At 36.4% G+C, this 222,688-nt stretch overlaps 10 protein-coding genes across 10 annotated transcripts; 5 read left to right on the top strand and 5 right to left on the bottom strand.

Annotated features, from left to right (window-relative positions):
* Positions 1–6,032: 6,032 nt before the first annotated feature.
* Positions 6,033–16,960, bottom strand: Iqca1 (IQ motif containing with AAA domain 1). The gene is made up of 15 exons (NM_001184827.1): positions 16,829–16,960; positions 15,075–15,402; positions 14,526–14,831; positions 13,844–13,915; positions 13,033–13,241; positions 10,753–10,837; positions 10,497–10,649; positions 10,296–10,371; positions 10,006–10,154; positions 8,614–8,765; positions 8,082–8,272; positions 7,585–7,868; positions 7,306–7,483; positions 6,833–7,071; positions 6,033–6,164 (listed from the first exon to the last, which is right to left on the bottom strand). Exons 1-15 carry the CDS (start codon positions 16,837–16,839, stop codon positions 6,033–6,035), a joined length of 2,565 nt encoding a protein of 854 aa, NP_001171756.1. The 5' UTR covers positions 16,840–16,960.
* Positions 16,961–17,202: 242 nt separating this feature from the next.
* On the top strand, positions 17,203–23,934 carry LOC100366828 (kelch-like protein 24). The gene is made up of 2 exons (XM_085497545.1): positions 17,203–17,257; positions 20,644–23,934. Exon 2 carries the CDS (start codon positions 20,697–20,699, stop codon positions 22,791–22,793), a length of 2,097 nt encoding a protein of 698 aa, XP_085353671.1. The 5' UTR covers positions 17,203–17,257; positions 20,644–20,696; the 3' UTR covers positions 22,794–23,934.
* Positions 23,935–25,713: 1,779 nt separating this feature from the next.
* On the bottom strand, positions 25,714–31,164 carry LOC100366676 (microsomal glutathione S-transferase 1-like). The gene is made up of 3 exons (XM_002738601.3): positions 30,985–31,164; positions 26,603–26,697; positions 25,714–26,202 (listed from the first exon to the last, which is right to left on the bottom strand). The coding sequence occupies exons 1-3, from the start codon at positions 31,108–31,110 to the stop codon at positions 25,962–25,964; spliced, it is 462 nt and encodes a 153-aa protein (XP_002738647.1). The 5' UTR covers positions 31,111–31,164; the 3' UTR covers positions 25,714–25,961.
* Positions 31,165–32,490: 1,326 nt separating this feature from the next.
* Positions 32,491–38,911, top strand: LOC144359400 (protein SSUH2 homolog). The gene is made up of 9 exons (XM_085496712.1): positions 32,491–32,719; positions 33,671–33,868; positions 34,251–34,320; positions 34,609–34,738; positions 35,111–35,299; positions 35,903–36,072; positions 36,594–36,686; positions 38,344–38,548; positions 38,672–38,911. Exons 1-9 carry the CDS (start codon positions 32,707–32,709, stop codon positions 38,816–38,818), a joined length of 1,215 nt encoding a protein of 404 aa, XP_085352838.1. The 5' UTR covers positions 32,491–32,706; the 3' UTR covers positions 38,819–38,911.
* Positions 38,912–46,820: 7,909 nt separating this feature from the next.
* Positions 46,821–78,706, top strand: LOC100366527 (protein SSUH2 homolog). Its single transcript, XM_085496717.1, has 10 exons — positions 46,821–46,888; positions 47,580–47,971; positions 53,554–53,727; positions 56,619–56,688; positions 61,946–62,075; positions 62,234–62,422; positions 62,858–63,027; positions 63,914–64,006; positions 70,666–70,873; positions 76,951–78,706. The coding sequence occupies exons 2-10, from the start codon at positions 47,788–47,790 to the stop codon at positions 77,095–77,097; spliced, it is 1,365 nt and encodes a 454-aa protein (XP_085352843.1). The 5' UTR covers positions 46,821–46,888; positions 47,580–47,787; the 3' UTR covers positions 77,098–78,706.
* A 21,370-nt stretch (positions 78,707–100,076) lies between these two features.
* LOC100379028 (aminomethyltransferase, mitochondrial-like) lies at positions 100,077–127,210 on the bottom strand. Its single transcript, XM_002738599.3, has 8 exons — positions 127,058–127,210; positions 123,751–123,976; positions 119,905–120,065; positions 102,894–102,975; positions 101,969–102,114; positions 101,277–101,463; positions 100,779–100,895; positions 100,077–100,537 (listed from the first exon to the last, which is right to left on the bottom strand). Exons 1-8 carry the CDS (start codon positions 127,196–127,198, stop codon positions 100,320–100,322), a joined length of 1,278 nt encoding a protein of 425 aa, XP_002738645.2. The 5' UTR covers positions 127,199–127,210; the 3' UTR covers positions 100,077–100,319.
* Positions 127,211–129,327: 2,117 nt separating this feature from the next.
* Positions 129,328–132,216, bottom strand: LOC102805356 (monocarboxylate transporter 13-like). Its single transcript, XM_006821244.2, has 4 exons — positions 131,988–132,216; positions 131,443–131,586; positions 129,835–130,962; positions 129,328–129,605 (listed from the first exon to the last, which is right to left on the bottom strand). Exons 1-4 carry the CDS (start codon positions 132,214–132,216, stop codon positions 129,328–129,330), a joined length of 1,779 nt encoding a protein of 592 aa, XP_006821307.2.
* Positions 132,217–156,853: 24,637 nt separating this feature from the next.
* On the top strand, positions 156,854–176,869 carry LOC146747456 (uncharacterized). The gene is made up of 3 exons (XM_085497544.1): positions 156,854–157,022; positions 167,115–167,225; positions 176,079–176,869. The coding sequence occupies exons 2-3, from the start codon at positions 167,128–167,130 to the stop codon at positions 176,782–176,784; spliced, it is 804 nt and encodes a 267-aa protein (XP_085353670.1). The 5' UTR covers positions 156,854–157,022; positions 167,115–167,127; the 3' UTR covers positions 176,785–176,869.
* A 5,973-nt stretch (positions 176,870–182,842) lies between these two features.
* On the top strand, positions 182,843–197,267 carry LOC102800910 (uncharacterized). The gene is made up of 12 exons (XM_085496650.1): positions 182,843–183,264; positions 184,134–184,374; positions 184,810–184,931; positions 185,488–185,738; positions 186,502–186,589; positions 190,075–190,140; positions 190,272–190,364; positions 192,324–192,428; positions 193,033–193,549; positions 194,075–194,315; positions 195,532–195,693; positions 196,987–197,267. Exons 1-12 carry the CDS (start codon positions 182,843–182,845, stop codon positions 197,265–197,267), a joined length of 2,589 nt encoding a protein of 862 aa, XP_085352776.1.
* A 3,323-nt stretch (positions 197,268–200,590) lies between these two features.
* Positions 200,591–202,182, bottom strand: LOC144346382 (uncharacterized). Its single transcript, XM_078007153.2, has 3 exons — positions 201,944–202,182; positions 201,096–201,651; positions 200,591–200,812 (listed from the first exon to the last, which is right to left on the bottom strand). The coding sequence occupies exons 1-3, from the start codon at positions 202,132–202,134 to the stop codon at positions 200,591–200,593; spliced, it is 969 nt and encodes a 322-aa protein (XP_077863279.2). The 5' UTR covers positions 202,135–202,182.
* Positions 202,183–222,688: the final 20,506 nt, after the last annotated feature.

Raw genomic sequence — 222,688 nt, 5'->3', positions numbered from 1 at the left:
GTTCACGCGTATACAGTAAGTATCTCTCTAGTACTTCTTGCGTATAGTTCCTTGTGTACGTGATCTGATTACAATTTTATAGAAGATGTAAAAGATAAGTTGTATATATCTGTCGCGTATATCTGTATATAGAAGTTAAGTTTTTCGAGTACTTTCTGCGTACAGTACACGGCTAGCAGCGTATAGATAATATTGTCTTTGGTTCTCGAGTACCTGTCGCGTATTGCACACTGCTAGCTGTGTCCAGACCTAATTTCGTGTGTATACTCTGCCTGTACGCAAAAGAACCACATTTAGCTTGGTTTTCCTGTGTACTGTTGCCGGGTACAAAATGTCTATCGAGTATTTATTGTGTACAGGGACCTTCCATAATTGATTGAGGCTTATATTTTGTCATGTAAACATTTACTGCAATAGTAGTAATTATCTATCAACATTTATTTTATTGACATTTTGGAAATATGATGTCACTATGACAATATTTTCAACCAATCTTGGCTTTTCCATTGCTACAAAAAAAATGGCAATTAATTCACCAATTCATTATTCAATTGTGCACAGAGCACAAACAGGGGGTAATGCTGTGCAAATATTTGTCTGTCTGTTCATGTCAAATCTTGTATCACCAAAAAAACCTGTACATTCACAGCAATTGTTTTGTGTATTGTGTAACACTTATTTGAATGTCTAACACTTATTGGAATGTCTAACACTTATTTGAATGTCAAACACTTATTGGAACGTCTGACACTTATTGGAATGTCTAACACTTATTGGAATGTCTAACACTTATTGAAATGTCTAGCACTCATTGGAATGTCTAACACTTATTGGAATGTCTAACACTTATTTGAATGTCAAACACTTATTGGAATGTCTAACACTTATTGAAATGTCTAGCACTCATTGGAATGTCTGACACTTATTGGAATGTCTAGCACTCATTGGAATGTCTAACACTTATTGGAATGTCTAACACTTATTGAAATGTCTAGCACTCATTGGAATGTCTAACACTTATTGGAATGTCTAACACTTATTTGAATGTCAAACACTTATTGGAACGTCTGACACTTATTGGAATGTCTAACACTTATTTGAATGTCAAACACTTATTGGAACGTCTGACACTTATTGGAATGTCTAACACTTATTGAAATGTCTAGCACTCATTGGAATGTCTAACACTTATTTGAATGTCAAACACTTATTGGAACGTCTGACGCTTATTGGAATGTCTAACACTTATTTGAATGTCAAACACTTATTGGAACGTCTGACACTTATTGGAATGTCTAACACTTATTGGAATGTCTAACACTTATTGAAATGTCTAGCACTCATTGGAATGTCTAACACTTATTGGAATGTCTAACACTTATTGAAATGTCTAACACTTATTGAAATGTCTAGCACTCATTGGAATGTCTAACACTTATTTGAATGTCAAACACTTATTGGAACGTCTGACACTTATTGGAATGTCTAACACTTATTTGAATGTCTAACACTTATTGGAATGTCTAACACTTATTGGAATGTCTAGCACTCATTGGAATGTCTAACACTTATTTGAATGTCAAACACTTATTGGAACGTCTGACACTTATTGGAATGTCTAACACTTATTGGAATGTCTAACACTTATTGGAATGTCTAACACTTATTGAAATGTCTAGCACTCATTGGAATGTCTAACACTTATTTGAATGTCAAACACTTATTGGAACGTCTGACACTTATTGGAATGTCTAACACTTATTGGAATGTCTAACACTTATTGAAATGTCTAGCACTCATTGGAATGTCTAACACTTATTGGAATGTCTAACACTTATTGAAATGTCTAGCACTCATTGGAATGTCTAACACTTATTTGAATGTCAAACACTTATTGGAACGTCTGACACTTATTGGAATGTCTAACACTTATTTGAATGTCAAACACTTATTGGAACGTCTGACACTTATTGGAATGTCTAACACTTATTGGAATGTCTAACACTTATTGAAATGTCTAGCACTCATTGGAATGTCTAACACTTATTGGAATGTCTAACACTTATTGAAATGTCTAGCACTCATTGGAATGTCTAACACTTATTTGAATGTCAAACACTTATTGGAACGTCTGACACTTATTGGAATGTCTAACACTTATTTGAATGTCAAACACTTATTGGAACGTCTGACACTTATTGGAATGTCTAACACTTATTGGAATGTCTAACACTTATTGAAATGTCTAGCACTCATTGGAATGTCTAACACTTATTTGAATGTCAAACACTTATTGGAACGTCTGACACTTATTGGAATGTCTAACACTTATTGGAATGTCTAACACTTATTGGAACGTCTGACACTTATTGGAACGTCTGACACTTATTGGAACGTCTAACACTTATTGGAATGTCTAACACTTATTGAAATGTCTAGCACTCATTGGAATGTCTAACACTTATTTGAATGTCAAACACTTATTGGAACGTCTGACACTTATTGGAATGTCTAACACTTATTGGAATGTCTAACACTTATTTGAATGTCAAACACTTATTGGAACGTCTGACACTTATTGGAATGTCTAACATTTATTGGAATGTCTAACACTTATTTGAATGTCAAACACTTATTGGAACGTCTGACACTTATTGGAATGTCTAACACTTATTGGAATGTCTAACACTTATTGAAATGTCTAGCACTCATTGGAATGTCTAACACTTATTTGAATGTCAAACACTTATTGGAACGTCTGACACTTATTGGAATGTCTAACACTTATTGGAATGTCTAACACTTATTGGAACGTCTGACACTTATTGGAACGTCTGACACTTATTGGAACGTCTAACACTTATTGGAACGTCTGACACTTATTGAAATGTCTAACACTTATTGGAATGTCTAACACTTATTGAAATGTCAAACACTTATTGGAACGTCTGACACTTATTGGAATGTCTAACACTTATTGGAATGTCTAACACTTATTGGAACGTCTGACACTTATTGGAACGTCTGACACTTATTGGAACGTCTAACACTTATTGGAACGTCTAACACTTATTGGAACGTCTAACACTTATTGGAATGTCTAACACTTATTGAAATGTCAAACACTTATTGGAACGTCTGACACTTATTGGAATGTCTAACACTTATTGGAATGTCAAACACTTATTGGAACGTCTGACACTTATTGGAATGTCAAACACTTATTGGAACGTCTGACACTTATTGGAATGTCTAACACTTATTGGAATGTCTAACACTTATTGGAATGTCTAACACTTATTGGAATGTCAAACACTTATTGAAATGTCTAACACTTATTGGAACGTCTGACACTTATTGGAACGTCTAACACTTATTGAAATGTCTAACACTTATTGGAATGTCTAAAACCTTTTTGAATGTTTAAAACTTATTTAAATGTCTAACACTTATTGGAATGTCAAACACTATTTGAATATCTAACATTTATTGGAATGTTAAATACTTATTGGAATGTCTAACACTTATTGGAATGTCTAGCACTTATTGGAATGTCAAACACTTATTGGAATGTCAAACACTTATTGGAACGTCTGACACTTATTGAAATGTCTAAAACCTTTTTGAATGTTTAAAACTTATTTAAATGTCTAACACTTATTGGAATGTCAAACACTATTTGAATATCTAACATTTATTGGAATGTTAAATACTTATTGGAATGTCTAACACTTATTGGAATGTCTAGCACTTATTGGAATGTCCAACACTTATTGGAATGTCTAACACTTATTGGAATGTCTAACACTTATTGGAATGTCTAACACTTATTGGAATGTCAAACACTTATTGGAATGTTAAATACTTATTGGAATGTCTAACACTTATTGGAACGTCTGACACTTATTGGAATGTCTAACACTTATTGGAATGTGTAACACTTATTGGAATGTCTAACACTATTGGAATGTCTAACACTTATTGGAACGTCTGACACTTATTGGAATGTCTAACACTTATTGGAACGTCTGACACTTATTGGAATGTCTAACACTTATTGGAACGTCTAACACTTATTTGAATGTCTAACACTTATTGAAATGTCTAACACTTATGTCTAAAACTTATTTGAATGTTTAAAACTTATTTGAATGTCTAACACTTATTGGAATGTCTAACACTTATTTGAATGTATGACACTTATTTGAATGTCTAATACATATTTGAATGTCTAACACTTATTGGAATGTCTGACACTCATTGGAATGTCTAACATTTATTTGAATGTCAAACACTTATTGGAACGTCTGACACTTATTGGAATGTCTAACACTTATTGGAACGTCTGACACTTATTGGAACGTCTAACACTTATTGGAATGTCTAACACTTATTGGAATGTCTAACACTTATTTGAATGTCTAACACTTATTGAAATGTCTAACACTTATTGTAATGTCTAACACTTATTTGAATGTCCAACACTTATTGAAATGTCTAACACTTATTTGAATGTCTAACACTTATTGGAATGTCAAACACTTATTGAAATGTCTAACACTTATTGAAATGTCTAACACTTATTGTAATGTCTAACACTTATTTGAATGTCTAACACTTATTGTAATGTCTAACACTTATTGAAATGTCTGACACTTATTGTAATGTCTAACACTTATTTGAATGTCCAACACTTATTTGAATGTATGACACTTATTTGAATGTCTAATACATATTTGAATTTCTAACACTTATTTGAATGTCTGACACTTATTGGAATGTCTGACACTCATTGAAATGTCTAACACTTATTTGAATGTCCAACACTTATTGAAATGTCTAACACTTATTTTGGACTCTAATAAAACAACATGCATATACTTCAACTCAAAACTAATCTATATAGTAGAGCCAGATCACCTAAAATGTTTTAAAAGTTTCATAGAAATATGTTGAGTGGTTTTCAAGTTACAAAGGAACGTCTGAATATTTGCTAATTTCCATAATCAGGTACCTAATATATTATAAGGTTATTACGAGAATGCACGAAGACAGTATAGCTGGAGTATTGACCGACGAGCAGCGGAGGTTGATGTGCGGTGTACTGTCTGAGTGCATACTTTGAGGTATACTCGTAATAACCTTATTATTATGATATATCTTTTCCTTTCAAGGATACACCATGGGAATGCTGAAATCCAAAATGTTTAGAACAGAATCAGCAACTTCTTTGTGTGGAGTCCAGTCAAACTCTGGTGGCAGCCATGTTTTGTTTTTTTTATTAGAGGACGCTTACGCCCGTAATCATTCCATATTTGGAATTCGCATTTCTTAATATGGTAGGATGAAAATACAACGTTAAATAACGCAAAATTACGGCACGCTGTAACTTATGGCATTACGTTGACAGATGTATAATAACCTCATATTATTTAATAATAATATACTAAATTTAATATTCAAATCTAATGATTGGTTTTCGAAATATCAATTGAACACACACATGGTCACAAGGACTCTCAAGGTGTGTTTTGCACACAAGAATCAAAAATGATTTAATTCAAAACAAAAACTGAGTATGCAGGCCACACATTCTCAATGCCTATTAGCATTTTAATTTTTTCATTTAAATAATATCAAACCCCAAAAAATACTGTTGTCAATATATTTAATTGTATATACATGAATACAAAACATGAAAAAATGCAAAGTTACAAACAACTTATTCTTGACATTGAACAATGAAGTCAGTGGTGCCAAAGGTTCAACAAATTCAATGTAAGGTGACACATACTATATATATTATTGAAAGAGAATGAAAGCTTTCCAATTATTTCATTCCTAATGACAAGGATCAACGAGAGAAAAACAATATTTTTTCTTTAAAATTAATAAATTCAGTTAATACATCAACATGATTTTTATTACATATTTACAATGTACAATCCAATGTTAATGTTTTCTATTATCATACAGTGTTTGAATCCATCAATATTTAGTTCTAACAAATTTTGTATAAGCGGCATCAGTGTTTACTTCTTCTTTTTCTTCTTTCCGCCTTTCTTCCCACCCTTCTTTCCTTTTTTTCCTTTGCCGTCATCTTCATCATCTGGCTGCGCTAACTTAGCTCGTTTCTTACCAAGTGGTGTCTTTCCATACCACGTCTAAAATGTTAAATTAAATTAGTTACAGTAACAGTCATATAAACATCCCAGAATAAAATGACCCAGATCTAGAAGGCATCGTTTTATTTTCTGATTCTCTTTTGACTGTTTATTGAAAGAACTGAAAAGGTTGTAAGTTAAAATACTGCATATGACGAAGGATTCAACTTGAGAATCTGAGTTACTTTTTGAGACTCAAGTTCAACTATCAGCTAAAATCAAATATACTCATCTGAGTGTCTAAATAACAAATGGCACACAAGTAAATAAATAATACAAGAAAGTAACAGTATCAATTTTCAGTTTTTTTCATCCATTTGACGAAATATTATTTTATTCAACAAACATTCACAGAATTTCAAATACTATATGGCTGTGAGAGGTCTTGTATTCTAAAGCTGCTTTTGCCTCATACATTTTGTGGTTAGTCGTAATTAACAAACTATTTATCAGGAGTGAACATTGAATCATAAAGATTACTGTACTGGTAAATTATAATACCACCTAATACTTGCTGTGAAAATGTTAACCACAAATATGATGACAACTTTAACCTTTTGATTTCCATCATTTTTCCTGCCCATATATATTGAATAATAAAATATTGAATGTACAAGGATATAATTTGTGAATGGTGGCATGTATGCATAAAGGAATGACCAACAAACCTTGAATGCTTCCTCTTCTTCCTTGTAAATAGGATCAATTCTAGCCAGGGGACCTACAAACTCTGTTGCCTGTAGTGCACGCCTTGAGAGTTGAGCTATACGCCGTTCAGATAATACTTGCTGAGATGCCGTCACCATATGACCCTGCGTGTAACCATCAGTGATCTTGGATAAAGAACTGACATCCAGTACACCTGTGATGATGCCATTGTATTTTACAATAATACTACGCCACAGCACTGTATGGTCAGGAAAAAGAAAATAATTTTTTAAATATACATACATTTTAGTAGTAGTGTTTTGGTATAAAGGCCAAAATGATGGAAGATGATTGCATGCTTAATCAAGACAAACATACTTTTATTGACCATCTTCAAATATTTGTTGACTAATTGCTGCCCCTTAAACTAAACAATTCCTGTCATATTATGATTGGTCGCTGCACACAGGTTTAACTGTATATAGAAACTTACAATATCTAGAGGCATAATCTGGTCTGGGGATTAAGATAATCTTCTGAAAGCTACCAGTGATGCCTTTGATTTCACATTCAAATGGGCACCTTGAGGTTCCTATGATGAGTACTCTGTCATCTGGTTTGATAGTCTTCAACACTTTGGGAAGATCTTTCTTCAACCTTTTTGGGTCAGTCTACACAAACAAACAACATTTATTTTCAGTAAAACAAAAAGGATATAGAAAATAATGGAAAATAATAATAATTATTTTAGTTGTGTATCATGCAGCCTTACCTTGTCTGTCTTAGGCACTTTTTTCATAAATGTTCTCTCAGCATCACCAATGAAGACCACGGAGGGTTGTAGTTGCCTAGCAACCTTGAACACCATATGCATCATCATTTGTAGCCCACTTTTGCCGGGATATTTGCCGGCAATGTTTGTGGCAGTCAAATCAAAAAGATTAGCTCCAGTCTCAGTACAAACTGCATGAACTAGCATCTTTTTTCCAGTTCCCCTAGGTCCAGCCAATAGCATGCTTTTTACCAGTGGTGATTTTTCATGGACGGCTTGGGAACCTTAATAAGATAATAGTTTTTCGAAATAGTTTTTGGTGCATTTCTTTTGTAACAAAATAAACTGAAATAAACATGTGTAAGGCATCTTCGATATCTTGTTAAATTTTATAAATGTATGTCTCAATGCATACCATCAGCAGAATAATGATTACCAGTATAAGGGTAATCTTAGCGGAGTGGATCACCAATAAACACAACAGATAGAGTGCTCACCTAGAGGAAGAATACCATAGAGTGACACTAGCTGTCTCACATCAGACAAAGAGGGCATAGGCTCAATATTGGCTTGTCTCAGAGTGGTACCTAAATAACTATATTCTCCTTCAAACTCCTTCAGCTGTACTTTAGGTGCTCTTACCAGGATACCTTCCATCACAAGTTCTTCATACAGTGATTCAATTGTCCTAATGGAGAAATGAAGACATAACACCATTGATTATATGACATTTTGACTGACGAAATTGTTTTTTTTTTGGACAAAATGTTGTTCTCAAAAATGGAGTTTCCTTACAGGGTAGTAGCTACAGCACTACAATATACAAGTGAAATAAACTTACTAAACTAAAATAACTAACTAAAATCTTACAAACTTAGAAACTTGCAAATGTTGTGAACCTTGACACTGCATTGCACAAAAATATTTGGTTCAACTGAAATGAGTAAAAGTGAATGTTATCTATGGAATATGGCAAAATGTAATACATATTTATCACAAAATATATAAGTTGACTGGATATTTTCTCACCTGTCTGCGGTAAGATCCTTCTCCTTCTTTTTCTTTTTACCCTTCCCACTTTTCTTACCACTTTTCTTCTTCTTCTTTTTACCACTCTTTTTGCCACTTTTCTTGCCTTTCTTGCCTTTTTTGCCCTTTTTGCCCTTATCGCGATCGACAGCCTGAAAACGACAACAAAAACATACAAATGCTGATGAATATCAGTTCACATTATGATACAGATGTGTGTAAACTGTGATATATTTTTATTTACCTATGTTCATTTTTACACATAACAAAAGGCACATTAAATCAATATTCTAAATGTCAATCTGCTTATTATGAATACAGAGGAATATAACTGAATACATTAATAGCAATGTATACTATTTCAAAAAGGATGGATAGGATAAAAACTGAAATATTACTGATAAATATGACCAATCAGAGGCTGGTACCAGAAAGAGACTGCAAATCAGTTTAAGTGCGTAACTTAAGGTAGAAGCCTACTAATAAAATTAAAAACCTAGAATCTATTCGTTTTGAATAAATTGTACTCCAAGGTAATTTAAGGATATTGACCTAAAAAAAGTTGGGGGTCACCAGCCTTTTTTTCGAGAAACTGTCACCATTTTGACACTATTTTAATGCTTTTACCATAGATTACTATGGCAGAGATATTATGCAATATCTCAAAATCTAGCCTGGTGACATAAGCTGAAAAAATCATATATTGTTAATGATGGAGTACTTTTTGTTGTTCTGAATTATTTTAAAAATCTGGGTTTTAAAAAGTGTCAAAAAATGCAATTTTTCTTTAACATTGTGTTCTATGGAATTGTTCTAAAAATAGCAATTTTTAAGAAATAGTAAGACACGTTTCTCAAAACACACAAAATAATGCTATTTCATTGTACCATGAGACATTAGCTCCATGATTGTACATAATAAACTAATGAACATTGTCATGCGATTTATGACAAATTTGGCAAAAATTATAACTCGGCTTCTACCTCAATTACTGTTCGATTACTTTTTTCTGTTGGAGTTTTTATGAGTTCACAAGCTCAAGAGTGTAGTTTTTTGTATTGTTCTAAACTTTAGTCAGTTGACAATAAACGGTGTTAGACGAGTTACATACTACAAGACGTTGCGTTATCCACAAGTCTACAAATTGAACCTGCTCGGCGACGCCTGATAAAATACAGCTCAGTCGTCAAGCCACAAAAACAGTGAGACATATAAAGTGTCTCATTTTGAATTAGGATTAATAATTGGCAGATCTATTGCAGTTTGGCATGGCTTTAAAAATGAAAGCTGCTGATATTGTACAAATTATTCTCAAAGGTACATTGTACATGCATCTATACATTGCAATGTGTGCATTATCTTTCCAAAGAACAAGTTAATGGATTTACATACCAGTTTAAGGTTCTTCAATTCTGTTCTCATTAGCTCATCTACTTGCAATCTCACTTCTTGTTCCACCTCTATACGCTTCTCTTCTTTGATCAGCTCTGAATCATGTTTCTGACTAAAATTAGTAGACTCATCACGTTCTTTCCACACATCTGAAAACAAAGATACACAAATAAAAAAATTAAAATACACAAACTTACAATACTTTGAAAAACTCAACATTCTTTGGTTCTGCCTGTTATTTAGTAATACATAGTGTAATACAAAATTCAAGTATTGAAATGACTACTTACTGGAATAAGTGTCAGAAGCCTCTTTAACTGTTGGAAGAAAGTTTGATGGCTGCATTTTGAAACCTTCTTCCTCTTCCTGCAATAAAAATCACTGAGTAAATGCAACTAACAATCATGTGTAGCGAAGACATCTGTGTCACAACTGTGATAATCAAGTTCAACTCGACAACATTATACTGTATGTCATAAAAGGATACTCACTTCATCATCTCCTCCTTTGCCTTTTTTACCCTTGCCCTTTTTGCCCTTTTTATCTTTCTTGTCTTTTTTCTTTTTATCCTTCTTATCCTTTCCCTTCTTTCCTTTCTTTTTACCGCCTTTATCATCGTCTTTCTCTGCAAGTTCTGCTTCAACCTGACAGGGGAAAAGAAAAAGTTATAAGTTATAGTAATTGTAACGTTGCAGAAATAAACTCACTCACACACTCAAGATTAGTCTTTTTTTTACATGTAATTACCTCAGCTGGATCTTTCTCTTTGAAGATTGCAGCTGAACCACCTTCCTCTTCCTTCGGAAACTCAGGAAATTTACCGGAGGCATCACTGTAAAGAAAAAACAGCAATGTGTATCAAGATGCATTCAGGTAGTGATGCAACTACAGGTGGGTGTTTGATTACTTAACATCCAGTAAAAATGGATACAATGCACAAAAAACAGAAACAAGAAAAACAAAGGAATGGCTAGGCTACAAAAAATAAAAACTGAAACAGAAATGAAAGACAGAAAGAAAATCATTGAAAGTTATCAATATCTAAGAGGTGATGTTGTCTAGATTTATAACAGATTTTCAAATATTTGCCTATAGGGATGCACATTGAGGTGATGTTGTCTAGATTTATAACAGATTTTCAAATATTTGCCTATAGGGATGCACATTGAGGTGATGTTGTCTAGATTTATAACAGATTTTCAAATATTTGCCTATAGGGATGCACATTGAGGTGATGTTGTCTAGATTTATAACAGATTTTCAAATATTTGCCTATAGGGATGCACATTGATTTATTGCGCAAGATAAATCTGAATCAATCATCAGAATTTATATGAATGAAATCTGTGGCTATTTTTTCTGTTTCCATAAAATCACAGTTACTAGAAGAACGGTTAGGAAACTCACTCGCTTCTTCTCATTAGTATGCGTGTCTCAGTAAACATTTAAAACAAAAGGAATTAGCATATAGCTGACATTGCGGCGATCGTCATTTGTAAATTACATATTCATTCGAAGACGATTCCATCAATTGGGGTTTTCTCTAATGTTTTTTTTTTCTAACAAATCTTCTTGATTTATACAGCATTGTTGGGATGAATATGAATATTGAAATAAAAAAAATATATTCAAATTAAAACTGAACTATGAAACCATACACCTTCATGTGTCATTTACAGCGGTCTGTCCATAAATCAAGAAAATGAAACTAACATTGTATAAACTATCATATTGTAGTTCTCTCATAAAAGACTCACAGATTTTAATGTACAAAATGAACTTGTGAAATGTTCTGACATGCATTTTGGGGTACAAAATGTTGTCGCCATGTTGGACATCAGCAGACACAAACTTACGATTGCCTTGCTGAAACGATGAAAATGTTCTACAACAACTTAGTACTGTGGAATACTTTATTTTCGCTGGAATTAATTTTCGCTGAAAAGGCTTTTTGGGCGTTTTGTGTGGAATTTATTTTCACTGATTTTTGATGAGTTTAATGTGAAATATAGGGAAAAAAAGTATATTCGCTGGATTTTATTTTCACGGAATCATCCCTTCAGTGAAAATAGCGAAAATAATTCCAAGCGAAAATAAAGTATTCTACAGTATTTAACTTTCAGAAATTATAACAATGCAAACTATAAATACTAATTTAAAAATGTACTAAAATATAACTCCATCTGATTTTTCAGCAATTTTCTCGTACAATCATGATAACTGCAGACAAAATGACTGATGTCGCTAACCTCAACAAAAAAACCACGTTATTTACTAAAGTTACAATTGAAATTAGTTATAATAATCGCAGTTCCACATTAAAATACCCTCAACAAAAATTATCGGTATTTCCATTTTTTCAAGAACAATGAAACCTTGAATATTACACAACATTTGCACAGAAGTCGGTATGTTTCTAAGTGGATTTTTTGGCTTAATGAGCTCTATTTCTTCAATTTAGTGGAAACACATGAAAGCGAACGGCGATAGCAATATAAGCGATGACGTCATAGTGGTTGGACATGTGTTGAAGTGAAGTCAATGTGTAATTAGCATATTTAACAATAAAGTTTTCTAACAGTTCTTCTAGTAACCGTGCATAAATATAATGTTTCTGTGTTGGGCATAAACAAAGCAAGACATCTATCTGATTTGTGTTATAAAGAAGACACACCCTTTGAATTTAGCCAAAACTTAGTTACTAAGTAATTTTTGAAGCTCAATATTCTCAATGTTTGTCAAGTAATCTACTAAACACGTTTTATAAAAAGCCAATAAGTTCTTAGTTTATAAATTTCAATCATTTAAGCTATATGCTTGGGTCCTGGTAACAAAAGAAAATAGAATCATTTTAGTTGTTTCAGATAGGATTCTTAGCTTGACTCAAAATGAAGGTCATTGATTAATCCAATGTCTTTAGAGTCTTTAGAAATAACTTGCTTAGTGGTCTAACAGACTTTGGTTGTGAACCAAGTTAAATTTTACCACTATTGAGATGACTGGCAGGAAATTAAAGTTTGTACTTACCGACATTCAATGAACCACTGTCGGATTTGGTCCTGCATTGTTTCTTTCATGTCAGGACCTTCCACTTCTCGGATTTTATTCTTAATTGTATCAAGTGCTTGTTGGTACTCTCTCTCATGCTCTTCCTGTGTCACTCTCCTATTTGCTTCTGTCTTCTCAGCATGGGTTTGGGGAAGGTTTTTAGTGCTGGAAGGAAGGGGAACTGGTACCTGTAAGAGAAACAAGTATGAAAAAAAGATTTAGTAAACTCTCATCATCTGTCACCCCCTTGAGTGTTTGTTTGTAAATAAATGTATAAATTTTCTAAATTAAAAATAGTCACATGTAGTTGAAGCATGCAGTTAATAGCTGTGAAAATAAATAACAGTCTATTCTGTAATCAAAACACAGCAATTTCATATTTAGAAGGTCAGTTGCCCTGATTGAATAACACAGCAAAAAATGCTGTATCAATTTGTTTGCTTGTTTTTGGTCCTATCCCTGCTACATATGGAGCAGTTCCTACCGATGCATCCAGTGTACCAATGACATCCACTGGCGCATTTGATGCAATGGTACATTATGTAATATAGAAAGTGCAATATGTAATATGGAAAAATAAAAAGCAGGTGCAATTTTGCACCAGTTAACTGATATTAATGAGAGCAATGTGTTATGTGAATGATGTACAGTAGACACTATTTGGTAATCGTTGTTCAAAGTAACTAATTAAAATACCTAGGCAATTTGAGCCATGGGACATTATTCAGTAGCATCATTATTAAAATATGCCATGTAGTACTATGAGCAAATTAAAAATGCTGACACTTACCATTCCAATGAACATCATCTCCTCTTCCCTCTCTCTTCTGGTCTTTTTACGAATAGCAAACCCTTTCCAAACCTGCAATGTCATATACAGTTAAATATATGTATATGTAGCACTACCACTATGTACAACATTGCTCTATATATTAGTCCATAATTAGTTACACATTGAATTGAGAATTTAGTGGTTACTATACAGCCATATATGACCCTGTTTACTTGAATAATGGAATTTTCCAATGTAGAACACAATAAGACTATTCCATGTCACAGAGGATATCAGGGTGAGAAGGGGCAGTATACAGTACAGAGTGCAAGTTGAAAACAGTTCTCATGAATTCAAATAATACATATTGTTAACATGCTAGCAACCAAGTGCAGACCTCAAAATAATTTCAAAAAGTTATTTTTTTAATATCTGAAAGTTTTCGAAGATGACCATTGTTTACTTTAGGACACCAAAGAAAGCTATACATGTGAAGTTTGAATAGTAGTAATTTAATGAGAACATAAACACATTGTGCAGATATAAGGTGACAAATAAATAGCATCCTGCTACCAGGTGTTACCTCTGATGGCTCCACTCCAGAATTCAGAATGTGCATACACACAGGCTATTGTTTTCTGTAAAAACAATGAAAATGAGCATGCACTTGTAGATCCTAGGTCAGGACTACCGCTATTACCTTCTGAATTCTGACAGCAGCTACATCAGGATCAAGTGTTGGCGCTCCTCTATTAGCAGCCATTCTTTCACGCTCTTCTTGGATACGGATCTCTCGCATGAACTTTGCCCTCAGTCGTCCTTGCCTTGCTCTCTCATGAACTTGGATCATCCTGATGGCTTCCTCTAACGACATTGTAATTTCTTCCTTCTTCTCTTCTTGTGGTCCCATCTTGGCCAAGATCTGACCCAACAGTTTTTCTCGATCCTGGAGTGTTTTGAGCCTCTCATGAAGGAAGTACTTTGGGATGGGAATTTCAATATCATTCTGTCAATAAAAATAGAAGAAATAAGTGACTCAATCCTATTTAATACAAAACATTTAGAGTTAATCATTATAAACTATGCATTACTTTTAATACCTTAAAATTCTAAAAATGCTTCAAACAAATGCTATATTGTCACTTTAGAGCATAAATAATTTTTGATGAAAATGCGTTTAGCTCATAAAATTTCAATGGTTTACAGTCATTATATACTACATGTACATGTAAGGTGTATAACTACTCACCGGTGCTAGTTTCAAATCCGACAAAATGTCATCAAAGAATTGGAACTCAGAACATTCAAGCAAAACCATTTCATTTTTCAGCTCGAGTACTCTACCCATACATCCATCCAAGACATGTCGGAGTACACGCCTCTTCTGTGGATGGACTATCTGATCATACGATTGTTCTAATTTGTGGAATATTTGTAGGTATTTGATGTAAAATGTTGCATAGTTTTGGAATGCAGTGAGGCGGTCTTTCTCTGGTTTTGGTGGTTCTACTGGGATTTCTAGCTGCAACAGGTCTGATAAGCCAGTCTGGGCTTCATTCCACTGTTTGTTGTAAGTACTAGAAAGTAAAAAAAAATACATTATTTTGCATGCAATGTACACACTGATGGGTGCCAAGCTCATTTGGTTGAATCGACGAGCTGGGTAGCAATGCACTAAAGAATGTCAACTACTGAGTTCATTTACATGATATAACATAACCATGTTAACACAAGCTCACCAGATCGAATATTTTTGTGGCTGAGTGACAAATTCAAACTGTAACATCCTTTCATTAAATGTTGTTGTTGTTGTTGTTGTTGTTTTTAAAGGCCTACATTGTAGCTGGAGATTCATCATCGACATTATGTGTGTAACATTTTGTACTAGAGGCAGAGGCTCTGTGATTTATTCTGATCAGTAATCTTGCCATGACAGAGATGACATTCACATATATATTTGTGTCATTACAGTGCTTTTAGAAAAGTTCTTACAGTTTATAATAGGCATAAATTATTGACCAATCAGAATGATCACTGTGACTTCACCATGAAAGAAGAATACATGCCTCTGAGGGAGAACGGGACAACCCAGTCTGCATGTATACAGTGGGAAGTTTAAAAAATAGACAGTGTACAATCAGGGTTAGAATTGCGAGACTGCACATTAAATACTGTTACATAAAATACTCTATGGGAAACACAAAATCAAGACAATCAACTGTCAAGCTGCATTGGAAGTGAAGTAGGGTATTTTGCTTGGTTGTCTAATGTATAAAAATATGTTAATTTTGGATGAAAAAAAAAGTTTGCTGGTCAACATGGACAACTGACAATTAGATTTGTTGGTGATCATTTCACGCATGACCACGCATATATATTCCGAATGCTGACAGTATAGAGTCTGTTTCACTTTGCCATACATTGTGAAACATCACACGAATTATTATAGTCAATTCAATTGTCTTATTTGGATTTGAATGGGATGTTTAATAATAAATAATACAGACCTTTTTTGAAAGCACTGTATAATGCCACAAGACCAAACACAAAACAACATGAGTTTATTCTATCACTGAGTTAATATTTTTAGCTCACAGTTTAATATTTTGTTGACAGAATAATTAATCTAAAATACCGATCGTTCATTTTGCTTCCACTGAGCATGGATGTACTAACTGTTAGTACGTCCATGCATTGAGGTACGTGCCTGAATCATCAACTCCAGTGAGAACTACACAGCAGCTGAGGCACTTTGCCGCGAAATGGACGCTACCTCCAAACAAGAAGATATTCTCTTGATTAGTATCTCCACATCGAGTGATTGTCTCGATTGCCTGACCGAGACCTGCATTTGCCACCTAATTTGGTGAGTTCTATAGATCTGGAGATAGTCTCCGTTTTGTAAGTCTTGCTGCTACAGCAACAAGTTACAAATCCCCGAGCAATAGCTATAGTACAAGTGAATGGTGTTGATATAAGCCAACATAGCTGGAAATTACTTACTCGTGTGACATGGTGAACGGCTGAAAGTTATCATATAAGTAGTACGGGGTTACACGCCTTTAAATTTAACAAAATATCAGGAACACATGATAAGCCACCGAGAAATAACCAAAACACCAAACATTCAATATGGCGACTATGTAAGAGCCTGTTGCCATGGAAGCAATGTTTATCTAATTAAATGAGGTCAAAGGTGCTTGATTTGCGGTTATAATTTGCACCAAACTAAACCAAAAAAATCAGAATGCAAGGTGGCATAAGAATCCAGGATTTCCGTTACAAAAAAAAACAGATAATTAATACACTTGGTTCAGATTAATAAGCCAACATGTTTTGACGTTAGCGGGCGCACTTTCAGGAAACTAAATAAAGCTGAAACCGAGGCAGAGAAGTTCCTGAAATGGAAATTCACGTGAGAGAATGGCCCAGGTTCGTTTTTTGTGTTTATTTATGAACTCGTCATATATGGTTTCACATGAGTTGTACGCCATGTCCAACAACAGTTCGATCTTTAACTGTTGTTTCAGCTTTAAACTACATTTGTGTCGTTTTGGAATCAAAGGCTACACTGTTACTGTTCAGTGCAGTTACGTAGCGAGGTACTACTACAGCTCCATGTTCCAAGCCGGTTCCATGTTTAATCTTCGGTAGGGTTGTTTTGTCCGTCCCGGAGTGATAACGAAACCAGAGAGCTATCGTAAAAGGATATGCGAGTTACCCTATCTTCAGTTCTGTAGGGAAATCAAGAAAGCTGGTACATGTAGACATGTAGTCACACTGAGTGACTGCGATAATGCCCTTATGGCCTCGTCCTGGTGTTTGTGGGTATGGAGAATCCTGTGGCCGTATTTTTACGATCAAAGCTCTTGAAAATACAGCATGGATACATCATGAGTATTTGTAATTCTGCTCTGGTTTATATGATGAAATTATTTCTACATATTTCATAATTTTACCTGCATGGTGATATAATAAGTCATATTCTAATATTGTTAAAATAACATTTAATTAAAAAGTGAGTTCCCAGTGTGATACTAGTTTTTCATTAAATACGACAGGAAGTTTTCACCTACATGGCGCTACTTTTTTGTGTTTTTTTACTTACTAATAAACATACTGATTTAAATCATGAGTGTTGAAATTTGTCATCTTCATATATGCGGCTATGGCAGAGGTATTATCAATAGGCATGGAAGAAGTTACCTATTTGAGTTAATAAACAACGAACACATATACACAACATCCAGGTACTTTTACATTCTCCAGGGAAACATGGATTTCTAGAATTTGGGTTAGGACCCTACGCATGCGAGCCTGAATACCGTAAAATCTCTTGTTATGGCTCACTCTAATTGAGGCATCAAAGAACAGTGAAAAGCCTTAATTTACAATTGCATGACCTCACCGAGTCTAGACATCCTGACTGCCCTCTAAAATGTGCCATCACTAAATAAAGCATTGAGTAATGCATATTAAATATTCAGTTATAATCTTTTTTATCAGTAAGTAAAATTTTACTGCGTTGTGTTTTAGATTGATCCAATATGATGCATACTCTGTTTATAAAAAACATAAAATCTATTCAGTGATTCACCAATGTGTGTTGGATGCTTTGGTGAAATGTTCATGCATTCCTGCTATATTATACTGCTTATATTTACAACAACACATTTGATAGTGTAATTTATTAGCAATTTAGCTAGAATACATCTATGCAGGTGGTTTCTATAGATTTACTGTGTTTGGTTCTCATATTTTTATGTGTATTCTAATGCTAACATTTTCTGAAACTATCCCAGTGTTTTCTGGTAAGATATTAGATGTCATGTTTATAAACAACCTGTTGCTTTGCTTCTTTCACATATACTTTGAAATAATATATTAGAATATACAACACTGATTATGTAGTGTGTGTCCAAAATAATAGTAATAGTATATAAATAATAGTAATCCATGGTATATAATGTGTTCTTTTGTGTTATTCAGTTTCTGAATTTTATATCCAACATATCTGTTAATTTCAATAAATGATATTGAAATGAATCATTGCATGAATTACAATCATCTGACTGAGATGGATACTATATCAACTCATTTTTTGTGACCTTATTATAAAACACCTAGGCTGCTACATTTGTACCTTTAAATATAATATCATTCATTTGAATATAATGGTATTCATAATTGGTTCAGGATGTGACCTTAATTTAGGTAATAAACCACTTCATCTGCGATAAAACACTTCACTTGAATTTTTAGCTATTAAAAATAAAATCTGTTGTTACAATTGAGTATTTTTTTTTTGCATCATTTGAAGCAGTGTGTAATAGAACAGTGTACAGTGATTGACCTTGAATCTATTTATGTAGCAATGTTAACAGCACATGATATTCTGCAGATTGCCTTGTCACCTTACATGTCTGTATCATCAACCAATTAGTATACTTCATTTGTCATGAGATCATGTGTGGTAGGTCAAAGGTCATTTGCGTATTGAAGTGAGAGGATCTATATCTATTCTTTGTAAATTATTGGAATGCAAGGTGTACGTTAATAATTCAGTCTAGCCAGTCTGCCAGCAACTTGTAGTGCTCTGGCTCAGTTTGACACAGTCCAAGGGCTTGCAGGAACATGTATCGATTGTGTTATGTCCTTTCATCCGCCGCTGTATCTCAGAAGTTCATGGACTGATTTTCTCTGAATTTGGTACATGGTTGATACATTATGGTATACAAATGCCTAGATTTGATTTTTCTCTGTTCATTTTATATGTGTAGCACATTATCTAAGTTGTGCTGATTGATTCTGTTCAGACTTAGAATATTGTTTAACACCTGTTGGCATACTGAGGCACATATTTAGTTCAGTGTAGAACTGGTACATGTACTAATAACCCTAAAGATTCACGTAAATGCTCACATTCCACTGTCATATATTAATATACAAGGACAGAGGGAGCTGTGACATTCTCAATAATAAAAATTGCTTTCAAATACACAATTTTTTTGTGGTAATAATAGTACATATTTATATATTGAACTGTGTTTATATAAATGCACATCAAATATCATTTGAAAGAGTAAAAACAATAATAGCACTATAGATTTGGCACTTTTTGTTTAACCCATTAAACCCAAACTAGTATTACCGGTATGTAAGGTTTTCAATTCAAACTTTTATACATTGTATAATTTATTGGTTTTATGACAGCATGTTTTTGTCACTTTAAAGCCATACCATGTGTGTACTGATTATTATTATTATGAATTTATGTGAGTGACATAGTTTAGTTTTTGTCACCTCACATGCTGTGGTGTGTAAGCTCTGATCATTTTTGTGTATTCTACCTGTGTCAGCTGTTTATGCTGTGCGAATGTGTGTTCAGATTGTTGTGTTACCACACTAGTTTTTACCAAACAGAAGGTATTCTGTATATTAGTGTTGTCTTTATCCTTCTGAATGAAGAGGTTTATGAATGGTAGATGTTAAATTCATATTCAATAGTTTTTTAGGTTTGTTTTGTTTTGTTTTTCATTCTGATTAGGTTGAAATGAAATTTTGTATGATAAGAATGAGAGGTAGTGTTGATTTAATTAGCATAATAATATCGTTACTTGTATCTCAATGCACAGTGACTGAGTACAGACAATATGTGTCAAATTAAAACATACATGACTGATTTTGCTCAAACTTAGTACATTGATTTGTGGTTGAATTCATTTTATTACAGCTGAATGTCAGCTGATCTTTTGCCTAACAGTCTTTACTTCATGGAAAGGAAATAAAATATTGTTTCTTTTTATTTTTTTGTGCAGTTGAAAGAAGTTTGTCTTCTTAAATGCTACATCGTCTCTAAAAGAGTGTGACCATGCAGAAGAAGGAGATGGCTGCTTCCCGTAAGAGAGCGGAACACTTGGCTCGTACCCAGGGTGCATTGCAAGAATTCAACAAACTCAGGTTAGAACAGTCACTAACTGACATAGTAGTATGCAGTAATGATGTTCAATTTCATTGCCATCAGGCCATCTTAGCAGCATGCAGCCCAGTGTTTGCCACTAGACTGTGCAATGTTCCAGAAAACTCTGATAGGCTAACACTGAATGAAATTGATTCCTCAGTGCTTGGCCAAATAATTGACTTTATCTATAATGGTAAGGTAACTGTTGAAGATGGAGATGTGAACAAGTTACTGGAAGCTGCCAAACAGATGAGCATTTCCCAACTTGAATTAGCATGCTTGTCTGGATTGAATTTACCAGCTCATGATGTACAGGACGAGTTAGAAAATGAAATCACACAACTTGAGAACATTATGGACAACACAACTAGTGGACATTTCTGTGTCTATCAGCCAACATATGCTACAGTGATGATGTCAAATTTGAACAAAATGAGGAGACAAAAAGAGTTCACTGATGTCACGTTCTTGGTGCATGATAAGAAAATAAAGTGCCACCGAATTGTACTGGTTGCTCTTGGCAACTACTTCAGAGCTATGCTGATAGGTAATATGAAAGAAAGTAGACTGAAGCAAATCACAATGAAAGATGTATCAGCTGACACTCTGACATCACTGGTTAAATATGCATATACTGGACAGATCACTATCTCGGATGACAATGTTGAAGATCTCTTTGCAGCCACCAGTTTGTTTCAAATCTTAGCAATTCAGAATACCTGCATTTCTTACATGGACAGCCAGTTAGATGCTTCCAACTGCTTGGGAATACAAGCAATTAGTGATGCTTTCTCCTGTCAGTCTCTCAGTATCAAAGCAGGTACATACTCACTGGAGAACTATAATGAGGTCTGCCAACAGGAAGAGTTCCTGACACTGACAAAAGACCGAGTAGTTGAACTGATAGAAAAAGATCTCTGCGTGCAGCGAGAAGAACAAGTTTATGAGAGCATTATTCGTTGGGTGAACTATGACCTCAACTCCAGAAAAGAAGATTTCCAAGAATTGTTTAAGCATATCAGATTAGAGTATGTATCAAGCTCATACCTGCAAAAGAAGATCATGGCAAGTACACTGGTCTTGGAATCACTTGAATGCTCAAATAGGATTACACAGTTTTTAGAAGGAGCACTGTCATCTATGCCAGAAAGGCAATACAGTGAAATTCTGGTTAATGTTCATGGATACAATTACAAAGGTTGTCAAGGTGTGGAATTAGTGCCTAAAATACAGTGTTATGATCCTCGTATGGATGAATGGTTTGAGTTACCGTCTTTTGTTATGGAGAAAGGAGACAAGGTTGCATCCGCATGTAATCTTAAAGATGATATCTTCATACTTACAAAGCATGGCAAGACTTGGTTGTTCAAATCAAGCAAACAGGAGTGGGTGCTATGTAGTTGTCTGTTCACAACACGACGCAACCACCAGACAGTGGGGCTAGACGGTAAAGTCTATGTTCTAGGCGGTCAAGATGGTGCCAATTGGTGTACTAATGTGAATTTCTATGATCCTGTCACAGATACTTGGACAAATAAGTCTGATATGCTTGGAACAAGATGCATTGCTGCCACCACCTATGAGGGTAAAATCTATGCTGTGACAGGTCGCTACAACAGTCTGGAATGTTATAACCCCATTACAGATAGCTGGAGTGTTATTGCTACCATGCCTGAACCTGAAAGTGCTCAAGCAGTTGCATTAAATGGACAGATATACATTCTAATGCATGGAAGTAATTTTATTTGCTATAGTCTAAAGGAGAATGCCTCAAAGTACGTGGGGAGGATCGTTCCAATACAGAAGTCGCGTCGTTATGCATGCCGTCTGGCGGTGTGCAATGGTAAAATCTACGTAACTGGTGGTTGTGATAAAAAATATCAGAATGTTGGTACAGTAGATATGTACAACTTTAACTCAACTAAATGGGACATGGTTGGCACAATGCCTTATGCAACTTGGGGGCACTGCTGTCTTTCAATTCATAGGTATCCATTAAGAAGTTAGTGCCAATGCTCTGTATTATATTTCTATATTCAAAACATTAGGGCCTCACATATTTAGTGATATTTCTTAATCCCTGTTTGAAAATAGAGGCTTATAATTTTATCTCTGTGTGTCTCTGTACATGTATGTATAAGACCATCTACATATACATTACACATCATGAGATGTATATGCACATATATTCGTTGCATAAACAAACCTAAGATGACTGAATGGTAAGTTTTTGTCTAAAAAATCTCACATTGCATTAAAAAACTCCCAAAATACACAAAATATGCAAATATACATTATTAATATTGTTGGAATCTGCCAATACATACCAGTAAAATACATAAACTTTCTGCTCTTTTTACATCAGTGTTTAATTTATTCAAATCAATAGTACTTCCATGTATGAGTTTTTGTAGATATTTAAGTGTGATTTGTATATCAGTAAATTTGGACTATCTACCAGTAGTAATTTTTTATGCCAGTAACTAAGAAATTGTGCAATATTCTTTTGAATACAATATTAGTACATGTACATACATGTAGCAAATTTTCATTTTTCTAGTTGCCTGTCAGAGAAGTCATATTTGTGTTTTGGGTTTCATTCATTCTTTATTTCTTGGACAGATTTTGTTCAGTCAGTACTAAGACATGATGTCATAATGGAATACCGGTATGTTTTTTTTTTTTTTTTTGTTGACCATTGACCGGCTAACAGCAATTTTTTAACAAAAAAAAATCATCATTTTTAATATGTCATGAAGTGTTTCCCAGGAATACCTGGTTTATTCAAACTTGGCATTGACATCACTCATGGTTGGTTACTGATGTATTCTTTGGTTTTGTGTCTTGATTCAGTAAGACTGCCAGGACATAACCAGGGCATTGTAGACTACTCTGTAATTTGGGATAAACAATAGGGTTCACCTTAGTCGATTTCAAACTATGATCAGACACTGAACATAATAATGAAAATGGCCGACTGGCAACTATCTAAGTTTTATATTCATGTGTTCTTAAACTGCAGCTTTGGGTGTATCAGGGAAAGATGGCGACCAGATTTAAACATGCATTTTGTACTTTTAAATTTATAATATTTATGTTAACATGTTTGATTGAAAATGTGAAATAAAATTTATGGGTAAATACAAAATATTGTCTGAATTGTTAATCAAAATTGAGGGTACGCTAATTGAAAGTTTGGTTGACCAGGAATAAAATAATTAAAATAATTAGCCCTTTGAAAACTACAATTCTTATTGCTTTGATACTTGGTGTATATGTACCCTGGGCAGACTTCTCTTAGATTTGTTCATTTCATGATGATACCTTCAATTCTCTAATTTTGAGTAATTTTGTCCTTTTTGGTGAAAAGTGATATTTTTGACTTGTTGAGCAGTCGGATTGCTTTGATACTATACATATATCTCAGATTTGTTAATTTTCTAATGATATCTTCAGTTCTTTAATTGAAACAACGGAGCTATCTCAGCCGAGAAGCTGCTTGTTGACTCCCATGTGCGAAGCACAAAAGGGAGTATTTGCAGCTACCCTGTCTGTATGTATGTATGTATGTATGTATGTATGTATGTATGTATGCATGTCACTTTTTTTGTTCCACCGTTCTCTCAAGAACCACTAATCAAATCTCGATGAAACTTAGTACATAGATGCTCTGGGCCAATGCGCAGATTTGATTAGTTTTTGGTAAAATCTATATGCATATTAATTACATAATTTGAATGATAATTAGCTTATTTTTAGCTTATCCATGCCTGTTCCATTGATATCTAAAGAACCAGTCATTGGATTTTAATGAAACTTGGTACATAGATGCTCTGAACTAATGCGGAGATTGGATTAGTTTTAGGTAAAAATCCGTGCATATTAATTAGCTAATTTGCATAATGATTAGTAAATTTTTGACTTTTCCACTGATATCTCAAGTACTCATCATATTTCAATGAACCTTGGTACATAGATGTCATAGAACACTGCGCAGACCTGATTAGTTTTTGGGGTAATATCAGTAAATATTAATTACATAATTAATTAATTTTCAGCTTTTGATATTAAACTTTGTACATAGACACTCTTGGACTATGCAGAGATTGATTGTTTTGGAGTAAATATTTGTGCATATTAATCACCTAATTTGCATAATTAGTTAATTTTCAGCATTTCCACTGATATCTCTACTAATAATCATTTCAGCTTTTGCACAATAACTAACCAATTTTCAACTTTCACACTAATATCTACAGTACTATTAAATTATTCCATTTCAATGAAACTTGGTACGTAGATGCTCTAGGACAATGTGCAAACCTGATTAGTTTTGGGTTAAAATCTGTTCATATTATTTCCATAATTAGCATAATAATTTATAATTTTATTAATTTCAATGGTATATAGATAGTATGGTTATTCTGTTTCCAATATAAATTACATACATTGTAACCACACTGTTTTTATAGGCTGAGAACTTTTGATTGGTCTTAAAAGGAAAATCAATGAGAAGCTGAAGAAGCATGATTCATCTGAAAAATGCCGAATGAGATGCTGGGTACCGGAACATGTCAGGGACTTAATAATATATGTCGTCAGCAATTCTTGTTTATAGAGTCCAGTAAACCCTAAATAAATATAACAATCTTCTCTAGGATCATTGTTGATTTACATGAATATAAAGTAGGTCTTCACAGAAGCATCATAGACGGATACCTTGGTATTCTCTGGTATTACCTATGTTGCCATGGCAATTTTATAAATTTTATCTCTAGTAATTTTTTAGGGAACTGTCACTTCATCTTATCTCCAGATAACCAATTTCCAAAATATCATGAAATCACCACTCTTTTGTATACTCAGTATGTATTCACAATTACAGCTAGATTTTGTTCACGCAATAATAACATGAAAAAAAACAAACTTGTTTTGATTTTAACATTTTATTAACTCTTTTTCATCCTGAGATGCACCTTCAAGTGTCAATGAAATTAAAACTAAAACAAAGTACCTTGCAGTTGACACAGCTCAGTGAACCAAGGAAACATTACTCTGTGCTGGCAATTGTGTATTGTTAATTATTGCTACATTGCTATTACCTAATTATTAATTCAAGAGTTAATTGCTATGAAAAAGTTAATACTGGATACATCTGCTTGCTCCTGGTGAGTATTAAAACACTCCTTGTTGAAGAATTTTGACTGATAGATAGAGATTGATTGAGAGATTGACACCCCAGCAGAGGGCACGATATGGCTGCAATGAGAGAAGGTACGTAATAGTATGAAGCACACGTGCTGCGGTGAACACACGGAATAACATCAGTGCAGTGGCATGTGATGGCTGCAACAAGATATAGAAACAGGACAGTATCAGGAATGGGATGATGTTCTCCAAATCATTCTGATAGCACCTGAAATGGAATAAAATTGTATTGGTGTGTGATGTAAAACAAGGTGTGTCAATAACACATCAATAGGTACTGCATCTGAACATACATTTGACTACTTTACCCAGGGTCATATCACTGACAATATAATAATACAATAATGGCAATGAGAACTAATGAAAACATACTATTGACTTTCCTCTCATTGCAGATGAGGGAAAACACTATTAATCACCTCATTTTTTTATAAGGTAAAAAAATATTGAGAGAACTTGTCTTATCCACTTACAATTGATTCCTATTGTTCTTTGGCTTGTGAAGTATCACATTCATGGCAAATGTTGGATTTCCTGATTATTCAACTTATTGTAAGATATAATACTGATTCTGGTTTATTTCCCTACATACATATATAACTTTATACCTTTTAATTCGTTCAATTGAATTATTCTTTGCAAGTGCTTTCTTTATGTCAATTTTGCCAGCAAAAGTCAAAACATCCTCCTCGTTGGAGTAAACCTAGAATTAACAAAAAATAAATATAAATTGGCAACAGACATATATAATGTCATATATGTGGTTTACAGTGCACATGCAACTAGACAGTGATGCCAACTTGCACTAAATTGCCTGTTACCTTGACCTTTGACTTCACAATGTAGGTTTATTTAAACACTTAAAATTCCTCAGAAGGAATTAAAATGGTTACACTAACTGCTAAAACACGTATATAAAACATACAAATTACTGTCTAAAGCACAATGGTTTTTAAAAAAAAAAAAAAATCAACAAATTATTGGATATATGTTGGTAATAATATTGAAAAAAAAAAATAGATGAAATAATGATAAAAAAAAAGAAGCAATAAACATTAAATCAATGGAAATGGGGGAAAAAAGTATGTTAATTTGCCAGAAGATGTTGCTGTCTAAGGTTCGTGTTATTTTTGATAAATTGGGCAACTGGTATTTGTACATTCAGGTTTGTATCACCCATTAATTTTAAAAATTTGTTGTAGTCACTCATATTCGTAAAGTTTATAATGTGCTTAGTAGTCTCTTCAAGTAGTGCTTTCCTTGATTTTTCGTAAAAGGGGCATTCAATCATGAAATGGTACTCATCTTCTACTTTGTTATTTGAACACAGTTCGCAGATTCTTTTTCCTATTTTGGTTTGGTGTACCTCCCTGTTTCAATTTTTAATGTAAGTAATGGGATCACAAAAGGAACATATGTGCAAAGTTTGAAAGACAATGGTGATCTTTTCCTGGTAGTTATATTGTGAACATACATACTATGCTGTGACCTTTGCTCAGTATAGCTTGACTACAAGGGTTGATGTGTGGTGTACTATCTGAGTGCACACTTTGATGTATCCTCGTAATAACCTTATTATTATACATCTTTTCCTTTTTAAGGATACACCATGGGAATGCTGAAATCCTAAATGTTTAGAACAGAATCAGCGAACTTCCTTGTGTGGAGTCCGGTCAGATGTAAAATAATAATAATAATAATTATTTATTTTAATTATTTTTTGACGTTACAATTATTTTGCCGCAAAAATTGTTTTGTTTGTGAAAGCCTCAAGGTGCAGCAAATTAATTGTAAAAACAAATATTAAAATTAATTACTACCTTATACTGAAAAATATGTTTGGATATTTAGAGTACTAACAAATTCCCACTTCTGGTTCGGTTAGACTTAAAATACACCATTACTACCCCAGTATTCACTTTTGAGATACAAGTTTTGGTATGTGTTGGTTCTTGGATATTTCATCTTCGTCATCTTGTACTTCGCTTGGTAATTCGAACTTCCCAGTTTGCGTAAAAGGGGAGAGTTTCGCGATTTTGACATCGAAATTGCCTTGGCTTAATTATTTTCTGGGGGACGGCTGCTTAGGTATGTGCTCTGTAACTTGCAGCACATGAACCTAAAAACGTTAGGTAATCAAATTCACAGGAAGTTGACAATCCCTAATATTGCTAAAACGCCAGTTGTGAACTTTATCAGGATTTCCGTATAAAGTTACACATCATTGTAGCAAAGAAAAATATTGATTACTGTTGTGCAGGTTATATAATAAAATATGAAATAATTAATATTTCATTTTTGTTAGTATATCTTTATTTATTAAAATATGTACACATTATATCTAATTGGGGGGGGGGGTATTGCCAAGCAAGTTTATAAAATTATAAACAAATATTTTCATAAATAACACTGACTACGAATACGCCTTTAAGAAGTATTACTGATAGAATATGTTATATTGTAATTTCTTTCAATTTGAATTAGTTGTATTGCAATGCATTAGTAATGTAAATATATAAATTCCTTTATCTCATTGTTGAGACTGAGTTATACAGTTTGTTACATACTACAATTTATCTATATTGGAAAATGGTTATGGGAATTATTAATTTCAATAAACAATATTCAACTATCCTTTGCAACACCAATAAGATCATAATGGTAATGTTTATTGGTCTTTGAAACTAGAGGCATTATCAGAGCATGGGTCTTATTTTGGAACTCCTGCTAGGATGGTATTCCCAGAATAGTGCCAGTTGTTAAAGAAACATAAAACTTTAATTCTCAATAAGGATGAAAGTACCAGTTACTGGGACGAAACCCACTTACCGTGAAAGCCACTAACCACAAAGCTACTAGTAATAGAAATAAAATATATTAAAATTAAATTAAAAAAAATAAGCCAACCAGAATCTTATTTTAATCAGATATTCCCTACTGTATTTATATAAGAAACACACATTGTACATAATCTCATATTGTGACCTTCATCTCAAAATGTCCAATAATAATAACTTTATTGCATCCTTAGCAATACAGTGAAACAAAGATGAAATACACTTAACAAATAATGATACAAAAATTTTTTTTTAAAAAAAGTCAAAAGAGCTGTTTTCATTCCTTGAAGGAAGGAGAAATGTGTGAATTGACCAACACTCGTGATTATAATTTTTTTAGTACCAGTATGTAATTTCCATTAAGTATATACGGTATTACATATTTGTTGGTCATTTGTGATTTAAGTTTTTGTATTTAGGGCATATAAGAAAGTGTATTTTGTCTTCTATATACTGAAGAGAGCAGTGACTGCATATCCTGTATTGGTTGTTTTAGGCTAATCCGGGAGCAACTCGGCACGTGTCAAAACTTGTATGTGAGCGGTCGGGACTGAGTCGGCACGTGGCGAAAAGAAAAAACTTGATCTATGTCCTGAGCACATGTTGAGATTTGTTGCCTGAACGCTCGGCATGAACTGGAAACATGCTATTGGTGATGATTCATATACTGATTCATACTGGTAATGACATGAAGAGGGATGGTTGGATGCTGTAGTAGAATAGGATAGGATAGAATAGAATAGAATAGAATAGAATAGAATAGAATAGAATAGAATCAATATGTAAGCGATGGGCACTTAGAGCGATATAGCAGTTTTTTTTTTATTATTTGCAAGTATTTTTCTAGTGAAAAATCTGTTTTTAATTTTCTGTACATTTTCAGTTTATTGTTATGGTTTGTGCCTTTGTCGTTGTTGTGCATGATAAATTCCTTACATCTTTTTCGACACTGTATTTCAAGTTTTTCACAAACGTCTTTTATTAAGGCTTCACTGTGTTTTAGCTTTTTGTTTTTCCAGATAATAAGTTTTAATTCATCTAATATTTGAACCACACTAGACTTTCATGTCTGGTTGTGCTCTATCTAATCTACCTATTATATTTAAGTTTATCCCAAGATAAGTGTAAAAAGTTACTTTTTCTAACTCTTCATTCTTGATATAAAATTTAAAGTTCGTTTAATAGACGTTTACCCGCTTTATTGAATATTATGACATTTGATTTAGTAATGTTAATTTCTAATTTCCATGAATGAAATGAATGCAAACCGTCGTCGGCGACACATATTTTTATGCTGCTGCAAGCTTTTTTCCTCCTGCAATGCTAAAAAATAATTGTTTTTCGAATCTCAGAGCCGTTCATGTCCACATTGACTCATAAATAATACCATAACAGCAAATGGTTATAATTATTATTATCATCATATGCGTATTGTTTTCCATGTTTGGGTCAAATATTAATATGACAAATGGGGGCGTGAGTTCGGCATAAGCCGAGTGGGTCCCGATGTGGGTACCGACTGACGTGAACGCAACTGCAGCTGTAATCTCTCTCCAAACATGAAAAGTTTCAGCATGCGCCGTAACGTGAACATAGCATTTATTTCCACCTTTTGTATGTAAGTAGTTAAGATTGAGCAAATTTGATAGCTTTAACCGCAGTTGTGGGACTGTGCTTTAACGTCCACAGGTACATTTCGATTCAGTGGTAACTGATATGGTCACCTGATAGGGTCCTATTGTTTAAAAGGTGTGGAAAGCTGAACAGCCTATTTTAACCTCAGAATATAAATACCAGTAATAATAATGTATTACTAGTCTGAGTTTTAAAAAACTGCCAGAACCAAAAATTACGCAAGGTACTTATCCAGCGGCGCCCCTCTTACAGGGATAGCTTGCTTCTAACATTGGGTGAAATTTCACATTGGGTGAAATTTCACATTACAGTTATGTACTTGCATACTTAGTATGCTACATATCTCGATACAGTGCCAATAAACGCTGTCAATTAACATGGAATGTGTCGATTCTGAGTAGATGTATACCACTTATTTGGTCTAGTGTGGCTTTAATCGCATGCCATTCAGTCCACGATCTAGGGTTCGCTTGTAAACATGGGTCAACTGGCAGTAACATGTGCTATATTAGACTTACCTTGCGAGTTATGCGAGTATACGACGTCATTATCAGTAACAATATCATTTTAACCAACAAGATGGTTCCATAGGTAGCGTAGGCCGCAAACGTTGGGTTACTGAAAGAAAGTAGTATCTCTGTCATGATGTTATTAGTTTCTTGAAATGTTTTTACACACTGGTGGAGACCTTGTGGGAGTGAGTATTGTGTAAGGTTATAAGGTCATCTGTAATCTACATGACATCCTTGGATCGTGATTGGACGCGATAAGAATCTGCCAGAGGGTATCCTTACAGAAGGTGAAGTCAGCTACTATTTTCGTAACATTTAAGTATGCGTGCCTCCTTGAAAACTATCCATATCCACGTATCATGAGAGTAGTGGGTCCTCTAGTCAATGAAATATACACGTACAGATTGCCGCACCATAGCCACCAGTCACATTCACATCAACCATGTTTGTAGTAGTAATATACTTTATATAGTATTGTATAATGTAATATCACAGAATACAATGGAATAGTGTATTTGATACGCATACTATTATCATTAATAATAAATTACATTCAAGACAAAATAAAACAACAGTTAATCATTTGTGCGTTACAGATATTCACCGTAATATGAAACACAAGGTTATATTAATCAGAGAATGGACGTAGCCACAATCAGCAAAGTACTGGAACACATATGTGCATTATATTCGTGATACAAATTATCGGTAGATGGTTCTACGATTTTAGAATAATATCTCTGAAAGAATCCACTTCAGTGACTGCATTCTGAGTACGTACGTCTGGTATTTTTTCCAGAAAACAAGACTGCGTTGTAAATGAACCAAGTTGGTCTATGAACATTTACGACATTTACTAGTATATAATAGTACACTAAATTACAATTACAGTTACAGTGAAGTCTCGTATTCTTGTGTTTGCCTCAGTGTTACATGTTTGTGCAGTGCCGTGTCCGGTAAGACTCGACTAATTTAGTAACCCGGCTTAATAATATTTAATCAAAATACAGCACAGAAACGTAACTATGTGTGTCACACGAACATTGTCATTACACCAAGCTTGAGTGGAATCAGTACGATCTGTGAAACACTTTCATTAGAAGAATCACATGTTCTGCAAACAATTATATTAGAATCCTAGTTTTGGTATAATTCTCTGAAAAAAGTAGTATTCACGTTGACTCGTAAATGTTCTGGGGTAAATTTATTTTATAATGAAGCATATATTTTTAATCGTTTTTTTTAATTTGTATGAGGTAGATATTGAAACGATCGCCACCAATTCACCCTGGTATGAAACCGTTCCACGAAGGGCGCCACGAAACTGGCAATAATTGATTAACCGTATTAACCTAGTATTTTTAATACCCGCTGTACTATATATACAGGTGCCCTTTCTTGTGTGTTGCAGTGTATGCATTACGCTGTGTATACTGTTTATGAGTCGTTACCTGGATACCTCATTGTATTAACCTGTGTCAGTACTCGACTGCTCTGTGAGAAAGTGGAACGGTACGATCGGGAGAACATGGTCTGAAGGTTCGACCGCGCTTAACAGTTGTGGATTGACATTGTACTTAGTATTCAGGTTGTTGTTTCTGTTGCTATAGTAACGTACGGTTTTAGGTCACTTACAATTGTGAGTCTTACGGCTGAGCTGGACGAATCGCATCGTTGCTACGGAAACATCGGGACATCAGCCAGGTCCACCGCGCTCTTCTTATAACGATGGCATATCCAGGTAATTTCTTTCTTTATTTATTCATTTAATTTCCAGAGGGATATAACACAAATAGTGACAATGAACAAAAATTACAGCGTATGTATGTGAAGATTAACCTGATTGAGGTGCATCCTAGAAATCGTCTCACGGTTGTCAAGGTAAAGCGTGGAGGCTGTCATTCTAAAAACAAGTGTTACTAGTACCATGATCCGTTGTTAACTGCAAACCAATACACGATTCATTTTTTGTAAGCAATTTGGCAGAATAGAAACATTATGCTGCCCTGACATGTATACGTCACTGTATGCGTCATGTGTTGAGATATAACCTCCAGGCTGTTCGTTGTGTCTTATAATTAACAAGCACATTGAGATGACGTCATGAGACCCATTCATAGCATCTTTACGTTTATGAATGAAATGTCAATAGGCGTTCCCTTCGCGAAAAGTACAACAGTACTTAAGTAAGTAAGTACAAGTACACGCTCACTTTGTCGGCTTTTGGGTCGGTCGCAGTTTTCGGAGTCCTGACCTAAACGTTGCCACTAAAATTCCTCAACACGTCAATAATCAATTCAGAGAACTAGAATTGTGACCCAATTGATCAGCTGATTATCAGCCACTTCTTAAATACCTTTTCATGACTTTTGCCGATGACGGCGCTGCTACACCGGAGAAACACTTATTTGTGCCTGCGTTCTTATTTTAAGGAAATACATACAGTCTTTGATAGAATGGAAACTAGACAGTCTGTCCGAACACTGCGCCAATTGTTAAATTATTCTTCTTGCAAATATAATGCAAATATAATAGTTGACTACCCTTCACCAAAAACAACTATAGAGATATATTATTGTGGGAATAAAATGTATGATTTAGGACGTGGAAAGAAAACGCAACAAAGCTCGTTATTGTGGAACAAACTATTATAACGTATTCTAAAATTCTTTTTTTTTTTTGCGGCAAACAGGTCAGCCGACAGGACAGCCTGCTGACCAGTGGCAGCCTGGACAGGATGGTCAACCTTATCAATGGGATGACGCTCCAGACTCAGATCCAGAGGACGATCCCAACAGTGTAGCCCCTCAAGCTGCTATACCAACTAGCGTAGAAAACACACCAGGGTATCAACCTGTGCAGGGATATGAAAACGTCGGTTTTGGTGAAGGTAAGCATCGAGAGGTTGATATTTCTGTGAACAAAGAAAAAAACAGCATTGCAATAAAACAAAATAGCAATGTCGGTAGTTCATATCAAATCTCATGAAAATCTAGTTTGTAATGGTGAGCTGATATCCTAATTGCGACATTGTCTGGTTAGATTGTGTATCCACATGTGACTTGTCACATACATACCTAAATAGGCGAAACAGTCTGTAATCATAGACCTTGGAGAACATTGTTTTCTAAGGTCTATGCTGTAAGGTCTATGTTGTAATTATCATTCGATAATTACATCTATAGTTCAGTTTATTGGGACCAGAATGACAAATAAACAATTGCCAATTCAAATTTTAATAATGTTTGAAAATCACTCATTTCTCAATACAGGTTCGGCAGTTCCTCCACCACCTTTGGCAGTTCCAGCAGAAACAGAGAAACCAAAAGAGGAATATTCATCGTAAGTATATTAATAGTCTTAGTAAGGTAATATCTTCAATTCTGAAACAAAGATTAATAAACATGTTAAAGACAATAATATAACAATGAAAGAACAAATTGGGGATGTGCTGAAACAATTGTTGATAAAACACCTCTAAAACCGTACACATATTTTTTCCTGCTTTATTGATCTGTGTTGTTACAATCATATTTTTGATGGGGCTATAGTAGTGTTCACTTTATTTTATTTTTACAAGCAGTGTTAACAAAATACCTTACTATTTATCTAATTTACAATTTATTTCAGTGCTTCCAATATTAGTGAAGACGATGCACGTGCAGCCATGATACAGTTTGTCAGTGAGCACTGTTGCTATGGATCAAAACCTGCTAAAGAAATGAACATTGGTTCGATAATACCGTCTAGTGCCTTACATGTAAGCTTTTCCCGTCTACCCTTGAATCGTTGCACAGCCCACATACTGGTGTAATATGTGGAATTGAGGAGAAAGGTACTTCCATTAAAAAGCCCCAGATAGGATTCCCTTTTTGAGCAAAAGTATATGTGCAGAAATCTACAATTTAGCATTTAATTATTGCTAAAAAAAACCCAGCTTCGTTCAGGTCAGAAAAGAATCATTGTCAGAGAAATGGTATACTTTTTCGTATTTTGGCTGTCTGGAGAGGGGTAGGGATGTCGAAATACTTGTGGCACTCGGTGACACCCCTACCATATTTAGGTACCCCGAAGGGATTTACTACCACACTACTGTACGTGTGTAAAACAAAATTGTTATAATTATTTTCAGTATCAACTTGAAACATTCTCGGAAAGCCGTGCAACCAGTCGCGATTTCTTACCTTACATGGGATACGAACTTATAGATGGACCAATGAATGGAATGGCGCCACCTGTATGGAACATCATGTGTACACCGACGAATCTGTTCCAAGATGAAATCAAAGAGTTGGAAGTTCCCCACACAGCCTTTGTCGCAGTAAGATATTTTGTATTAACACACCTCATATGCCAGACAATAAGGCTTTGGATTGATAATTATAGAATATTCGATTTTGTTTACAAAGTATGGATTATTGATTATATCGATTTTAGAATCAATGAATCAAATACTGATACCAAAATTACGTGACATGTATTAGAACAATGATTAAAGGGAAACCGCTCAATCCCATGGATTGCACCAAAGAATCATGGGACACTATTGTTTATGTTGTTTACAATGTTAATCTATCTTTTGTTATCCATTGTTATTTTAACCCAGAAAGTAAATTTGTTATGAGATTAGGCTTAACTGGAAGGTACCTCTTTAACTATTAAGATTTTTAAGATAATTTTATAGTCCGATATGAGTTGCTATATAGATGCATTGTTATAAGTGGTCCATTATACCTTGTATTGACATACATGTATAAAACAAATGGCCTTTGTCTGCAGTATCATCAATAATCTGGTGACAGTTTTAGTTTAAATATTGACGTTTCAGTGTAAATGTCTAAATATTGATCAATCAATTGATTGATAGACATTAATTCGTAAAACTCAAAACTGATTTAACTTTAACATTGTTGTTATTTATCAGAGTTGTCATAACTGTGGTGGGCGAGGCTTTAACCGTTGCTATCGATGCCATGGGCGTGGTCGTGTACGATGCGGGTCATGTCATGCCAGAGGTCACACATGGAGTACCGATGCAAATGGCCATAGACACAGACATACGTGTCATACATGCCATGGGTCTGGACGACGAAGGTAATTACCAATCATGAAATATTAAATATTCAAAGCTTGTGTTCAATTAACGTCTACCACAGTTTCAAGTCTAGTGAATTTGCGAAAAGGTTCATGGTTAATGATAAGAAAAGCTGGTATCAATAATAAATGGTTTACTACATCCATGCACGAAAGCACGCAATGTGTGTTCAATTTCATTCCCAATCAGATAAATCATGTGATTAGAAAATACTATGACGCCCCCTTCAAAATATCGTTACTGTACATATTGTGATCTTCGTAACAGCCACGAGATGATGTTCACATTCAGATTGGTTTGGATTCAGCAGGAGATGATAGTTAACACAGACAATTTAAAAAACACACACAGTTCAGCTCTGAATTCCATATTTTTGTTGTTGTTGTTTATTTATTTATTGCAAAGCAAAGAGCCATTGGCCCAAAGAGCAAATACAGTTTTACTTAACAATGGTAACAATAACAATCATTCAAGAATTCTATATATTATCTTCGATAACAGTACAAAAATATATTTGCAGATGTTACACATGTGGAGGTGATGGTCGGATCACGTGTGCTTCCTGCAAAGGATACCGTATGCTGAAACATTACGTCAAGTTGACTGTCAGATTGTAAGTACTTGTATTGTACATACTGTTATGTCAAGTTGTGTCAGATTTAAGTACTTGTATTGTACATATTGTTATGTCAAGTTCACTATTAGATTTAAGTACTTGTATTGTGCATACTGTTATGTCAAGTTGAGTGTCAGATTGTAAGTACTTGTATTGTACATACTGTTATGTCAAATTGACTGTCAGATTGTAAGTACTTGTATTGGACATACTGTTATGTAAAGTTGACTGTCAGATTGTAAGTACTTGTATTGTACATACTGTTATGTCAAGTTGACTGTCAGATTGTAAGTACTTGTATTGGACATACTGTTGTGTAAAGTTGACTGTCAGATTGTAAGTACTTGGATTGGACATACTGTTATGTAAAGTTGACTATTAGATTGTAAGTACTTGGATTGGACATACTGTTATGTAAAGTTGACTATTAGATTGTAAGTACTTGTATTGGACATAATGTTATGTAAAGTTGACTATTAGATTTAAGTACTTGTATTGGACATACTGTTATGTAAAGTTGACTGTCAGATTGTAAGTACTTGTATTGGACATACTGTTATGTAAAGTTGACTATTAGATTTAAGTACTTGTATTGGACATACTGTTATGTAAAGTTGACTGTCAGATTGTAAGTACTTGTATTGGACATACTGTTATGTAAAGTTGACTGTCAGATTGTAAGTACTTGTATTGGACATACTGTTATGTAAAGTTGACTATTAGATTGTAAGTACTTGTATTGGACATACTGTTATGTAAAGTTGACTATTAGATTGTAAGTACTTGTATTGGACATACTGTTATGTAAAGTTGACTATTAGATTGTAAGTACTTGTATTGGACATACTGTTATGTAAAGTTGACTATTAGATTGTAAGTACTTGTATTAGACATACTGTTATGTAAAGTTGACTGTCAGATTGTAAGTACTTGTATTGAACATACTGTTATGTCAAGTTGACTGTCAGAGGTAAGTACTTGTATTGGACATACTGTTATGTCAAGTTGACTATTAGATTGTAAGTACTTGTATTGGACATACTGTTATGTAAAGTTGACTATTAGATTGTAAAAACTTGTATTGGACATACTGTTATGTAAAGTTGGCTGTCAGATTGTAAGTACTTGTATTGAACATACTGTTATGTCAAGTTGACTATTAGATTGTAAGTACTTGTATTAGACATACTGTTATGTAAAGTTGACTGTCAGATTGTAAGTACTTGTATTGAACATACTGTTATGTCAAGTTGACTGTCAGAGGTAAGTACTTGTATTGGACATACTGTTATGTCAAGTTGACTATTAGATTGTAAGTACTTGTATTGGACATACTGTTATGTAAAGTTGACTATTAGATTGTAAAAACTTGTATTGGACATACTGTTATGTCAAGTTGACTGTCAGATTGTAAGTACTTGTATTGGACATACTGTTATGTCAAGTTGACTATCCTGTTTTAGTGTATTGGGGTTTAAATTTTGAAAGAATGGAAACCCAGGATTTTATTTTTAGTATAGAGTTAACACGTTGACCCAAAGTTATTGTACCAGTATAGGTATACCAGACTCTCAATGCATATGAACACGATGTATAATGTTCCAAGTAACAGTACAATATATGGTTTAAAATATATTTTCTCATTTTCCCCCAGTGTAAACCACCTGAGTGATTATATATTGGAGAAGTCAGACATGCCCGATGAACTAATTAGAGGTGTCAGTGGCACCACCATCTTTGAACAGACATTACCATTTGTATGGCCAATATCAGCATATCCAGTGCCGGAAATCAGTGCTAATTCTCAGAGATTAGTTGCAGAACATCAAACATTTAATATGGAGAGACAGTTACAGCAGGTGAGACAGAGTCCATTTCACAATAAGATCATGAAATATCAACCTTTATGTTTCGTCTCGTGTTTATAGTTACATTGACTCAATTGTAGTGGGTCCTAATTTCTGGGTTTTTTTTCTTGACAGCGACAACGTTTGCGTGCCGTTCCTGTATCTGAGGTCGCATACACATGGAAAGATACCAATACTAGATTCTGGGTTTATGGAAATGAACATAAAGTTCACGCTCCTGACTATCCCCAGCAATGTTGCTGTGGGTGTTCTATATTATAAATATGTTTATCGTAGTGTAGCAGTTGGGTGTTAAATCATCGCTGTATAACCAGTTTAGCTCAATTTCATTAAAAACTGTTGTTGAGATTGCCATTGTGATGTTTTGGAAATATCAATCCAAAGTTGGGAATCGTCTTGATAGGATTCGATATACAGTGGGTCGTTCAGCTGTACATATATTAACACGATGGTCGGTTAGTTTGTTTGTGATTTAACATCTATAAACATTTTCAATTATGAGTTTAGGCAATGAGGTCTAACTATCGAATAGAATGGGATATACGGGTATCAATAGTGTTTTGTATCCCGATCGGAACATTTTGCCTTAAATCGCGTTGGCATGTTTTATTACAACGCGGCACATATAATATTAATAATAATAATAACTTTATTGCATCCTTAGAAATACAATGTTTCTATCAGGTAATAGCAATAAAGATTAGTTGTGATAACTACTACTACAAAAAGAAAGAAGGTTGTTATAAAGGATAAAGCAAGTGTTACATATCAAATGGCATTTTCATTTCTTGATTGAAATGAGTTATGAATATAGTTGCCAATCTTATTTATTATTACATCATCTTTTGAAGTCATCAAGAAATTCAAGTTCTGGAGATCATTCTGTGTTTCTTGTGAAAATGTAATGTCTTGTATGATTTGTTGTCTTATTCATTTATATTGTGGACATTTCATAACAAAGTGCAGTTCATCTTCTATTTCATTCTGTGAACATTGTTTGCAAATTTTATTTTCAGTAGGTATTTTGGGTTGCATATTTTGTCTTTGTCTTTGTTTCAAATTCAAAACATCTAAGTATTTTTCAAAATTATAAGAGTCTTTGAATTTTTCATAAGTTCTCAGTTTTGTTTTTTCAGTTATATTTTTCCTTATGTATTTTTGTTTGACAACTTTGTCAATTTGCTGTATATGTTTTGTTAACAAATCATTCTGTTGTTCTCGTGAAAAGTTCATGTTGTTCATCATTTTTTGTATTGAAGAGTACCATTGTTTCTTGTGCAAGGTATGCTTGTTTTGTGATATTATTGTCTGGTAATTTACTGATACGAGTCCAGTATTTTATTTAATTGATCTGAATATCTACTAAGAGTGGGAATTCTCCTACTTCGGCTCTGCATGCAATTTGTGCCACAAATTTGTTCAGTCCTAGTAGTTGTTTATAAAAATTCAATTGTGTTTTTTCTGTTATTGTTTTGTCCCATTTGTTGTAATCTTGAATTTCATGGCCCCAGATTTCAGATCCATACAAGAATATTGGTTGAATACACCTTTTAAAAAAATGGATGAAAGTTGTACAATTTGTTTCTGGTGGTAGGAACTGTTTCAATGCATACATTGCTCGGGCTGCTTTATCTGCTAAATTTTGTTTGGCTTCAGTGTAGCAGCCATTTGACTTTATATTTATACTCGGGTAGTTGTACATATCTATACACGTAATATTTTGTTCATTATAATGAAATGTTTCTGTCTTTTCAAGTGTTCCTCGTCTGAAAATAACAACTTTTGTTTTTTTCAGATTTACCTGGAGTTTCCATTTATGACAATAAACTTCTAAACTATTTAGTGCATTTTGTAGACCATTTTTTGTTTCAGATATTAACACTAGATCATCTGCATGCATAGAGTAGGGAACTTATTTTACAGTTATTCAATGTAACCGGATCTAATGATTAATCTTCTAGTGAATTATTTAAGTCATTAACAAACAAATTAAAAAGCATTGGGCTAATGACACAAGCCTGCCTGACACCATTGGTCGTTTCAAATATGGGTGTTATTTTATTTTTGAAACGAATACTTGATTTTGTATTTAAATACATATTTTTATGATGTTATAAATTTTACCATTATTAAGTAATTTATAGAAAAGCCCCCGTCTCCAGATTTTATCGAATGCTTTTCGAAAGTCTATGAAACACGAGTACAATTTTCCCGTTGATTTCAAATATTTGTTGACAATAGTTTTCAATACAAATATCTGATTTGTAGTACGATATCTCTTACGGAATCCTGCCTGGTTATTGTTTATAATGTTATTATCTTCAGTATATTGACTAATTCTAGTGTTAATTATACTACAAAAAGTTTTACCTACACAACTAGAAACAGTTATTCCTCTATAATTTTCTGGGTCAGTTTTATCTCCTTTTTTGAAGATATGAGACATAATACTAATGTTCCAATCTGGATAAATACCCGAGTCTAGGATTATATTAAATAATGTATGTAGTGGCTGAATTAGGAAGTCTGAGCTGTATTTACTTATATTGAAACAAGTTCGTCCCTCTCCTGGAGACAAGCAAAAACATAGGTGGTCCTGGGAATTATTTTTCTACCTCACGATGTATTTTCTATCCAGGTTGAGATATTCCTTCCCATCGGCCAAAATTTGCGGATACAGATATATTTATCCCGATCGAGATATACATATATCTATTGAATAAGGTGTCGTTCAACACTTAGTCCCGAGTGGTAGGCGAGAGCATGACAATATATGAACATGAAATCATTTTTTACAACCAGTTTACATTACTGACGTTTTTAATTACCAAAGCTTATATTTACAAGAACGAATAAAATCACAGCATTGGGTTCTAGTCATTGTCTCGGGGTATGACGGTCATGTCCGATACTACTGGTGTTATATTCTGTTCTCTAATAAAACAAAATTTATCAATGACATGAGTTGTCACTTGTAACAGTTACTTCATTAATATTGAAGTTGAGTCGAACCGTATATACGAGGCAGAATTAGACACGTCGAAAAATACTGTCAAAAAAGAAGCTACTTTCTGATTGGTCTGACTGATAGATGATCGGGCAGCCAATCAGGCGCACTCTTGTAAGTAGCTTCGCATTGAATCTAAATTTGTTGACTGTGGCGCTTTTGTGAACACTAAAACAACGATTGGGTGAGACAAGAGGAACAGGATCATGTCAACATTTTTGCTATATGCTGAATTATTTAATAAAATAATGGCTGGTTTGCAACTTAAGGGCGGTGAATTTCATGTAAACAACAAATATATTTTACACGAGTTGTATACGTCGAGCAGGACGCGAAGCGACGACCACCGCCCTTTAATGTAAATACTTTATACGAGATGATATCACTGTACTCTGATGAAAATAAAATCATATATTACAGTTTCTTTGTTATACTGTTTGGTGTTCTGTTTCAGAAGAACATCCACTAAAAGCGCCGTTACTAATCCAAACATATCCCACAAAACACTGCAGTAATGGCGTCCATATAGAGGTGCGCCTCCGACAGAGCACCCACCTGCGCCTCTGACGCATGTTTACTAATGGATCTCATAGTTACTTGTATGGTCCTGTAGAAAAGATCAATTTGCTTCTGTGAACAAAAGTAGAATATATATTGTACCATGGGCGCTTGACACGAGAACAAAATATTTTTAAAATATCAATAAAATGCCAGTATAATATGCATTTAACGTTATATATGTTATATATTTGCCTCTGCAGCCGATAATAAATCATGACAAAGATATTGCCTTTAATATATTTAAAAGAAAATCCTGTGTCAAGTACCAATTGTACTCATAAATTATAATAACTTGTATGAAGATATTCAAATGGGTTATCGCGACGATAATACAAGATTGTAAAAGAAATGTTCATACAATCATGCAAATTATGGATATCTATGTGTCTAGTTCACAATTGTTCAATTCTTACAAAGTTCCAAAATTTCATTATTATGTATATGTTCAATTACCTAGTAATGTGTGTCATTGTCTTAATTTAAAACTGAACACAATCACAGTTACTGGTATATACACTGGTATGACCAGTCAACAAACTTTGTGATTTATAGAAAACAATCGATTACATTACAGTCGAAGTATAACATATTCAATGAAGTGTACAGAAACCTGTAGATATAACTGACAAAACTGCCATTTATAACATATAGTGATACCCACATAAACCTATTTGTATCAATGGAATCTTACTGATTACTTTGACAATATATACTTCAATCTGTAGGTTAGCATACATGAAGACACATAGAAACTAAATATATAGAATTTGAAAACCTACCTACAAGTTTACAAACACATAGACATGTTTGTCTATAGAAACCTATATGTTACTATAGAAATGTAATCTATAGACACAAATCCGTATTTATAACTTGTATATTCTCAGTACCTCGAATACTGCACGTCTGTTCTGTTCTGCACGTCTGTCTGGCTGCAACCACTTTCAAACTTCCGGGTCGACATGTTTTGTGTTCTGCAGTACAAACCACGCACAGTCAACGATGTTTTGTGTTCTGCAGTACAAACCACGCACAGTCAACGATGTTTTGTGTTCTGCAGTACAAACCACGCACAGTCAACGATGTTTTGTGTTCTGCAGTACAAACCACGCACAGTCAACGATTGTTTTGTGTTCTGCAGTACAAACCACGCACAGTGAACGATGTTTTGTGTTCTGCAGTACAAACCACGCACAGTCAACGATGTTTTGTGTTCTGCAGTACAAACCACGCACAGTCAACGATGTTTTGTGTTCTGCAGTACAAACCACGCACAGTCAACGATGTTTTGTGTTCTGCAGTACAAACCACGCACAGTCAACCATGTTTTGTGTTCTGCAGTACAAACCACGCACAGTCAACCATGTTTTGTGTTCTGCAGTACAAACCACGCACAGTCAACCATGTTTTGTGTTCTGCAGTACAAACCACGCACAGTCAACGATGTTTTGTGTTCTGCAGTACAAACCACGCACAGTCAACGATGTTTTGTGTTCTGCAGTACAAACCACGCACAGTCAACGATGTTTTGTGTTCTGCAGTACAAACCACGCACAGTCAACGATGTTTTGTGTTCTGCAGTACAAACCACGCACAGTCAACGATGTTTTGTGTTCTGCAGTACAAACCACGCACAGTGAACGATGTTTTGTGTTCTGCAGTACAAACCACGCACAGTGAACGATGTTTTGTGTTCTGCAGTACAAACCACGCACAGTGAACGATGTTTTGTGTTCTGCAGTACAAACCACGCACAGTGAACGATGTTTTGTGTTCTGCAGTACAAACCACGCACAGTGAACGATGTTTTGTGTTCTGCAGTACAAACCACGCACAGTGAACGATGTTTTGTGTTCTGCAGTACAAACCACGCACAGTGAACGATGTTTTGTGTTCTGCAGTACAAACCACGCACAGTGAACGATGTTTTGTGTTCTGCAGTACAAACCACGCACAGTGAACGATGTTTTGTGTTCTGCAGTACAAACCACGCACAGTGAACGATGTTTTGTGTTCTGCAGTACAAACCACGCACAGTCAACGATGTTTTGTGTTCTGCAGTACAAACCACGCACAGTGAACGATGTTTTGTGTTCTGCAGTACAAACCACGCACAGTGAACGATGTTTTGTGTTCTGCAGTACAAACCACGCACAGTCAACGATGTTTTGTGTTCTGCAGTACAAACCACGCACAGTGAACGATGTTTTGTGTTCTGCAGTACAAACCACGCACAGTGAACGATGTTTTGTGTTCTGCAGTACAAACCACGCACAGTCAACGATGTTTTGTGTTCTGCAGTACAAACCACGCACAGTCAACGATGTTTTGTGTTCTGCAGTACAAACCACGCACAGTCAACGATGTTTTGTGTTCTGCAGTACAAACCACGCACAGTCAACGATGTTTTGTGTTCTGCAGTACAAACCACGCACAGTCAACGATGTTTTGCGACGAATGACAATATAACATGCAATGAAGCGTCATGTCTGTCATTCTGTATTTTCACCTAATAAAATTATAGAAATGCAGTATTCAACGTCTTTTTGGCGTTAAATTTGTAGTCTCTATTCAAACTTATGTTGCACATTTTTACACGTCACTGGAACACATCAAAATGTATGGAATACTGGTTGGCCATTATATTAAACCTCAAAACATACCAGTAATGTTGGAAATACAACTCTACTACCCTCGCTCGGCCGAGAATCTGAAATAGGAACTATTTGCTCATATAAACTGCTATTTTTCCGGGAAAATATTTTTTTTTAATTCAGCATTCTGTTTTTCCTGTGTTGGTTCAGTTATGGGACCAAGTTAAGATAATTTCCATTTATTTTTCTGTCCACTAAAAATGGTGAGATTATTTTTATTTCACGTTTTTCAGCGACTAGAGCGAGTGGAACTCTATTTTAGTTATAATAAGATTGACATTTGCACTCTCAAATATTTCAACATATTTTGAACAACTTCTTACAAATTGATACCTGATGAAACACACTCAGAAAACGTCGATCAGTTCTTCGCTTGTGAAAATGCCGACTATATCGACCTTTTCCCCGTGATGCAATGCGCGACCACAGAGAAAACGTCCCAAAGATGCGTGCGTTTTGTATTCGAGGTACTCAGAATTGGTTGTCATGTCCACTGAGAGGCTGCTCACTTTGTCGAGTCTGGCCTTGCAAAATTGCAATAACCTGTTCTTTTTCATAAAAAAAGAATACTAACACTATATCCATAATTATATCCATGCGGCTATGGTTTGTATTGCCGCTCTCTGTCCATATATATCATATAACGTGTAGCTATGAAGTGTTCTAAGAACTTCTGAACGATATGGAAGATTTGTGGTTGGAAGAGATGTCTTTTGAATGACGTCATTGCCGATTTGCAAAAGTCGATGACCGGCATCGTGTTCTAGATATAGTTCAACGTGTCCATTCTATCACCCGTAGCACGTAACTATCAAAGTCCGAGGACAATTTCTGAGAACAGAGCATTTAGTGTAAACAAAGTCCTGCAATGGAGCATTTTCTCATTGGTCAAGAAACACTGGGTGGGTATAACTGCAGTGTAAAATATACAAGTTGTTATTGGTTTGTGATACACTAATTTATCGCTCATAATTTAGACACAAGTTATTTTAATGGGTAATGGGTTTTGTAGAGAAACAATCTTTGAAACTTTGCAAATAATCTATATTATAACTATACGTACTGTTCACTGCGCAAAATATTGAGACATAAATTGCAAATTTCGTTTTTTTGAAAAACAATTGTATATTTTATTTCACCATAAAGTAAACACAAAAGGGTACTTGCTTAATACATAGTGCTTTGTCATTATGGTGTGGAACATGATAAATAGCTCAAAAAGAGCTTGTCACAGTGTAAGGCCTGCTTATCGCAATTGAGAGGGCCACCCACAGAACTCACACCGCACAGGGGGTTCTTTCACTACTAGATTGGGGTAGACAAGACAATAGTACTGGAAATGAAATACATATATACGTAAATATAGAGTTAAAGCTCCTGGCTTTAATACCTCTGAAAATAATTACAAGAAATAAAGCACAGAAAATACACTGAATACAGTCACTAAAATAGGGAATTGCTTAGGGAAGTGTGCATTGGTGATAACTCACAGTTCCAGGATGTATTATTGAACGACAGTCAATAGCTTCTTCAACACAACAATGGAGAAAAACAGAAGTCTTGCTTGCAGAGGAACGCTGGTATTCTGGAGGGCACCGCTGAAAGCAGGAGATCGCAGAGCAGTTCATACAAGTCTCACAGAATGATGGTTGTAGCCTGTAATATCGTATCGTAGCAGAACACACAGGAAAGCAAGTTGAAGTGACGGACACCAAGTTGAAATGATCGACCCAAACTGTCTTTAGTCTGTCCACGGTTTTTTAGTAACCGTGGTCTGTCCAATTTATAGGCATGATTCAGTGTCACCACCTTGGTTTCCACATGAGCCAATCAGAATGTAATCTTGCTAGCAGCTGTGTCACGTAGGCAACTCAGTAGATCATAAACACCCGTTGTTATTCAAATAACAACACACCTGGTAGATTCCAATTCTCCTTCCAAAGTTGTAAACACCCTTTGTTATGTAAATTACAAGCACACCTGGTAGAACCCACTGTCCTCCCAGAGTTGAAAACAAGTATGACCTGTCAATCACCTTTATGACAGTTATCACAATGCGCACAGTTTCTTCCTATGATTTCATGCACACTTCCATTTGCAGGGTTTGAGGTAATATGACAAAAACCTGAAATAAATGATGCTGACAGAGCTAGTAAAACATCATGTCTCTACCCTAATTATAAACTAGTCAAATTATCAGAAATATTCTTACAAATATTCAAATGTAATGTATATAAGAATACTTAAAACTGATCATAAATATGTCATAAAAGTCAAGAGAGTGACAATTGTTACATAAGTCAATACTAGGTTATTTATTACAGAGATACTTTTTAAGACCTTGTTAAAATGTGTATCGAGAGGTAATATTTTTAATGACACTGGCAATGAGTTCCAGAATAAGGTACTACTATAAATTACACTGTGTTGACTTTGAGTTAAACGTTTCCATTCTACAAAAAAGTTTGCGTTTTCTACAGATCTTGTACTGTGCGAGTGCTGAATTGGGTCAAAATAATCTAGCACACATCTCGCATGATTATTATTTTTAAGATCAAAAATTAACATTCCTGTTTGTAATATACAAAGATCATATATATTTAATATACCTATGTTTTTAAAGAGTGGTTTGGAATGATCATAAAAGTTTGACCAATTAATTTGCATCATTTGCGAAAAGGTACCATGCAGCGTAGCCAAGGAAGTCTGATAATTCATTACTCTGACGCACAAATCGCCCCTTGTGACATCGCCATTTGTGTGTGTCTCCTTTCTGACTGTAAGAACAATTATTTTCCAGTTTCAACATCGTCTGCTTCTCAACTTTCACCTTCGTCTGCTGGTTCTGGGTTCTGCGCATGTTTTGTACGCATTCACACCCATATCGGAACTTGTCGACTCGTTAGTCAAAACTTGGCATTCTACGTGTCTGTTGTCGCATATACGTCGATTTAGCAGCGGGAATCCAATAGAAGCACATATAGTGCTGGTTTGTAGCCCAGCTAGTGATGTCGGACGAAGAGCAACAAAACATCGAAATTGTGTTGGAGGACGTTCTGGACGATATAGCGTTACATGTATCTTCTAGTAAGTCCAGTTCGTCATCTTCGTCATCGTCTTCCAGCAGTTCAGATTCCGACTCAAGCTCGAAAGGTGGTGAGAAAAAGTCGAAAAAGAAAAAACACAAGATAGGTAAGTGAATTAATTATAAATAGTCCAGAAAGGAAAAAGAAATCAGAATGAGCGCTGTGCTTGGAGTACAGATGTTTGTTTGAATTGCTCAGTTATAATGAATAACAATTCCTTGGGTTTCCCTGACCTAACACTCCGCCCCCCCCCCCCCGATGTAATTGTATATGCTCCCGCAGATAACTATACGTGTCCGTAAGGTCGCGCGTTTAGTGCGAGGCTGGTAAGCAGATCTCGCCCTTCCATGTACAATTTCGTGCCGTGCCTCAGACTTCATATTAAGTTTGGCCTGTAACACGGAACAAATTGAATACAAGCTAAATGATTGATTACATGATTGTTTTTACAGCGGCCACTTATGAATTGTGCAGCCACAAACGTACATATCAACGGCGAACTGTTGTCTCTTTGCATATGAGGCCAGTTTGACCTCCAACCATATGAGGCCAGTTTGACCTCCAACCATATGAGGCCAGTTTGACCTCCAACCATATGAGGCCAGTTTGACCTCCAACCATATGACGCCAGTTTGACCTCCAACCATATGAGGCCAGTTTGACCTCCAACCATATATATTATGCCTTCAGACAGGCAAGCCTGATGATTGATTACGTGATAGTTTTACAGTCATAGGATGTTCATGATTATGTGATAGTTTTACAGTCATAGGATGTTCATGATTATGTACATAAACATATGGGCTGTAGTCACTGGGTAATATTGTACATTATTCTTGTTTAAAATTCCAGCCGACACGGATCTAGAAGCCGTACCTACACACGAATTAGTGACGTCACAAAATACATGACCTTCAATCAGCGGCGTTTCCTCGGTATATACGAATTGGTATATACAAATTACAATAAAGATACTTAAGACATTACACATAAGGTAAAACAAATCACGTGACAATATAATGATAATAACGGTAATAAATCCTAGCTTAACAGTTGAACAGAACGCTCATATAGTCAGTCGAGTGACTCATAGGGTCACGCACTGTGTTGCAAAATGGCCGTGTGGTTGAAATTGGGTCATGGCGTGACGGGTGAGGAAGACGTCATCATTCAACACTCAAAATCACAATAAAATGGGAAGTGGTTGCATATTACGACGTAGCCAACATGGGAAATAAAAAAACGCCCAATACAAACGACACAGGTTCAAATCACACTAGATACACACTCACCAGAACCGAAGCAATCAGAAACCAGCAATCGTTTTGGCTTTTCCGTTCAAATGAACACCACTTAATGACCAACGTCGTGGCGTGGTACACAAGCGTGCCATCAAAATAAAACAAAATTAGCTTGAAAAGACAGTGGGTTCGAGTCCCGCTCAGAGCTACCGTAAAAACGTAAATCAAATAAACTGAAATCTCTCAAACCATAAACAAGTAAACAAAGAACGTCGCGAAAAAATAATAAACCTCACAAAACTCCACCATACAAAACTGAATGAATAAATAATAAAATAACTTGCGTCTTAAACTAGACGACGTGCAATTTGTTCAACAGTTTCAAGATTGTGACAAGAGATAAACAAGACCCAAGTCAAGGTAAGTTTTGTTAAAGTGTCGATGGCGTTCCCTATATTACGAAAACAATTCAGGCTACAGACGAATATCTTCTGTGGTGTTGTGGAATTTATACTGTGTCTGCGGAATTGTTGATTGAGGGTTCGAAGCCAGCAGTTAACATTTTGTTAGAAAGTTTCACAATTAAATCAAATATCCAATGATACAAGTATATTTATTTCATTATTTTAACAACTTGCAATGGTGGAAGTTGGTCAAACACGAGTTCTTACACCTAAATAAGTATCAAATATTTATCCACACATTTATTCTCTCAATTTAACAACTTTGTAGAGGTGGAAATTAATTAAACAACAGGTATTTACTCACAAATATAATGGTCAATATTTGTCCATACATTCATTCTGTCAATTTAAGAACTTGTAATTGTTGGAATTAATCAAGTGAGAGTTGTCTACACCAAAATAAGTTTCAAATATTTGTCCACACATTTAGTCTCTCAATTTAACAACTTGTAATGGTGTAAAATAATTAAACAAGAGCTGTCTACACCAAAATAAGTCTAAAATATTTGTCCATACATTTATTCTCTCAATTTAACAACTTGTAATTGTGAGAATTAATCAAACGAGAGCTGTCTACATCAAACTAAGTATTAAATATTTGTTGAGACATTTATTCTCTCAATTTAACAACTTGTAATGGTGTAAAATAATTAAACGAGAGTTGTCTACTCAGTCTGTCTACACACAAAATTAATCTCAAATATTTGTCCACACATTTATTGTCACAATTTAACCACTTGTTAATAGTGGAAATTACTTAAACGAGACTTGTTTAATCAGTTGACATCAATGCAACTTACCCGCAGACTGTGCACAACAGAGTATCATTATTGAGCAATTATAAACAGGAACATGTCTTGGCATTAGGGTTAGGGTCGGGTCAGGTATGGGCAACGGAATTATTAACAGGAACGTGTCTTGGCATTAGGGTTAGGGTCGGGTCATGTATGGGCAATGCAAATGGCAAACACCCAATTGGCAAGATGTACACTAACGGGTTATGGCATGCATATAGTTTACACGAGTAAAAACACAACATTGGCAATTTTTTGGACAATTGTAACTCAATAATAGAAATATGTTGTATTTCTATATATATACACACTATATAGTCTTATCAAATGCAAACACATCCAGTCAATCAATTGTGGTCTTGTGGTTCAGTTGTCTACACAGTGATCAGGAGGACCTGGGTTCAATTCCCATGCCTGCCTTTTATTTTTCGCAAACACTAATTAGCAATAAAGCTTAATATGAAAACAGATCATTCATTTGCATGTCTACCCGTATGGTTCAGTGGATATGAACAATGTAGGCAATGTGAGAAATTGCTGGTTTGAATCCAGTACGGTTAGTACGATTTTTGAATGCTAGTGAAAACATTGACACTCCTACAAGACAAGATATGAAAGAAAAAAAACATAAACAGCAACTTCTGTATATCAAGAACTCAAATCAGAAAAACAGAACACAAGAAACTACCTCACATGGAAGCCAGTCGAAGTATGAACACAGTTGACAGCTGCAGGTCATGTGCAACAACAGACGCGAGGATCAATGCTGCTCTCCAAATGGGTCCCTTCTTTTGTATTGACCCCCTAGGGATTGCTAATCCCCCTTTCTAACTCTTCCCCCAAAAATAATATATCGCCCCTTTTAGAATGTATTGACCCACAAATTAATGAATATTCATGAGCACAGAAACTGCTACGTCATGAATAAATTAGCATAATTAAAAAACAATTGCATTAAGTGTAGGTACTCCTTCTGGAGTCCTGCCGTCATTTCAGTTGAACAAAATATTGTATTTACAATCCAGAATATTCTAAACCAGAAGTTATGACCATGATCTTTTGGAAACAAACATGCCATAATTTAGCAATGCAACCGTTTGGTACCAAAGACAGTCTGGTAAAACAAAAACACAAACCTGGTACATAGATACAGACCTGATTAGTTTTTGGTTGAAATTTGTGCTTGTCACAGTGTAAGGCCTGCTTATCGCAATTGAGAGGGCCACCCACATAACTCACACTAGACAGGTTTTTTTTTTCACTGCTAGAATGGGGTAGACAAAACATTAGTACTGGAAATGAAATACACATACACCAAAATATCGAGTTAAAGCTCCTGGCTTTAATATCTCTCAAAATAATTACAAGAAATAAAGCACAGCAAAATACAATGAATAAATTCACTAAAATAGGGAATTGCTTAGGGAAGTGTGCATTGGTGATAACTCAGTTCCAGGATGTATTATTGAACGACAGTCAATGGCTTCTTCAACACAACAATGGAGAAAAACAGAAGTCTTGCTTGCAGAGGAACGCTGGTATTCTGGAGGGCACCGCTGAAAGCAGGAGATCGCAGAGCAGTTCATACAAGTCTCACAGAATGATGGTTGTAGCCTGTAATATCGTATCGTAGCAGAACACACAGGAAAGCAAGTTGAAGTGACGGACACCAAGTTGAAATGATCGACCCAAACTGTCTTTAGTCTGTCCACGGTTTTTTAGTAACCGTGGTCTGTCCAATTTATAGGCATGATTCAGTGTCACCACCTTGGTTTCCACATGAGCCAATCAGAATGTAATCTTGCTAGCAGCTGTGTCACGTAGGCAACTCAGTAGATCATAAACACCCGTTGTTATTCAAATAACAACACACCTGGTAGATTCCAATTCTCCTTTCAAAGTTGTAAACACCCTTTGTTATGTAAATTACAAGCACACCTGGTAGAACACACTGACCTTCCAGAGTTGAAACAAGTATGACCTGTCAATCACCTTTATGACAGTTATCACAATGCGCACAGTTTCTTCCCATGATTCCATGCACACTTCCATTTGAAGGGTTTGTGGTAATATAACAAAACATAAAATAAAGGATGCTGACAGTGCATATTGACGATCTGCATTTTAATCACCCAATTTTAAGCATTTTCACTTGTTTCTCAATTACCATTCAACAGATTTTAATGAAACTTAGTACATAGATGCTCTGGGATAAAGTGCAGACCTGCTTAGTTTTTGATTGCAATCTGTGCATATTGATTACCTAATTTGCCAATTCTTAGCTTTTTGACCAATATCTTAAACACTCTTCAGAATTCAATGAAACTTGGCACATATTTGCTCTGGGATAAACCATATACATGTTTAGTTTAGGGTTAAATTTTGTGCTTACTAACTAACTTGCATAAATTACTTATAAGATACAATGTATCTTGACAACCACCATTTCAATGAAACTTGATCCATAGTTGCTTTTGGATAATACACAGATCTGATTATACTTCAGGTTTGAAATGTTTATTTCATATTTATTACCTACTTTTTAAAAATGGGATCATGTGATTTAATTAATATGCATAACTGTAAATACTGTAAGCACTGCTGCAGATAGTGACTCGCAACAAGTGCTATCATGAAGGCATCAGACAAGAGATATAATTAACATATCAGATGACCATTTAAGGTCATATGACCTCATTAATATGTATAACCATAATATCTCGGGCACTGTTGCAGTCAGGGATATACATTCAGTGCTATATTGAAGGCATCAAACAAGAGTTATGACTAATTATCAGATGACTATTTGTCAGTTTTTCTGGGCATTGCTTACGTTGCTCTAGTAGCTTTGTCTGCTAAACATTGTCTTGTTTCATGGAACTTTTCATTTGATTGTGAAGTTATATATGTCTTTACACAACTTATGTTCTGTTTTGTTCTTGGAATTGATTCAACTCTCCTTCTCGTTGTTCCTTTTTTGAAAATCATGTCTTTATCATGGAGTTTCCATTTGTTGTAGTACTCAAGATAATTTATTTTGTGCTTTTTTGCAAAACCAATTAAAATCAATCTTCATTCATTCAACATAACTACTTTAACCTAGTATGATTTTCTACATGTAGTATTAATTACAGATTAAGTTACTGAATTACACATCATATATGTAATACCTCCTTTCATACAAAACAGGTCGCTGGAAACCTGGAAAAGGAGATCAGCCATATCATTGGGATGATGGTCTAGACTCAGACCCTGAAGACGATCCCAACAGAGCTCCCCCTCAAGTAGCAATTCCTCCTAATGTTGACAGCATGGTAGGGTATCAACCAGTGCAGGGATATGATAACATTGGATTTGGTGGAGGTGAGTTTGAAATATGTGTGAAGGTAGACTTTTTAAATCCATTCAAACCTACAATGCAGATTTCCACGAATGAGGTTATATACATTTGATAGGTTTTCATTATAGTTTTTTTTACTAATTTTGTTTTGCCAAGTGACAGTTTTGACACTGAATGTTAATGTTTCTCTTTTTTTTTTATTCAAATTGAGAGTGCAAGTACTCACAGTAAGTATACAGTACAGTTCTCGCAAAAGCTTTGGCTTTTATGGCTTCATTGTCGCCTAAGCATCGCATCATTGTGGCATCAGCTTCGCGTCATTGAAAATTGAAGCTGTGTTCGCCTTGCTTATTTTGTGGCCTCAGCTTCGCTGTCTCATGACATCAGCTTCAAAGTATTGTGACATGAATATGACCTTATTATTTTCACACAGAAAGCCAGTAGCGAAAAACACATGTACAGAAGTTCGATATGTAATCGATTTGAAATAATATGATCAAGAGTAAAATGACATTTTAAAAAGTTATCTTGTTTAATTATTTTAGTTTTGAGAGTATCGGCAAGGTGACGAGTGTCATATTGACTGCAAGGAAAATCTTGATAAATTTTAATCACTCGATGCAATCGTCGTTCGGGTGCAACACAATTTGCTTTATACGAAATGAAACTGTTCTTGTTATGAAATTACCTTATTTTAAAAGAACAGATTCAGATTTCTCATTTTGGTGGTATTTTTCTGTGTTTCGCTTAGTTTTAGCCGAGTCCGATCCCATGCCCGGACCACTGATACATTCAAAACACACGTACGCCACCTGGTGCGTCGGCTTGTCGCCAGTCATCTTGATGCAAAGTTCCAAAACAAGTGCGTACATTTCCAATTATAATTGGATGCTTGTGGTGGCATTGTCTGGTAAAATTTGACATTCAATTTTCAACATTAAGCTACGATCAGTGTCCTGAGCTCAATCTATACGTACTTTAAAAGTATTCTCACGAAAAATATTTTCGAACAAAAATCTCACGAAAAATATTTTCGAACAAAAACGAGCCACATGCACTGTAAAAATCGAATAGTGCTTGACATGTAGAAATAATTTAACGTGTCCATTTAGTTGTAGCCGTAAATATTTGGTCAATGAACAATTTGAAAATCATTATACACACGGAAGTCCTTCGATACTGAAAATCATCGACTCCAGTCTGGTTTACCTTATTTCCCAACTTGCAAAACTGATTTGTATCTTAGTCCAGTTTTTTTTTTTTTTTCTTCTTGAACTGAGGTCAAATCCCAGTCGTTTGTCAAAATATACCGATGTTTTTCAGTGAATAATTGTGAAGCCTGTCACAGCACAAAAAACTATGTGAATCAGTGCCGGAGATTGGATAGTACGACGACCCTTCAATTTGCATCAAATATGCTTTGTTACAACATCATTGATTGGCTGAGATTCACCTGATCAGAGCACGGCCTGGGTCACAGAACCGTATTTGTCTGTATTATCAACAGGACTTTACGAGAGAACCACACCCACATTTTCAACCATGTTTAGCGCGGAAGTTGCCAACAAATGTCGAAAAACTTGTGAATTTTATGGATTCAAATAAAATAAAGCTAGCGATTGGTAAGACTGGTTAATAGTATATCCCCCAATGCTCTTCGAATTTTTTTTTATTTCAAGGTGAGAAATGGATAGTTGAAGTTCCATCGATTTCAAGGCGACTATTTCACCACGACAACACTACGCTCTGTTGTAGTTTCGCGAGGTATAAAAAATATATAATAAATAGTACTTGTTTAATTATTTGGTTTTACAGCCCACAAATTACGGGACGTGATCCCTATGAATTAAGATAAATAAATGCTGATTGTGTTGAATAATGGACGTCGGGACCGTTTGGAGAAACCAACAAGGATCGATATTCCATGGATATTTCAAACAAATTATTGGGACATGGCCGGTAGACATTTCAAACAAATGAAATTATTAACGAAAGACCAGATTTTTCTGTCATACCAAATATATGTGAAATTGACAAATATACAAAGAGTTTAGGTTTATTTTAGCCTTGGACTTCTATTTAGCTTCATGGTCCTTCGGCTTGTTTTCTCTTTGGGGGGGAAAACAACAATATTATACAAATCGTAAACTCAACACAATCAGGAAAAAAAACCCAGACAACCATGTCATACTTCTGTTGAAATACATTTTGTAGCAGTGCATCACGTCAGAATATTGTCTAAAAAAAAATATTCGATCACAGCCAAATCTAGGTCAAAGGGTCAGATTGCGTGCATATAATTATAGATAGTTAAAACAAAAAGTATTTGAACTTTTGATGGTTGTTCAACATCTATGCACAGTTACTAAACTACTAAACTAGTAACCGTGATCTATGAAAACCAGAACATTTTTAGTAGTCCGAATTTTTGCACGGTCGAAAATAAAGGGGAAATTGTCCGGTCAAATTCAACAAGCGGTCGCAAAAATGAGCGATTGAAAAGTGGAAGCGGGCAAGAGGTTGGGCAAAATGAGTACTGTACTTCTTTGTTTGATGAAGTGATGCTGATGCCACATTGTCGCCATAATGAGGCCACAATGAAGCGAAGCGATAACTGACTAACTTTTCAATGTCGCGACATTGATACGACGATGAGACCATAACAATGCCATAATGATGTGACGCTGAAGCAAAGCTGACGCTGAAGTGAAGCCAAAGCTTTCGTGAGAACTGTACTGTAGTTTATTTGCCCCAGAGAGCTTATTCCAATTTCTAATTAAATGTTTTCCTTGCATAATAATACACTGTGCTTCCATCTATAAAGTGTTATACTATTGTAAATGAAAGTTTATATTGTTTTGAATAATGCTCAACAGTTATATACAACATATACTTCTGTTTGAACACATTGCAGGTTTTGTAGTCCCTCCACCACCTCTTACACTGCCAGCAGAAACTGAACGACCTACAGAGGAATACTCATCGTAAGTACATGCTTGGAAACTGTAAACCATTAAATTTTTTGCTTACATAAAGACAAAATATTGCAAAAATTGCTGAAACCCAATAAAATTTTAACTGCTTGCTAAATTTAATTCTCATGAAATGAAAGTAGATTATAGTAATTAACTGAGCATGCTCAGAATCTGACTGTCTTCCTTCAAACAATCCTAAATAAAAAGTCACACTCTGAGATTATTAGGACTATTACATGAAATATTTGTGGGAAATGTAACATTCAAACTAAGACAAAAATAATTAAATCTGTGGGAAATGTAAAATTCAAACTAAGACAAAAATAATTAAATCTGTGGAAAATGTAACATTCAAACTGAGACAAAAATAATTAAATCTGTGGAAAATGTAACATTCAAACTAAGACAAAAATAATTAAATCTGTGGAAAATGTAACATTCAAACTGAGACAAAAATAATTAAATCTGTGGAAAATGTAACATTCAAACTAAGACAAAAATAATTAAATCTGTGGAAAATGTAACATTCAAACTAAGACAAAAATAATTAAATCTGTGGAAAATGTAACATTCAAACTAAGACAAAAATAATTAAATCTGTGGAAAATGTAACATTCAAACTAAGACAAAAATAATTAAATCTGTGGGAAATGTAACATTCAAACTAAGACAAAAATAATTAGATCTGTTTAGATGCGCACATTTCTAAAAGTTTTTAATTTTATTTGAAACAAAGAAAAGAAAGAAAGCGTGTGCCTGCCTTTAGTAATGCAATATTTTTTTCATGCATGTGCAGATGGATTTCCTTGATGTTTCTTATAAAAAAAAGTAGAAAAAAATTGCATGGCAGTCATTTCAGTTTGTTTGAATTTGTTAACGCTATTATGTCCCCAAAATGTGTTTCATAGTAGACCCAAGTCCCCAATATTTGTCCCATAGTAGACCCAAGTCCCCAATATATGTCCCATAGTAGACCCAAGTCCCCAATATATGTCCCATAGTAGACCCAAGTCCCCAATATATGTATCATAGTAGACCCAAGTCCCCAATATATGTCCCATAGTAGACCCAAGTCTCAATATATGTCCCACATTAGACCCAAGTTCCCAATATTTGTCTCCTAGTAGACCCAAGTCCCCAATATATGTCCCATAGTAGACCCAAGTTCCCAATATATGCCACATAGTCCCACATCCTCAATATATGTCCCATAGTAGACCCAAGTCCCCAATATATGTCACATAGTCTCACATCCTCAATATATGTCCCATAGTAGACCCAAGTCCCCAATATATGCCACATAGTCCCACATCCTCAATATATTTCCCATAGTAGACCCAAGTCCCCAATATATGTCACATAGTAGACCCAAGTCCCCAATATATGTCACATAGTAGACCCAAGTCCACAATATATGTCCCATAGTAGACCCAAGTCCCCAATATATGTCCCATAGTAGACCCAAGTCCCCAATATATGTCCCATAGTAGACCCAAGTCCCCAATATATGTCCCATAGTAGACCCAAGTCCACAATATTTGTCACATAGTAGACCCAAGTCCCCAATATATGTCACATAGTAGACCCAAGTCCCCAATATATGTCACATAGTAGACCCAAGTCCCCAATATATGTCACATAGTAGACCCAAGTCCCCAATATATGTCACATAGTAGACCCAAGTCCCCAATATATGTCACATAGTCCCACATCCTCATTATATGTCCCATAGTAGACCCAAGTCCCCAATATATGTCCCATAGTAGACCCAAGTCCCCAGTATATGTCACATAATCCCACATCCTCATTATATGTCCCACAGTAGACCCAAGTCCCAAATATATGTCATAGTCCCACATCCTCAATATATGTCCCATAGTGGACCCAAGTCCCCAATATATGTCCCATAGTAGACCCAAGTCCCCAATATATGCCACATAGTCCCACATCCTCAATATATTTCCCATAGTAGACCCAAGTCCCCAATATATGTCACATAGTCCCACATCCTCATTATATGTCCCATAGTAGACCCAAGTCCCCAATATATGTCCCATAGTAGACCCAAGTCCCCAATATATGTCCCATAGTAGACCCAAGTCCCCAATATATGTCCCATAGTAGACCCAAGTCCCCAATATATGTCACATAGTCCCACATCCTCATTATATGTCCCATAGTAGACCCAAGTCCCCAATATATGTCCCATAATAGACCCAAGTCCCCAATATATGTCCTATAGTAGACCCAAGTCCCCAATATATGTCCCATAATAGACCCAAGTCCCCAATATATGTCCCATAGTAGACCCAAGTCCCCAATATATGTCCCATAGTAGACCCAAGTCCCCAATATATGTCCCATAGTAGACCCAAGTCCCCAATATATGTCACATAGTAGACCCAAGTCCCCAATATATGTCACATAGTAGACCCAAGTCCCCAATATATGTCACATAGTAGACCCAAGTCCCCAATATATGTCACATAGTAGACCCAAGTCCCCAATATATGTCACATAGTAGACCCAAGTCCACAATATATGTCCTATAGTAGACCCAAGTCCCCAATATGTCACATAGTAGACCCAAGTCCACAATATTTGTCACATAGTAGACCCAAGTCCCCAATATATGTCACATAGTAGACCCAAGTCTCAATATATGTCCCACATTAGACCCAAGTTCCCAATATTTGTCTCCTAGTAGACCCAAGTCCCCAATATATGTCCCATAGTAGACCCAAGTTCCCAATATATGCCACATAGTCCCACATCCTCAATATATGTCCCATAGTAGACCCAAGTCCCCAATATATGTCACATAGTCTCACATCCTCAATATATGTCCCATAGTAGACCCAAGTCCCCAATATATGCCACATAATCCCACATCCTCAATATATTTCCCATAGTAGACCCAAGTCCCCAATATATGTCACATAGTAGACCCAAGTCCCCAATATATGTCACATAGTAGACCCAAGTCCACAATATATGTCCCATAGTAAACCCAAGTCCCCAATATATGTCCCATAGTAGACCCAAGTCCCCAATATATGTCCCATAGTAGACCCAAGTCCCCAATATATGTCCCATAGTAGACCCAAGTCCCCAATATATGTCCCATAGTAGACCCAAGTCCCCAATATATGTCCCATAGTAGACCCAAGTCCCCAATATATGTCACATAGTAGACCCAAGTCCACAATATATGTCACATAGTAGACCCAAGTCCCCAATATATGTCCTATAGTAGACCCAAGTCCCCAATATATGTCCTATAGTAGACCCAAGTCCCCAATATATGTCACATAGTAGACCCAAGTCCACAATATATGTCCCATAGTAAACCCAAGTCCCCAATATATGTCCCATAGTAGACCCAAGTCCCCAATATATGTCCCATAGTAGACCCAAGTCCCCAATATATGTCCCATAGTAGACCCAAGTCCACAATATTTGTCACATAGTAGACCCAAGTCCACAATATATGTCACATAGTAGACCCAAGTCCCCAATATATGCCACATAGTCCCACATCCTCATTATATGTCCCATAGTAGACCCAAGTCCCCAATATATGTCCCATAGTAGACCCAAGTTCCCAATATATGCCACATAGTCCCACATCCTCAATATATGTCCCATAGTAGACCCAAGTCCCCAATATATGTCACATAGTCTCACATCCTCAATATATGTCCCATAGTCGACCCAAGTCCCCAATATATGCCACATAATTCCACATCCTCAATATATTTCCCATAGTAGACCCAAGTCCCCAATATATGCCACATAGTAGACCCAAGTCCCCAATATATGTCACATAGTAGACCCAAGTCCCCAATATATGTCACATAGTAGACCCAAGTCCACAATATATGTCCCATAGTAGACCCAAGTCCCCAATATATGTCCCATAGTAGACCCAAGTCCCCAATATATGTCCCATAGTAGACCCAAGTCCCCAATATATGTCCCATAGTAGACCCAAGTCCACAATATTTGTCACATAGTAGACCCAAGTCCCCAATATATGTCACATAGTAGACCCAAGTCCCCAATATATGTCACATAGTCCCACATCCTCATTATATGACCCATAGTAGACCCAAGTCCCCAATATATGTCCCATAGTAGACCCAAGTCCCCAGTATATGTCACATAATCCCACATCCTCATTATATGTCCCACAGTAGACCCAAGTCCCAAATATATGTCATAGCCCCACATCCTCAATATATGTCCCATAGTGGACCCAAGTCCCCAATATATGTCACATAGTCCCACATCCTCATTATATGTCCCATAGTAGACCCAAGTCCCCAATATATGTCCCATAGTAGACCCAAGTCCCCAATATATGCCACATAGTCCCACATCCTCAATATATTTCCCATAGTAGACCCAAGTCCCCAATATATGTCACATAGTCCCACATCCTCATTATATGTCCCATAGTAGACCCAAGTCCCCAATATATGTCCCATAGTAGACCCAAGTCCCCAATATATGTCCCATAGTAGACCCAAGTCCCCAATATATGTCACATAGTCCCACATCCTCATTATATGTCCCATAGTAGACCCAAGTCCCCAATATATGTCCCATAATAGACCCAAGTCCCCAATATATGTCCTATAGTAGACCCAAGTCCCCAATATATGTCCCATAATAGACCCAAGTCCCCAATATATGTCCCATAGTAGACCCAAGTCCCCAATATATGTCCCATAGTAGACCCAAGTCCCCAATATATGTCCCATAGTAGACCCAAGTCCCCAATATATGTCCCATAGTAGACCCAAGTCCCCAATATATGTCACATAGTAGACCCAAGTCCACAATATATGTCACATAGTAGACCCAAGTCCCCAATATATGTCCTATAGTAGACCCAAGTCCCCAATATATGTCACATAGTAGACCCAAGTCCACAATATTTGTCACATAGTAGACCCAAGTCCCCAATATATGTCACATAGTAGACCCAAGTCCCCAATATATGTCACATAGTAGACCCAAGTCCACAATATTTGTCACATAGTAGACCCAAGTCCCCAATATATGTCACATAGTAGACCCAAGTCCACAATATATGTCACATAGTCCCACATCCTCAATATATGTCACATAATAGTCACAAGTTCCTTAATATGTTATGTCACATTAGTTCAGGACATTTGTAAATTATTTCTTAGAATTATTGCATATTCATATCATATACATGTCACATAATAGTCCCAAATTCCAAATGTTATTTCAGTGCTTCCAATATTAGTGAAGACGATGCACGTGCAGCCATGATACAGTTTGTCAGTGAGCACTGTTGCTATGGATCAAAACCTGCTAAAGAAATGGAGATTAGTTCGATTTTACCATCTAGTGCCTTACATGTAAGTATTTCTTCTGGGTGTGTGTGTGTTGCCTTTCTCCTTTTTGCATAGTGGTTGTCACAGGCCATGGGTTTCACCACATTCATGTGTGGAACATGATATTGTGTATAATAAATTACATTTAATTAGTCTCATGAAATGACATGTTTTGTTTTCAGTATCAACTTGAGACATTTTCAGAAAGTCGTGAAACCAGTCGTGATTTTGTACATTACAAGGGACGCAAACCTTTAATGGGGCCAATGCATGGAATGGCACCCCCACCATGGAACATCATGTGTTCACCGACAAATCTATTTCAGGATGAAGTCAAAGAGTTGGAAGTTCCCTACACAGCCTTTGCTGCAGTAAGATATAAGATACACTTGTTATTTATGTTTGTATCAGTGAATATTCATGAGAGAAAACTCCCCAAAACTAAAGAAATATATTGTACTTTATGAAACGCTGGATTCAACTCAGTCATGGAAAATGTGAATATATAGATATTGTCTACAATTATTTTGCTTATTTGTCCATGACTTGTTTAGTAAACAGTCTTGTGTTTGAACAAGGTAAAAACCATTATTGTGAATGCCTTTGTTATGTTAAAATCAGAAAAAAAATTCACAAACAGCATGACATTGAGTCAAAATTGAATCAAGCAGTAACTGACAATTGAATAGTGTTGGTGCTACTATTGTTGTATCTTACCATTGAACAACTTTATGTAATTTTTATTAATTTGATTTTCGCCATGAGTGATGTAGAGTGTGCACATTTTACATCAAAATATATTCCAGAGATGTCACAATTGTGATGGTCGTGGCTTTAACCGTTGCTATCGATGTCATGGGCGTGGTCGTGTACGATGCGGGTCATGTCATGCCAGTGGTCACACATGGCGTACAGATGCTGAAGGTCAGAGGCACCAAGAAACATGTCATTCATGCCATGGATCAGGAAGAAAATGGTAAATCTAAATTATGATTTCTTTTCAATAGGTAAATTTTACTTCATATTCACTGGGTCTTCATTTACATTTGTAGGTGTGCTAATAATACAATATTGTATGCGGCGTTGGGGTTAATTAAACTTTGTTGCTTCTTTTACACAAGGTATCTTTTATATAACTACTGGTAAAAAGGTTTGACATGCAATAATGTCAGTTCTCAGTATAATATTGGTTGTGATGGCAAATCCCACCTTAGTCATTATCAGGTCAAGCTAGCAAAGACATCCACGACTATGCCATCTATAATTGTCTGCATCAGAATCAGGCAGGTTTATGGGAGGTGTCAGGTGTCAGAATGTATAATATACTTGGTCAATATGTTTTTGCGATCATGGCTGACATCCAGAGTAAAAGTTCACTAACAAGCTTTCACTTCAAAAATATGGCAAATAATTAGAAATGTTCCATGACACTAGTTGCCATTTTATAAAAAAATGTTCCATGTTCTAGATAATTGTAAGACAACTGACTCTTTGGTGGTCTACCATATGACCATACCACTCATAACATCTATTAACTCAGGATATATGGTCAAAACATTGCTATTTTCATGAGGATATCTGTATTTTATCAGTTACGTGTGCAATTCAATAGACTTGTTGATACTCTAAGCTGCTGAAAATTCAATCACAGCCAAATCAACATTAGATGTTTGGCTGTTTAATACATTAAACAATTTATGACCCAGATATACCGTAATTGTTGCATTTGGTAAACGGTACATACTAATTTATACGTCTAATGCTACAAAGAACATAGTCAACTATGTCCTCAAAACACAAGACAATTCTTTATAAAGTATCCTGAAACAAGCAGTTGCCAACTATGTTTAATATATTTGCAGGTGTTACACATGTGGAGGTGATGGTCGAATCACATGTGCTTCCTGCAAAGGATACCGTATGCTGAAACATTACGTCAAGTTGACTGTCAGATTGTAAGTACTTGTATTGTACATACTGTTATGTAAAGTTGACTGTCAGATTGTAAGTACTTGTATTGTACATATTATGTCAAGTTGACTGTCAGATTGTAAGTACTTGTATTGGACATACTGTTATGTCAAGTTGACTGTCAGATTGTAAGTACTTGTATTGGACATATTGTTATGTCAAGTTGACTGTCAGATTGTAAGTACTTGTATTGTACATACTGTTATGTCAAGTTGACTGTCAGATTGTAAGTACTTGTATTGGACATACTGTTATGTCAAGATGACTGTCAGATTGTAAGTACTTGTATTGGACATATTGTTATGTCAAGTTGACTGTCAGACTGTAAGTACTTGTATTGGACATACTGTTATGTCAAGTTGACTGTCAGATTGTAAGTACTTGTATTGGACATATTGTTATGTCAAGTTGACTGTCAGATTGTAAGTACTTGTATTGGACATACTGTTATGTCAAGATGACTGTCAGACTGTAAGTACTTGTATTGGACATACTGTTATGTCAAAATGACTGTCAGATTGTAAGTACTTGTATTGGACATATTATGTCAAGTTGACTGTCAGATTGTAAGTACTTGTATTGTACAAACTGTTATGTCAAATTGACTGTCAGATTGTAAGTACTTGTATTGGACATATTGTTATGTCAAGTTGACTATTAGATTGTAAGTACTTGTATTGTACATACTGTTATGTCAAGTTGACTGTCAGATTGTAAGTACTTGTATTGGACATATTGTTATGTCAAGTTGACTATTAGATTGTAAGTACTTGTATTGTACATACTGTTATGTCAAGTTGACTGTCAGATTGTAAGTACTTGTATTGGACATACTGTTATGTCAAGATGACTGTCAGATTGTAAGTACTTGTATTGGACATATTATGTCAAGTTGACTGTCAGATTGTAAGTACTTGTATTGTACAAACTGTTATGTCAAATTGACTGTCAGATTGTGAGTACTTGTATTGGACATATTGTTATGTCAAGTTGACTGTCAGATTGTAAGTACTTGTATTGGACATATTGTTATGTCAAGTTGACTATTAGATTGTAAGTACTTGTATTGGACATATTGTTATGTCAAATTGACTGTCAGATTGTAAGTACTTGTATTGTACAAACTGTTATGTCAAATTGACTGTCAGATTGTGAGTACTTGTATTGGACATACTGTTATGTCAAATTGACTGTCAGATTGTAAGTACTTGTATTGTACAAACTGTTATGTCAAATTGACTGTCAGATTGTGAGTACTTGTATTGGACATATTGTTATGTCAAATTGACTGTCAGATTGTAAGTACTTGTATTGTACAAACTGTTATGTCAAATTGACTGTCAGATTGTGAGTACTTGTATTGGACATATTGTTATGTCAAGTTGACTATTAGATTGTGAGTACTTGTATTGTACATACTGTTATGTCAAATTGACTGTCAGATTGTGAGTACTTGTATTGGACATATTGTTATGTCAAGTTGACTATTAGATTGTAAGTACTTGTATTGGACATACTGTTATGTCAAGTTGACTGTCAGATTGTAAGTACTTGTATTGTACATACTGTTATGTCTAGTTGACTGTCAGATTGTAAGTACTTGTATTGGACATATTGTTATGTCAAGTTGACTGTCAGATTGTAAGTACTTGTATTGTACATACTGTTATGTCAAATTGACTGTCAGATTGTAAGTACTTGTATTGGACATATTGTTATGTCAAGTTGACTGTCAGATTGTAAGTACTTGTATTGTACATACTGTTATGTCAAGTTGACTGTCAGATTGTAAGTACTTGTATTGGACATAATGTTATGTCAAGTTGACTGTCAGATTGTAAGTACTTGTATTGTACATACTGTTATGTCAAATTGACTGTCAGATTGTAAGTACTTGTATTGGACATAATGTTATGTCAAGTTGACTATTAGATTGTAAGTACTTGTATTGTACATACTGTTATGTCAAGTTGACTATTAGATTGTAAGTACTTGTATTGTACATACTGTTATGTCAAGTTGACTGTCAGATTGTAAGTACTTGTATTGGACATATTGTTATGTCAAGTTGACTATTAGATTGTAAGTACTTGTATTGGACATACTGTTATGTCAAGTTGACTATTAGATTGTAAGTACTTGTATTGTACATACTGTTATGTCAAGTTGACTGTCAGATTTTAAGTACTTGTATTGGACATATTGTTATGTCAAGTTGACTATTAGATTGTAAGTACTTGTATTGGACATACTGTTATGTCAAGTTGACTATTAGATTGTAAGTACTTGTATTGGACATACTGTTATGTAAAGTTGACTATTAGATTGTAAGTACTTGTATTGTACATACTGTTATGTCAAGTTGACTGTCAGATTGTAAGTACTTGTATTGGACATACTGTTATGTCAAATTGACTGTCAGATTGTAAGTACTTGTATTGGACATAATGTTATGTCAAGTTGACTATTAGATTGTAAGTACTTGTATTGTACATACTGTTATGTCAAGTTGACTATTAGATTGTAAGTACTTGTATTGGACATAATGTTATGTCAAGTTGACTGTCAGATTGTAAGTACTTGTATTGGACATATTGTTATGTCAAGTTGACTGTCAGATTGTAAGTACTTGTATTGGACATACTGTTATGTCAAGTTGACTGTCAGATTGTAAGTACTTGTATTGGACATACTGTTATGTAAAGTTGGCTGTCAGATTGTAAGTACTTGTATTGAACATACTGTTATGTCAAGTTGACTGTCAGATTGTAAGTACTTGTATTGGACATACTGTTATGTAAAGTTGACTATTAGATTGTAAGTACTTGTATTGGACATACTGTTATGTAAAGTTGGCTGTCAGATTGTAAGTACTTGTATTGAACAAACTGTTATGTCAAATTGACTGTCAGATTGTAAGTACTTGTATTGGACATATTGTTATGTCAAGTTGACTGTCAGATTGTAAGTACTTGTATTGTACATACTGTTATGTAAAGTTGACTATTAGATTGTAAGTACTTGTATTGGACATACTGTTATGTAAAGTTGACTATTAGATTGTAAGTACTTGTATTGTACATACTGTTATGTCAAGTTGACTGTCAGATTGTAAGTACTTGTATTGGACATATTGTTATGTCAAGTTGACTGTCAGATTGTAAGTACTTGTATTGGACATACTGTTATGTAAAGTTGACTATTAGATTGTAAGTACTTGTATTGGACATACTGTTATGTCAAATTGACTGTCAGATTGTAAGTACTTGTATTGGACATATTGTTATGTCAAGTTGACTGTCAGATTGTAAGTACTTGTATTGTACATACTGTTATGTAAAGTTGACTATTAGATTGTAAGTACTTGTATTGGACATACTGTTATGTAAAGTTGACTATTAGATTGTAAGTACTTGTATTGTACATACTGTTATGTCAAGTTGACTGTCAGATTGTAAGTACTTGTATTGGACATATTGTTATGTCAAGTTGACTGTCAGATTGTAAGTACTTGTATTGGACATACTGTTATGTCAAGTTGACTATTAGATTGTAAGTACTTGTATTGGACATACTGTTATGTAAAGTTGACTATTAGATTTAAGTACTTGTATTGGACATACTGTTATGTCAAGTTGACTGTCAGATTGTAAGTACTTGTATTGGACATACTGTTATGTCAAGTTGACTGTCAGATTGTAAGTACTTGTATTGTACATACTGTTATGTCAAATTGACTGTCAGATTGTAAGTACTTGTATTGGACATAATGTTATGTCAAGTTGAGTGTCAGATTGTAAGTACTTGTATTGGACATACTGTTATGTCAAATTGACTGTCAGATTGTATAAAGTACTTGTATTGGACATACTGTTATGTCAAGTTGACTATTAGATTGTAAGTACTTGTATTGGACATACTGTTATGTCAAATTGACTGTCAGATTGTATAAAGTACTTGTATTGGACATACTGTTATGTCAAGTTGACTATTAGATTGTAAGTACTTGTATTGGACATACTGTTATGTCAAGTTGAGTGTCAGATTGTAAGTACTTGTATTGAACATACTGTTATGTCAAGTTGACTATTAGATTGTAAGTACTTGTATTGAACATACTGTTATGTAAAGTTGACTATTGGATTTAAAGTGAACCTAAATGCAGCCTTAATTTATAGTTGTGTATATTCTAAACTGTATTTGAAATAATATTGCAGTGGTTTAATTTTGTTTTATTTATAACTGTACTAGCTTGGATAGGCATTTGAAGTGCTTGCAATGAAACACCATGGAGGCCATTCATGGAGGGGAATAAATAACGAACGAACATATTTAACATCCGGGTACTTTTCAAAGCTCTGATGTTTTAGTATCTGATCGCATTCGTTAAAGTACCGTATTTCCTCGATCGTAAGCCCCTCCCGAGTATGAAGCCCAACCCTCTATTTTTACTTGGTATTTATCGAGTTGAGAGCATTCACGATTATAAGCCCAGAGTGTTTTTACTGGGCGTCAATGATATTCTTTAAAATATGCGTGTAAAAGGTGTGTTTCATTTCATAATAATCGTGATTGGCATGGTAGTTTGGTTCATACTTTCAGTTTTATGAGAAAACTCGCATTAAATTCAGAGTGCATGGCGAACGTACACAACGTGGTTCGCATCCTTTCTATTCTGTCATTTACTCAGGATGATCCCCGATGTTGCAATTCTGGAGTAATCCATATTTCTTTGAGTAGTAGCTTTCGAAAAGCCAAAAATGTGATCGTTAAGTAGTGTACCTGGTTATTGGACATGGTATACTTTGAGACTACCATGAAAGGCCTAGGGTTTGAACGATGAGACATGTTAGCGACCGAGAAAGGTGTTTAAATTCTTCCTCCACACTCAGTTTACCCACGGTTACTATTAACCGTCGTTTATATCTCGGAAATTGCGAATCGCCAGTTTTTAGGGAAAAAAATCATCATTTTTTCGATGCAATCAGTGCTACAGATCGCATTTTAACATTGCGGTAATTCACTTCCGCATTGCGTTAAAAAATCATCGTCAATAATCGGAAAATTTCATCATTACGACACATCATTTTGATTGGTTAATGAAAGACATGACCTGTTATGTCAAAGAAAGTTGTTCCAAGTCAAATCATGCTGAAAAACCTCATGGTGGAAAATTGCTTTGCTTTGTGAGTTTGCGTACGATCGAAAAACATACCAAAACGAAGATAATGATAAATGCCTTTGTCCACTGTTTCCTCACAGACCCTACCCATTGTTTCACCGTGAATTCAGACGGTATGTACATAAATTGTATTGTAATAAAATGTGTGTGTTTTTTATGAAGATGTTTGTTTCTTCATTGTAAGTGTCATTCAAATCAATTTTTTTTTCAAAAATAAGTATTATTTCACCGAGCCTGCGTGGTGAACGAATAGCTTTTTTGGATAATATTTCGTTGTTTGCAAGATGGTTACAGTGTTTAACCCCAAAACAAAATAATTTTTTCTGAGTTGATCCTTGAGTACAAGCTCATCCTTTACTTTTCCCTTACATGTTCATGCCTCCGGGCTTATGATCAGGGAAGTACGGTATACTGTGAAGATTCAGATCAGTCCAGTGTGAGTGATGAGAGTATATCGTCGACAATGCCCCTTGTTCGGATGATAGTTTTATTTCAAATTACACGGAAATCTGTGAACAATCTGCTTGGTGTTCCTGTGACACTTGTCCCATGATTTGCCAGTGCAGCCCCGTGAATACATGGACGAAAATGTTTCCACAACCACCCTACGAACTCAAGATGCATACTCCAGCATCCATACTTGCATGCCGCACAGTGCAGTACTGGAAACAGCATTTATTAGACAGTTAGACAAAAAACAAAACAAAATGCCTGTCTCGATCAATCGCACATCCATAATGTTCGTATGTTGATACGCTTGTAAATAACATTAACGTAAAAGTTGAAACAACCTAGACTAGAAGTCAATTCACCTGTCCAGCCAACTATGGCTCCCTAAGTTGCTTATATTTAATCAGATACTATTTCATCATCATGCTTTGTTACCTTACCTGTTTATACCTCATGAGGGCATTTTTTTATGGCAAGATGGCGCAAACGGAAGTTCTTCGCAGGTTTATGGTTTCTCATATTTAAATCATCATAACTCTGAAGATAATCATTTTTTTTACAAATTTATAATCAATATACATAACTTGATAAATGCAAACACCAAAATAGGCTCAATTTAGTTCCCCTTTAAGTACTTGTGTTGGACATACTGTTATGTAAAGTTGACTATTGGATTTAAGTACTTGTATTGGACATTGTGGAGGTTTCCATAATATAACTGTAGTGTGTATACATAAAACAATCCTGAATAGAAGTAAATAGTAACAGTAGAGCCTTGTAATGTTACACATTGGTGTTCAATATTTTCATGATTTATGTGTAAAGCTATACATCATATCAAATACTGTGTTACAAACATTGATTATGAGAATTGATACTTTGTATGAATAATTAAGCCAGCTGATATTTAAGTTATATAACTAAAACTGTCCAGTTTTCAAATATACATAAATATGAACTACTCTTGGCAGGTTATAAATTAACATCAATTGTAAATATATTTTTCCCCAGTGTAAACCACCTGAGTGATTATATATTGGAGAAGTCAGACATGCCCGATGAACTTATTAGAGGTGTCAGTGGTACCACCATCTTTGAACAGACATTACCATTTGTATGGCCCATATCAGCATATCCAGTGCCGGAAATCAGTGCTAATTCTCAGAGATTAGTTGCAGAACATCGTCAAACATTTAATATGGAGAGACAGTTACAGCAGGTGAGACAGACAACATTATTATGATTGATTATCAATTTTATAGAACCTAAGATCTGTGTTTCCATGATATGTGTAATGACATACTGAAGGTTCAACGTCAAGCTTATAATATTTAATTATTACAATAAATTTGTGAACCTATTATTTATATTTGCATGTTAAAACATGTGATATCTACCCCATGTGACTTAAGTGGCTTTAAGTTGTGACCACTTGTTGAAATCAACCAGGGATTTCTGAATTTTCAAGAGCATGCCCATCTGTCTTTATTGACATTGTCTTTTTGCAAACTACTGTAAAACCATTTATTTTCACCGACATTTCATTATTTTGATGCATATTCACTGAGCTTTTTATTTTCACGAAATTGTTGAGGAAACAATGAGCTTCATTGTTATTTTACATGTTCACATAGATGTAATTTAGTGGATTTTACTTATCAATAGCGAAATTAAAACCCAGTGAGTTATTAATACATTTACAGTACATTATGAAATTTTGTTTTCTGTCCAAATAGTCTGTATTGATAACTATTATTTTAACGTGCAGTGTGGGAGTCGATAGAAAGCATGTTGTCAACAATGCTCAATATATACACTATTTCTGTCACACTTCTACTTTATTGAATAAAATAGTACAAATAATAACCATTAATATGTTCCAAGTCAGTGTAGAACGCGTGTCACTGTCAGTGAGAAAATAAAATAATCGGACCTCTAATCTGAATCACTGTCCGAATAAATAACTCATGGACGTTTAGTCGGGACCACGACAGAACTTGAACTGGACGACTATGATACACAGTTGTGTATGTTGTAGTTAAAAGTTCCTCTACAGAATTGTGCATTGGCAAACATGCCGTGCAGCTGAGGTACTCCATTGATGGGATGGCTTTCGTTGACAGCGGTCGTAGCTGAGCTGCACGCTACAACTTCGTTTGAACTGGATAAAAATGGCAGACAAAAATGTGTTTACAAAATAAAAATTGTTTGGTAGCAAATGGAAATACCATGTTCATTTGCATATCAATCGTGAAAATACCGAAAACATTATTGCATGGGTGATATGCAAATTTGTTTTAGTCAAAATAAGTGACTGCCTAAAAGTACCATTACTGTTGTTCAAATTTCATGTCACTCGGCAAGTATATTTATATACCCCAAGGGAAAAATATCGTACTTCTAAATATGGTTTATTTCTGCTATGTTTCGAAAAACAGTACTCCTGAAGGGACTACTTTGTTTGCTCCCAGACCTCATTTGCATATGGGGTGTTGAAATACTGATTTTGATTTCAGAGACGAATCAAAATAAACTGCAGTACATATGTAATAATTCAAAGTATGCATTCAGACAGTATACAGTTGCATCAATCTCTGCTATGCATCAGTTGATACTTCAGCTATATTATCTTCATGCAGCATCTTCACAATAACCTCATATTAATTTATGTTGTATACATGACATGTTTACTACATCGCCTACCAGAAAGTCCGTGGAAATAATAAATTTCATTTATTACTCGTTAGGCTTAATTACAGATTACAACCCCAAACAGAAACAATTAGGGAATATATCCGGGTCCACAACAAACACCCAAGGGTAGCAATCACTATAGAAAAAAAGGCCTTTCCTGAAGGGTCACTCTCAAGGTACTCGCGCAAGAGAGGCTCAGTCGGTTCATTCTCTTTTGTTTCTGCGACCAATGGGTGCAGATATTTTTCAGCTCCACTGCTACACACGACAGGAGAACAGATTACAGTTTTATGACTGAGTATCTAGGAGTATAGTGTTGGCGATCGACTCCATTATGGTAAAGGCTTTCTATTATTCGGGGCCCCATTTTTTACCCGGATTCCGAATTCTGGCGCGGTGAATTTTCTCGTATTTTTCACGATCTTATTTCGTAATTTTTTCCTGACTGCATATTGCCTAAGTCGTGAAAAAAGACGAAGAATGTCCCGACGCAACAGTCGGGACGTGAGACATGCTCATTCTTCCTTAAACAAATGCCTGCTTGGGACCTACAGTCTCCGTTGTGTAGGGACTCGGGGTATTGCCTAGAGGGTCTCTGCGATCAATGGGACCCCAAAAACATGGTTGCATTACGAGGTGAAAAGCGGAAGGCAAGCGATAAAAAGGGGAAATCTCAAATCGCTGACATTGACACTGTGTACCGAGGTAGAATCGGTACGGCCTTTAGAGACTGAACCGGTTCAATCCACAGAGACTTCATCGTTACTGGCGCAGCCTGAGTTGCTTGCGCAATCACAGGGACCGGCCCTGTTGTCTTGTCTTTTCTTACCGGTACAAGTCAAGGTGACCAGCTTTCCCATGGTGAAGAGATGGCTTGGAAGGCCTGGATGCGTAATCTGGCTTCAAGTCAACTCCCTTCTGCAGTTTCAGGGTACAACGCAGAAGGACCTGGGGGGGGGGGTCGTGGGGCATTGGTTGATATACTGCTGTCCCTCCACCGCTAGGGCTAGGGTCAGGTGTGTCTCACCCCCCCAATGACCTCTCCTTTGGAGAATCAGTGGGGGGGGGGGGCAACTCACATCAGTGGGAAAGGGACCGTCCACTTTTTTCATAGAAGGGGGCCCTCTTGGCAGGAGCGGTTTTGGTTGAGCGTGAGACAGTTATGGGTCTGTACGCCTACCCTAATCCAGCGGGAGACTACTCTCATCGCCTGTGGTGAAGGTCTTGGGGGCATGACCGGCTATTTTTGGACCAGTTAGCGGAAGTGGTGAACGGTTTGGCGGTTGCCGAGGATCAGTGTATCCAATTGAAGCAATCGTTCCTTTTCGCCAAGGTAGCGAGTCCTTCTGGTCAACAGTTCAAATCAAAACCACAAGGTGGCTCAGGCATTAAGTCCTCCGCTCGCATGACAACTAGCAAGGATCAAAGCGCACAAGCGCTATTTCATCTTCACGCGTGGAAGCTGTCAATAAACTCACGCAAGCGCAAGGCTTTTCTGCACAGTTGTCCAAGTTCCTCGCTTCGCACAGTCGGACGATACCAGGCGTTTGTACAAATCCAGATGGAGACTGTACATTAATTGGTGTGACTGAAGGGAGATTGATCATCTCAGTCCCTCTATTAGTGAGGTAGCCGATTTTTTCCTATATTTATTTGATCAAGGAAAATCTATATCAACAATTTTTGAATATCGGTCAGTTTTATTCCCAGTTTTATCAGAATCTGCTGGACTGAAACTGGCTTCGAGTTCTATTATGATGCAATCTGATTAAAATCTGATGTAGTGTACAGGCTTTAATTATTTTGGCTATAAACTTATTTTAATTTTATTTTTTATTACTTTTGTTATTAATGCCTTTTTATTTTATAATTTTACTTTGATTTTGATTTTTTTTAAATTCCGCCCTACATACATCTGATCCGACGCCTACGTAAGTCCCATTCAAATCTCGCGTAAGTAACAGCCAATCACAGGCCCCCTTTTATACAGGCTGTCGGTTGCTTACTTTTCAGTGTAGTGTACATTATATTTTGCCTACTTGAATAAACCATTAATAGAAAATTGCTAGTATATTTTTATTTACAAAAGAAATTCCACAGCATTTTACAATTTTTGTCATTACATTGAATATTTTGTTCACTTCCAACAAATGTTTACACTTCCTGATACATCTTCGCCAGCCAAGGTTCGTTTATTCAGTCATCGCTTCAATTTTACATCAAACACTGAGCATAATTATCTAGAATGGAAGCAAAAAAATAAGTAAATCGTAATGATTAGAACACTGTAAACAGCTATAGTAAACAATGCAAATTTTAAATTGTATAACGGTCACCGGCCCACGGCATCGACGCAGAAAATTGGAGCAAACAAATATTTCCTGATCAATTGCGATGTGTTCCAAATAAAAAATATTTTATTCCAGTCCAAATCAGCTCAATTACTTTAATAAAGAGTTATTGTATAATGTACAAAATGTTGATACATTTTGATGATTATTTACAGCTACGGCTTCAATACCGTAGACTGTTTTGACCCGATCGTCAACAAAACATCACCCGTCTCCAGGGCAAGCGACTGGAAAAAGACACCGGTGTTCGGTCAAACCGGTGGAAACAAAATCGTCACTTCCAGAATAACTACGCAAAATAACGATCTAAACTTGAACCATTCGAGCCACAATATAAACTTAAAAAAATGACTTTCGTTGCATTTGACAATGATAGACTTACCAAAAGGCCGTGTTCTTCTCGGTCGCTAACGTTGGTATAATCCGCCATTTTATTTGAGTGTGTTTGCCACCTGACTCTGCCCAGTGACGTCATCATGTGCGCTATAGAAGAAGGTCTGTGATTCGTTGACTAAAATCGTCGACAGTGGGTCTCGTTGAAATCTCGTTACATAGGCATCGGCTCAGATGTATGTAGGGCGGAATTTAAAAAAAATCACAAAATCAAAGTAAAATAGTAAAATAAAAAGGCATTAATAACAAAAGCAATAAAACATAAAATTAAAACAAGTTTATAGCCAAAATAATTAAAGCCCGTACACTACATCAGATTTTAATCAGATTGTATTATGATACAACTGTTTAAGTCTTTCCGCTCAAAGAGACCAAGGGGCTAGCGAATTCTCCTGACTGGGACTTGTCGTTGGTTCTAACAGTGTTACGACACCCCTCCTTCGAACCTATGGATAAGGCGGACATGAGGTATGTTACTATGAAAACAGTTTTTCTTTTGGTGTCAGGGAGGCGGCGCTCAGAGATAGGAGCACTGTCCTTTAGTGACGGATGTGCCTCCTTTATGAACTTACAAGTTATTTTGAAGACTCGGTTGGGCTTTCTTGCCAAGAATCAAATCCCTGGGCGTGACCCTGAGCCGATCGTCATCCCACGCCTCACTAACTTAGTCGGCAAGGAGGACCGCCAGAAACGGATTCAATGTCGCGTCCAAACTCTGAGCTGGTACTGCGACCGCACCAAGGTGTCTAGGGGCAGTGAGAAGCGTATGTTTGTCTGTTATGGGCGGGGCAAATAGAGGCACCCTGATTCAAATATCACCATTTCACGGTGGATTGTTGATACGGTAGTGGACGCGTATAACTTAACTGCTCGTTTGGTGCGTCACCAGGCACACAAAGTGCGCAGGATGGCCAACTCATTGGCTTTGATGTCTGGGGCCTCGCTCGAGCAGGTGCTCTGAGCAGAGTTCTGGATATCTTAGAATGTCTTCATTAACTATTACCTGAGGAACCTCCAAACGCTGGAGGAGGGTCTCTACAGGTTGGGTCCAATGGTGACGGGTCAGACAGTGTTCGTTGACCCAGCCCGCACCACCAAAGTGCCCTATGCGCCAAAGTGTCTAGCGATAGTGTTTTCAGCCGAACCAGCCTTCTTTGCTTGATGCTGCTGGTTTTGATCAACGCTATCGAACCCCAGCAATACACTGTTTTTGATGCATTAGAATTGTTGGGGCCCTATTTTATTGTTCAGTCGGCTGGCTTTAGTAGCCTCCCTAAATTAGAGGGTCTACTCTTGAGGCACCTGGTTTCTGAAGAGTCGCCCGAGTGGTTGTATCCTGGGACAAGACTACTTGTTAGTGAGTAGTTTTAGATTTCTCTCATTTTTTTTACCTTTCTTCTTTGTGTCGAAAAATGTACATTTCATTCGTTGGAGCTTTCCCACCTTCGGTGAGCGCGCTACTCTGCCTAAAGAGTAATAAATGAAATTTATTATTTCCACTGACTTTTCCGGCTCTCCACAAGCTTCCGGCGGCCCGTTAGTGCAGCGGAAACGTTTGTGAGAATAAACTGACTGAGGCCTCACTCGCGTGAGTGCCTTGAGGGTGACCCCTCAGAAGAGGTCTCTTTTTCTATAGCGAATGCTACCCTAGGGTATATTCCCTAATTGTTTCCGTTCGGGGCTGTAATCTGTAATTAAGCCTAACGAGTAATAAATGAAAATTTCCACAGACTTTCTGGTAGGTATGATTAGGTAAACAAACGGGTTTGTACAACCCTAATAATTTATGAACTGCTAATATGGCTTAATAGAATTCTCAGTTACCATTTTTATTCCCTCATGGTGTTTTTCTTGACAGAGACAACGTTTACGTGCTGTTCCTGTATCTGAGGTCGCATACAAATGGGAGGATACCAATACTAGATTCTGGATTTATGGAAATGAACATAAAGTTCACGCTCCTGACTATCCCCAACAGTGTTGCTGGGGCTGTTCTATATTGTAAATATGAATACGTTTGAGTAAAATGTTTGTCACCACTGGTAGATAACAAAGTTATACTGGGAATCTGGCGAGTCGGTGGTTTTTCAGTTGAGCCATTGATGGTTGCTTGTTGTCGCAGCATATGTGTCTAACATAAGCCATTTTTGTATAGAAGGGCAGTCAGCCAATGAAGTGTAGATATTGCACCTGATTCATGTATGTATCAAAGTGAACTACATGTACATGTTGCATTTAATCACAAATCTTAGGTCAGTAATTCAGTAAAGTGACCATGATTCCTGTAGCCTGCCAATCTAGGAATTGTCAAATCCAGGGAGTACTTAAAAAATATCCCTTTTTAGCTTCGCTGTCTACTTTGTCGAGCGGAGCTTATCATATGAGTGATTGTCCGTCGTCGTCCGTGTCAATGTTTTACTTTTTCGCCTTCTTCTTGAAAACTACAAGCCTGAATGCTTTGTATATGTACCTTGGGTAGACCTCTCTTAGGTTTGTTCATTTCATGTTGATATCTTCAATTCTCTAATTTTGGTTAATATTTTTGTCATTTTTGGTAAAAAGTGATATTTTCGACTTCTTGTTAAAAACCGCAAGTGCAATTGCTTTGAAATTACATATATAGGTACTACATGTGGACCTCTTTCAGATTTGTTCATTTTGTGATGATATCTTCAATTCTCTAATTTTGGTGAATATTTTTGTCATTTTTGGTAAAAAGTGATATTTTCGACTTCTTGTTAAAAACCGCAAATGCAATTGCTTTGAAATTAGATATATAGGTACTACATGTGGACCTCTCTCAGATTTGTTCATTTTGTGATGATATCTTCAATTCTCTAATTTTGGTGAATATTTTTGTAATTTTATTTAAAAAGTGATATTTTCAACTTCTTGTTAAAAACTGTAAGTCCGATTGCTTTGATACTATACATATTGTTCATTTTCTAATGATGTCTTCAGTTCTTTAATTGAAATGTGCATTGCTATCAGCGGAACTATCTCAGCCGATAGGCTGCTTGTTAAGGAATTGTCTTGCTGGCTTTTTACCACATTTACTATCTTCACACTTACACTCCTACTCATACTACTTTTTATTTATATTTTACAAATAACCTGTACTGAAATTTTAATTACTTTTTTATATAAATTTGTGCATAGTTAATAGGAAATTTGCATAATAGTTAACCATATTTCTGCATATTCTTTGTGTGTATCTTTGCATCCGTTTGCGATCAAATGCATTGAATATGCATTTGTGTAGAAGTATATCTGATATTTCTTTCAAATTAATCAATACATATTAATTAGCTGTTTTGCATACTACTTTTACCTTGTTTATTCTGTAACCTCAAAACAATTTGCTGAAATGGTACATGTTGAATCTCATTTCATAGTTATAAATCAATAATGTATTACACTAGGATACATCAAGCTTAAATGTTTGTTGAGTATCCTAAATGCTTGAAATGTAATTTACAATCCAGTTACTCTATTCCTAGTAAAACTGTCAAAAGGAGAGCTAATTGTAACACACTTGATTACAGACCAGATTATAGTAATTATTTTTATTTGTTTTATATAGAATAAAGTGTGTCTGGGACATTTATTACCAACGTAAGTTTTTTTTCTGATAACTATAGTACATGACATAACAAATATTATTTATTAGTCCTTGATTGGACAAAGTTTGTAACTGCAACTTATTATTTATTAGTCCTTGATTGGACAAAGTTTGTAACTGCAACTTATTATTTAGTCTCAGTTTGTCCAGGGCATGACATGCATGTCCACATACAATAATTTTATTTGACCATTTTAGTTTTACAATCACTACTGGTAAATTCAGTACTTTTGACATTTTCTGAACCAGATCAAAGGCAAGGTTTATGTCATTTACTACATGTACAATGTATGTTTTAAATGAGGTGTTCTTTTTTATATATATATACAATGGGAATTTGACTACTGTAACATTAAATCATCATTGTGAAACTGAAAGTTTGGATTTGATGAACATGGCACCATTTTGTAGCAGGCAGCCATTTTTACACTAAATAACAGCAAATTTGCCTGACTGGCTTGTCAGAAATGTTACAGGTGACCATCATCTGAAGCGTTCAGAACATTGGCAGTAGGCCACATGAATATTGTCAAGTCTGGAAAGCTTCTCAGAGACACTTTTGTTTCATCCTACTGTTGAATAACTTTAAAAATGGCCAACACTAATGCAAATTAAGTTTCTGGTACCTGTTTGAGAAGTTCAGAGTTATTGATTGTCTGGTCTATAAATAGTGAAGTTGGTCAACCTAGCAAGAGATTGGTTAATCTCACTCCCAGTGTATAACCAAGTGCTCAAAAAGATATTACTAATCAGAATGTCAAGGGATGCTTCATGCCAACAAATGAGACCAAAAATAGAATAATGATTAAAGGGGGCTGACTAGTAATCTGTTATCCTGATATAACATAATGAATATCAACTGTCTAACATCAATACAAGATTCAAAGAGACAACAAAGTTTTGATATTGGGCTTCATGATCAAATGCGATTGAGGATCAGCCTGGGGGGGGGGGGGGGGTGAAAAACTGAATTGGTCAGAATATTACACTGGCAACCATACATATCCCGCCACTGATCCACTCATATGGACAGCATTGACCAAGTCTTTAGAAGCACCAGTAGAGTGTTTAAAGGTAGTAAATTGATCTTTAAGCATGAAATCTCCCTTCAGCTCAGCTCGTGCAAATTAGAATTGACATATAGATGGGATGCAGGCCATTCTATTATCGACAATGACATCTGTAGTGAGGGTGGAGACTTGTATAAAAAACAAGACTGTATTCTGTTGATGGAACTGTATTTAAAATTGTTTTCTCGGTGTTACTGCAGGGTTTAAAGATTACACAAGTTGCAATTAAATTTGCTTATCAGGAAATAACAAACTAAAGAATTAGTACAGTGGTGGCAGTTAACTCTGGTAATGGCACCCATGAAAGTAGGATGGGGAGCCAACCTCAAGGACTTGAAAGAGACTCCACATTAACATCATGACATCATGTTAGCCCTCAAGAGGGTGCTAGTCAACATCCTGAGTGATGCTCAGAACTAGCAAGTTCTAGTCCGCTGTGATAAAATAATGGTTGTGGCCTATATCACAAACCAGGGAGAATGAAGTCCCCAGTGCTAAGCCAATTGGTTGAGAAGATGTTGCTCTGGTGCAGCAAGAACGGAAGCTTGTCACCTGCTTCTTTCGTCTGGTAGAAAAGTTCAATACAGACACAAAACTGCAGGGTACTCTCCATGACTACTGCACTGTTCCACAATTGGAGGCTCTCCAGCAATCTGCAGCAAGCAAAGATTTTTTTTAGCTGAGTATCCAACAAAAATGACAACCACTATTTGTTATAACCCTGTGCTTCTACAAGTATGCCTGGGGTGGTTTCATGATTGGTGCAGTGGGAGACAGATCCATTTGAGCCAACTGCTCCAGTGGTAGTGCTCATGGTGGTTTACTGATGCACAATATATTGCTTTGTTATTTGGCCATTTATACCTCAGATACACTGCAACAGATTTTGTTTAAATTTAGTACAGCCCTACATATCATATGAGCAAATTCCAAATAAATCTTATTTTCCAGTTGCCAAGTATCGTTACTTACATATATATATTGTATGACATGGCTGAGGAATCCTGTAGTAACATGTCTGGTAGTCATTGGCTTATGACGACAAAAACTTGGAAAACTGCTTTGCCTATTATTTATAGCAGATTACTTTCTCTAAACCCCCATCTCACTACCCCTGAGATTTTTTTTGGCCTGGCCGATTTTGATCAAACTTGGCAGGTAGGTCACACCTTCACCATAGTTATAAGGACAAATCTTTAAAAGAATTGGCCCATCATTGCCATAGCAGCAGCCAAAAACCTGATTTAGGATAAAACACCTCAGACATAGCTCATTCTACTCAGCTTGATTGTGGGCACAAAGTTACTATTTGAATTTTTGATATCTTTTTTCATTACAGAGAAATTTGACCCCAAAGTTGGGGTAACTGTTTACCAGGAATGGCATTTTAACTCTCCTGTGATTTTTTTGGCTGGACCAATTTGGTTCAAACTTGGCAGAAAAGTCATACCTTTACTCTATTTAGGTTGAAAAATCTGAAAACAAATTTTGGCCCATCGTTTTCATGGCAACAGCTGAAACAATATTTGTTTAAATACCTTTGCGCCATATGTATCTCGCCCTACAATTCTAGGATTATCATACATGTATCTCATTCTACTCAGCTTGAGTGGGGGCAAAGATTTACTGTTTTATTTTTAGCTCCGCTGTCGACTTTGTCGAGCGGATCTTATCATATGAGTGATTGTCCGGTGTCTCCGTCGTCCATGTCAATGTTTTACTTTTTCGACTTCTTCTTGAAAACTACAAGCCTGAATGCTTTGATACTTGGTGAATATGTACCTTGGGTAGACCTCTCTCAGATTTGTTCATTTCATGATCATATCTTCAATTCTCTAATTTTAGTGAATATTTTTGTCATTTTTGGTAAAAAGTAATATTTTTGACTTCTTGTTAAAAACCGCAAGTCCAATTGCTTTGATATTACATATATAGGTACTACATGTGTATCTCTCTCAGATTTGTTCATTTTGTAATGATATCTTCAATTCTCTTACTTTGGTGAATATTTTTGTCATTTTTGATAAAAAGTGATATTTTCGACTTCTTGTTAAAAAGTACATGACATAACAAATATTATTTATTAGTCCTTGATTGGACAAAGTTTGTAACTGCAACTTATTATTTATTAGTCCTTGATTGGACAAAGTTTGTAACTGCAACTTATTATTTAGTCTCAGTTTGTCCAGGGCATGACATGCATGTCCACATACAATAATTTTATTTGACCATTTTAGTTTTACAATCACTACTGGTAAATTCAGTACTTTTGACATTTTCTGAACCAGATCAAAGGCAAGGTTTATGTCATTTACTACATGTACAATGTATGTTTTAAATGAGGTGTTCTTTTTTATATATATATACAATGGGAATTTGACTACTGTAACATTAAATCATCATTGTGAAACTGAAAGTTTGGATTTGATGAACATGGCACCATTTTGTAGCAGGCAGCCATTTTTACACTAAATAACAGCAAATTTGCCTGACTGGCTTGTCAGAAATGTTACAGGTGACCATCATCTGAAGCGTTCAGAACATTGGCAGTAGGCCACATGAATATTGTCAAGTCTGGAAAGCTTCTCAGAGACACTTTTGTTTCATCCTACTGTTGAATAACTTTAAAAATGGCCAACACTAATGCAAATTAAGTTTCTGGTACCTGTTTGAGAAGTTCAGAGTTATTGATTGTCTGGTCTATAAATAGTGAAGTTGGTCAACCTAGCAAGAGATTGGTTAATCTCACTCCCAGTGTATAACCAAGTGCTCAAAAAGATATTACTAATCAGAATGTCAAGGGATGCTTCATGCCAACAAATGAGACCAAAAATAGAATAATGATTAAAGGGGGCTGACTAGTAATCTGTTATCCTGATATAACATAATGAATATCAACTGTCTAACATCAATACAAGATTCAAAGAGACAACAAAGTTTTGATATTGGGCTTCATGATCAAATGCGATTGAGGATCAGCCTGGGGGGGGGGGGGTGAAAAACTGAATTGGTCAGAATATTACACTGGCAACCATACATATCCCGCCACTGATCCACTCATATGGACAGCATTGACCAAGTCTTTAGAAGCACCAGTAGAGTGTTTAAAGGTAGTAAATTGATCTTTAAGCATGAAATCTCCCTTCAGCTCAGCTCGTGCAAATTAGAATTGACATATAGATGGGATGCAGGCCATTCTATTATCGACAATGACATCTGTAGTGAGGGTGGAGACTTGTATAAAAAACAAGACTGTATTCTGTTGATGGAACTGTATTTAAAATTGTTTTCTCGGTGTTACTGCAGGGTTTAAAGATTACACAAGTTGCAATTAAATTTGCTTATCAGGAAATAACAAACTAAAGAATTAGTACAGTGGTGGCAGTTAACTCTGGTAATGGCACCCATGAAAGTAGGATGGGGAGCCAACCTCAAGGACTTGAAAGAGACTCCACATTAACATCATGACATCATGTTAGCCCTCAAGAGGGTGCTAGTCAACATCCTGAGTGATGCTCAGAACTAGCAAGTTCTAGTCCGCTGTGATAAAATAATGGTTGTGGCCTATATCACAAACCAGGGAGAATGAAGTCCCCAGTGCTAAGCCAATTGGTTGAGAAGATGTTGCTCTGGTGCAGCAAGAACGGAAGCTTGTCACCTGCTTCTTTCGTCTGGTAGAAAAGTTCAATACAGACACAAAACTGCAGGGTACTCTCCATGACTACTGCACTGTTCCACAATTGGAGGCTCTCCAGCAATCTGCAGCAAGCAAAGATTTTTTTTAGCTGAGTATCCAACAAAAATGACAACCACTATTTGTTATAACCCTGTGCTTCTACAAGTATGCCTGGGGTGGTTTCATGATTGGTGCAGTGGGAGACAGATCCATTTGAGCCAACTGCTCCAGTGGTAGTGCTCATGGTGGTTTACTGATGCACAATATATTGCTTTGTTATTTGGCCATTTATACCTCAGATACACTGCAACAGATTTTGTTTAAATTTAGTACAGCCCTACATATCATATGAGCAAATTCCAAATAAATCTTATTTTCCAGTTGCCAAGTATCGTTACTTACATATATATATTGTATGACATGGCTGAGGAATCCTGTAGTAACATGTCTGGTAGTCATTGGCTTATGACGACAAAAACTTGGAAAACTGCTTTGCCTATTATTTATAGCAGATTACTTTCTCTAAACCCCCATCTCACTACCCCTGAGATTTTTTTTGGCCTGGCCGATTTTGATCAAACTTGGCAGGTAGGTCACACCTTCACCATAGTTATAAGGACAAATCTTTAAAAGAATTGGCCCATCATTGCCATAGCAGCAGCCAAAAACCTGATTTAGGATAAAACACCTCAGACATAGCTCATTCTACTCAGCTTGATTGTGGGCACAAAGTTACTATTTGAATTTTTGATATCTTTTTTCATTACAGAGAAATTTGACCCCAAAGTTGGGGTAACTGTTTACCAGGAATGGCATTTTAACTCTCCTGTGATTTTTTTGGCTGGACCAATTTGGTTCAAACTTGGCAGAAAAGTCATACCTTTACTCTATTTAGGTTGAAAAATCTGAAAACAAATTTTGGCCCATCGTTTTCATGGCAACAGCTGAAACAATATTTGTTTAAATACCTTTGCGCCATATGTATCTCGCCCTACAATTCTAGGATTATCATACATGTATCTCATTCTACTCAGCTTGAGTGGGGGCAAAGATTTACTGTTTTATTTTTAGCTCCGCTGTCGACTTTGTCGAGCGGATCTTATCATATGAGTGATTGTCCGGTGTCTCCGTCGTCCATGTCAATGTTTTACTTTTTCGACTTCTTCTTGAAAACTACAAGCCTGAATGCTTTGATACTTGGTGAATATGTACCTTGGGTAGACCTCTCTCAGATTTGTTCATTTCATGATCATATCTTCAATTCTCTAATTTTAGTGAATATTTTTGTCATTTTTGGTAAAAAGTAATATTTTTGACTTCTTGTTAAAAACCGCAAGTCCAATTGCTTTGATATTACATATATAGGTACTACATGTGTATCTCTCTCAGATTTGTTCATTTTGTAATGATATCTTCAATTCTCTTACTTTGGTGAATATTTTTGTCATTTTTGATAAAAAGTGATATTTTCGACTTCTTGTTAAAAACCGCAAGTCCAATTGCTTTGATATTACATATATAGGTACTACATATGGACCACTCTCAAATTTGTTCATTTCATGATGATATCTTCAATTCTCTAATTTTGATGAATATTTTTGTCATTTTTGGTAAAAAGTGATATTTTCTTCTTGTTAAAAACCACAATCATTTATGGTTAAAAATTATATTTTTGAATTCTTGTTGAAAACAGCAAGTCCCATTGCATTGATATTATGCATATTGTTCATTGTCTAATGATATCTTCTGTTCTTTAATTGAAATGTGCATTGCTAACAGCGGAGCTACATTTTGTATCTCAGCCGAGAGGCTGCTTGTTTTATGTATATTTTCATTAACGAGAAAATTGACCTCAAAGTTGGGGTAACTTTTCACCAGCAACGGCTTTTAACTCCTATGTGATTTTTTAGGCTCGTTTAATTTTGTTCATACTTGACAGGTAGGTCATGCCGTCACTAATAGGAACAAAAATCCTGGCCCACCACTGCCATTGCAACATCCAAAAACTGATTTTTGAGTACTTTCGCCCCAAATATATTACCTCCTACCAGTTTTGTAATAGCAGTGTTCAAATGACCATGCTTTTTTTATTTTGGCTACGTTGCGCACTGGTAGGAGATAACCGGCGCCGACATTGTTACACTGTATCAACGTAATCTCAACGCAACTTTGAATGAACTGTGAATGCTGCCTTCATTCTAGAAAATACTATCGCAAAACGGATGGAAATAATAAATGTAACAGCAGAATACGTCCTAGTAATAAACTAAGTGTCTTCTAAAGACTGAATGTTTTTTTGCGAACGAGCTCATTTAGTTATAAACAGACGTTAGCTTCACGTTTAGGGATTGGTCAGTTACTTCGGCCTGGGGGGGGGGGGGGTGGTGGATCAGTGTGTGTGTGTGTGTGGGGGGGGTTACCCTGTTTTTGATTTTTCGAATAGGGGGGTCACCCTGTTTTTGATATGTTTTCCAGAATTCACACACGCGCTCATGCATATATTTTAAAAAAATGTATTTCAGAACAAACGATAAAGAAATTAATCGTACAAATGTGTTCTTAATAATAACTATTACCTATATTGCCTATAAATTTGTTGATGCAAAAAGTGTTATAGGCTAAATATTTTGAGGTTAAAGTTGCCAAATAACTAACAGATTATGCAATGCGGCTAGAACCCCAATTATACAGTTAAGTTTTAAACACATCCCAAGTCCATGTGCTGCTGATATCAGATTATTTTATTTAAAGTCTGAAGTCACTATTGTAATAGATATTTACTGGATTTATCTAATTATAACAGGAGACGGAAAGACAACACAGCAATTAGTACAAAGAGAAGTGACAGTTTTTGTTCAGCAAATCAAAAAAGTTAAATTTGTGAAAATGCTGATATATAAATTAAAATACATGATGAAAAAATAAATAAATAGTTTTTTTGTTTTTTAACTTTTAAATATGCATATTTTGCTCTGTAAAATACCAAAATCCAACAAAAATTTAAGCAAAAATCAAAGTTTCCTTTGTTTTCATAAGCACAGACTGTGCTTTGTGTGTAAAGCTTTCCTGGTCTATAAGATATGAAAGATATTTTAAATTCAACTTAGTTTTCAAAGTGTTCAAACCACCTAGATTCAAATCCTCTTTTCCTATCTTATAAGGGCGTTTATCGAGTAAGTACTCCACAGCTTTGCTTTTATTTACTATCTTTAGCAGAATAGATTTCCCTCCTTCCTGCAGCCTTTTCTGTAGTCATTTTTTGGTATTATGCTTCCCCTTCCCCTCCTCAGGTCTATTAAATGCAAACACTAAAGATTATGTAAAAATTATGGCAAACCATGATATTTTCAATGCACATATAATACATTTTGTAATCATGTCAGAGCCAAAACTGTTAATGTTTCTTTGTTTGTTTGTTGTTTGTTTTTTTTTTTTTTGGGGGGGGGGTCAACATGTTTTAAGTTTTAAAATATAATGTGTGGGGGGGGGGTCACCCACTTTTTAGCTCCGCTGTCGACTTTGTCGAGCGGAGCTTATCATATAAGTGATTGTTCGTCGTCGTCGTCGTCCGTCGTCTGTCGTCCGTGTCAATGTTTTACTTTTTTGACTTCTTCTTGAAAACTACAAGCCTGAATGCTTCGATACTTGGTGTATATGTACCTTGGGTAGACCTCTCTTAGGTTTGTTCATTTCATGTTGATATCTTCAATTCTCTAATTTTGGTGAATATTTTTGTCATTTTTGGTTAAAAGTGATATTTTCGACTTCTTGTTAAAAACCGCAAGTGCAATTGCTTTGATATTACATATATAGGTACTACATGTGGACCTCTCTCAGATTTGTTCATTTTGTAATAATATCTTTAATTCTCTAATTTTGGTGAATATTTTTATCATTTTTGGTAAAAAGTGATATTTTCAACTTCTTGTTAAAAACCGCAAGTCCAATTGCTTTGATACTACATATATAGGTACTACATGTGAACCTCTCTCAGATTTGTTCATTTCGTGATGATATCTTCAATTCTCTAATTTTGGTGAATATTTTTGTAATTTTTGGTAATAAGTGATATTTTCGACTTCTTGTTAAAAACCACAAGTCTGATTGCTTTGATATTACATATATAGGTACTACATGTGGACCTCTCTCAGATTTGTTCATTTTGTGATGATGCCTTCAATTCTCTAATTTTGGTGAATATTTTTGTAATTTTTGGTAAAAAGTGATATTTTCCACTTCTTGTTAAAAACCAATAGTTCAATTGCTTTGATATTACATATTTAGATACTACATGTAGACCTTTCTCAGATTTGTTCGTTTCGTGATGATATCTTCGATTCTATAATTTTGGTGAATATTTTTGTCATTTTTGGTAAAAAGTGATATTTTCGACTTCTTGTAAAAAAACAATAGTCTGATTGCTTTGATATTACATATATAGGTACTACATGTGGACCTCTCTCAGATTTGTTCATTTTGTGATGATATCTTCGATTCTATAATTTTGGTGAGTATTTTTGTCATTTTTGGTAAAAAGTGATATTTTCGACTTCTTGTAAAAAACCAATAGTCTGATTGCTTTGATATTACATAATTAGATACTACATGTAGACCTCAGATTTGTTCATTTCGTGATGATATCTTCGATTCTATAATTTTGGTGAATATTTTTGTCATTTTTGGTAAAAAGTGATATTTTCGACTTCTTGTAAAAAACCAATAGTCTGATTGCTTTGATATTACATATATAGGTACTACATGTGGACTTCTCTCAGATTTGTTCATTTTGTGATGATATCTTCAATTCTCTAATTTTGGTGAATATTTTTGTCATTTTTGGTAAAAAGTGATATTTTCGAAAAACTGCAAGTCCGATTGCTTTGATACTATACATATTGTTCATTTTCTAATGATGTCTTCAGTTCTTTAATTGAAATGTGCATTGCTAACAGCGGAGCTATCTCAGCCGATAGGCTGCTTGTTTTAATTTGATAGGGGGTGGGTCAACTGAGATTTACAGCTGGCAAAATGGAATCTGCCGACCCCCCCCCAGGCCGAAGTAACTGACCAATCCCTTATGTCCTACCATGGAAACAGCCAAAAACATGTTGCTGTTTTTTGTTCGTCCACACCAGATATTCCTAAGCTTCCTTTCCTTGCAAAACCACACTTTTACTATCAAGTACCAGATTGCTATATGCACTAAAACATGTCTTTATTACCGCTGAGTTAGGAGAAATCAGACTATATTTTGCACAAATATATATACTACTCATACAACTTTCTTGTTTTCGAAATTTTTCAATCTCCGGATTTTCAACCAACTTTCCAGCAAACGTTTTTTGACTTCCCACCAAACGTTTTTGACTTCCCACCAAACGTTTTTGACTTCCCACCAAACGTTTTTGACTTCCCACCAAACGTTTTTGACTTCCCAACAAACGTTTTTGACTTCCCACCAAACGTTTTTGACTTCCCACCAAACTTTTTGACTTCCCACCAAACGTTTTTGACCTCCCATCAAACGTTTTTGACTTCCCACCAAACGCTTTTGACTTCCCACCAAACGTTTTTGACTTCCCAACAAACGTTTTTGACTTCCCAACAAACGTTTTTTACTTCTCACCAAACGTTTTTGACTTCCCACCAAACGTTTTTGACTTCCCAACAAACGTTTTTGACTTCCCACCAAACGTTTTTGACTTCCCATCAAACGTTTTTGACTTCCCACCAAACGTTTTTGACTTCCCACCAACGTTTTTTACTTCCCAACAAACGTTTTTGACTTTCCATCAAACGTTTTTGACTTCCCACCAAACGTTTTTGACTTCCCACCAAACGTTTTTGACTTCCCACCAAACGTTTTTGACTTCTCACCAAACGTTTTTGACTTCCCACCAAACGTTTTTGACTTCCCACCAATGTTTTTTTTGACTACCCACCAAACGTTTTTGACTTCCCACCAAACGTTTTTGACTTCCCGCCAAACGTTTCTGACTTCCCACCAAACTTTTTGACTTCCCACCAAACGTTTTTGACTTCCCATCAAACGTTTTTGACTTCGCACCAAACGTTTCTGACTTCCCACCAATGTTTTTTTTGACTACCCACCAAACGTTTTTGACTTCCCACCAAACGTTTTTGACTTCCCGCCAAACGTTTTTGACTTCTCACCAAACGTTTCTGACTTCCCACCAAACTTTTTGACTTCCCACCAAACGTTTTTGACTTCCCACCAAACGTTTTTGACTTCCCATCAAACGTTTTTGACTTCCCACCAACGTTTTTTACTTCCCAACAAACGTTTTTGACTTTCCATCAAACGTTTTTGACTTCCCACCAAACGTTTTTGACTTCCCACCAAACGTTTTTGACTTCCCACCAAACGTTTTTGACTTCTCACCAAACGTTTTTGACTTCCCACCAAACGTTTTTGACTTCCCACCAATGTTTTTTTTGACTACCCACCAAACGTTTTTGACTTCCCACCAAACGTTTTTGACTTCCCGCCAAACGTTTCTGACTTCCCACCAAACTTTTTGACTTCCCACCAAACGTTTTTGACTTCCCATCAAACGTTTTTGACTTCGCACCAAACGTTTCTGACTTCCCGCCAAACGTTTCTGACTTCCCACCAAACGCTCCTTTCTGACTTCCCACCAATGTTTTTTTTGACTACCCACCAAACGTTTTTGACTTCCCACCAAACGTTTTTGACTTCCCGCCAAACGTTTTTGACTTCTCACCAAACGTTTCTGACTTCCCACCAAACTTTTTGACTTCCCACCAAACGTTTTTGACTTCCCACCAAACGTTTTTGACTTCCCATCAAACGTTTTTGACTTCCCACCAATGTTTCTTTTGACTACCCACCAAACGTTTTTGACTTCTCACCAAACGTTTTTGACTTCCCACCAAACGTTTTTGACTTCTCACCAAACGTTTCTGACTTCCCACCAAACGTTTTTGACTTCCCACCAAACGTTTTTGACTTCCCACCAAACGTTTTTGACTTCCCATCAAACGTTTTTGACTTCCCACCAAACGTTTTTGACTTCCCACCAACGTTTTTGACTTCCCACCAACGTTTTTGACTTCCCAACAAACGTTTTTGACTTCCCAACAAACGTTTTTGACTTCCCACCAAACGTTTTTGACTTCAAACCAAACGTGTTTGACTTCAAACCAAACGTGTTTGACTTCAAACCAAACGTGTTTGACTTTCCACCAAACGCTTCTGACTTCCCATCAAACTTTTTGACTTCCCATCAAACGTTTTGACTTCCCACCAAACGTTTTTGACTTCCCAACAAACGTTTTTGACTTCAAACCAAACGTGTTTGACTTCAAACCAAACGTGTTTGACTTTCCACCAAACGCTTCTGACTTCCCATCAAACTTTTTGACTTCCCATCAAACGTTTTGACTTCCCACCAAACGTTTTTGACTTCCCAACAAACGTTTTTGACTTCCTACCAAACGTTTCTGACTCCTCAACAAACGTTTTTGACTTCCCAATACACGTTTTTGACTTCCCACCAAACGTTCTTGACTTCAAACCAAACGTGTTTGACTTCAAACCAAACGTGTTTGACTTCAAACCAAACGTGTTTGACTTCAAACCAAACGTGTTTGACTTTCCACCAAACGCTTCTGACTTCCCATCAAACTTTTTGACTTCCCACCAAACGTTTTGACTTCCCACCAAACGTTTTTGACTTCCTACCAAACGTTTTTGACTTCCCAACAAACGTTTTTGACTTCCTACCAAACGTTTTTGACTCCTCGACAAACGTTTTTGACTTTCCACCGTTTTTGACTTCCCAACAATCGTTTTTGACTTCCCAACAAACGTTTTTTACTTCTCACCAAACGTTTTTGACTTCCCAACAAACGTTTTTGACTTCCCACCAAACGCTTCTGACTTCCCATCAAACATTTTTGACTTCCCACCAAACGTTTTTGACTTCCCACCAACGTTTTTGACTTCCCAACAAACGTTTTTGACTTCCCAACAAACGTTTTTTACTTCCCAACAAACGTTTTTGACTTTCCATCAAACGTTTTTGACTTCCCACCAAACGTTTTTGACTTCCCACCAAACGTTTTTGACTACCCACCAAACGTTTTTGACTTCCCACCAAACGTTTTTGACTACTCACCAAACGTTTCTGACTTTCCACCAAACGCTCCTTTCTGACTTCCCACCAAACGTTTTTGACTTCCCATCAAACGTTTTTGACTTCCCACCAAACGTTTTTGACTTCAAACCAAACGTGTTTGACTTTCCACCAAACGCTTCTGACTTCCCATCAAACTTTTTGACTTCCCACCAAACGTTTTTGACTTCCTACCAAACGTTTTTGACTTCCCAACAAACGTTTTTGACTTCCTACCAAACGTTTTTGACTTCCCAACAAACGTTTTTGACTTTCCACCAAACGTTTTTGACTTCCTACCAAACGTTTTTGACTTCCCACCAAACGTTTTTGACTTCCCACCAAACGCTTCTGACTTCCCACCAAATCTTTTGACTTCCCACCAAACGTATTTGACTTCCCACCAAACGTTTTTGACTTCCCACCAAACGTTTTTGACTTCCCACCAAACGTTTTTGACTTCCCACCAACGTTTTTGACTTCCCAACAAACGTTTTTTACTTCCCAACAAACGTTTTTGACTTTCCATCAAACGTTTTTGACTTCCCACCAAACGTTTTTGACTTCCCACCAAACGTTTTTGACTACCCACCAAACGTTTTTGACTTCCCACCAAACGTTTTTGACTACTCACCAAACGTTTCTGACTTTCCACCAAACGCTCCTTTCTGACTTCCCACCAAACGTTTTTGACTTCCCATCAAACGTTTTTGACTTCCCACCAAACGTTTTTGACTTCAAACCAAACGTGTTTGACTTTCCACCAAACGCTTCTGACTTCCCATCAAACTTTTTGACTTCCCACCAAACGTTTTTGACTTCCTACCAAACGTTTTTGACTTCCTACCAAACGTTTTTGACTTCCTACCAAACGCTTCTGACTTCCCAACAAACGTTTTTGACTTCCTACCAAACGTTTTTGACTTCCCACCAAACGTTTTTGACTTCCCACCAAACGCTTCTGACTTCCCATCAAATCTTTTGACTTCCCACCAAACGTATTTGACTTCCCACCAAACGTTTTTGACTTCCCACCAAACGTTTTTGATTTCCCACCAACGTTTTTGACTTCCCAACAAACGTTTTTTACTTCCCAACAAACGTTTTTGACTTTCCATCAAACGTTTTTGACTTCCCACCAAACGTTTTTGACTTCCCACCAAACGTTTTTGACTACCCACCAAACGTTTTTGACTTCCCACCAAACGTTTTTGACTACTCACCAAACGTTTCTGACTTTCCACCAAACGCTCCTTTCTGACTTCCCACCAAACGTTTTTGACTTCCCATCAAACGTTTTTGACTTCCCACCAAACGTTTTTGACTTCAAACCAAACGTGTTTGACTTTCCACCAAACGCTTCTGACTTTCCATCAAACTTTTTGACTTCCCACCAAACGTTTTTGACTTCCTACCAAACGTTTTTGACTTCCTACCAAACGTTTTTGACTTCCCACCAAACGTTTTTGACTTCCCAACAAACGTTTTTGACTTCCCAACAAACGTTTTTGACTTTCCACCAAACGTTTTTGACTTCCTACCAAACGTTTTTGACTTCCCACCAAACGTTTTTGACTTCCCACCAAACGCTTCTGACTTCCCATCAAATCTTTTGACTTCCCACCAAACGTATTTGACTTCCCACCAAACGTTTTTGACTTCCCACCAAACGTTTTTGACTTCCCATCAAACGTTTTTGACTTCCCAATACACGTTTTTGACTTCCCAACAAACGTTTTTGATTTCCCACCAAACGTTTTTGACTTCCCACTGACAAACGTTTTTGACTTCAAACCAAACGTGTTTGACTTCAAACCAAACGTGTTTGACTTTCCACCAAACGCTTCTGACTTCCCATCAAACTTTTTGACTTCCCATCAAACGTTTTGACTTCCCACCAAACGTTTTTGACTTCCCAACAAACGTTTTTGACTTCCTACCAAACGTTTCTGACTCCTCAACAAACGTTTTTGACTTCCCAATACACGTTTTTGACTTCCCACCAAACGTTCTTGACTTCAAACCAAACGTGTTTGACTTCAAACCAAACGTGTTTGACTTCAAACCAAACGTGTTTGACTTCAAACCAAACGTGTTTGACTTTCCACCAAACGCTTCTGACTTCCCATCAAACTTTTTGACTTCCCACCAAACGTTTTGACTTCCCACCAAACGTTTTTGACTTCCTACCAAACGTTTTTGACTTCCCAACAAACGTTTTTGACTTCCTACCAAACGTTTTTGACTCCTCGACAAACGTTTTTGACTTTCCACCGTTTTTGACTTCCCAACAATCGTTTTTGACTTCCCAACAAACGTTTTTTACTTCTCACCAAACGTTTTTGACTTCCCAACAAACGTTTTTGACTTCCCACCAAACGCTTCTGACTTCCCATCAAACATTTTTGACTTCCCACCAAACGTTTTTGACTTCCCACCAACGTTTTTGACTTCCCAACAAACGTTTTTGACTTCCCAACAAACGTTTTTTACTTCCCAACAAACGTTTTTGACTTTCCATCAAACGTTTTTGACTTCCCACCAAACGTTTTTGACTTCCCACCAAACGTTTTTGACTACCCACCAAACGTTTTTGACTTCCCACCAAACGTTTTTGACTACTCACCAAACGTTTCTGACTTTCCACCAAACGCTCCTTTCTGACTTCCCACCAAACGTTTTTGACTTCCCATCAAACGTTTTTGACTTCCCACCAAACGTGTTTGACTTTCCACCAAACGCTTCTGACTTCCCATCAAACTTTTTGACTTCCCACCAAACGTTTTTGACTTCCTACCAAACGTTTTTGACTTCCTACCAAACGTTTTTGACTTCCCAACAAACGTTTTTGACTTCCTACCAAACGTTTTTGACTTCCCAACAAACGTTTTTGACTTTCCACCAAACGTTTTTGACTTCCTACCAAACGTTTTTGACTTCCCACCAAACGTTTTTGACTTCCCACCAAACGCTTCTGACTTCCCACCAAATCTTTTGACTTCCCACCAAACGTATTTGACTTCCCACCAAACGTTTTTGACTTCCCACCAAACGTATTTGACTTCCCACCAACGTTTTTGACTTCCCAACAAACGTTTTTTACTTCCCAACAAACGTTTTTGACTTTCCATCAAACGTTTTTGACTTCCCACCAAACGTTTTTGACTTCCCACCAAACGTTTTTGACTACCCACCAAACGTTTTTGACTTCCCACCAAACGTTTTTGACTACTCACCAAACGTTTCTGACTTTCCACCAAACGCTCCTTTCTGACTTCCCACCAAACGTTTTTGACTTCCCATCAAACGTTTTTGACTTCCCACCAAACGTTTTTGACTTCAAACCAAACGTGTTTGACTTTCCACCAAACGCTTCTGACTTCCCATCAAACTTTTTGACTTCCCACCAAACGTTTTTGACTTCCTACCAAACGTTTTTGACTTCCTACCAAACGTTTTTGACTTCCTACCAAACGCTTCTGACTTCCCAACAAACGTTTTTGACTTCCTACCAAACGTTTTTGACTTCCCACCAAACGTTTTTGACTTCCCACCAAACGCTTCTGACTTCCCATCAAATCTTTTGACTTCCCACCAAACGTATTTGACTTCCCACCAAACGTTTTTGACTTCCCACCAAACGTTTTTGATTTCCCACCAACGTTTTTGACTTCCCAACAAACGTTTTTTACTTCCCAACAAACGTTTTTGACTTTCCATCAAACGTTTTTGACTTCCCACCAAACGTTTTTGACTTCCCACCAAACGTTTTTGACTACCCACCAAACGTTTTTGACTTCCCACCAAACGTTTTTGACTACTCACCAAACGTTTCTGACTTTCCACCAAACGCTCCTTTCTGACTTCCCACCAAACGTTTTTGACTTCCCATCAAACGTTTTTGACTTCCCACCAAACGTTTTTGACTTCAAACCAAACGTGTTTGACTTTCCACCAAACGCTTCTGACTTTCCATCAAACTTTTTGACTTCCCACCAAACGTTTTTGACTTCCTACCAAACGTTTTTGACTTCCTACCAAACGTTTTTGACTTCCCACCAAACGTTTTTGACTTCCCAACAAACGTTTTTGACTTTCCACCAAACGTTTTTGACTTCCTACCAAACGTTTTTGACTTCCCACCAAACGTTTTTGACTTCCCACCAAACGCTTCTGACTTCCCATCAAATCTTTTGACTTCCCACCAAACGTATTTGACTTCCCACCAAACGTTTTTGACTTCCCACCAAACGTTTTTGACTTCCCATCAAACGTTTTTGACTTCCCAATACACGTTTTTGACTTCCCAACAAACGTTTTTGATTTCCCACCAAACGTTTTTGACTTCCCACTAAACGTTTTTGACTTCCCAACAAATGCACGAACGAAACCCAAAACATAAGCCCTTGCTTTGGACTAGATCTACTGGGGACTAAAAAGCTTCCAAGAAAACAATGCTATTGAGAGACAACAAACAATGGCGACTGGGCGAAAAATGGTGTAGGTGTGCAAAACATAAGTAACATTTCATTCACAACCATGTCAAATTTAATTTAAACAAAAACATTTACACTTTAAATTTACAATATTCTTTAATAACTTGTATTAAGTTACAAACTCAAAACTGAAGCCAGACACTGATGTACTCTTACAGCAGCAGGGGAACTTTGAACAGTCACAGATGATCAATAACAGTATTACCAGTACATTTATGTTGATATTGACTACAATAGTATAGAAAATGAAACATGACTGTGTTTCAATTCGTATCATGAGATTTTCAAAGCTAGCATAACTTTGATGAAGTTTTGTTAATGATAGTGGACATTTACAGATGTAAAACAATGAAAAACAAAAAACAAACGCCTTTTTTCATCAAGAGCTACCATTGGACTATCCAACCATACAACTAATAATGATTGCGAGTTCACAAATTGATTGATTGATTCATCCAACAACCTTATTACTAGGCAATAACTGGTCTTGAGGTCAAACAAACATACACACAAGATTATGTGTGACTTTGCAATATCCAAAGTAGTATGCAAAAATTTAGTATGCAATTCAGGCTAATTATTATTCTCCAATGTACCCCTACCTGTACACACCATCTAATCTTGGGTGTACATTTAAAAGTCTTTCTGGCACTTTATAGCAATAAGATCATTCTAGTTTCATACTAATAAAATTACATAATCTACATAAAACAGTTTAATGATTGATCATGTATCAATAATACCAAGTTTGAAAATTTGGTGCAGACATAATGCCTGAGATATGTCATGTTTAAAGTTTATGATAAAACATTCTTGGTAGTTAGAGGGTATAAACAGGAATAACAAATCAAGGTGTATATGTAAACCATTATGTCTTGTCTTTGAACAAAATTAGCTTGACAAGGATGTCCGAGAAATTGTTAAGGAAACAAAGTTGGCCATTTTGAATCAATAACAAAACTAGCAGCCTCTCGGCTGATATAGCTCCGCTATTTGTGATGCATGCTCTGAAAGCAATGACTAAGAAGCAATTTAAACTTAATGCTAGCTGCTTTAATATCGCAATACACCAACTTTCTTGATTTTGTTGCAGAGAATATTTCACTAAAAGTAGAGAATTGAAGATATTTTTATGAAATGGACAAATCTAATAGAGGGTTACCCAAGCTGCATGTGTACAAATATCAAAGAATTTGGACTACTGGTTTTGAAGGACAAGTCAAAAATATGGTTTTTGATGAAAAATGACGAGGATATTTGCTAAAAATAGAGAATTGAAGATGTTGACAGGAAATGAACAAATCTGATATAGGTCCACCCAGGGTACTTATAGACCAAGAATCATGGCATTCAGATTAAACAATTTTGAAGTCGTCGAAAATGTCATTTTTGAGCCAAAAATGACAAACCTATTCGCTGAGAAAGGAGAATTCAAGATATGGTTACGAAATGAACAAATCAGACTGAGATCCACCCAAGGTACCTACAAATAAATTTACAAAGCAATCAGGTTAGAGGTTTTCAAGAAGAAGTTGAAAATAATATTTTTACGAAAAATGACACAAATATTTACTAAAATTAAAGATTTGAAGATATCGTCATGAAATTACCAATCTGACAGAGATTCACCCAAGGTACCTACAAATAAAGTTACAAAGCAATTGGATTAGCAGTTTTCAAGAAGAAGTTGAAAACAATGTTTTTGAACAAAAGTTACAAAAATATTCATCAAAATTAGAGAACTGAAGATATTGTCACAAAATCAACAAATCGAACAGAGGTCCACCTTATATACCTACATATACAAAATCAAAGAAATTGGACAAGCAGTTTTCAAGGAGAAGTCAAAAATATAATTTTTTTACCAAAAATGATAAAAATATTCATCAAAATTAGAGAATTGAAGATATTGTAACAAAATCAACAAATCTGACAGAGGTCCACCTGATACACCTACATATACAATATCAAAGAAATTGGACAAGCAGTTTTCAAGGAGAAGTCGAAAATATAATATTTTACCAAAAATATTCATCAAAATTAGAGAAATGAAGATATCATCACAAAATAACAAATCTGAGAGAGGTCCGCCCAAGGTACCTACATAAGTATCAAACCATTTGGGCTAGCAGTTTTCAAGAAGAAGAAGAAGAAGTCGAAAATAGCATTTTTGACCAAAAATCACAAAAATATTCGCTATAAATAAGCCAATTGAACATATCCACATGAAATGAACAAATCTGAGAGAGACCACTCAAGGTACCTTCCTAGTAAGTTTCACAGCTATACAGTTTGTGGTTTTTAAGAAAAAGTCGAAAATGTAAAGTTGACGATGGTGACGGCGGACGCCGACAGACAATCAGTAATACTACAAGCTAACAAACTGAAATGCATCAGTATACCACCACCATGGTTCATATCAAGTTTAATAAAATCTTGTTGGTCGTGCCTCAAAAATGGTTAAAGATAAGTTGATTTTTTATAAGAATGATGATTTGTCGGTCAAAAGTTAAATGAAAATATCAACATGCACATCTAATTACGGCCAGTCAACTTAGAACAAAATCGGTTCAGGAATGTCCTTGAAATTACGTTGGACACACAGACACTACTATAAACATGAGTCCCCTGTATGAAGCAGACTATAAAAAACATTTCAAATAAAAATATAGCTGCATAGCAGCGATGATGGGTTTCGAGCCTGCGTGGCTCATGGCAAATTGCACTTGCTTGATGTGATTATTTGACGAATGTTTCATGTCTAGAATGCAATGTTCTTAACAAGTCCTCTTTGTAGAGCTATCAACATAGGTGCCATATTCTAAACTGCTTGTCAAACAAGCAAGCAATTTTTAAGAAGACAATTTTTTGAGGTTTTTTGCATTTTTTTGATAAATTCAAGATGGCTGCCAAAACCACTTGAATCAGTAGAAATATTTTCATGAACACATAATCATCTCATAGAGCGGATGTTGTATGCCAAGTTTTGTTTAAATCTGGCAAATTGTTCATGAGTTATAGCGTAATTTCACTTTTTCCTAAATCCAAGATGGCTGCCAAAGGAAGCAATTTTTCAAAAATCTGCTTTAGTAACTTTGTAGAGCTATGGCCATAGGTGCTGCAAAGCAAATTTCTAATCACATGAATGAGCCATTTTTAAGAAGGAGATTTTTAAAGTTTTTTGTCAATTTTCAGAAAATCCAATATGGCGGCCAAGGTCACATGACCGCTAAAGATTTTATTGCTGATATTTGCTAGACATGAGCCAATGATGCCACACACAAAAAACGGAAGTTCCTAGACCCTCTGAAAGTGGTGCAATTGAGCACTTCCGGTTTGTGTTCTACCTAAAATAGCGGCTAGGTCATGTGACCTACATAGCTGGTTTTTGGGTATGCACCACAACTCATGACCCTTTATCAGCATGCAAAATAGCAAATCAATCGCAGCATTATTTTTCAAGTTACAGTGGTTACAAAAAACGGTGGAAAAATAATAATAAACAAAGCAATTACAATAGGGTTTCGCCCCATAGGGCTCGAAACCCTAATTATATGTAATTGTGAACATTTCATAAGAAGTAACGTAATACTGTAACCTGAGCTTATCATTGAAAATACATGGCCAGGCTAATTATATTATGTGTTTGTCTTAACAAAACTGATAAATTTTTGTTTCAAAATACTTTTTTATTGCGTTATACATTTTTTAAGATCACCAACTTGCATTGGGGGATGTAGTAACAGTGACTATTATATACAGGCTGCCACATGACCTTGTTTTTGAAAGATATCTTCAAATTAAATCCCTTTAATTGCCTTAATCAGTACTATTTTTTAACGAGCTTTCTTGTGTTTTGCACAACAAAAGTCTACTATACGCTTAATAAATGTTGGTATATATTCACAATTGTTTAGTTGGATGACTCATTTTTTTTTAAATGCTTAGAATCATTTAGTCATGCAGTTAATATTAATGTTGTATTCCATCACATTTTATGTCTAAATCACCACAACTCTGTAAATTCCTAGAAATCCTGTCCTTCAAAGAATTAAAACAAACAATTTTTCAGAATTTCGGAAATCAATGTTATTGGAATAACCCACCAATGAGACAGTAAAAACTGTTACAAAACAGTCCAAAATGAATTACAATTGTACTTTGAAAACATAAAAGTAGCTCTGATTGTCCCAAAAAAGAAAGTTTATTTTCCTGTGTAGTACTTAGTTGGTACAAATGGCATTTTACAGACTTGAGCATCAATTTGCTTCTTGCGAACTTGTAGTTTGAGCTTTGTTCCATTCTTGGCATGCTTTGTAGTGACATATCCCATAGCAACATTCTTTTTCAGTGTGGGGGATGGGCATCCACTTGTTAAATGACCAATAGGTTCGCCTGATTCATCGAGTATTTGAGTACCAGCTGTGAAAAACAATAACACTACTGATAAGAAAGATGAGACAACATTTTCAAACAAGACTGAGAACATCTTCACACACTGCAAACAAATGACATTTTATTCACATTACACATACTATATGTATACTGTTTGGTGGGCAGAGTGTCATGATAAAGCAATCCATGTATTGTATGTATGTATGTATTGCATATCAATGTTTGACAATGATGCCATTGTATAGTGCTCTCATTACACCTCCCCTACCTCTAGCAGGAGGACCACTTGACACAATACCAACTCTCTTTCTCTTAGGTTTTTCTTTTAACTGTTTGAGAATAATTTCAGCACCTGGAAAGTTAGATTCCTGGCGTCTTCTTTTTGCTGCAAAGAAACAGATGAGTAGTTATAACTTTAGAATACTGAAAACTGAACTTATGTTAAAATGATTACTGCGGCTAATTCTTTCCTATTTGCAAATTTGTTTAGCTTTTCCTGCATCTTATGACATGATGAAAGGTTTCCTGCAGGAAACTCTGTTTGAGGAAGTTTTATATAACCAAATTGAAAATTGTATGTCATGTTCATCATATTTTCATTATTATCAGTTCATGCAATCTGATACTGAAAATGTGAAAAAACAATTTCGGCCACCAAAAAGTTTTTCAAGATCCAAAAGTATGTAGAAATATAAATGTTCCAAACTGTTCCCATGCACACAGGCAAATGTTTGCTGCAAACAACATACATATACACTGTATTTACCAATTGTCCATGCTAATGTAGCCTCTATAGGTGTTGTATCTTCATCAATATCATTACCATAGAGACAAAGACCAGCTTCCAATCGTAGACTATCCCTGGCACCAAGACCAGCTAACTTCACTTCAGCTAACTGACAACTCATTAGAGAATCAACCACTTCTAACACATGCTTAATTGGTATAGAAATCTGAAGCAAATGCATATAAATTGCCATCAGAAATATCTACTGGTATACCTTCTTAAAAATGTATGCAAAGAAAATACTGCAATAATATCAAGAGACATTGAATCCTGACAATCACCTGAATTGACATATAGCAATGATTGTAAAACATTTTAATTTCGCAAGTCAGTGAAAATCCTAAAATTTTATTTCATAGCAGTGAAAATATTTCTGGGGTCTTAAGACACAGAGTGTGATTGAATTTCACAAAATTCAATCCAGCAATTCTTGACAAAATTCTAGCAGTGAACATTAAACAGTTTACAGTAAACATAACATTAATAATACATGTTCCTAATTTTGGTTTCAGAAATTAAGATTAGGACTGACTTGTGCCAATCAATCATTTTAGAAAGAAAACGTCTCAAAAACACTGCTACATTACAATTAACTCTTGTTGCAATGGGAAAATATTTTTCGAAGAAACAAATAAATGCATTGAGAAGTATTCAATGAGTGTACTCCTCACCTCAACTCCATCTTCTCCAGTGTAACCACATCTAGTAACTCTACAGTTAGGTACACCGTAAACTGACATCTCAGCTGTTTTCATAAAGGTAAAGTCTTTGAGGTCACTTCTAATTCCATTTTGCAGCACCTTTGTCATTAATGGCCCTGAAGATATTTAGTAAATTTTAACAAAATCGAATTGACATATTATTCTCAAAGTCAGTCAAAGAGTGTTAAAGAAATTCATGTTTTTCAAAGTTGCCACTAGTCGGTCTAATTTCATTGAGAACAAAATCAGGTGGATATGCATATCAGTCAAAAAAGAAATTGATGATGGCCATTTATGTTGTTTTATTTTGAATCAAATCATGAAACAAAATAAATATATCCCAAGTTTAAATACAACTGAGAAACGGTTGATGACTCGCTAAAATATTATATTTGTTTTTACATATTTATTATCTAATTAGCATAATAATTAGTTTTTCATGAATCAATCATAGCATTTCACCAAAATTGTGTGCATGGTAAAAATGCACAGACCTTATTAGTGTGAGGTTGGAATCCATGTACCAGGTATACTAATATACAAAACTATGCACTGAAACATCAGTCACAAAATAAAAAAAAAACTTTGTCCAAACCAAGACTAGTTAATCTAAATATTGATTATTGGTTACCTATTTTGAATAATATCAATCAAAGCATATGTCCTAAAATTGAGGCTGGCACATACATACATCCATCCATACACAGACATGGTTTCAGATCAGTATGAATCACAGTACAAATATTTCTGCTGCCCATTTACCTGAAACTGTCAGGGGCTAAACAAAAAAAATATATGAAGGCCTAAAATTTCATAATAGAACTTACATAATGACCAGTTTAGTTCAAAGTTTTTAAACCAGGGTGGGGGTGGGGGTAGGGCAGTGAACACTTACCTTGAAGAGCTAATAGAGCCCTATCTGTGATTGGTTCAAAGGTCACATCAAAGCCCTGTGATTTCATTGCAACTTCCTGAGCCTATAAGATAACAACAAAAATTAAACCTGAGTGCTCTTGTAAAAATAAACCCTCCTGGAGACTGTTTAAGTAAAAAGACATCAGGGGGAAAAGAAGACTCATCACCTAAACATCATTTTATAGTCACCTACAATATATGTATCACTGCAAATATCAAGTCAAGATTTCAGACACACCCAATCACCAGAAAAATCTCATACCCTAGGTAAGTGTGCTACAGATACAATAGAAAGTTAATGCTAATGGCAAAGATTCAGAAACAGGGAAACCTTTGTTAAACTACACAGGTAATTATGTTAAATCAGACTTGGTTGACACTGGGAAAATAATGGTATTATGGTAGAAAGACCGTCACATATTCCCAAACATGAAATACAATTTCTGTGACAAAAATGCACTATATATTTACTAGTCACATACATGCATTTGCAATTTACAACAAGCGACCTAAGCTTGTGGTTGGTGCAAAGGACAGTGGTAGTTATTAGGTGGTGATCATCCATGTAGAATATTCCCTTGGAGACATTGTGGTCATGAGTGCAGATAGGCTGTGGTAGTTGTGTTACCTTGACCTTTCCTTGAAAGATCTTGAGCAAGGGGTGATATGAGCCTGCCCTGGAGCCTTGAGATGACCCTGACCCGGCCTTGAAAATTTGGGGGTGGTGTTTAGATAAATGGATATGCATGTCTTCCAAGATGTGTCATGTATATGTGATGTTTGACGAGTTGGCTATTATTATTATTATTACATCAGTATTCATTCATTCATGAGTAATGTAAAACCAAAATTTGAATGAAATTGGCCCAGACATGCCTGAGAAATGGTTGATAACATATTTAAATGATTTTAAGCACTAAAATACGAGGGGTGATCAATAAGTTCTCGGCCTCACCATGAAACAAGTGGCGGAACTCCTATTATGGGGTATAACTTTATACTATAATGTCTTAAGTCACTATTGTCCATAAGGGTGGCACACTCCTCAGAGTAGGACAATGCTCCCAGTTCTGACCGACGTCTACCTGAGGTGAGGGCCAGTAGGAAGACTGTTTTGCACGTCAAAAATTTGAGTGGTGCTGATCGGAGAGGCTCAAAGGGCGGTCTGCTTAGAGCGGACAACACAACCGACAAATCCCAGTTGGACGGTTCCCTTGTTTGGGGTCTATGCCTCTGATTATGGAAAGCAGTAAATAGTTTCCTAATAATAGGACAATCGGCTAGTCTTGTTCCCAAAGCGCTCTCAATGGTTGGGGACAAGGTCGACCTGTAGCCAACGATCACTGCGTTAGACAAACCTACTTCGTCAAACAGGTGGACGAAGGAGTCTGCTACCTGGCCAATAGAGGGATGGCATTGATCAATCTCCCTTCCGCTACACCAATCAGTATATGCTCTCCAAATTGAATTGTAGGCAGCGTTGGTGGAATCCCTGTTTGCCATGGCCAGGACGTTGCCAGCCTGCTCAGACAAGACTGGAGGCTACCCAGTGCCGTATCTGCCACTCCGTGTTCTGGAGACAGAGCCGCCTCGAAAGTCTGCCAGACTGATTCTCACCTCTGGAAGGTGGTGAGCAGTTACATGTAGCTCCACATTGTATTCCAGGCACCAAAAAAGAATTTGCTCTGCTAGGACTGACAACGATGGGGAACACGTTCCCCTCTCCTTGTTGAAGGAGACCACTGCTGTGTTGTCTGTGCAGAGCAGGACTCTGTGGTCTCGAACTACGGGTAGAAAGTGTGGTAATGCTAAGTGCACTGCTTTCAGTTCGAGCCGGTTGATATGGCGGTCCCAAAACTAATGCAGGGGCATATACCTTGGGGTTGTTCGTCCAATAGATGCACTCCCCAACCTTGGAGGGAGGCATGTGCGCAATGCAGCCTGGGAAACTACCCTTCGAACCAAGGTCATCATTCTGATGATCCGCATTAATTCTCGGAGGGACACTGAGGAAACGGCTAGGCTGCTTAGCGCCAAGCAACGAGCTTGAAATAGATACATGTATACCAAGCCTACCTCTGTGTCAAACTGGTGAAGTAAGTCCTGTGTAAGCCTTACTTGCTCGGCTAATAACCCTTTATTTGGGTTATGGTTAGGATTGCTGTGTACTGACGTTTGGTGAAGCAGCAGCACCACCTGTTCCATCCATTCTGGTGAAACGTAGGGGGCTGTGCATAACCCGAAAAGGGGCACCCGAGATTTGAATACTTGGCCCAGCTGGGCAACTTGAATGAGATGGCAACTCGCTAGGTGCATTGGTATGTGCAGGTAGGCCCCGCTTAAGTCTAGTGAAGCTAGCCAGTCTAAACGGTGGATGGAGAGCAGAACGCTGCATGGCGTCTCCATGCGGAACCTGATTCAGTCCAGAAATGGACACCCGCCACCTGTAGATTTGGTACTACGAACACATTTGAGTAGAAACCTGGACTTAATGCAGGCTGATCTACCTTGTGTATGGCGCAGCAAACTGTCAGCAAACTGTCTGATTGCTTCCGCCTTGCAGGAGTCCCCTGGCAGTGCCCAAAATGGGGGATACACTGACGGGGGAGATAGAGATTTCAGCAGTATCCTGTAACCGTGTGTCACCACCTGGAAAGTCCGGTGTTATCTTTGCGACAGGGATATTTGGCCATGGGTTCGACAGTTGCGAGGTGTGGGTGCTCTCTTCTCCCAAGGCCTGAAGTAGTCATTAAGTTGTGACCTGGCCAATCGCCGAACACATGCATATCCCCCCGGTTGCAGAGGTAAGCGTCAAACATGCTTCCCCAGCTGCCGGAGTGGACGACCGCCCGAGAAGGATAAGGAGCCACCACCTGGTCGCTTCTTCCCTGGGGGCACGCCGCTACTCTTCCCTCCCGCGGAAAGTTTGCCTCCTGGCTGACTCTGGCTAGCGTACGTTGCCTTAGGGTGTTGTGTTTTCTGTGCTCGGGGTGCCCTCCGTTTACCCTTGGAAGTGGCCAACTGGCTAGCAGATTTGACCTGAACCATCTGGCTCGTGGCACTCCAAAGCTCTGAGACTGCACCCACCATCTCCCCATCAAAGAGGGTGAAAGATGTCCAGTCTGCGTAACTAAGGCAGCGACGTACTCCCTGACTCAGTTCGCCGGGAAAATACACGCATCTAAGACCGGGTCTCGTTGCACAGTAGTAGTCCTGGCCAAGAGAGCCAGGTGACACTGGAGGATGTCGCACGTAGCTGTGTGGTGGCTCACCAGTAAATGTGTTGCCTGGTCTAGGAGGCTGGTCCGAGGTCTCAGAGTCCTGGGCACGCACAATAATGCGCTCCAGCAACTCTCCCCTCAGGGCGTGATGGATTGTCTCAGACTGAGCTGGCGAGAACGCCCATGGAATGTGGCAGTCCCCCTTTGTGGTACCGGGGTCTGAGGAAAGAGCCTTGGGATCCGGTTGGTCTCAACCCACACTTTGGGGTCTGATCCTGAAACCACACCAACCGGGTAGTGTTTGGTCCAGCAGAAAGCGTTTGCATAAGATTTACCCCACCCGGGGCCTTGGGTGTTATCTCCTCCACGACTGACCAACGTCCACCCATCAACATCATCTGCGCATCCTGTGCCCCACTCAGCACTCGGTCAGGCCAAGGGAGACGTGCCGATGGGGTTGCTTTGAATCCTGGCGCCTATGATCCCATAAGCGCTGAAACAACAGTAAGTGGTTGTCGTGTCACTAGAATCAATGATACTCTGCATCACCCAAACGGTGTGGCTGACTGAGTCTTTGCTGATGGAAGACTCTGAGGGACGCCCAAGGTACCAGCTGTATCTGACGCGGGCAAACTGCCTCCTTTCAACTTAAATATGTGAGCAAGAGCGTATTTGACTGTGCGTCTCATGACAGGGATGGTTCCCTCTGGGGACGCCCATGGGTCGGCAAGAAGAGAGTCAAAACCCACAGTGGAGCTCGGACTCAGGAGAAAATTCCTGAGTCCGGTACCGCCCGACGAACCTTGGCTGGCTGAAAGTAGGGGGAGGAGCAACGTGTGCCCTGACCCGAAAGCTCCACCCCGAAGTTGGAGGCTTGGCTGCCAGCATCCATGTTAGCGTTCAGTGCCCGAGGTCCCAGAGGAGACCCGGTGCAACTAGCCTGAGCCTCAACCTCACCCAAATCAGCGGGAGAGTCTGGGCTGGGAACAGGGAATTCCCAGAAAAAGACATGTTTTGAATGCATGTTTTTGTGTTTCTTCCTGCTTGCCGACCGAGGGGCCGCAGTGAGGACAGCTGGCTCCGACTGCATCTGATCTACCCGGCCTACCTGGGACAGTCCTTCGACCAAAGCCCTCACAGCCCTCCAGATTGCGACCATTTTGGTCACCATAGCGGTTAAATTAAATGAATGACGATTCAAAAAAATATGTAGGTCGCCAATTGCCGAACTAAGAATAATATGTCTGGCGACTAAACTTTCCGTAATATAAAACTAACTGGACAGCTTGTCAGCTCTTGGTGGCGCAGTTTTTCCCACAACTCAACAATGTGCACATGCGTATTACGTTATCCGCCATATTTGTTATGAGCGAAACTAGTCGATAATCATGAAACAACGTATGATCGCAGCATATTTTGCAAGTCCGAGCTATGTACCAAATAGTGAATCAGTGTCGGATGATAGTGTTCGTAGAAACCCTAAAATTTCGATCGGTTTTAAATAATTTGTGTTGCAAACCTTATAAAATTAAGGTGCATTTTCGAACGATTGAATTTTTCAGAATAGAAATCAGCAAATGGGGATGATAGACAGTGTGCTTCGTTAGTTTTTGAAAAAAATGTAATGTTCGTCAAATTGACGTAAACTTCCCCATGTTTCACGGTAATAGCAAAGGTCATGGCCAAGTTGTCGGCTAAACAACTCAAAATCAAAACAAACTCATCAATCAGTATGTATTATGACAAGGAAAACAAAACATCAAGACGCGGAGAAAAGGTCAGCACAAAACTAATAGGTCAATAGAGTTGGTAATGTATCAAGTTACATTGTACCTCTCTCTGTGGTTTATCTTTCATGGAAATTATTTGCTTGTTTTTAATTAATTTTAGCATTGACAGTTGTTTGCTACTTTGAATTAAACTGAGTTTGTCCGGTTAAAAGCAAAGCTGTCTCGCACCACCTAGGAAAACTTGCGAATGTTCGAAGTACAGGTACAAAAGATACCTGGAAGTTTAGCAACTGGAACAGTTTTTATCTCCCGAACCAGTATATATATATCAGGTTATAATCAAAGCTCACGTGTCCTTATTTGAGGGACCAGATTCTGCTGTAAATTTGTTTGGATTAAAAAAATAAAATGAAATTTAAAAAATAAATAAAATGGGACTTTCAAGGTGTATTTGGCATCATTTTTTGAACATTTCAATCATTCCTGACGCCAAAAATGTCGTAAGTTTTACTATAGTTTTTGACGCCTATGCAAGAGTATGATGTTTATTGTGTCTGCTTGACTAGTGTAAATAACGGCGCGAATGGATAAGCTTAGTTTCGACAATGAGCAGTTATCACTGTAATCAATGTTAAATTATTTTTCAAATGCACAGTTTATTTTTTTAAAACAACTAATTTTTTGATTTAAAAAAAAATTATGCCATTTTCCCATCAAAATCCAAGCCAAAAGATCGGACTACAACATCAGCAAGTCTGACCTAAGAGAAAGAACATGGCGGATACCCGACAGCATCGAGCGTTTATATGTGACCGGAATCGTTCGCTTAGATGAAACTAAGCTAAATTTTATTTACATTTCATAACAATTCAATGAATTTATTTTTTGTACGTAATAATCAACAATTGTGAAACGCAGCATGACCAAATTTTGAACCATGATCATTTACGCCTTTGGGGAAAGTCCACGCTCACATCATTTTTTTGAGGGGGGACCAAAACTGGTGGCAATTTTCGAATAAGAATAAGTCGGCAATTTTTAGTGAAGTAGGAAATTTGGAGGCCAATAAAATACGGGAACCCGGCAAATAATTAGGTGGCCGGATTTTTAGAGGGGTCGAATTTCAGAATTTTTACGGTATAATACAGCCTGCCGGTGCGTCTGCTGCCGAGTCGCGACGTCCAGATCAAGATAGCGATAATAGAAAATTCAAAGTTCATTGGGCCAAGACATTTTCGTGGTTAAAATACTACAAGGGGGAAAATAGAATGTAGAAATGCAGAATTTCTGGAACATCAAGTTAGAATATCATTCATTGCGGATTTTGACCCAGCAGAGGTGGCCAGAAAATGGATGGCAACAGGTCCGAGACCCAGAATACTATATGATTTAGTATTATATGCTTGAATAAATACCTAAATTTAAACATAATTGTTGTTTCTGTGCAGTTTGTAAAACAAAATAAATTCTGGCGACCTACAATTTTGTACTTGGCTACTAAATTTTCTAGCTGGCTACCAAAAATTTGAGCTTGGTGGGGGGGGGGGGGATGATGGGGGGGGGGGGTGACCAAAAAATATCGGTACCTCCACCGTCGAGCCTCTTACTTGACGTCATTATACACGAAGTACCGGTAGCCGAGCGTGAAGACTTCCTACTCAAGCCAACACGCAACTCACTATAACCAATTTTTACTGGACGCACAACCTTGCTGTGAAATACAAGCGCCGCGATCATCAGTCTCAGCGATTTTGCATGGCTCTGGAAAACATCTCAGGCCTCAGAACTCAAGGCAAAAACCCCGAACCCTACACGTAGTCACAGCAAAAAATAGCATTTCGGATGCAGGTTTGGTGCTGGTAAATTCTGGTTATAACCACTGCAAAGTCGCCACGAAAAATGAGGAGATAAAACCAGTGGCGAGCCTCCGGTGCTGTCATTACATCTATCCATTTCTAAATACATTGGTAAAACATAAAAATGAACAGGACATGCATGAGAGAAGCAAAATACAGTTGGAAAGGGTAACACAATGAAACAAACGACATGGTTAAATTGTGTCGCCGGGTTTTATTTTCTTTGTTGTAAAAAATTATACACACAAAGGGGAAGAAAAGAAAAGAGTGAATATCAGGGTAAGATGGCATCGCCACACTATCTCGGTCACATGGTTCGTGGCGTAAGGGAAAAAAATCTTGGGGTCATGGGGCTTCCCCTGACCTGGATTCTATCTCTCCGTCATTGGCAGAATCGCTGATTAATGCCTACAGTTTAAAATAGTCATTTTGACTGACCTGAGTCTATGGTGGGTAATTGAAAGTAGTGAATTGATGCATTTCATAAGATATCTGTAAAAAATGGCATTCCAATCCAGCAAAGGGTTCTAGGGTTATTACTGGATTTGACAGACACAGTGTACACACACATCCAGACAAACAAACATACATTACTGCTATGGTATTATATTAATTTCACTATTTTGATATTTTGAGCGTATTTACTGGGTGAAACAATAAGTTATATTGTTATTTTACCTACTCACATGTATTTTATTCCACAGTAGTTACTATCAGTGAAAGATAAATTAAAATCTATTAAATAAATAAATTAAATATATGGATACTTTACTAGACCAATGAATATACATAGAATAGTTACACAATATAGAGTTAGAAAATGAACATTGATGGCTAATAGGAATACAGTCATTGGTAGGTCATAAAATAAAATCTCTTTTGATACAGGAAGCTTTTTCTGTCAGTTATAATTTCACGTTTTCATTGTGAATCAATCAACTGTCACATACAGAAGCATTTTAATAAATTTCTTAATGTACTACTGCAATTATTCTAGCAGTTCAACCACTTTCTAATAATTACAATTTCAGAACAGTCAAATTAAAAATTAGGTGGTCGGAAACAATGTTATTGATAGAATAAAATGTACATTTTCATAACATTGATAAATTCATGAGCCACTTATGGTAAATAATATAGTAATTTAGAAGAACGCTTCGGATGAAATCCTTTCCCAAACACACACACAAAAAGGTTTTAAAGAGACAGATTATTCATTTCTAATAATAGGAATTCAGATAGATGGGTTATATCTTAGGTATATGGTTATAAAATAGGAATTCAGATAGATGGGTTATATCATAGGTATATGGTTATAAAATAGGAATTCAGATAGATAGATTATATCATAGGTACAGTATATGGTTATAAAATAGGAATTCAGATAGATGGGTTATATCATAGGTATATGGTTATGTAATAGGAATTCAGATAGATGGGTTATATCATAGGTATATGGTTATATAATAGGAATTCAGATAGATGGGTTATATCATAGGTATATGGTTATATAATAGGAATTCAGATAGATGGGTTATATCATAGGTATATGTTTATATAATAGGAATTCAGATAGATGGGTTATATCATAGGTATATGGTTATGTAATAGGAATTCAGATAGATGGGTTATATCATAGGTACCGGTATATGGTTATAAAATAGGAATTCAGATAGATGGATTATATCATAGGTATATGGTTATATAATAGGAATTCAGATAGATGGGTTATATCATAGGTATATGGTTATATAATAGGAATTCAGATAGATGGGTTATATCATAGGTATATGGTTATAAAATAGGAATTCAGATAGATGGGTTATATCATAGGTATATGGTTATAAAATAGGAATTCAGATAGATGGGTTATATCATAGGTATATGGTTATATAATAGGAATTCAGATAGATGGGTTATATCATAGGTATATGGTTATATAATAGGAATTCAGATAGATGGGTTATATCATAGGTATATAGTTATATAATAGGAATTCAGATAGATGGGTTATATCATAGGTATATAGTTATATAATAGGAATTCAGATAGATAGGTTATATCTGAGGTATATGGTTATGTAATAGGAATTCAGATAGATGGGTTATATCATAGGTATATGGTTATATAACAGGAATTCAGATAGATGGGTTATATCATAGGTATATGGTTATGTAATAGGAATTCAGATAGATGGGTTATATCATAGGTATATGGTTATGTAATAGGAATTCAGATAGATGGGTGATATCATAGGTATATGGTTATGTAATAGGAATTCAGATAGATGGGTGATATCATAGGTATATGGTTATATAATAGGAATTCAGATAGATGGGTTATATCATAGGTAAATGGTTCTATAATAGGAATTCAGATAGATGGGTTATATCATAGGTATATGGTTATAAAATAGGAATTCAGGTAGATGGGTTATATCATAGGTACATGTATATGGTTATATAATAGGAATGTAGACTTTAAGCTTACCCTGGTACATTATCAAAGTGTAAAATAAAGATTAAGAACTTTGATATCAATGTATAGTAATACTTTAAATTTGAAAACTACTATAATATACTATACTATATGAGAGCGCATCCAACTCCAAAATCAACTTTCAAAAGTCTGAGGGGTTGTGGGTTGGCAGTTGGCGAAATACTAGCAGCTCGCCCTTGGGTATTAAGTGGACTAGCACGGGCTTAAAACTGTTGGGTGTATATTTAGGGAACACCAAGACATTGATTGACAAAAACTGGACTGAAATAAAGCAAAAAGTTGAAAACAAAATGGAGTTTTGGGCGCATTTTGCTCCTGCTATGTCGTACAGAGGGCGCGCACTTGTTATCAACAATTTGCTTTCGTCACAATTATTCTATCGCTTGTATAGTTTGTCCCCTCCCCATGACATTATCTCATCACTCCAAAGATCGTTTGTAAACTTTTTATGGCAAGGCCGCCATTGGGTGCAGGCGGAAACTGTGTATTTGCCTACAGAAAACGGTGGGCAAAATCTCACACACTTGCCATCTCGCATTGACAGTATGCGCCTTGAATACGTGCAGCGGTATTTATATTCCGATTATAATCATCCGTGTATTAGATTTACTGATTATTTTTTCAATCAAGCCGGTAATCTGTCGTATGGCAAACATTTATTATGCACTACACTCAATACTGAATTCCATCAACTTTCTGCATTTTACTCTGACTTGCTGCGCAGCGCTGTTGGAAGTCACTTGACAAGAAGCGTATTTTTAATGATTCAAACATTACCGACATTCTTGCTGAACCATTGTTTAACAACCAGCATATTTGTCATCCACTGCGGAATGAACCGTTTCTTTCAAAACATTTTGCCGCTTTGTAAATAACACCTGGCTTCCTAACGCTTTTTTTGTTAATAAAGTCAATATACACTCCAGACATATACTTGAGCTAAGTTTAAATGTTGTACATGATGCTATTCCTGGTAAATGGAAAGCAACCATATACACACAAATTGAAAGACAACTTAATACTTGATCAACCTGTATCTAGCCACCTCAGTTTCCAGCTACATTTCTCAGACGAACTGAATGTTCCACTATACAAACTTGAAAAAGGCGTTACATACAAATACCTCATAGCGGTTATGAACAAAATTCGTCACCCGGACAAACTTGACACTGTATGGCGTGACCTTCTGGCCTTGCCTTCAGATATCAAACCCAATTTTAAAGGGTGTTATACTGCCCCCATCACAAAACGTGAAGGAGATTTGCAATGGCGTGTAATGCATGGTGCATATACTACTGCTGGTTTTCTTGCTGGGGCAAATTTTGCCGATTCTGAAAACTGTCCACTTTGTGGTGATCTGGATTCGCTCATTCACATTTTCATTGAATGTCCGGCGATTGGCGCCCTCTGTCGCTTCATTTCGCACATTTCTACTGATTTTTACAACCTGGTTTGACGGTTCCTCTTTGGTGGTTTGTCATTTTACCACCTCACCACTCACGTTGTTTTCTCTCTCGTCAGTGTGAGAGTATTTTTCTTTTCATCCTTATCACTGCAAAAGTAGCTATCCATATCTCCCCGCGGAATAAACGGGAGGGAAGTGCTTTTGTGGATCCGTTGGAAATTTTAAAAACTCGCATCACCAGCAGAATTAAATCTGAGTACCAGTACTTCAAACTTGTGAAACAGGAGGACAGGTTCGAATACATTTGGACTACAAATGACGCTCTTTGTTCCTTAGAAAATGAAAAATTACAAATCCAATTGTGAAAACTGTTATGGTTCTGTTAGTCAACTTGTCAAAGTCCTGGGCATGACGTTAAAACTGCATCCGGTTGTGGAGTTTTTGTACTTGGGAGAATGAAGTTACCCTTTGCCACAACTACCTCCAGGTCACCCTTGGGCAAGGTGTAGTACCTGTCAGCCTAGGGTGCCAACTTCCCACATAATAAGTTTGGTTGACGTCAGTAAGGGCATACGGTCGTAAAAGCCTGGCACCAACTCAGCCTCACGTCTGAGGTATTACCTAATAAAGGCAACGTGTATGGTCATTTAATTATGTATATATTTATCCTGGGCAAGAGTTTAAACTACATCCGGTTGTGGAGTCTATGGACTTGGGAGAATGAGGTTATCCTTTGCCACAACTACCTCCAGGTCACCCTTGGGCAAGGTGTAGCACCTGTCAGCCTTGGGTGCCAACTTCCCACATAAAAAGTTTGGTTGACGTCAGTAAGGGCATACGATCATGAAAACCTAGCACCTACAGATCCACATAGGTGGACAATATTTCATGTAAATATATGTTTCAGTTTTTTCCTTAGCATTTGGCAGAGGGGATCGTAAACTCTTGTAGTGAGAACCAGTGTGACTGGCCTGCCTACGGGGTGCTAAGGTTTTCATAGTAAAAGTTATCAGTCACATTCGTTAATGTAATTTCGTTTTATTTATCCAAAAATCACTTCACTTCACTTTACTTCACTTCACTTCACTACACTACACTACACTACACTACACTACACTACACTACACTACACTACACTACACTATAGAACTCCTCACAAAGATTAATTTTATACAAAAATTATGCAGAATAATTTGTTTTCAAAACATTCAGTAATCAAAATGCTGTGCCCTTGAAAATTTACTACCTAGATAAAAGTAATACCCTAAATTAATTAACAAACATAATTACTTTTTACTGAGACCAGTGAATGTTAGAACCACAATCACAAATCAATTAGACCATATTTTGAAAAGTTTTATAATTAAAAAACCCATAATCTATTCCCAAATACACAGATAGAGATCACTGGTACATTTCTTGCATAGTGTGAAATTGAAGTGAAATTAACTTATTTATTATTATTATGACAAAGCTAATCACTTACTTCACACAAGATTTCAGTTCAATGCAAGACATCGTTCATTATGGTTCTTGGATTAACATTCATATAACTATAGTATTTTCATTTTGTCAAAATGAGTTTATTATTTGTGAATTTCATTGATTATAATCAAAACACTGAAAGACTGGAGATGTTCTAAATAAACTATTTTCTGTTATATGAATTTAAAATCATATAAACTAAAATGACACTATTTTAACATTACATCTCAGGTTAAAACAACACATGACAATATTTTTAAATAACAAGAAAATTATTTCAAACAAGTCATTGTCAATGACACGTCCCCGTTCCGTTCATATTTGAGTGACATATACATTCAAAGCAGATCATGACCGAAATGCACCTGCATATGTACAACACATTGTACTAAATCTGAACAAAATCGATCCATGCATGACTGAGATCCGGTTCCGGAATTGTGAAAATGCGTGATTTTGATGCATTTTCGGCCTCAAAATGGCCATCATTCAGCTATTGTTAAGTGGATCATGAAACAATTGCACATATCTATTTGTGACATGATGTACCATGTGTGTGTGAAGTTTGAACTTGATCAATCCTGACATGTCTTGGATACGGATCCAGAACTGAATTCTTTAACAAAATGACCGCCAGTCGGCCATTTCGAATTTAATCCTAAAAAAAAAATGACGTGCATCAAGGTCCTATTATGTACCAAATTTGAACGAAATCCGTCCATGCATAACTGAGATCCGGGTCCGGAATGGTGAAAATGTGCGATTTCAATGCATTTTCGGCCTTAAAGCGGCCCCCATTTGGCTATCGTTAATGAGATCATGAAACAAATGCACATACATATTTGTGACATGATGTACCTTGTGGGTGTGAAGTTTTAACTCGATCAATCCAAGCATGTCTCAGATACGGATCCAGAACTTAATTCTTTAAAACAAAATGGCCGCCAGTCGGCCATTTCAAACCCGATCCAAAAAAAAAATGACGTGCATCAAGGTCCTATTATGTTTAATGTATGTACCAAAATCCGTCCATGCATAACTGAGATCCGGGTCCAGAATCGTGAAAATGTGCGATTTTGATGCATTTTCGGCCTTAAAATGGCCGCTATTCGGCTATCGTTAATCGGATCATGAAAAAAATGCATGTGCATATGTCCCATATAATGTGTGATGTATGAGTGAAGATTGAACTTAATCGGTCCATGCATGTTCGAGATACAGATGATCACGGACGCACGCACGCACGCACGCACGCACGCAGACGCACACAGGGCAAAACATAAGTCCCCGTTTTCGGCCTACGTCCGAACGGGGACTAACAAAGTGGTAAAAAACGTTATGTCAGGTTTACAATGAAATAAGTCTAGGTTGAAGAAATTTAAACACCAATGCAAACACAGTACACAACATTTTGTTTATGACCTGTTCACAGTGGAGAAGCAATCATTTGTTCAGGTTTTATATACAGTCAGTCAGGCATAAGTAGAAGTTATTGAGTCACACTTTGTATAGATACACAAAAAATAAGGTCCTCATTTATTTAGCATTTGTGACCAAACTATGTATTCTTATGTTGACAGCTACCAATTTTCTCATAGATACAGAGAGGTGATTCTACAAGTCACTATTTTCAGATTTCATCAAAATGATGAACAGTATATACTTATTCATGAAATAACATGTATTTAATTTCTCAGTTAATATTAAAAATACTCTTAGACTATTAATCGCATGATCCTTAACTGAATTTGATATGAATTTTATGAAAGTTCCACGGCCGCGGCGAAGGTCACCGGTTGCAGGATGAACGCATTTTATGCAAATGTATGCATACATTCCATGATGCCGGCTGACCAGTACGTCAACTAGAAAACCAGCTGATCCTGCATTTGGTGAATACACCACATCTTCCGCCCATAGGGGGCGCAACAGAGGTCAACGGTCAAGTAAACAACAGTTCAACTTCCAACATGGCGTCAACACAACAGCAAAACTCCAGCATTACAGTAACTCCGAAGCCGATCCCTGCTACAATTCCTCCAGCGAACCTGCATCTGCCATTTGTCGATCAACAGTTGTTAAACTCACTCTCAAACAGGGGTAAGTTCACCGATTTTTCAGATCTACACCCAGATGTTTTGAAGCCTAATGTTACGCGAACGTCTAATACACACATTTCATTTGACCCAGACAATCCGTCAGTAGCAGTATTCTCCACTCAGGCGAAACGTAACGAAATAACTGGCTAGACTGTTGGTCAACATTTGCGGCCTACAGGACTTATTACCATCCAGAAGAAGCAGTCTATTTGTTTAATTACCAGCGTCACATAGCAAGTAGAGCTAAGACTTTCAAACCAGAGGCATGGCTGGCTTATGGCAAAGAATTTCGCCTTGATCATGCCGCTATCCCGATTTGCGGAACTGGAGTATCCCAAATGCACAGCTAGATTACCGGTATGCACATTTCCAGCAGAATCTTCATTTACTAATTCCAGTTTGTTCCAACTGCCACAAAAAGGGACATATGCGCCAAGACTGTACTCGATGGCAAGACCCCTACCGCTGGGTCAACAACAATATAACAAATCAACAATAACAACGTCTGCAGAGATTTCAACCGTGGTCGTTGCAACACTCCATGTCGCCACAACCGCATTCACATATGTAACATTTGCCACTCTACAAGCCATTCAGCAACATTTCATCGCACACCAGAAGAAGGAAATCAGCTTTTTCTTGGCCAATCCCAGTCTAACCAACAACCACCACAATTCCAGCCCGTTCGTCGACAGAATTCTGCAAATGGACATACTTTGAACAATTCATCCAGAAACACCACTCAAGCCTGAGGCTTTTGCACAAGTCTTACATAGTCATCCAAACAAATCATTTGTTGCCTCAACATGCCTTTCGTCTATGTCCAGTGAGGAAACAAGACTGGCACCTTCTGGGCTACTACTGGGAAGGTCACTATTTCTTTGATCGTGTGTTACCATTTGGATTACGCTCTGCACCATACCTATTCAACCAACTAGCAGACGCCATTAACTGGGTTGTTGCACATTGCATTGGATCTACAGACATCCTGCACTACCTTGATGACTACCTCACTGTTGGGCCTCCGAAAGTCAAGAAAATATTTTAAATAATTGTGATTCATCGATGTTCCCAACGTGAATTATTTCATTTGAAATAGAGTGAATATGTAATATAAACCAGACAATAACATACCATATGCATAATGGTTTTAAAATTTTACTCAGTGCAGCACACTTTGATTGCATTGTTCATTATTTAGTAAAATACATGGGGCCGATGATATTACCATATATTCCCATGCCAGCAATGCAACGATGATGATAACAACAGATATAGTAACCCTTCTACCTCACCATTGTTCATTATTTTAATAAAATACATGGGGCCGATGATATTACCATATATTTCCATGCCAGCAATGCAACGAAGATGATGATAACAACTGATATGGTAACCCTTCTACCTCACCATTGTTCATTATTTTAATAAAATACATGGGGCCGATGATATTACCATATATTCCCATGCCAGCGATGCAACGATGATGATAACAACAGATATGGTAACCCTTCTACCTCACCATTGTTCATTATTTTAATAAAATACATGGGGCTGATGATATTACCATATATTTCCATGCCAGCAATGCAACGATGATGATAACAACAGATATGGTAACCCTTTTACCTCGCCATTGTTCATTATTTTAATAATATAATATAATATAATTATAACTTTATACTGATGAATAAGGTGACCAAGTTTGATGAAGTTTGGAATAGAATTAGTAAAGTTATTATGCACACAATAACAATTATTAACGACGACAACAACGACAACAACGTTAACGCCGGACAAAATTTTTCCCTTAATATACCTTTCCCTTCCATCTTTGATGGTACGGGCAAGGTAAAAATACATGGGGCCGATGATATTACCATATATTTCCATGCCAGCAATGCAACGATGATGATAACAACAGATATGGTAACTCTTTTACCTCACCATTGTTCATTATTTTAATAAAATACATGGGGCCGATGATATTACCATATATTCCCATGCCAGCGATGCAACAATGATGATAACAACAGATATGGTAACCCTTCTACCTCACCATTGTTCATTATTTTAATAAAATACATGGGGTTGATGATATTACCATATATTTCCATGCCAGCAATGCAACGATGATGATAACAACAGATATGGTAACCCTTCTACCTCACCATTGTTCATTATTTTAATAAAATACATGGGGCTGATGATATTACCATATATTTCCATGCCAGCAATGCAACGATGATGATAACAACAGATATGGTAACCCTTTTACCTCACCATTGTTCATTATTTTAATAATATAATATAATTATAACTTTATACTGATGAATAAGGTGACCAAGTTTGATGAAGTTTGGAATAGAATTAGTAAAGTTATTATGCACACAATAATAATTATTAACGACGACGACGACGACAACAACAACAACGTTAACGCCGGACAAAATGTTTCCCTTAATATACCTTTCCCTTCCATCTTTGATGGTACGAGCAAGGTAAAAATACATGGGGCCGATGATATTACCATATATTTCCATGCCAGCGATGCAACGATGATGATAACAACAGATATGGTAACCCTTTTACCTCACCATTGACATTTCATTATGAAAGAAAAACAAAATCTCGTTGTAAGCAACCACAGTGACAGTGTAATCAGAATCACAATGGATTATTCAATTCCTAATTACCTTCATATTTGCAATGTCTTTGTCTATACAGCCAGCATTAGATACAATATAAAGATAATCTTCTGTTGTTTTACTAACTATTAAATCATCTTGTATTCCACCTTTGTGATTTGTAAACAGTGATAATGTACCAGTGTTATCAGGGAGCCCTGCTACATCACCTGTAAGTATAAATGACTCAATTGAAAACAGTGATAATGTACCAGTGTTATCAGGGAGCCCTGCTACATCACCTGTAAGTATAAATGACTCAATTGAAAACAGTGATAATGTACCAGTGTTATCAGGTAGCCCTGCTACATCACCTGTAAGTATAAATGACTAAATTGAAAACAGTGATAATGTACCAGTGTTATCAGGTAGCCCTGCTACATCACCTGTAAGTATAAATGACTAAATTGAAAACAGTGATAAATTTAATGTTCCAGAGTTAGCAGGAAGTCGTACTTGCAACCACAATCCCTCTATCCCCAGTCTGGAAACGGTCATTGTATTAGGTGTGAATTTGTCTCCTTCCCTGGCAAAGGCATGTTGCGGGTATGGGCAAAGCATTGTCACGTGATCAGTACGCAGCCGGCCACTATTTTTGACATTGTCATTGCTATGTGTTTTTTACAACTTAGTTGTTTATTCCAGAATTCGTGCTTTTTCACATAATTTTTTAATCAAGATATCTGTATAAGGTCATATTTTAGCCGGCAAGTCGTTCTTTAATTCATCTATTTTACCAGCAGCGACACATTTTCGCAACAAATTTTCATACCTTTACCCAGAAATGTTTCTTGTTTGATTTAGGGGTGATTGAAATGAACTTGAAACAAATATTTGTCTTCGATTTTGACATTTTATGATCGAAACATATCATTAAAAATTGGTGGGCTGATTTGTTATTTGTCACACCGCATTTTATTAATGTTAAATTGGACGATTTTTATGGATGCTTTTTCGATCGTAAATGCATGACAATGTACGCTATTCAGTGCAAAAAACAATCCTTTATATACAAAAATTGAAGCATTGTTTTATACTTTTCATTAAGTAAAGTCATTAGTTGTTACATATTTGACTTGAATTGTTATGAACCCCCAAGAATCAGAAATATCACAGGTTTTTCGTTCGACCACGTTAACATGAACAGCACTATTTTGACAAGATTTGTTTAGCAATGTCAGCATGTTGGTACGCAAAGTTTTTTCCCTATTCAAACTAGAAGATGAACATAATTCCCAATATTAATTCTTACATGGAAGGAACTAGATGTTTATGAGTTGGTATAGGCTGGTTTTGATGTGTCTCAGTGTTCAAAAACACCAAAAAAAAACTCAATAAAACGTTTCTTCGAATTTGGCCACTTATAAACAGGTAATTAATGACCAAATGTCTGCCATTTCGATCATACTTTGTAAATATACAAGTATCTAATCTGCGTGGACTGTTACCGGTATATCGTGAACAAATGGTTGTTTGTTTCTTAAAAAGTGACAAAGTGGGTGCTGAACAAGATGACATACCGTGCAATTAATTTATTCATGTCCCTTTGTTATGTTGAACAGCATCAACAGTACAATCGGTTCTCTAAACATAGGGCGGGCCTTCATGACAGCATATATTTACTTACGAGATATACATGCCTTAAAGTACAGATATGTTTGCATTTCTTTCTGCCTTTGTTATAATCAATTAGCTCCAAGTCAGCACTGTTTTTTTCCTCCCCATGAAAAACGGAATGTAGCGTTGACCATGACCTTTTGCAATGCCACAAGCTGCGATCACCAACTTACGGTTTACATCGTCCACATGTCCACTTTTTTTCGACATCGGGAAAAATGTCAGTCACGGACTTGCATTTTGAATTTGTATACTTATAGTACAGATGACTTCCCCAGCCATGACGGGTGTTTGTGTTTTCTGCCAAAATGACTTTCTTCTTTTTACAATAACGACACATCAATATATCACTGCCAATTTTATTTACAGACTGTAATTCTACTATGAACCAGCGTCTGTATCCAAGATTTCCATCTCGTCGTCGTTGTCTGAACTGTCGGTGTCACCTCATAATCACTCAGGACAATTTTTTTTGCGCCGCAAAACTTTAGTTGTAACTGTTAATAGGCTTGTCTTCAAACCACTCAGGTCACTGCCAATTAGATGTCTTTTAACAGTGTCAGTGTTTTTGGCGACTAGGTTTTTTCATTTTTAGAACTCCTTCCCATGATTATATTATGTTATTAAAACACAGAGACATGCTTAAAATTCCATAGCGTAATGTTTGTTTGTGCTTCGATCGCGTTCGCGTAACGAACACTATTTATAGATTACACAGGATATAATAAAGCTGGATGGTCAACAAATCAGTATGCAAATTAAATCCTTCGTCTTCAGTCTCGCCACTCAACATGATGTGTAAATACATGACATTTGGATGTAATAATGAAAGGAAATTGAACTGGTATGAAAGGGCAGTACATGTAGCCAGAACGCAAGGTCAGAATCCGGGGTCAAAATACGTCACAATACATCCATCAAGGTGGTTGCAAAGTGTCAACCACTAGGGATGAGGTAAAAGACTACGTTTGCAGTTTGCGTGAATGGCCGGGGAGAAAAATTTATGCAAATTCTGTGCTTCAGTAACAATATTTGCTTCTTTTTTTGTGCAATGGAAATTAATACAAGAAATGTTGCCAATAAACATGTCCTTCTAGTAGACAAAACAACCCTGGGACGTTTATCTTGGGAAATTTAGAAGACGAAAATCCCTTGGGACAGTCGTTGTGAAACAATAGACGTGCTTCGCCAGGGTATCAAGTTTATTTTGATTATTTGAAGATGGAAACTGCTACTTTATGGAAGAGCAAAGTTCAATGTCATTGGCACAGTAATGACGTTTTTAGAGGGGTGGACTCACTAGAAGTATTCGCCGTGACTCCAGACTTCTCATTTGGGTTTATTCAACACTTATCATATTACTATCAAGAAGGTTTAATGTCTTGTTTGTATTTGCACAATGTGAATGAGGGGTTTATTGTCAAAATATATACAGGTGCTTGTATGCCTATTGAAACTATACAAAATTTAACCAATGCACATCTGTTTTATGTGTTAACAGAACATTGCGATGTTCTCATGGAATTGTTAAATCTTGGTATCATTCCCAACTGTCACCAAACTGTACGTTTTGACGACTCATATGCACTTCTGGGACTTGTAATAATTTTCTGGAAACTGCATAGCAAATCACATATTTTCCTTATTAATTGTTCATAGTTTTTATTCTCAGTTTTTATTGTTCATAATTATTTTCTAGTAATAACATATTTTTTCGATTGTGTGCATGACAGCTTTGTCCACACACAATAAGACAGGATGATATGTACGGATATGTGTGAGTATGTTTCATGGATTAATAGGTCACTCCTTTGCTTCAATTCCAACTACATCTCTGGAAATATCACTTGCTGTTTATCATCCATATTTTGATATCTCACAATGTGTTGATTGCGTATCTGGAAATTCTAACTACTATTTTGCAGAATTTGACCAGCATTGCTTTTACCAGTCATTTAAGTCAATTCCCATATTGTCCTTCACAGTAAAGGTTAATGCAGATATATTGTAAATTACACAGAGGTAACATTACAATACATTTCCCTTCACATTCCCCTGTATTACATAAAATCTTTGAGCTGAGGCAGTTATGGTTCTACAACCATCACCAGTTTTCTTGTCTTATTTGGATTTAGTACAGAGTATTTTTGTTGTTACAAAATGAGCCAAATAAATACTAGTAAATAATTAATACATTCACAGTAATTCATTTATATTAAATGTTATTTCTACACTCACCCACAATCAGACTTTCTATGAATTGGATTCTGTCTTTACCATAAACCTTACTTTGCTGCATATGTGAGACATCAAATAATGATACGGTGTTCCTAGTATGTAGATGTTCTGCTAAGAGTCCCTCTTTGTATTGTACTGGCATACTAAAACCAGCAAATGGCACCATTTTACCACCATGTTCAAGATGAAAGTCATAAAGACAGGTTTTTGTTAAGTCTACATCTGCCTATGGAGGAATTAAGGAAAGACACAGAAAACTATAAAACATGTGGATAGTTGAAAAAACAGATTACTGATACTTTGCTAAGGAGAAGAATGATTTTGTGATTTCCCTTTGGCAAAAAAAACCCCTATGCTGGGGGCCATTTTGGATTAAACAATCCATGATTATCTACTAGTAGGTCCCATAATATCCAATGTATGTACCAAGTTTGAAAAAAAAATCCATCTATAAATGCGAAGATCCAGTTCTGGAATGCTAGAAGTGCTTGATTTTTTAGCACAAAAATGGCTGCCATTTGGCCATTTTGAATCAGATAGTCAAACCAATATATCTATGTCATGATGTATAATGAATATATAAAATTTGACAATCAGTCAAAGCATTGACACTAAATATGACACTAGAACTGCAACCATTAAAACAAAATGGTCGCCAGTCGAATCTGAAAAATAATATGACGTGCATCAAGGTCCAACGTATGTACCAAGTTTGAACAAAATCCATCCATAAATGCTTGATTTTGATGATTTTTTAGTACAAAAATGGCCACCATTCAGCCATCTTGAATCAGATCGTGAAACAAATTGATGTGCATATGTATAATATTATATATGATGTATGTGTTAAGTTTGATTGTGATTGGTCCGGGCATGTCTAAGATACAGGTCCGGACGCACGCACACACGCACGGACCCTCAAGGGTGTTCGAACGAGTCTAAAAATGATCACAATACTGTGAGACCAGTAAATATTTTAGTGTTACAGTAAATTTCATAAAAATATGAATGTTTATATACCCCATTATATTAAATATGTTTTTCCAATGTAGTTCCTCATTACCTTTCCTCAATACCCTTGGCTATAGTATTACCACTGATTTCTCATCATGGAAAAAAATTCCATTTCTCAAACCTCTCTAATGAATATTCTTTCTAGCCACTGGACAGAATTCATGCTCATATCAAAATTTCATTGAAGTTTAGACAGAGATTTCTCATTTTTAGTCTCAACATTTTTTCTCTCATAAACACAAGAAAATACCCACTAAAATATCGCAAAATTACGACACGCTGTAACTTATGGCATTACGGTGACAGATGTATATTAATAATATTTAATGTAAGAACTAAAATTATAATATACCCATTAAAATTATCAAAACTCTGAATGCATACATACAAGCCATGCATGGTACAGTCCCCGTTAGTTATCAAATTTAAGATATATAGTTTTGTTTATAGTAATATGATTATGATTTTTTTAACATTAATTGATTGACATCTTGTATGTGATCATCAAACGAGTACTTGTCCACATTGAGAGATATTGCTCTGAAACAGCATTAATTAAAACATTTATATATGTGTAACATAATGTATAATAAATATATAAAATTTGAACAATCAGTCAAAGCATGTCAGAGATATGGCTCTAGAAGCGCATGCATTAAAACAAAATGGCCGCCAGTCAGCCATTTTGTAAAATAAAATGACATGCAGCAGGAACCCATATAATGTCTAATGTATGTACAAGTTTGAACAATATTAATCAATAAATGCCACAAATCCTTAATTTTTGATGATTTTTTAGCACAAAAATGGCCGCCATTTGGCCATTTTGAATCAGATAGTCAAACCAATATACATGTACCTGTATATCTATATCATGACGTATAATGAATATATAAAATTTTAACATAATCAGTCAAAGCATGGCAGAGATGTGGCACTAGAACTGCATTCATTAAAATAAAATGGCTACCAGTCGGCCATTTCAAATCCAATCTGAAAAATAAAATGATGTGCATCAGAAACCCATAATATCTAATATATGTACCAAGTCTGAACAAAATCCCCTCAGAAATGGCATGAATGCTTGGTATTTGATGATTTGTTAGCACAAACTGGACACCATTTGGCCATTTTGAATCAGAAAGTGAAACAAATTGATGTGCATATGTATAATATTATGTATGATGCATGCGTGAAGTTTAAATGTAATTGGTCCATGAATATTTAAGATATAGATCTGGATCATGCATTCACGGACAAACAGAGGTCAGTCCAAAATTCCCCCATTTTGGACTGTGTCCAAATGGGGACTAATTATCCCCTGTAATATGAGATTTGGTAAAAATAAGCCTGAATTTTGAAATGCTGTAACATCAACAAAAGTATATCTAATTGGTGGTGGGGAACTGCAAAGCCAGTTATAAAATGTCTAGACAATTGTAAACAAATATTTTCACAAATGTCACTGATCGCAAAAGACATAACAAAATTATAAATATTTTTTGAATTTCAAATTTTAGTGTTAAGTACAAACTCTGCAAAAATCTCTGTAACTCAAAAAGCAAATAAATCAATGAAACATACATAATTGATTGATTCTATCTGCTATTGTTCCATTACATTTTAATCTTATATTTTGAAAAATATAGGTAATCCACCTGGAACTGACTCGTTGCTTTTGTTTTTATAAATGACAAATTTTCTTTTATTTATATTTACTATATGCCTGACACTAATTTTTGTATTCATATTTTCCCAAATTCTTTTATATAATTTGTCATGGAAATTTTACTTTTATACCACTGGCAATTCTGTGGACCCATCCTCAAGCATGAACACTCCACCCCATCCCACCCCCATCAAGCATATCCTATCCCAGTATTCAAATGCGGGAGACGCTTATACAAGATAGTGACATTGATATTTAATAAATGGGTCACAGATGCTACTAATGTAGCGATCACTATATGGTGGTAACAGGGCGTATCATCAAAACAAAGCACGAACCTAGTACAGAGAGAGATACGAATCACATCTACTTCAAAAAATATATCACTGGGCTGACGTTAACATGTGTTAACCAACTGGTGCCGGACTACTTGCTCGCAGATACGATGGTGGGAATAACATGCATTTGTTTAAATGCTACGTAAATAGTTGGTGATGGTCTGGGCTACAGGTAGTCTGTGAGTAAAACCGCAGCAGACAGCATATTCACTCGCTTCATATCCGGGCCTCGACCTGACGATGGGAGGTTTAGACAACTTATTTAAACGTGAACGAAACGACTTACCTCTGATGCAAATAGTCTTTGTGTAACCCACATGGGGTGCTGACTATTCCATTTAGTCCCACGGCTAATCAATCTTGGCAACAAACTAGAAAAACGAACTCCAGACATTTTTTTATTTCTCCAGCAAAAAACATCAGTCATAAACCAGCTTCCAAATTGTACTTCCGGTTGACACCAGAGGGCGGATTCGCCATATCAGCGAATGTTAAAGTTCGCTGAACTGCGCGTCAGATCACGTGACCCGGCTGGGCGTGATCTTTGAGCTTGTGTGCAGAAGCGGGGACCAGCCAAATGTTAAAGTTGACATGGATGGATATTTTTTCAATGAGTTATATTTATATTTTTAGAAAGTGGTTGCTAAGTCTACATGTCATAAAGACTTCATGCAGTGTTAATATTTATCAGGTAGTTTTCTAATTTGTTCAGCGGTCGCTGCTTTGCTTTGAATTCTTTGTTTATTTTTAGCATTATTCGGCCAGCTGTAGTCATTAATTCCATTTGCCATTGTATGATAAATAATTGTTTCAATTTATTATTAATTTGTTTTTTTACAAGTTATAAGGTAAACATATTTCAAAATTTGTGATGTCTTAAGAACAGTTTTATTTATTTGAAATTTAAAAACTTGAAGAAGTGTTTTGAATTTCGACAAGTCGGTTCAATTCTTTATTTATTCACTTAATACTAGTTTTATATGGACTTTCAAAAGCTTGACAGTCTGAAATAAAGATAAATAATAATATTTTTTTTTAATTTAGAGTGATAACTAGGCCGAAGTAGTTAAATTGCTTGACTGTACTCATCCCTTCAAAAAAAAAGTTTTGTTTAGTAGCATTTGAAAACAAGTAAGTGTAAGACCTCATCTTATTGGTCTGTGAGTTTATGTAGGTTTACTTGTTGCACTTGCGCATGCGTGCATAATAAAATATGGAAGAACTTGGCTGTTTTTTGTTGTTGTTTTTTTGTACTATTATATCCTCTTTTTATTTCCTCCACTGACACGAGTATCTTCTCGAAGTAACTAAAAATGAGTAGCTCAACATCATTATTCATAAGTCTGTTTGATTTGTTAAATATAATTTTTCAAGTTTTTTTTAGTATTTATTGACAGTTTCCATTTTGCTGAATAGTCTGCAAAGCGGGGAATTTCATAGATATGGATCATATTTTTATAAATAAAAAACTAAATTTGTTGGCTGCAATTGAGGTATAGAAATATAAACTGTTACAGGTTATACATATGTAGGCCTTATTATTACTTTTGTAAAACAATATATGTGAATTAGCATATGTACACTATACATACAATTATAAGTTGAAATCATGTTCCACTATTATACATAGTTACCCAAACTAGTCAGGAAATTCCGCTAAGATGTCGGCTCCACGGTGCGGAAGTCCGCAAACTATGGAGGCAGTAAGCTGGAACGTTATACATGTACCTTGAAAATGTTATGAAAATTGTTACCAGTTTCTATGGCAGCCGGCCATCCACATATAAAATGGTATCGAATGTTATCTCGACAAATCAGTAAATGAAGTTACTGGCAGTTGAGGGCGTCATCCAATATAGAGTCTTAATCTGGTAATATTAACTGCCTTTGTGCATTGGTTTTCATTGTAAAATATTCATTGTCAAAATATTGACGTCGGTTGGATGAGTATTGATAGCGATACTAGTATTGTAAACGATTTTCTAAAAAAAAAATACATTTAATCTAGTGAATCTAGTGAGTGTCATTGTGATAATATATTTCCAATATATTTCGAATTTATCTCCCATAACGCATTGCACATGATATACTCAGAGTACAGCATTTGAATACATGTTGTACTCAACACATTCACGTGGCAGGTGACGTCATTCGTCATATACTAGTATTACAATACAGACACTTACAGTGTAATTGCTATGATATCGGTAATACACACATATTTTGTTAAAACATAACAATATTTCACAAGTAAATCAGATATACGTGCGAAGCAGAATCAAGTTCGTACAAGAAAAAAACAAGTGTGTATCGAACACAAATGCTCTGAGTAATTATTTAATTTATAAAAATGGTATTAACATCATCGTTAATTTCAAAGTCATTATATTAAATGTTTGATGAATAAATACTATGAATAAATGTGACACCGTCCAGAATCACGTGACTGTGCCGAAAAGACCTTTGAATGAAATTGTCATCATATATAAATCTCAATAAATGTAACTGTATATCATATATCAATTGTTTAAAGCACACAGTCACGACTGATTCTGTTTAAATCCACGTATCTGACATAATGTTATCGGCCAGGAAAGCAGTATTTACGTATATAAAATTAGTATTCGCATATGAAGTTTCAGATTCTTGGTGTGGAGTCAGACAATTGTGTAACGTAGGTGGCGCTGTTTTATCATCTTGAATACTATCGTCACACTTGGTGCACCATCGGCAGTAATATAACTCTGCGAAGACAAACGTCGTAGATAATAGGAACGTACATCCAACTAAATAATATGGACCGTTATAGCTCCCTGTTTTGTCAAAGATCCACCCTGTAAATAGAAATTACAAATTACATTACACCATTTATACACTAGCATAGTACTTTATAGAAAAAAAACACCAAAAATACTACAGCAACAACAAAAGACTGTATGTAAGAATTCACCCTTTTTGTGGTCAGAGTCGTCCGTCATTTTTGTTATATATTTATTGTTGTGTTATTGAAAACAACCACACAACGAATGGCACTCATCCACCCCATGTAACAATGTGTTTTACCTGAAATGGGTGGGCCAATCAGACTGCCAATTCCAAGGGCTGGAAGGGAGAGTCCTAATGCGTCTGTCATCTTAGCATTGCCGACATATTCTTTTAAGACTACCGGTATAACTGTCATGTATACACCACTAGTCAGACCAAGAATGGCACAGTATATACCGTACTCAACGGCTCTCTTCATTAACACACTAAACAGTGACGCCACACCACACACAAACAACGAGGTGAAATAACACTGCGAGCCTGTTGTCCATTTTGCCTGTACCAACCACGCATGTCCAAATTGGCCAACAACGTTTGATATTCCGACGACTGAAGAGATGAGTGCCGCTTCCGTTGGCGCTAAACCGTAGCTGATACCTCGTGATGCAAGGTGTACTAGGGAAACGTTAAAACCAATACCGATAAGGAAAAGAGTGAAGGTAAATCCTGTGAATAATCGATTTTCACAAAATAGACCCCAGTCGAGGAAAGTTAACAATTTTTGGGACATAGATTGTCTTTTATTAACAGAACTTGAGAGTCGCCTTCGGGTTTGATCATTATTCTTCAATTCAGACAGCATAAGGTTCCCTGTGCTGCCCAACTTAGTGTCTGCTACGTTACCATAATGTTGACTTTCATCACCACTTGTCTTCGAGCCGCGACAATTGGAATTGTTTTTATTCAGTTCATTTTTCCAAGACACGATATTTCTGTGATTTGAAAGGACCGACCCTCGATGGCAGTGTGGTGAGTATGACGGGATATTGTAAGCAGAGACACCAACGTCGCACGTTTCACTATTCTCTATACATGTACAATGAGCCATAGAATTGGAGACGCTAAATAATCTGGGAGATTGTGGTGTCGTTGAGTCATCAGTTTGACGACCTGTCTCAATGATGTGACATGTTCGGGGTTGAAACAGGGCAGCACATACAAATAGATTTGCAGAAAGACCTGTAAGTACGACAAAAGTACCAGTCCATCCATAGATGTCGAGAAGATAGCGTAATACTGACGGAAAGATGAAGAATCCAGTGCTGGTACCGGTAAATGCGAGGGCGTTAGCCAGGGCAAAGCGACGATGGAAATACACCCCGAGAATACCGATACTTGGCGTAAACGCTAGGCCATAACCAATTCCTGTAACACAATATTATTGTTTTATTACTGTCCTGTCCTGTGCTCGTTACAAATACGTATACTTGTTTATTATACAGACTGTTAAGTGTAACAAATTCTCGGACACTTGAATTAATATTGCTATACAGCAGCAATAATTTCCAAAATGACGTCTTTTTGTCATGTTAACCTGTATGAATCACATCCCAATGTACAACTGACAATGGTTCAGCAATGCATGTTAATATATGCTGCTTTTCACATTCTATAAATATTCACAAATGACAGTAAATTGTATTTAAAATCAAAACACGAAAAACGTGCGATTGGCTAAAAAGTGATCCTTCCCCATTCAGCGATGCGTTTTGTGGAAATAATAATTTAATAAATAGAATATAGCTTTGTATATAGTTTTGCATGACATTTGTTTGGTTTAACATTTGTTATTTGACACTACTCAGATATTATCACAAAGTAAATACATAACGTATGACATCGTACCTGTTATAAAACCGTAACTGATACATAAATACGATACACTTGACGCAAATGAACTCATAATCATTCCAATACATGATAACATGGCACCAAGCGCCACCACTGAACGTGTTCCAAACTTGTTAGTCAATGCACTCGCCAATGGTCCTATAGTGAATAACAAGATTGCTCAGAACTACTATAATGTTACGTACATCGCTGTTAACAGTTTCTATTGTATTCGGTTAATGAAAATCCCATGCGGCACGCGCTTCAATGTACACATCTTTATGTAATATATATATATATATATCGTGGGTTTGTGCAAGTGAGTGAGAACCAGATCGAATTCGATAGTGTACCGTGTGTCTTGCTGTTATGAAGCAATACATCATATTAATTCATTTAAACAATATTGACAAAGCAAACAATCTGACTTTACTCAGATTTCGCATCTACCCATCAGAGTGAGTAATTACTATGGCTTGATCCTACAAGAAGAATATACTACAATAACGAGTTATTAAAATATCTCCCTCTGATTGGAAATCTCTGAATATATACTGTACCTGTTATGTTGACCATACAAATTGCCAAGGAAAGTACCCATGACGTATCTGACACATTGGAATCGAAGACTTCTGATAAAATTGACAATACCGGTCCCATACTTGGAGGTAGTCCGGCACATATCATTATTGCAATATTACTGCCGATCACAACAAACCATCCCCATCCACCATCTGCAGAGATATTCCATGAAGGTTGGATTTCTGACTTCCTTCGTTGCAGATCCATATTTTTTAAAAATAAAAATAATAACAGCCAAGAATTGTTTTTACGTCGAGGAAATACATTTGAATATATCACGCAAGCATACACAACGATTGAAGGTCGGACACAGGATTTCCGTTAATACAATGTTGGTCGGATACAGTCAACGGGCGACAGACCAGTGTAATACGTAAGGTGTGGTGGCATCAGAATGCCATTGTATTACTGTGAAAGTGACAGCGGGCATCGCATGTAATATATCAGTGAAGTGGTCACATGAAAAGATTTCTAACGTTCCTGTGGTGGGATGATAATAAGGCACGTCATAGCGTTAATCACCGTATAATAGGTGGGTTAGTTCCATTCAAATAGGCGGATCCCCTGTTGACCCAGCTTCAGGTAGGCGTGTTACGGCATACGTGTATTGTTGACACGTGTTTTTTTTGAATCGGGAGATGACAATATGTCTCAATTGTCAAGTAGCAGACCTCCTGGAAATGTATTGTAATACTTATATGAATAGAGTTAACTTTGACAACTGCTTTGTATCACATAATCAGTGTTATTATCCCCTTTCTTATCTACAAAAGAGTGAATCTTGAGTGACACCGTACAACCAGACCTACTGTGCAGCGTTAAGCAAAACATCGTTTAGAAACTTCTTGTAAACAAATTCTTGGCATAACGAAACTTAAAATAGTAAAATAGTAAACCTCTGTCCACATATGCGGTTATGTCAAACACTTTTTTGTTTTGAAAATTTACATGATCAACGTTCAATTTCTACATTACCATAACTTTACTCCAAAGGTCCTTATTTCGATAGCAATATTGCCACTACTACTAGTTCTATTGTAAATTCTTTTTTATTCTCAGCTGGTGTCCGATATTGATGTTGAATTATTTGTTGTCACGATACGAGTATGAATTGAGTCAGATACAGGTCACGGACGGTTAATTAGAAGTCGAACCTATCAATAAATCAATCAATAAAACACACTAGCGATTTATGAATTCAATTAATATTTGACAATTCGTTATAATTATATATGATTATAGTAGTAGTTTGTAAATAGATTGTGATTTGAAGATAAAAAACACTTAATATTTTACATAGGCACTGTGTACACTCACTCTGACGCATGTTGGCGCACGCGGCTCTTTTTAAAAATGAATATTATTTATCTATTTTTTATTTACGAAAGGCAATGTCTTAATAATTGCAATGAGGTTTTATGATAGATAGAGTTGAAAAAATTCCCGCGTTGCTGATAGAAAGAAATATCTCATGATACTTGTACGCAGATGCTATTATAGTACTGTGTGATGCCGACCAGTAGAGCTGTCAAATGATGTACCAGCATATTTGTTATAATACATCTATAACATGAAGAATAATGGAGTGCTGGGTCGCCGTCCTACTGTGTCATACCGTGGTTCGAGATTATGTCCAAAGTTTTTTTTATTATATTACAGTTGTTGAATACAACACAAATTACTAACATTCTGAATAAGTTATTTGTATACCACCGAAATCCCTAAACATAGCACTCGCTTGAGTTATGTAAAAGTTATTGATGCTGGAAAATAGGAATGTTAAGAATGCATTATAAAAAAGGCCGTTTTTTTTACTAATAATATAAATAAAATTATGTTGGTTGCTATTTCAAATAGTTGATATGATCATGATAATGTTTTTTAAGGTAGCGAGACTATTATTTGCATACTTTTTTTCATCTTCTAATTGTGACTAAATGACTACAAATAGACCCGGGAAAGTATATATTTTTAGAATCGCCAGATTTCAAGCTTTTCACAAGTGTATTTTGCATGCCCGTATCTGCATTCTACGACGCGTTACTCAATCAAAGGTGAAAAATTACTTTTTCTGTAAAAAAAATAATTACGCATTTACGCTGGCGATAAGAAGTATTTTTTTCACTTTTCCTAGTTGTTCAATAGTCTGGTAAATTGAATGTGTCTGGTCAGTTTTATTCAAGCAACGCGTTTTAAAAAATAGTGTGCTGAATTTCAATTACTGTTTTAGTCACATTGCCCCCAACTCAAACCACAACTCGTTGGTAAATAATCGATGAAATAGTTTGTCGGGACACATTCAAGTTCCTCTCATTGTCACCTTAAAGCTGTGAAAATTTGGTGTTAATCCGACGACAATAAGTATACGTTATTTTTTGTTAAAGACCTTGTATTTTGAAAAACATAAACTCCTAGAAAACGTCAATGAAGTAACAGCAAATATTTTCAAGCTTGTTTATCGGCACAATCAATTTGTTTTCCCATCAAGGTCTGTTTTACCATGTGTAGGGGCATCCAAGTGTGTAAGGCTATTAAAAACCAAAAAAATAAAGGAATGGGATAGCTATAATTGGATAAATTCGGCATATGAAAACACCAAAATCAATGATTTTTTTCAGTGGCTGGGTGACCTTGTGTCTGACACATTCATATGCAAATGACTAATCTGTGAAACAAACAGGGGCGGAGACAAACCACTGGAATGTTTGGAAACACTCATTGTGTGTCAGATAGCTACTGATAACACATCCTAACATTGCTTTGTCTTGAGTTTATCTTTGAAACTTATAGGCACACAGATTAAACCTGTATTGTTGATTTTGGAAAACACTACTGAGGCTGCCTTGCTTCCCTTCAGAAAATATACATTTTAACCAACTTACATGACATTCTATGTTATGTTGACTTTATCATATGAAAGTTTATAGTGCATTTCATCAATTAATAAATAAATGTGAAAATCGTAATTTTCAACACAAATAATAGTCTCGCTACCTTAATAAGACTGTGAATAATTCAGTATTTAATTTTTTTCTATATTTAAATTTAACAAGATGTAGAATTTTACTATTAATTTATTTGGTGATATATTTGTAATATAACTGGGATATTGATGTATAATTTGTTTTAAAAATATGCTACAGTTGGTGATTCAACGATAAGTGGTTATACATATAACTGTATACCCATATAAAACGAATGATACAACTACCACTACTTTCTTTTATTTACGTAAATCATTGCGTCACGTCGTGTTTGTTAGTGATCCCATGTGACGTGTTTACATGGTATTCGAACAAAGTGCTTCAATGTAATACCAACACATATATTTATATTATAATTAGTTATTGTGTTACTACAACCAACTAAATATACTGACTCACAGTAGAGGATGGTTTGACCATTGCAATTGAAAGCAATGACCTACTTACCGGATTGAAACTGTTCCTATTTTTCAAGGTGGCATTATATCGGTCGCTATTGCGGTGTCGGTATGTATCCGGGGATGTATTAATCAATTATCGAATAGCTAGATTGTGTTGGCACACTTTACTACATGGAAAAGTGGGGTACACTTTCCTCCCCCGAAATACAAACAAAAAGGTTTGGAAATAGGATGTCTTGGGCAAACTTGTGCAACATACTAAAGAAATAGTTCGAACACTTCGGTGTATTAAATGAACACATGGAAACAGCTATGTACACGATGTACACTTTTTTCAACACCTTCTTTGGTGTTTTGATGTTATGATCACATTGCAATTTTTGGCTACTTGTTTTCTTATTCCGATTGGAATAAATAGTCGGGTCAAATTACACTTGTATCCCTTGTATGACTGTCTAATGGTTCAAATATTAAGACATTCCTAAACTTTATTTATAACGGCATCTTTTTCATTGAGTAAATCAACTCAGTTTTACAGGCACAAAAAAGGTGAATTGATATTTGGGCCTTGGAATTAAACATTTTTTACGTCCGTTGAAAAAAATCAACTCGGCTATCATTCAGATGAATAAGTGCTCAGTTTTCTGAAAACAATTTACTCACAGAGAGTCAGGAAAATACGGGTAATGTAGTAGAATGGACATACTAGCTATATAAAACATGGTCACATGACATCGGGCTATGTATTTGATTGGTTATTGTCAATCAACAACCTGCAACATGTTGCATGAAATAGAACATGTCCCTATTTCGTTCAACTTATTGACAACAACTCTGGAACATTGCTTCAAGTTGACACACGTAATGACGTATTTCACAACAAAAGATAAACACAGATCGGAATGATAAAGAAGTACAAGCAACATAATACTAATTGGCATAGATAGAATTCACGTGAATTTGACAAATTAACTCGCACTAAGCGCTCAGTTATAACTGTTTGCCGTTGAAATACGTGAACATGTAACAATAAATTTAGAACATACTAAACTAGTGATTAAAGTTTCAACGATTATAAAGTTTCAACATTTCGTAGCGCGACGATCATCGCCCTTTAAGTTTAATTTGAAATGCATACCCACACATTTCCCTTTTTGGATTTGTGTCTCACTGAAATAGACAGTTATTGATTTTTATTGTTGAAAATGATTACTCGTATCCGAGTAAATTTGAGATATTTCTCGTGTTGTAGCCACGCCTTTCCTGAAACAGTCGGCTGTTTCCGGCTTTCTGACATTACTGAGCCGAAGTAAAAGTGCCAAAATACTATTAACGATACATATTTTTCGGTCTCCGCTATTTTTGAAACGTATTTTCGGCGGATGCAGCAATACTTGTAGTAATAGTGTGAGAATTTACGCGTTTCTGAACGATTCGAAGGTGACATTAGTAGACGAAAGCCGTAAAATCAATGAGAACAAATTGCGATGAACATTCTCTCTATACACCATCATACCGCAGATTCGCCGAACAACTGTTATAAAAGAACAACATGGATTAAAAGACAAGTGATGAAAAATTAAACCTAGCCCAGTACGAATACTTTTAAAAAGAACCAAATTCCAGAGTCAATCCTACAACGCAGGCCGAAACATAGGCGCTCGGATCGGTTTTTGGATAATAGAAAGGGGCAAAAGTAGGGTCAGGTAAGCTGTAATCAATTGTTTTTATTTTCGTAATAATTTGAATAAATAAAACATGTAAATTCGTAGACATGGGTAAGTTGTAAAATGTAATCAGCTATTTTATTCGTCCGTAATTTTTACAAAGATTTTATTTTTTGTAAACATTATAAAGTATTTTCCACATTAAATGTTGTAACTCGTACGCAATTTCTAATTTTGATTTTCAAACACAAATTCTCAAACATGTAAAATGTAATTAGGAATTTGTTTTATCCGTGTGTAAAAATCTATTTTTTACTGTAAATTGAACTTTCCATTTTATATCCTATAAAAACGTAAAATGCATTTTGTATTTCCTGTAAGCTGTACCAGCTACCCCCTTGCCCTCCTATAAAATTGGCGTAGACCGGATGTGCATGACACGATTGGTTGAAATAATTATCTCATTTGCAAAATTAATATTCACGAGTATTAAAAAACTCGTCTTTTCAGTAAAATTCTGCAAAAATGCTTTCTTATAGCCTATTTTGAACGCAATAAAATCACGCGTAGAACTCTAGCAAGAAACTTGTGGTGTCCAACTGGTTGTAGGTTGAAATGTTTTGCAATCGGCATAATTTTAGAACCTGAATATTTCTATATTTTGTAGAGAATTATTCTGTAAAGAAATCGCATAAATTATTTCATTTGTTCGGAACGTTGTTGCTTCGACAGCGGGCTACGCACGACTGACTTCGAAACGTTCCATTCAGATCGGACGGCGCCCACTCGTGCCAATCCTCGCTGGTGTACTTTGAAACCGATTTGTTCAAATTTATTTTGTAATTATTAACATAAAAAATAATATTATTGATGCACCAATAAATGATTTGGGTCAGAAAGTAGCAGACATTTCATAGGCACTTAAAAGTAACCATGGAGCTAAGGGACTGGACAAAAAGCACAGGGGGATGGTAGGCCGGTGTTTTTGGAAAGTCGCGTACATAAAAATATATGACCCTTCACAAACATTTGCATCAAAGTTGCTGACCCCCCTTGAATGGTGCATGAACAATTGTGACCCCTCCTTCTAAGTATAAGGATAGTACATGTATTAAAACTATATTTACATACTAATTGATGTTCTACTACACAGCTTAGAACTTTTCTACTTCAATCTGTTAGCTCAGCTCTCATTGAGAAGAGAACAATGTATGACACTGTCAGATGTGAGCCCGCTGAATTATAACGACATTCACTGATGACCCCTGTATAGTTGGTATCTGATGGAAGATCTGGACGTTACCAACCCACACCTGCTCATAACTTGTCATTATCAGGCTCATTCGTATGTTAGGGGATTAGTGAGTGCACAGTCAGCTGGCGCACACGTGATAATAAAATAAATACGATATTTACTATATGGGAACGCCATCTTGAATGCAGCATGAAACTGAATAAGAGACAAGTTGTGAAACGCGTTTTTCAGATTCCTACAAATCAGGACAAAAATACCAATCTTTCACAGAAATACGATCCATTGGGATAATATTAAGCCAGCCGATAAAAAAAAACCGGCCGAATTCGTCGTTTTTGTGTTAAAAAAATCCCCTAATTACGAACACCTAAAAACAGGAAGAACATAGAACACTTTCCTGGGGTATTTGAAACCAAAAATTTTCATTCCAGCTCAGCAGCCAATTAGCGACGGCCTTACAGTCAGATGACAATTTCGGTTTCAAACACCCCGGGAAAGTGTTCTATGTTCTTCGTGTAATTAGGTGTTCGTATGCAAGAGATTTTTCCACACAAAAATGCCGAATTCGGCCGAATTTCAAAATTTGTATTCTACGCTTCTAAACACAGAGTCAATCTACTTTAAGTAACCAGTTGTGACTAGTAGATTCAACAATTATTTAAAGGAATCCCTCTGTATGTATTTTTCTATTTTTTGATTTATTGTACCATAGGCCTGAGGCCATTGTACTGAATAAAATTCATAGCATATCATTTGGTGAATAAGATTCCTTTTTCCCATTAACATATTTATACTGTGTTGTGGACAAGTCTTTCAACAATCTTTGGATAAAGGCTTCTCGATACTTTTGCAATTACTGTAAATGTGTTAATTATTCACTTGGTTATAAATTTGCTTTTTTCGCTGACTGGAAAATGCGCTAAATTAAAACCCAGGGATATTCACTATAGAACACATTATCTAAATTATAAAACCGAGAATTTAAAAACAACTGAATATGCCTGAAATGATAAATCAGCGAAATTTAAACCCAGTGAAAATTAGTCATTTTACAGTATTACTAAAATTCGTTAGACCAGAGTAATATTTGCTGAATCTCAGTGTTGTTATAAAAAGTGTATAACTAAAGTATGTAATAAAAATATAGAATGGTGGTATTGTGTATGTGCATGTGTATCTCGTATTTTAAAGAATGCACACGATTCAACACACAGCACTTATAAAGGTGCCAGTAAAATAGTGTATGTATCACCCTAATGTGGTACATACACAGTATTATGATGGCTTAATTATCGTGTTATTAAACCGATTCCAGGGTTCGGGGAGTTCGCCACCTTTTCACTGAACAAAACACACAGAGAATCGTTGAATAATTGAAATTATTCACCAAATCATCTTCAGTGTTCACCAAATCGTCTTCAGTGTATTTCTCTCTTGAATCAGTGTAATGTTGAATGAAGATATATAATTCAAAACTAACTTAAACAATAAACCTATAAAAATGCATATGATACCAACTTGAAGATATATGTTTGGGCAATCAGAGACTGCCAGAACAAAGTTCGTCCGTCCTTCCGCCCGTCCGTCCGTCCGTCCACCCAGAGTAATATATTTCAGAGCCCTGTGGACCAAATCTGTTCATTCCTTGCATGTGCCTAGTACTTTACTTGGGGCATGTGCACATGTAGTGGTTTACTGATTCAATCCAATATGTTTGACTGGCAGCCCTTTTGTTTTTTTTGAACATGTGGTATCTTAAGCATGCTTTGTCAGTTTTTTGTTCAAATTTGGTACATACATTCACTGTGCATACATTATACATGTTTCGATACATGTCTATGTCGACTCGCCGATTGGCAGCCACTTTGCTTTTTTTGAAAATGTGATATCTTATGCATGCTTTGTCAGTTTTCGTTAAAATGTGGCACATGTATTGTACTTTTTAGATTTCATGTCCACGAAAATTTGTTTTACAGTCGGACTAAAGATAGCCGACTGATGGCCATCTTTCTTTTTGACCATACAACTATATCACCAAGGTTTTTTAGACCATTTCCATTCATGTTTGGTACATACATCATAAATATAAGAATATGTTCATAGCATTTTGTTCCATAATCAGACCAAATATAGCCGACTGGTATCCATCTTATTTTTTGAAAAAATATGGCTTATTCGACAGGATTTGCCGTTTTTTGTTCAAATTTGATACAAACATTTTTATGTTGAGATACATGTCATTGATGATTTCTTTCATGTTCAAATCCAAAATGACTAACTGGCAGCCACCTTGTTTCTTCAAAATCTATTGTTTACATGTTTTTTTCTCTCTTCAAATTATACATGTTATGATACATTTTCATGACAATTAGTTCCAAAATCGAACCAAAGATGGTTGATTGCATGTTATCTTGCTTTTTATCCATAATACTATATCTTTGTACATGAGCCCAGACAAAAGAAATTCAGTTTGGATACAAAAAATGCATGAATTTCATATCATATTTAATTTTTGACCATATATTTATAATTTCTGTTGATACTAGACCAGCCATTTATTCACTCTAAATTACTAATTACATTTGGTCCACAACTATTTTTGGCATGAATAACATTTCCAACGGGGAATAAGTCATTCACAATGACTTGTTAAATAGATAGGCTTGTGGCTGAACGAACAACCCTAACTTGGGGTAAATACATACCTGTGAAGAAAATTCTACAATCATACAGACAGTAGTGTTAAGATTAGTGTACCAGATAATTATTTGTATTTTAGATTAGACAGGCAGAAGAATAAAAAAATCCTCTGGAGGTCTAGTAATTCTATTTAAATCTACACTTGCAAGTTGCAGCTATAATACCATACATAGAATTCAATAATGACATTAGACACACCATGGATACAGATACACGAAAACTAATTTATGACAGTAGAATAGTTGGAGATCTATCTGGTAAAGTTACATGTTACCAGTACAATTGTGTAAGTCAGGTAGACTATTTTATTGTTCAACAGATCTTCCATTAGATATTTTAGAGTTAACCAGCTAAACCACCACCAGATCATTGTTATATAACAGTTATATAACAAGGACATTGACACCTCATTGCTTCCTTACAAAACATATATCTAGAACAATTCTTCAAAATCAAGCTCAAAATAAAAATCATTTCGCAACTTAATTCCCTAGTAAAATTAAAAAATTGCTGGGAACTAACTTTGAACACAAAGACGGTGATAGCTTGGTATTCGAGTTCAGTGACATAATTTATTCTGGTGCAGACAAATCTATGATATTTGTCAAAATTAAGAATTCTAATAAAAATACAAAAAGAAATACTAAACATAAATGGTTTGACAATGACCTGGAAACTATCAGGAAGAACTTGAAAGACATTTCAAAGAAAACTGAACTTGGAAGTTATCCTGTCATTACTGAAATATGTGCACAATTAATGAAATACAAGAAAAGAATTGAAAATAACACCGGCAATTGCAGTCATTTAGTACATTGTGCATACATCTCAGAAACCAAAATCAAAGGTAATACATGGGCAACAATTGTAAATAAATTAGAGGAGATAACTAAAACTGGTGATGCTGATGACAATACTCTGCTTAAGTCAAAATTAAAAGAAATCTATGTTGTAAATGTTTGACTACAAACAGTCCAGTCAACCCAAAATAATACATTACGTACAAAACTACATATGAATTTGAACCATATTTGAATCAAGTAAAAAATGTACAACATAGAATCAGCTGCATCAAAATGTCTGCACATACCCTACCAATTAAAAAACTTAGATATCAAGGGGTACCTACAGAGGAAAGAAAGTGCCAACTTTGTAATAATGGGGCTATTGCCAATGAAATCCATGCACTCTTAGACTATAACCATACTGGTATACCAAACGCTCGTACTGAATTTCTGAATACAGTTAGCATTTATAATGAAAGTACATTATCAAAACAACAAATGTTTCCATAAATTTTAAGTTCAATAGATGGGTTCATTGCCAATGGTGCTAGTAAATTTGTTGACGTAAGTAATATATAAGTAATTTTATTTAGACTTTAGTCTTTTATGTATTTTCTTTTGTTTCCTGTGTGTACTTGTGTTTAATTATATTTAATGTCTTTTGACCACAGATAATGTACCTAAATATATGATTTAGTGTCAAATATACTATACTATACTACTATAAAACCTACACTAAAAAGATTAAAATTATAGCAAAGAAAGCCAAATATACTGTGAAGGGAAGGGTGGATGGGGAAGAAAGGTCTGCCTTGTAGCCAAACATTGCAGTGGAGAACCATAGGTTGTATCTTCACACCTGAGTAGAAAGGTGTTAGCTACACCACTGCTAGATCGAATATTACTATATTCGTAATCATGGCTTAAGATAATTACATTTTAAAGATCACATTTGAATAATCAGGGTATGAAGTAATGTGGTGTAAAAGTTGCATTTGCATAATAAGTACAATCTGCTGTAATACATATCGGAGATAAAATTTGTCGATTTATATGTCATGAATGGAATGGTTCATGACTATTATTCAAATACTGGCATCCATCTACAAAAATATATCATGCTTTTCAAAATACATGAGCCAGCAAGAGACAGCAATGAGACATACCTAACATTCAAATAATAAGGCTTTTAAGAAATTTGTCAAGAACCTGCAGAAACAATAAAGGAAAAACTTTCATGAGACAATTGACAAGTTGAATTCCATGAAAAAATACCCAGGACTTCTGGAAAGTGATTAAAAACTACACGAAATGAATGTTAACCAGCTACCATATATTGCAGCTGAGGAATGGATGAAACATTTACAATCCATTAGTAATAATTGCAACATACCAGCAACCAATTACTCATTCAGGAGGAAAACAATAATCACAACATATCTCTAAACATGGAGATATCAACACAAGAAATTAGTAAGGCTCTCAATAAATTGAAAACTGGGAAATCTTCAGGAATGGATGGGATTGTTAATTGCTGCACTTTAAAAAATATACAATCATATCCTACTCACTGGATCATATCCAGATATGTGGAATAAAAACACTATTACTCCAATTCACAAGAAAGATGATCCACTGAATCCAGGAAACTATAGGGGGATTTCAACCAGTAGTTTCATTGGTAAGATCTTCACTATGATACTTATGATATAGAAGAATTAACAAACATCTTGAAGACAACAACATTTTCCACAAGAATCAAGGAGATTTTAGGAAAAAACACAGGACCATAGATCATATTTTAACTTTACAGACTATGGTGAAAAAATACCAGTCTAAAAATAAATAACTGTTCTTCTGCTTTGTGGACCTAAAGAAGTGTTTTATACAAATTGCAAATTAATGGCATCAGTGGCTTATTATATAACATTATTAAAAGTATGTACTCAAATATTAAATTCAATGTCAAGCTTAATGACAAAATTACACCCGAATTTCAAAGAACCAATAGAGTCAAACAAGGATTAGTCCCGCTTTATTCAGTATTTTCACCTTGACCTTGTTGAAGTAATAAATAAGACTACTACTGACCAACCTGAGCTAGATAAGATGAAAATATCTAGTTTATTATTTGCAGATGATATTGTTCTCACATCAACTTCCAATTATACTACTGAATGGGGCTTGGAAGTCAACACCACTATTAAGACCATGACATTGTCTACATTCAAGCAGAGATCAGATGACACTAAACCATACTAAGACATCCACATACTTGGGTATGACATTAAGCAGCAATACTGAACATACTATAGAGAGACTCTCAGATAAGGCTAGACAAGCAGAATGAATGATGGCTAATATTTATGATAACAACTACAACAACTTTAAACTTAAGGCCAAACTTTTTGAAATGTTACAACTACCTATTTTACTATATGCATCTGAGATATAGGGTATATCGGTTAGGACAGAAACGTTGGACACCACTGTTACTAAAACATTTCACCTAAAATATTGTAGGCACATTTTGAATATTAATAATAGAAGTAGTACAATAGGCTGTAGCATTGAAACTGACAGGCTACCTTTAATTTCAAAGATTCAAATTCAAGCCTTCAAGTACTACCAAAACACTAAATACAATGGTCCAATTAATTTTACTTTCCATGCAGTTAAAGAACTTGAAAACAACTGCTATAAAGGATCATGGTTGGAAGACATTAACAAAATTAAAGACCTGTATAATATTGATCTACTGACTGTTTCTAGTAATGCAATCTACCAGAAAACTAAAAACCATCATACTAATATGTGGATTAATAATCTCAAGAGACCAGATGCCAAACTCAGATCTTACAGTCTACTTAAAAGTGATATTAATCCAGCTAAATACCTACAACTGTTAAATAATAGACAATAGAAGTAGGCAGACATAAAAGACATAAAATCCGGCAGAGAACAGGATTTGTGATAAGTGTAGGAGTGAAAGTATTTAAGACGAAGTTCATTTTATTACAGACTGTAGCTATTACACTGATGAAAGGGATATTATGTATTATGTACACTGAATTTACCAAGGAAATCCCCACTTTACAGTCTGAAAACAATATCAACAAGTTCATTATTCTTATTAATACTGACTATCTTAACTAAATTAGACATGTGACACGGTATCTGAAAGTGGGTTTTGAGAAACATAAACTGCATTAATTTTTACTGCCTAATCTTATCTTATTTTAATGTTCTGTTTGTTTTACCTTACCTTTTATTATTTTCAGCCAAAAATGAATTTGTAATTTCATCACGGTGTAATAAAACTATATTATTATTATGTAAACAAATACATATTATATCATAATATTACACTACAATTAATCTGTGTGTTTTAATCCAACAGTACTGGTACATAAATATTATTTTCCCCAGTAGTGAATTGCTATTCCCAGTAACATGTCTTTTTCTTCCAGATCTGGTTTATATAGTACAGTCTGATGATTAATTATTAGAATCATCAGTGTGATAACTTCGTATCTATATTTAGTACGCTAGATGTTCTTTTGTTAGTGGTCACATGACCACCTTTGAGTTTGTAATGGCGGCAAAGCTTGCCAAGTTGTAGTCTGCAGTTCCACAGAATAAAACTGAGTTAACGTGTTAATTGCCGTTTTTCCTGTGTGGATCTTTGCGGTGGTGGATAGGCAAACACTCGGTTACTACATAAATGGCGACGAGGATAACAGGAATGACCTTAAGGTGAAAAATCGAAATTTTTTTCCACGGACGGTTGTTGTACTGCAGACTATGTGTCAAAAAGGCCAAGCTGTGTGCTTCGTAAATTTGATGGTTACTGCATTTTCTGTGTGAAATACTACAACAGGAGGTATCGGACTTCGTGACTGTATAACTACAACTCTGTGTGAGTTAAAATAGTAAGTATCTAAGAATTATTCACGTGAACTTCCGTTGCTAAAACGATATACCTAATTACGTATTCAGAATGGCGCTAATCGGAAACGTTAGCGAATTCGACCCAGAACTTGAGTCATGGACGGAATACAGTGAAAGATTGGAACATTATTTCGTAGCTAACAAAATAGTAGAGCCAGACGTGAAAAGATCTGTGTTAATTGCCATAATAGGTCCTAAGGCGTACAAACTTTTGCGAAATTTGTGCAAACCAAAAGACCAGGCAAGTTATCGTTCACTGAGTTGTGCGAGCTGTTAACCAAGCATCACGACCCGAAACCGTCAGAAACTGTTGCACGACTGAAATTTCACAAACGCAACCGACGAAATGGTGAAAATATAGCTGATTATGTGGCTTCCTTGAAATCGTTAACAGAACACTGTAATTTTAACTCTCTGTCTGAAGAACCCCAGGATCAGATGCTACGTGATCAATTAATAGTTGGTATTAATGATGAGGGCATACAATCTAAACTGCTGTCCATTGAGCCAAAAACAGGAGAAATTTTGTCATTCAAAAGAGTTTATGAAGTGGCAATAGCTGCAGAATGCGCAAAGAAAGATGTATCCGATATGAAGGACTCCCCTACTATACATAAAACCTATACAACAATAGCAAAACCATGTTGGAGGTGTGATGGTAATCACCAACCATACAACTGTACCTATAAGGACAAGACTTGCTACAATTGTCAACAGAAAGGACATATTTCGCGTAAGTGCAGGAATGAAAAGCGTCCAAATCAAGAAGCAGACACTACAAAAACATTTCATGGGAGAGGTCGTGAACGAAGCTATACTTGCAGCAGGAAACAAGTCAAGTCAACAACTAAAGGTGGTAGTACTCACCAAGTTGAAAACATTGACAATGAGGTTTTGGAGGGAAATGATTTTGATGAAGATGACTATTATAGTTTTAATGAGATCAATTATTGTGAAGGAAATCTCAATAGAGCTAATCTAGGTAGAGTTGATCCTTTTATGTGTAAAATGAATATTGAAGGTCAATCAGTTGATTTAGAAATTGATACAGGTGCAAGCTTTACTTTGTTAAATGCACAGGAATTTAAAAAATTATGTAGATTTAACCCAGAATTAAGGCAGGGGTTGCAGAAAGTTGATGTAATTTTGAAGACTTACACTGGTGAAACACTGGATGTCGATGGTGTCGTTAAGGTGGAGGTTGATTATAATGGTCAACACATTACCGGTGATTGTTGTATCAGGTACAGGGCAGAATTTGCTAGGTAGAAATTGGCTTGAAATTATTCAGTTAGACTGGAAAAAATTGGTACACCAAGTCAAGGTAGAGTCTAGTGATCATGATAGTTACTTGCATAGAGTAAAACAGAAGTATAATGATGTTTTTACACCAGGTTTGGGTAGTTATAATGGAGATAGTGCCAAGATTTATGTAAAGAGTGATGTGAAACCTAAATTTTTTAAGGCACGTCCTTTAGCTTTTGCGCTGAGAGAAGCCACTGATTCAGAGTTAGACAGGCTTGTAGAGAATGGTACTCTCACACCAGTACAGAATTCTGAGTGGGCAACACCTATTATGGTAGTGTCAAAACCATCTGGGGGTGTTCGCATTTGTGGGGATTATAAAGTTACTATTAATCCTGTAGCTGAATCTGACACATTCCCATTACCCAAGATTGATAGCTTACTTGCAAATTTGGCTGGTGGTAAAACCTTTACAAAATTGGATTTGAGTAATGCATATCAGCAAATGCTGCTGGAAGATGACTCCAAGAAATATTGTGTCATCAACACTCATTGTGGTTTGTTCATGTATAATAGAGTTCCTTATGGAGTGAAAATGGCTCCCGGAATTTTTCAACGACATATGTATAATTTGTTAAGAGATATACCACAAGTTACTGTATATATAGATGATATACTCATTACAGGTGTCTCTGATCAAGAGCACAAAGAAAACCTTGAGAAAGTTTTGAAAAGATTGCATGATAAGGGTCTTAAGATTAAGTTTGATAAATGTTATTTTTTTAAACCTAGTGTAACCTATTTGGGTCATGAGATAGACTCAACGGGTATCCATCCTTCTAAGGATAAGGTTAGGGCTTTTGTGGATGCACCAAGACCAACTGACGTTCACACATTGAAGTCTTTCTTAGGTGGAATCAATTTTTATGGGAAATTCCTCAAGAATTTGTCCTCAGTGTTGGCGCCCTTATATAAATTACTATGTAAGGGTGTGTCATGGCATTGGTCGCAGCCACAAGAGCAATCATTTAAAAACGCTAAGAAATTACTGATTTCAAGTGGTGTTCTTGTACACTAAGACCCATATAAACATATTGTATTGTCATGTGATGCTTCGCCTTATGGCATTGATGTGGTTTTAGCACATAGAAATGATGATGGTTCTGAGCATCCTATTGCTTTTGCCTCTAGAACCTTGAATGATGCTGAGAAAAACTATGCTCAGATTGATAGAGAGAGTTTAGCTATCATGTTTGGAGTTAAACATTTTCATAATTATGTTTTTGGATTACATTTTACATTGGTCACTGACCATAAGCCTTTAGTTTCATTGTTTCATGAACACAAAGCCTTGCCTAGTATGGCCAGTGCTAGAGTGCAGCGTTGGGCAATAGCTCTTGCAGCGTACGATTATAATTTGGAATTCCGTAGAGGCCTAGATAATGGTAATGCTGATGCATTGAGTAGGTTACCATTGCCTAATAAACCAAAATCTGTACCAGTACCTACAGATAAAATTTTATTGCTAGAGCACTTGTCAGGCCAACCCATTAGCGCTGATCATATTAGAAAATGGACAGCTAGTGATCCACTTCATTCCAGAGTGCTGTCATTTGTTAAAAGGGGTTGGTCAAATGAATTTAAATCACAAGAGTTGAAACCATTTTATGTACGTAGACATGAGCTCAGTGTACAGGAAGGTTGCATATTGTGGGGTAATAGAGTGATTATTCCACCTGCTGGACAGCAGGGAATTTTAACAGAATTGCATGAGGCACATCCAGGCATCTCTGTAATGAAAGCTATAGCTAGATCATACGTTTGGTGGCCTCACATGGATCGTGATATTGAGGAAGCAGTTGAGAATTGTGAAATTTGTCAAATTCATAGAAGGAAGCCTAGTAAGGCTCCATTGCATTCCTGGCCTTATCCAGAAAAACCTTGGGAAAGGGTGCACATCGACTATGCAGGACCATTTTTAGGCAGAATGTTTTTGATTGTAATTGATGCATACTCAAAATGGTTGGAAGTGAAAGTCATGAATATTTCTACGTCTACAGCAACTATTGCTGAATTGAAAGAGATATTTTGCACTCACGGCCTACCAGATATATTAGTTAGCGATAATGGTAGCCAATTCACAAGTGATGAATTCCAAAAATTCATGCTGTATAATGGTATTAAGCATGTGACCTGTGCACCATTTCATCCAAGTTCTAACGGTTTAGCCGAACGAGCAGTTCAGACTTTCAAAAATGGAGTGAAAAAATGAAACAGGGAGACATTAAAACTAGAGTATTAAGATTTTTATTTAGATATCGAAGTTCTCCACATTGTGTAACTGGTGCTACACCAGCTAAGTTGTCTATGAATAGGGAACTGCGCACCCATTTGTCACCTGTTCACCCTGATTTTAGATCAAAGGTAATATCAAAACAGGCAACACAGAAATTGTATCATGACAAACATGTAAAATCATGAGTTTTTGATATTCATGATAATGTGCTAGTACTAAACTATAGTGGTAGAGGGAATAGATGGTTGCCAGGTGTTATTGTCGAAATTACTGGTCCTGTATCATACAAAATTCAATTGGGCGATGATAGAATTGTTAGAAGACATGTAGACCAGATTAGAATTAGGAAATTTGATAGTACTGTTAGTGAGACTAGGGTAAATGAGGAGTTACCAGAGATTCCAATTGTTAGTAAACAAGTTACTCCTTCATTAAGTATTCCAGTTTCTAACGAGGACTTAAATCCCAGTGTTGTTCTTGATACAAGTCCTAGTAACATTACTGATTGTAATCCTTGCCCAGATCACTCAATTATTCAGACTCCTCCAGATACCACTCCTAAAGATACAGTTAAACCAAAGATTTCTAGCCCAGGTGTTATTACTACTAGGTCTGGACGCATTGTTCACAAACCAGATAAGTTGAACTTGTAATTCTGAGTTTATTAGTGTTTTGACTTTCCTCATTGTAAGCCATTTTAGGGGGAAGGGATGTGATAACTTCGTATCTATATTTAGTACGCTAGATGTTCTTTTGTTAGTGGTCACATGACCACCTTTGAGTTTGTAATGGTGGCAAAGCTTGCCAAGTTGTAGTCTGTAGTTCCACAGAATAAAACTGAGTTAACGTGTTAATTTCCGTTTTTCCTGTGTGGATCTTTGCGGTGGTGGATAGGCAAACACTCGGTTACTACATAAATCAGATAGTGTGTTCTCATCAGAGATCTGAATATAAATTAAGTTTTTAACATGTCATTCAATGTAAATACAACTGCTAGATGTGTAATAAGAATAGGTGTTTGTTGTGGCAACACAGTCAAGCAGACTGTGCATAAAATCTTGGCTACGTTTACTGTGTGTCATAAGGCTTGCATTGCACTAAAATTGCGACCTGCACAGATTACTGTAACCCTCCCCTCAACACTTGCACGAAAAGCAGTGACCCCCAAACACCTATTTACCCCTCCCGTCCAGTCCCTAAAAAACGACAATGGAGCGAGCTCCATGTAGTAAAGGGAGGACCATTTGATATCGTGGGGGGGAAGATTTTGTGAAAAAAATTCTATGACAATACTAAAAATCCTACACTGTATGCATGTAAAAAAATCTGAAACTTTCAGACCCCCTGAAAAGATCAAGGCAAGACTGGACAAAAATAGAATATTTAAAGAATAATTTTTATTGATCCTTTCCCTCAACCATGTTGTTTAACAGTTCTTTTCACAATGACTTTCTGCTATATTTCTGTATAAAATGTCTCTAACAATGCATTTATTATCAATGGGGATGGTGGATTGACGAACATCTCACCGACTGAGGGCAGTATTGCACTAGCTAACTAAATACGTAACATACGTATTATTCCGTGTTAAAATATTTCAAGTGTGATCCTGATAGTAAACACGGAAACAATATTAGAAACTGAATACGAAGAAAGCCTATGTCGATACAGCATTCAAATTTATCCGTAATTGGATTACTCACTAGGGTGATGTTGCTGTTTCGAGGTCTTTGTTGAACCCTTCATCAGTACTTGACCGAATCGTTCGATTTATTTAGCTTTCTGAACAGGCCACGCCTCCAACTGTGCCGTGCGCTCGGGCCAACCGTTCATTGTTCAATGTTCGACGTTATTACTTTCATTATACAATTTAGTTGAAATGGAAAATAATTCTTCGTCGTTTGGTGTGTCGTTTTTCAAGAGTTTGTCAGTACGTAGAGTAGAACTTGTAAGTTTATCTTTCAAGTTAGTATTTCTATGAAATGTTACTGAGTAACTGATCATTCCGAATTAAGTCCCAGTTTTTTAATAGGGCTCTTTTGAGCTTAGACCTTTGTATGTAAGGGTTGAATGTAGTTGTGAGTATCTTTTCGATATCATTATCACGCAATTTTTTCAATAAATAAATTACGTTTATGTAAGAAATAGTTTAGATTAATACATGTTCGAGCATACCGAATGGTTTCGCCTTTAATAAATCATTTTAATACTGATGTAGGTTGACAAGAAATGTGTTGGTGCGCGTTTTCACGTCTAATATGGTAGACCATGGAAGCGTTGTCCTTCATATAGGTCACTTGTGTCATGGAGTATTCAAATGTGAGCCGGTATTTGTTATGAAGCATATTTAAAAATTCAAGTCTTGTTTGGGTTTTATTGGTAGTAATTTTGGATATCTCAACTTTGGTTGCCTGAATGCAATTTTCGAGGCTACTGTTATAGAGTCTGGTGGGCTCCATGTTGATTTCATTTTGAAAAGGATGTTGTTGAGATTGTTTATTGCGCAATAGATAGTTGATACTCATTCTCCTAGGTAGCATAGACATTGCTCTGAGCAAAGTGTGCTAGGTTGGCTTAAGTGGGGTTGGTATAAATTTGAGTCCGTTGCCAAGGACCTCTGTTGGGGTTGGAATTTTACTCGAAAAATTACGAATAAAATTTGAGACCAACTGAGCTTGATCAGCCAATCGTTTATTTTTTAGCCAGTTTTGCATTGTATTTCTTTATTCGTTTGCATCTTGCAATGTGTTTCTTACGTGAGAAGTGTCTATTGCTTTTTGTGTTATTGATTGTATAGACAGAGTCCATAGTAATAATAGTTCTCTTTTGGGAGGATGCGGTAGCCCTGAAAATGGCCGTTTGGTTTGTGTACCGAAGCACTGGTTTATTTAAGGTAGATGCCTACTCATGATTTTAAAAACCCAGAATTTCTTAATTTTTTAATATATTGTACTTCCAGGCAATATAAGAATATTGACTTTGAAAAAAAAGGGGGTCACCAGGTTAATTTTCGAGAAAATCATGGTTGTATTTTAGTGGATAGCGGCCATTTTGGCAGTATTATAGTGCTTTTACCATAGGTTTCTATGGCAGAGATGTTATGCCATATCTCAAATTGTAGGCTGGTGACATAGGCTGAAAAAAAAATATATTGTTAATGATGGCCTACTTTTTGTTTTCCTGAATTTTTTCAAAAATCTGGGTTTTAAAAAGTGTTGAAAAATGCAATTTTTGTTTAACATTGCGCTCTATGGAATTGTTCTAAAAATAGCTATTTTTGAAAAAATGTAGTACAAGTTTCTCAAAATACGTCACTGGAACACACAAAATATTGCTATTTTATGGTGCCATGGGACAAAAGCTCCATGATTTTACATAATAAACCAATGAACATTGTCATGCGATTTATGACCAAATTTCTCAAAAAACATGAGTAGGCTTCTACCTTAAAGTGCCTGTGCAATGCCCACTCTCACGTTAACTATTTTAGATCCGTGTCCTACTGAAATGGGCAGTTATTGATTTTTTTTGTCAAAATGGTTACTCCTATCAAAGTAAATTTAAGATATATCTCGTGCTGTAGCCACGCCCACCTATCCTGAAACGGTCGACTGTTTCCGGATTTCCGACTCTCGCCGAAAGTGCGCCACCAAATGCCAAAATATGAGAGGAAGCCATACTCCTGAGCTGTACTGATATAACACTACGTGATTCAACATACTTTTAAACGATATACATTTTTCGGTCGGCATTTTTTTTTTGTCAATTTTTTTTTTTTTTTTGAGATAGAGAGTTTTTAGAAGTTGTTTTCAGAACAAACGTTTGTGATGGTTAAACGTTGTGTTGTGGGCGGTTGCAGTAATACGTATAGTCATAGTGTAAGTATTCACACTTTTCCAAACGATCCGAAGGTGCGACGTCAGTAGACGAAAGCCGTGAAAACAACGAGAAAAGGTTGGGGTGGACCTTCTCCTTACAGCGTCATATGTAGTGTCCACTTCACCTTAGATTCTTTTTTCGAAAAACTGTCTTCGGCCGTGAAAAAACAACTAGGTTTTAAAGAGAAGCGCTGACAACTTAAACCTGGCGCAATACCAACAATTTTGAAAGAAATAGATTCCGAACCAGCCCATGATCACCGAGGCGGATTTCAGAAGAGAGAGAGACGTCGGGTAAGTGTTTCAAATCATTTGACTTTTTTTGCCATCCTGATTATCGCTTTATAGAGACAATTAAGTTTGCGTTATGTAAAGGTATCAATAATTTTTGATAGTAACACGAAAACGACGCGTCGGACAAACAGGAAATTACGCAGTCCTTACACACTGCTAATTGTTTTCATTTTCGCAGGCTAAAAGTTTCTGAATTGTTCGGTGATTGGTGTTGAATGTCGAATTCACACCTCTGTTACTTTCCTTCTAGCTTGATCTGCGAAATAATTTATGGGGGTACTGGACATCTTGACCCCAAAAAATCCCGACCCGTTTTTCATACCTACAGCCAAAACAAAGTCAGCTTGGACTTTCAGTTATGAGACATGACAAAACAAACGCTGCCAGTGATAGATTTCGCGAATAAAAAACAAAATTAACGCAATCAAAGGCGCCGACCACACGCGTTGGAAATACTAGTAGATAGTACACGATGTTTCGAATCAAAAGATGTCGATCAACGTTGAACTAGATAGAGGTTCGCGTCGCCACATTGAGACAGGGTCGATGCGGTGGGACGAGATGTTCAATTTGGGTCGAAATGTCTTGGGTCGAGATGTCTAGAAATCATTTATGGAATAAGAATCCGGGCTTTGGCTGTCAATGCGTTATCACCAAGTAAATAAGTATGACAATCACGCTAACTCGAGTCCACTCTGAATTTGTCTGTATGTGTGTTGCTCTCAATTATTTTTGTTATCCAATTAAACGCCACCAGTCACGCACTTGTCCTCGTCGTGACCCGACGCGTTCACCCATTTCAACTGAATCTATTTCCACGCGGCGGTCATTTATTTAGTAACTCTGATTTGTCGTTTTTTTTAGTTATTTCCCTATTTTATTGATCACTATAGTTTAACGTCTAGAATGTCAAAATATGTTTTCTTTTTATTTTAATGTTGATGCTTCTACTGGAAATGTACTTCAATAGAGCATGTATGATATGATTCTTTATGGTTTTCTATCTACTATTGTTGAATCAAAATGCTCTCATTATAATTTACAGATTACGTAGAAGAGCTCTTCAATACACTAGACTTGTATGTTGGAGGAGATTGTGTATTACATACACTTGATGATGCACCCCTGCCACTCAACAGCCAGTATGCCCACCCTGACAAAGTCTCGGCAGTTCATCGCCACACTACAATATTCACATAACAGTGTAAATACATTTCCAGATGCTGCAACAATTATGCTAATAAAAAACAAGCTACGTTACACAGTTCACAAATTTTATTTAGACTTGTGATGAACAAAGAAATATGACAATGTAAACATTGGATTGTCTGTACATGTATGTGAGGAAAATAATGTGAATAAAATATAATTTGTACATGGATTACTATTACTATAGTATATGGTTTTAATTGAGTGACACTGTGTGACAATGAAAAAAAGGAAACACATCTTCAGATTTTGGAATCTATGAAAAACCAAGATTTGGTAATTTAAGTCCTAAATAATTCTCTGACATAAATATTGATAAATCTGTTACTGCTCACTCTGGTAGTACTGTAGTCTTTTTCAAGGAACTTCAAGTATCCCCTCGTTAACCTGTGGAGGTTTAGAAAATAAATAAGGTCACAATCTTTATTTGGCATTTGTTTATACGTAATTCATTCGTTTTATGATGCATCTTTTTTTACTATAATAAAGGCAACTATTATTATGTTATATATGTGTTTGAATTATGGATGAAAAAATATTGAACACATTTACAATTAGTACATAAGTATAAGCAATTGCCACCCAATCCTCTCAAACGATTATTCAAAAAATAATTAATCTTTTTTTTCTTCATTTTCTTTTCATAATAATATGTCAATTTTATTTCACCAAACATTTTTCAAATTTACGTTTAAAATTTTGAAACTTGCGGATGTAATGCACACCCGCGCTTCGTGTGAAGGGAAGCCAGGTCAAAACATTAGGCATTTTACGTGTGTAGAGCAGCCCACAGAGACGTCGGCCGATCCCAACAACCATATCAGAAATTGTTGATGGTGGAAAAAAATAAGAGTTTCATTTGTGCAAAAAAAAATCAAACGTGATAAAGTAAAACGCCGATGACATTCGGGCCACACGATACACTCGCGCCTTCGACCATGAACGAAAATCCAATATGGATGCCAATGCACGTTTGAACGAAGCAGGCAATATTTCTGAGGAAATTCGCGATCTAAGTTTATCGAGCATAATAAAGAGTTCACACATACCTCTTTGAAGTTATCGATAAGATATTTTATAAAGAGTAGTAAGCTCAACTAGAACAAAAAAAACTAGAACTTCTTACCGACTTGAAAGTTGTCCAGTGCCGAGGTTCAGCGATAGTTTATAAACGTGCGCCGGGGACGGTGACATCACTGCGACCAGCCACACCAGAACGGACATATCTCGCATCTAACTCAACCCCATGCAACAAATTTGATATCCAAGTGTTCATTATGGCCCGTTCTTCCTCGACGAAGAAGTACAAAAGTGACAATTTAGTCAAAGACGAGAAAACTGCACAAGAAATTTGCCTTATTTACACGTATCGGCAATGCGAGCTGCCCAGCAACTTCCCTTTCTGACGTCACAAGGGGAATTTCTGTATGGAAATGAATAGCTAATGAGGAGCCTCGTTTTAAAATACAAAAAATAAAGTTGCTGTAGACTGAGTTTAAAACACATTTTTTCACTTAAAAAAATAATTTATGCTTAGAAACATAAAAATTAATAATATTTATGTATCAATTGATAATTTTAGACGTGAAAATAGCAGCCATTTCACAGGCACTTTAAGGCTAGAATTGCGTTCCCTGCCCTTTCGAGGGTCCTGCACTCTTTTCCTCGATTGGTTGAGGAGAAGAGCCTGATATTCATTTCCATTCAGGCGTTTGATATCTGCAAACGCTTCCTTCTCCTCCTTTACCAGAATGGGAAGAAAACTTCCAGAAGATGGACTGATACCAAACCCCTTTTATGATGTTAAAGAGGGCTATTATACAAGTCATCGTCGGGGGAGTCGTCACCTGCGCATGAGCCAGGTGGCCATAGCGTGTCTTTGTTTACAAACAAGCGCCTGCCCGTGAGCCTTTGCGTTTTTGGCGTGTGTTGTTACCGTCGCTTGAGACTAAATTCCCGCGCGTTAAAATACTGAAAAATAAAATAAAAACAACTGTTGAGTGCAAAAAAAGAAATTAAAGACAAGGTCTGCTGAAAAAAAAATCCATATCAGATAAGGGAAAAAATAGGCTTTATTTCAATCTTCCTGGCCCCCAAGATATCAAATGGTCCGCCCCTAACCGAATACCAGCGATGACCGTGACCTCTACTACGACCCATTGTAATTATGACATTTAACCCCACGCCGCCTGTGTATCGACACGACACGTTAATTGTCGCCCCGGTAATACTGACTTAGAAACGTTACAAGACCCTGTGATTTGTACAATATATTGACGTTTCACTGATCTGGATTTTGATATATTTATCGCTGTTACATCACGTAGTGTGTTGGGTCCGTGACGTACGTAAGTAGACTCTAGTGACATATTTGATAGTGTCAGCATTGACACCCCCAGCCAATGTAAATTAATTATGATAGTATTCTCAGGGCCGGACACTTATAGAATTAAATGTACTGTAAAGGGGTTAATTATTCACTGGGTTCTAATTTGACTTATTTCGCTGACTAGAAAATGCGACTGTAAAACACATTATCTAAATGATAAAACCGTGAATTTAAAGCCCACTGAATATGCCTGAAATGGTAAATCAGTGAAATTTAAACCCAGTGAAAATTAGTCATTTTACAGTATGTCTATCTACTGACGTAATCACCCTCAATGGTAGATATATTGGAGATAAGACTGGAAAGTTCACTTGTCATCAAACTAAAGGCAGTTGTGTGGTTGATTACACCACAGTCCTTATCGAGGGAATGTGATTATCACATATGTACTGCAGTTTATTTTGATTCGTCCCTGAAATCAAAATCGGTATTTCCACACCCCATATGCAAATGAGGTCTGAGAGCAAACAAAGTAGTCCCTTTAGGAGTACCGTTTTTCGAAACATAGCGGAAATAAGCAATATTTAGAAGTACGATATTTTTCCCTTGGGGTACATGTATATTCTTGCCGAGGGAAATAACATTTGAACAACAGTAATGATACTTTTAGGCAGTCGCTTATTGTGCGCATGGGCACGTGAGTTGAGTCGGTTGCGGGTAGAAATCCGGAATAGAGAGATCGAGAAGACAAGTTTACCGTGCGGTAACAATAACTCAACTGTTTATTGCTTCACTCGATTACATGCAAGTTACAATGAAACAACAAACAAACTACTACCGGTAACACCTGAGCGGAGCGAAACAATCACACGGCGCAGTCAACAAAGACGCTTACAGTGAGTGTAAAGTAATATTTACAGTTGTGACAATGTTTCTGTTTAAAACTAGTGTTCGATTTTATTGGCGCCAATATTGCCTAGCGGTGTAATTAGTGAAGGATCAATGCAAACCAAAACCCAATCGTAGAAATGCAGGTGAATCAGCTTGGGAGAGAATATCGTTCTGGCAAACCTGTCAGTGGAGACCTTGGATTTCTCCTAGTGAACGACATCAGTGAAAACGGAGGTGACAAGTCAAATGGTTATATTCCCAGAGGAGTGGTACAGCGCACTGCCAATAAATTCCAAGTTTTCCAGGTATCCTCGGGGGCGGAGCTACGTCACAGACGTTCCACGTTGCTAAGACGCGCACCACTGTACCCAATCTCCCCAGGCAGAGTTCTATCACGAATATATACTTTTTTATACTTTCGGTGATCTAACCGCAAGGAACTCTGGGAAGGAGAATGCACTGTACCATGCATTTCTATGGGCTCTGTGTGCGCTGCTGTGGAACACTGGTCGAGCCGGTGAAAATTCAAGAAAACAACACAAACTCAACTTTAAAGTAATCGCGAACAACCAAATTTGTATATGTTACACATGTAGAGCTAATTTTGTTACACTGTTCAGAGGAGTCTCAACAATCATCCAAAAGTACCGTTTTATGCGAGTTTTGGGCCTTTGTTTTCACCGCTGCGGGTTGCCAGGCGGTGAAAATGCCCGGATGTCCGCCCCCGAGGATAGTGTAAAACGAATTTGGAACCGTTACGTCGAAAATGGTACATGTGAAGCAGCAATACGAGAAACGGGGAGGCCAAAGAAACTCATTGAGAATGATGTCGCCTACTTGTAAAGCCTGAAGATAAACTAACCTTCCATGACGTATAAAGAAATGAAACAACAATTTGAAGAGTTTTCACCAACTGTAGTGTCAAAGATGACGATATGTCGCGCGGTGAAGACTGCTTTCACAGGTGGAAAGTGGACGTACAAACGAACAACAAAATCTGCTGAGCAGAGATTCACATTGAGAAATTTACGGTATACCCAGGCATACTTGGACACCATGCATAATATCGATCCATGGCGACTGAAATTTATGGACGAAAACGGTTTTAGGGTTACCACTACTGCGAATCCTAATTATGGACAGGCTTTGGTGGGACAGCGATGTGTACAATTTGCTCGGTACGACCCCAATCCTATTATTACATTAAACTTGCTAATAGGATTGCGGGGGTGGGTGGCTCACATTGAAGTCCTTGATGGAGCTTCAAATTCGATGCACTTTGCAGACTTCATACGGCAGTGTGTAGAGACAGTTGACGAGTACGGTGTACCCGCCCTTCAACCAGGTGACTTCCTTGTGCCCGCCAACGCACCAATCCATCACAGGGGATCGCACAAACGCTCAATATGTGGCTTAATACACAGGGAATAGAAGTCATTTTCACACCAACTTATTCGCCTGAATTTGATCCAGCTGAATTTTGCTTCGGCAAAGTGAAAAAACACTGGAGCGACCCCCACTATCTATACTTGTGTCATGAATTTGTTTTTGCATATCTGTTGACCAACTTAATTAGTTGATTATTAGCTGAATTGCTGTGTTATGTCTGTCATCGTTTAGGCCTATTTGAAGTTTTGGACGGAACTTGGCTCAGTGATTTGGAACTAATTACCAGATATCCGTCGCTATTCTGACTAAGATTCTGACAGTTTATATCCATAGTTATTAATGTAGTGAACGATTAATCAAAAGATATGACGTATTCGGTACTTAGTGTCATTGGCTTTATGATTGAAGGTTACGCCCTAGAGTCTTTTTACTGCTTTGTAATTGGTTAAAGTTTTGAAAATGAATAAAGAGAGTTTGAGTTGGTCTTGGGGAGCACAGCACGATAGAGGCAGTCGAGGCCAGTCGAGAGTCGAGTTCAGGGGCGAGCCTTGAGGCAGTCCAGTCTTGGGCGAGTCTTTGTTCAGCCTTGTGAGAGTCTTGGGGACTTTTCCCCAAGGCGCTGTGTCTTATAGAGTGCTCCAAAAGATCGACTAAGACGAGAGTTGAAACGTATTCCGTTGTGTGTGTCTTATTTGACTGTAAAGTATAAGTGACTTTCCCGATCCCGTACCTCAAGGGGACGAGATAGAGAGACGAGACGAGTTTCCCCGCTGACAAGTGTGGAGAACCCCGTGGAAAGAGAATTTACCCCCGTGATACGTGAGTGGAGATCCCGGGCAGGTGTTTAACACACATTGACATCCTGTGAAGAAAAGTGAAATGGCGAAGAGGTGTCTTGCTTGTGAACCGAACTAACAGCTCCATGGCAGAGACGACTCAGAAACTGCGCTTGACGACTAACGGCATTACCAGTATGGCACCGATGTACAACGTTGAAGAGATGAAGACTTCTGAACCCCTTATGAAGGACGAGTATCGTATAGGACTGAATAATTAAGAATTGTGCGACATTAAAGACAAGAAGAAGAAAAAGAACGACCCGGAATAACGCGACAAGAGAAGAGACGCTTATAGACTTTGACTTTAGCTAATTGCTTAGAGAACCGCTTGTTGGACACTGTAACTAACACTGTGTAACTCAAGGACGTTGAACTCTTTTCCAGAATCCTAACCCTATTGTTCAGTAATGTAATGTATTGCTGTTTTTTTCTATTGTTTTTACCGTTTTTTTTGTGTGATGTCGAATTGTATGTTATGTAAGCGCCCAGATCTTTGTTTTAAACTGATATTTAATAACGTGCGAGGTCCTTTATAACGATTTAAGCGCGCCTCAGTGGATAAGTATTTGCAACACAGTGTTTTGAGTTTTGTGGAGTTTTATGGTGTTTTAATGAGTTTATGGGTAAGGATTATGATGGGGAGAGTAATGCCCCAATGAGTTTTTCAGAGTTTTGAGATTTGTCGATGTACAGAGATACCGACGTTTTAAGATTTGTTTTTGTTTATGTGTTGTTTCCGGAATACTTCTGACGCTTTTTGAGTTTAGAGCACCTTTGTAACGTTTTTTAATGTCTTTTTGGAATGGGAGTTTGGTGCGCTTATATACATATTGTTTGATATCGCAAGCTTTTGTTCATGATTGACAGGATTATATGTAACTCAGTAGTTTCTATCGTTTTGCTTTTCCCTGTCTTTTTTGCCAGAGGAGTAATGTGTTATGAAAGCGAATTTGTCTTTGCATTCTGTTTCCACGCCGTATGACTTTTGTTTAGATTAACGACTTGTGAGTTCAGTTGAAGTTTATAAGCGTAGATGACAGGAGTTTGATTAATAGCTTTTCATTCATTGTTTATTAGTTACTGCTTTGCAATGCTTTAACTGAGAGACGCATCCCTGGTAATCACGTGATCATGCTGTCGACTGCAGCGATTGGCTGATCGCTTGGTTACGCCGCCACGCCTTAATTTTTTTGACCTTTTGATATAGAGTTTGTAACCTTAGTAACGAGGACAGTGCAGCGAAGGGTTACGACAGCGAACTGTTTGAGAAAAGTGAGTCGATTGGTAGCCTTTCCCTTGTTTTTGATTTATAACCGTTGATATTTGAGACTTTATAACCATTGTATTTAGACTTTATAATCATTGTACTTAATTAGTGTGTTTCACTCTTTTTGATTTATACCTTTTATTAGTATTGTATTTAACCCTATGACGATGAGTGGCTGACGGTATCTTTGATTTATGAACGTGTTATGCCAAGAGGCACAATCTCAGTTTGGGTGAAGGGATGTGTCATGAATTTGTTTTTGCGTATCTGTTGACCGACTTAATTAGTTTATTATTAGCTGAATTGCTGTGTTATGTCTGTCATCGTTTAGGCCTATTTGAAGTTTTGGACGGAACTTGGCTCAGTGATTTGGAACTAATTACCAGATATCCGTCGCTATTCTGACTAAGATTCTGACAGTTTATATCCATAGTTATTAATGTAGTGAACGATTAATCAAAAGATATGACGTATTCAGTACTTAGTGTGATTGGCTTTATGATTGAAGGTTACGCCCTAGAGTCTTTTTACTGCTTTGTAATTGGTTAAAGTTTTGAAAATGAATAAAGAGAGTTTGAGTTGGTCTTGGGGAGCACAGCACGATAGAGGCAGTCGAGGCCAGTCGAGAGTCGAGTCCAGGGGCGAGCCTTGAGGCAGTCCAGTCTTGGGCGAGTCTTGGTTCAGCCTTGTGAGAGTCTTGGGGACTTTTCCCCAGGGCGCTGTGTCTTATAGAGTGCTCCAAAAGATCGACTAAGACGAGAGTTGAAACGTATTCCGTTGTGTGTGTCTTATTTGACTGTAAAGTATAAGTGACTTTCCCGATCCCGTACCTCAAGGGGACGAGATAGAGAGACGAGACGAGTTTCCCCCCTGACAAGTGTGGAGAACCCCGTGGAAAGAGAATTTACCCCCTGACACTTGCATACCACAACTTGGGCGTTGCGATTTATTCCGCTGTGGAAGAGGTGTCCGGTGCAGATGTACGCGGATTTTTTGAAGCAACCGGATATTTGTTTGTTCAGTGAAACTTTTGTTTATGTCAGGGGTTGGCAATTAGAGTTATTCCCTGAATTTGATACGTCCTATAGTTTCTATCGGGACATTCTTGAATGTTGTGTTGAATAGTTTTCATGTGTTCAACATTATAAGCAGGGCTGATAATAACAAACATTTCGTAGAACATATTTTTATTGTATACACTATTAAAGTACAGCTATAGTTACATCACAAACATACTTTTGACTGGAAGCCGTTTTTTGTATGTGTTATGTTCACACAGTATGTTGTCAAGAAAACAAATTTGACAAATAAATGATCATATAATACTAACATGTTAAAACGTCGCATTATTAATGGAATGACTGTTTTTGCTGAATTGCCGATTGTTTCCCTCCGTGAAAACTGTTAATTGAAAGTCATCGAGTCGATAATAATGTCCAAAGGTAGCCATATATAAAACTAAATGTAGCCCAGTGACAGCAATTATTGATGTCTTTATAATAATACAGTAATTAGATTAACAAAACTGATAGGTCGTACCTATTCCATGAGTGCTGGCCTGTGAGAAAAAGGCGGAAAACTACCACTGAAAAAAATGTTTCAAAAAATGAATATAATAAATGATTTGAAGGAACAATGCGTGTTACCATATCGTCAACTTGAAGGCGTATTCTTTGATTTTAATGTTGCGCAAGGGTCTTGCAAAATTACTTGTACATGAGATATTGATGGAAAAGCTGAAAACTAATTATGTAAATCAGGTAACTAATATGAATAGAACAGAACAAACAAATTATGAATTATTATGCTAATTAGAGAATTAATATTAATCAAAATTAATCAGGCCTGTCTATTGTCCTAGAGCATTTATGTTCAAAATTTTATTCAAATGTGATGATCAGTAATTGAGATATCATTGTTAATTAATTATGTTAATTAGATGATTAATAAGCACAAATATTTACCAAAAACTAATTTGGTTTCTGCATAGTTCTCTTTAAAAGTTTCATTAAAATCCAATTTGTGGTTCTATATATATCAGTGGAAGATTATGCAAATTAGGTAATTAATATCCAATTAAAACTAATCAGGTGTCTGCATAATCCTAGAAGATCTATGTAGCAAGTCTCATTGAAATATGATGATTACTACTTAATATATCAAAAGCTGACAATTAATTAATTATGCAAATTAGGTAATTAATATGTACTCATATTACCCTAAAAACTATCAGGTCTGTGCAGTGTCCTATGACATCTATGTACCAAGTTTTATTGAAATGTGATGATTACTACTTGAAATATCAAAAGCTGAAAATTAATTAATTATGCAAATTAGCTAATTAATGTATACTGATATTACCCTAAAAACTATCAGGTCTGTGCAGTGGCCTATGACATCTATGAACAAAATTTCATTGAAATGTGATGATTACTACTTGAAATATCAAAAGCTGAAAATTAATTAATTATGCAAATTAGCTAATTAATATATACTCATATTACCCTAAAAACTATCAGGTTTGTGCAGTGTCCTATGACATCTATGTACCAAGTTTTATTAAAATGTGATGATTAGTACTTGAGATATCAGTGGAAAAGCCGAAAATTGATTAATCATTATGCAAATTAGGTTTTTTACCAAAACCTAAACAAATCTGTGCATTGGCCCAGAGCATCTATGCACCAAGTTTCATCAAAAACTGATGCATGGTTCTTGAGATATCAGTGGAACAGACGGACACACATACACATACACACACACATACACATACACACACACACACACACACACACACACACACACACACACACACACACACACACACACACACACCCATACACACACACATACAGACACACTAACTGCAAAGACTCCCTTTTTGTGCTTCGCACACGGGAGTCAAAAAACACATTAATGTCTTCATTTAATTCATTCAGTGTATTGTTCTAAACATGGAGCTAAAATAATTTTAGCTCCATGTTCTAATCTAATCTATTCTAATAAAATATAACTTCAAAACAAAGCAAATTGACAACAGGTTGAACACAGTGAATCATGTACTAAGTATTATAATAATAAAAATAATGGGGTGTCCGTACAAAATAATGGTATGGTGGTACGGTATGATTTCATGTCCGAATTGTTAATGTTCATCTGGTGGTGGTGGTGGTGGTGGTGGTGGTGGTATCGGTAGCGGTGACGGTGGTCTAGCCGGAAGCGGAGGCATACACAGAAGGTTGAACTGTCGGCAACAGTGGTTGCACATACCGCCGTAGCTGTGGTTGAACTTGTAATGGTTGTGGTTGATCAGGAGATGGTACTGAATGACTATGTGATGGGTACTACATGTGTTAGCACATGGATAATAGCCGTACATGTTTGCATTCATACCAGGCATATAAGGATACGAGTATTGGTAGTACTGGGACCACGGAGAATAGACACTTTGTGGTGATGTCACCGTGGTGGGCATCATATGTGTAGATTGAGACGAACTACTATGTTGTAGAGCTTGTTGAATTTGTTTTTCTTCCTCATAGATGATTTGAGGATACAGTTCAGAATGAGTACTGCTAATTTTATTCTGATCCGTTTCAGTTTTCAGTAAATCATGGTCGAGAACTCCAAGCAAACGTTGACGAGGTGTTTTTTTCAGGGAACTTTATTTTGTATACTGGATTGTTTTCCAAACGTTCGCGAACTCTGTCTTTTGGTTTCACGGCTTTACCCTTTTGTAAGTGAACAAGTTCATATTCAGAAATGATATTCCTGTTTTATTTGTTTTGGTACTTTGCCATGATAATGCTCGTTCAAAATTCTGGCATGTTTATTACCACTGCTTCAGTGTATCGCCGGTTACAGTTGCAACCAAGTACTTGGACGGGTTACTATTGATCAACCAAGTAATGTACCTCTGTTTACACTCACTGTAAGCGTCTTTGTTGACTGCGCCGAGAGATTGTTTCGCTCCGCTCAGGTGTTACCGGAGTACTAATAGTAGCACCGGGATGTGATTGGTTGAAATAACTGTGGGTGTGGCAACAGCAGTAGGTGTCTAATTAGGTCAGACTAACAGTCTCCACACTTATTTTGATTAAAACTAATTTGCATATCACCCAGACAATAATGTTTTCTGTATTTTCACGGTATATATGCAAATGTACATGGTATTTCCATTGGCTACTGAACTATTTTTATTTTGTAAATACATTATCCTCTGCTATTTTCATCCGATTCAAATCGTTCAGCAATATTTTTGGCGTGTTAGGTGTACACCACATGGTATATTACGATTAGGAGAGCTTAATGTATGTTGACCACCTGGAAACTGAGTTTTATAAACCCGGGAGGGTTCTCGGAAGATCCACCTGCAGTAAAATCAGCGATTTCTATGGAGCCGCAACCATCAACATCCAGATACCAGGAGGTTTATGATGGCGACGTTGCGGCGTTACTCTAAATAAAGATTACCAACGCCAAATGAGCAACATTTTAACCGGTAACCAAGGCTCATTCAATCCACGACCAGCAAGAAACGTCACAAGCGAAGTTGTAGCGTGCACAGGCGCTCAGTATGTTTCTGTGATAATGAAAGAAATATACAATTATTATAACAGAAACATGCCGAGCGCCCGTGGTAGCACAGGGAGCCCAGGAACTATAATCAACTGTAATATGGAGTTTCTATGAGCGCGGGGGGGGGGGGGGGGATCGGCTGGCATCTAGTGTAAGAAATAGACAAGGGATGAAGGCTCCAGCCAGCTCACATTTTTTAAACTCGAAAAAACAGACGAAAAGAATGAAAAATAAAATATAAAAAAAATACCAGGTTGAAGAATATTAGTTGCTTTTTCAAATTTCGCCAAAGCCCTACCTAAATTTTACCGATATCTGCAGAATAAATCAAGAAAACTACACAAATTTACTCCATTTAGGAATTCCTAACGGTTTGCCCGAACGCATGGCATAGTTGGAGGCGTGGCCTGTTCAGCATTTGTCAACAACCAATCACAAGACTGGTTACGAACCACATCGAGGTCACGACTCGGTTAGCCTTGCTCAACTGATATTTGTTTGTTTTTTATGCATTTTAGTTTGTTGTTTGATAAAGGGGGGTTTACATCTCCCCAAGACGTTCTAACATAAAGCATTGTTTGAAGTCAGAGACGTTTGGAGCTTCGTATATTATACACAACTACCTTTATTCCAGCACTGTTTTCCCCGCAATTCAATAGGCTATACCACTGGCCAGCATGATCACAAGTTTTGATCTTGATGCGAGGTGTGCTGAATATCTTGAAATAGTGTTTGATTCATTCAATGTATTGCCATAGTAACATCTCTTGTTGGTACCTATGGATCTGCACAACACTCAAGTCACCATCTTTGTTCCTATGGTTACCATATTTTGTGCATGCATGGTGTGAGGACCACCACCCTTGTCATGCTCAGCAATATCCTAAATAACAAATGTAGACAGTTGATACTGTTGGAGCTAGAACTTCTCCCTGCCAAGTGCCACAACCAGCCAATGGGTAACTTATTTTAGTGACATTATTGATCAGTACACGTAGTTTATTTAATTATGAGTATCTTGTACATCAATAAGTCTCATTGACCTAGCCAATAAGGACAGTAGTATGTTTACTTTTTGTCTTTGTTTTTCTTTTACTTTTTACAGTTATGTTTGTTAACATTTTATATCATCTTCCGGTTTTCTCAGGTGTACATACAGAATGTTTGCAAGAAGTTCCAACCCAGCTCGTCGTTTAAGACAAATATTGCACACAGTTCATGCCAACCCTGGTTTTATCAACTTGAACATAAAAAGCAAGTATGTATGCAGTTATATCTTATCATATCATAGCATACTCAGGCGGTAATTGTAATATTCGCTAATAAAACAACAGACTATTAGGTCAGGTGAAACTTACAGACATGAGGTTTACTCCACTGTAACACGAACAAACATACAGAGCAAAAGTATCTGGATATATGGCCACCAGAGGGCGCTATATGTATTATCATATATTGGTTATCTCTACACCTCCCTTTAAATTACAGAAGGGCTGAACTGAAACTAATGTCCTGTATCAAGTGTTCTCACTATTGTTCGTAACAAGTCCACGAATGTTTCTCTGAATACAGCACAACATAATGTAATTCATTAACTCTAACTGCAATATATCAACTAATATAATATTCACTAATAATGAACTGCTAAACTAATTTCAATGTCTGCTTTGGTGACATCACTATAAATCTAGACGTACTGGCATCTTCACAATTCTTCCAGACCTTGTTTTTACAATGCCATTACCAGGTTTGCTTGGATGGTCATTTGCAGTGATAGATTGGGTGTTTGTTTGTTGATCAGTAGAATCTGGTGTGTATTTCACTGGAGATGAATGAGCTTTGGATTTTGGAGATTCCGGTTCATTAGTAGTGTGAACTAGTGCTCTCCTATTGCGTCTAACAATACCTTGATTAGATTTGACAAGGTAAGATCGTGGATGTTCAGTGGTCTTTACTATATGACCATATCGGTCTTCATCTCGAATCCATACTTTGTCACCGGGGTGAAGTATGGGAAGTTCACGCGCTCGATGTCGCTGGTTGAACTTAATTTGTTGATTAGATCGATAGATGTCTTCACTCTCTTGCACTTTCTCAAGATCGTCATTGCGAAGTCGTGCTTGTAGAGTATTTGGGAGCATCGGTAGTTGTGTGCGTAGTAGTCTTCCCATCAGTAGCTGACTTGGCGCAAGATTATTTTGTAGTGGTGTGGTTCTGTAGGAGAGAAGAGCGAGGTATGGATCTTCATTTTTCTTGAGCAGATCTTTGACAGTTTGTACTGCTCTTTCAGCTTCACCATTGGATCGTGGATATCTGGGTGAACTGGTTATGTGGACAAATCCATATATTACTGCAAACTGACTGAACAATTCTGAGCTAAATTGTGGTCCGTTATCAGACATTGCAATCTCAGGTATTCCATGTTCAGCGAACATCTCTTTCAGCGTAGTGATCACGCACTCGGATGTTAACGTTGGTAGTTTCTTTATTTCCACCCATCGAGAGTAGTAATCTACCACTATTATGTATACTCTGGATTTGTATTGAAAGAGGTCCATTCCCACTCGTTTCCATGGACGAGATGGAAATGATGATGACATCAGTGGCTCAGTAGGTTCTGGACGGTGTTTGGCACATGTAAAACATTTAGATACCAGATCTCCGATGCTTGTAGAGAGTCCAGGCCACCATACTGATGTCCGGGCTCTTGCACGGCATTTAGTAATTCCCAGATGACCTTGATGAATGCAGTCAAGTATTTCAAGTCGCATGTCTCGTGGAATTACGATTCGTTCATCATACAGTAGTAAGTCATCGGTGACTGTGAGATGGCTCCTGTTTTCCCAGTACTGACGTAGTAATGGCGAGTGAGGCATGTATGCAGGCCATCCATGTAGACAATATTCTCATATTTGCGTGCATTCCTCGTCAGCTTTCTGTGCTTCTATAATGTCGTGTATACGTTTTGCAGTTGCGGGAAGTACCTGTATGTATTGTTTGGTGAAGTTTTCGACTTCCACGCTGAATGCTGTGTCAACTTGTTCTGGTATACCGATTGGTACGCGTGATAGGGCGTCCGCAGTTGTTTGCTGTGTACCGGGTACGTAACTGACCATCGGGTTAAATCACATCATCCTGAGACGAAAGCGTAATATGCGTGGCGGCATTTTTGAAAGCTCTGTAGTATTCAAGAGTGGTACTAGGGGTTTATGATCAGTCTCTAATATGAAGTATAGTCCGAGTACATAGTCAGTGAATTTCTCGCAAGCCCATGTCGCTGCGAGAGCCTCCTTTTCAATAACTGCGTAACGTTTTTCTGTGTCGCTGAGTGATCGTGACGCATCGCAGACTGGTCGTCGTTTTCCATTGTCCTGTATTTGTAGTAAAACAGAACCGATGCCTGTTGCTGATGCGTCGTCTGCAATAATCATAGGACGATTTGGATCATAGTGTGCGAGGACTTCAGTCGATACTAGACACTTCTTGATCTCTTGGAATGATTTTTCTTGAGATTCACCCCAAACCCAGGCATTCTCCTTACGTAACAATTCGCGTAATGGCTCATTGCGATCCGCAAGTCCTGGGATGAACTTTCCTAGTTGATTAACCATTCCCATAAAACGCTGTAATTCGGTAATATTTGTTGGCACAGGAAATTTAGCTATTGCGCTGGTTTTCTGAGGATCCGCGTGTATTCCCGTTTTATCAATGATGTGTCCGAGAAACTTGATTGTGTCTTTCGAGAATTCACATTTGTCGTTAAGTGTTAGTCCAGCTTGCTGTACACGATGTAGGACCGCTCTGACACGTTTGTCATGTTCTGTTTGGTTAGACCCATGAATTAGAATATCATCCATATGGCAAATTACCCCATCTAGTCCTTCGAGGACACCTGATAGGGTGCGTTGAAATATTTCTGGAGCCGAACTTATACCAAATGGGAGACGATTAAAGCAATATCTCCCAAACGGTGTTATGAAGGTTGTGAGAAGCTTTGAATCATCGTCTAGTGGGAGTTGCCAAAACCCGCTATTAGCATCAAGTTTGGTAAATAGCTTACTCTTGGCTAGTTTAGACAGGCTCTCATCTACTGACGACATCGGATGTATTTCACGTTGAACCGATTTATTCAGTTGTGTGAGATCAACACAGATGCGAACCCTACCGTTTGATTTAGGTACGGGTACAATTCCACAGCACCATTTAGTTGGCACAGTTACTGGAGAAATTACTCCCTGTTGTATCATTGCCTCAATTTCTGTCTTCACTTTGGGCAGTAATGGGTGTGGTACTTTTCTTGGTGTATACAGACATACTGGCTCTGGGTCAGCGCAAAGTGTTATGTGATATTCAGACTTTAACTTGCCTAGACCTTTGAATAATGCTGGGAATTCTGCTCTGAAGTTGGTTGGTGTGTTTGGGTCTGATTTTCCCACTTCATCAACACATGAGATAAGTCCCAGTTGAACGCACATATTCCTGCTGAGTAATGAACATGCCTGGTTCTTTATCACATAAACAGTCTCGGATCTCTTATTTTCACGGTACACTAGCGTAGCTCGGAATGTACCGATTACTGGAAGCTGGGTACCTGCTGGTCCGCGAAGCGATTGACGAGTTGAACTCAGTTTTCCCTCATTCAGTCATGGTAATTTGTCGCTAATGACTGACACTGTAGCACCAGTATCTAATTTAAAGTGTGTGTCATGTCCGTTTACCTTTATTTCTGCACTCCAGTAGTCATCACTTCCATATACTTCTCCGAGAAATGGAATCTGCATCTCTTCAAGGTTGTGTACCTCGTTTATTTTACTGCTTTCTTGTCTTGTACTACGACAAACTTTTTTAAAGTGTCCGGATTTCTGACATTTATGACATGTTGAGTCTCTGGCAGGACATATACGACGATCGTGATGTTGACCACCACACCATCGACAGCTATCTTGTGTTTGTGTGCTAGTACGGCTGTAACCATGTTTGTCACTTTTCTTTGGCTGTGCTTTATATTTCTGGTTACTTCTACGGGATGCAGTTGAGTGTTTTACAAAATCAACATTACTTGGCTTTATACTAGTGTCCCCACGAACTACTTCAGGACTTTGTTTTCTAGCTTCGGCCTGACGACATGTTTGTACAGCGATAGCGAGTGTAAGGGTTGATTTCATTTGCAGGTGGTCTGACAGTGAGTCATCTAAAACTCCTACGACGATTCTGTCCCTTATAAGGTCATCTTTCAGCACACCATAATCACAGTCTTCAGCTAAGCGATATAAATCTTGTATGAAGACATCAATGGGTTCCCCATGTGTTTGGACCCGTTTATTGAATCTTGCTCGCTCCACTATTATATTACGACGAACTTGGTAATAGTCATTCAGGGCTTTTTTCACATCCTCATATGTGGAGGTTTCCTCGTCAATTCGCAGTGTTGTGAGAATATCATCTGCACAATCTCCCATAGCATACAGTAGTGTACTGACCTGTTCACGTTCTGTCTTGTTTTGGAGACCTGAAGCCATTCTGTAGCGTTCAAAACGTTTCAGCCATTTTGGCCACAGTTCTGCTTGTTTTGGTCCGGTTGATCCATCAAATTTCTCGGGAATTGGTAGTTGAGTTGCCTGTTGTGGTGTTCCTGGAACTGCTTGGTTTTGATCTGCCATTTTTGTGAGTCAAAACACCGCTGCCACCATGTAATATTCGCTAATAAAACAACAGACTATTAGGTCAGGTGAAACTTACAGACATGAGGTTTACTCCACTGTACACGAACAAACATACAGAGCAAAAGTATCTGGATATATGGCCACCAGAGGGCGCTATATGTATTATCATATATTGGTTATCTCTACAGTATAAGGACGTATTACTGGGCAAAATCGTTGATATACGGCGGGTACATTACCGTATTCGCGCGCGTATATTCCCGATATTCGAAGATATACGTTGGTTGGCGCACACGTACATTCAACGTGTGTACGGGGAATACGCAACGTATATTCATACATACATGCACTTTCGGAACATATTGATACGTAAGTATACACAGCTGTATATTTGCGCAGACCGGAAGTATACAGTGCACACATTAACGTACACGTAATGCAGAACAATGCTGTCTAACCACGTATTCCTACGTATACGTAGTATGTAGCGACACGTGATAAACCACTGCACAGAATTAATATTGACGCAGATCCACGTATACGTAGCGTATACGGTCACGCAACAAACCAGTGCACATAATTAACATCGGCGCAGATCTACGTATATTTTGCGTATACTCGGCATATTTAAAGCGCATGCTATTGGCTGATTTTTCATTAGACATTATGCTCAACTGAATGACGTAACATGACCAGGTGTGACATCTACTAGATTCATTTGAAGCTGCATTCTAATTTAAATCTACTAAGCATGTCACTGCACATATAAGCAATGCATTATGGGATAGACATTCTAATTTAAATCTACTAAGCATGTCACTACACATATAAGCAATGCATTATGGGATAGAAATTCTAATTTCACTCTACTGAGCATGTCAATACACATATAAGCAATGCATTATGGAATAGACATTCTAATTTAAATCTACTAAGCATGTCACTACACATATAAGCAATGCATTATGGGATAGAAATTCTAATTTCACTCTACTGAGCATGTCAATACACATATAAGCAATGCATTATGGGATAGAAATTCTAATTTCACTCTATTGAGCATGTCACTGCACATAAGCAATGCATTATGGGATAGCAATTCTAATTTCACTCTACTGAGCTTGTCACTACACATATAAGCATTGCATTATGGGATATAAATTCTAATTTCACTCTACTGAGCATGTCACTACACATATAAGCATTGCATTATGGGATAGAAATTCTAATTTCACTCTACTGAGCATGTCACTGCACATATAAGCATTGCATTATGGGATAGAAATTCTAATTTCACTCTACTGAGCATGTCACTACACATATAAGCATTGCATTATGGGATAGAAATTCTAATTTCACTCTACTGAGCATGTCACTGCACATATAAGCATTGCATTATAGGATATAAATTCTAATTTCCCTCTACTGAGCATGTCACTGCACATATAAGCATTGCATTATGGGATATAAATATTAATTTCACTCTACTGAGCATGTCAATACACATATAAGCAATGCATTATGGGATATAAATTTTAATTTCACTCTACTGAGCATGTCAATACACATATAAGCAATGCATTATGGGATATAAATTCTAATTTCCCTCTACTGAGCATGTCACTGCACATATAAGCATTGCATTATGGGATATAAATTTTAATTTCACTCTACTGAGCATGTCAATACACATATAAGCAATGCATTATGGGATATAAATTTTAATTTCACTCTACTGAGCATGTCAATACACATATAAGCAATGCATTATGGGATATAAATTCTAATTTCCCTCTACTGAGCATGTCACTGCACATATAAGCATTGCATTATGGGATATAAATTTTAATTTCACTCTACTGAGCATGTCAATACACATATAAGCAATGCATTATGGGATATAAATTCTAATTTCACTCTACTGAGCATGTCACTGCACATATAAGCAATGCATTATGGGATATAAATTTTAATTTCACTACTGAGCATATCACTACACATAAGCAATGCATTACGGGAGAGAAATTCCAATTGCATATAATGGAAACTATTATCACCCTGGAAACTTACTAAATTATACCATATTATGTTTTATATATTTTTTTAAATGTTTTCTCAATTATTTCTCAAGTATTAGGTTTCATATTGATAATACATGTCACCAAGCAAAATTGTGAAGATATGAATAAATAATATTACCATGGAAACCAGTGTAAAAAAATGCCAATTTTGACCATTTTTCATGACATTTGTTATTTAAAAAAGTTAAACGGTGACTCCATTTTTAGCTCCGCTGTCGACTTTGTCGAGCGGAGCTTATCATATGAGTGATTGTCCGTCGTCGTCCGTGTCAATGTTTTACTTTTTCGACTTCTTCTTGAAAACTACAAGCCTAAATGCTTTGATACTTGGTGTATATGTACCTTGGGTAGACCTCTCTTAGGTTTGTTCATTTCATGTTGATATCTTTAATTCTCTAATTTTGGTGAATATTTTTGTCATTTTTGGTAAAAACTGATATTTTCGACTTCTTGTTAAAAACCGCAAGTGCAATTGCTTTGATATTACATCTATAGGTACTACATGTGGACCTCTCTCAGATTTGTTAATTTTGTAATGATATCTTTAATTCTTTAATTTTGGTGAATATTTTTGTCATTTTTGGTAATAACTGATATTTTCGACTTCTTGTTAAAAACCGCAAGTCCAATTGCTTTGATACTACATATATAGGTACTACATGTGGACCTCTCTCAGATTTGTTCATTTCGTGATGATATCTTCAATTCTCTAATTTTGGTGAATATTTTTGTAATTTTTGGTAAAAACTGATATTTTCGACTTCTTGTTAAAAACCGCAAGTGCAATTGCTTTGATATTACATATATAGGTACTACATGTGGACCTCTCTCAGATTTGTTCATTTTGTAATGATATCTTTAATTCTCTAATTTTGGTGAATATTTTTGTCATTTTTGGTAAAAACTGATATTTTCGACTTCTTGTTAAAAACCGCAAGTGCAATTGCTTTGATATAACATATATAGGTACTACATGTGGACCTCTCTCAGATTTGTTCATTTTGTAATGAAATCTTTAATTCTCTAATTTTGGTGAATATTTTTGTCATTTTTGGTAAAAACTGATATTTTCGACTTCTTGTTAAAAACCGCAAGTGCAAATGCTTTGATATTACATATATAAGTACTACATGTGGACCTCTCTCAGATTTGTTCATTTTGTAATGATATCTTTAATTCTCTAATTTTGGTGAATATTTTTGACATTTTTTGGTGAAAAGTGATATTTTCGACTTCTTGTTAAAAACCGCAAGTCCAATTGCTTTGATACTACATATATAGGTACTACATGTGGACCTCTCTCAGATTTGTTTATTTCGTGATGATATCTTCAATTCTCTAATTTTGGTGAATATTTTTGTCATTTTTGGTAAAAAGTGATATTTTTGACTTCTTGTTAAAAACCGCAAGTCCGATTGCTTTGATATTACATATATAGGTACTACATGTGGACCTCTCTCAGATTTGTTCATTTTGTGATGATATCTTCAATTCTCTAATTTTGGTGAATATTTTTGTCATTTTTGGTAAAAAGTGATATTTTCGACTTCTTGTTGAAAACTGTAAGTCCGATTGCTTTGATATTACATATATAGGTACTACATGTGGACCTCTCTCAGATTTGTTCGTTTTGTGATGATATCTTCAATTCTCTAATTAATTTATTTTGGTGAATATTTTTGCAATTTTTGGTAAAAAGTGATATTTTCGACTTCTTGTTAAAAACTGTAAGTCCGATTGCTTTGATACTATTCATATTGTTCATTTTCTAATGATATCTTCAGTTCTTTAATTGAAATGTGCATTGCTAACAGCGGAGCTATCTCAGCCGATAGGCTGCTTGTTTGTTTTCATTTTTGGTAACCTAATAATGAAAGTATGACATATAATCTTGATTTTGACGCAAATCTCCTTTGTTAAGTTTAAGTATGATGTCATGAAAATAATCTCTAATATTGTAGGAAAAAACTAGACTGGCTCAGCTGTGGCAATTTTATATTTGTTTTGTCTTAAATCGTGGTTCGATGTGAAATTATCATGACTGGCGTATACATTGCTATTAATTATTCATGATATACACTGACTTTATGGAACCCGGAGTGTCGAACAGAAAAACAAAAACTGTATTTCTTATTGGTTGGCAGCTGACAAGTCATGCTACTCATTAGCATAATTATCACCACAAAAACTATAGAGGGCGAGGAAGAACAGACAGTCGCGGTAATTTCGCATAAATGTGGAAGATTCTAAAGGGATTATCATATAAAACAATAAAATTGCAACGACTGGGCCTGTCTAGGACAAAAAATTAAAGTAAATGAACTGGTCCAGAATAGTATCTTATGTGTGTTCTTCTGTTATTTTCAGGGCAACTAACAATAGTGCTCATAGAGTGGAATATAAATTATTAGATGAGATATATGCCGAAAGAACTGCTGAGTTGATGACTACCACTATGATTGACACTCCATTAAAACAATATCTCAATGTCTCACCAAGTATACTTCATCAATTCTACCAAATTCTCGTCAGTAGAGCGGTTGAACATGGAGTGACGGGAATCGCTGTTGACACCAACTCCAACAAAGTGGTTGGGGTTACTTTAGGGTTTGTCATTACTAGTGATAGTGATCTGGTTGATAATATTGATGATTTCCCTGAATTACAAGTCATGCAACCAAATATTGCAATTGTAGGTGAAGTTCGTAAAAGGGTCTTCAAACTGAATGAGACGAAAGCAGCTTTAGCGAGTGGAAAAACAGTTTTAGAATTGTACCTAACATGTGTGTTAGATGAATATCGTGGTACTGGGGTTCAGATGGGTACAGGAATTGTTTGTTTAAAGGCAGGTCTATCCAAAGAAATTGGCATTGCTTATTGTTGTCTTACCAGCTCTAAGGGACATAGACTGACTAACCAAAGTGACTTTGAGACTGTTGATACCATACTTTACAAAGACTTTAAAATGAAAGATGGTACCAAACCGTTCCGCAATTGGACTGATGCATACCAAGTTGAGGGAGTTAATATCGCCATATTTCACAGATTTAAAAGTTCACAGCTGTGGATATGATTTGTACTTTAGGAGATGCCTTATAGCTTTCTTTTCTGTTACTGGCTACAAATGTCCATGGAAATCATTTAGCATTTGCTAATCATTTAGGATTCTGAGTCAATTTCTTCATGATAATATTTTAAGTGTTCTTATCCTCGGATGAACTCTACGCACATCACAAATTAGGTGAGATCTAAAAAAAAACTTTTTTTGAAATAAGAAGTCACGAGAACATACTAGATTATTTCCACTTATGACTTCCATAATGCACACAACGATGGCCAAAGCTGTCTTGCTGGATTATATAGCTGGTAAAGTTGTGTTATATATTGTGGCCTGGTACTGTCAATGGAGTTGTACCAAATGCATAAGGATTAGAGAGGTCCACATGATCTGAAAAGATTTCTAACGTTCCTGTGGCGGGACGATAATAAGGCACGTCATAGCGTTAATCACCATATATAGGTGGGTTAGTTCCATTCAACAGATTCTACAGAGTCTCTACAGATCGGTTTTCTGTATGGAACTTGCCGACTCATATTGTCACAAAGTGCTCGCTTGTCGTAAAACTCGTTTTGAACTACCTCAAAACGTGCCAATTTTGTCGTAAATGATCTTCTGCACATGCGTATTGCGTTGCCGGGAATTCCAACACGCCACGCCACCAAAATACGTGAGCATAACAGTTCAGTGGTAAAACGGAGGGATTGTTGTAGACTGGTACGCAATTGACGTTGGCCAGGGAGATGTGGCATTTACACAGCTATACGAGAGATTGGTAACGGCAAGCGAGTTTCGCCCAGACAACTTTAAGGACATATTGTCCAGAGTGGCTGTCCCGCCTTTCTTCTGCAACGATGAGTGAAATGAGTGGCGATGTATGGTGGTCTGAAAGTCGGTCAGGCGACAAGTCAGTTCGGCTGCTTTGTCCGCATTGAAGTCGACAAAACTGCAACGAAAGCAGTGGTCGATCCTCGTCTGAAGTCTCCTTTCGTGGTGAAAAAAAGTTTCTTATTATTTTTGTTTTCATTTTCTGATTCGGATAATTTGCTTGCATACACAGTCATGTTATATTTTGATCATATGACGAATTTTCATCAAGATACATATACATAATTTTCTGCATCAAAATTTTTGTTGACTCTCTTAGTGTTGGTGTGTTTTTTTCAATATCGCGCCTCTTATAATTTGTTACATAGTGAAGTAGTTCTAGAGCATTTGTGTCTACACTTAGTCCATCTGAAGTGTCACTTTAAAAGCTGTAGTTTGAATGTCAAAGAAGTTAATTTCCAGGCTGCTGTTGACAATTTTATTGTACATTTTTAATTCAATTTGTTTTTGATACAACACAGTAAGTTTTTCTTTGGCAAAGCAACTGTAAAACATGTCTTTTTCGTGAGCATGTCTTTTTCGCAAATTTAGCAAGAGAACTGATTCGCTAATTCAAGATGTCGCTAATCACTTTATTATATATTCATAATAATAATTTAATAATTTTATTAACACTTACACATTCCCCGGAGGGATTGGCAATGGTTACAAAAGTTTAAAAAGGAATAAAAGGTTACAAAACAGAAAATGGATAATAAAAAAAACAAAAAAAACAATCTAAGCTAATACATTACAGATAATAGCTAGTATAAAATTATGATACTACGATAGATAGAAAACAAAATGCAAAACTCAAATAGTGAGAGAAGGTTGTCACTGGGGTTGCTGTCTTATTTCAAAACACTTCTTTAGGTACCTTGCTACGGGGAGTGTTATGTTAGGCCACTGTTGTTTAGCAAGGCTATGAATTGAGTCTTCAGCGGCAAATTTTTAAAGTTTTGGATTTTGGTTTTTGCTATTTCGAATAGGACATTTCTTTCGGGGGTATATCTTTTACATGACATCATGAGGTGATACTCATCTTCTACTTCATTTTTATCACAAAGGTTGCATAATCTATTAGCAAGGGGTATTCTTTTGTGTTTGCCAGTCTCAATTTTCAAGTTATGGTCACTGAGGCAGAATTTAGTTAAATTTTCGCGCATATCAATGTTTTTCAGGGTAACAAGGTATGTTTCGAAAGCAAAATTGTTTTTTAATTCTCTGTATGTTCTTAATTTATTTTTTTCATTTTGTTTTGATCGATTGTCATTATGTAATTCACTTTTCCAAGTTGATATGAATGATGTTTGTATATTTTTGTTGATTTGTCCTAATTGCCTTGCAGTTAGAGTTACATCGCTGTCGATCAGGTAAGAATGGTTGATGTTATTTAAAAGGGAATCTATATTGGTGTACCATTTACTATTACTTTCTTTATTTTCTTGGAAAGCTAGTTTTAGTAATGGATTTGACGAGTTCTTTATACGATTAAAATATTTTATCATTTGTTTTTCGATAAAAGTCTCCAATGGGTAACGTCCAAGTTCGCCGTATAAACCCATTGTTGTAGTGTTTTTGGATGTACCCAAAAGAAAACGAAGATAATTTATATGTACATCTTCAATTGGTGATTTTAGTGAAATTTCATCTCCCCATACATCACTATCATATGTGAGAATTGGTCTGATTAGTTTATCAAACAGAGAGAGTGACAGTGGTATATTTAGATTTTTGCCTGTTTTTCCCTTTAAAGTGTAACTGAATTGGGACAATTGACTTTCTTTGTGTGCAAAATTTATTTATAAACAACATTATGAAAAAAAAAATGAAAAATGTACATAAATTAAATAAACGATCAATAATAATGTTCTGGATAAGGAAACGCCCACGTCCAATTTCTTGGCCGACTCAGAACGAGGCTTCAGCTAGAGAACCTAATTAGCATGCAAGGGTGATTTGTGACGTCACGGGGGGAACTTGTCATCGTTTCACAATGGCCGCTATACGCATGCAGTGCTCGGAAAGCGACACGGAATCTATCTTATCATCGTCTGACGAGAGTTATGAGATCGAGGAATATGATGACAACGAGAGATGTCACGATTTTGTTTTACAGTGCCAGGGACAAAGTGGCCCATACAGGTTTGAACCTGCGAGAAAATACGCGATGTGGGTGATCGTGTACCTCCCCAAAATGACCATGACGATTCAGGCACCCGGTTAAGGCACAGGCACAGAGTTTGAACATCGTGACCGAAAATCTTAACGTTGTTATTTTTATTAAACTCCACCTGAACAATGTATCAATAATGTTAGAAAATCTGCTCTCTAAAATGTAAATTTGTGTGCGTCCGGTAGGACGCGAATACCTACAACTGCAAGATCGAAACAAATGAAATTGTACTGATAAATGATTCGGGCGTAAATGATACGTACTGATAAATGATTCGGGCACTGCAGATAACGTTATGAGGAGAAGTAAAGGTCCATTCCAATATTTCCTGGTGTTCTTGACGGCTTTGGTCCACTGATGCCGTAAATTCGAATTATTGTTGTTTCCCCCCCAAGGAGAAGACAAGCCGAAGGACCATAAAAGCATAATATTACACGTCTTTGTGTATTTGTCAATTTTGCATATATTTGGTATATATATGTTCGTATATATTTAGAAAAATCTCGTCTTTCGTTAATAATTTCATTTGTTTGAAAGGTCCACCGACCGTGTCCCAATAATTTGTTTGGAATATCGATCCCCGTTGGTTTCTCCAAACGGTCCCGACGTCCGCCATTCAACACAATCAGCATTTATTTATAGCAATTCACCGGGATCATGTTCCGTAATTTGCTGTAAAACCAAATAATGAAACAAGTACTATTTATTATATATTTGTTTACCTCTTGAAACTACAACAGTGCGTAGAGTTGTCGCCTTGAAATCGATGGAACTTCAACTATCCATTTCTCACCTTGAAATAAAAAAAATTGAAGAGCATCGGGGGATATATTATTAACCAGTCTTGCCAATCGCTAGCTTTATTTTATTCGAATCCATAAAATTCATGAGTTTTTCGACATTTGTTGGCAACTTCCGCGCTAAAAATGGATGAAAATGTGGGTGTGGTTCTCTCGCAAAGTTCTGTCGATAATACGGACAAATATGGTTCTGTAACCCAGGTCGTGCCCCGATCAGGTGACTCTCATCCAATCAATGATGTTGTAACAAAGCATATTTGGTGCAAATTGAAGGGTCGTCGTACCATCCAATCTCCGGCGTCGATTCACTAAGTTTTTTTGCGCTGTGACAGGCTTCACAATTATTCACTGAAAAAACATCGGCATATTTTGACCATGGAGCTCCATGTTTTGACAAACGGATGGGATTTGACCTCAGTTCAAAAAAAGAAAAAAAAAACAGGGCTGAGATACAAATCAGTTTTGTGAGTTGGGAAATAAGAAATAAGTCTAGGCTGGGGTCGACGATTTTCAGTATCGAAGGACTTCCGTGTGAATCATAATTTTCAAATTGTTCATCGGCTGGTCACCAAATACGTCCATGCTGATCGTGACTTAATTTTGAAAATTGGATGTCAAATTTTATCAAAGACCGACGCCATCACAACCATCCAATCATAGGTGGGAATGTACGCACTTGTTTTGGAACTTTGTATCAAGGTGACTGGCGACAACGCCGACACACCAGGCAGCGTACGTGGGCTTTGCATGTATTAATAGTCCGGGCATGGGATCGGTTCTCTTACCAGCAAATAAAATGAGTGAAAAAAAGGTAATTTTATAACAAGAACAGTTTCATTTCGTATATAGCAAATTTTGTTGTATCCGAACGACGATTGCATCGTGTGATTTAAATTTATCACAATTTTCCTTGCAGCCAATACGACACTCGTCACCTTGCCGATTGTAATTTACTTCACAAAGTTGTTGGTGCCCAATACTCGCAACACTAAAATAATTCAACAAGATATCTTTTTAGTAAAATGTCATTTTACTCTTGATTATTTTATTTTATTATTTTATTCCCCTTACCGCCTTGAATTTCAAATCGATTATATATCGAACTTCTTTACATGTGTTTTCCTTTACTGTGTGAAAATAATGAGGTCATACTAATGTCACAATACTTTGAAGCTGATGCCATGTTGATGCCATGAGACTGCGAACCTGAGGCCACGATGATGCCACAAAATAAGCGAGGCGAGCACAGCTTCAATTTTCAATGACGCGAAGCTGATGCCACAATGATGCGATGCTGCATGCTGGGGCGACAATGAAGCCATGCGTAGGCGACAATGATGCCACAAAGGCCAAAGCTTTCGCGAGAACTATGGGGTGAGAACACCGCCAAAATTATCTTGGTGTCTTTATGTGGACATTATGTCATCATTGTGGTCATTATGTCATCATTATTATGTCATTATTGGGTTGTTTGGTTGTTATTTGGGCATTATGTTATTATTATTATGTCATTATTTCATTGTTATTGTTTTGTTATTCAAATATTTGGTTATTATAATGCTATTGTATGGTTATTTGGTCGTTATTGTCCAAATATGCATTTAATTGGTTGTCTCGACATTTAATTGTTTTGATATTCCTCCGATATGTGATTGTCTTGACATTCTCTCAACATTGTCTCCGCATTCTCTCAACTTTGTCTTGACATTCTCTCAACTTTGTCTTGACATTCTCTCAACTTTGTCTTGACATTCTCTCAACATTGTCGTGACATTCTCTCAGCATTGTCTTGACATTCTCTCAACTTTGTCTTGACATTCTCTCAATATTGTCGTGACATTCTCTCAACATTGTCTTGACATTCTCTCAACTTTGTCTTGACATTCTCTCAATATTGTCTTGACATTCTCTCAACTTTGTCTTGACATTCTCTCAACTTTGTCTTGACATTCTCTCAGCATTGTCTTGACATTCTCTCAATATTGTCTTGACATTCTCTCAACTTTGTCTTGACATTCTCTCAGCATTGTCTTGACATTCTCTCAACTTTGTCTTGACATTCTCTCAACATTATCTCCGCATTCTCTCAACTTTGTCTTGACATTCTCTCAACATTGTCTTGATATTCTCTCGACATTATCTTAACATTCTCTGACCTTTGACCTCTACCCAGAAATCATTGTACAACATTGTGAAAGCTGAAAAAGGCGCGCGTGTAGTCGCGTTTAAAATGGCGTATTCTGTACATCGGCCTCATAACTCCGATGAACTAGCAGATGCAGTAAAAGCCTGCCGAGATGCTATAACAGCCGCTGCTACAGTAATAGAGAATGTAACTCGCCGACCGTCACAATCAAGGGATACTTTTGCCCCGTTCGTTGCTAGTGATGATATTGCTCATGAACTTCGAGAAACTTTTACACGATCTGCCGGCTCACGCCATGTAAGACGACAACGAAACCGCCTGAGATTCGGTTCTCAGGATCGACGGGTAGTCAGTGACTGTTCAACGTCTGCGGCGCCGACTTGGACACATGACTTTGTGTGTGTGGGCAGCACTGATTACGACTGGTGTCCCAGTCCGAAGCAGCGTTCCGACTTGTCTAAAATAGGTCTCGGAGAACGCAAAATTCGAATACCAATTGGCAGTACGTCTGCTCAAGCATCGTCCGCCTGCACGGTGTTGTTCCGTTCGGACATTCCTCCCTCTACAACACCGTGCGGTAATTCTATTCATAACCGTGTATGTCACGTGGTTGCGCGATAGAAAGTTTACCGACCAATAGAAAGCTTTGTTACAATGACTGCCAGAAAGCGCCTCGACATCTAAGCCAACACAGCTACCACTGTGTGCAGCGACATTTATTCTCGGGTCAGGCATTTTCACCGCCTGGCAACCATCATGGTGAAAACAAAGGGTGTGCTTAAACCGAAGAACGAAGAAAATATATGTTATGATTAAACAGTATGAACGATGAGTGCATGTAAATGTATTAAACTGTTATGATTAAACAGTATGAATATTCTGTCTTCGTTCTTTGTTTTTCGTTCTTCGGTTTAAACACACCCGACAACAAATTTTCAGAAAACGGTATTTTGGGATGATTGTTGACACCCCCCTGAACAGTGTAACAAGATTACCCCTACATATGCAACATATTTAAATTTGATTGTTTAGGATGTCTTCAAAGTTTGTGCTGTTTTCTCGATTTTAGCTATTTTCACCGGCTTTTCGACCGGTGTTTCACAGCAGCTCACCCGGCAGCTCGCGCAGAGCCCATATAAATACAAGGTAGAGTGGTGCGCGTCTTAAATAGTAACGTTGAGCGTCTCGTGAATTAGTTCCGCCCCGAAGATTATGATAGCTTGGCCAAGCGCGTTGAAGAAAGAAGCAATATGATTGGCTGTTGGTAAACTGATTCTAAACTGTGAGGGCATTGTCACATACACGTAGTCCTAATGAAATACTTCAAGGTGATAGTGGAGTACTTCGCGGGAACATTCACCTTGAAAATTCAAGATGCTGCTCAAGTGCATGAGCAACTTCTGGACGAATTCCCAAAACTGAGTGAAGGTGGTGGTTATGAGATTTGCCGCGCATTTCACGGAAGCAGACGAATGGTACCTATAAGTTGCCCATCCGAGGGGTATTCTCAACCATCTGGACAGGCCAAATTGTACATCAGACCGCTACAAAATAATCTTGAAACAACACCAGCCATCACTATTACCACTCCATCCGAAATGGCAAGCACAATTTCAGTGAGTACACAAATGTATATTGTACGTTTCTCATCTCTGTGCTGTCCTAAATATTTGCAGGAATGTAATTTAAAGAGCGGTGGCCGTTGCGCCGCGTCCCTTCGATTTGCGCCCGTGTGACGTATACAACGCGTGTAAAATACATTGTTTATAGTGACGACCACCGCTCTTTTTTAATCGTATTTATTTATTCACAATAATAAAAATAATAATAATAATAATAACTTTATTGCCTCCGTGTAAAAAGATTTACGTAGGATAAGTACAGCAAAAAAGAGTTGATATCATTTATTATCATTTTCTTTTCATGCTCTGATAATTATTTCATTATATATTATGTGTTGGTGGGGCTGACGTCAACCCTGATAATGTGTTTTACCAGTTATATGAGTATATATGTTTGTAATGGTACATGTTATTGCTTATATTTTATAGGCTATAAATAATGCTCCCAAAGAAATCTGTGGTCAGTGCCATGTTGAAATTCCGTTTTCCCTGCTGAAAGAACATATCGAAACATGTAAAGGCCTTGATATAGATGATGAGGAAAGTGATGGGTAGGTGTTTATTTGGTACATGAAAATGATGGTGTACATGTAAATCTTGAGGTGTCAAATAATAAGTCATTAATACCGAGAATAACACGGAAATATAACGCAACTCACCAAAAACAAATATGGCGCCACACACTCACATAACGACTCCAGTCCGACCCGAACGTCTTCGGAAAGCTCCGGAAATAAGGGACGTCCCATAGATAAAGTTCGCAGGGGGGAAAAGGTAAACCATAGTTATCAAACTCCACTCTATCTGTTTCTTTTATAAGGCGAGGTAACAGTTTATAAATTGAATAACACAAAGTCTTCAAATGTTCAATAGAAAATCGTTAACCCGAAACTTGAACAGTAACACAACACAACACAGGAACATAGTTGAAATTATAGTTTCTTAAATGTCCAAAACTCCTTCTTCCAGCGTCTTCATCAATTGTAGAGGAGATGCTCCTTTCTTAGTTAAACAGTCTGCCAACTGTTTAGTAGTGTCTGACCAGATCACTTCTTTCACCTGTTTACTTTCTACCAATTCTTTTATACCACTTATCTCAATTCTTAGTCTTTTCTCACTGACTAATTTGGTAGACCTAATTGCCTCATATAGAGATTTGCAATCTGTTATGCAGGTAAGTGATAAAGTTTCTGGATCAGGTATTCCTGTAGTCAGTTCAGCATACAGAGTGGCAATGAATACGCCTGCATCAATGGCATCAGCCATTGCCAACGTCTCTCCTGCTAATGTGCTTCGGACAACCCGGCGGATTTTACGAGAGTTCCAACATATTGGTGAGAACTTTCCTGATTGTCCCCGTAAGAAAATAAGATACCCCTCTTGACTGCCACCATCTGGGAGGTTTCCCAAGGACGCATCGCTGAATACAATGAGAGATAGTTTACCCTCTCCCAGATATTGAAACTTCAGAGGCACCGATTCTGATTTGACTTTTCTGATCACTTTGTTAACATCAAGAAGTGCTCTTACTGTCCCGTCCTTGACTCGCGATGCTAAACTACATGCATCATACAACACATCTGGTCTACTTTGGTGCGCTATCCATAATATCTGTCCAATTTTTGACCTCATTAAATCTATCTCTTTGTCTGTAAGAGGGTGGTCCTTTTGCTTAGCTCTGGATTTGTCAATATGAATCTGTCTTAGGTTATCTGCATAATCAGTCTGATGTAGAGCTATTCCAAAATCTTCACTAACTAGCCCGATTCCTATGTATTGGAATGCACAACTATCTTCTTTACCTATGGAAAATTCAGTTCTCACTTGATCAACAATTGAGGATTCAAATTGTTTAGTACCGCCCCATATAAAATCATCAACGTGGCTTGCTAATATGCCAACGAGACAACCATACTTATCCATCCAGTAGAAAACTGCAGGGTCTACCTTTGACACTGTTGCACCTAATCATCTCATCACCGACCTTACTTTCTGGTACCAGTGTAAAGATGCATCACCCAACCCATACACACATTTCTTAAGATGCCATATAACGTTAGTACAATTTGCCTCTTTGGGTGGCTGGATATATACTTCCCTTCCAATTTCTTGTCCTTGTAGGAATGCTGTTTTTATATCCATTGAATATGGCTTCCATTTATTCTGTGCTAACAGCGCCAGAATCAGTCTTAACGACTCCTTTCCGCAGGTGGGGGAATCTTTAAGTATCTGATTACTCTCCATTTCTTCAAATCCGCGTGCTACAAGTCTAGCCTTCATGGTTTGTACACCTTGCTCTGTAGTTTTCAAAGTGCACACCCATCTGGTCGATATGCACTTTTGACCATCATCTGGAATTTCCTCATAGACGGCATTTAATTTCCAGTTGTTCAATTCTTTTGATTTGGCCTCCTCAAATGACAAGTTCTCACAAACCAACACATCTTCGTCATTCTTGCTCTCATCATTACTGGTAGGATTTATCACTTGAAGTTCATTAGCTTGTGTTAGATCTACAGATTGTTTGACACCTTCTAGCTGTGTAGGTTTTAAGTATTCTAGATTATACCAGTTACAATATTTGCCAGTGACTTTGCCACCACGATTCAGTACCTTGGCAGTAAGTTGCTCACCTGTATCTTTGTGTTTATATGCTATGGTGTTGCCAGGCTTAATTGCCAGATAGGTATTGGTCGTGTCAGCAATTGTAGGACTAGGATTTTCATCAGGTTCTTCATTCCTAGTTTCCATATCATCATCTGGTTCCATATCTTGAGTCTTTGTCACATCAGGAATACATGCATTTCTTTCAGTTTGTATGCCTTCATGTTTACCACTGTCTACAGACCAAATTTCTCTTTTTAATCTGCACTGATGAACTCTAACTATCATTCCAGCATGACGTACAAATATCACAGCACCATCACATCCTATTACTACTGCTGGTACTTTCCATTCAGCAGCACCCGGCCTTTTGTAATAGACTTTGTCCCCCATCCTCACTGATTCTGTAGCAGGTCTTACTTGCTTCCTTAGTGCTCGTCTAATTCTTTCTGAACATTCAGATTCTGTAAATATACGTCTCGCATTGTACAGACCAGAAATGTGTTTAGCCACAACTTCACTTGTTGTCATCCCTTCTAGAGCAGGAGGTTCATCAACTAGTGTAGAGGGTAGATTTGGGTTTTTTCCATAAACAAGTTGATAGGAACTATATCCGTGTACATTACACAAACTATTCTTTGCTGACAAAGCCCAGCTAAGCGCCGTCTCCCAGTCCAAACTTTTTTCTGACTTAACTTTTCTCAGAATTTCTGTTAACGATTGGTTGTGTCTCTCCAGAAGCCCATTGCTCCATGGACTGTAAGCTGCAGTAGTTTTGAACTCAATGTTAAAATTCTCACACATGTCCATTACCTCCTTATTGTTAAACTCACCACCATTGTCGCTGAACAATCTCCTTGGTGCCCCATGAATGCTAATCCAATGCTGGATAAAGTTCTGTACAAAAACAGACGGTTTCTTACTGGTAATTATGGATCCAGCACTAAATCTAGAAAACTCATCTATGATGTGTAAATACCATAGGTTACTTTCCAACTCATGCAAATCGACAGCTACAGTCTCGTTAAAATCAGAAGCTAATGGAAAACCAACTGCAGGCTTGGGAGATTGTTTTTTATATTTGAAGCACACTTCACAGTTGTCAATCACTTCCACCAGATTCTGAAAGACATTTTTATCTTTTGTGCCAGCATTCTCCAATAATTTTCTTAATCGTTCTGCCGAGGCATGCCCAAATTGGCAGTGCAGTTTTACCAGGATTTTCTTTTGATCCACTCTGTTTATATTCTCACCAATCAGTACCATTTCACTTTCAGTCACCTCAGGCTCTGTATCATCAGCCATCAAGGCCATAGCTTGTTGATCAGTAATTTTGTTCTCTTTGAATTTTCTGATGTCAACACAATAATGTCCGCTTGATGTGAATTCTAGTTTAACAGGCTCTTTGAACATTTCTGCTTTGTCGTTGCAAATATCTAATTTTGTCTCAGCTCTCTTTAATGATGTTTTACTCAGCAACAGAGGTATATCTACATCTACCACTTCTGTATCAATCTTGCAAATATTGTTTCCTATCTTTGCCGGTAGTATGACATTTTCCTTTGAAATTATCTTCTTACCATCACCAAATTTGAAGGCTTTATTACTGCATTTCCTGATAACCGCCTTTTTCTGTATGGTGTCGAGATCATCCACATAATTTTCCAGCCATTTCCTTCCACACACAGTGCGTGTACATGCAGTGTCAATTATAGCACACCCAAATGACTCGGTCATTAAAATCTCATTATCAGGCTGTTCTTTAGTAAGTAAAGTTATATTACATGTCTCATTAATCGGATCATTCTCTTGAACCATGCATGCCTTTTGTTCATCTTTGTCTGGGCAATTCTTAGCCCAGTGGAATACTGACTGGCAGACCATGCATCTGGTTCTCTTCCCATATCTATCCAATGGATTTGTACCTCTAGGGGTTTCCGAGTTATCCGAATTTCTGTACTTTTTGGGTTGCTTATATGATGGAGAGGCCTTTTTGCCACTGGAGAACTTGGAATTATTAAATCTTTCAGTGACATATGCCGATTCCTGTTTTATCGTGATGCCAGAGGCGCAATTCCCGCTCAAATCACTTTCCCCAGTCACGTGATCCCCGGAAAAAATTCTCTTCAAGGCCGATTTCATTGATGCAAACTTTAAATCAGACGCCGCTGTTAAAACCATTTGCCTCTCGGTCTTATCTAATTGGGCTTTATCCAACAGCTTGAAGGCAAGAACAGCATCGGGAAGGGTCATTTGGTACTTTTGACATTGGGTATACAGTCGTTCGTACTCAACGATAAATTCCGCCATCGGCATGTTTTCCTTTCTTCCGTAAGACTCAAATTTTGAATAGGCATCGTACGCAAGATCGACTGTTTCTTTCATAAATAAAGAATCCAGTTCTCTAAGCAAAATATCCAAACCATCTTCCTTATTAAGCTCACTTACTTCTATATCAAGCGCCTTCGCTTTGGCTTGGCCAGTGAGTGACAGAGTTACCGCTAACGCCTGTTTCTTTTTCTCGATGTCGGTCATCAGTCTCCATATTTTAACTTCATTTTTCCATGTTTCGTAAACCGCATCGGAAGCAAACACGGGTGGATTCTTGTAATTATTTGCCATGTTTATGCTCTGCTACCATTTAATAAGTCATTAATACCGAGAATAACACGGAAATATAACGCAACTCACCAAAAACAAATATGGCGCCACACACTCACATAACGACTCCAGTCCGACCCGAACGTCTTCGGAAAGCTCCGGAAATAAGGGACGTCCCATAGATAAAGTTCGCAGGGGGGAAAAGGTAAACCATAGTTATCATCAAATAAATAGTGTCTTTGTGAAATAATGACTTTGTTCAGACCCAAATAAGCTTATGTGCATTATAATAGCCTGGGTACTCTGTTTCTGTGCTGTCTTCACTACTGTCTGGAATTGCTGCTTACAATGTATATTTTGCTTCCATGGTGAGTCTGGCACATGGGGTAGGGGTAATCCTCTTGTGGTGTTTAATAACAGATAGGATTTGAAATCTTGAATGTTTATAGAAAATTAATAGTTGGATTAATTAAAATACTTGGATTTCAGGGGTGTATTTGAGAGTCCTGCAAGAAGTACATCTACAATGAGGCAGACATCAAATACACACAGATGGTTAGTTTACTGCTTTTTTTGTTTTACATACTTTTTGAATTACATTTGTATAATGTAGTCAGCTGCAAATCCCTGGAAGTTTATTTAATAATTCTGTACCTATTCATTTATAATTTTTTTTCTTCTTCTAGTAATCATTCAAATGATCAGAGCCAAACCATTTCTGCAAGAAATTGCAACACTACCACTAGTTCCTCCACTTCATTATCAATGGCTTTTAACAGGTCAGTATTAAAACTGTATTGGGCCACTGGAATGCATTTATCGTCATTTCAGATTTCTGAGCTAATATTTGGGGGGGGGGGGGCAAATATACAGTGGAATGGACATTGTTAGTTTCTGTCCTCCGTCTATCTGTCTGTCTGTGCAAGACTTCTTCTCAAAAACCGCCAAACCATTTGACTCGATTTTTGGTGTGTGGATGCCTTGATGAGTGTAGATATTAATTTGTTCATGAGAAGTCAATCTGCCACAAAGTATGCAAATTAGCCCCCCAAAACTCAACTGTGGCGGTCTATAGTGAGAGCGCCATCTATAGTATGGTGTTGGAATAACTTTTCAAGACGAAAACCGCGGAAAACTATAGCGAAATCCCTGTGTTTGCCGCCATCTTGAATAAGTCATCGTGACGCCACAAGGCGTCATAGTTTTCCCATTTCACGCGGTTTTCGTCGTGAAATCAACCAATTTCGGACCATCGCCTTCAAAATTATTGATGAAATAGTTTCGGGACCCATTGACAGTAGAAAAGTAGAAACTTAAGATGAAAATAATGAAAAAAAAAACGGCTGTTACGATCCAACCTGATTTCAGTTCAGACTATTTTAAAATAGTCATTTTTGGTCAAAAATTCTATTTTCGACTCCTTCTTCAAAACCGGTAGCCTGAATGCTTTGATACTTGGCGCGTATGTAACTTGTGTTGACATCTACTAGATTTGTTCATCCCATGGCCATATCTTTAATTCTATAATTTTGGCGAATATTTTTGTAATTTTTGGTTAAAAATGGAATTTCAACTAACCACTATTTCCAATGCTTTGGTGTTAGGCATACATGTGTTTATTATTCCATTGACAACTTTTTGTGGTTGTTTGGCGATATTTCATTTAAAAGTACAAATTTAAACAAAAAGTTGTGGCATATACAGCACTAATCTTTTGTACAATAGCCGTTGAGCAACAGGCCATTGGCCTATTTTTGTAAACTAAATCATCAGATTTCTTTCTCTGATTTGTTGTGGTGGTACCTTAATTTTTTCTGAGCACAGTCCGAGGATTTTTGGATTAGATTACATACGTGGTGGTTCATCTATCATATTTTTTATTGGTCAATATTTAGTCCTATCTGCCTGTCTCAAACAGGTTGATTTTGACTGCTTCAGATAAATATTGAAATTACTCTCTTGTGGACTGGTAAAGTTTTTAATTACTGGACATTATGAGTCCAAAATTGGCCGGCTCACAGTTATTGGACTCCTGTATAGCTCTTTCATATACATCTTACATGACACCTATTAGCCCTAGTGATTGTTGTACAGATGCTAGCCTATACTATATATACTATATTAGCCCATACTAATGCGAACACAACTAGTATGTTAGAAATGATTATTTTTGATGATATGTGCGTATAATTTTTCAAACTGGGTACAAAGGCAGACTACTCATTCTCAGTTTGATTTGTGTTATGATCCTGTCCAAGACTTTGTTACAGCTTGCCACATGAACATTTAGATTTAATTCTCTGTGTAAAACTTGCACATGGACCTGTACAAAATAGAGCATTGCATGGCCGCACCATTTATTTTTCACATAAGTAAGAAAGGGAAAGGTCATGTGCAATTAACAATGTTGTTATAGAGTATCAGTCCATTAATATTACCAACACTCTATTGTGAGTACCTGTACTTATATGCCCCTTTTCTTTGTGTCTTCCTATCAACTTTTCACATCACTATAACAACAACAAAGAAAATGTTATTTCCTGGGACTTCATTACAATTATGAAAGATATAAAAATTATAGCTTGTTTCCAGGAGAGTCAAAGTTTATTTATATTCATTAAAGTAGTTAATTAATTTTCTGACCTGAGACCAACTTCATTATTCAAGCAAATGTTGCTAATAGCACAATAATAATATTGTCATATTGTACAGTGTAGATTTGATTTTATTATTCATAGGAGTTACTCACAGATATTTGATAGTGCAGGGTGTATTGAATCTCAAGAAGATAATGTTGCAGAAGAAGAAAACACAGTGGCTAACAACACTACATTGTACCCAAGGTAGGCAGAGATTTGGTTGAGCCATTTATCCACTAATATTAATTCAGATAGTTTTGAGGTTTATTAGCTCCATTGTCATCGAAGATGACAGTGCGCAGGTGTACGTCATATAAGTCATTATCTGTTGTTATCCATCAACAATTTGAGGCTTTTGACTAAAATTTTCTGGTAGTCCAATTTCTAGATATGTAGATACCTTGTGTAAATCACTGTCAGATTTGTTTATTTCATGGCCAAAAATGTTATTTTCAACTTTATCGTGGAAAGTGCTCACATGAATGCTTCAAGATTTTATATGTAGACAGTTTGGATGGTATGTTCAATTTTCAGTTTTTGGCAATTATTTATGTCATATTTAGTCAACACTGATGTTTTCAACTTGTTTTTGAAAACCACTATACTGATCAACGATGATTCATACAATGTGTCTATTAGAATATGCAAATGACTAAAAATGACAAAACTCCAAGTTCATTACTCATTCACAAATCATACCAGTAACATCATTTTATGATCCATTTTATTAAAAACAAAATTAGCAAAAACAGATCAGACTGAATCACTATATATTGCTTTGACTTTATTTATGTTTATATTCTTATAGATGTACTCTGGAATATGCTGTCACATTACTAAGTCACCATGTGGTGGATCGAATACATATGGACTACAATAAAGACAATGGTGATGATTATGATGATCAGGACTATCAACGTGTGAATATTTTAAGGTCAACGTTCTGGAAAACTGCTGTTAGAGCCATAAATCGACCAGATTTCCTCCCAAACAAATTAATTAAAGTGTCATTCATTGGAGAAAGTGCAGTGGACGATGGGGGGCCCAGAAGGGAATTTTGTAGTTTATTAATAAATTCTGTAAAAACCTGTGGCGTGCTTGAAGGCAAGGAAAACAATCTGAGCTTTTCTCATGATTTGCGCTTTCTTGCTGAAAGAAGATATTTCACTGCAGGAAAGATGGTTGCTATATCTCTTTGCCATGGTGGTCCCGGATTACACTGTTTGAGCCAAGCAACATTCCAATATATGGCAAGAGGGTGTGTAGAACAACCGATAGCCATTGATGAAATTCCAGATTATGACATACAGCTGATAGCCAAACAGGTGAGATTTATAGTCTTATTCGTGAAACACACATGTGCAGTCTTTGCAAGTTACCCTTCTTGTATGCCTGTCTGTTGGTCTGTCCTCCAGTCCACCCCAGTCTGTAAAAGAACCACATTTGGGATTCATATGCATGTGTATACTTTTCATGATCCAATTCAAGATAGAGGTAAGACAGCCATTTTAATGCTAAAAATGTGTCAAACAAAACTAGCTATTTTCACTTTTCATACCCACTGTGTGTATTGACCTATTTCATGCCAACAAGTACTCTATACATCTCGCAATGGAAATATATACATGGAACTAAACTAATATAAATTAATAGTATCTTTCCCTAAGAGACTAGCGAGCTTCTAGTTAGTGTGAATAGTCTTTTACTATAGATGATGGGGAGGGAGGGCCTTGCTTCACTTGTGCATGTCTGAGAATTGCAGTGCAACTACAATGGTCATGATAATTTGATAATTCTCGGGGAATGTCCTTCATGACTTATTATATAACCTTGTATTTTATCCTATGCAGATCCAGTCTAGTGAGACTAATGAGGAACTCAGAATAGCTGTATCGCGTATTGGAGAAGAAAGTGTCGCTAATATCACAGGATTTACAGATCCGATGAGTACAATTACATTGGATATGAAGGCTCCCATTCTTGAAAATCTCACTACACATCACTGTGTTTATAAATCCATACCTGAGATAAACCAATTTTTAGATGGAATGAATGTTCTGCACATAGCAGACTTGGTAAAGGCCGAACCAGGTAAGTTTACAGTTGCTCTTAAAATTTTCAACATCGGTGATGAGGGTGCTCAAACTTGTTTGGTAATCGATGGTGTCTATCACTGGACACACTGTATGGATGGGAATGAAAATGAAAAGTTGCGAATAATTTACCTCAAACTTGTATATTAATGAGGTGATATGCATAAATATTTAACATCCTACTTTTTTATGGCTTCTGTAGCTGTGTGATAAAAGTTAATTCTACAACTAATTTCAACTTGCAAAGTTCAAATGCAGATTGCTCAAGTTAATTTAAATGTGTAATATGCATACAAATCATAGGTAACTGCTTAATGTATTAAGAAACCCAGCTGTGCAAAGATTGTTTTATTGGTTTAATGTTTAGGTCAAACTTTAAGATTTACCTTGCATATCTCTCTCTAGTCTACACATATACATTTTAAGTTTGGTTTTGCCTTGTCCAAAATAAATATTGAGGGACAAAGTATTAGAGACAATACTGTCATCGTCATAAACCTTTTTTCTGGTCGCAATAACTTGATTAGTTTTGATTTGATTACTTTTAAGCTTTCCGATATTATTCACATCCATGAAATCTTGGATAGGAGTTTTCAAGATATTGATGAAAATACGTCTTATAAAATTCCTATACGTTAGCATGGGTATGGCAACAGTTCTTACTGGCAGATGAGCACTATTGCAGATAGATATGACCAATTAAATTATTGACCATACATGTATATGGTTATGTAATCTAATTAAAAATGCATAACTATCATATCTGGAGCACTATTGCAGATAGAGACATTCAACCGGTGCTTTATTGTAAACATTTCACAAGAGACTGAAAAGATGCATCCTTTGACCTAGCATTTATCCATATGCAATTCTGAATTGCACTGCTATGAGCCCCCTTGTAATACCTTGTAAACCATAGCTGATCTTACACTCTGCTTTAACCAAGGCATTTACCAGCGCTGCTCTTGTTAAACAGTACATTCACATTTAAGCCTATTTACTGTATTTTGTTTTTTAATCACAAATTATGTGCCACCAATCCAAATTGGTAATCTCTCCCCAGTTTTAATGATTTTATAAATGTGAGGGAAGCTTACACATAGTGTATCAAAAGAAAGTGTTAATTCCAAAGAAGTTATAACATGAAACTCTGAGAAGCTTGAACAAGGGCAATGCCCTCATGGTTTTTACTATGTTTTATTATTTTAAATTAGGATCTATGGAGCACTTCATGTGCTTGAGTAAAAAGCTACTCCCATCAGCTGACTACTTCAAATCAATCCATGTGGAATATAGTCCAAGTGGCTCAAATAAAAGGATAGAAGAAGAAACTACCATCTACTATTGGTTTGAATTTATTGATGAATGTGCTAAAGGTTAGACAACTACAAAATGTTGTAATCTACATGTACTGTAAATGTTTAAGCTTTTTTTCTATGTCACTGTTTCTGTGGATAAGGTGAATTACGGGGGGAGGGGGGGAGTTCCATGACACAATTGGTCAAAATAAATGTCTCATTTGCATAATTCATAATTAATGGGCAATGGAAAACTCGTTTTTTTTCAGTAAATTTGTGCCAAAATGCTTTCCGAAAGCATACATGATAGTTCTAAATTGACTGATTCTATGTTTACGAGCTGAAAAAATAATCAAAAAACTGATGTAAAGGTGTTTTTTGAGACACAATTTTTACCAGACTCCAGCAAACTGTTGAAAGTAACCACAGGTTTTTTCTATACACTGATCATAGCAACCTATGAAATTCATGGAGAATGCAGAGGAATGTTTATATTTCACTCAAGTACTATTGTACAAATTTGCTCAAAATATTTTCAGTGACTTGTGTCTCTGACAAGTAACCTAATTAGTATGCATTTCGAGAAACCACAGTGTGTGTGTGCATGTGCAGTTTGAAATGGAACAATTTTGAATGCAATAAAATCATGTGTAGAACTTGGGCTGAAATATCAGGTCGCATTTTTTTTTATATATATTAAAAACTCAACATTTTGAGCAGTAAAAAGTGTCCAGACTGTTGTTTGAACCCCAGGGTCCCTGGGGGGATAAGGGCGACTTTGAACCTCGGGTTGATCTGTATTTCTCTTACATGTTTCGAATACTATGAAGTCTGAAGAGCAAACATGTCTCTTGCATTGATTCCCATATACCTCGGCTATTTACGATACCCTTAGTTTTCACGAGTTTAAAAAAACAAAAAATCTGACCGACTGACCCAATTTTTCAATTTTCCGAATTAAGGGCAACATAAGTTGTTGTTTTTTGGCCTTATGCTGTAAAGAAATCGCTGAAATGGTTTCATATGTTCGTAAAAGGTAGTAGCTTAGACGATGAGCTACTGACTTTGAACTTTTCATTCAGGACGAATGGCACCCTCTTGTGTCAATCCCCCCTGGGATGTAATACTTGACACTTTAGTCTATACCTAGTTTGCCTATGAATTTTAAAAATCTAAATACCGGTACATTTGCCAATTTTCAACTGACTTCATTGAAATTTGTCCATGTAATTTCTCGAGAAAAGTTGTATATCAGATTTTCGTTATCAATTCCCACTGAGAATATAGTATTATTTATTATAATGCTAAATGATATCACAATTTGACAAGTGGAACCTCAATCTTACATTCATTTACATTTTGTCTTAACAGGTAATCAGAAGGCATGTTTGTTTGCTGGGAGTGATAATCAACCCATAGAAGTAGTCATAACACTTGGTGACATTTTCGCATTCTTCACTGGCACTCATTCAATTCCCCCTTTAGGTTTCACAGAAAGTCCATCCATAGAATTTATCACAAACTCTACTGTTCCAAGCTCAAATACATGTGCCAATATTCTGCGATTACCTAGAAATTTCAGTTGCATAGAAGATTTTTCGGAGAGATTTACGTTTGCTTTATCAAATTGTCGTGATTTTGGCAATGTCTAGAGACAACATACACAGGTGTAATAGCATTGAACTTACTATAAGTAAGTGATCTATGAGAGCTTGATTTGTAACTTGTCACTTTAATCTTCTAATATCTCAAAAAGTCTTGACAACATTTCCAAATAGATATTCTATACCACTACATGGACAACCTGGAAAATCACAAACTTAAAATAAAATATTATATTAATATTGTTGATACTCGTGCACTAACTGCAAAAAGGAACTGCATAGTATAACTTGTACTGCATAAATATAGTTATTTTTTTTGCACATGTATGGCCAACTTTACATGCATGTAGTAATCTGCAGCATGTAAAATGTAGTCCACCTGAGGTGAAACAATGCTGATATATCATGCACTTTCTCTGAATTTGTGGCTGTTATAGTAGGTAAGGTTCTGTCAACATAACTAAATATATTAATTGAAACTTGTATATTATACATGTGTATTTTTGAAAGCGTTTTGGGTTATCCATGTTAGCATCATTGATATGATATATGTTGTTTTTTTTCTGCAGTAGTTAAAATGTTTTATAGTAGGATTGAGTCCAATATAGATTAGTTGCAGTCTCAAACATTTCCTGTGTTATAATTATCAAGTATCATTTGTACATGTTTATGCTTTTATTAGTTTACTTGTTTTGACTGTTTACATTCGTCTATTCATTCTGTAACAGAATTTGCACAGAGCAAAATTGGTTAGTGTGCATTATATGCGTTGCTTGATTCATTGAACGCATGTCACTTGTTTGTTGCATTAAAGTGCTCATGTAATGTTGGTGCTCACTAGCTGCTTGTAGCAGTTTTGTCAATTGTGATTAAAACAGCATTTTGAACCAAAATGGATTTCTGGTGTCTTTGTTGTTGGTAACAATATAATTTAATTTTAGTGATTGACCCCATGTGCCAAGAACACAATGTGAGTCTTTGCAGTTAGTTTGTCTGTATGTGTGTCCGTCTGTTCCACTGCTATCTAAAGAACCACTAATTGGATTTTGATGAAACTTGGTACATAGATGCTCTGAACTTATGCGCATATTTGATTAGTTTCTGGTAAAAATCTGTGCATATTAATTACCTAAATTGCATAATTATCAGTCAATTTTCGTTTTTTCACTGATACCTCAAGTACTAATTATCACATTTCAATGAAACTTCTAACATAGGTATCATAGGACACTGCACGGACCTGATAGTTTTTAGGGTAATATAAGTACATATTAATTACCTAATTTGCATAATTAATTTTCAGCTTTGATATTTCCAGTAGTAAGCATTACATTTCAATGACATTTGGTACATAGATACTCAAGGACTATGCAGAGACCTTATTAGTTTTAGGGTTAATAATTACCTAATTTGCATAATTAATCGATTTTCAACTTTCACACTGATATCTCAAGTACTAATCACATTTTAATGAAACATAGTACAAAGATGCTCTAGGATAATGTACAAACCTGATTAATTTGGGGTTAAAATCTGTTCATATTAATTCCCTAATTAGCATAATAATTCATAATTTTTTGGTTCTAATCACATTTCAATAAAACTTGGTACATAGATGGTCTGTTATATTGCACAGACCTCATTAGTTTTACACTCAAATCTGTTAATATTAATTTTCTGATTTGCATAATTATTTTTTTTAGCAAATAATAAATAAGTAATTTCAAATTATTTTTAATGTATCTCCACATGGGATTTTTTTCTAATATTTTTTTTTATTTAATTGTTCTTGATTTCTTCACAATCAGATATTGTTGATCTTGTAAATTGTAACAATTGTTCAAATACAGATTATCTAGAGATTTTGACAGTTCATGAGGCTGTGCATTGCAAATACTGCACTGGACACCAAAGTTGCATTGCGCAAGTCATGAACTTGTGTTAAACATGGTAGAATGAAATTAAACAATAGATAACACATTTGCAAAATGGGACTATTCATAAAGAATTTTATTCATTAATCTTGAAATAAATCAACCATAGTTCATACATGGTTACATGATATATACATACATATTAAGTACATGTATCAAAGCGATCGGACTAGTGATTTTCAAAAATATGTTTTGACCAAAATTGACATAAATACATAAAAATTATATTCACCAAAAATAGAGAATTGAAGATATCACTAAATAAACAAACCTTATAGTACACCACTCAAGGTATTTGAATCATGATGCACCAGTGTGAGTGGTTTTCAAGAAGAAGTCGAAAATATCTATTTTGACCAAAAAGGATAAAACTATTCACTAAAAATAAAGAATGAAACAATTCTGATCATCCCAAGGTACATGCATACCAAGTATCCAAGCATTCGAAATACCAGTTTTCAAGAATAAGAATGATAAAAATATTGATTAAAAATAGACAATTTAAGATATGATTCATCACAAAATGAATAAATCTGACAGATCCACCAAAGTTATCAAAGAAATTGGTATTCAAGAAGAAGTTGAAAGTTCCAATAGTTGACAAATGGCCGGACAATCACCTATCGTCATCAGCACAATCATATGAATCTTCAATGACAGCAGAGCTAAAATCTCTTCGCAGTTGCCAGTCCAAGAATTATGTATAGTTTATAATAAAATGTAATTAAAATCATAAAAAAAAACATACACCGTAGAACACACTCATATTTTTGTTTTGTTCCAGTAAGCTCAGAATTGCAATACTCAGAATCTACATAAATCAGTTTACTATTTACAAAATAAATAAATCTGCATTTACACAATAGAAGGTGTACATAAAATACGATATGAAATCGGTCATCAATAGGATTCAGGAGTTTTGATGTAATCATGATTCATTGCCGATTAACAAGCCAATACTTCAATGCACATTAACTAGTTATATAAGTCAGACGATAGCGCCAAACACCATTAGTCTGTTGTAGAAGGTAAACAAACAAATCTGAAGAATATTCATCTATCAAATCCACAATTTAGTTATGTAAAAATTTGAAATTATTCGTGGGCAGAAATCTCTGTTCTGATATTACTGTGATTGCAATAATGGCTGATTCACCGATTCAAAAACATTTACTAGCCCCGATTTGAATTGTGGAAAAGTTTTGAGTGACGCCAACCGCACGGTTTTTTTTCAGGTGCTATTAAAATAATACATATACAGGCTTCTAATGCGCTGCTTATCATCACTCAATTAGGCGATTTTGTGTAACATCCAAAATTGCTATCACAGTAACAGTTCTGATAAACAGATTCAGTGTTATGAGAAATCCGGTGTGGTCAGATTTGATTATCTTGTGATGTGCTCTGTACTGGTTACAAATGACTTACTAATAATATTCATTCTCTCCTGTCGAGCACTGTATTTACAAAGGCAATGACGTTTTGATACACTGATATACCATATGCATTATCGTCTCTTAAGGGGTCAATGGAACTATAAAGATCTTCCAATTCATTGTCTTGTAGGGGACAATGAATTTGTGGAATTTCAACCGTTGCATCTGTTGTATCTTCAGGAAGAGGTCCGTCCCAGTCAATTCCATACTCATCGAGTTCAACCTTTTAAGCGGAAGAACAATTAGTGTAAGATACTCAGAAGACACATACGTATTTAATATGTTCTTCTATATTGCACAGTAGATTAGGTATATTTATTTTGTTACTAATACAAGGTTGGGTCATATATTTGACATTTAGATCATTATCGCATACTGCCCAAATACTATTCTCAATATTTACAGGGTGCATCCACTGTAAGCAAATTAAAGAAATATGCATGGCAAACTATTAATGTATAATTTTTTTGTGAAAATATAATTGGCAAAGATGATGTAATACAAACCTCAGTTCGTGGTTCAAATAGTTCTCTTATTGGGATATAACTTGAGTCGGCCATCTGCATAGAACCTTGAATCCATAGCTGTCTTGGTGATCTGCTATTAGCTGAGCTAAGTTTGTGGTGGTTCCACCCTTCTGGCCAGTGATTAAGATCTTGATTTATTCTTTGCAAGTATGTAAAATGTAGACAAAAGTTATCAACATCATTGTCTATATCGAGTAGTAATTTCTCTTCCAGGTAGTAAAATAGATGGTAATATTTAAATAAAACACCACAAAAAACATCCCGCCATAAACGTTCAATCCTCTGATTGTGTACACTCCTGCCAGATATAAAACTACCCCTTCCTGTTCCTCTGTCCGGATGACTAAGCATAAATAAAGAAACATCTACGTTTTCACCACCCTTGTCACCTCTAACTCGAGAGGGAACTCCAAGCCGTTCAGTTGCATCTTCAAAGCTTTCAAGGACTGTAGTCGATCTGTTGTTGTCACTACATAACAAATAGACCACCAATCGCGAAAAACCATCAACTCCGCCATGTACTACAAACTTCCATCTATGGACAATATAGAAGAAACAACTTGTTAAGAAACGTTGGTGTATCTGAGAACAGAGACCCTAAAGGGCCAAGGTATGCGTGTTATAACGATGTGTTTAACGAGCAATGATTAAACGAAATTCAAAAATTAAATGCGGTCAAATAACAAAATGTTATTAAATATGCTTGGCTTCAATAGTGCATAACATTTTTACGAATAATTTGAACATTCCATTACTACTTGTCACATATTTGTATGGATATAGACAATGCCACGTTTTTTTACAAACACCAGCAACACAGTACAAACCTTATAAGTTTGTGATTTCCATCAATGTGCCACAATGCGTTCGGGCATGGGACGTTGTATTGTCGTCTACGTATTGCAGTTCTTCTTCTACTAACAACTCCATTCGGGTCAACACGTCTGAGACTTTCTCGGACACGAAAAATTGTCACACGTTTGCCTTCGGCACGTAACAACCCATGTAACCTTTTCATGCCCGTATTTGGAAGACGAGTAATTATGTCAGTTACAATTCCATCAAGTTCTCGATCAGACAACTCTGCATATGATTCAGCAATTGAAATGCCGTACACAACCATACGTCTTTGTATGGTTCGGATTGAAACCCCGAGCATTTTTGCCATTGCTGGCACACTAAATCCTTCTACTGTAAAGTACTGCAACTGCTCTTTCGAAATGTCGAACTGCGGCCTACCTGGTTCTCCGCAAAATAATTTGTCTGAACAATACGGCCAATTTGTACTAGGATCAGAAATGTTATTCTGATTGTCAATAAAATCTTTCAAAATTCTTATAGCAAGATTCAGTTGGGAAAAAGCATAGTCCGGGACATCGGCATTGATGCTGAATTCAACAAGTTCCTCTTCTAGAAAAACTACATCGTCAAATATAGCTTCTAATTCACTCGGCCTAGTAACTGCATCAAGTGATTCAGCAATATCAAACAACTGTTCTGAAATCGTCGCCATGTTGGACAAAGATTTCTGGGTGCGGATGTCGAGAGAATTTCAAGACAATGAAATGTCAGTAGAATATAACGACAATAAATTGTGAGGATAAATGTTGAGAAGATTTATGGAGCGAATATCAAGGAAATAGTGTGAGAATGTTGAGAGAATGTCAAGACAATGTTGAGATAATGTCAAGACAAAGTTGAGAGAATGTCAAGACAAAGTTGAGAGAATGTCAAGACAATGTTGAGAGAATGTCAAGACAAAGTTGAGAGAATGTCAAGACAATGTTGAGAGAATGTCAAGACAATGTTGAGAGAATGTCAAGACAATCACATATCGGGGGAATATCAAAACAATTAAATGTCGAGACAACCAATTAAATGCATATTTGGACAATAACGACCAAATAACCATACAATAGCATTATAATAACCAAATATTTGAATAACAAAACAATAACAATGAAATAATGACATAATAATAATAACATAATGCCCAAATAACAACCAAACAACCCAATAATAACATAATAATGATGACATAATGACCACAATGATGACATAATGTCCACATAAAGACACCAATATAATTTTGGCGGTGTTCTCACCCCATAGAGAACTGTACTGTATGCTGGTTTACTAAACGCGTATGGAAAATGGTTAACAATCTTGTCTGCTAGCAATCTCCTGCTTTATGGTCCCGTTGGTGGCGCAATTTCGGCAACACTCGTAATGCCGAAAAAACTCGAAGGTGACGGGAGAGGGGGGCGTGGACCGGTTTTGGAATATCATTGACTGTTTACCCAATTTATATACCATTTTCACTTGATTTTTTTTCATAATGTTGTTTATAAATATTTTTTGCACACAAAAAAGTCAATTGGCCAAATTCGGTTACACTTTAAGGAAAAATAGGCCTTTAAAGCTTTTCTTTTTATGCTTTTTAGGCCTTCCTTGAATTTTCCATTAGCGCTTACTATTAATCCTAGGTAATTGGTTGATTTTACAGTAATTAACTCACAACCTTCAAAGAAGAAAATATCATTCTCTAGAAGTCTGTTTGATCTGTTAAAGATCATAGTTTTTGTCTTTTCCGTGTTAACAGTTAGATGCCATTTTTTAGTGTATATCGATAAATTATCAAGGCAAGTTTGTAATCCTGTTTTTGATTCAGAAAGTATTACAAGATCGTCAGCATACATTATACAGTTAATAGGTGTGTTTTGTAGTTTGGGTGGGTCACATCTAGGTTTATTAAGGACATCAGGTAAATCGTTTATGAAGATGTTGAATAGGGTTGGGCTTAAATTACAGCCCTGTTTTACTCCCACCCTTGAAGTGAAGTGTTCAGTTAATCCTTCTTTGCTCTTAACTTTATATTTTACCTTACTATACATATTTTTTATAATTTTATAGATTTTACCCGATATTCCAAGTTTTAACAATTTAATATACAACCCCTGATGCCAGACACTGTCGAAGGCCTTTTTTAGGTCAACAAAGCACGCATATATTTTATTTGTATTTTTACTATTATTTTTTTGTATTTTAATATTTTCTTTGTTATTGGCAGTGCTGCTATTATAAAGATATTTGTTAATAATTGTCTTAAGAATGAAGATATTGTCTGTTGTGCGTCGATCTTTTCGGAATCCGAATTGCTTGTTTGAAAGTATGTTCTTTTTTTCTAAGAATGTGGTTAGTCTAATGTTTAGAATGCTTGTAAATAATTTGCCAAGGCAACTAGAAATGGCAATGCCTCTATAGTTAGATGGGTTAGATTTGGAGCCGGATTTGTGGATTGGTATCAAAAAACTGAGGTTCCAAGAATCTGGAAAGTGGTTTGAATTAAAAATTATATTAAAAAGCTTATGTATGGCTTTCAGTAAGTTGGCTTGGCTGTGTTTTAGCATTTCATTGCAAATTTTATCTTGACTCGAAGCTTTATTATTTTTCAATAGGTTAATTCCTTTTAAAATTTCATCTTTTAGAATTGGACCGTTCAAGTCAGAATTAAGAGCCATGTGTTCTTCTTTGTTCTTTAATTCAGTAGTTAAATCGTCACTGTGGGATGTGGAATTTGCATTAAATAACTTTTTAAAATATGATAGCCATTCAACTGGTTTTATATTGTTATTACACTCATTGTGCGATTCTTCATTATTCATTTCACGCAATGTTTTCCAGAATTCAGAAGGGTTTTCTTTTGAGATTTCAAGTTGGAAATTTTTCCAGCAAATTTGAAAGGCTTCTCAGCTCTTTTCTGATGGACCAACAATCTTGATCAAACCAATTTTTCTTTTTTTTCTTCTTTTTTTTCTTTATTTTGGGGGTGATTTTTTTTAGACTTCTGTCGGCAATGGAGGTGATTAAATTTTCAAAGTCAATAATTGCCTTGTCTGTATCATTGACACTATAGGATCTGTTAAGATAATATTCGATATCACTGTTATGTAATAGCTGTGATGTTTCAAAATGATGTTTTGCTTGGTTATCCCATATATATTTAGATGGCAGGGGGTCTAATATATTTGTTTTTGGTGTTTTATTTATTTTGAGAAGACTATCTTTTATTGCGTGTATGGACAATGTTATTAAACAATGGTCTGAGATTAATGAGAGACCATGTACTTTAAAGTAATTAATTTTATCAAATAATGGTTTAGAAGTAATAGCAAAGTCAATGGTACTGCTACCTCTTGGTGTGTGGCATGTGTATTTACCTATTGAATCACCCACACTTCTACCGTTTAAAATGATTAGGTTGCAGTCAATGCATAATTGAATTAGTTTCCTGCCGAATTTGTTTACACTGTATGATGAGTGGACATCCATGTTATTTCGTTTCCGAAAATTGTCATTGATATAATGAGTTGGTAAGGGGAGATGCTGGTTTTTACTGTCATCCACTACATCATCTAAGTTGCCAATTCTACTATTAAAATCACCTAATAGGATGATGTCACCTTCAGATGAGAATTTTAAGATGTCTTTTTCTAAGAGACTAAATAGGTCAAGATCTTTGTTTTTATAAATAAAGGAATTTTCAGGGGGAGTGTAAATACAACCAACAAATAGGTGTTTGTCTGAATTGAGTATTGCTTTGTTGATTTTGCACCAAATAAAGTTATTTGTACAGCCTTTAATTTCAGTCAGGTGTTTTTTATACCTATTTCTAAATAAAACAGCAACCCCTCCCCTCTGTTTTTTAGGGTTTTTAACACATTCATTTCTGTCATGGCGAATCATATCAAAATCATCTACACTACCTGGTAAACTAAAACTACTGCAACTGCTGAGCCATGTTTCTTGAACACACACGATGTCAAGTGAAGTGATGTGTTTTCTGAAATCAATATCTTGCGATTTGTTGCTCAAGCCATTAATATTCCAACTGCCCAGCCTGATGTTAGACATTTTGTAAATAACAGTTGGAAAAAGGAAAAAAGGTAAGCTGCATATAATAAAAATAAAAAAAAAAGAAGAATAAACTGGAAATGCAGCTGATCAAAAAACAATGGTAACAAATTAAAATTTGAAGAAACAAAAACGATTGGTAAGTACTACAGTGAATATTTAGTGAGTAACTTGGGGCAATGAAGAAAAACTTTCCTATGTATATATCTAAAAAAGTATGATAGATGAAATACCTTGTCATGTCATTTACTTGTACATTGGCTTTTGACTTAGAATGAGTTCACAAAGTCTATAAATTTCATGAATTTTGAAAACACATTGTTGCTATCTTGACTTTCTGGAGCGATGTTTTGAAATCTTTGATAATTTGGGCGGTGAGGGCGCTCTGTCGTTGGACGAGATGGTTTGGAGCGAGGAGGTGGCCGCCAGCTATTATTTCTTCCATTCTTCTCTTTATAGTGGTAATTATGCTCCCGATGCTGGTTTTCCGAGATGTTGCCTGGTGTAGAAGTAGTGACATTACGATGTTTTCGAGTTTCCTGCTTTACGTCTTGAACTAGCCGAGCTACGCCTTTAAAGTTGATATGTATGCCGTCACTTTCAAACAAGTCGCTACTCGCTGATAGGTCGTCATGTTTAACGATGGTTACATTCTTGTACTTTACTGCCTTGTCTGATAACATTGTGTTAAATTCTCGTATCTTTTTATTTGTCATTTTATCATTGTTATGACGCTCGAGTACTTCGGAAATAAAGATGTGTGAATTCGGCATGTTGGTTGTAGTGATATCAATGAGGCGAGAAAAGTTGTTGACACATTCTAGTGGGGATATTCCATCCTTCAGGTCGTTTGTACCGACGTGGTAGACGACAGTGTCGACGGAGGATGACGTGATTCCGCCCATCTTTTCAATGACCTCTGTGGTGGTATACATCTTGATATGGTCGACTGAAGTACGAGGAAACATTTTAGATGCTGCTATACGACGAGTGATGGAATCCCCGACTATCAATTTCTTGATTTCTGTTTTGCGATTAAATGACTTGTTAGTGTTTTCAGTGCGATTACCAAAGGTTTCTGGCGTAGATTTGGGATTGCTGGGAGTGCGAACTTGTTTGTCAGTAGGGTCTTTGTGTTTGTGTTGTTTATTTTCGGTAGTCTCTTCAGTTTCCGGGGTTAAACCATTCTTGACTGGACTTTGAGAATTATTTGGTATATCTATGACGGTTGTCTCTATTTGCTGGTCTACTGTGTGCTTCATTGTGGGAGCGGTTGGCTGTTGCATAGCTAGTAAACTAGCTTTAATTTGTTCTAGTTCTTGATTGTGGCTAATTTGCATTTTCGTTATTGTTGAGTGGAAGTCGGATTCGATGATTAATAACTTTTCGCGGTACTGTTCATGCATTTCTTTTCTGACTTCGTCAATTTGGTTTTTCACAAAGATTTCCATTCTTGCAAGACTGTTATCCAACTCAGTGTGAACTGCCGCTTGGGTGGCCATTGATTTAGAACAGATTACGTCATGTATTTCTTTGTTAGCTTCTTTCAGCTTGTCGATTTCCGTGGTAGTGTTTGCGTTGTTGCTGATTACTGTTGATTCCAACTCGCGTAATTTGTTGGCAAAAATGCGTTTTTCTTCGTTGTTAACATCTACATCTACAATCTCGGTATATTTATCCTCTAGTAGTAAGATACATGTTTCAAGTTTCTGTGTATTTTCATTTACACGCTTTATATGGTCCGTGATTATTGAGGTGGCTGGGTTTTGACGTGCCGGAGTAGAGTTCAAAGCTGTCAGTAGGGACTGTCCAAAAGTATCTTTTTCAGACGCGCGATTTTTTCCGCTGTTTTTGGATTCTTTTTTGCCTGGAGTTGTGTACAGCTGGTGTAATTTTGTTTCCGTTACATCGTCCATATAATCTTCGTCACAAGTACAAGTATTTATAACGTCCGCTGGATGGTGTCCGTCACTGAGTTTAGCGTCGGAGTTACCCAAAAAAACCTCTGCGTCTGACAAATTATCAAAACCTTTGAAGAGATGACTTGGGTATTTATCAACGCTTGCGTGGCATTCTTCCCAAGACGTAAAGATACCAGTCGATCTTCCTTTCTTTACAACATAAAACTTACTATTTTTACCTTTCTTTGTCTTTCTCGAAGTTCTTTGCTCTGTCTTGTTCTCAATAGCGTCACTGTCGTATATGAACATTGGATCGCGTAGCTCTTTCCTCATTCTTTTTACTTCTTCCATATTTAGTCCGGATGTGATAAATAACTTTACGGAATTGTTTAGGGAGAATACTTGATTGTAGATGTCCAAGTTACTAACTAAATTTGAAAAAACTTAGGGAGCGATGTTAACAACCATCTTCCAAGATGGCCACTGGGTTTGGTGACACTGGGTTTGGTATTCAAAATGGCCACCAAACAACGTCCTTTTTCTCCACACACACTTTGTAAACAACACACAAAAAAACGTACAGACATACGTATTCATTGTGGTCATTATTTCAATGAAAATAAATAAAGTGATACTGATATACTATTACAGAAATTAGTAGTAATTTTTGAGTCCCAATATTAAATTTCAATGTAGTCCTGTGGCTTTAGCAGAATTTTTTTCGCCCTCTCGCATTAGTTTTGGGGTCTCCAGAGGAAGTCATCCATATATTTAAATCAGTGTGACCTAAACCATTGTTATTGTGTTTTTTTCAAAGTAAGTTATCAACATCAAGTGTTTAAGGTTAGACAAATATATCTTTATATCACGTTTTATAAACATTCTTCCGTTCATGTTGTTGTTATGACTGTTATCATTAAATCAAAATTTGGAATATTGTTTTTAGTTCACCTCTGTCCGTGTCATGTATATTTAGTGAGTCCAATGAATGAAAACGAAACAGATTCGTGCACTGAATAACTTAGTAATTTATGCATAAAGAAAGTGTAACGCAAGCAAAAGTCAGTGTGAGATAATTACTTGTGTTGTTAAAGATTATACTATGAATTAATAAGTAATGTTTGTGAGTTGCCGAATTGTAATCCTTTAATTTAGAGTAGGTTATTGTCTATCACATACGACTTATTTACCACTTTCGTGTCACTGAGAATGTTCTAGAACCGTAAGTTGTGTCTGGGTGGAATATTCTAGATTTTTTTAGAAACTGGTTGAATAGGTAATAGAACACTGTAGGAGGCAATAGAAGGTAAGGGGACATTCTAGAAATTTGTAGTAAGTTCCAGACTCATTGTGTATGCTGATGTAATGGTCTATTTATAGACAGTGGGGGTATATATAAGGGAGTTGATCAGCACTGAGTTCAGATCGGAGATCTCGTTGAATTGTATTGGAGTTTAAGTATCTAGGTATTAGAGTAGTGGAGTTTTACCGCGTTATTGTACTTGATGTTTGCAGAGTATAATAATACCAGTACCAGTTGAAACCTCATATGTTGGCTCCGTGTTCGTATGTCATCATCGCCGCCAGGGAAGTCTTTCTGTTACTGTTGCCATTTTGGTATTTGAACCATCACACCTGTACTATACCAATTACGTTAATAGTACGTTGCATGTGACATTGTCCATGATGAACCCTTCACTACAGGAATCCAACATTGAATCTTGTTTGAGTACTTCGTTATCTAGAATATTCACCAAATTACATGGCAGCTTTTAAAGTATCGTTTTAGCTTTATTGTGCATTCAAATACATTTAAACGAGTTTCCAAAAACTGATTGTACTGATAAGACACAAATAACTTTGTCTCTGGTCTGATTGTATTTGATACAAAGAAAAAGGCAAATAAAGCTTACCAATTGAAGTGCTCCGATATGTAGGGGCACTATTAGGAAATACTTTGCAGTGCTCAGGAAACATGTTATAGAAACACACGTCAAAAGCTTCATCTTGAAGAAAAAAGAAGGTCTTTGAAAATGAAGCTCAAAATGAAATGTGTTTAAAATGTGCTTTGTGATGACAAAGAGAGTTAATATCTTATAAGTAGTTAAGTAATACAGTTAATTAGGTGTAGATTACAAATGTGAAATTCATTAAAATCCAATAAAAATATTTGTTGATACAGCACATTCTGGAAAACTGCTAATTGGTATGCAAATTATTCAATTAGCATAGATATGTGCTAAAATCCACTTTGTGGTACAGGCTGGATTTCTTCTGGCTGATTCAGATCATTAACCTGGTTACATTGTCTTTGCACCACATGAGAATGATAATTAGCCTCAAAGCATCCATTCATCCATGCGCCTCTCAGCGATGTGTAAAGTTGTGCTGCGGCAAACGGATCTGAAGGTTTAATCCAACCGTTTTCTTCCATATTTATGCAGCTAAGCTCAAATATAGTCTCGTCACATGGATATTCCGATTTGGGAGTGCATTCCCCTTCACATGCGCAAATTTCCTCCACGTCGACATCACGTATCTGATAACTAGTTTCATACAACTCAGGAACAGAATAATCCGTGACATCTGGCGGCCATGCATTATAGAAAATACATGGCACATAAAGTAAATACGATTATGCCAAAAAATCATTTCTCAATATTGAAAACGACAACGAGTTTTCAGTGGAAAATCCCTGATAGAGTAAATGTCACCACGCTCATCGCGCATGATTGTTAAACATCTAAACGCTCAAAAGAGTAAAGGGTGTCACATGAAACCACAGGGAGCCCAGGAACTATAATCAACTGTACACGCAGTCTCTATGGGCGGGGGTGGGGTGTCGGCTGGTATCTATTGTAAGAAATAGACAAGGGATGAAGGCTCCAACCAGCTCACGAAAAAAACTGTCAAAAAGAATGGAAAATAAAATCTAAAAAAATACCAGCTTGAAGAATATTGGTTGCTCTTTCAAATTTCGCCAAAGCCTTACCTATATTTTACCGATATCTGCAGAATAAGTCAAGAAAACTACACAAATTGACTCCATTTATGAATACTTAACGGTTTGCCCGAACGCACGGCACAGTTGGAGCACAGGGAGCCCAGGAACTATAATCAACTGTACGCAGTGTCTATGAGCAGGGCGGGAGGGGAGGGCTATCGGCTGGTATCTAGTGTAAGAAATACACAAGGGATTAAGGCTCCAGCCAGCTCATATTTTTAAACTCGAAAAAACGGTAAAAAAGAAAGGAAAATAAAATCTAAAAAAATACCAGCTTGGTTGCTCCATGGAACTTTAAAAGCACACATTTCAGGAACTATTAGAGCGCTAATGGTGCGAACTCCAAAGAGTGTTTGGATTTGAAAAGTTCCCACATCAAATGATCTAACATTTGAGTCAGTGTCTCCAAATGTTGCAAGTTGTATCATCTCTGAAGCGACGGGTTTCAGATTCAGTTTCTCAGCGGTTTCTCGGATGACAATTATATTATATGTATATATTATATGTTATAATATTCTTGAGAGGGGAGGCATGTCGCATACGACTTATTTACCACTTCCGTGTGACTGAGAATGTTCTAGAACCGTACTGTGTCTGGGTGAAATATTCTAGATTTTTTTTTAGAAACTGGTTGAATAGGTAATAGAACACTGTAGGAAGCAATAGAAGGTAATGGAACATTCTAGAAATTTATAGTAAATTCCAGACTCATTATGTATGCTGATGTAATGGTCTATTTATAGACAGTGTGGGTATATATAGGGGAGTTGTTCAGCACTGAGTTCAGATCGGAGATCTCATTGAATTGTGTTGGAGTTTAAGTATCTAGTTATTGGAGTAGTGGAGTTTTACCGCGTTGTTGTACTTGATGTTTGCAGAGTATAATAATACCAGTACCAGTTGAAACCTCATCTGTTGGCTCCGTGTTCGTATTTTATCATCACCGCCAGGGAAGTCTTTCTGTTACTGTTGCCATTCTGGTATTTGAACCATCACACCTGTACTATATCAATTACGGTATTATTACGTTGCGTGTGACACGCTATTGAACAGTTTAACAGCCATTTTGCTCCGGTTCCGGATTAATGACATTGCGATCTCTAGCGATATTGAGAAGGCCTTTCTTAATGTGCGCCTACACGGAGAAGATCGCGAATTCACGAAATTCTTGTGGTTAATGGACCCTACCAACCCTGAAAGTACATTCCGGGTGTTTCAATTTAAATCAGTACTTTTCGGGGCAGTTTGTTCACCATTTATTTTGAATGCGGTATTGAAAACTCACTTAGAAGCCAACAATACGACTCCTACTTCCGCTGATTTGAAAGATAATATCTACGTAGATAACGTTGTTTCTGGGACTGAAAACGTAACAGAAGCAGAGAAATACTATCATGATGCTAACGCCCTAATGAGATCATCTGGTTTCAATCTCCGCTCGCGCTCTTGACGCATTGATTCCGGGACCCGCCGTAGGCGGCAGTATTTTCATGCGAGGTCAATTTTGGATCACCAGGTCATTCCTAAACGCGTAATTAGGACTGAGAATCAATTTTGGGTGCCAGAAACCAACCAAAGACGCTTATTTGGGTATAATTTGCGCTGTCAAGACAAAGTTCAGGTTAATAAAATAAGATTGACGACGTTTTCCCAGGAGAAAATAGTGAATTATTTGTTGAAAATTACGGAGAAAAATCGATACGCACAAATCGTGACGTCGACTCTACGCATGCAATGCAGCGTCGTGGAAATTGTCTACAGTACACGTACACGCATCTTTTGATGACGTAGGTTATTTTTTTAGCAAGCCCAGGACGCCGTACAAACATTGTACCACAGACTGTGATTGTACTAATAGAAGGTAAGAGCTCTTGCCCTTTTCCACAAATTTTAAAATATTCTTAACAATTGCTTTACCTATAAAACTCTGCACACCATGCTATGATCATTCAGTGTTTTGAACTAAATGACTCATCGCTTAGCAAAGCCGATTTTCAGGATTTATTGGCACCTGATGTCATGAATCAGGGAATCTAATGGCCAAAAATAAATCGCCAAGTATTGCATCGTACATAAATGATGACAGCGATTTACTAGGCCTATAGCCTGTGAACTCGTATGATTTGTGTGTGTGTGTGGGGGGGGGGCGGTCGATTCGTCCCAAATCACATTCGTCCCAAGTCGATTCGTCCCACAGGTCGATTCGTCTCAAGTCGATTCGTCCCACAAGTTGATTCGTCCCACAAGTCGATTCGTCAGATTTTAAGGTTAGCCCACTACTAACTCGCCAAATGAGCACAGCAAATCCAAACAACGAACGTGGAGTTATTAGTTAATATTAAATACAAATACACCGTACACGCAACGTGGAGTTATTAGTTAATAAATACAAATACACCGTACACGCAACGTAGAGTTATTAGTTAATATATAAATAAATACAAATACACCGTACACGCAACGTGGAGTTATTAGTTAATATTAAATACAAAGACACCGTACACGCAACGTGGAGTTATTAGTTAATATTAAATACAAAGACACCGTACACGCAACGTGGAGTTATTAGTTAATATTAAATACAAATACACCGTACACGCAACGTAGAGTTATTAGTTAATATATAAATAAATACAAATACACCGTACACGCAACGTGGAGTTATTAGTTAATATTAAATACAAAGACACCGTACACGCAACGTGGAGTTATTAGTTAATATTAAATACAAATACACCGTACACGCAACGTAGAGTTATTAGTTAATATATAAATAAATACAAATACACCGTACACGCAACGTGGAGTTATTAGTTAATATTAAATACAAATACACCGTACACGCAACGTGGAGTTATTAGTTAATATTAAATACAAATACACCGTACACGCAACGTGGAGTTATTAGTTAATATTAAATACAAAGACACCGTACACGCAACGTGGAGTTAATAGTTAATATTAAATACAAAGACACCGTACACGCAACGTGGAGTTATTAGTTAGCGTGCCAGTAACGGTTGGCATCGAAATTGACCCTGCTCAAGATCGTAATGCTGACCACAAATTAAAAAAAATGGACGAATGTGAATTGGGACGAATCGACTTGTGGGACGAATGTGAATTGTGACGAATCGACTTGTGGGACCACAGGGAGCCCAGGAACTATAATCAACTGTAATACGCAGTCTGTATGAGCGGGGGGGGGGGGGTATCGGCTGGTATCTAGTGTAAGAAATACTAGTAGACAAGGGATGAAAGCTCCAGCCAGCTCACATTTTTAAACTCGAAAAAACGGACGAAAAGAATGAAAAATAAAATCTAAAAAAAATACCAGGTTGAAGAATATTAGTTGCTTCTTCAAATTTCGCCAAAGCCCTACCTACATTTTACCCATATCTGCAGAATAAATCAAGAAAACTACACAAATTTACTCCATTTTGGAATTCCAAACGGTTTGCCCGAACGCAGGGCACAGTTGGGGGCGTGGCCTGTTCAGCATTTGTCAACAACCAATCACAAGACTGGTTACGAACCCCATCGAGGTCACGACTCGGTTAGCCTTGCTCAACTGGTTCGTAACCAGTCTTGTGATTGGTTGTTGACAAATGCTGAACAGGCCACGCCTCTAACGGTGTCGTGCGTTCGGACTAACCGTTAGGAATTCCTAAATGGAGTCAATTTGTGTGGTTTTCTTGATTTATTCTGCAGATATCGGTAAAATGTAGGTAATGCTTTGGCGAAATATGAAGGAGCAACTAATATTCTTCAACCTGGTATTTTTTTTAGATTTTATTTTTCATTCTTTTCGTCCGTTTTTTCGAGTTTAAAAAATGTGAGCTGGCTGAAGCCTTCATCCCTTGTCTATTTCTTACACTAGATACCAGCCGATACCCCCCCCCCCACTCATACAGACTGCGTATTACAGTTGATTATAGTTCCTGGGCTCCCTGTGGTGGGACGAATGTGTTGGGACGAATGTGAATTGGGACGAATTTACTGTGAATCTTTGTGTGTTGTGCACATGCACGGTGCGACTAGTAAAAATTACCTAACCTACCGTTCCTTCACGGCCACAGATGCATCTCAATAAAATAGCATCTAAAACCAAAATAAGGCCGATATGTGTAAATACTTGTACATTAATAGTCTGGTCTATGCAGCCAGCAATAATGAAATTGCAAGAATGGCATTGGCAAAATGATGACCTCGGATGTAGCCATGTCTAGGGCATGGATATGATTTATAGTCTTCGCCCATTAATGTAATGTTATAGTGTCTATGAAGTATGTCATCATGATTAATCATTTGTGACCATGCCATTGATTTTTCGGCATAGGCTACCACACACTGTATAATATTGAGCAAAAAGTCATGCAAAAAATTGTATTTCATTCACCACATTGGCATGGCTGGCTGTACCCATTCTTACTTTTTCATGACCATTGTTTGGCCCACTACAATTTTCTTTTGATTTAGGCGTATTTTTGTCACATGCAAGAAACAGAGCTGCAATATGTACATCAAAAATGCTCTTATCATGCTTGTGATGTTGCTATTGTAGATAAATGGCCACATCAGGAATGTACATAACTGTCATTTATTAGGCAGAAACTGATAGGGGCCAATTCCTTGTGCTGATGTCTACGTACACATGTACATCAGTGAAAGTTTTGCTGTCACCAGCTGCCATTCTTGAAATGGTGCCATCGATCAACAGTTCATGCCACTCACCTCGACCTTAAACAATGACATGTGTTGTCATTTGTTAATAAGGCCAAATTTTATTTTTATGGAAATGAGTTACCTTTTTCTAAAATGAACACAAGTTGATATTAATGTCAGTATGTAAAAATACAATTGTTTAAAATGATTGTACATGTATTTGATGTAGACTGAACATGTTGAGGAAAAATAAATCAAAAATAATAAAATCCCTGCCTAACTACCCAATATTTTTTACCCTAATACTGGAAACACCAAATTTGTTTTTTCATTGGCCTCATAATGGTTTGAGATCTTTTCAACATGGTCCACATAAATAATGAGGGATAAACTGGGATTCTGTACAAACAGGTTCATGCATTTACATTCTGTGTTTCTGGTTTGATGTTGACTCATTTACAGCCTTGTCATTGGTGATACCAGGATTTTACTTCCTATAGCATGTGTGTGGGCTGTCTTATGAAAACCAACAATGCTGTCTTTGCACATGGTCAATTCACTTGGGTTATATGTCAGATGGCACATTGCCATTGCCATGCGATAAATTCATTATTTTTACGAGTTCTATCAGTCTGATGGGATTGATATCATCAATGATATTCCTATGAAGTAAATTTTATATAGTATCTTTGCACCTACTTTATTTCCGATTCATTCTGAATGGACAGTTGGATGAACATACAATAGCCTAAAAGTAAGGGGGTATATTTGTACGACACCCTGTAACTTTGCATGATATGGGTCTATAATACTTGTACAATGTTTGTAAACAGTTAACTACTGGTTTTGTACAGTTTATTGTTGCTGCATATATACAGACAACAAGATATAATATTTTCGACAATATGACTACTACCAAATTGGTTGTTGGTGGTGATACCATCATTTGGGTCTTCCGTCAACACTTGTGTGCTTTTGCACCATGAGTCGTTTCATGCACATCATACCAGATTTAATCATGACACTATGTTGACAACACTAATTTACCTCATTATAATGTAAATATGCATAACCTGTGTTTATTTTCAATGAGAGGATGCTTGAATGCATGTGTTTTCAGCATCCTCTCGCCAGTTATTTACAATGTGCCTAAAGATTTAATTATGGAAGTCCAATCATTTCCAAAGCATTATCTATTTCAACAATGTTCTTCCTATTGAACATTCCTCTACTCAACACCTTACTCAAATCATTCATTACCTTTATATAATCTTTACCACTTGTTTTTTTATTTTCTTTCAGGCGAGATAATTCAACCAGCACCTGTATCTCCTACTGGTTAAACTTGACAATTATTTTTACTTTATTCTTACTCGAATGTTTTTTGTAAACTTGTTGTTTATTATTGGTTAAAATAAAAAATAAAAATTTTATTATTTCCTTTCCTTACAGACCATTATTTTATTCACACTATTTTTACCTGGTTGTCTTCCAACTGGTCTGCTAGTGATGTCTAATAGCAACTGGCCAAATTACAATCAAGTGGTGGGTGGGTCACAGTCAAGTACAAATAAGCCATTCACTGCCAAAGAACAAATATAATCATTCTTTCTGATCAAGTACTTTAACCTTCCCCTCTTGATTCAAATGACATAACCAAAATACTTAAGACATCACCTACTTCCTATATCACACAACACCATATTCACATAATTGTTCATACATGTATACATTATCACAGCAAAATCAATTCCATAAATTTATCAATGGCTCAAGCAAATCATTTGCCCATATTAACTATATGCTCTTCTGTAAGCCATCTAATGCTTGTGGCTTGTGTTTCAATTACATAACGTTAGTCCAAAAATGTCAGCTTCTATTTATTTTAACACTCGGGGGGGGGGCATAATCCCATTATCAATGTCACGTTTATATTGCGCTGGTCCCGCTAACTCTGGGTCATCAAACTGTAAAGAAATACGCGCACTTGCTGAAAAAGACAACGCCCTAGAAATGAACACCAACGTTGGTATCCTCGGTATTCGCTGGCAAACTGACTCCGATGTACTTGCTATCAGGAAACTCACTGGACATAATCCGGACCACAGAGTCACTAAACGCTATGTTACTAAAGTCGTCTTAAGGTAGCGAGACTATTATTTGTGTTGAAAATTACGATTTTCACATTTATTTATTAATTGATGAAATGCACTATAAACTTTCATGTGATAAAGTCAACATAACATAGAATGTCATGTAAGTTGGTTAAAATGTAGATTTTCTGAAGGGAAGCAAGGCAGCCTCAGTAGTGTTTTCCAAAATCAACAACACGGGTTTAATCTGTGTGCCTATAAGTTTCAAAGATAAACTCAAGACAATGCAATGTTAGGATGTGTTATCAGTAGCTATCTGACACACAATGAGTGTTTCCAAACATTTGAGTGGTTTGTCTCCGCCCCTGTTTGTTTCACAGATTAGTCATTTGCATGTGAATGTGTCAGACACAAGGTCACACAGCCACTGAAAAAAATCATTGATTTTGGTGTTTTCATATGCCGAATTTATCCAATTATAGCTATCCCATTCCTTTATTTTTTTGGTTTCCAATAGCCTTACACATTTGGATGTCCCTACACATGTTAAAGCAGACCTTGATGGGAAAACAAATTGATTGTGCCGATAAACAAGCTTGAAAATCTTTGCTGTTACTTCATGGACGTTTTCTAGGAGTTTATGTTTTTCAAAATACAAGGTCTTTAACAAAAAATAACGTATACTTATTGTCGTCGGATTAACACCAAATTTTCACAGCTTTAAGGTGACAGTGAGAGGAACTTGAATGTGTCCAGACAAACTATTTCATGGATTATTTACCAATGTGTTGTGGTTTGAGTTGGGGGTAATGCGACTAAAACAGAAATTAAAATTCAGGACACTACTTTTCAAAACGCGCTGCTTGAATAAAACTGACCAGACACATTAAATTTACCAGACTATTGAACAACTAGGAAAAGTGAAAAAAATACTTCTTATCGCCAGCATAAATGCGTAATTATTTTTTTTACAGAAAAAGTAATTTTTCACCTTTGATTAAGTCAGGGGTCATAGAATGCAGATACGGGCATGGCAAACACACCTTTTGTAAAGCTTGAAGTCTGGCGATTCTAAAAATATATACTTTCCTGGGTCTATTTGTAGTCATTTGGTCACAATTAGAAGATGAAAACAAGTATGCAAATAATAGTCCCGCTACCTTAAGTTTGTTTTACCCGTTGGGATACCTGACACCAGTGCTCATAAAAGCTAAGATATTTATTCAATAACTCTGGAAAGAAAACCTTGATTGGGATGAACCGCTTGACGATATACAAACAAACAAATGGGAGGAGAAAATATCTGATGTTGTAGCCAGTACGGACATTACGATAATCAGGAAATACTTCACTGATCACACTAAGTCTACCGATGTCCACGAACTCCACGTGTTTGTTGATGCTAGCCCTAAAGCATACGGTGTTGCTGTGTATCTACGTCAAGATCGACAGACCTCGTTAGTTATTTCTAAGACACGTGTTGCGCCACTCAAAGAAATGATACTACCGCGCCTTGAACTTATGGCAGCATTATTAGGTTCCAGGCTTATTCGATTCGTCTCTCATGCTTTGAAGGATAAGATTAACATCACGAAACACGTCTTATGGTCTGACAGCCAGATAGTTATTCATTGGATAAGAAGCGAGAAAAGGTTACCAATATTCGTTGCTAATCGAATTAAAGAAATCAATGAATTTCTCTGCGATGTAAAGTATTGCTCGACTAACGAAAACCCCACCGATCTTATCACACGTGACATCTCAGGTGAAAGTTTGATGAAGTCCGACATTTGGTGGCATGGGCCGGCTTGGTTAAAACTCGGTGATTGGTCTGTCTGCAAATTATTTGATAGTACCGCGTATCACGTGGCCGCCGCAATCCCCGACCCTGAAATCGGACATGATAAACGTGCCGCTATCTCCGTCGCATTTGTTACACGGCCGCCCACTTACGTCGCTTCCCCATATTCCCGCCGACGAAGATGAACTCGTCGACCCGACTTTCGGTAATCACAACTATCTCAACAAAAGACACGCTTATCTGTCGTGACTACACGCACGATTCTGGCGAAGATGGGCCTCTGAATATCTAACCGCGTTACGCGAAAATCAGAAGATATTGGGAAAAACGGAAAATGTTATCAAAGTTGGCGATGTCGTGCTTGTGCATCACGACACTGATAAACGCGTTAATTGGAAATTAGCTACAGTAGTCAAGCTCAATCGCGGAAATGATGCTATAATTCGATCTGCACATATTAGAACCGCTAACGGACTTACTAGTCGCCCGGTTACTAAGTTATACCCACTAGAAGTTAATGTAAACATCACGCCCACCGAAGTCCTCAATAATGACACTCACATGGACGTAACACATAAACAGCGTGGTACTACTCTACGAAGATCAACGCGAAATGCAGCAGCTATAGCCCGCTGTAAAATACAAGACTTGAACAATGTGTGAACTTTACATGTGTTGTGTTGGACTATACAACGAACATTATTATATTAGTAGTTTTAATGTATATTATTTCGATATCCAAGTGATTTCTTTATTCTATATTCGATATTTACTTACTCGTTACTTTGCGTGTTATTCGTTCTATGTTATGACTTTATTTACCTATATCATTATAAACGTACATCTATTGATACTGTCGCCGCCGGGAGAATGTTGGGAACAGATTTCTGTGTTTAACATATTTGGGGATACCGTATGATATTCTTTATCTTACATTACGTCACTATAGTTAATAGCCTATCACGTTAATGTAACTTGAGAATACCCGCCAGAATGTAAACTTGTCACATGTGTGAGTCAAGGCTGACACGATGCAGTAGTGTTTAGACCACGGAATAAAGTAGTCGTGCTTTCCAACTCGAAGTAACCCTGAACTGACTTGTTATCTGATTCTGTAAAGATCCTATACCTCACATTGTAACCCTTTTCATCCCCTCCGGGGGATGTTGTGTGTAAATAAATAAATAAGGTAATCGCACTGAAAACACTAACATGCCATTTAATCGCAAAACAGAAATCAAGAAATTGATAGTCGGGGATTCCATCACTCGTCGTATAGCAGCATCTAAAATGTTAACTCGTACTTCAGTCGATCATATCAAGATGTACACCACCACAAAGGTCATTGAAAAGATGGGCGGAATCACGTCATCCACCGTCGACACTGTCGTCCATCACGTCGGTACAAACGACCTGAAGGATGGTATATCCCCACTAGAATGTGTCAACAACTTTTCTCGCCTCATTGATATCACTACAACCAACATGCCGAATTCACACATCTTTATTTCCGAAGTACTCGAGCGTCATAACAATGATACAATAACAAATAAAAAGATACAAGAATTTAACACAATGTTATCAGACAAGACAGAAAAATACAAGAATGTAACCATCGTTAAAAATGACGAGTAGCGACTTGTATGAAAGTGACGGCATACATATCAACTTTAAAGGCGTAGCTCGGCTAGTACAAGACGTAAAGCAGGAAACTCGAAAACATCGTAATGTCACGACTTCAGAGCGACAGAGCGCCCTCACCATCCGAATTATCAAAAATTTCAAAACATCGCTCCAGTAAGTCAAGATAGCGACAAGGTGTTTTCAAAATTTATACTTTGTGAACTCACTATAAGTCTAAAGTTAATGTACAAGTAAATGACATGACAATTTATTTCATCTATCATACTTATTTTAGATATATACATAGGCAAGTTTTTCTTCATTGCCCCAAGTTACTAACTAAATTATCACTGTAGTACTTACCTATCATTCTTTTTTCAAATCATATTTTTTTTTACCATCGCATTTCCAGTTTATTCTTATTTTTTTTCTTTTTATTATTATAAGCAGCTTAGCTTTTTTCCTTTTTCCAACTGTTATTTACAAAATGTCTAACATCAGGCTGGGCAGTTGGAATATTAATGGCTTGAGCAACAAATCGCAAGATATTGATTTTAGAAAATACATCACTTCACTTGACATCGTGTGTGTTCAAGAAACATGGCTCAGCAGTTGCAGTAGTTTTAGTTTACCAGGTAGTGTAGATGATTTTGATATGATTCGCCATGACAGAAATGAATGTGTTAAAAACCCTAAAAACAGAGGGGAGGGGTTGCTGTTTTATTTATTTATTTATAAAACACCTCACTGAAGTTAAAGGCTGTACAAATAACTTTATTTGGTGCAAACTCACTTATTTGTTGGTTGTATTCACATTCCCCCTGAAAATTCTTTTATTTATAATAACAAAGATCTTGACCTATTTAATCACTTAGAAAAAGACATCATAAAATTCTCAACTGAAGGTGACATCATTCTATTAGGTGATTTTAATAGTAGAATTGGCGACTTAGATGATGTAGTCGATGACAGTAAAAACCAGCATCTCCCCTTACCAACTCATTATATCAATCACAATTTTCGGAAACGAAATAACATAGATGTTCACTCATCATACAGCGTAAACAAATTCGGCAGGAAACTGATTCAATTATGCATATAGACTGCAATCTAATTATTTTAAATGGTAGAAGTATGGGTGATTCAATGGTGATTCACATGCCACACACCAAGAGGTAGCAGTACCATTGACTTTGCTATTACTTCTAAACCATTATATGATACAATTAATTACTTTAAAGTACATGGTCTCTCATTAATCTCAAACCATTGTTTAATAACATTGTCCATACAAGTGATAAAATATAACCTTCTCAAAATAAATAAAACATCAAAAAAAAATATATTAGACCCCCTGCCATCTAAATATATATGGGATAACCAGGCAAAACATCATTTTGAAACATCACAAATAACACATAAGAGTGATATTGAATAGTATCTTAACAGATCTTATAGTAACCATGATACAGATAAAGCAATTATTGATTTTGAAAATGTAATCACCTCCATTGCTGACAGAAGTCTAAAAAAATCACCCCCAAAATAAAGAAAAAAATTACAAAAAAAAG

This window comes from Saccoglossus kowalevskii, chromosome 3 (genome assembly GCF_978046115.1).
Source record: "Saccoglossus kowalevskii chromosome 3, keSacKowa6.1, whole genome shotgun sequence".
Taxonomy (NCBI): Eukaryota; Metazoa; Hemichordata; class Enteropneusta; family Harrimaniidae; genus Saccoglossus; species Saccoglossus kowalevskii.
This window is presented reverse-complemented; position numbering and strand designations above follow the sequence as displayed.

Bases quoted from the DNA above. Each gene is read 5' to 3' on its own strand.
- LOC100379028 (XM_002738599.3), bottom strand. From the start codon at position 127,198: ATGACTGATGTTTTTTGCTGGAGAAATAAAAAAATGTCTGGAGTTCGT. The intron at 123,977-127,057 runs GTAAGTCGTTTC...ATTCCTCCATAG, and splicing joins AAAGACTATTTGCATCAGAG to GCAGATGTAGACTTAACAAA. The intron at 100,538-100,778 runs GTAGGGGAGGTG...TGTTTTTCACAG, and splicing joins AAGTGGTCCTCCTGCTAGAG to CTGGTACTCAAATACTCGAT.
- LOC100366676 (XM_002738601.3), bottom strand. From the start codon at position 31,110: ATGACAGAGATACTACTTTCTTTCAGTAACCCAACGTTTGCGGCCTAC. The intron at 26,698-30,984 runs GTAAGTCTAATA...TGTTAATTCTAG, and splicing joins ATACTCGCATAACTCGCAAG to GTTTACTCCAACGAGGAGGA. The intron at 26,203-26,602 runs GTATAAAGTTAT...ATTCCATTTCAG, and splicing joins TCAATTGAACGAATTAAAAG to GTGCTATCAGAATGATTTGG.
- LOC146747456 (XM_085497544.1), top strand. From the start codon at position 167,128: ATGTTTGCAAGAAGTTCCAACCCAGCTCGTCGTTTAAGACAAATATTG. The intron at 167,226-176,078 runs GTATGTATGCAG...TGTTATTTTCAG, and splicing joins AACTTGAACATAAAAAGCAA to GGCAACTAACAATAGTGCTC.
- LOC100366527 (XM_085496717.1), top strand. From the start codon at position 47,788: ATGTCGGACGAAGAGCAACAAAACATCGAAATTGTGTTGGAGGACGTT. The intron at 47,972-53,553 runs GTAAGTGAATTA...CATACAAAACAG, and splicing joins AAAGAAAAAACACAAGATAG to GTCGCTGGAAACCTGGAAAA. The intron at 63,028-63,913 runs GTAAATCTAAAT...ATATATTTGCAG, and splicing joins CATGGATCAGGAAGAAAATG to GTGTTACACATGTGGAGGTG.
- LOC100366828 (XM_085497545.1), top strand. From the start codon at position 20,697: ATGCAGAAGAAGGAGATGGCTGCTTCCCGTAAGAGAGCGGAACACTTG.
- LOC102800910 (XM_085496650.1), top strand. From the start codon at position 182,843: ATGGCGTATTCTGTACATCGGCCTCATAACTCCGATGAACTAGCAGAT. The intron at 184,375-184,809 runs GTGAGTACACAA...TATATTTTATAG, and splicing joins AAATGGCAAGCACAATTTCA to GCTATAAATAATGCTCCCAA. The intron at 193,550-194,074 runs GTGAGATTTATA...TATCCTATGCAG, and splicing joins TACAGCTGATAGCCAAACAG to ATCCAGTCTAGTGAGACTAA.
- LOC144359400 (XM_085496712.1), top strand. The intron at 35,300-35,902 runs GTAAGATATTTT...GTTATTTATCAG, and splicing joins CCCACACAGCCTTTGTCGCA to AGTTGTCATAACTGTGGTGG. The intron at 36,687-38,343 runs GTAAGTACTTGT...ATTTTCCCCCAG, and splicing joins GTCAAGTTGACTGTCAGATT to TGTAAACCACCTGAGTGATT.
- LOC144346382 (XM_078007153.2), bottom strand. From the start codon at position 202,134: ATGAAAAGGTTACATGGGTTGTTACGTGCCGAAGGCAAACGTGTGACA. The intron at 201,652-201,943 runs GTTTGTACTGTG...TATTGTCCATAG, and splicing joins GGAAATCACAAACTTATAAG to ATGGAAGTTTGTAGTACATG. The intron at 200,813-201,095 runs GTTTGTATTACA...TCCGCTTAAAAG, and splicing joins TATTTGAACCACGAACTGAG to GTTGAACTCGATGAGTATGG.
- Iqca1 (NM_001184827.1), bottom strand. The intron at 10,650-10,752 runs GTAATTACATGT...TTCCCCTGTCAG, and splicing joins AAGAGAAAGATCCAGCTGAG to GTTGAAGCAGAACTTGCAGA. The intron at 7,869-8,081 runs GTGAGCACTCTA...TATCTTATTAAG, and splicing joins CTATGGTATTCTTCCTCTAG to GTTCCCAAGCCGTCCATGAA.
- LOC102805356 (XM_006821244.2), bottom strand. From the start codon at position 132,216: ATGGATCTGCAACGAAGGAAGTCAGAAATCCAACCTTCATGGAATATC. The intron at 130,963-131,442 runs GTACGATGTCAT...ATTGTGTTACAG, and splicing joins CAGTTACGGTTTTATAACAG to GAATTGGTTATGGCCTAGCG. The intron at 129,606-129,834 runs GTAAAACACATT...TTCTATTTACAG, and splicing joins GATTGGCCCACCCATTTCAG to GGTGGATCTTTGACAAAACA.